The sequence below is a fragment of the Pogoniulus pusillus genome, chromosome 8 (genome assembly GCF_015220805.1).
Source record: "Pogoniulus pusillus isolate bPogPus1 chromosome 8, bPogPus1.pri, whole genome shotgun sequence".
NCBI classification, from domain to species: domain Eukaryota; kingdom Metazoa; phylum Chordata; class Aves; order Piciformes; family Lybiidae; genus Pogoniulus; species Pogoniulus pusillus.
In genome coordinates this window covers 24,667,502-24,911,562 of record NC_087271.1, presented here as the reverse complement: position 1 = coordinate 24,911,562, position 244,061 = coordinate 24,667,502, and the positions used below count along the sequence as shown (strand labels likewise).

General features: G+C 42.8%; 11 protein-coding genes and 1 long non-coding RNA gene across 25 annotated transcripts; 5 read left to right on the top strand and 7 right to left on the bottom strand.

The window, feature by feature from the left end:
- Positions 1–3,335: 3,335 nt before the first annotated feature.
- TESK2 (testis associated actin remodelling kinase 2) lies at positions 3,336–82,411 on the bottom strand. 2 transcript variants are annotated; one of them, XM_064147673.1, is made up of 11 exons: positions 81,984–82,411; positions 73,167–73,470; positions 53,901–54,022; positions 46,473–46,521; positions 26,896–27,042; positions 15,931–16,013; positions 14,731–14,806; positions 12,910–12,993; positions 11,721–11,807; positions 8,107–8,242; positions 3,336–6,002 (listed from the first exon to the last, which is right to left on the bottom strand). In XM_064147673.1, exons 2-11 carry the CDS (start codon positions 73,386–73,388, stop codon positions 4,990–4,992), a joined length of 2,019 nt encoding a protein of 672 aa, XP_064003743.1. In that variant the 5' UTR covers positions 73,389–73,470; positions 81,984–82,411; the 3' UTR covers positions 3,336–4,989. The 2 variants fall into 2 exon arrangements, with proteins under 2 accessions (XP_064003743.1, XP_064003744.1); XM_064147674.1 differs by lacking the exon at positions 81,984–82,411 and adding an exon at positions 81,571–81,584.
- Positions 82,245–107,104, top strand: LOC135177543 (mucin-2-like). Of its 3 annotated transcripts, XM_064147676.1 has the most exons (6): positions 92,308–92,407; positions 101,873–102,340; positions 103,430–103,759; positions 103,924–104,090; positions 104,230–104,277; positions 104,909–107,104. In XM_064147676.1, exons 1-5 carry the CDS (start codon positions 92,341–92,343, stop codon positions 104,254–104,256), a joined length of 1,059 nt encoding a protein of 352 aa, XP_064003746.1. In that variant the 5' UTR covers positions 92,308–92,340; the 3' UTR covers positions 104,257–104,277; positions 104,909–107,104. The 3 variants fall into 3 exon arrangements, with proteins under 3 accessions (XP_064003747.1, XP_064003746.1, XP_064003745.1); XM_064147677.1 differs by lacking the exons at positions 92,308–92,407; positions 104,230–104,277 and adding an exon at positions 82,245–82,378; XM_064147675.1 differs by lacking the exon at positions 104,230–104,277.
- Positions 83,761–93,167, bottom strand: LOC135177545 (uncharacterized). The gene is made up of 3 exons (XR_010303092.1): positions 92,957–93,167; positions 88,973–89,276; positions 83,761–84,871 (listed from the first exon to the last, which is right to left on the bottom strand). It is a non-coding gene; the product is annotated as an uncharacterized LOC135177545 (long non-coding RNA).
- Positions 107,105–121,168: 14,064 nt separating the features above from the next.
- On the top strand, positions 121,169–127,114 carry MMACHC (metabolism of cobalamin associated C). Of its 2 annotated transcripts, none has more exons than XM_064147679.1 (4): positions 121,169–121,317; positions 123,521–123,715; positions 124,090–124,242; positions 124,795–127,114. In XM_064147679.1, exons 1-4 carry the CDS (start codon positions 121,246–121,248, stop codon positions 125,104–125,106), a joined length of 732 nt encoding a protein of 243 aa, XP_064003749.1. In that variant the 5' UTR covers positions 121,169–121,245; the 3' UTR covers positions 125,107–127,114. The 2 variants fall into 2 exon arrangements, with proteins under 2 accessions (XP_064003749.1, XP_064003750.1); XM_064147680.1 differs by lacking the exon at positions 121,169–121,317 and adding an exon at positions 121,660–121,831.
- A 9,403-nt stretch (positions 127,115–136,517) lies between these two features.
- PRDX1 (peroxiredoxin 1) lies at positions 136,518–144,523 on the bottom strand. Its single transcript, XM_064147672.1, has 6 exons — positions 144,427–144,523; positions 141,376–141,492; positions 140,229–140,382; positions 139,826–139,948; positions 138,401–138,531; positions 136,518–136,902 (listed from the first exon to the last, which is right to left on the bottom strand). The coding sequence occupies exons 2-6, from the start codon at positions 141,479–141,481 to the stop codon at positions 136,817–136,819; spliced, it is 600 nt and encodes a 199-aa protein (XP_064003742.1). The 5' UTR covers positions 141,482–141,492; positions 144,427–144,523; the 3' UTR covers positions 136,518–136,816.
- Positions 144,524–148,674: 4,151 nt separating this feature from the next.
- AKR1A1 (aldo-keto reductase family 1 member A1) lies at positions 148,675–172,385 on the top strand. Of its 2 annotated transcripts, none has more exons than XM_064147671.1 (9): positions 148,675–148,787; positions 152,352–152,448; positions 158,437–158,556; positions 160,079–160,230; positions 162,866–163,061; positions 163,595–163,794; positions 164,786–164,858; positions 166,748–166,834; positions 170,372–172,385. In XM_064147671.1, the coding sequence occupies exons 2-9, from the start codon at positions 152,359–152,361 to the stop codon at positions 170,435–170,437; spliced, it is 984 nt and encodes a 327-aa protein (XP_064003741.1). In that variant the 5' UTR covers positions 148,675–148,787; positions 152,352–152,358; the 3' UTR covers positions 170,438–172,385. The 2 variants fall into 2 exon arrangements, with proteins under 2 accessions (XP_064003741.1, XP_064003740.1); XM_064147670.1 differs by lacking the exon at positions 148,675–148,787 and adding an exon at positions 148,899–149,049.
- A 1,391-nt stretch (positions 172,386–173,776) lies between these two features.
- NASP (nuclear autoantigenic sperm protein) lies at positions 173,777–185,825 on the top strand. 4 transcript variants are annotated; one of them, XM_064147662.1, is made up of 15 exons: positions 173,777–173,884; positions 175,014–175,064; positions 175,842–175,952; positions 176,499–176,579; positions 176,745–176,842; positions 177,546–178,448; positions 181,053–181,135; positions 181,599–181,675; positions 181,785–181,858; positions 182,903–183,091; positions 183,242–183,408; positions 183,815–183,868; positions 183,962–184,033; positions 185,018–185,149; positions 185,659–185,825. In XM_064147662.1, the coding sequence occupies exons 1-15, from the start codon at positions 173,823–173,825 to the stop codon at positions 185,710–185,712; spliced, it is 2,208 nt and encodes a 735-aa protein (XP_064003732.1). In that variant the 5' UTR covers positions 173,777–173,822; the 3' UTR covers positions 185,713–185,825. The 4 variants fall into 4 exon arrangements, with proteins under 4 accessions (XP_064003732.1, XP_064003731.1, XP_064003734.1 ...); XM_064147661.1 differs by having other exon boundaries at positions 181,590–181,675; XM_064147663.1 differs by lacking the exon at positions 173,777–173,884 and adding an exon at positions 174,436–174,710 and having other exon boundaries at positions 181,590–181,675.
- Positions 185,826–185,850: 25 nt separating this feature from the next.
- CCDC17 (coiled-coil domain containing 17) lies at positions 185,851–189,128 on the bottom strand. 4 transcript variants are annotated; one of them, XM_064147665.1, is made up of 7 exons: positions 189,076–189,128; positions 187,969–188,028; positions 187,758–187,906; positions 187,555–187,677; positions 187,018–187,187; positions 186,568–186,713; positions 186,022–186,165 (listed from the first exon to the last, which is right to left on the bottom strand). In XM_064147665.1, the coding sequence occupies exons 1-6, from the start codon at positions 189,081–189,083 to the stop codon at positions 186,582–186,584; spliced, it is 642 nt and encodes a 213-aa protein (XP_064003735.1). In that variant the 5' UTR covers positions 189,084–189,128; the 3' UTR covers positions 186,022–186,165; positions 186,568–186,581. The 4 variants fall into 4 exon arrangements, with proteins under 4 accessions (XP_064003738.1, XP_064003735.1, XP_064003736.1 ...); XM_064147666.1 differs by having other exon boundaries at positions 187,758–187,888; XM_064147667.1 differs by lacking the exon at positions 186,568–186,713.
- LOC135177782 (uncharacterized) lies at positions 188,137–189,165 on the bottom strand. Its single transcript, XM_064148240.1, has 3 exons — positions 188,624–189,165; positions 188,372–188,504; positions 188,137–188,270 (listed from the first exon to the last, which is right to left on the bottom strand). The coding sequence occupies exons 1-3, from the start codon at positions 188,972–188,974 to the stop codon at positions 188,137–188,139; spliced, it is 618 nt and encodes a 205-aa protein (XP_064004310.1). The 5' UTR covers positions 188,975–189,165.
- Positions 189,166–190,872: 1,707 nt separating this feature from the next.
- GPBP1L1 (GC-rich promoter binding protein 1 like 1) lies at positions 190,873–225,724 on the bottom strand. The gene is made up of 12 exons (XM_064147656.1): positions 225,634–225,724; positions 209,770–210,668; positions 208,834–208,948; positions 207,741–207,870; positions 207,087–207,370; positions 204,286–204,358; positions 203,012–203,205; positions 198,292–198,432; positions 194,490–194,648; positions 193,635–193,759; positions 192,602–192,704; positions 190,873–192,362 (listed from the first exon to the last, which is right to left on the bottom strand). Exons 3-12 carry the CDS (start codon positions 208,891–208,893, stop codon positions 192,219–192,221), a joined length of 1,413 nt encoding a protein of 470 aa, XP_064003726.1. The 5' UTR covers positions 208,894–208,948; positions 209,770–210,668; positions 225,634–225,724; the 3' UTR covers positions 190,873–192,218.
- A 272-nt stretch (positions 225,725–225,996) lies between these two features.
- On the top strand, positions 225,997–229,977 carry TMEM69 (transmembrane protein 69). 3 transcript variants are annotated; one of them, XM_064147660.1, is made up of 3 exons: positions 225,997–226,086; positions 227,024–227,085; positions 227,690–229,977. In XM_064147660.1, the coding sequence occupies exons 2-3, from the start codon at positions 227,041–227,043 to the stop codon at positions 228,413–228,415; spliced, it is 771 nt and encodes a 256-aa protein (XP_064003730.1). In that variant the 5' UTR covers positions 225,997–226,086; positions 227,024–227,040; the 3' UTR covers positions 228,416–229,977. The 3 variants fall into 3 exon arrangements, with proteins under 3 accessions (XP_064003730.1, XP_064003728.1, XP_064003727.1); XM_064147658.1 differs by lacking the exon at positions 225,997–226,086 and adding an exon at positions 226,125–226,503; XM_064147657.1 differs by lacking the exon at positions 225,997–226,086 and adding an exon at positions 226,125–226,611.
- A 2,174-nt stretch (positions 229,978–232,151) lies between these two features.
- Positions 232,152–238,907, bottom strand: IPP (intracisternal A particle-promoted polypeptide). Its single transcript, XM_064147655.1, has 8 exons — positions 238,581–238,907; positions 238,034–238,465; positions 237,158–237,313; positions 236,260–236,427; positions 235,336–235,473; positions 234,930–235,052; positions 234,141–234,361; positions 232,152–233,227 (listed from the first exon to the last, which is right to left on the bottom strand). Exons 1-8 carry the CDS (start codon positions 238,867–238,869, stop codon positions 233,003–233,005), a joined length of 1,752 nt encoding a protein of 583 aa, XP_064003725.1. The 5' UTR covers positions 238,870–238,907; the 3' UTR covers positions 232,152–233,002.
- Between the last annotated feature and the right edge of the window lie 5,154 nt (positions 238,908–244,061).

Genomic DNA, 244,061 nt, shown 5'->3' with positions numbered 1-244,061 from the left:
ACTTCATAGCTCTACTTCAGTCTAAGAAACATGTTGAGGTGCTTGTCCAGAGAACGGCAACAAGGCTGGTGAGGGGGCTGGAGCACAGCCCTGCAAGGAGCAGCTGAGGGAGCTGAGGTTGCTCAGCCTGGAGAAGAGGAGGCTCAGGGGAGACCTTATTGCTCTCTGCAACTACCTGAAAGGAGCTGTAGCCAGGTGAGGGGTTGGTCTCTTCTCCCAGGCACCCAGTGACAGAACAAGAGGACACAGCCTCAAACTGTGTCATGGTGGGTTCAGTCTGGATGCTAGGAAGAAGTTCTTCACAGAGAGTGATTAAGAAGTTCTTCACAGAGAGTGATTAGCATGGGCTGCCCAGGGAGATGGTGGAATCACCATCCTTGGAGGTGTTTGAGGGGAGGCTGGATGGGGCACTTAATGCCATGGTTTAGTTGATTAGAAGGGTTAGGTGAGAGGTTGGACTTGATCCTAGAGGTCTTTTCCAACCTGGCTGATTCTGTGTGATTCACCTTGATCTTGGTTACAGCCTATATAGATGAGACCACTGCTTCTATTGGAGAGAGGGAAAAAAGATGGCTTCTCCCAAATGACCCAGCTGATTCTAGTGCAGGGTAACTGCATGCAGAAGCAAGTCACAGCACATCTTCAGACTTCAAAGTAAGGGGAGATACAGTGAGACTTAAAGGCAGATGTGGTCCTCAAACTGCTGTGCTGCTGAAGCTGTTCTGTATGGTCAGAACAGAGCAGCCACAAATGGCAAACTCCCCTCCCCCAGCCTGAGTGCTTTCAAAAGCCATCTTGTCTCGTAGGTCACAAGCTGCTGCCTACTTGTCAGAGTGCTGTAAGGCATAGCAGAGAAATCCTCAAGTCTCATTGACTTAATAGTGTAAGGCTTTGGTAAGATGCAGGAGAGAAATAACATGGAGTAAGGATGACAGTTCCTGTTCATAATTCAGCACCAACTAAACAGGAATAGGCTCTGAAGCCAGGTATTCCTGTCATCCATAGCTTAAGCAAGCACTCAGGCCCATTTTTTTAACCCAGCTTTGCCCTCTCAATCACAAGACGCAGGCCTTGATTTTATTTTTATTTTGAAAGCAAGTTGGGAAAGTTTACAAAACCTGACCAAGAAAAAAAAAAAATTTATGAAAATATTTTAACTGGATTCATCTTTGGTTACCTCTTATTGCAGTTCCAATAAAACATACACCATTTCTAGAGTTCAAAAAAAGTCAGAAGGTCAATCAACATAAAAACAAGACATGCTTTCTTTACAGAGTCATAAATATCCACAATATTAGAAAAGTTGGTTTGCAAAGATTTGCTTTTTTTTTTTTTTCCTTCTTCTGGCAGTGTTAACTTAACTATTATACACAGGCTACAAACTTCTTCCTAAGCCTTTAATTACAAGTCGAGCTATTTACAGACTGCAAAATATTAAGACGTAAAACTCCTTCATAAATACGAAAATAGATCATCTTGCAAAGATCTTTATACTTAATCAAATATCTGCCTGCCCCTCCTCCCCCTCCCCCCCCCTCCAAAAAAAAAAAGGTTATTTGTTTTGCATAGAAATGTAGTGACATGCAATACAAACAATAGCATTAAGTGCAAACAGGAATTATTCAAGTGTCTTTAGCTGTACTGGCAAAAATACCAATGTTCTGTTAACACAGAGTACATCAATGCCTCCCCAGCAAGTCTGAAGTCTTTTCTGTAGCCCCTTGTCTGCACTGCTTTTGTGGGGCAGCAGTTCACATGCACTCTCTTAGTTGCATTTTATAAACCTGCAACCACGACAACAATAGCTTATAACAGACGTTTCAATGAACTCAACATAGGTTTAAAGTGATTCAAAAACATCTTTGATCTCTTCAGGGGACCTAGCAATGTGTAGGATGTGTTTTAAAAGAGCAAGAACTGCTCCCCTAAGTAAAAATTATAAAATCCAATCACAACAAAACTCTGTTTTGTCACTATAAAACAAGGAGTTTGCTGACCCCATGTTCATGTTCAACAGCAGCTGTCAGAAAATGGCCCCCTGTAGAAAAGCACCCTCAGGCAGAAAACCTAGGAGTAGTTACTAAGTGCAACCTAGATGCAGCTTTGCACAGCCGAAGTGATGAGATGTAGTGAGTGCCGACTGCATCCAGACCCTTGGAAACATGGTTTTAGGAAACAGCTATTTTTAAACGGCCTTTTTCTCCAGTTTCATACACATGCTTCTTTTCCCACACAACTCGTGAGCCCACCAAAGGCTTAAGCTGTTCTTCCTTGGTGTTTCTGACATCTCTATCTCAATACAAAGAACTAGAAAAGTTGAGAGATGTGCCCTATGCACATCAGCTGGCTGTGCTTAGGATGGACATTCAAGAAAGTAAAATTTTAATCATGCTGCTTTGTAAGAAACCTATTCAGGACAGGGAAACATTTTCAGAGACAGTGGTGTAAGAAAACAGAGGAGGTTACTGTGATAGGTGCCTCAAGCCTGACTGTGAAGGCTTTGCAGTCAGTGTCAAGAGAGGGCAACAGGCTTTATGATGAGGTGTCAGCACTGACAACCAGAGCTAATGAAGCCACCGAGCAGCCAGAGGTGTGCGTGTGCTCTCGGGGGGGCTGCAGGCACGGGTAGGATGCTGGATAGCTTCCTCACAGACTGGTGATCAAGAAGTAAACTATTCCTTATTATTGCTTGTTTGTCTGAAGTCACACACCTAAATGCATCCTGTGACAACAGAAGCTGGTGCTGATGTTTCCCTCACGAAAGATTACATTGTATAAGAAATCAAAAAAAAAAAAGAGAAAAGCAGGCACCAGACAGGCAACTTGCTGATGGTCTGAGTGCTGCTGACTGCTCCCCCCCTTCTCAAAGGAAATGACAACTGTGCCAGCCATGGGAGCTGCTCCGCACCCTGCATTCTGCAGGCAGGACATACAAGACACCACTGTGCAGATCAGCACCTTCAAGAAGCAGAGAGGTGTGGGCCAGAAAGGGTGATCTTGGTAAGGAGAGGCATTTCTCTTTTGAACTACTAACAGCTGCCTAATATGGCATGGGCTGTGCCAAGTAACTCAGCAACACTCAATTCTCATTTAATTCTTCACAACCACTGCAAAGAGCTAACTGCTGCTCAGGTTAACACATACTTCACAAGAGGAAATCATAGCTCACTGAATAGTTACCTACACCTCTGTAAAGACAGGCATCTCAGCAAGAAGGATGAAGAGAAAGCCTTAGTACTTCTCTTTGAGACAGGAAAAGAGTAGAGATAGTCTTGCTTTCCATCCTTGCGAGTGAAAGGAAGCAGGAAGATAGTGTAACTGGTCACCTGATGCTAGACTCCACTGCATCACCATCTGCTCAGCAGGCATACCTCAGGAATGATAATACAGGTGAAAAAAAAGAAGTGGGAAAAAAATCCCACATTGTTGGGACAACAACAATGGAAAACGGCAGGATGCTGCACCAATGTTATTACAGAACAGGCTTTCCAGTACATGGCCTCCCAGTGCAGGGATCTCTGGTGCTGGTTCCAGCAAGCAGCACTGAAGCATATGCTGTTGTGTCTTTCACATCTACTTGCTGCTGGAGAAAGAGAGAATGAAAACAAACAAACAAACAAAAACCCTAAAAAAAAAAAGCCCAACCAACCAACACAAAAAAACCCCAAACAAACCCCCCCACAAAATAACCCACCCCAAAAACAACTAAGCTCATCCTATTCAGTGTCAGAAGAAGCCAGTGAAGACAAGGGCTTATTTCTGTAGCAGACAAAAAAAGATTATCTGGGACAAGTTAATTTTCTTCAGTTCCATAATTCAAAGCCCTTCTGTGAGTAATGTCTTTCCCTAAGAGCATTTGTGTGGTTGCAACACTGCTGGGATCATTCCCCTGAAGGAGTTCCTGTCCTCTGTAGAGCATTCTGGTTTTTAAATAAGGAATCACCATTACTGCAGTGATGTCAACGAGATGGGATGTTATACCAAAAAGGGAAGTGAATGTGATCCTTCTAGCTAAGTGGGAGTAGTCAGCTGTGATATAGATATTGTATTTAACTAACTATTCTGCAGGCACAGATTGTGATGCCCATTCAGCTCTTCGGAGGTGAGAGCCCACACTCCCAAAAATCTCAGTACAACTGGTACTTTCACTGGCAGTTTCTCCAAAAGCTCAGAAATGACAGTGCCTGGAATATGGCTCTCCCCTTGTACCTTGGGCAAACTCCTCCTCCACGTTTGGGTTGAGGTACACGGGAGCATCGCTTTCCCTGTACTAAACTATTGCACATCATTACCAAATCCCAAGGGAAAATGAAGCACCAAGGAACAGATTCTTCTCGTTAATAGCAAGGTACTTGTCATGTGACTCAGCCTGCAGATTGCAAACAGCGTGAGGGCTTTTGTTTTTGCTGCTTTGGAATAAGAGCTTGTGTAATGCTGCAACAGCATTCACAGCAGCTCTGAGACCAGAGAGCCTTCCTGTCTGCTCAACACAGCTCAGAGATCTCTGTGCCTGTTTCCACAACAGAGGCTCCAACTCCTGTGCACTGCTGCAGAATGTTAATGCAAACCTGCAGTGTTTTAGAGCACCTGGTCCGCCAGAGGAAGAGGCAAAACCTAATGGTCACTCTTTCTACCCAGCATGGAGTTTAAGGCCTTGAAATGCTCTATGCTGGAATCCAGGTCAAACTGTTCACATGGTGCTTGCTCTGGCTGCTGCCTCTTGCGAGGACTGTGGGGCCCACGTGGCCATTCTGGATGGAGTAGTTTCCCCTCCTAATTCAAGTCAGGGAAGGGAATAAGCACAGTTTGAAATAAAGTTAAAAGGATCGGTCAGTCTCTCCAGATGCTATCTGCAGCTATCTGCTTGACAGCCAGTTTCTACTGTCTGCTGAGTCTCCTTCAAATGCAAAGCCCAGCACTACAGAAAAAGAGTTTAAGCGACTGGGAACAACTGTTCCCTCAAGGACACATTCAGTTTGAGCCCTCTCCTCATATGTCACAAGTTGACTGTGTGCTGCCACTTGCTGAGATGTTGGAGGAGGTCTGAGACAATGGGGCAGGACTGTCCCCATCCTGGTCCCTAAAGGGACAGGCCTCTCTCTTCAGCTCAGTGGAAGGACTAACACTGAACAGAGGCTTTGTAGACTCTAGTGGAGTATTTTTTAGTAGGTCATCTTCCACCTCCATCTCTTCTGAAGGGAGACAACTTGCAAACACTTGTGAGGAGCAATGTTCCTCTGAGTTCACTGAATTCTCAGTTGGGAGCTTTCTGTAAGATAGCAGCTCAAGTTGGGCCAGAACTAATGGCTGACTACATGCTGGATCTCCACACATATTCTCAACAGGGCAAAACCCATTTTCCTCCTGGGCCACTGGCCCATCTGAGCAATCCATATCCTCTTCTTGTCCTGGTACATAAAGGAATTCTGGTCTGTGAGGCTTGGCTTGAAAGGGAGGAATCTCTGACACACCGTATTTGCTGCTACTCATGAGTTTTTGTCGAACCTCTGCACTTAACTGTGCTGGGTCACACCTGCTGATAGTTGAAGACAGTCCCCCAAATAGGCCATATTCTTTGTGTGGCAGTTCAGGAGACAGTGGAAGTGATCTGCATCTCCTCCCTGGGAAAACGGAAAGCTCCTGCCAGTCTGTGCTATATGCCTGCCGGAACTGGGACTGGCTGGCTTTCAGGCCTCCACCTGCCTCTGGTGAATGCAAGTCAAACACGAGGGAAATCACAGATTTGCTTGGCATGTCAAAGAATTTGATCTTCCCTCCCTTGAGGTCCTCCCGGGCACTGAAGGGATTAATTTTCCGGCCCAACCCTTTGTTTGGTGTATAGTAGGGGTCGTGCACATTGATCTTCCTGGAAGGCTTGCGGGAGAAGATATCCGACTGGCTGCGTGACAACCAGATATTCCGACGTGGACGGGGTGACTTGGGTGGGATCTTATCATCCAGGGAACTCAAGCGTTTTACTCCTGGTCCTTTTTCAATTGACCCTGAGTAGAAGAAGAGAAATACTCTGAGCTTAAAAGTAGCTATATACTTGCACGTCTGCTCACTCTCAGAGCCCCCGTGGCAACTGCAAAGAAAAAGCTGCGTTTCTGACGGTGCAAAGTATTTTCCATAAGCATGTCTGTTTGTTCCCTACAGGTTCCTGAACTGACACAAGTACATAATACTCTTCTCTTCAGTGTATTATTAATTTCAAATGTGGGGATTTGGCAGCCCCATCCACAGGACCTCTTAAATGTAAGGCAGTCAAAACTACATTTAAAATTTCTCTCCTCTTTGCTCATGCCTCAAGCTAATGAAATGTTATCTTGAAGACTTGACTCAATGCATCTTGAGTTAATGCTCTCTTATTTCCCTAAGCACTGAAACTGGGCTTTTTTTTGCCACACACATTGTGGGGAATGCTAATTTGGCAAGACAATGTTGTCTTCAGAACAAAAAATAAAAGGAAAGGAAATTGCACCAAAATTGTGTAGGATTGAGGAAGTCTTTCCGTTTTCTATCCAGCAGAGGTTGCCCAAGATCTGTTGATGATGCTGATCATAAAAGAGAGCAAGTACAAAACATAACTGCCAAAGCAATGGAGGCTTTTTGACTCTGGTGGGAAAAGTCCAAGACCAAAATAAATTACCCTCCTGATCCAACAAAGAGTCTTAAATCATTCCACCCCAGCTTTCATTCAGTACATTATCTAACACAGAAAGTAGGGATATATGAGAGTTTGATCCTAGCAAACTGGAGTTAAAAAGGTGGATATATTGCTTGTGGGTGTTTATTTGTTTACATGAACAGGACAGGACATTTGTAGATATCTAGGAAAAGATTCCTTGAGTGTTTGGAACATGCATCTGCCACTGGCTCTCAAGGCGCCTCTGAAGAGCTGTGGTAGAGCAATGGCTATAAAGAAGTGGCACCTCCTTTTGATGACCATTTCCAGAACAATGACATAAGGATTTTCCACTTTTCCCTTTAAATACTGCTACAGTTTAGACTGCAGTTACTCTATCTAGGAAAGACTCTTCAAGTCAAGGAACAGCATGTAACACTTCTCTAAGAAGATGCAATTCTGATATGTACTCCCAAAGGGAAAATGACAGAAAAAGGACAAGAAAACAAACAAACAAAGCCCCCCAACACCAAAACAACAGACAAACAAAACCAACACCACTCAAACAAACAAACAAAGAATTTTCAACTCACACCTCTTATAGATGCTTTCCAAGTGTGGGAGAACAACCACGTGCAAGCAGTCCATGTGGTTTGAAATAAAGAACTTATTTTAATCTATTACCATATTACAGATAAGAGAGATGTGTATCTACACGTATCAGGTATCTATATACACACAATGTAAGAAACTACTGTTACTAAGTTTCCAGTGGCAGAAGTAATGGCCATGGTGCTCTGAGGCTGATGGTTGGACTCGATGACCTTAAAGGTCTTTTCCAACCCAAAGGATTCTGCGATTCTATAAAAGAGACCCAAGTGAGACTATGCCCCAGCCTACAAGAACTGCTTGTAGTTTGCTCCCCACACCAGGTGGCACTAGACAGCTTTAGAGAAAGTCCTTCAAGGCCAGCTTTCCCAAGTAGATCTGGGATTCATCTTTTCCCCAGTCTTTCAGAGTATTTCTAGGTACTTTATAATACTCTTGCATCTTCTCTGCTCTTCCTCCTGAAGGAATTTAAGAAGCTTCTAAGTGTTACATGTAACATACACCAAAGAAATTATGTATATGCACTAAGTATGGCAGGTACAAAGCAAAAGCTGATGGATTTTCATACAGTATTAGCGACTTAAAAAATCATTCCCAAATGAATTCTAATTTTCCCCTCAAGAAGCTTGTGGGCAGAATCTTTTGAGGCACTTTAAGAAACAGTTAGGGACCTGTTTTTTCCCCCAAAGAACACTCTGCAGTGTAAAGTAGATAACACTGCTGCAGAATGATTTTTTAGGCTTTGAGTAACACCATTCATAAGCTGTAAATAATACCATATACAGCTGAAATATCTGTCTTCAAAGTATGAAATGTGGTGGTATTCTTTGCTATTAGCTTTGCAGTAATGCTTGCACAAAAAGAATGCTTACCTTTGGGTTTCCTTTCACTGCTGTCAAGGTTTAAGAACTTTCTCTCTCTCTCAGAGTCCTCATTTCTCAGGCGGTTTAAAATCTCCTCCAGTGTTTTGACAATATCAGCAAAAGAAGGACGTAACTTTGGATCCATCTGTGAATACACACAAATCAAACCAGTTCACATGGGCTTCTCTGTGCTGTTCTGCTTACACAGGGGACAGACAGTCTGAAGAAACTGAAAAAATTCAAGCTCATTTTAGGAAGTGTGTTGTCATTGCAGAAAGCCTAAGTGAAGCAGGGAAAAAGCAGTATTCTGTTTCAGCTTATGTCTATTACACCTCTCATGTTTCATCATTAAGTTATAAAAATTCTATGAGAAGGACACATTTTAAATTAAAAAGCTGAGAAGCTGCTAGATTCAGGGCTTGTTTGTTTGTAAACAGTTTTCAGAGTTCAAGGATTTCTTTCTGGACTCCAATTATTAGAGATTATGTATCAATGTTATTTTAAAACGTGCCTGAAGCAATAAGGATTAAGCAGAGCAACTTGGCCATGTCACTCTTTAAATGTTTGCAATTCTTCCATCATCTCCTTGTGTCTGTAATGGAAATGCACCTAAATGGCAGTGCTGATTTTAAAGTTTGTAATGTCTTTTCTTTCCATCAGTCTTACTACTGTGTGTCCTAGTCTGTCTCGTGAGGAAGCAGCAGCATTTACATTATTTGACAAAGTAACATTGGGGGGAGGAGGGAGGAATTCATCTTTGCTCAAGTAAAATATCCCCTTCCAGTCATCAATATGTATCCAGATTTATTTTATCAGTATATATTTTTTCACCCTAGTAGAAATAGATCTCTACACAAAGTCCAATACTAAAGTTATACTACAGGGCAAGCAGCTTAGAAGACATTTCATGGTTTTGAATACTGAGCCCATCCATATAAACCTGTTACAGGTTTAACTACTATAGGTAGCAGTGTCTAATTCAGCAGCTCAAAGTTAGCCTCATTACATTATTAATAAGCTTCCACGTGACTTGATTCCTGTTTCCAGCACTCTAAAAGGCTTTTTCAGAGCAGGCAAGTCCAGACAGATCTCACCTCTAGTATAAAGAGAACAGTGGTGCTTTGTAAACAACAAACTCCAAAGACCTCTCTGACGCTGCCCTGCAGATCCTAGGTGATGGATCCTTCTGAAGAGAACTGATGATCAGCAATGCCAGAATACCTTCTAGCAATGCGGGGTAAAGGGCTAAAGAGTCATATAGTCAGCAATAGAAAACAATTCACACTTGAAGGGCTCAAGAGCAGCAACAAAGTCGTTCTAATGCAGCAGCTAGAAAGACAAAGGAAGACATATTTTTCTGCTTTCCCTGTTTGACTGAAAGAGTAGGGCAGGGGCAACACCACAGCATGCAATCTTCACTGACAAACTTCATTTAGGAAGTTTAGGGAGCTACTGCAAGCTGCAGGAAGATCTCTCTGGCCATTTTAATTTGTGTAAGGTAAGACAAGAGCAGCAAAAAAATGTGACCGAGAACAACATGTGCCTTCTTTCAGTCCTGAGCAGTCCAGATGGAACAGAAGGTTCTTCTTCAAGGCAGCAGCTGCCCACAGCTCAGCTCATGCTGGTAAGCTTTTTGCATGATCACACATGATTGTAGGTATTTGTACAAGTAGGCTTATAGTTGCTGGAGTGCCTTAAGTTTCAGTCTTCCTTGCACATATTTATTTTTAAAAGAGCACTTTATAGCAGTAACTTAGAGACATTTTAATCCATTACTCAACCATGTCAATTTTAACTCGTTTGGGGTTTTTATTTTCAGGTGGTCCTAAAACACATTTCCTGGCTGTAGAAAACCCCAAGGCTTTGCACATTGCTTCATCTCATTGGCTGAGCTATATGGTTTATAGGTTCGTTGATCCATTAAACACCTATATAAATGTCTGTGTCTAAGAGCAAATTATCACACATCACCTATTACAAAAGCACAGCATGCTCAGGAAAATACACAAAACCCTTATTTGTTCATTGTCTTTTTCCTTCTACTCGGTAAGTGGTAAGTGAATTACAGCATACTCCACACTGAAATCAGTATATTAATTGCTTGATCTCAATACAGGAATTTCTACTTCAGTTTTTTCTTATACAGGAAGCAGCATTTGATGATAATCAGTAGGAGAAAATCCTTTTTCTTACACGAGAATATGAGTCAGTTTCCCTTTCTTCATGGTTAGCTTTACTCTGCATTTCACTCATGCTGAAAAATTGCTTTTAATCAAACATCATGTGTTTTGATGCAGTATGATTTTTAGACTCTAGAGGTGGGAGCTGAGATTTCCAAAGTCTACTTCTGTAGCCAAACCCTTTAGTGCTTGTGTAGTCAAAATACTTCATAAAAGTGAGTCAGCATTGTCCCAGTAAAGCAAGTGCTGCTGTACTAAGGTGAAATCAGAGTAGCTTGTCCAGAGAGTAAGTTTCATAAACATTTTTAGAACTACATTACACTATCTTGTGTCAAGAGTGGCAGTCACCCCCATTTCCTCACATCCTCACTTTCATACTGAGGCACTGAGCAACCTGTTCTAGAGGGAGGTGTCACCTGCCTATGGCAGAGGGTTGGAACTAGATGACCTTTGAGGTCCCTTCCAATCTAAACCATTCTGTGACTCTGTGATACTGCTCTCCCTTCGAGCATGTGCATTTGTGTTACTACAAATTAAGGAGAGAACCCAGGAAATAAGCATCAAGAGCATGTCAAGATCAGACATTCCTTACACCCACTCAGACACAATACTACTAAGGGCTTCAGCAAGGCCTGGCTGTAGTGTCCTGGGCAAATTCTTGTGCAATATGATTTTTTAGAAATTGTCTCAACCTAATTCATGCAAATTGAACATTCCCAGCTTCAGCTTAATCTGGTGAAAGCTTCAGAAAAAACAGTTTACTATGCCACCCACTTTTGTCATGGGGTAACCCACAAGAGATCTGCCGCTCTGGAACTTGAACACTGAGGAGCCATGAAGGTATCCAGCACTACCACCATTTTACTTGAAAAACTGACAAAAAAATTACTCCATGCAGTATGTTGCCTATAACCTTAGTGATATTAAATCATTTGGGCCGAGATTGTTTTCTTGGTAGACAGGCAAGGGATTTGGAAGTTTATCACACTTTCCAAAAAGCAGCATACAGAAACTTTAAGAGTAGTTCAGTGTCTGCTCTTGATTATTTTCCCCTCTGTTTGTGAGAATAACTCAGAATTCTTTAACAGCTCAGTAGATTTATACACAGTAACAGCTGGATTTTGTCAGCCCAAGGGCCAGCCAGTGTCAATAGCATACAACCAGTTATGATCGGCCTGAGCAGCGTGCAAGAAGCTGTTCAGTGTGGCAGAGCTGTTTGTTTGGCGTGACAGAACATAGAATTGCAAAAATACAAGCTAGACCTTCTGCAAGGGCAAGGGTTATAAACACGGCAAGAGACTTCCTGGGTTATCGGAATGTACACTGCTTTTATGAGGAGGCTCTCCAAGTCTTGTCTGTAAATGCTTTAAGCTCTGTCTTCAAAAGCCAGGGGGATTTAGAGAACTCAAATTCAGGCCTCTCTCCTTCAAGCAAGATACTCACATTACAGCAGTTGAAGGCCAGCTGGAGGAAGTCAGGGGGACAGTCTCCCACCATGTGCTGGAAGGCATCGTAATCTAATCCAAAATTCTGTACAAGTAAAAACACAGCATAGAGATAAGTGAGGTCTGCCACCTAGACCAAAGCATCTTATTTTCAGGGGGAGCCTAGATGGAAATACCAGGAATAACCACAAACACCACCTCTCAGCAGCAGGATTTTGAGAGAACCTCACGCACACTATGAACTGCAGCAGTCCCACTGGGGATTACTTGATACAAGATACCTGTAAAAGAATGAGCTGACTTCAAAGCTCATTCTTCTTCCTGGACTCAACTGCAATCCATTTCACTTGAATTGTTGCCCATGTGGATCTGGAAGCAATATGTCACCATGGTGACCTTCACAGTGTAAATTAACAGCCTGCTATAAAACTAGAGGCTTCAGCATGATGAAAATACAGCAATTAAAATGGTTAATTTTTCAGTTGATGGTAGATGGGTAATAAAAATTATCCAGTTCCTTAAATTTACTCCTATTAAAATCTGAAGAGCAGAGAAACAAAAGGATCTCTTACTTATTGCAGTTAAAAATCTATGCAATTTTGCATTTTTTAGAATGCTGAGAGGGACAAAATGTGGAAGACTCCCCTTTATGGATGGTCAAAGTCTGCCCAGCAGATGGGACTCAACCATAAGGCAACTGAAGAAAGCAGAAGTATCTTGTTTGACTAGTCAGTTCTGGCTCAGGTCCACAGTGCTTAGCACTCTCTATGCAAAAATATGAGTGAGCTTATTTTAGCTACTGCTAATGTAGCTCCTGCCCCTTTCACAAAGAGGGGCTGCTTCATGGATGCAGCTTGCCAAAAGTGCTCTGTTCTGAACCTGGCAAGAAGTCTACATGAGCTATCACTCTCCAAAATGAAGGTCACTGCGACGCTCTCAAATATTCTGCCAGTTAGCAGCCAAAAGGATTTCCCATGAGGATTGCAGCTGGACAAAGTCTCTAGAAGCATCTTCAATGGAGCTTCTTAACAGTAACAGCACAGAAGAACAAAAGCCTTTTACAGGCTATTTTTAATGCAACACCTATTCATTGTATCTTTGGCAGCAGTGCCCCAAGTTCTGAACCCCAGCCATTATCATGGTGTGCTTAACCAGCTCCCACCAACCTTACAAACGTCACCGCTTACCTCTGTGCGAGGGAGATAGTCTGGATCTGCCTGTATTCTTGCTATAATCTCACACAGAATTATACCATAGGAGAATACATCTGCCTGAGAGAGAAAAATAAAGAGCCACGTGATTCAGCTATGAACACTCAGTGTTCTTATCTGTCAGTTTCTCCTTACCCCAAACGGTTATCACAAAACAACTAAGCCAACACAACTGCCTAACACTAAGCAACTGCACTGTAGCTGATGTTTTCTATGTGAATAAATAGAGTATGCTCACAGTAAAGCATTCTTGTGGCACAAACAGCAATGATAAGTTTAAAAAGCATTCCAAGGAAAATAAATAAATAAATGGAGCTCACCAAATAAATAAGAACAACAAAACCCTTCCCTGCACAAAGAATGGTGAAGTTACATTTGACGTCTTACAGATGGGAGTAACTAAAAACATAGCCAAAACGTGACATGCTCCTGTATCACTGTGGTTAGAAAGACAGATTTAGAGTACCCATGACCACAGCTTACCCACAACATTAATGCTGTTTTTAAGAAAAATTACATTTTTCTCCTCTCACAGTTCAGTACCTCTGGAGAAAACAGTGTCTCAGCAGAGCTCGAGAGATCTAATAACACTCTTTACCTGCATCGATTTCCAGTGACATTTCCATGACACTTAGGAACCACTCATCTGACTTACCCTGGAGCTGCACAGCTCCTTGGATTTCCACCCACCTGAATCTACCATGTAATAAATTTAGGAAAACATGGAATAGAAATCTACAGAGCAGAAGCCAGCATCTCCCATGCCTTACACAGCAGGCAGGCTTGTATGTCACCTTTCATGCTGATGAGGTATGAGACCTGCTTCCTTGTTAGTCCTCCATGCTCTAGCGTTAGTGAAGAATGTAGCACCATAGTTTATTATTAATTTAGGTCAACTTGAACTCTTTAACAAGCTTTGAAATGGTAATTATTACATTAATTACTGAGGTAGCTAGTGCTTTTCTGCAAGTTAAAAGTACCACTAAACAACTGACTACTAGCAATAAAAGGCACAGGATGTGAGCTTTATCACAGGAAAGATACACTTGCTGGGCTGCAGTAGACTATTACACATGCAAGTGAAAATCCTGTTTAAAGATGACCTTGATTGAAAATACTGTTTCTAAAATCCAGTGCGCTTTGACCCTCCCCTGAAACATTTCACAATGCCACAAACAGAAAAACTTAGAAATACCTCTGAAGAGCATTTTTATCCAGGTATCTTACCTTAAGAAATGTTGGGGTTTATGTTTTACTGAAATAATTGTAGAAGTTTACATGCTGCTTTTTTACTTCTACCCAGATTTCACTCATGTATGGCCAGGGAAGCAACCTCACTGTATTTCTCATGAAACTTAAATTGTGTCAGATGAATAAGCCATTACCATCTTTCTGCACATGGGGTGTTTCAGAATCAAAATTGGACACTGGAATGGGCTGCTCGGGGAGATGGTGGAGTCGCCGTTCCTGGAGCTGTTCAAGGTAAGACTGGACGTGGCACTTGGTGCCATGGTCTAGCCTTGAGCTCTGTGGTAAAGGGTTGGACTTGATGATCTGTGAGGTCTCTTCCAACCCTGATGATACTGTGATATCATAACAGTGACTTCTGCTCTTTCTGTTTAAGAATCCACACCATGACTTAAAAGCAATAGCTATTCTACCTTAGTCTGAATGACCTAGAGTGCAGAAATGTCACAAATCAACATAATTTTAATGTTACTGAAATTCTAAAACTCATATACAGCTAATTGAAGATAAATATCTGGCAGCTAAAGCCCGTTTATATCATGTACCTACCTTTTCATTGTAAGGTTCGTCTCTGAGAACTTCTGGTGCCATCCAAAAGGGTGATCCCACCACTGGTAACTTTTCACTATACATATATGGAGTATATGGTGGAGAAAGGGAGGAGGGTGGTGGGGGAAAAGGGATGAAAAACATTTTAAAAACCATTTGTGAAACTGGAAACAAAACTGCATTTTAAAATGGAGGTAAGACTGGATCAAACCAAAAGGGTGTCTAATGTAACCATTTTATTAATGTTGTTTGGTTTAGCATCATGCTACCTTAACTTTAGCTACTACTGCACTCTAAGTTTTCAGGGCATCTCGGAATTGGATATTAAGAACACCCTCTGGCACCTATTGGTGCCTTCCTGATTTTGTTATGGATTTGTATGACTGCAGTTTCAGGATATGTGTAGTTTAAAACCAGTGCATAGTTGAGATCAACTTTTACTGTTTTCTTTGCAGTCAAAAGAGCAGAAGCACACACTGGAGAAAATCTGACAGCAAGTTTCACAGCCAGAATACTCTGAAATACACAAGTCAATATACAGAAAGAACAATAAAATCCCTGTTCCAGTCAAGACATAACAAAAGGACTATTTCTAATTGTGACAATAGCTTGTGACAGTGACCTGTGCATTCCTCAAATGAGTTAAGATGGTGATTTTATTCCAGGGAAAGCAAAATAGTGAGATACTGTTGGACAGTAATTTTAACATCTCTGTTATAAATTTGGATCTTAGCAACCAGTTCAGGGATTAAGGAGAATAATACTGGAATGTGACTGTGCATTGTTTATGAAAATGGAAAGAAACAAGTTTAGGTGGTTTGGAATCAACAGAGGATAATTATTACAAAACAACCCCAGTCTAGAATGCTGGACAGTGACTTTGTTTTGGGTTTGGCTTTTTTTTTAAAGCCAAAATTCCAAGCACTTGCTAAGAAGATCTACTGAAAAGCTTGAGTAAATCAGTTACTCACTTGAGCATTTTTTAACAATAAATGCCATCACTAAATCTATCAAAACAGGACAGCTGTTGAGGCTGAAGCATTTTGGTCATTCAGCCTGCAATTCCAGACTAAACACTGAGGCTATTTTTTTGCAGATTCTGGATCAGAATGCAACAATGGCCTCAGGGATACGACTCAGTAGAGCTTCTGATCTGAAACTGCACCGCAACTCTCACTGTACTTTGATTAGTTCGCGTACCTGTGATCAGGAATTTTCTCTGCTAAACCAAAGTCTCCCACTATTGCTGAGTATCCATTCTCATCGTGTTTTATCAAGCAGTTCTGGGGGTAAAAAAAACACACCAATAAAACACAACCCAAAAAACCCCAAACAAACAAAAAATAGAAGAGTTATTGTCCAGGCATGAAACTCATATAACATTACTTTTATTTATTTTTAATCTGGGACAATACTACAAGATATTGTTTGGAAGACACTCACCTATAGGAAGCTTTTGTCTGAAAGCAACCACCCTTTTCCTCTACCCTTCCCCCCCTCACAATCACATGTCTGTCAAACTTAAGATGCTGCAAACAGCCTTACACTTAGTTAATAATCCACTTAAAAACTTGCTGAGAAAGCAGGCAGCCACAGGCAGCATGTACTCAGCTAGGTCCTAGCAAAAAATAATATGATTTAGCTACCTCACTGCTCAAGTATGCAACACATGCTGTTCACTATGACACCTTGCATTTTCTCTTTACAATTTGCCTGTACCTGACCAGAATACAAAAGCAGAGCAAACTCTAAATGCCTTTGCATATTTTGCTGCATTAGCTACTGAAAAAGAACTTGCTGCTTTGCAGTAGATTTTCTTCAGAAAATACAAGCCATGACAAATTTATTTGTAGTTTTTAAGTCCCAAAATTCTTTATTCTTCAGTACCTCATAAAAGATGATTTAAAGGAAAAGCTGTCCATCTTTTCCTTTCAGATGTGCCCTCCAGCATCGGGAGGGAGGACAATTTAAGGACACATACAGATCATTCTGGTCTGGCAGCATCACATCACAAACATCAATCTATTTACAACTTTGCCCATTTCAGTACGACATCTTTTCCCTTCTCAACAAATGAATCGATAGCTGACTTCCCTTAGATTTTTTCCTTTCAGTAGTCGGATCAATGCAGAGAATTCATTCCCTTACCACATGCCTTGCTCTGCGTCCTCTGCAGGCAGTACAATAGCAGTGACAGGCAGCAAAACCACTGCTGATTCCAACAGAGCGGTACCCTGCATTAATTAGCTAAACAGCAGGAAACACTTTCTAACTTTATTGTGCTTGGATGTACAAAAGCCCCTCACTGACCCCAGAGCATTAGCTTGTCTGTATAATGCAACCACCGAGAAAAGCGAGTCCCTTGTCTAAAAGATCAAGTTCAGGTCATCACTGTTTACATTATTCAGAGATGGTGGCAGCTCTGGCCACGATGTGAGTTTTCTTCTTGCCAATTAAAAGGTTAAACAAAGCCACTCCTGCGATCATGTAAAGAAAGCTCATGCCAGCCTTTTGAAACATATGCCAGGCTCCTGAGATGCAAAGTTTCATTTGTGCAGCACGACTCAAGTATAGTCAGTACAGTTAGTTTGGTGATTCATAAACATGTACATCAAGTTATATCAACTATGCTTGCCTAAAGAGCAACAAAGCTTCTCAATCACGGGCTTGTTATCTTTTATCAAAGAGCACATTCATTCAGCTTGCCTCTGTTTAAAAATTTGGCCACTCAAAGTGGACCTAAAATTCAGAAGGATCATTTTTTTTCTGGAAAAAAAAAATCTTAAATGATTCAGACAAGTGGAATTTTATTGTGCACTACATGGAAACGAGTTTGTGAAAACACCAAAGATTCTGCAGTCTACAAGAATGCTGATACTACTTTATGCAGCTGAATGCCAGTTATTTTCTGCCATGGAGTTCTCAGCAAGGAATGAGGATTCGCAGTTTGACATTTTAGAAAAAACCCACACCTCTATGATTCAAAGACCTAGTTCTAAAAATCTGCTTTCCTTCTTTCATTGCTTTTGACTGCTTACATTGTTCATTCCGGGCAGCAAGAATGCAGCAGTTGATTTTACCTCCTGTTTTTTCTGCGGATTAGAGCTACTCTACAACAACCCCCAGTGTCCAAAATGTCAGAGGAACATTTAAATCCACACTAAGAATTATTTTCAATATCACTGAAAATCTGTAGAAATACTATAGCAGATCTTAAGGCCAAGAAAAATGTACAGGGCTGCTCTGATACCAAAGAGAGGCTTAAGTGCAGCAACATCCTGACAGCAAATTTCCCTTCAGTTTCTTACCAGTATAGAGTCACATCTCATTAGACAGCAACACACCAACAACTGAATATGAACATTCTTACTCCTGACTCAAGCCCCAGGCAGTCTCAGCTCTCAGGTGCAGCACTGAACTATTATACAAGTAGATTACTCCTTGTATCAGAATATCAGAAATTTAACCAACAGTGCATCCAAGCAGTGCTGCCTGACAGCTCTGAGCTCCTAGCCAGATGAGCAGGGGCTGCCTGCAGTGAAGCTAGACTGTCTTTCAGTGCAGGTCTTTCAAGAAACCAGAGTGGACACCCCACCACTGTTGGGTCCAGAGATTCTGCAGGAGAGGCCAGTACACCATTACAAGGCAATCAGAAAAAAACTAGGGCAACATTTCTGCTCTGAAAGGCTGATCCATTGTTTTGCTGTGGTGGGTTGCCCGACATTAAATAACATAAAGAAGGAAGCTGAACTTTTCTCTTTTGTCTGCAGATGAAAGTGCTGAGTGTGAATTTAAATTCATTGGCATTCCAGTACAAGAGCAACTTTTTTATTCACGCTTAAACCAACCACGGGCAGGTGACAAGCACTAGACAGAAACCACTAGTGTCACTGCAAAGGCTCACTGCAGCGAAACTGAACTGATTTAATTTAAGTGATATACATTTTCACATGGGATGGAAGGATGGAAGCCTATTCCTTCTGAAATCAGTAGTAAAAGCTTCCTATGGATACTAGTGTGGTCAGATGTCACCTCTGAAGTCTGTACTGGTCACTCAGGACAAAGTATTACAGATAGCAATGCTTCACTCTGTCCTGAGATTCTCCAAGTGTTCAAGGCCAATCCCCAGCATCACCATACTCCTTCTCCACCCTACCCTCCCTACTAAAGCTGTTACACAAGACTACACCAAATTCACAGCATGGATAGTTTAAATAATAGATTTAAGATGCAATTCATAAAAAGCTGACTTAACACAGTCCACAGTAACAGGCAATTCACATGTACTCCATGAAAGAGATTTCAAAACATCCACATTCTACTGCCAAGATAAATCAGGATCAAGACAGGGACAAAGCTTCATAAGAGACTTGAAAGCTATTTTCAACCTTTTAGTTTAAGCTAGAAGTGATATGTTAGTAGAAGTACAATAGAACATACTGTGCTACTTCTTTTGACAAAATGATACTTCTCATCTTCTACAATAGAGAAGAAGCTGTGTACCAATTTGGTATGAGTAAGTTTCATTAATGGACTCTGGCACAGAGACACAAGAGTTCAAAGCCCTCTCTAGTGCAAAGATTCTTTCAAGAATTTCCTAGGAGATGAAATGCCAAACATCTTTGCAACACAGGTTTTAAGAGAAGGCAAAAATTGTGGCCGACCACTGCACTATTTGTACAAGCAAGGCAATTTGTATAAGCAATTATTGCAGGGCAGTAAAACCTAACTGTCTTCCCAAGCTTTCCCTTTGGACTTCTACAGACAGGCATGTGCTTTCCTTTGGCAGATGATATGGTCAAAGAGGGTAGTAATTGACTTCAAGCTGGGTTCTCAAGAGCTTTACACCCCAAAATGGGGACCTCAACAGTCCCTCCTCAAGCAGTCTCTTAATAGAAAGGAGCTCTCTACATGAACCCTAAAGAGTTAACAGAGCTGTTTATGCAGAGACAGATGTGAAAGAACATAGAGACCCCTTTGTGTGTTACAGGAGCTTAACATCTGCTTTTCACAGCATAATCCTAAGACAAATGCAATATTCTACTCTCCCTTTCAAAAAAAATAAACAAACCAAAAAAAGACAACAAACCCACAAAACTAAAACTAAAAATAGACTCAAGAGTTTCAGCTAAAAATAAGTTGCTCAGAAGATGAAACCTCATTGTTTTATTTTACAATATGACATACAAGCTAAACTCTTCAAAGATTTTATTGCACTCTAGAAAATACAGGAAGGAAACTGCAGTGTCTTTTGCAAACCTCTGCTGACTGTTACTGAATTAAAATACTTAAAGGCCACTCGAGATGTATCAGCTGTTTTTAAAGTGCTATCCCCTAGGAGAAACACCACTGACAATGAAATACACAACAGGGAATTTACAATACTACAGATACCCTTTTGAAACTACAGCCACTATGTTCAAGTACCCACTAAAGCTTATTTCTAATAATAATTGCAATACTAATCACCAATCACATCTATTTTTTTCAGTGCAAACCCTACCCTACAGCACAAAATATCCAGGCAAATTCTTACTCTAGCACAAAGAGGACCTTACAGCTGTGGCAGCAAGTGTGAGACCAGTCAAACAAAGGTTTTGTTCATTGCTTGGGTTTTATTTTGTTTTATTTTGCCTTAAAAAAGCAAGCAGCATACAAGGTACCAAGTAAGAGTATGTCACTTTCAAGTCCAAAGGCAGTGAATTTAAGTTACATCAGATAATCCATAGTAATTGCTTACATGCATGATTCTGTCCTCCTGAAAGGAGGGTGACCCCTTACACATCTACTGCAAAGTCAAAGCAGATGTTGGCAGGAATACACACATTTATGCATGTGTGTTTACATATTTATATGCCTAGAGATAAGAATTTGCCATAGATCTTATCACAGAATCACAGAAACATTCCGCTTGGAAAAGACCCTCAGGATCATCAAGTTCAACATCATCCCTACTCTACAAAGTTCAGCCTTAAGCCATATCCTCAAGTACCACATCCAGAGGACTTTTAGACACATCCAGGGTTGGTGAGGGTTTTAGACACATCAGGGTGGCTCAACCACCTCCCTGAGCAGCCCATTCCAATGCCTGACCACTCTTTCTGGGAAAAAATGTTGCCTAATGTCCAGTCTAAACCTACCCAGTCACAGCTTGAGGCCATTCCCTCTTGTTCTATCACTATCCACCTGTGAGAAGAGACCATCAGCAGCCTCTCCACTACGTCCTTTCAGGTAGCTGTAGACAGCTATCATCAATGGCACTCACAATGTTCCCTAGAATTGCTCACAACCTGCTATTGCTTAGAAGACCTTGTTTTCAATTGTACCTAATTCTGCAAAACTAAACAGCCTTTGTTAGGGAGTCTGTCTGTTTTTACTCAAGAGCTTGGGCAGTAGGGTTTTGGGGTGAAGGATGTTCAGCTAAGGTAGCTTAGCTGCTTTGGAGAACAACATAGAATACATATTACAAGAACATTTTGATTTAATAAACATTTAAAACATCCTTAAAAAGATTAGCCTAACAGATTTGGCAGGTTCCTAACATGAAATATGATGAGACCTCTGTGTAAGGCACATCTTTTGCTACCTCTGCAAAAGTAGACTGGGACAAGATATATGCTGAGTAAGGAACTTGAAAGAGTGAATGATGAAGTGATGAACTAGGAGTCCAGACTATGGGCTGGCAGGGACCAAAAGCAGTGTCTTGAGATACGCTTTTGAGACAGGGGAAAAATACCAAAGACTATTAAGGGGACATAAGGACTGTAGATGTAGTGACCAGGTGGTGATGGTGAAGAAACAAAGCTAAAGCAGAGAAACAGAACAGGGGGAGAGCTACCAATGGCTCAACATACTAAAGACCAGAATGCAGAAAAACAGCTTGGATAAAGCATCAATTAGAAGCAACATGAAGATGTCAACTGCAGTCAGCCAGACAAGGGCTAGATAGGTCCAGAGGTTGGACACCAGAAAGTGTGATCTTTTGTTATTTCATTCTGTTAAGCCTTGCATCTCTATAAAAATGGACATTACTGTCTGTTCTCTTCCCTTTTTCCTCCCTCTGTTCCTGGGAGGACACATGGAGCTTTATCTTGGGTTTGTGGGGGTGTGAGGCCTGGCAAGGCCTTGGCAATGCTCCTAACTGGGGCCAGGAGCAGCCTGGCTTGCCCTAGAGCTGGCAAGCAGAATTTACAGCTGCATCACTTGGGTATGGGGGTAAAGGGCTGTGGCAGGGGGGCACTGGAGGCCCGAGATTTTGGCCTGGTTTTGGAAAGAGGTGGACAATAAAGCTTTGGCCTAAGGAGGTTCTTGGAGAACCATGGCTGAAGTAGACTATGGATGTTGTGTATTTTATATGCTGTTGTAATGTTGCATGCAGTTATGAATAGTACTTCCGTTTAAACTTCTAATTCTCTCCAACCCCGTGTGGAGCACTTCCTTTACTCCCCTTGGAAGGCGTAAAGAGCATCTGTCTTCATTCCATAAACCCAAGAAAATAATGACTGCTCTTGGAAAAATGGATAGAGTCCCAGATGTTTGCTTCTTACTACAAATAAATTTCTGATCTCTCTTGTTTTCTTTCTCCTTCTGCTCCACAGCAAAACCACACAATATTAGTGTGTGGTATTAGTATTAGTGACAGAGCAGCAGGCACCTCCTGCCACGAATCTCAAGGTTCCAGCCCTGCAAATGCACAGTATAATAGCATTGTTTTTTCCAGTTTTAAGTAGGTAGGAACAACACACTATGTTGAAAAATGAATGCTGCACAAAAGATGGATGGAAGGAAGGTAAAACTTCCTGTAAGAACTTTCATTCTTCCTCCTACACACTAAGACAAAGTTCTTAATTATCCAAACACGGTTTTCCACCTGGCACTGTTGTTTTTAGTAAGTGCAATGGATTCACACTGGTACAGTGAATTGGGGCAGTACATAACACTCCTGGACTACTATTTTCAGGACTCTAGATACTCTTGCCACAGAAACAGTAGGGTGAAAGAAAGGCTGGGAAGAGATGAAAGCTGGAAGTTAAGGTCTTCTGTGTTGTGATTAAGACTACTACAACATTGCTTGAGGACCTGGATTCTGGCCTTCCTCAACATCACAGGCAGACTGTGACAAAGAAGCAAGTCTAACAAGATCTGTCAGAGACTGGTGCTAATCTTGTGCTTTCTCTGCCTCCAGTGGTTAAACCAGTGCTGTAACACTTCCAACCGCCTCTGATGTCAGTGAACACACTGTCTTGAACTGAAAATGTGTAAATCACCAAATACTTCAAAGTCCTAAAACATTTTCCCAATATTCACTGATATTCTTGCTTCTAAAGTCTTCTGATAAGACTGAGTTCATTAATCTCCCTCATCTCAGAGATACTGTAAGAATAAATTCACTGATATTACGGCAGTCACTGGTGTTAAGCTGCCAAGGAAATCAGCAGTGCTTCCAGAGCAGGGTTTGAATGCAATGCAAGTACAGTGTAAACAATGTGTTGAAGGAACTCTGTGTCATAGCAAGATATTTGTTTTGAGGGGTAGGATACAAAAGGATTTGTTTATATTCTTTTTGCAGACTGGACACTTTTTCCTTGTGCCTTCCAAACAGTGTTATTTTAATTGTAGGTAACAGAGGAGACATTGCAAAACAAGGCAGGTTAAGAGTAACTACCACTGGCTCCTGCTGAAACACTTCCATTATTTCACATTATGATTTCAATAGCTGCATTTTCTATAGCTAAGACTTTCAGAGCTAGAGCTCATAACCAGACCTCCTTAAAAAATCACTGAAAACCAAAGAAAATCCTCATGATTCCAGGATGAAAATCTTCCTTGTGCATGTTACAGTGAGCTCTAAGTAAAGAAATATTATGAGAGTTTTCAGTGGTATAGGAATACATCAAAGAGGCTGGTTGTCACAACTCATCTATGACTTAGTATCTGTACAAATCTCTTTATGACCAGTCAAAAATGAGGACATCACATTTATTGACTTAAGAAATGTACAAGTCTCTGCCCATACATCCGCTGTGTGCAGGCTATTAGGCTATTGCAGTTGATCAGGGCAAATTAGCCTGATCAGCTACAGCAGCCCAAGCCCAAGGACTGAACTGCTCCTGACATGGGTAAGTACTGGCTGCCTGGGCAACACACTCTCTTCTAAGAACCACTGCCTCTCCCTTTGACAGAAGGGCAGCAGGAAAGCCAGTGGTGGGATGTCAGGGCTGACATGCCCTGTGGGCTGCCGCATCGACTATAATGACCTACATCTACCCTTCTCCACTGTTTTTCCCTCTGGCATTCTGCAGTATCAATGCTGTTCTGGTACTCTCCACGTGGTGCAATTAGGAAGAGAGATCACCCTGCTGCATTCTAAGTGTCAAAAACATTTACTTTTCAATCCTAGATTAACAGCAGACAGGAACTTTTTCTTCCTTAAGTATTTATGCATGTACTACACAGACATATAATGCTACTGTCAGATCAAGACAGCTCTGCTGCCACACCTGACAAACTGATCTTTATGTATTTATGTCACCTGCTTCAGGAAGCTACAGGAATTAGAGGTTTGCCAGACACAGAAGAACAAATGCAGAAGTATGGGTCTAAACGAATGCCAAATAAATTTTAATAGTAAAATTCATATTACAGGGATAATTTGCAAGGAGCTAATGTGTTAAATGTAATAGGTAAAGCATGGAGACACTGATGTACACAGTCTCAGTTTCATTCTATTCATACTTCAGTTAATGCCAGCAAGGCCTCTCTCCCATCCTGCAAACTCAGGGTCTGTTCTGACTTTTGCAAATGTTGAAATCTTTGCCTTTGCCTTCAATTAATTACTAAAACATTCAAATCTGTTACTGAAGTTCACTGAAGAAAAGAATGACAAGATAGAACAGTATAGAATCTGCCCTTGTTCAAACTAGACAAAAAGGTCTGTGCTATGAAAAGAGCCCATTACAGCTTCCTTCAGCTTGTTCACACACAGACTATTTACTAGTACAAATAACAACCATTCATCCCACCACCAGTACAAATGTGGTAAATACAAAGCATATCCCTCAAGCAGCAGTGAAAAGCCACAGTCTGAGAGCTAAACAATTTGGTAACAGGGTTTATCTTTTTTTTTTTTTGCTTTGGAACAAAATGACTTCTTTAAAACATTTCCCCAGAGAGTCATTTGCACAAGAGATTTGATTTTAAAGCATATTTCATTAATAATAAACTAATAAAATTCACAAGTACCTGGGCATTTAAGGCCCTTGTTGAACAGAACAAGCAAGTGACTACACCACATAAAAAATAGTTTAAAATAAACAAATGAGAATCCAATCAACCTCACGTCCCCAGAATACAGTTGCTGACTTCAACTTTCATCTTGACAGCTTTCAATGTGACCCACAGAGATACTGTACCTTTAGTGTTAAGAACTATCCACATAACTGCCAGCAAGTTCTTAGGTTTGGTTCACTGTTTTTAAATAACCCTTACTACTTCCTGTGGTCACCCATGAGTTTGCTGCTGCAGTGAAGTCATGGACTCCTCCCAGTATTTTCTGAACAATTAACACTCAGCAGTAGATAACACTGAAGCATTGGTAGGGCAGTGGACAATGGCATACAATTATGCAAAGCTTTGAACAAAGGCATTCAGAGAGTTCTCAGGAAATGGATTTTCATATGACTAACCATCATGCCATGTGTTACGGTAAATGCTGCAGGCAGAGTTCTCCTTAGTTTGATTCCTTGCAGCAATTCTACTTCCCCACTCTTAAATGTACTAAAACACATCCTGAACTGCAAAGAAGGGAGGATGCCAAGTTATCTTTTGAGCTACTTCCTTGCATTTCTTATCCATGCACTCCAAGGTGACTGAAATGAAACTCATGGTCAAAGTGACTTTGAGAGAGGGCATTTTGCATCAATTTTATACTCTCCCTTGCAGAATTCAGCACCTTTCACTTGAAAGGACATGCAAGAAAGTATTTTATCACTCCACTGAAATACTTCTTCCACTTATCTCAAACTATTTCCCCCTGCTTTGGATAAATGCACGTTCTTTATCTGTTTAATACGGCACTGAGGCAGCTTTAAAAGAACTAAGCTGAATGGAGAGCTAGTAGTCGTTCACACTTGCAAATACCCTGTGCTGTGGGTTTATTTTTAAAAGCTGTTTCTAATGTTAAAAAGAAAAAAAATCCTTTTAGGCTGAGATAACATTCTCCTGGATGCTTTTGACTGAAGTGACATTATGAAGTCTTCCCAAGAAGAGTTTTGGAGTACTTCCATGCTGAAAACTCCCACTGAGCTTAAACTATCTCATTAGTTCTAGACAACAGGACAGGCAGGACAGCAAAGCCCTCAGTACAGGCTGCAACGAATGGCAAGACCCAGTGTGACTATTTAGGCAATTTGTTCACAGAGCTTAGCGCTTCTATGTCAGTATTTCTAGCTGAGCTTGAATTATCTAGCTACATACAAGCTGTCATCAAAGCAGCTACAAACAAAAAAGAGAGAGAGAGACTTTTATGTGCATTGAAAACTCTGCCACTCTGGAGAAAACGCTGAAATTTGAAAATTCAGGTATTTGAAACTGAAATTCAGGTAAACTGCTTTGATCTTACTGACTTCAGAAATGAAAGAAATGTAAACCAGGATTGAGGACAACACTCAATGTTGAATTAGTAATTAAAGGTCACCCTTCCTAGATAAGATTTCTGAAATACATGGGGAAACAAAACCAACAAGATTTTAAAGGGTGTTTGCAATAATCTCCTCAGTTTGGATTCTTTACACGATTGACCTGTTCCAAACGTTAGATTATTATGCTTAATTATCCAGGGATTTAAATGCTTTACTGAACTGTAATTCAGAATTAAAAAAAAAAAACCCAACCAAAAACCAAACCCTCTGCAGCTGCTTTCTGAGAAATCCTAATCTGAGCATATTAAAAGAATGACCTTCCTTCAGGGTGTTTATTTCCTTCAGTTCCCACACAAACTACCAACAATTTCTGAGGAATGTTTGAATCCTATGAACTGTATTTCAATTTCTTTCTCAAAATGTCTTGGATCAAACCATATATAACAGGAGTTCTCTGATGGAAGGAGAACAAAGAACCACTTATGATATCTTAATTTAAAAGTTCACTTGATTTTATAACAGGTACCTTGGATGTAAGATCACGGTGGAAAATGCCTTTATAGTGAAGATAGCTGATCCCCATCGCAATGTCATATGCCAGTTTCACCCTCACAGTCCAGGGAAGATGCTGGTTACTGTCTAATAGCTGTTCCAGGTTACCACAGTTGATGTACTGAAAAGACAAAGCAACAGTTGTAATTAATTATTTAGTTTCATATATTGCCAGGAATGATGGATTTTACATTACACAGATGTCCTCACTTCAAATACACATTACCTTCTTTTTGTTTTTTAAGGGCTAGGCAGGCACAAATTTTGCAGATCAAGAGAGGCTGAGAATGCCTCCCCTTACCACCTGTACCACTGCATTTAGGTTAAAGATAAGTTCAAGGATAAAGAGCTGGTTCTCAGACAGAATAAGCCAGCAAAGAGTGGGTTAAGTGTTCCAGTGTAGGTCATGGAGCCTGATCAAGATCCCAGATTTCAATTCCTTAAACTGAAGCAGCAGCAAAGGAAAATATTACAACATGCTCTAAGTTATATTTTTTCACTGTTCTATCTACAAGTGCAATCTGATTCCCACTGTGTTCAGTACTACTTCAACCTCATCAAATGGTACTCCTCATTAAAATGAACTTACATTAAAGTAAGATAAGTGCTACAGGAGAAACAAAGCAGCATCCAAATGATGATAAGTCACAACCTAGCAGGGTCAAGACATGGCAACTTCATTCACTGGGCTTATGCATTATGTAGAGACTCTTTGTACTACAACAGCAGCTATGCTATGTTTGAGTAACTTCTTGTTGCAATTCCAGCCCCAGTCCCCTCATTAACCACAAAAGGACTAGCTCACTGTGGAAGAAAAACCTGGCAGCAGTGCAGTGGCTTCTCTGAAGAATATCCATGCAAAGCAGACAGGATGATTTGCTTCAAAGCCTACTCCAAGCATGTAACAGTGCAGCAGACTGCACTGACTTTGCTCCTTTGTGCCAGGCAGTTCTCTGACTCCATCTCAAGAGGCTTTGTATTTTCTGTGTCATTCATTCAGACAAAAACATGCCACCATTAACACATTAAACCAGAAAAATCATAATGTAGATCTTATTCTTTCAGAAACTTTGTACTGGGGCAGTTCAAGGCAAGGTTGGATGTGGCACTTGGTGCCATGGTCTAGCCTTGAGCTCTGTGGTAAAGGGTTGGACTTGATGATCTGTGAGGTCTCTTCCAACCTTGGTGATACTGTGATTTAGCCAGGCTTCTCAGTGTCTTGGAGCCTGAGATTCAAGGTGAATGACCCACACACCATACAGCACGAATATAGCTGATGTCCTTGAACTACACACACATAAAGCAGATTCTAACAGTAAAGTCCAAGAGTCATGGCTCACTTCCTGGACAGCCTGCGAAAAGCAGATTCCTCCTTACAGTCAGGCCTTGTCTTCTCAGCTCACCAGTCAATTTTGAAAGCCTTTTCCATCGTAAATACAAGTTTCACAAGTTAGTAAGGCTAAACTGTTAAGGCAAATGATGCAAAACCCATTTTAACCGTCACAGAGCTTACCAGGAGGGGACCTCACAAAATGGCATGGGGCTTCACTGCTCTCCTCAGCTAAACTGTGCTTCCCTTGGGAACCAGGTTCACCCCAGCTCACAGACAGTAGCACATTGCAGTGGCAGTCCAGGATCTGAACCCTCTTTCTCCCCGTGCTCTCTGGTAGCAGCTCTGTGGCTGCTGGACACATGCCACACGTGGACACAGAAGGCACAAAGTATCCTCACCCTCAGCATATGTTTTCGTTGTTTGAAGTCTGAAGCTTTGGTCTGATCAGTGGTATGCATGCCTTTTTGTCCTTGAGTAACAATCAAGGAAAGGGTAAGTACAAGAATCATTTTCTGTATGCTCATGATTTTTCAAAGAAGGACTGACTATTAGCTCCAGTCTGAGCCAGATTTTAGAGCTGATAGCAGCTAACTTCTCCTGTCACAAGCAGATAATCCCACAAAAGATGCCAGGGTCTAGGAAATGCTTGAGTATTTCCCAATTCAAGTTCTTGTAACTACCTGAAGATGCTGTTTTATATCTTTTTTTTCCAGAAGAAAGCAGGCAATGATATACAACAAAGGATTACAAAACAAGATACAGAAAACCAGAGTGCTTCCTTGTATTGACTCTTTGAGACAAAAAACAACTGTATTTTACAATTAGGCAAGGAAAGCTCTTGAACCCAAGAGACTAATCTGACATTTTAAAATCTGATGTCCTGTTCTTAAGCAGTGTAATTTTCCATCAAACTATTCTCTTTTGTGCTGAAATCAAGCTAATCTGATTACTTGGAAATCTATGCTTAGGGCTTATCATTTTGCAAAATAAAATGCCTGCTGAGCCCTCTCCAAAATCAAGGCAAACGAGACTTAACACACCAACGATAAAAATCAAATGTTTAGGACTGCTACAACCTAGGCACTGCAGCTGGCAGGGAAGGGAGTTGATCAGATGACTACACTGGAAACTAGTAATTGCAGGCTGAAGCAAGCCAGGGATCTAAAACAACCTGTCCCTTATGCTAGGAGTTCATGTGTCAGGAGAGTGGAGCAGCTCTGGAATAGGTCACTCAGAGGCTATGCCATCTCCCAACCTTGGAGATTTTCAAGACTCAACAAGATAGAGCTGCAGCCAACCTGACAATGTTGGAAACAATGCTGCTTTGAGCTTGTCTTTGATCTTTCTTTTCATTGCTTTTATTTGAACCCCTAAGGGAGCTAGATGACCTTTGAAAGCACTCCATAAAAAAAACCAAAACCCCAAACAAACCACAAAACAACACTGTCCAATGTAATTTGATTTTTTTTGGCAAGTCAAAAGCTGCCAGCTAAGCTTATGGAAAAGCACTGAACAAGATTTCCACATTAACTTCACCTGTATCTCCAAGCCTCCTTGGAAGAGTGCAAGCAGCACTTCTCACCCACTCGTGTTCAAATCGCAACAGTATTGACCAACTTAGAACAGAGGGCACTACAGCACCTAGACTCAATAGCCCAGTTAAAAAGTGATACTTGTAGAATCATGGAATGGTTTAGGTTGGAAGGGACCTCAAAGATCTAGTTCCAATCATCCACCATAGGCAGAGACACCTCGACTAGAACAGGTTGCTCAAAGCCTCATCCAACCTAGCCCTGAACACTTCCAGGAAGGGAGCAGCCACAACCTCCCTGGGCAGTTCATTTCAGTGTTTCACCACCGTCCCTGTAAAGAACTTCTTTCTTCCTAACATCTAGTTTAAATCTCCCCTCTACCAGTTGAAACCCATTACTCCTCATCCTGTCATTAAAAGACCTTGCAAACAGTCCCTCCCCAGCCTTCCTGTAGGCCTCCTTCAGATACTGGAAGGCCACTCCAAGGTCTCCTCTTCTTTTCTCTGGGCTGAAGCGCCCAAACTCTCGTAGCTTGTCCTCACAGCAGAGCTGCTCCAGCCCTCTGAGCATCTTCGTGGCCTCCTCTGGACTCACTCCAGCAGCTCAATGGCCTTCTTGTATTGGGGGCTCCAGAAGAGCACACAGTACTCTAGGTGGGGTCTCACAAGAGCAGAGAAAAGGGGAAGAATCACCTCCTTTGCCCTGCTGGCCACACTTCCCTTGATGAATTATCTTGCTGAATTATCTCAAACCATTTCACCTTTCTGACTGGGCAAGAACAGACTGTCCATATAGCACTACCATACCTGAGCTCACTGTCAAGAGAATAGGAGGCATAAGGGAATCCTTGTGGACTTTCCAATCTGATTAGGGTTAAACTGTGCCATACCATGACAGCAACTGTCCTAGAAATGCTAAAAAGGCAAAACAAGCAAGCCATAAGAATATTGACATACCTACTGAAATGTGACAATATCTAGCTACTATTTTAAGCATGTTTGTGCTTTCCTTTTCAATAGAGCAGCCTACTGATTTGATCCATTGCTGCCACAGCAATTAAGTGCATCAGATATATCTATATCTATGCATCTATTCCATCAGCATCCTTCCAGTCAAACTGGCTTGCACTGCAAGAACTGGATTCTAGCATGGCCTGGGTGAAAACTGAGCTCAAAAGCAAGAATCAAACCTACCTATAGCATACATGTAAAACCCACTAGGCCTCCTGTCCAAAATGCAACCTTTCAAGTGCTCAGACCTCATTTACTAGAGGTGTAAGTTCTGACTAATTTCTAGCATATTTCTATGAAGCACATCAGACTGATTACCAGTTATGGAATCAGAATGCATTGGGTTGGAAGGGACCTTTAAAGGTCATCTAATTCAACCACTCTGCAGTAAGCAGGGACATCTTTAACTGAATCATGTTGCTCAAGCCTGACCTTGAATGTCTTCAGGGATGGGGCCTCCACTACCTCCCTGGGCAACCTGTTCCCGTGCTGAGGCTGGAATATCTCCATAGTAAAGAACTTCTTCCTAATATCCAGTCTAAATCTACCCTTCTCCACTTTAAAACCACTGCCTCTCACCCTAGTGCTATAGGGCCTTGTAAACAGTCCCTCTCCAGCTTTCCAGTAGGTCACTTTCAGGTGTTGAAAGACTGCAATAAATCTTATCAGAACCTTCTCTTCTCCAGCTTAAACAATCCCAACTATCTCAGCCTGTCTTTGTAGGAGAGGTGCTCCAGCCCTCTGATCATTTCTGCGGCCCTACTGAACAACTGAACTAAGATTTTCCTATAGGTATCTTTAAGACTCTAGTCATCTCAGATTATAGCTGGCCAGCAGTTAATATCTGCATGCAGACTTCTGAACTGTCCCTCAGGCAAGCAGCACAGAGTTCAGTGCTCCCTCAGTGTCACATAAGTAATCTAATTTTTCCAGTCATTCAGGCTGGTAATGCAAACAGCCAGACTGAAGGCCTTTTCTTTTCCAGAGCTCTTCAACCTTACCTTTTCAGAACAAACAAAAAATCATGTACATTATTTCCTAATTGTCAGTGCAACTGAAAGAAACATACTACTTGTTTTTAATCTCTTACTAGCACAAACCTGTTCTGTGTGGTAAGAGTATCCTAAAGGTTAGTAAGTGCACCTCTCCCAAAGAGAATACTGGGTTTTATTTTGTCCCTGAAACATTTCAGTGCTGGTACAGTAAGGCTACAGTGAACACATAATCTCAAAGCGTTATTCTACTACAACAACAACCATTGCATAAGTGTACAAGCAACTGGAGCAGAGATCTGATCAGGTTATGACAATGAAAATGAAAGACACTGCACTTCATACAGAGACCTCAGTGCTGAATGGAGCAGTGTTCAGACCTTTTCAAACTCAGTATCATCAAGTTGCAGTGAAACAGCTACCCATTATTCCCACTGCTAGTTTTTTGCCATGTAACATGACACTCACATAGTTTACCTGGTTGCCAGAGTTAGAAAGTAACTACTTTAGGTTGTTTATTTTTTCATCTACTACAATTCAACACCACAGACTAAATACTGGTTTAAAAGACCCCATTTTATTTCATAAAAATATTATTTTCCCCCAAAAAATCCTTGGCAAGAACTCACACTTTCATTGCTAGAACAGAAGCTCAGCAAAACCACATTGCTTACGTGTCTCCCAATAAAGAGGGCAGTAGCTTCTTTGAAGGACAACTTACCCAGAAGCTCATTCAAGCATAGGTGCTTTCTGGATCAAAGCACCTTGAAGAGGCTCCTGATGTTATAGCTTAATGCTACAAAATGCAAAGGCAGCAGTATACAACCCTGCTCCCACACAAGGGTCCAGGCAAAGGGAAGTATGCTACTTTAACCCAAGTAGAGCATGACAAGACTGCTTCCTTGCAAGACACTTGTACTCACATTATCAGACTCAAGCATATGATTTAAGAGATAGAATGAAGTTCAGCATATAGTTGTATTTACATAGAGCATTACATGCTTAATTTCAAGAGGCTAAACTGAATTCTAGCTATCATATTTTAGCCTTCAAATAAAAAAAAAAAGTTTAAACATACCAATAGGAGAACTGGAAGCTTGTAAAGAAAAGGCTTATCATGCTCATGATTTCAGTAGTTACTGCTTTAAAACTGTGACTCCAAACATTGCCAAGTTTCAGGGTGAAGACTAAAGGAATCACAAAGGTTTTTCAAAGCTATTTTGAAAATCTGTGGTGGCTTGCCATATAGGTCTATATAGATAATCTACCAGATATTGCACAGGAAAGCCAGAAAAAAAGCTGCCCTGTTATTTACCTAGCTTTAAATGTCACTGCTTACCATCTAAAAAAGCAACAAATAACCACAGGATACCCCTATATGGTAGCCCAATTGTTTCCAAAGCAACACATTAAGCGGTTAAGAAAGTAGGTGTGGAGAAAACATATAAAATGACAGACCAAATGAGGTAAAAAACGAGTAAGAGCTCTGAGGACTCAGAACATTTCAAAACAAGCACTGTGCTAGCAATGAATGAATACTGGACAAGTCCAATGATGAAGCAGGCAGAGAAGCAGGAGGAAGGAGAGACTAAAATTGTGGCTGTAACACCTTTAGTGTGGAGAAATAAGAGAGATGGCAGAGCAAAAGCCAGGCTTTAGAGCTGGACTCTAAACAGAGACCTAGAGATCAAAATAACAATATGGCAGACATCAGCCAAATACATTGCAGCAGTGCCAGAAGACAGAGCTTGCATATTTGTATCGTTTCTAATGCTGGAAACAAAGTAACTTTGAAATCTAATAAAAGAAACTCGAAGTATTTTCACTCAGCTTTCTGCAGAAGTGACAAAACCAAAGTCTTAAGCCACTCTTTCCAAGGAAGGCACAACCCAGTCTTTGGTTGTTATGCATTTAACAGTCATCTGTCACGCTCAGCACTCTAAGTGACTACTTTGAAGGCTCCTGGCTGCAAGACAAGAAGTTAATGTACCCTTCTGCCACAACTGGCATAATTAGCTACAGTGGGAGGACTGGAAATTTCCTCATTTCCCCCAACTGTTTTCATCAGACTGAACTGTGCATAACTGGCAAAGACAGGCAGTACCAGTATGTTCAAAACTACAATATGAGATACATGGTGATACACACCGAGACTGATTACCAAGTTAAACTGAATTGGGTTTGAAGTTCATAGGCCTCTATCATAGAATTAAAAAAAGAAGTTTAAAAAATGTATAAACTCACCTCAACCAAGTAACTCTATTAAATATCTAACACGATGATTGCAACTAAACAAACATGAAGCCAGAACAAGTTTAGCGTTTAATTTGGGTTCTGAGAGTATATTTTTGGAGAGCAGGTGAATTCAATGCTGCCAGGGAGCAAACCACAAGCAGAGAGTGTGTCCGGAAATGCAGGTGAAGCAAGCCCTTTTCCAAATAACTCAGAGAAACCAGAGAGGCTCAAGTGGCAAGGAAAACCAACCCGACTGAAAGGACAGAAGAAAAGCCAGAAGTCTTTATTCTAAAAGCTCCTTTACTCTTCTGCTCCTCAGTTGTTGAAAATGGAAAGAAAAGAAGTCTGTAAGCTGAAGTCAGCTTCTCTTCTGCTTTTCAACCAATACAAACAATTCAGTTTTTAGGTTTTTTTTAAGATTTATTTTTATTAGAAAGTGTTAACTAATACAGGATTAGTATCACGTTGCTTTAAAAGTGTCAACTATTCATAGAGGAGAAGACAAGCTTTCTCGTGCAAGGGCCATAACCTAGTTACTCATCATAGCTCAGGATCAAAAGCCAAGAAACACCATAGATCTACCTCTGTTTCTTCTTCATGTCAGTTGTGGCATTGACTGATTCATTGGCTCCTCCTTCTAAAAAGGCATGTGCAGGCATGACTTATTTTATAAGGGCAAGCAAGAATCAACACGCATCAACTCAGGAAGGAGCTCTAATGAAAACCATTTGCTGCATTCCAAACATTTAAGTGTTGGCATAGAAAAGAATACAGCAAGATTTATCTTCCTTTAATTCTCTAAATCCAACAACTCTTACGGTCAGCATGCTGAATTTATCCCTTTCCTATCATTCCATCCATCAAAATTTAATGCTCACTTGGTTGCCTGCTAATAGAAACAGATTACTGTAAGTAAGGCTTCAACTACAGGCACATAGCAACAATGCACTATTGCAACCCATACGTACTTCAGGAAATAAGCTTACTTTGTTGGAACCGGAAAACACTCCCAGTATATCTATACAACCTGACCTTGATAACCATTTTCCTGTAATTATATTAGTAGGAAAAACAGAAAGCAAAGAGGGCCTGACAAAAAAAAAAAAGCATTTATAATCTGAAGTCACAATTATTTAGATTCTAAATAGAGCCTGTGCAGATAAGAATCTGGGATAGAGCAAGCTAGCAGTGGCATAAATTATCGCACAGGCACAGAAGATTAAGTACCTAGTTGCCGACACAGGCAAGGGAAACAGCATCTCGACAATAACACTTCTGTTAAGAGCAGAAGGCTCTATCCATAATGACAGCACTTTGAACATGCTATACTCTCAGTTCTTCCTAGAAGCAAGCTGTAGCCCATGACAAGGCGCCTTCTATTTAAATAAGGTCTTTCTCACCTTCCCCACAAAGATCCCAGCAGTAGCAGCCCACAGATTAGATGCCTGTGAGACTGCAGATAAATAACCCGTTTGCTTCAGTTTTTGAAGTTCGTGAAATAGCTACAAAGATCTACTGAGTACTAAAGTTAACAGCACACAAACACCTCTTATAGTACAAACTGTATTGAAATTCTTCACAACTAATACCAGCTTTGAGCTGTTTCAAAGTACTTTTCCAAGCCTCAGCACTCTGGCTGTGCTGCATGTCCATTTACATTTGAGTGTGCTCAAGAACATGATTAGCAATTATAGAATGCACCAAGATCCCTATGAACAGTGATGTGTGAGAGCAAACATTACAGAAATGTTCTTGTCCACCTCAGTTTCTGAATGGTTTGGATGGATGATGGGTGAAATGAAGTGAAATTACAAAACATTTGTTAATTCAAGAGTATATTTCCTGGGGTCCAAGGGGAAAGGGAATAGAGGAAAGCACTACAAGCAAACTGATTTTACTGCAAAGTGTGTAATAAAAGAAATCCCAGACAAAAAGTATCTATTTGGACAGCATCTCTAACCAAGACATATTGCCATGATATCAGAAAGTATTAACAAGAGAACTGCAGAGGCTGAAAATAGTTTTCCCTTTTGTTTGAGACTGATAAATGGTCCAGTAGGCTCGCAATGAGTGTCAAAACACTGGCGTTAAAAATCCCTCCCCAAAACACATCCTCACCATCTGCATGTGTGCCAGATATACAGGGAAGGAAGAAAAGGAATGCAACAATGCACCTTACTGTTTGCAGTTAAACATTTATCTGCCTATCTTACTTTCTTCTATCCTTGAGACATTCTGAGAAGGAGGAAGAGGTTACCCACCAGCACACCTTCCTCAGAACACAGTGTATTTAGACGTATCTATCTCAATTAAAATAACACACTAAAATGGTTCTCAGTGAACTATTAAGGCTCTGAAGTGATGAAACAATCACCCTCCTATGAGAGGGGAAAAAAATACTAAATCCAACTTACAGCCTGTGCAGCCAATGCAGAAAGAGGAGGTTTAAGCACAAGCTCTTAAGCTCATACACAGGCATTAAGGAAAAAAGACTAGTATTCAAAAGCTTGCGGATCCAGAAGTTCTCACTGAAATAACTGGTTGCTCATCACTTCTGATCTAGCACCTGTGTGCATAAATATAGCCTGTGTGCCTTAAATTAGACTCCTGTTTTCAAAATCTTGGCTTCTGTCTTTACGTGAGAATTTCCTTAGTGGCTCTGATTATAGTACTTTCATGTGAACTTTCTTCTCTGTGAGAATCCACCCTTCTCTCATCACCTAACCACATACTGCAAATGCATCTAGCAGCTTCCCTGTGTCTTCAGCACAATGCTATACTTACACAACTTTCATTGCTTGTCTGCTTTTGGTAAGAAGAAACATTTTCTCTATAGAGTTGTCCCCAGTGTGTTTAATTTAGCTGGCCACCACTGATCTACAGTAGGTTTTTCCTTTAACCAATCTGCCTGCCAGCAGTTCTCTCCTGAGAAGTGTGCCTGTGAGGCCAACTTGCATCCTCCACAGGCCAACAATTTTGTCAGCCTTCCACTTCCCACAACAGAGGTTTTTACTGCAGCTGAGAATCGATTTTACCTTTCTGTAAACCAAGGATCCACTTGAAACCCCCAAACCATCACATTCTCATACTGCACATGAACATGGTAAGAAATTACTCCTTAAAACTATGCATTTGGAGGGAATTGGTAAAGTTGTATCAGGCATTCAACCACGGAAAAACACACATCAAGTGTCGTGACCACATACAGCAGCAATTAACTTCCTATGAAACTGAAGCTATACCACAGCCTCTGCACTCTGTGGGGCTAACTTGGTATAAACAACCCCAAAACTGAGTTTAGAAGGAAATAATCCTGTTTTGTGTTTTTCTGGAAACTAAAGGTCTTTGATCACTGCAATCAGACAAGACAGACAGCTTTCATTCATGAAAAAAAAAAGTCAGTAGATGTAGGAAAAAAAAGTCTGAAATAGCACCTAACTTAAATAAAGCCCTTCACTTGCTCTCTGAGAACTTGACTAGGTATTTAAGTACTCAAAACTGCTCAAGCTACAAATCAGACTTAGCTGAAGCTCCTGTAGAGGCTGGTATAATTTTTGCTGGAAAAAGAAGAAAGGGTCAAGCACACTATACATGCCACAACATCAGGCTGTGAGAGTATGAACTGGAGATGGAATTACAGCCTTAACACTAAATTTCCTGCCTCCTGTCACTGAAAGCCAGGCCCCCTTGTGTGATTTTAAATGGATTTTTTTGGTATGTGCAGCACATCAAACTGTGTTTGGGACCAAAGTATTTTTTCCTTTCAACTAATTCATAAAAATATTTGGTTCCCAAGGAAAATAATATAAACAAAGTAAAGAATATCTACTTTGTCTTAACTTCTGTGAAATAACTTTATTGTCTTAGACACATTGCTTTTTTTGTTACAAAATAATTCATGAGGCCTTGAAATTACAGCATAAGGTTTCAAGTGTGACATTCTCCAAATACCAACACTAGGTCCCTTTTCTACAGGCTTTTAAAACTCCACTTATTTTGAACAGTCTACTTTACTTACTACATGCATCACGTTTAATTTTGCGTCCACTGTTGCATCAAATGAGTCAGATTTATTGCTACTTTTAAACAGCCTAACTTGTATCTGAAATATAAGATACAGTGATGAGTACTGGAGTCAGCAGCTCTTCAGCTGTTGGGATAACAAATCACCTAGGCTCAACACAAGTGCCTACAGCATTATTTCAACAGATAATCAGGTGTCTTAGGCTGATAAAACAGCATGGTGGTGTTCCCATCTTTCTAACCCTCACTCAGCCTTCACTAGAGTTGATAATCTAGATTAAATGAATGTAATTCCAGTAATGAATGGAAATGGGATTTTATTTTTCCCCCTTTCTCATGCACTCTTCCAAAAAAAAAAAAAGGAAAAAAGTTAGGGCAGACATCCCCTCCCCCAAACCAATACAGCTGGTTGGTCTAGCACTCTCCAGTCAATACTGCATCAGGAGATGGTTGCTTCTAGAGCTACTCACTCTTTTTTACCAAGTTCAAAGGCACATGAATGAGTCTCCTCAACCCTGCAAGCTGGAAAGTGTCAGATATATCAAATCTTTCATATGTGGATATCTCAAGTGGGAGAAACGCCATACCCCTCTACAGACAATGAAACCATGGAGAGAAAAGGAAGAGGAAATAATATGATGCCTTGTGTATCACAGAGAAAAGATAAGGCAGAGTTGGGCATCAAGCATCGATCTATATTTGCTGAGAATGCACTCACCCACTTTTTTATAAATTAAAGTGAGAACTTAAGTGAACTGCTACAGCAAAACTGAAACTGTCAGTCCATATGTCGTGAAGAGTGCAAAACTAAGACCAAATATGGCTCAAGTGTTGACAAGTATTTTAAAAAATCTATTACAATCAGGAGATGAAGGGAAGTGTTTGCAATAAAACAAGCCCATTAAAAACATTAATAAATGCATTTCAAAATGGTCAAAGGTGTACTAGGAATAATTTTGACAGCTGAACTGGAACAAGAAAAAGCACATGGTCTACATGTCAGCCTGGACAAAGCCACTAAAACAGCACACACACATACATGTAGCTAATACTCAAATTTAAAGATATCTCCTTTTTTAATATCAGAGTAATTTAAATGAGAGCTAAAAAGGATCACAGAATCATAGAATCAACGAGGTTGGAAGAGACCTCCAAGATCATCCAGTCCAACCTATCACCCAGACCTATCCAGTCAACTAGACCATGGCACTAAGTGCCTTATCCAGTCTTTTCTTGAAGACCTCCAGGGACGGTGCCTCCACCACCTCCCTGGGCAGCCCATTCCAATGGGAAATCACTCTCTCTGTGAAGAACTTCCTCCTAACATCCAGCCTAGACCTACCCCGGCACAACTTCAGATTGTGTCCCCTTAATACAAGAAATCTGAAGCACATCCCAAGGCTTACTGCTTCGAAGATTCAGGATCCATAACATATTTCTAGAGACTTGGTTTGCAGTGATATAAACATATTCATCTTGGAATATAAACAGAAGCTTCCTAAATTTTTGGCTCTAAGAAAAGTTACTATTACCTGCATCTGTTTCTTTTCAGCAAGATAGCTGCTGTATGTGACAATGAAGGTGATGCTCTCAGTTCTTCCTAACTTAGCCTTCTGTTCCATGAGCAGTGACATATAAAGCACAGGCAACTGACTTGTCTTCCTGTACATGTTCTGTTGGTTGGGCTTTTTAATCCAAAGACTGAGCCAATATTCATGTGCCACTAAGCAGGCATGCAGTAACAGACATTTTTGCATCTTGTAGGTTTACCTTAACTCCACAGATCTGTGTGTTTTAAAGTATCACAGTATCACAGTATCATTAGGGTTGGAAGAGACCTCACAGATCATCAAGTCCAACCCTTCACCACAGAGCTCAAGGCTAGACCATGGCACCAAGTGCCACGTCCAACCTTGCCTTGAACTGCCCCAGGGACGGCAACTCCACCACCTCCCCAGGCAGCCCATTCCAGTATCCAATGACTCTCTCAGTGAAGAACTTTCTCCTCACCTCAAGCCTAAATCTCCCCTGGCGCAGCCTGAGGCTGTGTCCTCTCGTTCTGGCGCTGGCCACCTGAGAGAAGAGAGCAACCTCCTCCTGGCCACAACCACCCTTCAGGTAGTTGTAGACAGCAAAAAGGTCACCCCTGAGCCTCCTCTTCTCCAGGCCAAACAATCCCAGCTCCCTCAGCCTCTCCTCATAGGGCTTGTGCTCAAGGCCTCTCACCAGCCTCGTCGCCCTTCTCTGGACACGCTCAAGCATCTCAATGTCCCTCCTAAACTGGGGGGCCCAGAACTGGACACAGTACTCAAGGTGTGGGGGCAGAATGACCTCCCTGCTCCTGCTGACCACACCATTCCTGATGCAGGCCAGTATGCCACTGGCTCTCTTGGCCACCTGGGCACACTGCTGGCTCATGTTAAGGCAGGTATCAATCAGCACCCCTAGATCCCTCTCTGTTTGGCTGCTCTCCAGCCACTCCGACCCCAGCTTGTATCTCTGCATGGGGTTGTTGTGTATCTAGCAGATGAGCAACACTTTCTAACAGGATGAAGTTGAGAGCCTCTTCTTTTATTTTTCTACTTGATGCCACCTTTAACACAACTTTCATCTTCTCTTTGGTTGCCTCCAACCTCAGGCTAATGAACTTAGCACTGCACCTATCCTCCTCTTTCGAGCCATCTCATCCGGGAACTAAATCAGCCCTGGTAAACATAATACCTAAACTGGGAACAACTCCTCTGCCACATAGAATATTTGCTGCATGACTGATAATAGGAACTACAGTTCTGAAGACATTAAGTTCTCTAGGGCTGACAGGCAAGCCTACTGTGATCACCAAAGCAGAGTTAAATATTTGCAGTGCTACACAAGCAAAACTCAAGTTATTCAAACAATATGAATCACACTGGTGGAATAACAGCAAGGATTAGCAAGTGTTACAAGAGATGGGGGGAGGAGGGAGCAGGAAGGAATGGTGTTCTAGAGCTTTTTAAAACTCTCCACAGTGTGCAGTTGCCATCTGGAAGGCAATGTATGCCTACTATTTTTACTGTAAAGGTTCAGAAGAGGAGTCCTAAGTGATGTCTGCCTGGCTTTGTCCATTTCAGAGTCAAAGGCTCTCCACAGAAAGGTGCCTAAGAATTGAAGGGAGGAAAAAAAAGAAAGAAGCAAAACTATACCTTTGTGAAGGCATACTCTGCTTGTGAGAGCTGGTATCAGAAGGGCATTCTCACTTGTAGAATTAACATTTAATTTCTTGTAAAAGGATAATTCAGTGTAATCATAACAATACTGAGATTTTTAAGCTTTTGTTGTTTTTTTCTTCCTTATCTGTGCAATCTCTGCAAGTAAAACACACACACAAAAAAACCCCAAAAAACCAAAACACAAAAAAAACCCAAAACAAATCTAAAAAAGGAAGGTTTCCAAAAGACAGAATTTCCACTAACTGCATTTATAGCTTACTTAAAATTACTGCTGTTGGGAGGAAACACTGAGAAGAAGAAAAAAATCAGTTATGACAGAGGAACTTATTAGGAATACAAACCCTCTCTCCTCAAAAGCCACAGGCTCTTTCATTAAGATGAGCTTTAGGAGTACAAAAGGGATACCCTGCAACAAATTAAAAAGAAAAAAAAGTCTCTTCCAAACCACTACACAACAGCATTCTTGTCTCAAAACAATGGATTACAGCTGATGATAAAACTAGTGGTGTCAAATTCAGTAAGCTATTTTACTGTACAACACATCAAAATTTTCCAACAGCAATTATCTTGCCCAAGATAAAAATTAACATGTCTGGAAGGATGTCTGTAGTAAAAATTTCATGGGGGTTGTGACACAGCTATATATAAAAAACAAACTGAAAATGTGCACAAGTTCAAAGAATTCTGTGTATTCTCTTAAAGTGAAAGCAGCAGTCAAGATTTTCACAGCACTTTTTGCCACATACATCTGTACTAAGCTCTGTTGTGCCCACAATACACTGCCAGCCTGTGCTACTGCAGACACCACTATGCTTAAACTTCGAGGCACTTCCATGCACCCCTGCACACAGCACCTGTAAGTTGCAGTATCTGAAGCAGCTGACAAGGAGAATACACAAGAGGGATACAGTGGAGGAGCCAGATGCATGGAAAGGTTGGCTCAGTCATTACAGTTATCCCTTTATTGTTCCTATAACATGTATAGAACAGCTTAAAACCAAGGCTGCCCAGATGTACTCTTAGACTCATGAGACATCCAATACCACACCAGATACTTAGGATGGAATCAGGACTGACTAGGTAGTGACCAGCAAAAAGAAAGACCAAAAGACTGCAGAAGAGACATGGCAGGCAGCAGATCAAACATCTGGCTCAAACAATACTCTCCACTCCTTCGTCACTGATTCTGTGTTCCTATTACACTGCCAGGGCCTTGCTCCCTGCCTGAGAAAGCTCCAATGCATGTCAGATCCTGCAAGGGGCTTCAGATTGTGGCAGCCAAGCCTTTGTGAACTTTTTTAATATCCAGTATAAATTAACTGCCGTAGCACTTCTGTTGTAACAATTAGCTATTGTTTGTGATGCACTGCAATTTCAAGATATCCCAGTCCACACATAACAGCTCTCTCTTCCTCATCTATACACAGTTGCCAGGGTTTAAATTTCCTACAAGGAATACCAAGCTGTCTGACTCATTCTGTGCATATATATACATCTAATTATAATGAGATTTCAGCCTGACCTCTCTCTTAGAAATTCAGATAAACCTGTTTAACAGAGTCCAGCAAGTAATTTAATATCCACAATATAGTGCAAGTGGCTTTCATATGCTATATTATCTGCTTCAGTCTAATAGCATAGGTCCACAGAACCTGCAATGCAATGCACAAATAGATTTGTTTGTCTTCCATCTGAAATGGGCTCTTGCCCATGTATCCATTGCATAGTAAGTGTGTATGGGATAAGGTCACATGCTACATCATGTCCCCTGGAGTACATGTTGTCTGCTAAACCTCAACAGTGGCTCAGATCTGGTCTCTGAATACTCAGAAGCATCTCATGATGGCACCAGAGCCTGTACTACTATGCAAGGTTCTCCAAGTCTGATGGTGCTGCATGCCAGAAAAATCAAGAAATGTAAGCAAATAGAGAGTTGTCAAATTAGAAAGGTACCCAGAAAATAGAGAGTGTTGAAGAAGCAGTTGAAACTAGCTGGAAAGTCATGCAAGTACAGCAGGAAGCCCTGCAGATTCTTGTAGCTACAGAAACAAACCACTAGCTACAGATTAGAGCTGAGTACTGAGAAAGGAATACCCAGTTCCTGGTTTTATTGAAAATAAGCAGAACAGATCTGTGCTCAGCAGCTCAAAGTTAGTGAGGCGGTCTAAGATACCTGCCAGCTTCTTGGAGTGATGCCACCTATTAAAGGATCTACTTCAGTTTCCTGTGTTTGCAAGGATAGACCCCCCCCCACCAGCCCACACCATTCTGTGATGCTAAGGACAGACACCAAAGTACTTCAGAAGAGGCATACACCATAGCTTCTGGCTTGAGTAGAACTTGGAAACCAGTACTGGTTTTTCAAAACTGATAAGACTCTGGATTTAGAACAAGGGCAAAGTCCTTGTGCAGTCTATAATTAAACAATTTCATTCTTATTTTGAAAACAAACAAGCAAACAGAAGCTGCTTCTTGCCCAACAGTTCTAAAAACAAAAGCACTTGGGGAAGGACAATTAAAACAACGTAAAATGCTGCCAAAAGGGAAAATCCCAAGGCCTACACACAATCGACACCTTCCACAGCAAAATAATCTGCTCTTCATGATCCACTTGTTGAGCCTCCTGTGTGTTAAAACATGCAATAAAAGAAATATGTAACACTTCAGACTCTGCCTCCCAATAACAAAGTGCTATCTATTATTAATGTAGCCCCTTAACAGGCTTATAAAATCCTCAAGGTTCCTTTAAGACCATTTGTGGTTCCTGCTCTGCCTGTTAATAGCACAGGAGGCTACTAAGTTATCTAAATCCATTTACAAACATGTGCCACAAGTTCTCAGCTTCTGTTATCATGGGAAAAAAAAATATAAATACATTTTTAAAAACCCACAAACATTTTCCACCCTGCCCTCACATACAAGCTCTAAGTGATGCTGTATCCCCAACTGTACTCTCAAAATACAAGAAGGGATAATTAAGCAGCTTACAGAAAGGTCCAGCATAGGCTAGAGCAAGAAAAGTTTTACCTTTCAGTGACAGACACCTATTGAGCAATGAGCCTCTGAATCAGTTTCATCTTGAAGTTAGTGGAACTCTGACGGAGGTTCTCTGAGTGTTAGTAGCACTGAGCTAGGATCAATTATGTTGAGCAGTGGAAGCTACAAGACCACCTTTACAGACCACAAACTGGAAAAAAGCCACAAGATAGTGGTGGATCTGTTTGCCCTTCTGGGATATATCTGAACTGGTAATTCACCATGTCCATCTTACTAGAAATTCCTTCAGACAGCCACTTCAGACCACTTCTCTAACCTCCAGAAGTCTTCAGAACCCAACTATCACTCTACAGTTAATTTAAGATTAAAAATGCCACTACTTTTGCCAGAAAATATAATTAATTGCACAACTCAGAATATGCATATCTCATTTAAAACTCCATAAAACCAAAGAGCAACTCCTGTACTGGACAAAATTGTGTGTGGATTCCTTACATCAACTTACAATGGCCTTCAGTCATGTCTTTCCTTACCAAGGGCATGAAATGTCCACCTTCGTCCATACAAAGAAAGCAGTGATTGCTACATGTATCTGTGTAAAATCTCATTTAAGCTACTCTGTTCCTCAAAATTTTGCAGCAACCTTCTTCAGTCTAAAGCTTTTCCTCTTTGGTCTCAAGATGTTTCAGTAATTTCTTCTGTTATTCTGAATTACAACTACAAAATGTTGTCCTTTGAAGACTTAGATTTATTTTCTTGCCAAGAACTAAAAAGCAGCTGAAGCAAGCAGTTACTAAGTCAGCTCTCCATTAGGAAGCATCTGTGCTGGTTTCATTTTCTTGGCTTTCTGGGTGGGAAGGGATGTTTAAATGACAAGCATCTGGTTGGAAGGGGGTGGTGGGGGGAAACAGACAAACAAACTGAAAACCACAGTGAGGAAGACCTGCCAAGATTTAGTATAACAAAGCATTATGAATTTTCATCTCTAAGGATAGATTTAGGGAGTGGAAGGGCCTGAAATTCCCTTTTTAAACTGATCAGAAGTCCACAAGAAATTGGTGATAATGTTTAGCAAAGTCTGCCTGAAGAATCCCTCTCTCTTATACGAAAGAACTCCCACATGTGCTGTATCTTGACATTTCTAAGAATATCTTTACCTTTGCTCCTACACTAGAAATACAGTCTCTGTGAATTAGCGTCCATCATTAAGTGCAGTTAGAACTTGATTGGCAGAATTGTTCCCTTGGAAGGTGAAGAAATTCACTGTCCATGTACGTGCATCAGAGCTTAACAGGAAATCTTCAATGATGGCCACACATATCCTGATAACTGGCATACAGTTACCCAATCTTTGCACTTTACTGCAGTTCTTGGCAAGCATACAAAGAACTTGGTTTAATTGCTAATAGCATATTTGTCTTTGAGGGGGTAGGAAAGGGTTAATCTTTTAATGAAGCAGTTCCTACAAAATTGAAGTAAATAAAGCCCTTTGACTTGATAAAATACGAATTTCCCTTCAATCTGTAGTCAAAACAGCAAGAAAAACAATTTATTGATTTTGACTCAAAACAGGCATTGCTATTCCTAACAAGGGAACACTCTCTTCTTGTTTTTCCTGAGCAGTTTACAGCAGGATTACAGACAGAGCCCAGTAAAACTTGGTAGGAAGGCTCGCACAAATGGAAACTTCAGTTTCTGCTTTGATAGTAGGTCTTGGCCATGGTGTACAGGTAATGAAATAATTCCTTTTTACTGGGCCCAGATGAAGCTGTAATCTTGAGGTTAATTCAAATAAGAAGGTGGTAGGGACTGAATACACTAATGTCATCCAGCTGAAACATTCCTGAGTCACCTGCAAAATGTACACCCAACTGGAGTATAAAGAAGATTTAAATACAATGAGATGTCACGGAAACAAAGATTATTCAGGGGCAGCTCAATAACAACCCACACATCTCATTCAGAACATTACCAGTGAAATTTTACATTCCTACTGTGATTTCTTTTTCATCCTAACAAGTGCTTCTGACAAGAAAAGACACCAAAGGCTGTGAGCAAAGTACTCTTCTCCAGCCTGGTTCTGTAGTCTTCCCACTGCATAGCATGTGACTAACTCACCAGACACCATAAAAGAAACAACGACTCAAGGTGAAACAGCAGTTACAGAATCTGGCCTGAGAATTTTTCATATGGAGTATGTATATCATGAAATAGTCTTACCTCAGTAAGTGCATGCAGCTGTCCTTGATGCACACAGACACCCATAAACCTACAAGAAACAAGAAAAGAAAAGTGGTTTGGGCTTTCTTCCCCCCATTTTTTTCCCCTCCTCCTGTAAAGAAACTAAGACAAGGAACACCAGCTATGTCAAGAGAGAGGAAAGAAGGGAAATAATTAAAAAAACAAACCCCCAACATCCTCATAGATATTGCATATCACAAAGTGATTATTTATAAGTATCAACACAAAACAAAATCATGTGTCTACACTACAGTAATTTGAACTAGCAGTTGCAAGACAACACAGGAGACAGTTCAGACTTAAGATGGAGAGTTACTAACATGACTACAAGCAAAGACCAGCACAGAATAGCTCCGAGTTCTGTTTTAAGGAAGTTTAAGCCAAGTAATCCACTGCTGGTCTGTGTAAACAGAACATTACTTCCCTTTGTGTTTTGCTGCTTAAGCATAAAGATATTTCTTCCTATCCCATTTCTAAGCACTGAGGAAGAAGAGGGCAAGCAAGCACAGCACACATCCCATCCCCAACCCCCTAATTCCGACAGATGAATGGAAGCAAGCACTGATGGTATCCTGTACATACTCATTGCACTGAAGGTACCTACACCGCACAAAGTTCAGGCTCCTGCTGTTAACAGCAGTGATTGTTACCCTTGATTTTTCTGGAAAGCAGAGACAATGTGCTATACATTTAATATAAGAGGAAAAATTAGAAGCTCACTTCTACCACAACACAAGCTGAATTTGTATTAACAGCAAACATCTCCCATGAGAAAGTTCAGTAAAACTTAAATTGTATGCACTTTAGAGGCCTTCTTGCACAATTAAAGCTTTGATTCTTTTCAGATTACCTAATTTTCATATGTGTAATTTAGATTTTGCTCTTGCAAACAAAACCACATTGTCTGTCATTTCAACAACGTTCAGAAACTTCCACTTTGCAAGCAAGCAGAAGAAATGCATGACTTGGTTCAATGTGACAGGGGAATCCTGTGGAGCACAATTTGAAGGAAAAGAACCTTTTATATCCTCAGACATTTCCGAATTTAAAAACAAAATGATGCAAGACACATGTAGTACTAGTTCAGCTAAGCTGCTTTTGAAGAAATTAATGATCCTTACTGTTCTCTTGTCTAACAGCTGACTCGTAAATTACAAGCAGCCAAAGAAAGTAACAAAGGTAAGGTTCTTTACATAAGCTGAGCAGCAGAGGTCTGTTTTTATAACCAAAGAGGCAGCAGGACTTGTACTTGAACTTCTATCGGTTGCTCTAACCTCCAAAAATACTCCCTTAATGAAATACAGGAATTTTAATTGGAGAAACAGTAAAAGTCCCACTCCTCTTGTTTAATGATGAACAATAGAGCACAGCCAGGTACTCAGAGGAAGAAGACATCTTTTAGATAGACCATCTACTCAAATCATTGCTGTTTCTGAGTTCACTTCACACAGCAATTGCATATGGCCAACGTCATAAACAAGTTGACAAATTAAGCTTCCCAAGAATAAGAAATCCAGATTCCTTCAGAGCAGAAATCTGTTTCTTCCTTAATGTATTCTCAAAGTCTCCAGAGACATAAGGCATAGTGTTAGTAGATTTACAGGGAAACATGGGAAAAGAAATCCAAGATATGAATTTCATTATTAGACAGCTTTTGGAAGTATTATTTTCTCTTATATGAAATACAGTAATGACACAAGGTTAATCCAGTACTGCAGTATTAACAGTCAACAAAAATTAAGGCCAAGTAGTAAAAACCAACAATGTTTTCATCTACACATAACTCTTCCTTTGTCAAGTTGATTACTTTTAAATTAGGAATCCAGTGCATTTGGCTCATTTGTTAAATATTAATGCAGCTAGGAACTAATCAAAATTCTGGCTAAGTTAAATTTCTTGCCTCATCTTTACCGAACAGGAAAAACATCACTGTCACCCCATGACTAGCAGAATTTGTTTTTCTCTAACCTGTTTTGGTCAAGGGAAGTCTCAGTGGAAACACTCATTATCTTTGTGAACCTATGCTCAAGGCAGAAAAGACACACTAGTTCAAGTCACCATGAGTTTAAAAATTCTTAAACATTCAAGGTTTCTACTGAGAAATGGACACACATTTCTAACTATGAAACAGAAATTAAAAACAAAGCTCCATGTATGGTCTTGTGGGAAGAAAAAAAGAAAAGGGGGACAAAAAGATACATTCATAAATCCCACATATTTAGAAGTTATTATCCAGGAAAGAGAAACTAGATACACTGATAAAGACAGAATTAATGAGGTTTACAAGTAACATATTGAAACCATTTAAGCTTTGTGTCAGGAATCTCCATTTTCAGGCTCTGGGAAATACATTGATAGAATAGACCTCTAGTGATCCAAATTCCTGGAAAACTTCTTCTTAGCTGCTGAATCAAACAATAATAAGCTTCCTGGCTCAGCCAAGTACTGCTACACAACACTGTTGGAAAGCATTTCCACTAAAAGGTAATACATGCAGCTGCTACCAGGAATTACAATTACCAAGCGAGACTTAATGTAAGATTCCAGTTTTTGAGATTGCCCAGATGAGATTCCAAGCTCTGTGGACAGGAAGCTGTCATGCTGGTCCTATACAGCTGAGATCATTCCTGTTGGCTAGACCCACCGTCTCTAGAGCCAAAGCATGCTTGTAGGTGAACTTCAGCAGAATGCCTTGTCAGCCAAAGGTTACACTTCCTATAAGCATTTCTAGTTGAAAGAAGTTTCAATGAGCCAGTTGTCCACAAAACAGGAAACTATTCACAGATTCAAGGAAGTTTACTTTCAAGACAGTGTATCTGGCCTTATCAGAAAAGCTGAAGCACTTCCAAAGTTCTATCTAGTTGTTGGAAGTTTCCCCAGAATCTGCAAATATGAAGCACGCTATTTGAATCTGCTCTGCTAAACACAACGTTTCCACTACAAAATGCTTTCTAACAAATATCAGTGATGTTCAGAAGTGGGAAGACTCTTTCCATAAACAACCATCAATCTGCAATATCTGCTCTCTTAGACAAAAGTAAGAGAAAAGTACTCTGTACATTTCTTAGCTACCCTGCTTGCAATTCAGTGTGACTGCAAAGGAGAAAATTCTGGACAGGAAAGGAGAGATCAAGAACTCTATCATCATCCTACAATCTTTGCCTTCTTGACAAATCAAGAACAACAAATATCCAGATTATACAGCCAGTGTAGACATCCAGACACTAAACACATGCTTCCCATTTAAAGAACTTCACTGGGATACGTTCCTGTTCTATGCATAAACCTGGATAGCTACGCTCCAACACAAGCTGATATCCTCTGAAATCATACTACTTGTATGATTAAAATTTAGCAGCTTGATAACATTAAACATAAGAAATGAATCAAATACACCATTGCACAAGTCTCTCATATGAGCAAGTAACACAAAGCAATACATGGTTAAAAGACAAGATGCTTAATTCACAGCACGGACAATTACTGAAGAAGGAAGAGGAGGAGTAAGAACATTAAGCCTGCATCAAGACCTTTCTTAATGCTTTAGTTATGCTAAGTTTAAAATGTATTTCAACTTTTCTACACTTGTATTTTGATTCAAGGTGTACAGGTAATGCATGTCATCTATCCTTCCTATAATACATTGCCCACCACACATACACCCTCTCTTCTGCTGTCTCGTGCACAGAATGTCTAAAATATTCCTTCTTGATAACCAAATTAAACAGGGAGATGTGAAAGTGTTTTCCCTTTCTGGCACTGTTCACTACAGGACAAAGGATGCTAAACAACAAAAGCTATCTTTCTGCGTACTGTCATAAAGTCAATCACAAGTAATTTCACAAGCAGAAAGGTCTGCCAGGAGAAAACTGGACTAACACACACCATCCTCCCCCCCTATCTTCCCCACTCCCTCCAGTGCTGTGTTTCTGGGGTACTAGAGTTGTTTGAAAACAGATGAAATAAAATTCCCCTGGAAAGAAGTTCATGTAATACGCACGCTGCTTACTTATCTGTGTGTGTGCCTGTGCATACAAGAAGGTGGATTTAATCAGAGTCAATCTGCCTGCACACTCACTGCCAAATGCAGCAATACCTCCAAGTGCTCCCATGAGTGCACTTCAAGACATGAGCTAAGGCTTTCTGAGGAAACACAATGTTTTAAATGGAGTCCCCAAGGTACAGATCAAATAAAGAAATATTTTTTCATGGAAACAGTAGTGATATTAAAGACTGTAATTCTATCTCAAAATTGAAGATACACTAATGTAAGAGAGAGCACAGGAGACAGAGAATCTGGGTTAACACACTGCATTATTTGTGAAAATGAGAAAAACACACCAGAATGAAAAGATATCAAGCTGCAGCCCTAAGGCTCCCTCCCAGGTAGGACATGAGGACAAAGATTTTGTGAGTCCTTTCCAGCCCTATTTTCTGACTTCAGTTTGGCTTAAAACTCCTATCTATGGTAGCACATCAGCATTCAGAGAAGCAGCAAAGCAGTAAGAAACATTCAAAACATACACTAGACCTTTCATAAGCCTGATACCAGATCCAACCCATATCTTGAACTGCAATGTGCTTTAAATGGAACAAAAACTAGTAAGGCAATGAAGAAATGCTCCACACTTCTAGTTTCCCTAACCTCAGCAATTATAGTCTGAAAGTTGTTTGTATGCATATCTGTATACATATACAGGTGTATATAGGCACATAAGCAGGTAACATTTAAAAAGGGCAAAAATCTCCTCATACACATAGAGACTAGAAACAATACAGTAAATTATTTTAAATAACAAATAAAATGACAGATAATTAACACACAAAAGCAGCAAGCTATTGCCTACAGAAAGAAAAATAGAACTGTTTAACTGTGTATTATTAGTCAACAGAAAAATAAACTAAAACTAAAGAGTTTTCTTATTTGCAATTCCTGCAGAAATATCCTTGCTCTCTGCAGCAAGGGAACTTACCTAATAGGTAAGAAAAAGACTCAGTATTTTTTACCAGAGAATCAACTCTTTGAAGAGGTCTTAAATCATGCAATTTATAAAGCAAGCATAGATTAATATTCAAAACATATTATGCAAAGATAAACCACCTCTATTTAAGTAATTTATTTCTTATGTGTTCAATCGAAATACAGCAGAGCACACAGAAGAATTATTTTTTATTTCTGTATCAATCCTGTGTGTAATAATTGTGAGACCAAATGGAATTCCTTTTCTGCTTCATGCATAAATCAATCTAAGATTTTCCTTCTCCAAGACCATCTGTGCAGCACCATGGATTCCAAATAATTTGTAGGCTGTAAGGCCAGAAGGGACCAGTGTATCATCGATACGATCTCTCAGGCATTGCAAGACATTTAAATTTCAGCAATTACCCAGAGTTGAACACAATTGTTTCTGTTCTCAGCAATATCTGTGTAACTCCATTCAAGAGAGAGGGCAGGGCTTCACTAAGCTGCAATTAGTGCTTTTTGCCTGTCAAACTATCACTTGCCTAGTTTCCCTCAACCCTGCCTAAAATAAATATTTTAAATCCTAAGGCTAGATACCCTTTAAAATCAATAAACACACCATTGATGAAGAAACTGATGATATGTACTGACTTCACAATTCTGACAATGTCAATCCTTTTAAGTTATTCCTATAGAATCCTATAATCAAGCAGGTTGGAAGAGACCTCCAAGATCATCCAGTCCAACCTATCACCCAGCCCTAGCCAATCAACTAGACCACGTCACTAAGTGCCTCATGCATTCTTTTCTTGAACATCTCCAGGGAAGGTGACTCCACCACCCTCCTGGGCAGCCCATTCCAATGGTAAATCACTCTCATTGTGAAGAACTTCCTCCTAACATCCAGCCTATACCTCCCCTTGCACAACTTGAGACTGTGTCCCCTGATTCTGTTGCTGATTGCCTGGGAGAAGTAACCAACCTCCACCTGGCTACAACCTCCCTTTGGGTAGTCACAGACAAACCTTTCTTTTCACAAATCTTGCTAAAGAAACAGCTGTATCCAGGACCACACACTACTTATCTAAGGATTCTGATGGAAAGAAAATTATAGACATATATGACAGGTAATAATCCTGAAACCTAAAAAGCCAGATATCTGACTTCATTAGAAAACAAACAGAAGAGCTGAAGGAGTTGCTAGGAACTCACCTCACCTTGGATCTGAGAAAACAGAGTAATTACTGTTAGGCAACAGGTAATCTGCTAGGGAAGAATTACTACAACACTTGAATAAATATGCTGTGATAAACCCAACACAGTTTACAATGAGCAAAAATTTCATAGATTTACAGGTTTGGGGGGGGGGTTAAGGAATGAGAAAGGCATAGGTTAATGGAATGGTCCCTTCAGATAATCCAAATACATCTGATGCATCTGCTTACAAATGTTGAAGGAAATTAACAAGACAATGTTACACCTCAGTTCATGAAGACTGAAAGAGGACTTCAAGGATCAGAAAAGCTGGATATAAAGGATTTTATCAATCATTACTGTGTCTCTTATTATTTAACAGTCCTGTGAAAAAGAGGAAATCAGGTACTTCACTGCACCTCCACAACTTTTCAGTGTTGCTGCCTGAGACTATCAGAACAGATTCCAGCTGTGCAACAACAGTTTAGGCGAAAGTTATTTGGTGCTCTCTCATCACACCTTTTAATTTCTTGATGTTATGATTTCAGCTAATTATGTTAAATGCTTGTCATAAAAGAGTAACCAAGACTGAAATGATTCAAAACATGACAAGATACACATTGCAACATTTTGGATTTGCATGCAGTAATTTATAGCACAACAAGAACTATCTTTTTTCTCTCAAGAGCAGATAAATCAGATTAGTCCAACACCAATTTGTTTTCTTTGGTTCCTCTTATCCCACCTTGCAATAAGAAAATGCTAAAAATCAGAAAACAGACCTAAAAATACAAGGAAGCTACAGCACTTTCCATTGTTCATCTGCAAGAGTAGTAATCACAAATTATTTGAATGGTGTTAAATTTGGAATAATTGCTCTGCAGACAGGTTGGACTCAATGATCTACAGAGGTCCCTTCCAACCCCTAACATCCTGTGATAACTCATTAAGAGAAACCAAATTTCACTCTTTACAAATTTCCGAATCAGTAAAATTATATGGTATGAAAACATCATTTTCTCTGCAATAAATTACGTGTTACTGGTAAACTTGAGACACCAAAATTATATGGGTTTTCTATTCACTCAAGTCTTTTCTTCCTTCTTTTCTTCGTTAAATTAGAAGCTGATCTTAATACATTCCCAACAGATGCAGCTAGAATTTTAAAAATAGACAAATAAAAGAAAACAGGAAAGCTCTACTGAAGACAACATATCTCCATACAGTGCAGGAAAAGAAAGCAAGTATACCTCAAGATGTTTGGATGTGAGAGTCTATTCATAAGCTGAACCTCTTTCAGCATGTTTGCTCTGTTGCTGTTCAGTGTGTTCATCTTCAAAGCCATTACTTGGTCTGAAGTTCTGTGCCTTACCTGTAGGACACAAACAAAAAATAGTAAGGATACAAAATGCAAGACTGAAAACCCAGTTTCAGTACGACTAAATGACAAATGACTTTGTACGCTGATTTCTGCAGTCTTTGTGACACAGATTACTTTCTGTAAGCATGCTATCCAAATGTGAGAAAGTGTTTTGTTCTTCTCTTGCAACTGGTGATGACAGAAAGCTTGAAAAGTTGGGGGAAAAGTAAATCATTATCAGCGTTTTTAGAACAAGTGAAGGAAAACACCTATTTGTCCAGAGACAAAGGTTTCAGTTCCATGTCCTATGAAACTCACCTTCATTCCACTCATACCCCTTTTTTTTCCCCACTGCAGTGGTTGGTGTCATTGTTCCAGAGAAGATGTTAAGAGAAGACTTGCTGGTTACAGCTACAAAGCAGATTTCAGAGTTATTTAGATCAGGAAGCAGATTATACACTGAATGGACATGAAGCATTTCTATCAACCCCTGCTGCAAAGCAGAGAGGTTACTGGACATGGTATAACTCAGCCAAGGATATTAGTTGTGGCTGCAGACTGTCAGCATGAAAAAGAGGGTTTCTGTAGCACCTGCATAAAACCAGCATGCTGTTCAGAGCTTCAGTCAGAAATGGATGACTGTGGCCATTTCTAATGGTACTCTCAAAGTAGCCCATTTGTCATCAGCAAACAGACCAATATTATGTAGATGTGTGCTACTATTAGAAAGCATAAGGCTTGCTGGTCCCTCTTGTAGCTCTCTTGTAGCTGGGCATTGCCACATGCATTCTGCTAGTATTAATGGAAATTGTGTTACCACTATGTAATTCCCCCATCAGTACCCACAGCTCAGACAAAACGTGTTCTTCCCAAAGAAACCACAGCAAAGTCATTCATCCTTATGAAGACTAGTTACAAAATGTTTGTGATGCAAGAATTTAAAGCTCATTTAGCACAGAAATCTACATTATGCAGACAGACACAAACTACCTACATCTTAAACAACGGCAGCCTGCCTTCTTTTATTCCAGGAGATTCTACTTATCTTTTCCAATAAAATCCTTCTTTAGCAGTGTGCGAGTTACATAAAGAACAGCTGAACTTGTGATAAGCAGATGCAAGAAGAAAACTGGGTATGTTTTTCAGAGGTGAGGCTTACTGGTAGGTCTGAGGCAGCAAGAGATACCCATTTTCAAGTTTTATTTGCACACCCTACCTTCAAGAACAAGGAATGTATTTCAGCTAAACATTCTCACCTAGACACAAAGTACCACAAATTGAGCACGGTGATGTATTGGGAGGAAATGGTGTCGTATTTCAGATGTGTGCCTGCCTTAACACTTCCAAGTTGCTTATTCCCATCCTAGTTTCAAGCATAGGGTAGCACATTTAAGTGTGGTAAACAACATCGACAGACTGAGTAGAAAAACAGCCTACAGAGGCTGCTTCTCCTCTATCTCTCCTGTCCATGTACTTAAGCTCCTCAGATGCCTCACCCACAGTCACCCGGTAATCCCACCACAAGAAAGATCAGAGAAAGGACATGGAGAAAGATACAGAAACCAGCACTAAGAGCTGAAGCCAACAGCAAGTTTAGTATCATGGGAAACAGTGGCAATGCTGGCTTTAGAATAAACTGGTTGAACCACAGCATTAGTGCATTATAACAAGATAATCTAGAATCCTTCTGCACTCAACCTGTCTTGCCTGTTTGGCATGCTTATTGGTTTTAAGCAGGATGATTGCATGTTAAGTTGGAGAGGTTTCTTGTTACTTGTCAGGTTTCTTGTGTCTATTGCAATGCTTTCATTAATTTTTAACTCTACACATCTTTTGCATAACCAGCCACTTTGAATGAACAAACTTAAGATGGACAGGTCAATGACTATATGCTGACTTCTAAAACATGTCTTTTATCTATAGTTTAGTTTAGCAGTAATGCTTTGGCTGAAGAAAAGGAAAAAAAAAAAGCTTTAATAGACCTAAGAAAGAAAGATTTGTTCTAACAATGTAAATTCAAATAAAGAAAAAAAAAAATCAATTCATTCACAATATAAAAGCTTTGAAAGCTAAACCAGCACACTTCCTCTGGGAGGAGGGTTAGGAATCTTGGGTGCTGTGGTTGAGTAATTTGAGGTTTGCAGGGAACAGTAAAGAATTTGAAGGAACTTAACTCCTACAGACGAAGAGATGCTCAACAGAGCTTCCTCAGAAATCAGCTTTCCACTAACACAAAAGCTTCAAGATCTGCCAAAAGGGAATGAATAGTGGTAGAAGGCGAGCAGGAATTCAAATACAGTGTGGACTCAAGCAGCATTTACCTTCTTATTAACACTGCTAGCTACCTCTATTTCCTGCCCACTTCTAAAATTTGCTCTTTTCCACACCAGAATTTCAAGTCCCTTTGCTGTAGCATTTGGCTGGGGCACTAGCAGGCGTGGACTTCAGAAGGCTTTTTCCCCGTGAAAACATTTATTTGCACAACTTACTTTTTTTATATATGCTTCCAGTTCTATTCATACAGTAGTCTACGGATAGTCTTCAGATCACACCCTTTACTACATCAGACCTACGCCTGCATTCCTTCTATTCACACTTCCATTTATCTTACCTACCATCTACACCAAGAAGTACCCATTGTTTCATCAATACTGAGCTGAAATATGTCATTCCCATACTTTGCTTCAACTCTGCAGTAAAAGCAGAATCTAACATAGGACCTTCTTCCTCCTTCTCTGCTATTTTGTCTGATTCTAGATGCTCTTCTTGAGGAAACCTCAGAAAAGAGGGTGGGTTTCTGGAGCACTGTGTCCAGCATGCTTTCTGTATTTTCATGACTCATAAGCAAGAGGAAGCAGTTAGCAATTCGTGCTCAGTGGCATGACTGTCCACAGTACTAACGCCACATTCAGAGAAAATTGAGTTCTGATTTCTAGCCCATTCTGTCCACATGGGGTCTCTGAACAGCACTCAACATTGTGCCATGCTTTGTTTCACTTAAATGGACACCATAAGGCAGCACCAGCAATTTTATTTGAACTTACATATATTGTTCTGAGCTTGAAGGATACATTCCTGCTGAATTTGACAGAACAGCAAGTTACCTAATCAAACCAAAGGAGAGACGGGAAAACAGGGACTCATCCTCTCTTGATAGCTAACCTTTAAGCAAAGAGGAAGACGCAGAACTGGAGGTGAGAGGACATCTTCTCAAGAGGACAATATCCAATATTATGAATAAAATCAAATACCGGTGTATGTATTACAGAACACAATGCTAATCACTTGGAATATGCATAAGGCTAACTGTGTTCTCTCCTCTGAAGCACTGCTGGCAAACGGTGTTTCCATGGCATGAGCTGACTGCCAACAGGGAGCAGATAGGTCTCATCTTATTTTCAGTCAAGTTCCAGATTATCTATACAGGAACACTATCAGTTACACTACCTTCCATGTCTACTTACCTGTCAGTAATACCCTAGACAAAAGTTGTGTCCATTTTGGCATTCTTTACCAAAACCCTGTCAAATTGTTTAGTTTAAATCTTTCATCTCCTTTCAGACCACCTCTGTTCAATGAGAGCACGAAAATTACCTTTCGACCACCTGACTGCTCCAGAAGGAAAACTAGTAAATATTTTGGAAAAATCCCTGATCCAACTTAGCATTTCTTCACAAGTCAGTTGGCCTCAGGCATACGCCTGAACACTCAACATAAACAGGGATTCACATACGCAATTCAAACCTTTCACTCATGCAACTTGCAGACTACCATAAAGCTTTTAAAGCTGTTGACATTATTATTAATTAGGCTTCCTTGCATATCAGAGCAAGTAACCTTTTGGTGATGTCTGGATGATCATGTGTCTGCTTGAAAATATTCTGACAATCCCACAGCTGCTTCCCATGCTGCTTTGCACGTGCATTTGACTTCTCATTCTGCTTACGAACGTGTCTCTATCTGGGAGGTCACAGTAACCAGATATTGCCTCTGTTTTATTGCTGGCAGGCAGTTAAATTGGCTCTTTGCACCCTGATTCTTCTAGGATCAAAGTACTTTGCAAGTACTTTGACTTAGTAACAGCCAGTCGCATGGTACAGCCTGCTAGCTCACCGTGTCTCTCAACTGTGTTCTGATCCTGGACCTTACCCCTTCCTTTCTAAGAAAGTGAGATGTAGAGGAAGCCATGGATTCAGGTATAGAAACAGTAATATCAGGAAATACGAAGGAAATCTCAGAACAGTGATCAAGCTGGGCTCACATTCAAAAGAACTCATCATTATACCAACGTTTTTCCAAGTCCACATGAGGAGTACCCTGCAAAAACTGGTAGATTTAATTTTCATCTCACTGCTTCACTACAAAATATAATTAAAAAACACTAAATACCATTCAGATGATTGTTTATCAAGTCACATAGATACATCAGGGCTTTCTGAAAATCTAAATATTTATATTACTTCCACTTGACTGAACTTCTAATTAATATAATTTAATTGGTATTTCTTCCAACTTGACTGAAGAGAAGGAGCATTTAAGCAAGAGCTGAAATCTAGCCTGATTTCATCTTTCATAAGGCCTTTTTGCTCTGTACTATCTGTATCTTTCCAGGTGGCTTTGAAATAAGCATCTGAGTAACATTTTTTAATATTGATGTTATAAACCTGCAAATACAGCTCTTAGCTTTGTTCCTACTTTCCACTGCATTTTCATTGTTTTCCAAATCATCATTATGTGGCTGGAACTATTTCTTCCAAACCTGCATTTCATTGCTTTCCATTTCTTACTCACTTTCCTTTATTCTGGTATCCAGTCCCACTGTTTAATCCTTTGACAGATCTTTACTTATACAGCCTTCTACACAAAATCATGCTGCCTGTCCAGCACCATACCAATTTTTTCTTCATTCGTTTACAAACCGTAGTCTTCACCTGGTCATTTCACCTTCACCTTTCCTGCCATGTGTCCAAAGAACCATTTCAGAAGCAGCCCTCTCCAATCCAAACATATGACCTTCCCCAAGTTTGCTTTCTATTTCTGGGCTCACCAAATTATCCACAAAAATGCTGCACACATTGTTTTTACTTCTATTGGTTTACTACCCTTACACTCCCCAGTTTCGGTATTTCCTTCACATTCAGATTGCAACCTTCACGTTAATGACATGTACAGCAAAGGTCAGGTAGCTTTTTCACTTATCTATGCCACCCTCTATCAATCTCTTTTCTGCAACAATATGTATCTTCATTTGATTTGTGAGCATTTTCTCTTCTGATAACAAGAGATTAAGATGTTACCGTAGTTACCTTTCTAGGCTGTTTGCACTAGCTATGCTATATTGAGTGTTGAGGTCCACAATAAAGCCAGTAAGACACATGAGATGATAAAAATAACTATTATTAAAGATTGCATCATAGGACTCTACTAATGGACAGGGAAACAGTCCTGAAGCAAACCAGCACTTGGCTCTGATGCAAGACCTCTCTCAAAACCAGCCTACTTCCTTGCTGTGCCAGCAGAAAGAATCTTTAAAAAGAAAAACAAAACCACACACACGACTTACAGCCAGCTGCATTTTATTCAAATTCAACAGTCAAGTCATCATACACACACACACATATCTTGTGGAAGAAGGTATTGAAAGAATATGTAAACTCTGTCTGATTGAAGAAAGCTCCCTTTAATTGAGAAGACAAACCTGTTCCTCAGCTCAGATCACAGTATTTGCAAAACTGGAATCTTAGATATTTCTCTAAACATTAAAGCACGCTCATAATCCAATACATGTATCCACAGTAGTGATGCCTTTATCAAGTCAAAATTTCCACATTACTATGAAAATTTGCAGTGACAAATAGAAGCTTGAAATACATCAGTCCAGATAATATTAAGCTGCTATGTTGACACTAGGGAGTCAGATTAAGTTGTGGTTGTTTTCAGAGTAATAATGTATAATGTCACTATATTCTAACTTCTTGCAGCAAGAAAGAAGCCTGCCAAGTATAGCAAAACTTTGCCAAACCAAACTAGCCAGCATGTGTTGCAAGAGCTTTAGTCCAGGTTCAGAAGACATACAGAGAAACCAGGCATAAAGCAAAACCTAAAACTTTTTAAAAGCTGGCAGTAACAGTGACTCTGCTACTTTTTAGTCATGAGAAATACACAAAAGAATACAGAGCCTTTAAGATTGTTCCCTTAGTACAAAGGCCTAGTCAAAGATCCTACTTCGATAACTTTAATAACTTATACATCACCAATTCAACATTGTAACAAGCCTGATTACTACAGTATATTCCACACCTACAATCAAACGAGTTCTCCAAATTTTTTGGCCCAACTGCAGTGAATTTATAATTACTGAGACAGCAGAACCATTGATACTTTGCAAATACATTTGTGTGTGCCCAAACCCTGCTGAATTTTTCTTTTGTATTTTGATTTTCTCCATTGCCTACAGTAATGTAGAACCAGGGCCCAAAATACAGCATTCATTTATTTAAAACAAACCATTTTTTGATAGGAATATGTGCATAGCTTTCTGCCCTTAACTTGATCTCAAAGAAATCATAAAGATAGAAAGAGACCGTGCTTTTTCTCAGAATAAGACTGGAAATTAGAAGACCATTTTTCCACGCTTTAACATTAAATACAAACAGGCACAGCCAAGGTAGAGAACTTCACTGACTGTAGCCACTTGAGCAGAATATATTCACATAGATTTCCCTCTGCAATACTAGAGAAAGAGCATTGACCCACCTCTTCCATACTAGGCAAGAAACGCAGAAGAACATCGTTATACGACACAATATACCTCAGCATACAGCTCAACTACACACTTTTTGCCAAGAGAGAAAAAAGAAATACTCAGTTTGAAGTGCAGAACTAGAAGCTTATTCTTCATTTTTAGTGTCAGCTATCACTGTGAGCTAGTAGCAGCAGCTCTCTGAACATGGGCATGCTACTTCACTTTCATTCCCTCTTTACCAGTATCTATAAAATGGAGATGACATTGCTATCTACCTGTCAGGGAAACTGGAAGCTTGACAACTGCAAATTACTATTGTAACGTGTAAAGATAACACATAATCAGATACTGTACGTCCTGTGTCCTTATTTTCCTATTTAGTTTTTAATATTTATGGTTAAATATTTCCTGTGTTACTATGGGTTTAATTTTTATGAAAGATTAAGACACCTGCATAATTTGCAGATGCTTTTCAAGCAAAATACACTCCAGGCTGAGTTTTCCTGACCTATAATAGCACCTTCAGTCTTTTACAGTATATTAACACACTAAGCATACAGACCCCACACTGTACTATGTCATCATTGCTATTCACCAAACATTTGTTGGGTTTGTTTTTATAAAGCTATATGGGAACCTTGGGAGGTTTATTTTGGGCAGAAAAAAAAATCCTTACATTTGCTTCACAAATCTTTCAGGTAAATGTTACCATGGACTAGTAAGGAAGTTCATCTAACTTTCCAGACCAGAGTCCACTGGCATACAACTATTGCTGCTATAGTCACGGTTAGAGCATTAAGCCCTGACGACCACAACCACAAAAAAGAGAGCAGGGAGTACAGAGGAGCTGCATTTTACTTATTTGAAGATACCTATTCTGCTATAGATTGCTACATTTAATCACTTTCAGGCTATAGACACAAAGGTAAGTTCTAATTAGTTTCTTGTTATTTAAGCCTTAATGGAACTGTTCTTCCTGAGAATTAAGTTCTCCTAGCAAAACAGTAGCTAATTAAATACACTGCAGTTTGCTTTGTGCCTCACCATTGCCAGTAAAGGCTGGGAAGCACAAGGATTGGATTTGCAGGACTTAATTGCAGGCAGCTGATGTGGAAGTTACAAACTGTCATTAGTAACTCACTGTTAGACCTATTGTCAGCTCGGGATTAGTTCATAAAGCAATGCTGTCTCAGTGTCGATCACTCTAGCGGATGTTTCATAGCTCTGTCCCCTTCTCAACCCCTAATCCAACAAGAGAATCCAACAGAAGGCCCCATCCGTGCAGAGCTGCGCAGAAGGGCCACGCAGCTCCCCCAAAGTGCTCTCAGACTGCAATGAGCACGGCAAGATCCGAGTCAGCAGCCATGGTGACTGCCAGGCTAACAGAAACCCTATCATACAGATTTTGGAGTTCTTTTCCCTTATTATTACCACGGGCTATTAAGGAGCTCTGATGCTGTAAACATCTTTTTTTCTGTTACTGCCATTAATAATAATTTGCACTTCTCACAGTTAGATTTCATATTAATCAATAACACATTCTCCAGATATGGGCAGTGAAATCCACCATGGAATACTTAACCTTCCTCTCCTCCCAACATCAGTAAGTAGGTGTTCAGAGAGGTTCGTCACAATGTTATTCAGTGATGCACTCCCGTTCTCTAGGCGCAGCTCTGTTAATACTGGGCACAGGCCAGCACGGTTATTTGAAGAACAGTAAATCAGCACCTGTCTCTCAGTATCAGCTATGAATGAGCTTACACAAATGTGCACGTTTGCCAGCTGGCAAAACACAGAAAATCCCAGAGCTGCCAACCCAGCACATCTCCATCTAGAACATAAAACTAAACAGATCATTTAACTGTGCTTGAGAAATTATTATGGAAAACAAGACAAAAAGCACACAAACATTTCTGTGCCAAGGGAATCTGGCCACCTGCTTTGTCCCTGGGAAAGTGCACAATGATACTCAAACTGACACAGCTTTTCTTCCTGAAGAAAATCAAAAGCCCAAAGGACTCTGAACTACAGAAGTCACAGTACTGAACAGAAAATCCAACCAGGAAGTAATCTCTTATTGCAAGGTTCCATTTGCTCAGTATGAGACCGTCTTTCTTGTTGACAGAACTTGAAAACATTCTCTCTGTTTGTGAGGACAACAAAGACTTACCTGAGATATTCAATGTATCAGCTGCTGAGCGAGAGTTAGAACAGGCCAGTGAGAAGTATAATTCAAAATGGACAATTTTATATTATTTTACACTAACTTATTTTGACCAAGTATTCTTTCAGCATCAAGAAGTAGTTCCTTCAGGAAGACATTCTTTACAGTGAGGTGGTAAAACACTGGCACAGGTTGCCCAGGGAGGCTGTAGATGCTCCCTCCTTGGAAGTGTTCAAAGCCAGGTAAGATGAGGCCTTGAATGACCTATTCTAGCGGGAGGTGTCCCTGTCTATGGTGGGGGGTTGGAATTAGATAATCTTTGAGGTCCCTTCCAACGTAAACTGTTCTATGATTCTAAGTTTGCTTCAGTGATTTTTGTTCTGCTTTTCTACTACAGAAGCAAACTCTTCACTTTAGGAGTATGATAGTTCCATCATGCCTTCCCAAGATTTTTCTTCAGCAGAGAAGCTGGCTGACCAAACCAGAAAAACATACTGTAAGCCAAACTCTTTCCCCTGATTTTTTAATTTTATTTGCTTCACTCAGTGTAGTTTCATTATATTTGCTACTTGGTGACAGCTTGTGAGTCACTCTCTTTATTTCCTCACCTGGTATTGTAAGACAATTATAACACATCTATCTAGAGACTTCTAGCCAGAAAATAAATAAATACACATCAGGACTTATTTTGGATACAGATGTAAACAAGCCTTCCATTCTACTTTGTGTTCCAAAATCATTCTCAATTCTGCAAATGCAAGAGTGCCCTGCAAGTGAGACAGGTAATTCTGAATTTTTGTCATACTCACACACAAGTGGAGATGAAAAGAGTACTTTGCCCTGATTGTTCAATCCATAAAGAACAGTAACACTCATGAGGTTTCAGTTTCTGTATTAACGATCCATTGGCGTGACGCCTATTTATTGCTACTTCTCCACACAGCCTATGCCCTATAAAAGCACTAGCTAATTAAGTGACAAGGACTAAGATGACAGCAACTTGGCATATCAATAATCAAAAAGTCATTAACAAGATGAAGACAACTCTATGGTTTAGTGGATACCATACAAATCATCTTAGCATTAGGCAGAAGGGCTCCAAAAGGCTGATACTTCACACATGCCTGTATGACAAATCCAACTTCTAAGAGTTCTGCTCTGACTAAGAAAGCACCAGCATCCTCACAATTTACATCTCATTTCAGCTACAGAATGGTGCTTCTTCCTATTCCTAACAAGTATCAGAGTAGAAAGAGGCTGATTAGAACCACGTAATTGATATAACTCAAGAGCCCAACATAAGTTTCCAAGTTATTCCAGCCTTCTCGGACAATCTATGTAATATACAGAGTGACTATGTTTCCAAGCAAAGAACTAGCAGCATGTTTTAACACTGTAACTCCATATAAGAACCCTCAAATATCTAACTGCCTGGGGCATTAGTTTCCAAAATAGGTGGTCTTAAACTGTTGGTACCTGTAAGTTTCTCAACACCTTGCCAAGCTTAATCAAGAACATTCTGAAAAAACAGGATGGCTACAAATACCATCAATGACCCAACAGGAGAGAAAAAGGCAATTTCTGTTTGATGAGGCTGCTTCCACAGCCTTTTCAATTTTTAACATGAGCACAATTGCAACAGCTTCAAACCATTGTGCCTTATACTATGCCTTTTTTCACTACACTAAAGAGTACCTTCAAACAACTCTTTTCTCAATGAAAGGCTGTTTAAGCACTGCAATGACATTTTTGATACACTAAACACATTAAGACTGAATGTGTTCATTGACTTTTCTAGTTACTAAACCAATTTTTTGTTTATTTCTCTCCATGTGTTGACACCAAGCATTACAGTTCTCCAACCTTAGAAAAGTCAAGCACTGAAAAAGTATTTAATGCATACAACTAGATTGTTTCCTAGAAATACTTCATAGGGTAACACAAAACACCTTTTAAGCCTATCGACTAGTGCCACAAATTTCAAGGATATTGTGTGATCTCACCTCTAATACTTGACAAAGTAAGAACACCTAGATTAGTTCAGACCCTCATCAGACTGCTAATTCCAGATGCAATTAAAAATGAGCCTTTCCTAGTGCAAACCTTATGTGTTCAAAACAACAGATGAGAGAGTGATAGAACTTTGAAGCTGAAGCAGTAAGGACAAAGAAGCACAAAATAAATTTGAGTTTTCCTGTGAAATTTCATATTATCAGCTGACCTTTACTTCAGTGCAGCCTTCAAAATATTTTAAACATGAATACCAGAAGTATTTCCTCATGAGTTATGCAGAAATAGTTTTGTTGCCCTTCAAATTTCTAAATCATAGAATCAGCCAGGTTGGAAGAGACCTCCAATATCATCCAGACCAACCTATCACCCAGCCCTATCCAAGCAACTAGACCATGGCCCTAATGAACTGTTCTGTTCCTTAAGACAAAACTAAATTATAACCATTCTGAAGAGAAAAGGTATGAGGAAAGCACAAATAAATGATGAAAAGCAAATATTTCACACTTCCTTGGGAGGTTTTTACCATCCCTCTATGAAGAGCTTCTGCCCTTCCAGCTCAACAAAGTGAAGAAATTGTTCATGCACATCATCTATCACAGGAAGTCACAGTAGCCTAATCTACTGCTGGAGGTTTTTCAGTCCAGTGTGGCTTATGGTGTAACCACTCCTCTCTTGCTCAGTAATACTGATTCTCCGGACATACCCAGGAGTCAGTATCTTCCATTGCAGCAGTCTCTACTATCAACTTTCAAGAATAGGTTGAGATTTCCATGAAGACCTCTGTTGACAAGATGCTACAAGAAAATTGAACCCTCTGTCAGTAATAAATTGCTAGTAGAGTCAATGGGACAGACGAACAGAACTATTGTAGAAAGTAATCAAACTGGGAAGTTCTAGCTATGAAAAAGGTAACAACAATCACCGAATCACACAGAATTAACCAGGTTGGAAAAGATCTTCAAGATCATCGAGCCAAACTCATCACCTAACACCTTCTAATTAACTGAACCATGGCACTACACACCTCATCCAGTCTCCTTTTAAACACTTCCGGGGACAGTGACTCCACCACCTCCCCAGGCAGCCCATTCCAATACCAATCACTCTTTCTGTGAAGAGCTTCTTCCTAATGTCCAGCCTAAACCTGTCCTGGCACAGTTTGAGACTGTATCCTCTTGCTCCGTCACTGGTTCCCTGGGAGGAGAGACCAACCCCCACCTGACTACAACCTCCTTTCAGGTAGTTGCAGAGACCAAGAAGGTCTCCCCTGATGATGATGATGCCTTAGATACACCAAAGGAGGTTCTAGAATCTTCTATAATGGATAGCTAAAGGACGAGCTGAAAAAGACTGCCAAGAACAGATTATTTACATTGAAGTCTGGCTCAGCTAAAGGTACTTTAGCAGTTTTCATAACATCCCTTCCTAGCTTTACATTAATTTTAAAAGTAGGTGACAAGATTTAAGCTAACAGTATAAATGTTTATCAATAGCATATATACATGAACACATAGGCTTCTGTAAGAAATCAGACTTCATGTCACAACCCACTACAACTAAAGACTGGCTAACGACAGCTCAAGATACAGTCGTACATGTCAAAGCTGCACAAGACAAGGAAGTTTTACACTGAGCTTGCAGAGGAACTGAGTGAGGCCTCCTCTTACTCAATATTCTGTGTTTACTTCCAGTTCACTGATGAAAGTTGATACTCAGAAAAATCTGAAACTTGCAGTATTATCCTGTTCATGTAACTTCACTAAGCAGTGAACACCACTCCATATTTTAGGTCCATCTAAACAAAAATTAACATAACCAAAAGGAAAATTTCACAAGAAACAAGGACGGAAAGTTACAGAACAGGAGACTCACTCTCACCAAACATAAGGCACTACCATGCTGTGGTAACAGCAAGTGATATGCATTATCAAAGAGTACGACACAAAGCAAAAGCATAGCTTTCACATGTCATTGTTAAAACCAAAATTAGGGCATACCAACTTAGGATGTCCACTTTAAAAAGAGAAAGACGTTGGAAAGACTAAAACCTACATTGCAAGAACTAGGTCATTCCCAGAGTGAAGGTGCGATGGGAAGGAGACAGAAATTCAGACAACTTAGTAGACTGAGAGGGTCAAAGCCTAACTTCATACAACTTTTACAGGGAGGAAAGAAAAGGTACTAAAAATACACTGGCTTATCTAAAATGACACAAAGAACTGGGTGAACAGGTAGGTCCAGAGACTTCAAGTTATATAGAAGTTTACAACAGTGAGGTTACACACTGAGCACTGGAATCCCCCCGATACTGTCTTTGAGGTCTTCAGAACTGAATTTAAACAAAACAGCAACAGGGTGGGGTATATGGTGTTGTATGTGGTGTCAATATATGCTGTAGACAAAATATGAGTTGCTACTAAGATATAATGACCTCTGATTACGGGGCAATCTGTATGTAGATCCAATAACTCCTTCCAGCCTTAACTGTTTAAGAACCCTGTAATGTCTTTATCTTTAAACATATAGTTTGAGACATAATGGGAAAAGTAAAACAAGAAAACAGACAATCATGCCAATAAAAAGAGACTTTTTTTTTGTGAAGTGATTTGTCTATTACCCTAAATTTTGTGCCTGAAGTCCTACGAGTTAGTTCCTCACTCAGTTGCACAGTTCTTACTCTGCCCTGTTTATTCTAGTTAGAAAGTTCTGTCAAACGTAGGTCAGAGACCGAAAGAAGAAAGCAGCATTTCTGCACTGTGCTCCCCAAGACCAGCAAAATCACAGAGAGAGAGATGTTAATCATGCAGAATGTTTAAGTCATCAAGCACAAAAACGAAACCAAAACAAAACACCACCCCAAAATGCAAAATACCAAAAGCTCTCATGAGTCATTTCGGGAAACCCACATCAGTAGCATCTTTCAGATCTACCACAGTAAATTGGCTGTTCCAGAGATCAAGCCCACCAGCATGACAATGATAAAAAATATAAATTATACTAGACAGTGTACACAAAGAGCAACAGAACTACCAGTTTTATTCTAAATATATTGAAGGTGTCTGGTAAAAAATAATTTTACATGTTCTTCACACTACCCTTAAGCACAACTACATATCAGCCCTGTTTCTCCTTTCACATTAGACAGCTGGATGCTGCTTATCTTTAAGGCACCTTGAAGACATTAAATAAATATGAGAAACAGGATTCTATCCTCCACCACAAGGTTTGTATTTAGACAGGTGCACTTGCTCTGGCCAGCCAGCACTTTAGAAACTTGGAGCACATAACTAATAGATGAATTAAGGACCAACATTCCAGGATATTCAAATAGGAAGCCTCACAGCATGAGCATATACGGCACTAGTTTTATGGGGATACCAACTTATGTTCATCCACCACCCCTCTCGTTAAATCAGTCAAAAGTAGGCTGCCCTCTCGCTGTATTCAGACTTGGCCTTGCATCTCGATAGTGCCAGTTCCATAGGCTATGTAGTTCATAAATCCCAGAATAGCTCTGACATTTTCAGCATTCGTTTCTCAAGGTTATCCATTTTGTATAAGCACTAAGATACATTGTATTTTGTTTTCCATGACTTCGATGTATCTTTCAAGACATCTTCATAAATAAGCCAGACAAATGTAATCTAAAAGAACTACTATAAAGCAGCAATGTTTTTAAAACCATAATCAAAAGAGCATCTAGAGGTTCACAGGTAAACTGGTAAGATTATCAAGGAGAACTCTGAAGCAATCTTCCTGAAGTCAAAATGGAGAATGAAACAAAGACAGGTTTAGAATTCAAAGTGATCTTGAAAAATTAAAGTGTGATTGAAGGGCAGAAACAAAAAATAATCTGCTGCAAAAACGAGACAAAGTCTCTGCAGAAAGAATCTCAAGTTCTAGGAGACCATAAACTGAGTGCTTAGCACATGGTGCTGTCAGTAAGCATGCTAAGATGGGAAGGCCAGCTTCCATCTCAAAATTTTTCTTTGGAGGCATTATGTTTAGCTGCAGAGTATTTCAGCTCTCAAAAGCAGTTTACCAGTTAATTTTGCAACAGGTCTTAAACATCTTACGTGTTCATATGCTTGTCTTTGTTCATCCACTATTAAGTATTTAATTAACTGATTTTATTTTGCTTTGAGGTATTATATATCTTTCTCACTGCTCACATGAATAACCTTTCTAGGTGTATGATTAAAATATAAACTATACTGACATACTGCTTACAGTATTTCATAAGATAGTTTTTTTTTCCTCTAATGACTGATTTCATATTGTGTATCTCTTGACTCCTACAAGGTTAAAAACACAGTTCAAGGTGGTCAAGACTGGCCTTCTTGACTTGAGGTCTGTCTTCAAATCTGATCTCTGCCTGTCCCAAAGATAATCTTTGGAAGGCTGTTTTAGCAGTTTTGCTGCAGCATGTTCCCTGACAAATAGAAATTATGTTTCTCTTTATTACATGTATGTCAACTCTCCAGCTACTAGGGTGGGGGCAGCTTCCAAAGAAAGTGCTTTCCTACTCCTGACTTAATTTTTGGTAGTGCTGCTAGTTAGATGGACAGGAGCATTTAAAACAGCAGAAAAACTGTCTGCAATTGAAGAACTATTTTAACATCCAGAACTGTCCAAGACAAAATAATGAATTCTCTGAATGTCAAAAGACTTCACATTCTGCAACAGTCAAAACTCTCAAACTCCCCAGTGACCACACCTGTAAAGCACAGCTTTCCCAACATGCAAGCATACAGGAGACTGACTTTGCACAGCTGGATCAGTGATCCTTATTTTTATGTATACATGAATAATAAAGTGCAGAAAGTTAATTTTCAACATTAATCCAAAGTGTCCAAGTAATTACAATCTCTCTCAAAATTTTGGCTACAGAACTCAGAGCCAACAAGAACATCTGAAAAAAATTCACAGCAACTTGGATACTTAGTCCTGGCTTTGCACCTGAAGGTTTATTTTTACAGAAAATGTTCCTGATTTCGGTCTCAGTGCTGTTCCAAAATATATTTTATAATTAATAGTATCTATTTCCTAATACAGTATTTTGTTTCACTATGATGCTTTTCTCCCTCACAAGTTGTTATAGTCCTATCAAACCTTACTCATTGTCCTAGTTAGGAATTTAAAGGTTTGGAATCATGGCTGGACATTGTGCATTTATATAAATGCTTAGCTCAATTTTAAGAGCAATCCTCAGTGTGCTGCCTTTGCCATTCAAAATTACAAAATTGGATGATTTAAACTCGATTGGTAACAATTTGACAAAGTTCAGTTTACCTAAAAGTTTCTGTAGCACTTAGTATGCAGGTGAAGGTGAATTTGAAGTGTTATAATCAAATTGGTCGTTTAATACATTATGATGAAGTTTAATTTATGAGTAAAGATGCACTAGAAATGCTAAAAGATCATTCATAGCACATAAAACCATTGATACATATATAAGCTGTAATGTGCTCCTCTTCTCAAATTACAAGAGGGCAGCTTCTAGTCACTGTGATAGACTACACTTTAAAAAGTGTTTCCACAGAAAAGGACTGGGGAGAAGAAACTGCTGAACACAGTTATCAGTTACAAAGCAAAACTAAAATCCCAAAATCCCAAAACAGTTCAAGCACCCTTTGCTGAATTGCTTGACTGAACCCACTGTGTGATACTCACAATACAACAGATATAACTCATAAAGCTCTGGTGACAGGTGTTTTGAGACATCTTTGGTAATTTAAAGGGAGGGCTTCACTGCTCCTGTAAAGTTACTTATGCAATAAGCAGAGAAAAATCCAGGGCAATTCTGGAGTTCAATCATTTAGCTGGATGCCTGCAGATCAGAAGCCTGCAGATCAGACTGAACTTTAACTGTGTCAAACCATGAGGCTCTCCTTCCTGGAAGCACATCAAGGTTCTTGCATGAAATCTGATCATCAGCACAGCAGGATTAATGACAGAGGTGGTCAAGCTGATAAACTAGCAGAACAGAAACCTGCTTAAATGAGCATGGAACTGCATCTCAGATAAGGTCGTAAGGCATTCTCACCGCTTTGTGCCAAAACTGAAGCAAGACCTTGCTTGAAACTGATGTGAAAGAAAAGGCTTTATCACTCATTGTCTCCCTGCAGGAGGTCTGTGGTTGTTTCTGGGAAAACAGACACTAGATACTCAAGAATACAACCATGCTGTCTTAGAATAATGCCACCTATTGCAGGCTGGCACCATGTGACGTCTGGTTAAACTTAAAGCAGAATGGCAGGGGAAGGTTTTTCAAGAGTTAGCAGACTTATCTATGTACTGAAAGGATTTCTCTCAAACAGCTCCGTGTGTCACTACCTGACTAAACCAAGTGATATTCTAAAGTAAGATAATCTTAAACCAATTACTATGAATGCTGGAAATTTACCTTTGCTTTTAAGGAAATAAAAGTAGGCAAGGAGGGGGAAACAGTGGCTCATGATCACTAATACAGTATCCTTCTGCTGGACATGTAAGCACCTTGCCTCAGGGCGCTCACCCCCAATATTCCTCACTAACACACAGTAAAACATTACAGTTATCCTCCCAGTAACTCTGTTCACAAAGTGTGTAGCTATTCAACTAGAAAACTGTTTTTAAGTCAGTAACATCATAGGATAAATCCACAACCTAAGCACTGGAAAATGCAGGCATTCAAGATGGCATAACCCTGAATTTACAGAACAGGAAAAAGACAGAAAGTCTAATCGGCAACACTGAGATAAACATAAGACACAATTACTCCAAAACCTGAATTCTGTAATTCACACAAATCAAGGTCTGTTAATCTCCAGTTATTTAGAGATAATACAAGTGTATTGCTGCCCTTAGGCACTTCAAAGCACCTTGTCAGAAAGGCTCTAAAGATGAGGTCTTGTGAAACATAGAACTTGAAAAATCAGCACGTTTCACATTAAGAAATGTCTGGATACAAAGACAGTAGCTACAAAACGTGCTACAGAGGTTTCCCAAACAGTTAAATAAGAATCAAAAAATTCAAACAAGCCAAAACAAAACCTTGTTTTCAGTTGGTATACAGGCTGGCTTTATAGAGAGCCAAGTAATCCTACACACTCCAACTTAAAATTCTTCATGTCTATCCCTTTCAAGGAACTAAAAATCTGTGTTAGTGGAAACCAAATTTTATTCTTTAGCTAAACAGAAAAACTTCTGTGGAGTGACTTGTCTTCACACAAAAGAAGAGAGGTATATGCAGAGATCTGAATGCCTTTGGGTACTAAAGCAGTTTCCATTTTCTAACTCACATATCTATTCACAGCAATAAAGCTGGATAAAAGGGGGTTTGGTTTAATTTCTTTACAGAAGACCACATGAAGTGGAATGGAATGGACACAATATATTGCGAGATAAAGTTTTCTGGCATTTCACTGAAATGGAAATAATTTGGAGGATGACTTTGTTTCAAGTCAAGAACTAGGACAAGGAAACAAATTGTTATCGCAATGCCTGAAAGCCTAGAAGCCAACTCAATGTCCTATTCCTCTATGATAAGCCTTGCCAGAACAGTCAGAACAGCAGAAATACCATCAGCACTACAAAACTGAGGATGCCTGTATGGCTTCACAGATTGTTTAACAAAGATTCTACCCGCTTCCCAGATTCATAGCAGCAAGTTGCTGATGACTTCAGATTCTCTCATTCATACTATTCAGTTCTAAGTAATCTCTGATTATTTGAGTTCGAGGCACAGCATGAAAGCAGCAAAGGAAACAGAAGAACAGCTAGTTGTAACTTCAGTGCAATAAATATTGTGGTTTCAAATCCAGTAATCATGTGTAGATTTCTTAATATACACATCTAGTGCTGGCAGGCAAAGACTACCAAATGTATGAGTACATTCCAACAAAACTAAGAAACCAGATAAATTGAAGACATTCACAGTTCAGAGAACCAATAGCCACTGGTGTTTAATGTACTGCATGAATACAAAAATACATGGCAGTGACCAAAGGATAAAACTGATTATTTTTTGCTTTTTGTCTCCAAATAAATTACAACTTATAAAAAGCTGCTGGAAGAGTGTCAGAGGAAATACCTGACACCTGCAAGTTCTTTATCAGTCAGTCATCCTTATTAAAGCAACTATGAGAGCAAACAGTTGACTTCAGTGAGAAATAGTTCTGCCGATACTCTCGGACATTCTCAGCAGCAAACATGAAGCACCCAACACAAAGAGAAAAGAACCAAATACGCACCTTGAACACCTCAGAGAAGAAACCGGAGCCAATTTTCTCACATGTGAAGTCATCGAGACGAGTAAGTCTGGAAAAGGCACTTATGAGGGCTCTGTATGAAGAGGTACAAACTCTTCCAATCTGGGATACAGTCCCTTCTCCTCCAGTGCCACCGTCAAAGTCCTCAGCGCGCTCCAAGCGTGGTGGAAATCCTGCTATTGAATTCCGCTTACTTCGGTCCATTTTGAAAACAAGGTTTTACTGTGCTAAGGGAGGTCTTCTCACATCTTAGGTAATTTGCCGTCTTCACTACTCTCGTTGGATCCTAAAATACAAGAAATTGAGATTACAGTATTGTAATCATATCTAATACATTTGACAGGACACCAACACAGCTTACAACACTTCAAGGGAGAAAAAAAAACAACAAAAAAAACAGAGAAAGAAGATATCCAAGTAGGGGCACAAGAAAAAAAGAAAGGAAAAAGTACAACCATAAAACACCACAACCAACCACATAACATTGTCAGTAAAGACAGACAATCTACTGAACTCTTCCCTTTGATTCACAGAAATATCCTGTGCTTTGGCTACTAAGAGATTGATAGGTTTGGAACTCAATCTTTTACTGGTAAAAAAAATTTTCATTCCCTCCCACTCCTTTTTTTCTTAAGTTCTGGTTGCTACAGGGCGCACTTAAGGCAAAACAAAACCCACAAAACATAGCCCTCTATACTGCTTCAGTTGTAGCTGGTGACCAGCATACCACTATTGCAAGAACCCATTTCACGTCAGAAACTGAACAAAGCATTCATAAATGTAAAAAACAGATCAACTTTTAGTTGACATAAGAAAAATTATCACCTGTCAATAACAATAACAGGAATACCAAACTCTTGGTTTCTAAAGTTTCTACCTACAAGTGTTCCAAGACCAATTCTTAACACAAGTTCATATCCACTAGAGATCTAGCCTCCGAATTTATAAAATATCAACAATCCTGCTACAAAGCCAAGGTATTATTGCAAGAAACCATCAGAAAAGTTCTATCCACAAACACAGCTTGTAAAGCTATATTAATTTCAGTTCAACTGAAAGCATAGGAAACAAGCTACAATTGACAAACAGGAGAAAAGGTATCACAGTATCACAGTATCACCAAGGTTGGAAGAGACCTCACAGATCATCAAGTCCAACCCTTCACCACAGTGCCCAAGGCTAGACCATGGCACCAAGTGCCACATCCAACCTTGCCTTGAACTGCCCCAGGGACGACGACTCCACCACCTCCCCAGAAGGGGGAAGGAAAGAAAAGGTGAGAAAATTAACAGTAAGGGATTTTTTTTCTTTTTAAGAGGATGATGAAGTAATCAGGATGACTCTGGAGCCCATCAAATTCAGCTTCGACCGGCAGTCTTGACAGGTGGCCTACTTTTTTTTTCCCCTCCCCTTTAAACCCTACACTCAGGAGGTTATTCATCTTTTCCACACTTAGCTGCTCATTTACAGCAATTTGCTGAGCCCTTACAAAACCTGAACAAAGTGAGCAGGATAGATTATTTTTTTCCCTGAAGGTGGCTGAAAAACTCAGAGGAGAAGAAAGAAACATTTTTTTTTTAATGGTGAACAAAATAATGACAGTGAGCAGGCCAGGCAACTATACTTCTATTTGCACAGACACAGAGAACCTGAACAATATATTACGTTTCAAAAGCATCTCAAAAACAGGTCTACCAGCTGTCCCCTTAATATACAGCAGTGCTGATACATTTGTGTTCTTTATGCAGTGTATCTTCCAGAGATGCTCTGTGCCAACACATCAGTAAAACATAGTTCTTCCCTGCCTTCAAAAGTGAGCTCTGTGGAACTGTGTGGAATTAATTTGAGGTTTCCCTCTCAAAAAAAAAAAAGGCAAACCAACCCACCATGTTTTTCAAGGATGTTTATTTCAAACATCTTAACACTCACCCCTATAATTGAAAGTCGGTGGATATAAGAGAGTTTTAGCAGGGCCTTATTAAGAAAATCTGTATCAAATTCCATATTGTGGTATTCCTACAGAATTATATGCAGACTCCCACACACATGAGTTTCCTGCACTTCTCAGAGGACAGCACTACATAGTCCAATGTTACGGGTGGCCAACCGCCACACAGAAGATCAGGATCCAATTTCTGACCTCATATTCTTGCCCCATGAGCCTTGAGGGTCTGGAAATGATACAGAAGCACTATGGGAACAGTGTGGCCAGTAGGACAAAGGAGGTTATTCTTCCCCTGTACTCAGCACTAGTCAGGACACACCTTGAGTACTGTGTCCAGTTCTGGGCTCCTCAATTCAAGAGAGATGTTGAGGTGCTGCAATGTGTCCAGAGAAGGGCAACAAAGCTGGTGAGGGGCCTGGAACATAAACCCTATAAGGAGAGGCTGAGGAAGCTGGGGGTGTGCAGCCTGGAGAAGAGGAGGCTCAGGGGGGACCTCATTGCTGTCTACAACTACCTGAAGGGACACTGTAGCCAGGTGGGGGGTGGCCTCTTCTCCCAGGCAACCAGCAATAGAACAAGGGGACACAGTCTCAAGTTGTACCGGGGTAGGTATAGGCTGGATGTTAGGAGGAAGTTCTTCACAGAGAGAGTGATTGGCATTGGAATGGGCTGCCCAGGGAGGTGGTGGAGGCTTTGTCCCTGGAGGTGTTCAAGAAAAGACTGGATGAGGCACTTAGTGCCATGGTCTAGTTGACTGGATAGGTCTGGGTGATAGGTTGGACTGGATGATCTTGGAGGTCTCTGCCAACCTGCTTGATTCTGTATTTCCTCAGCTGAGAAAAATAGCCCAGAGAACCTTCTTAGCTACACAGAAGATGCCCAGCAATTTTCAAAGCACGTTTAAATAATTCCTTTTGATCTAAAAGGAACAAACCATCATTTGGCTACTTTACAAGGAGGTTAAGAACGAACTGTTTATGGAAGAAGGATAGACAGGAACCTGTAGTGTTAACAATTCACTTTTTGGAACAGGAGATGCAATTATCTTTGGAGATTGAACAGAAGACCTGCTGTAATTAAAAAAAAAACCCAACATTTTTTTAGAACTTATTTGCGTCACAGTAGTACCTACACGCACCAGACACTTTCCAAGGAAGGGAGCAAGCATTTGCTCCACAAGTGCATAGTCTGACACTCCAGTATCACAGTAATACCACATGAAGTGGACCCTGGAGGTTGTTAGACTTCCCTGCTAAATCTATTGAAACAACACATCCACACTGCAGCCCAGGAAACTAAAGCAACTTGTAAATCAGGACTGTAAGTTTAGGTTCTCAGGCAAAGCAAAACACATAAAAACAAAACAGGGAAGATTGCCGTTGTCTTAACCAAGTGAAGATACTAAGTTAGGTAAGCAATATTAAACAGGAGGAAAAGCCTAACTCTGTCTTAACTATGCAGATACAGTAACACATGATCAGCTCTCAGCGTAGTCTCTCAGTATATTTAACAACAACAAAAAATCTCCCTCACACATCCATGTCCTTTTGATTGAAATCACATGGTGAACTTTGCAAAACTCTATACAAATCCCACTATGAAAGAAGAGACTCAAAGTACTTCACACAACATAAACCCCAAAAGGTTTTGCCATCTGGGCTCCCAAGTAACCCATTCCTTCATGTTTGCCTTTTTTCCAGACAGCTACATGAAATTCTTGGAAATTATTAGGATAGAGCTCCATTTGTCTAGTATTCTGACTAGGATTGCGCACATAGAATTAGAGAAAAATTTCAAGTGGGCACAATTCCAAGTGGGCCTCCTGTCATTTTGGCCAATTACACTAACGATCACATTCTCAATGAAATCAACCAAGGTTTAATTGACTGTCAAGTCAGTCTGAGGTAGTTTAATTTACTACCTTGTATGGTTAATTAAAGCGCACTGAACAGAATCCAAGACTACCCTGCAAATCCTGCAACCAACTCAAAGACTGTTGGGTGGGTTTTCTGATATTAAAAATCAGCTTAAAAACTGTTAACGTGCTCAACAGCCAGTTCACAGAAGACAGACAATAAACACTCTAGAAGCCATTTCCCAATAATTTCTCAGCTTTCAGACCAAATTTTCTGACATCTTATGCAGGAAAGCACACTCCACTCTGCAAACACAAAAACAATTTAGAAACACGCTTCTCAAAATGCATACCTGCTCTACTCACCCATTTAATACATTACTGAAAAGCATAATTTTAGAATGTTTCATGCCCTGGCACATTTTAACTTCTTGATTTAAAGGGGAAAAAAAAAAGGAAAAGAGAAAACCCACACAAAACCAAAACCACAACCTTGAAGAACAAAAAAAAAGGCAAACCATAACATGTTAAAACTATATTAAAAACAGTGTCTCCACTGCATGAATGCACTGATTTTTTTAATTACAGAAATTACTATAAATACCAGCACTATCATCATTTCTTTGGTTAATTAGAGGTTTGGCTTTCAAATCAAATGCCTAAGCCTGAAATTTAAAGATCGAAACACCACAATAACACATCAAGTTATACCCCACATATTGAAGTAATACTAACAGGTGACACATATTAGCCAGTACTTAACATTTTGTACTTCACAGACATAAAAAATGGGTAAGGCTTCTCAGTTTTAGCAGCATCCTCTTCATGTTTCAGGGTATAAAACAAGATCCTTTAAAAAAAAAAAAAAAACATTTTGATTCATTACTGAGACATTTTATGTCCCTGGTATCTTTATAAGTATGTGCATATTTGCACTCAAATGCCAAACTCACAATTTCCTAAAAGACGGCCTTAACAACAAGAACCATTTTTAGATACAGAAGACTGTCGCTAGGCATTCAGCTTGGAAAGCAATAAATCTAGTGGATGCTGTTATTAATTTGTAAAGGTTTTCTGAAGAACAAGATGCCAAAGCTTTGACATAAGTCATTTGCCAGGAGTTAACTATTTAAACTCAGAGTCTGATGTTGCTTTAAAACCCAACACTACAAAAACATGAAGAAATTACACTGGCAAGTGTCTCTCAACAAAACAACAACTTAAGACGGTTGGGGGATGGAATTCACTGTAGCAACATGCAAATTTCAGAAAAGCTTTGAAAGAATGTAAAGAACAAAATCTTCCAAAGACTGAATTGACTTTGAGGGCATTAGCTTGGAGGGGAAAAAAAAAGGAAAACACAAAAAGCCCACATTTGAGACTAAAACACAAATATATCAGACTAATCAGCCACGGAGAACCAGGCAATTTTGTTCTCAACTGCTGCTATCTTGGTTTGTTCATGGCTTAGCTTCTTGTCTTTGTGAGAAAGATAGTATCAAACATTTACAGACAAGGTAAATAAAAGCATCAGAGCTTACACTGTGTTTGGCCCAGCTCACCCCGAATAAAGTATTTTTTTCTACTTTTACAGGATAAATCTTAAGGTCCAGTTTATAGTCTTGGTTATGACACTGCAATCAAACATGAAAATCTCAACATTTCCTATTTTCATTTAGATAATGTTTTGCTTTAATTTCATCTCCCTTGCAGGGGGCAATTCCTAGCTCTAGCCAGTACTGTCGTAACATAAACTTCCCACAACTAGAACTGACATTCCTCAGAAGAGACTTGCTTTAGCCCTACTACACTGCTCCAGAAACTTCAAGTCCACTACACTGCATAGTGGTTTTATAATGCAAACAGATCTCCATAAAGAGACTAAGCTGAAACAAACAGTTCATTTATTTTGTGACTATGGCCAAGTTTGAAAACAGTAAGAGAGTCTAGCTGTTAACTTGCTGCAGAGTTCAGGATTCAGAGACAAGGCTGTAGGCTTAAAAAATATTTACAACAAGCATAGGCATAATCTGACACACATTTAGAAGGCAAATATAACTAAGGTAGGAATATTAAAAACCCACAAATAAACAGAAAACTACTTGATCCTTATGCCCATAATATAATTGCCAACAGTTTCTAGGGTCCAAGTATAATATTAAACATCTATAGAAGGACCTAGCCCAGGCTGGCTTTAGTCACTCCAGTCCACAATGCAGACAGACTCTAGCCTAGTGATAGAGCACATTTAGAGTTAAATAATGGCTCCAGTAGATCATCTACAATACACAGCTGCTGCTTCAGATGGATAATTTTAATATCTTATGTTTGCCTAACAAAACAGAGCTCAGTAAAGACACTGAGAAACAGCTCATGCCTTCCAGGTCTCAGCAGGCTGCCATTTGCCTAGCTCTTGAGAAAACAGGGATCAAAGCCTTCCAATACCAACAGGTATTGTAACAACTCAATAACCAAGAAATTTCCCCCTCAGCCTCTGCCAGGTTTATGGGGGAGGTTCACAGGAAACAGGGAGCAATTTTCTGTTGTTCTGATGCACCCAGTGAGTCAATCTAACACAGTAAAGGCAAGAAAAGAAGAGGAGAATGCTTGAAAGAGCGAGGAAAATAAAGTAAGCAGGCTGAGTTTCATACCTGAATAACCTCTCCTGTACACCACCTTACATTTATACATCCTCGCACAAGGCAGTCGGTACTTCTACCGGAAAATACAAATACTTAAAACACATTCTGTAATCTACCTTTAAAATACAGCTGAAACACCAGTCCATGCTGATGGTTTCACATCACAGTGAAACACTCAGTACCATATTTACTTCAAGTAATGGCTGCACAAAGGGAACAGTGACAACATAATCTTGACTAACTTATCTGCCAATCTTTGAAGCGATAAAAGAGCTTCCCAAATTCGTTGCTATTAAGGTATTGGAGAGATTGGAGCCTGCTAGTATTTACATGTCACTTTGAAGCACCCTGGTACCTAAGAGAAACACTAACTCAGTTTTTGAGCTACAGACCTGGAGTGCACAAAGTCAGCCTTCAAAAGCAAAATTAACTCCTCTCCTCGTTGCAAGAGCTATTACAGATCTACAGCACAACCAATCAGGCAATCAATCAAAAAGTGTCTTAGCCACTACCAGAAACATGTTCGACTTAAGAAAAAGTGATGGGACAATATGAAGAGAAGCTGATTAAGTCAGAAAGGACACTTGGCAACAGACAACAGATCGAGGCAGTGTGATACAGCTGATTACTATTAATGATAAATGCACAACTTCAAATAAACCTATTAGGGAACTAGTAAGCAGGGAAAGGGATTTTTTTAAACAAATCATTTATGAATGTTACCCTTTCTTGATATTGCCTAGAAGAGCACTTTTTTTTTAATGCCAGATTGCAAGGTACCATTCTGCAAGGATGCAATAAAAAGCTTTGCCATTGTGCAAATGCATGGGTCTTGACTACAGGAATAATACAGAAAGACAATCTATGATACAAGTGAACCACAAGCTTTATTCTTTTCTGCAGCAGACACAGAAGCAACAGTCCTTTAACCCTACCTTTCTTTCATGAATTTGTGAAATAATTTGCATGAAAAACTACAACAGCAAAAGCAAATGTACAGAACCGGAGAGTATACCTAGGTTACAAGAGGCCTATACCACCAGAACACCTCATTTGGACCAACTTTCTCTTTCCATAGTTATAAAAAAAAATAAGCACTGAAGTAAGGTTTGCCTCATCCCTGTCTTCTGCTCCAGTCACACTGCCAGCTGTTCATCCTAATCAAACAGCACAAAAAGAACACAGGAGAGTACACACTTCCCATCACGTACAGGGATCACACCCCTCTGCCTTCAGTTCAAGCTGCCCGTGTTCTACATGAAGACAAACCAAACTGGACAATGGAATTACACAGCCTTGTCTACAGCTCCACAGTACACTTCTGCAAGAGTCAGAAATGACATTTTTATTAGCCTATCAGGATATGGTATGCAACAATAATTTCCAAAGATGATGACTAAATGGAAAGGTTTATGGCTAATCAACTGAGCATATATGAGTATCTCATATAAAAAATCTTATCTTAGGTCGTAAATTCCACTGCCTAATTAAGTCCATAGAACTGTAAGTCTGTTGATTTTGCAGACAATATGCTAGAACTCTGATCTCTACTAAAAATAGTAATAATTTCAAGTGAAGCATAGAGATTCTCCTAAATTAGTCTAAATATTAGCTATAAGGCTTTTTTTCTAGGGAGACAAACAAACTTCAATAAAATTCAATTCAACGCTCTTGAAATTTTAGCTTCGACTATCAAGGTATACCCAACAGAATACCCAAGTGGAAAAATCCCCTGCACTTAAGGAGAATACAGTTCCCACGACACTCAAAGGAAAGGAACATTAACAGTGATCACTTGCATTTATACAGCACCTTTCATCTGACGGCCATAAAGCAAGTATGTGCACATACACCTCAACAGTCAAGCCTATCATTAAAGGCCTGATTCATGCGTTCTTACAGGGTAACACCTGAAATAGCAAAACCTGAGTCAGGTTTTAACACCTCTTGGTAAAGTGACCATCTACAAGGCAATCCTGGCGAGGCTGGGCAAAAATCCTAGCCGTGTCGAGGCAGACCCTGGTCCCCGGGTCAGGGCACAGGTTTGCGCAGCCGGCTTTCCCCGCAGCGCTCGGGCGTTCTACAGCGTCCGCTCCCCCTCACGCCTCGCCGCCGGCGCGAACGCAGACCCTTCACGCACCTGCTCAGCACGCAGCACTCACCGCGCCGCACCGCCGGGGAGAGGCGGCGGAATCCCGCCGGCTGCCCGTTCCCCGAATCGGCTCCTCTCCTCCCTCATCCCCTCCAGTGGGTGCCCCCCACCCTCAAGGGCCATCCCTTCGCCGGTTACCCCGCAGAAACGCAAGCCCAACCCCGCTCTCTGCTCGCACCCTCATACGCAGCGCGCCGGCCGTTACCTGAGCGGCGGCGCCAGCAGGGCCTGCGGCCGGCGCGGGCTCTCATGGCCGCATACCCCGCTCGCAGCCAGCCCACCGGCTCCTCAGTAACCCGGCGAGGGTCTGCCTCGTCGCTGCAGCAAGCGAGGGGGCCCCATGTGAGGAGAGAGCCCAGCTGCAGGACCCGGGGCCGTGATCGCCACAACTCCTCCTCCTCCCCCGCTGCCACCTCCTCCTCACGCGTCTGCCCTCCCTCCGGTAAGCGTCGCTGCCGAGCCGCCCACAGCGCCGGGGCGGCACCTACCAGAAGCCGCCCCTCCTGAACAGCTAATCGGCGGCTGGCACAGCTGGATGGACGGTGGCACTCGGCCAATGGAAAAGGGAGAGACAGGCGGAAGGACTATCCGGCAGTATGCGTGAGTTGCCCTTTCTAATTGGTTATAAGCCATTTGAGAGACAGGCAGCTTGACTAACCAGGCGAGGGACAACAACTCCCGAGAGAAGAGGAGCAGCCAATGGGAGGAAAGAAAGAGCGGCGTTGCTAGGGCCGCCTCTCCTTCACTGGCCAGCTGCTGCGGGCGAATGTGTGAGTTAGCCAGTAGGAGTGCGGTGCGCGTGGTGACGGACGGGCGGAACAGCCAATCCTCGGCTGCTTATAGGCAGCGGTGGGCGTAAATCTGTCAGCGGGACGAACGCTCCAGCTAGCGCCGAGGACATCGGGCCCGGGCCTGCGGGTCCCAGAAGGCCGTGCGCGGGTGCCATGGCAACGGCGGCAGGGGCACTGGGGCGGGGGGGAGTCGGAGGCGAAAGAGCCGCAGTGGTTTGAATCGGGGGGCGGCTGTCTGACGGTGACTGCCTCTCCGGCCTCGGGCCTCGGTAACCCTCGTCCTCTTCGGGAGGGCCTGCGTGGCGGCCTGCAGGGCCTCATCGCGGACCTCGGGTCGGCGCCGCCTCGGGCATCCGTGCTGCGGGTCCGGCCAGCTCTTCGCCCTACAACCCTATCGGCACCACAGCTACTTCTGGCACCAGCCCTCGCTCCTCCGCCCCTACAGCCGTTTACAGACATCTGGAGCAACACCCGGCTGTGAAGTGACCTTAATTGGGCTCCGTGGCGGCATCCCTGCTGGTATTACCTTTCATTACCTCCCCTCCTACTAAGTTTCCCACAAGATTCATCGCTTGTTCTGGTCCCTGCCTCCCTCTAGGTCTTGCAACTTCAGCATTTTACTGGAACTCTTCTCTTTTTCCAGCTGCCCACACTCCAGACGTGGTGTCAGTCTCCTCAGAGCTGCACACCGCACAAAACGACCTGCTCTGCCCCTCGAGTCCCTGCCTGTAGCCTGCTTAATACATCTCATATTCTGAGGTTTTGGCTGCCAAGCTGTAATAAATCTGTGATTTTTCGCATACAGACTGTCATTTCTCAAATTACAACTTATCCACATAGAGGCAGCCTGTAACAGGTATAGAAAAAGATACCTTTCTTCCTGCTAAGACACACTGCCAAACTTTCAGTATCCTTTCCAAAGCACGATAGGACAAGAACATCCCTCATTAAATGGTTTTGGGGGGTGTGGGGGTGGCGGTTTTGTTTTACATTGGCAAGGGACAGATTTTTACCCTGACTTCATCTTTGGCAAAGGCTGAGCTATTTTTACTGGAGCTTCTCAAGAAACAAAGTTCATTTGCTGTAGACTCTTGAATAGAATAGCCAAATCCGAATCAGTTAAAACTGGCAGAGTTGTAACTAAAAAGCATCTCAGACAAGAACACATTGCCCAGCCTTGCCATACCATTATGTAGAATGTTTTCCAATCCTTTGTCAATAAGTTTACATCTAATCTTCTCAGCTCAACCCAAAAGGTGCTTGAAGAAGTTGCATGTTAGAAACGTTAGCACCACCTCTACAAACAATACTGTATAGAGATTTAGCCTTACAGCTGGATTAAAATACCTACTTTTCAATTTATTTATTTCATTTACTATCAGAATTTTACCCAAACCTAGAATGAAACTTTCTCTGTATAAAAAGTGTAACCATTTCTGCACAGGTAACAGATTAAAAAAGACTTTATGTGGGTTAAAAAATGTCCTATTGTCTTCATTTTCCATCTGGATTTCCTTCATGGGGAATTTTCCCACACTCTTAAATGTCAAATATCAACCACATGCAAACATCTATTCTAATGACAGCTCAAACACAAGGTGCAGCAAAGCTTTTGTAATTAAGCCATTAAACAATTATTATCATATCCATCATATTTTAATCAGTGTCAAGACAGATGAGACTGCTCAGATCCATCAGTGTCTTGTGTTCAAGCAGAATGGAGATCCTGAGTGGAGCTTTTTAGCAAGACTAAACTTTAGAATGTTACAAGTTGCAGTACTTTAAATTCTTCTGGGATTGATGTAAGCAAATTGAAAAGCCCACTCTGAAACAACTCTCCACCTCAGTGGTCATTAGCTATATTAGAGTGCAGCCATCTCGTTCAAGAAATCCCAGTGCCCCCCCACCGCTTCACAGCGCAATTCTCTCGGGATCCTTCGTCTCCGCCGCTTTGGACGTTATTAGTTAGCTTCAAGATGACATCTGGTGGTAGGTTGTTGTTACTTCTCTTTTTCGGAGCCAATCTCAGCACCAAAGAAAATTAATTTCCCCCCCCCCAATTTCTCGGCACATCTTTCACCTCTTTTCTGCTTCCCAAACAAGATCCACATTGTCTCCGCTTTTGGCCTGCAAGCGCCTTACTGATAATATACAGGAATGAGCGTTCATCCCATGGGCTGCTGCACAGCACCATTATTAAAACACATCGGTGTGACTCAGTTTAAATCTCAGTTGGAAACGTTTGTGCTGCATTTCAGGATAACATTGCACGAGGTCCTGAGATGCATGTCATTAATGATTCCTGTTTTGAGAGGGAAATAAGATAATCGTATGACTCTTCCTGAAGCTTTATCTCCAAGGAAAAGCCTATATAATCTAATTGGAAAAAGGTGTGTTTTGCTGGTGACCGTGTGTGTGTGTCTGTGTGTGCATGCATCAACAGCAGAATCCTTTAGAAACTCCACTGTCCCTCCTTGCAGCTGCCAGAAGCACCCTAGCAAAGCCATGGCCATAAAATCTACAGAAGACAAGTGACTTTTGTGGTCTTTCTCTGTTTTCCAGAGATAGGAAAATGGACATTGCATTAGAAGACTCATCAAAGAGACTCATCAAAGGCAAAGTCTTGCAGATGTCACAGTGAATTTAGTTCTAACGATCTCTCTCTTGCTTCCCAGAAGGGTAATGTAGCCTGTGTGGCCAGCAGGAGCAGGGAGGTCATTCTGCCCCTGTACCCTGCACTGGTTAGACCACACCTTGAGTACTGTGTCCACTTCTGGGCCCCTCAATTTAAGAAGGACATTGAGATGCTTGAACGTGTCCAAAGAAGGGCAATGAGGCTGGTGAGAGGCCTCGAGCACAAGCCCTACGAGGAGAGGCTGAGGGAGCTGGGATTGTTTAGCCTGGAGAAGAGGAGGCTCAGGGGAGACCTTATTGCTGTCTACAACTACCTGAGGGGAGGTTCTAGCCAGGAGGAGGTTGCTCTCTTCTCTCAGGTGGCCAGCACCAGAACGAGAGGACACAGCCTCAGGCTGTGCCAGGGGAGATTTAGGCTTGAGGTGAGGAGAAAGTTCTTCACTGAGAGAGTCATTGGACACTGGAATGGGCTGCCCAGGGAGGTGGTGGAGTCGCCGTCCCTGGAGCTGTCCAAAGCAGGATTGGACGTGGCACTTGGTGCCATGGTCTAGCCTTGAGCTCTGTGGTAAAGGGTTGGACTTGATGATCTGTGAGGTCTCTTCCAACCCTGATGATGCTGTGATACTGTGATACTGTGAATACCGCAGGAAGCTGTGCTTATGGCAGATATTTCCCACTCCCCCACTTGCCCCCAGACTGGCTGCCTCATGCAATATTCAGCCACTCCAAAACCAGCGCTGTGGCTTGCAGTTTACTCTTGTGCTCTCAGGCCAGCTCTCCTCCCCAGACAGATCACTTTGGCCTTTTGAATTTAACCGGTTTGGCAAAAGAGCAGCCACGGGTTAACTCACAGGGTGGCAATAAAAATAGACATGAGAGAAGTGGGGTGAGGGCAGGCAGGAGGGGGAATTCCCTTCCTCCGGCTTTGGAAATGCCCTGGAGCAGAGAAATTCGGGAGACTTCTCCTTCCCAAGAGTAGACACCTGAATTTGCTTCCACTGTAGCAGAGCAGGTGTTTTCCCTGACAGAGAGGTTTTCTGGGCTCCAAAATTAAGTAAATGTCAGGCAACAGGGACTGTGTCTCTCCCTTTCCAGGGGACTAATATAGTGGGTTAACTTCACAGCACTGTGATGAGATTGGGCATTTTAGTAATTTAACCCACGAAATACTTTTGTAATGAAACTCATCAAAGAAAAGCATCAAGCAGCACTACAGGCTGGGGACTGAGTGGATGGAAAGCAGCCAAGAGGAGTGGGACCTGGGGGTACTGATAGATAGTAGGCTGAAGATGAGCCAGCAGTGTGCCCAGGTGGCCAAGAGAGCCAGTGGCATCCTGGCCTGTATCAGGAACAGTGTGGCCAGCAAGACAAGGCCTGCACTCACCACTGGTCAGGCCACACCTTGAGTACTGTGTCCAGTTCTGGGCCCCTCAATTCAAGAGAGATGTTGAGGTGCTGCAATGTGTCCAGAGAAGGGCAACAAAGCTGGTGAGGGGCCTGGAACACAAACCCTATGAGGAGAGGCTGAGGGAGCTGGGGTTGTTTAGCCTGGAGAAGAGGAGGCTCAGGGGGGACCTCATTGCTGTCTACAACTACCTGAAGGGAGGTTGTAGCCAGGTGGGGGGTGGCCTCTTCTCCCACGCAACCAGCAACAGAACAAGGGGACACAGTCTCAAGCTGTGCCAGGGTAGGTATAGGCTGGATGTTAGGAGGAAGTTCTTCACAGAGAGAGTGATTGGCATTGGAATGGGCTGCCCAGGGAGGTGGTGGAGTCACCGTCCCTGGAGGTGTTCAAGAAAAGACTGGATGAGGCACTTAGTGCCATGGTCTAGTTGCTTGGACAGGGCTGGGGGATAGGTTGGACTGGATGATCTTGGAGGTCTCTTCCAACCTGGTTGATTCTATGATTTTATGATCTTCTTCAGATATGATTGGTTAAATTCTGCTCTGATTTATACCTGCTCTCACCAGGGGAAGGCACAGCTGTGGCTGCACCTAGACAGTATGCTCCTTGTCATGCCACGACAATCCTCCTGGCAGCAAGGAGGGCTCTGTGGGGGTTGCCTGCATGCTGTCCTCTGCATGAGGATTTACATGCTGATGAAGAACAGGATTCACAATTCTGTCTCACCACTGGTGCTGACAAGGTATGTCAGCCCAAACCTGACACTGCACATCTCTGTGTGCGACCTGGCAACTGTGAGATTGTCAGAACATCTTCCATTTTCCTCTTCCAGGAGGTTGAGCAGATCCCAGATGGGAAGCCGGCAGCAGTGCCAGACACGCTGTCTCAGGAACCAGAGAGGGCTTGTGCTGGGGCAGATGGATATATGCACTTAGGCAGCTGCCATTTGGAGACCAGTGCCACGGTCTTGTGCTCCCCTGCATGCTCATCATGACCATCTGCTACCCTGGCTTCAACTTAGAGCCCATCCACACTGTAATAGTGTAATGGCATGGCTATAGCCAAGCTCCCGGTGGTACTGTAGGCATGGGCTTGCTCCAGCCTGCTCCACAACGTTCCCAGCCATGTGGTGAGACAGGACTGATCTTGTGTTGCTGTGTCTGGGTGGCTTCAGCCCTAAGGAGAACCTATCAGACCACGCTCCAGCCCTTAGGAGTGGAGTGGCAAAGGTTGCAATCCAGAACTAGGGCAAGGCTCTTCTCAACAGCTTCGAAGTTTCTGGGTTGTCTGATGCCAAAATACTGATTTTGTAGGGAAAAACCTTAAAACCTTAAACATCTGACAAAGGTGTATTCAGAGTAACACCCACTAGGAGAAATACAGATTTGGACCAACTTGGGCCATGCTGGATGCTCAATCCAATTATTCACCAAGGCCATTAGCTCACATAATCATTAGTCCCACTTCTCCTGCCCCATGGCAAGACCCAAAAGGGTTCCTGCATTGCCTACTGCACTGTCCTTGTGCCCCAACTTCTCTCTGGAACGAAAGCACAGCTTTTTGCCTGCTAGGCTGAAGAGCAGCCTCTCCTCTGATTACTCACACTTGCTGCCCTTTCCTCCACAATTACAATGGCACAGAGCCTCATGTAGGCACTGAAATCAGAGATTTCTGTCAGAGCAGAGCTCTTCAGCTTGTTCCCCACTGCCACCTTAGGCTTGCACACCCTCATTTCTGCCCCTGCTTCTTTCAGCCTGAGCTTTCTGCAATACTTCAAGACCTACAAGCATCCAGCTGCTACTGAATCCTTGCTTGGCTGCCTAAGAGATCCCACTCTCGAATCAGCTTTACCCTGTATACATTCAGGTCTCCCAGCCACTTGATTTTCCACAAATCCTTGAGACAGCAAAGCCACAGTGTTTATTATTCCTCTCCCTGAATAGTTCTCAGTCTCTGATGCTTTGCTCTCTGACCTTTTTTTTTTTATCTTCAGTTTTGTTTTTCCTTTCTTCCTTCGCTGTATTGTGAAGCTGTGAAGGGCCCTTGGAAAGGAAGATGAGTCAGGACAGATACACAGGGGAAGAAGACAAGTTCCCATCCTTGAATTCAGGTTCACTGCCTGCGTCACTGTTATTAAAAATAGATGAATGGCAGTGCTCTTTGTATTGGAGGTGTGACAGAGGAGATGTAATATCTCGGGCTGCTGAGCAAATGCTCCCTCTGCCTGTAAGTCACTCAGGAGCATCTTCTTCTCTTTGATAAATTCTTTTTTTCTTGGCTCTGACTTGTGTGATTTAATTTGCCTTTCATAAAAGACTGGTTTAATGTTTCAGCCTTGGGGAGGGGCAGGGGGAAGTGACTCACCTTGGATTAGCTCTTCTGCTCCACTCAGTTGCCTACCAGGTCTCTTGAGAACTGAAAATCCCTTCAAGTGCTAAATTGTCTTCCTTTACGAGCAGCTCCTCTACCCCTCCCACAGTAAAGTGCTTCTGGAGGATGAGAGCAGATGTCTGAGGGTTATGTGTTGGCCTGTCTTCCACAAGATCAACTCTGATCATGACTAGACCTCCAGAAAAAGCAAGTTTGTAGGGTGGCACAGGACAGGCTGGGATCTGTTGATCTCTCTACAAGGGCAGGGTGAGATGAGCATCTGTGGTGCTTCTGGTACCTGATGGCAAAGGGAGAACAGAGAGAGTGAAGCACAAGAAACAGGATGAGTTAGATATAACCAGAGTTCTGTGAACCATCCACATCTGCATAGCTGCCATCTCTCGGCCCAAGGCTCCCACTGCTGCAACCACTCCCCTCTGGGCTGTGTGAAAAAGGTCATCACTCTTCAGATTGTGCAAATCCATGATAGTGGCAGTGAGACCAAATCTGCACCACTGCTCTCCTCACTCAAGGGATGGTCAGTTGTGTCATACCCCAGGCTGGGGGACACAGCCCAAGCACTGAGCTTGTACATCTCTCCCTCCTACCTATGCCTTTACTTCCCCTCAGACCTGTTGCTGCCACTACTTCCCACTCATTTTCTATTATCCGCTCCTTCCTATAAACATTATCATCATTATCATCTCTGGCCTGTGCCTTGCTTTGGTTGCCAGCCAGAAACAAAAGGACAGGAGCTAAAGAAATCTACTGCAAGAGAGAGCATGACACTGGCAGAGGTTTATGGGTTTTCTTTTTTAGCACAAAACTTTCTTTCAGTAGTTATTCTAAGTCCTCAACTCTTGTTGCTATCCAGACCTTCAGTCTCGAGACTGAAGTTTTTGAGAACAGCCCAGAGCAACTACTCCCTGATCAAGTTAGACCTCCTATATAACCTCTCTAGAGCCCACACAGACACAGGAGGCTGCTACATGCTATCAGAGGGGAACAGTTTGCTTGCTTCATGAGAAAGTGGCCATGCACCAGCAGGATGTTGAAGTGCCCCTTCTTCTTCCTCTCTTCTTCAGAGTGCAAGAGGGGCGGTGTCACTGCAAAAACACTGTCATGCTGATGCAGTCGATTTTCTTGCACTCATCCACTCTTTCCATGCTACGTGGACATGAAGGTGCCTCATTAGCGTGTTAATCATAATCCTAATGAGTGTGAAGATCAGCTAAAGTAATAGCAGTGACCTGCAGGGGGGCTCATCTGCCCAGGTTTATCGTGCTGCTCACAAACCCCTTAGGGAGCATCAGCCCAATGCTCTCCTTGTCCCCCAGCTGTTGCAGATATTCCATGTCTATAAGCTTAATTAAAGCAGAGCTATCGGTAACCTTGACGACTGAGAACCACTATCTATAAGCCAGATGAGATGGATATCGTTTCAGTATCTCCAGAGAGAAAACAGAGGAAAGATGTGAGTCAGAAGCTTGCAGGCATTGGACACACTTATGAGCCATGGTCACAGTCAGCAGGGCCAACATATCCCAGAGCTCATGTTCTTCTCAGGGATGGATCCTGAGGAAGGTGAAAATGCCCTGGTCCCTTGCTAGTGAGGTTTGGCAGGCTCTGAGATGGGTTGGGTGATGCACACTGTGGTGTTAAAAGCCCGAATCTCTCTAGTGCAAAATAGGCTTTGCTCTGCCAGGCAGCTCTGCAGCATCTGGAGAGAGGGGAAGACTCTTATAACTTACTAAAAGGTTGTAAAGGCACTTTAAATAATTCCTCTTAGAAGTAGCAAATTTGTGCAAGCATAACTACTTCTGCCTCAACAGGATGCCAGAAAATGATGCATTTAGTTTTGGTGGCAATAAATAGCAAGCATCCAGAAACATATTTCCAAAGAGAGACCAAGATTTGATTCATTATTATTTTTTAAGAGCTAGTAAAAGACACAGTCAGTTCTGCATCAGACCAAACCTATTCTCTCCTACTTGCCTCTGAACTGTGGGCAGGAGCTAGTAAGGAGCCAAACATCAGAGAAGGAAGGCAAGAACTCTCAGGGAACAAAAGTACTTGTTTCCACCTTCCTCCTATCCTCTGGTACTGCATACATGGATATTGGGAAGGAGAAGACCCGCAGCCCCACCTCTGCCAAAACATCCCAAGAGTCAGACAGCAAAGAACACATCATAGCACGGTGTTCTTGGATGCCTCCAAAGCCCTATGTTACTTAAGGCTTACAGGCAAAGGGCACTTTCTCAAGTCAGAGGAGTACCAAGTCTCCCTGTTGTTTCTGTGAGAGCTGATGGAGCAGGACCGGGGGACTCACTATAGCTGGAGTCAGGGAAGAAGCACCAAAACAAGGGATTTGCAATAGAGGTTTTGTTCCTTTTGGAGAGCAACCTGGGTGCAGGGTGCCTAGCTCAGTGCCTGACCACTGCCAGTTTCATAATGGGATTTCTTCTTCAGAAATGCTGACCAGAATAAAGCAATCAGATTTCTTAAGGATGACTACTGGCTCAGCCCTCACAATGCCTGGATGGGGCTGGCTGGCCAGGCCCCAGGAAACTAGGAGGGATGTGGGACCGGGATATGGAGTGACGCCATGGACTGCAGGGTGTCCTGAGAAGCCAGTCACGGCATCTTAAACGCCTGGCCCATCTCTGGCTGACGCAGTATCCAGGAATGCTGGGAGCAGCTTTGCATCTGCCTGTGCCTACCTCGAAGCAGTACAGAGGCTCAGGGTGTTATGCTTGGCAACTGTCTTCATCCCCATATGCTGCAGAAGTGAGGGTGCCAGGCTCAACTAGGGGTCCCAGAGACTATGAGGGACTAGACTGGGGGATAGCGAGGGCCTGGACCTAGGTCGCGGGCCAACGTGAGGTGGCGGGGTGGCACAGGTCTGGACCAGGCATGTCTGTGACAAGGAGGGACACGGCTGGAGCTGCCGCACTCGAACCAGGGACGGTCGGTCCGAGGATGCCGCAGCTGGTGCGGAACTGGACCGAGAGTGCCCTGCCCGAACCGAGGGTGCCTGGGACCTGCCAGGGATGGTGGGGACAGTGCCGAACCGTACCGAGGGTGCCGACGCCGGAACCAGGACTGCTACTGGGAGGGCTCCGATGTAAACAGAGGTACAGGGCTCCAGTCCGGGAGCAGAGGTGACGGTGCAGAGTCATAATTAGGATCCCGGGGTCGGACTGGCCGAGGGTGCGAGGGGCCCCGGGAGTGCGGGGGGTGGCAGCGGCCCCCGCGCCTCCGGGGCCGGGGCTGGACCACGTGCTGCCCGCCCCGCCCCAGCCGCCGTCCCGCCCCGGCGCCGCCCCGGTGCCGCCGGCGGAGCCAGCGCGGATCGGCCCAGCATGGAGGGGACGCGGCGCGCCCTGCTACGCCTCGCAGCTGCCTGCTACCTGCTCTGCGTTCTGCCAGGTATCGGGGGGGTCGCCCGAGGGGTACGGGGCGGAGTGGGGCGGCCCGAGAGGTCCCGCCGTGGCTGGGAGCGTAGCGCTGGGGACAGCCGTCGGGGCAGCGCCGTGGCCCGGAATCCTCCGCCCGTTAGTGGGGCTGGGGGAAGGTCTGGGGTGCCCCCCCCCCGGGCTTAAAAACATCCGGGGAGCAGCGCCCCGGGGCTCGCTCTGGAACTCGGGCGAAGTGCCCCGGCCTCGGGCGCCGTCTCTGTGGCGGACGGCAGGTAAGGTCGCGCAGGGATGCTCGGTGGTTGGGAGAGCCCCGCGCCGAGGCAGCAGCGGGGCCGCCTGCCCCGGCCTTGACCATACAAGGCAGCTGCAGGCAGCGCTGCACCCCCGCCAGCGGAGCCGCGCCGGCTTCACCTTCCCGGCCCAGCGCGGTACACGAGGAGATGTTGAAGGAGGGGAGTAAAGCAGCCCGAAGGCACTCGCACACCAGCATCCATCCCTGAGAAACCCCTTTCTCCCACCCTGCAGCTCTTGGGTGCCTAAGAGCCACTGCCGAGCTTACCATCGAGGGTACTCCAGACAAAGCCCGAGCTCTGCCACCTCCCTGCAGGCACAGGGCTCCTGCCCGGTCATGCTGTGGGAGAGGAGGCGATGCCGGTGTCCGGGATGGAGCAGGAGCCAGACCCCGGCCCCAGGCAGCCTGTCTCAGGATGAATTTCGGATCGGCTCCACGAGCAACATGTCCCCACGTGGGCAGGCGCAGTTGCAGCGCGGTGCTGACAGCCCCGTCCACCAACACTCCACCAAGCCCTGCGGCGTGGCTGGGAGCATGCCCCGAATCTGGGGGCTGTCGTCATCCCCCGTAATCTTGCCAGTGACAAAGTCAGAGCTGGCATTTAGGGGCTTATCTGGGGCTCAGAAAGCAAATGTATTTCCTCGTCTTTATGGCGGAGAAAAAGCCCTAGTCAGATCACAGCACAACGACGGCTGCAGACCAAGGGGTGACACACAGAAACTGTTTCTAGTAACTAACTGTTCTGGTGAAGTCTGGTGTAGGCGTCTGCGGGGTTGAACCCTGAAACCAAGAACAGTGCTCAGCCTGAAGTTTTGGGTGCTGGATGCGGTTTGGCGGCGTTTGAGGCTGAGCATGGGGAAATAGTTCCAAAACAGCTTCCTTTATGTGAGCACACCCCATGGGCCAGAGTGGGTGCACTGTGATGGGGTGCAGGGAGGTGACCAGCCACTGGCAGAGGCATGACTCGAGATTTCCACTGCCGAGAGGAGGAGGAGCTCAGGGCTGCCACTGTCTGTATTGGCTCCATGTCTCACAGTGTTTCCTGCCCCCAGCACGCTGGGGTGCCCTCAGGGAGTCCCCCTGCCCTAGCTGGCTCATAGAAGCTCTCTTGCTGCAAAGTCCAAGACTCACACTGCTGGGACATGCCAGAATTAAAGTTGCATTGTTTTTTTCCTAGCATCTTTTGTACTTAGCATCTTAATTCCAAGTTGGTGCATAGCCTTAGGAAGTGGGCCCTATGCAGCTGGCCTGGCCCTCATCCTCATGGCTAATTGCAGCCACAGTTGAGAGAGAAAATGTTTTGTGAAAATAGATGTCGTGGAAGAGATGCCAGCTAGAAAAAAAATGCTTCCTAGCAAGCGCAACATTAACGAGACACCAGAGAATCCCCAGCATACAGTAATGGAGGGGAAAGGTTGGCTTGGAGGTTGGCCCAAAAGTCAACAATCGACTCACCCATAACCAGTCTTGTCCCAACTCCATGACCTGGTCTCTGCCCTGCCTTTGGCACAGATCTTCTTTGCTCCCCCTTCCAGCAGTGCCTGCTCCTGCTCCCCAGCCAGGTTTGCTGCGGGGCCATAGAGGGGCTCAGACTGCCACATCCCCCATGCTCTGCCCACACCAGCCTCTCAATACAGCCTTTCTTTGCTGCCCGCAGAAATCCACTTCCTCCAGCACCGTCAGTCTTACAAATAAAACCTTGGAGTAATTTCGGCCTGGCCATTTTGTTGCCTTCCCCTCCTCTGCTAAGCTGCCTTGCAAGCAGGGAGGACAGAGCCGGTCTGGGAGCAGCATAAAGCCCCGTCTGTCGGCTGGCAGGGCTGCACACACAGACAAGCAGTGTGTCTGCTTGCAGAGTCCCGTGGACAATTTGCCATGATTTTTTTCCCCCTTGTTTGCCCAGGGCAATGGGCAGTGGATGGATCCTACCCCACCCTGGCTGACTGGTTCCAGTTCTTCTGCACCTAGAATTGAGCCAGAGCTCAGCCTTCTCCTCTGGGTAGTACCTCCGTCTGCATGGAGTAACACCCAACTCTGCACCCCCCCCGTCCAGCCTCATCATGTCATGGCATTGGTCTTCAGTGCCATTTTTGCACATGTTCTTCTTTAAAGCAGAGAAGTCCTTCTTCCCCCTTATTTCCTTTCCACTGAGCCACTATCAGTGGGCAGATGCAGTTCTTGCTGCACTGGTTTCCATTGGGCTGCCTTGCAGTGACCCTGGCTGCCTTCATTCCCAACACAGTGTGGGACTGCTCTCGTATGGCTCAGCACTGCTCAGGTCATGTCCTCAGCAGGGGTTCTCAGGACAGAGACAGGGCACATGCCCACCCTTTGTGGCCCAAACTGCTACTGCTTAGGACAGGATGCATCCTCCAAAGCCCATACCCCATGAAACCAGCAGCTATACAGCCAGAAGGTCCTGGGGGCTGCCTGGGTCTGGGCAGATTTCCTCATGTCCAGACTACCCCCAGCTCACTGTACTGAAGACTAGACTCCCTGCTGACACAGGGCTGCTATTAAGGCAACTGGCTAATTAATTTTCTCCTAATGACATGAATGTTTCCTCCACTGCAGCTGTGACTCCTGAGCTAAGCAGGGCCAGGACTAGCTGATGCCAGAGCTCCCTGCTGTTGCAGTATTATCTGGGTTACACAGCCCCAGAGAGAAGGGCAAGTTTCCTGGGCCTTGGGTACTGTTCATGTCCCCAGCAGTCTCTCTGCAAAGAGGTCTTCATTTTGACTCAATCCCTTCACTTAGGAACAAAGTGAACAACATAAGAGACTCCAGGGCACCTTCTTGCCAAGTACAGAGCTTTGTAGGTATATGCAGCCAGTGGAAAATAACTGTCTGGTGTGACAGTGGTGGCTGAGCAAGACAGCCTGTTCCCCCCTTTTGTTCTGTCAGGATAAGCAATTTGGTGATCTGGGATAAGCACTCTTGCCTCTGAATGAGGATGAGTGGTGGACCTTCATGCACACCTGTGGAAAGCAGTTTTTTGCATCTCTTCTCCACCCTGTCTGGGTGAGCAAGGGCTCATGTGGCAGGGCTAGGTAGAGTGTGCTACTCTGGGGTCCTGCATCCTGCAGGCAAACACTTGGACTGATGCCTCCTCCCCAGCTCAGGGTTCATCACCACTGCATGCTCTGGGAATATCTGTGCTGCTGTGTAGGTTTTCCTAGGACTGAAGAACTCATGCTCAACATTTATAGTGCCATTTCCAGGGCTTCTCATCTCTGTTATTGTAACTCTTGCTCTGAGAGGCTCTGCTCTGCCACCATCAACTGGTTGTCCCCATCATAAATGCAAGGCCATTAAACAGAGTGGTAGCATTGGCATACTCCTGGCTCCCTTTTTTGTTTCTCAGACATCTAAGCTTGAGGCCTGGCATCTGCAGATGCCCTGAGGAAGCACTGCCTGCCTGCCTGGGCAGGCTGGATGCTAAGCTGTCTCTCCCCAGCACCATGCTTGCTCAGCACCCCATATCTAATCAGAGCCCTGTCTCGTGCTCAGCTTGTGGCCACCTGCTTATCGGACTGGAAGGAGCTTCTTGGTCAGGAGACCTGGGTTCTATTCCTGTCCCTCACTGCAACCCTTGCTTTGCAGAGTGCCTGGCCTGCCCACTTTCAAGGGCTGCACTGGGCACTCCGCACCCCCAATTCATCCCTTCTGTGTTTTCCTGCCTGCTCAACAGGCTATGGCTCCACTCACAGAAGCCATGTGGGGTACAGTGAATTAACTTATCAGCACACAAGAGCTCTGCTGTGGTCTCTGTGGGCTGCAAGGTCCTGTCTGCCTCTGTGCCCATCTCTCAGGGTGGAACAGTCCTGGCATCAGCCATGGCAGGGACCCTGCACTAAATGCAGCCCAGTGGCTTCCTGCCTCCATTGGGGTCCTGCAAGGTATCAAACTGGAGCTGAGTTTACAAAGTAGTTGCCCTTTGTACCGGATCCAAGCCTAGCTTTGTTACAATGAGGATGTTTGCTCTACAACATCCCTGGGTACATCTGGCACCTACCTGAAAGACTCTGGAAATCTGTTTTGCCACTTGGGGCTTTTTTTATTCCAAGCTCTCAGTTAAGAAGAGGTCAGGCTCAACTGATACCTCATCAACAGCTACTCTAGTTCTGCTTTTAAATGAAATTAAGAGCCTTGAGTTGAAATCCCACTCTATGGTTTTATTTGCATTTATACTCAAGCTCTTTTTCCTTGAAGAGGTTGTTTAATTACCGTTGGTTGGTAACCATAAAGATGTAATAACTGGCAACAAAAGATAATTTCTACATTTAATGGAGTCCTTGCTAAGCAAAAGGATATACTATAATTGCTTAAATACATAGAGGTTACAGCCTATGCTGTTACTTTTTAAACAGTATATTAATTTTGCATTTTAATAGGTTGTTTGTGACTTGAGCTGTTACACTTAAATGGAAATTGAGTTCAGTTAGCAAACAAAAATAGCATTTTAGAAGGGCCTGGGTGCCTTTTCAATGAATCAGAGTAGTGGTTTGACGTGTGTTCTGTAGGAAGCTGATTGAAGTGAGGTGCTGTATCCACAGCCAGCAACAGCCTGCGCAGGAGGATACATCCTCACTAGGGAGTCCTGCTCCCACGGGCACTTATTCTGAAATCCTCAGTGGATCCTTTTTTGTCCTTGTGCTTAGCTCTTGCCTGGGTTTCTGTGCGCCCCTGCCAGTAGTGACTGCAACCTGCACCCTGCTGCCCTGTTCTCCCTCGAATCACAGCAGCCAGCCTGCTGCTGGCTTCCTTATGTCACATAGCTCTCCTACATCTCACCTTAAGAGGGATTTTAGAACTGATGGTAAAGCCTATGGATTGGAATGAGGTTTGTGTTGACCCTTGAGGAGCTCAAGCTGCTGTTTCTGACCGAGATAGGAAGGAGGGTGCAGAGGGTGCTGCTGGGATTTGGGCAGGATGGCTGTTATGAATTTATATGCAGGCTGGTCCAGCTGAGAACCTGTTCTGTCTCACTGTCTTGTTTTATTCTGAGAAACCAATAGCTTGTGAGATGATTGCAGTGGCAGAGGATGGAGGAGACCTCCTCACCATCCTGACACAGCAGGGATGCTCTGTCCTTCTTGTGCAGACATTCCTCAGTTCCTCATTTGGCTTTGGGCCTGAAACTTGGGCAGGGAGTGGAAAGTAGGAATGGCCCCACCTCCTGCAGAGCTGGCTTCCTTTACTCGTTTTCATTATGGCATATTTATACCATGTCTGCTCTGGAGCTGGTGGGAGCTCAGGCTGATGTGGGGAGGTCCCTCAGTGTTGTCATGCTGGGCAGAAGAGGGGCTGAAGCTGTAGGAGGAGCCAGGAGTGTTTCCCACCCTTGTCTAAGGCAGGGGCTTCTCATCTGGCTGCATCACTACTTCCCTGGGGGATGTTTCTTTTCCTTCACCCCTCTCATTTCCCAGGCAGAGGTCACTGCAGTCAGCACTGTCTGATGGGAGCTGCTGCTCCAGATCCACCAGCCCTGCCCTGATGTGGCCCGAGATCACTGGTTCTCGCCATGCACCAACTGACCCTATTGGTTAGCACAGACATAGGGCAATAGTGGGGCTGTAGCCAGGGGACCAGCAGCCAGCTCTGCTTTAGCAGGCACTGCAGTGTAACCAAAGCAAACCCACCCATGGTTCCTTGTCAAGGAAACAGAGATGCTGTTATCAGAGCTCTTGCTTGCAGCTGCTCCTGCTTCTTCACTTGCTCTATTATGGTATTTGCTTTGTTATGGGTCCAAGGGTGACTGCACCTTCACCAACTGTCAGGCCTTGGGGGATACAGAGAAGGTGAAGCATCCATACTAACTCCTTCCCTTTCTATCTGAGACAAGGGGCGTATGGTTCCATGAGGGTGATGTCTTAGGTAGTGCAGCCACAGCCTCCCTGGCATGTTGTGCAGGAAGCAGAGCTTCTCCAGAAAGACGTCAGAGCAACGAGCTCTGACCTGCGTCTCTCTAAGTAACTGATAAACAGCTAAAAACATCATTGCTCAGTGAACGGAGCGGCAGTGACAGCGCTGGAGCTGGAGATTTTCCAACCTGTTGGGCATCGAAGGCTCAGAAGAAACCACAGTGGCTGGACCCTGGACGACCACAGCTGGTGTGAGTTTGCTGGGTCTCAGCCAGCACAGCCAGGCACAGCAGCTTCGCAGCAGTCGTGCTCTCCCCCACTGCACTGCAGGGTTTGCACCAGAGTGGGAACGAGTTGCCTGGGTGGGTGATAATACTATGGGAAACTGAATTGTGGCACTGCAGCAACAACGTAGCAAATCTTAATGCAAGATCCTGCCTGTGAGTATTTTTATTTTGAAACCAAAATAAAACTCACCAGTGCTTGCGCTTTTTAGATTCACATGGTCACAAGCAGCAAGTTGCACCTATCTGGTATTTCCCCAGGTGCTTCGCTTGGTGATTGTGCTGCCTTTGGGTGGTGGTGACAGATGGTCGTGGTGCTCTTTTGTCTGTCTGTCTCGGAGTGATCGGGGTTTACTCACTGTCCTTTGTCTCCTTGACCATCTTAAGGGCTCTTGCTTTGTTCTCTATCTTCCCACCACCATCTCATAATGGCTGGATTCTTTTGTGTTAGCCTGGTTTACGCTCTCCTTTGTTTCCTGAGATGGGTGTGCTGTGATGTGTTGGGCTGGATGACCTGCTAATCCAGGTGCCATCATCACCTGCCATGCTCAAAGGCAGGTCTCCTCCTGCCCCACACCCGCCAATATTAGCATCTCTACAAATCAGGTTTTACGCACCACAGTGCTGTGTTACTCTAGACCCAGGCCAACTGCTGCTCTAGCGGAAGCACAATGCTCCTGCTGCATTCCTGCAGGATACAGGGCCATAGCCCTGGGCACCGCTTCCCTGGCAGTCATGGACACCAGGTACTTCCCGGGGAAGAAGCCATGTGGCTAAATGGAGAGAAGAGTGTGGGGACATACTACTCCCATTAGCTCCCCCTCTTGCACACTGTGTAGAGCTTGTCCTTATCCGCAGGTTGGGAGGAACTTGATTGTTCCCACAATCCCTACTGCCCCATAGCACCTCCTGGCAGAGATGCCAGCTCCTGGCACTGCAGGGAGCTGCCCTGGTATGTAGGGCCCAGATTGGTAAGCCTTGACACGGCTTTCTTTCCTGGTCAGAAATAGGCAAGACTATTTCAGAGGTGCTCAGGCCTTTATGCAAGACAGATCTCCCCAAGCCTTTCCTCTGCATGACCCCGATCACAGCTTGCCACCCTGCAGGACGCTGCCTGGGGCACAGGCCAGCTATTCAAAGCAGCACGTAGCCAGGCTCCCCGCTGGCTGGGCACCTGGCCACCACCTTTCCTGTTTACCCCATGGTGACAGTAAAGCTCTGTGTGCCTCTTTTCCTGCATAGGAGCAGGTAGTCAGGTGTTTACAGAGAGAGCATCTGCCAATGCCCAGCTGGGATCCTTCAGTGCTGTTCAGCACAGGATCTGGAGCTGCTGGGATCTCGCCCAGTGAGCAGCGCACTGAATAGCAATGCTGGGTTCAAGGCTGGAGATTGTCACATGAAGATCTCTGAGCTTTGGAGCCTGATCCTGGGAATCACGGTGCTCAGTTCTTTTCCTTCCAAGTCTTACTGGTGTAAATGTACTCTACACCTTAGCTCTGTTTCAGAGAGCAGCGTGCTTTGTTTAGAGGCACATTCTGGCCATGGACTGCTGGATCCAGGCAGGGCCAAAGGGAGCAATCACTTTATGCCTTCAGTCTTAAAGTTTAACTGCCCCAGCTGGGGTTCCCTTTGAGCGCTTGTTCTCCAAACGTGCTGAGCTGGGCTCTACTGTCTTCTTGCATGTCCTCCATGGCAGTCCTCTCCTGGGACTGGGGCCCTGAGCTGGGGCAGCACAGCTCTGTCAGGCTGCTTCGAGGTTTTGAATTCTGCAGCTGGTCAGGGTACTGTGAAGGTCTCCTGAGGGAGATGTATTGTGTCTTTTTTTAGGGCTCGTTAAGTGCTGTAGCTGGAGAATAACTCTGATAACTGTGTCCATTCTGAAGAGCTTTTAAAAACAGCTGAGATTTCCCCAAAGCCTTAGTAAGAGTGGGCTGCTTTGTTGATGGATAAATGTTTCTTGGTTACAGCATCTGCCTCTAACGCTTCTCCACTGTGGAGAGAGTGGGCATGAAGATAGATTTCCTTTAATATTATTTCTTTCTATTTTTTCTGTATTTGGCTCATCACACCTCTGTGGCTTGAGTAGAAACTTGAATGGAAATCATCAAAATCTTGACCATGCAAGGTTTTTTAATTGTTTGAGGGCCATCTTGATGTAGCTACATTTCTCTGTTTTCTTCCTGGCTATGCCCTAAAACACTCTCACAAGATCCGTGTTTACGAGCAGGCAGTGTAAGAGCCCTGTGGCTTTCCTCCTCCCACCTTGCTGTCACACTGTCTAGCAGCTGTGGATCCAGGAGGGATCCTTGCTTGCCACAGGTTCCCATGAGGAAACCTGGCTCTGTTTGCTGTAGCAGGAGGCTGAGTAGGTCCCCATTTCTATGACAACACTCACACTTTATGGTGGTGATGTGTTCATAAATAGCTCATGAAGGCGGCTCCCAGAGTACACCACCAGCTCTCTTAGTTGCAATACTCTCTTGCTACCCACTTCACCTTCCATTCTAACAACAAGCACAGAATACTACTGAGATGACTAGCAATATCTGTTTTACCCTTGCCAGCCACAGATTTGTGAAACATTACCATTCTACACTTTGTTGGGCCAGGGAAGATAAGAGGATCTATTTTTTCCCAACTTGTATTTTATCTGCATCACTTCTGAGTCTTTCTCAATGAGCCAAGGGAGACTTGTCTAAGTTTCTTACAGAATCAGGTCTCAGGTGGTACTTAAAAAAAAAACTTTCCAGAAAGGTTTTAAAAGGTGCTCCAGGGAAGAGGGGTTAGTGATGCTGAATCCACAGAACAAGAACACAAGACTTGAGAGGGAGGAAGATAAAGACAGGTCCTCTAGAGCACATCCCTGCCTCAGTGAGGACAGGAAGATAGTGGAGCTATTTGAACCTGTGCTGGATTTCGAGTTAAGGGGGACAAATACGTTCAATTCCTGGCCTCCTTCTCTGTTTCTTTTCTCAGTATGGGATCTCTGACAAGCTTCTCAGCATTTCTTAACTCTGTTCTGTTCTGTTCTGCAGGAGAAGGACAGAAGACAGCAGAGACCTTGGTGACACCTTCACCTTTTCTTAGCACAGTGCTAACCTCACATCAGCCAAGGCAAGACTCTGACTTCAGTCCAGTGACTACTACCAGTTCCGAGACAAGCCTGGAGAAAAACCTGACTGCTGAAACACTCAATGGCACTGGAGCCCACACTACAGATATGGAGAACACCTCCATCCCTATCACCCCCATGGTAGGCACCAAGGCAGAGACACTGCCGGCTTCCACCACTGCCAGTGCTGGAGACGTCACACTTCCACAGCATGAGCACCACAATATAAGCTTGACAGGCAACAGCGGCACTGAAATCTCCTCCCCTAGCCCCACCAGCACTCTGGAAGAAAAGCAGCCAAACCCCGAAGTCACAGAGCCTTTCAGCACAACTGAAGGAATGGATGATGCCAGCAGTGCAACCCCCACGCTTCCTCTGAACAGTGTGTTGGGTGAGGTTTTGCCTTTACTGCCTGTACAGAAAGTCCTGCCCAAAAGAAACCTAGAAACTTCTGTGAACTCTCGTGGGAACTTTGGAAGGAGGGAGAGAAGGGAAATGAGCTATTAAGTGTGGCTACTTTGGTGATACTGAGTTGCAGAGGTGCTGTTAGTTTGGTATCCTATTTGCAAACCCAGTTATGGTATTCGTTTTGCTGACTGCTTTCTGATGAGGACATTGACTGTGGTCAGGGAAGTCCTTTATATATGTCATCCCAAAACAACATGCTTCAGCAGTGCTGCCCACCTGGGCTCTTCTTGCATCAGAGCTGGGGCAACCACGGGAGCCTTCCCTGCTGCCTGCAGAATGGGACAGCACATCTTCCCTTAAAATAAAGCTTGGAGATGGGCAGGCACAAACGTTAGCCCATCCATCCCTGGGTAACCATGGAAGCCCATACCATTCCCTACCTTCAGATCCCTCTGGGCAGCATAGGGACTGGCTATAGGGTCTGCAGTCCCAGTCTCACCCACCTTGGAGCCTGCCAGACTGTCACATATCCCTGATGCAAGCCAGATATTGATTGACCATTGATTTGCATGATGTTTGCGCACAACTGCATCCTTCACCCTGGTTCGTGTCACAGGGTCCTGCTCTTCTGTGATGCACAGACAGCATCAGCCTCAGGGATAGCTGACACCCAGTCCCTTGCCAGCCCCCTGTAAGTGCTCCCTTTAAGGAGGGATGAAAGACCTTTCCCAGTCTCTTGCTCTGTGGTAAGCCCAGCTCTATGCAAAGCTCTTTAAGGCTTATCTGCTTGTCCTTTGTTCCTGTAGAACAGGACTTGAGAGCACAGGTTGGCTGACAGTGCAGATTGGCACATGTGAAAACCAAGAGGGCTTTCTAAGCATTGTGGCTTATAGTGTGGCTCAGCTGTAGCTGTGCTGTAGGACATACTTGTTTGCTAAAGGGTTGTCAATAAGCTGCTTTTCCTATAGTCTCAGCAGTTTTCCTTACAGCCTTGCTTCCATCTCATCCAGTCCCACAGAAGAGTGCACTGGCACTTTATCCCTTGAAATAACTGCTTGTTCCTGTTTTGCAGTGACAACTAACCACTCTCAGACGGGGCCTTCTGATGGGCAGACTGTGGGCCCCACAGCAATGAGGTCTGAAACCAGGCCAGGAACAACTCCTGTGGGTTCCAAAGAGGAGAGCACCATGGAGCCCAGAGCCTACTCTGCTTCCATCTCCACCATAGGGAGTATGTCCTCTGGTACTAGCTCCAGTACCATGATGGTGACACCCCTTGTGACCAGCTCCACATCTACTAGTGCAGCTGCTATCACCACCAGCACATCTACACTGGAGCAGCCATTAGAGCCTATGCATGAGAAAGCTTCTGTGTTGGATGTTGGTGATGATGAAAATCCAGGTAGGCACTGTGCTATTGTTCCTGCTCTTATAAAGTATGGCAAAGGGTTAGGGCTACCTCAAACTGCCTCCCAGTTGTACTAAGCAAAAGCAAAAAAGACAACGTTTTGCTACTCTGACCCTTGAAAGCTCTCATTTGGCCTCATTCCATTTGTATCCTTGTAGAGCTACCCAGTTCTCCACTGGCTGATTCAACAAAGGCTGACCCTTTGGTAATCACTGTGATCTCCATCTTCATTGTCATGGTGGGCATCCTGGGCTTGGTGGGTTTCTTGAGATACCGCCAGCACAACAGTCGCATGGAGTTCCGGCGCCTGCAGGACCTGCCCATGGTGAGTAACACTTTCAGCCTCAGCCTTATGTGGTCTGGCTTGCTACTGACTGCTTTGCAGTTCCCTTTCTACTACATTAGCAATGCTTTGAGTATTTGCAGCAGCAAGAATGCTGATCACAACTCCTGTTCCCTCTTAGGTCCCTCTCCTTCCATCCAGGGTTTGAATCAAGACAGCAAGTCTCAAGGTTGGCCATTAAAGAAGCTCTCTGCTTTCCCCTCACTCTGCAGGGGAATGCTAAAGGGTCAATAGAGGAAGGGGAACTCCATCCAAACTTCCCCTGAATGACACCTTCTTAGCCTCTCCTCCTGTACTCTGATCTATTTGCTTTGTGACTATGACAAAGCAGATTCTGTGCTCTGTTCTGGGGATGTTGTCTGTCTGTCTGTCTGCCTGCTTTCGACTGTCTGGGGACAGAAAAAGGTATGAGTACTTCGAAAGCTGGATTAGCTATGGGGAAGCTGCAGCTAACTCGCTACTCTTACTGAGACGGAGGAATGCATGCCGGTTCCCTTCAACAGCTAGCAAGCAAGCTGAAGCTGTTTCAAGCTGAGTGGATTTTTCCACAGCCAAGGTTTTCCACATCGCTGCAGCAGACAGGCTGTTACTGCATACACCTCCTGCAGCAGGAGGGGAAAGCAACAGTGCAAAGATCCAGGAATCACACAAGAGTGGCATTTAGGTGGATTGCTGGGCAGATGGTCACACTGTGACAGCATGGAAGAGAAGGCCGTGCTGCCTGCACAGCACTCTTCCAGGCTGGGACTGTATGCCATCCTGCAGACATCTTATTAAAGCACACTCTTCTCTGCTTCTAGGATGACATGATGGAGGACACCCCTCTCTCACTCTACAGCTACTAGGCAACCAGGCTGTCTTCTGCCTGGCCGGCTGAACTTCCCAGAGGAGAAGGCCTTGAGGACTTGGTCCCAGACGATCTGCTGAGAAATAAGGGGCTGTGATTTGCACACAACTGAAAGATCCCTTTCAGATGGCTTTTGGGTTTTGACATTTTAAATAGTTCAGTGTTGATGTTTTAATGCTGAGAATCAGAGCCCAAGTCTGGCCCTTTCCTCCAGGCTCTCCTTGAAATAATGCCCTGAAGAGGTGCCTCCTCCTTTCAGTGTGGTGACCAATTAGCCAAGACAGCATTTGCCACCACATTCTGCATGGATCTTTTCTGTCCATCTTGGCAGCTGCTGCTTTCAAAGGAGGTGGGCAAGAGATCCATCATACATGAGCTCTTAACACTGTTGGTTTCAGCACAGTGCTAGCAAAGGAGACTGCCATTTTCTGAGGGAGCCAAGGATATGAAAATCAGTTTTAGGCTCCCTTGTGTTCTGTATTTTTAAGTTTGTTTGGTTGTTTGTTGTTTGTTTTTGGGTTTTTTTGCACTTTTTTTGTTCCTGTTTCAGCTTTAGTCCTAGGATTGGCACTGCCCATCCTGAAACACCTATGAGGAGGATGACAGACTGCTCTGCTTCCCTCCTACATGCATACCTTTTATCTTTAACCAGGGAAAACAGTTTTGTGGCCACTGGAGAAGTGCCCTTGCTACTTGATGTTGCTTTGAAGATTCTGGGAGGAAAATGAACATAATTTTAGCTTAACAAGGCTTGATGGGACTCTGTCTATTGCTAATTAGACACACTAATTTGGCCTCACCAGAATTGTGTCTCCCGTAGTTTATGCTTTCAGCATATGTGTAAACTCCTTGCCCAGGCCCAGTAAATGCTTTGGTCTGTTTCCCTGCCTGGGCTGACATATGCCTTTCCTCAGGTACCTCCCATTTTGCTGCTAGCATCTGGTTGCTGAAAGCTGTACAAAACTAATACTGCATCCCTTCTGTGCTATGCAAGGTCAAAGCTCTTTTACGTTCTAATGTTGGTCTTTGAGCCAGTTGATGTCTTGTGCGGAGGACAGATCTCGGATGTAGGTGCCTTCCTCCCCTCCTCTTTCTAAGCGTTAGACTCATTAGATTCTGCACTTTTGCCTCAAAATATCACTGCTGTACACTGTATCCAAGGTTCTTGAGGCTCCTCAAGGAAACCCACAGACCAGAGCCTCTAAGTGAAAGTCTGAGGATCTTTTGGTGCCCTTGCCTCAGAAGGACCAGAGTGCGCGTGACATAAAAGTCTTTGTGTCATGAACACCTCCTGTTTTCTAATTCATGTTTGACCTTAGGTAAAGAAAAACATATGTCCTTTCTAAAGTATCTGTTTTTTAACTAAGGCAGTTGGTCTCAGCAAGGGCTAGAAATTATCTACCATGTTGCTCTTACAAGTCTCAGTCTCTCCTTTCAGTAGTAATGCTCTCTGGCCCCATGAAGGACAGATGCCAGGCCTCACTAGCAAAAGTACCTGTTTTTTCCAGTGCTGCTACTGCTTTTCTTAGCAGGGAAAGGGGAGTTTCCCCATCAGCAGGGCTCAAGTTGTCTGCAAAGCCTGAAGATGGAGCAGAACCAGCCTGGATTAAACAGATGAACTGGGTAAGGCAGCAGATCCTCTTTCCTGTGTTACTGCTTTTGCAATGGCTGTCAAATGGCTGCAGTGCAGTTTGGGTTCAGCTGTTGGCTTTGGCCTTGCATCTGTTAATTGTAAGGATGCCCAGTAAAATAGGTTCTCCTACTGTTGCATGAAAACTGAAGGGCAATTGTCACAGCTCCAAACCTTTTGTATCAAGCATTGTCTGTACAGAGCGATCTCCCTAGCTACAGACTTGTTTCCTCTGCTGGAGGGCAGGGTGCTACTGGGTTTTGGCATGAAGAGAGGCAAGTTAGTGGTGGAAAACAGAACTCCATCCTGGCTAGAACTGGTGCAGGCTGACATAGCTGGAAGGTGTCTCTGCACACAACCAAAAGGGCAGGGGCTGGTTCTTCTGGTTTCCCACACATTGCTGTCCAGGGGGAAGGGGTGAAGAAGAAAACTTGCCCAACACCAAAGTGCAACTTTCCTTGTAAAATATGTTAATAGTGGATTTGGTTTTTTTTCTGCAATAAAGTTACAAATGCCCAATGTGTCCTGGTCTTTATAGTTTCATCTAACTAAAAGACTTTGTAGATCACAATGAATTCTGTGTTAAACAGCAGCAGTATGAGGTAGGAAGAATCACAGAGCTGATTATAGTGAAAATGCCAGACAGCTGTGAACGATAATTCTGAAGGTTCAGCAGGACAACATCCTCTGCTTGTATTGCTTCTCATCAAGGTCATTCCCTGTCTGGGTTGGCAGTGATTAGTTGCTATTCAGTCAAATTAAATGTAATGTGTCTTAAGAGAACTACGATAGACTAAATAATCTAACATTCACCTTTAGACTCTCTTCCTTTGCCTCTGACTGAATATAACCATATTCTTATCTCTTGTCAACTGTAACCCTGCACTCTATAGAAATATCCTGAAGGCCAGCCTAATCCAAATGTAAGTAGCATCATTTGTCATGGTTCTTTCCATAGTATAGAAAGACAAAGCAAACTGAAAGGCATGTATTTTTTTGTTTAGCTTTACAGCTGTTTTGAACTCTTCCCTTCGGAGCTCAGATTCAGGGCAGTAAGCGCTGGTGATTTATTTCCAAAGCCCAGCACTTGCTGCAGAGTTGGTAAGTCTCCCCTGAGCTAATAGTCTCCTACCTGCTAGAATACTTGGGCAACATCCTCCGCCTCATGCCATAAACTGTGTTACAACATTTTCTACTGCAAAGGAATAGTATAGTGAGTAAAACTACTTGGTCTACACAGCTACTTGTGTTTGGGCTTTTTTTCTGGTTTTGAAAGGATTCCTACAACCAACTTAGAAAAGCAAATCCCTGGAAGACCCCGGGCAAGGAGAAAGCACACAAGAACTTCTTGGCTAGCAAAGTACTCGCTAAGTAATCTGAAGAATTAGGGTTGAAGTTTAAACCCGTCAGAGATTTCAATCCTGTCACAACCACACAAACCAGAACTAAGAGCAAACATACTATAACTAAGCTGGTCTTCTCGGGCCTGAAGTCAGCAGTATTCTGGTGCTTTATATCAGAATTTCCTCTATTCTGTCTTTCTACCACCAACCCCACTCAGAGATGATTCATTCTTTGCAGAGCAAATGGTTGAGCCTGCCTCGTTAGAGGCAGAACAGAGCAGATCTGTGTTTTCTGGAGAAGCACCAGCAGGACAGGCTTTTGCAGGTAGCCAGCCTTGGGAGGCATGAAGCTTACTGCCTTTGCCCAGCCAGGTTCTGATCTCCCAGCCAGGTGATGCAACCTCTGAGGTAGCCAGATTTGGCAGTGGACCATGGGCTAGTTGTGTGGGCTTCATCTTTCTCATACAGCAAAGCAAACCAACAGAACCAGAAAGCAACTGTTGCCAGTTTCTGGATGTCCCCTTGAAGACAGCTCTTGCTTTTGATAAGGCTTATTTTTAATGCCTTCTAGGCTAAGGTACAATTGTACTATTAATTAGCAAGGGAACAAGAAGCAAATCACTTAGTTTTAAAGCTAAATAGGAGGGCAAGAAATCTGGATAAAACAAACGTGGAGTTCAAGACCCATCTGTCTTCTCTACCCTACCCTCCTCCAATCTTCAGACTTGTGTTTTGAAGAGAAGGGGATTTAAGTAGCTGAAAAATGACCTGATGTGCCAAGGGCAGGGCTACTTGTACTGTGTGTCAGTTCTCTGCCCACTCAGTTGTCCTTCATGGCTCAGTGCCTGTAGTTTAGCTTTGGACACTATTTTCACCATCATGTCACACTACGAGTCTGTAAATAAGGCTACAGACTGTGTCCAGAGACAGAGTAACTGCCTTGGGGACCATTATAGTGTTAAAAACATTATGTGGATCTTGTGTGAGATCAAGAACTCCATGAGGCTCTCTCATAGATAATAATCCCCTGTGCTTGCTACCACTTAAAGCAGAATGAAAAATGCATTGCACTGAACCAGGTAGCTGTGTGCAGAAACAAGCCAGGGAGGCAGAGCAGTAAACTCCTGGTAATGAAGGCTATAAAATGATGCATAACCTGGGAAACTTGCAACCAGTGGTCATCTCACACCCAGGAGAGAAGAGAAAATGCCTGTTGTCACTTCCCAGACACCTAGGAAGGAAGCAGGAGGCTGTGTGATTCCACATTATTTATACTCAGTTTTCTGTGACTACTTTCAATTCAGGAAGGGGGAGAGTTTCTGAGTAACCTCTGCACCTCTGCCAAGGACACTCCTATCTATTTGCTACCTCTGCTTCAGTGCATAGCCAAAATGCGACAGGGATCTTCTTGCCAATCCTCTCTTCCAACCCCCTCAAAGGAAAAAGAAGTAATGCACTTCCTGTCCATAAAACAGCCTAATCTGTGGTCCTACTGATACACAGCCAAGTGATCAGCAAAGCTGGAATACCTTCAATGCTAATATAAAAGTCTCCATCAGATCCCCAAAATGGTTTGTGGTTTATTTTGTTTAATCCTCCAGAACCTTGTAACATAATGAAGATCTTTTAACTTTCCCACCCAAACACATTCATCCCATCTTCCCCACTCTAATGCTAGAGGGGACATGTTTCCTTACAGATCTGAGAAAAGTCAACCTTCACCCAAAGCACAGCTTCAAAACAGCCTCAGAAGTTAGAACACTTAGACCTGCCCAGAAGAGGATCTTCTAACTGTAGCTGGTGATAAACAGTTTGCAGAGTAGATTCCCTACTATAGCTGATTCTGTATCATTAGTAAGCTTTTATAAGAAATCATTACCTATTACATGAAGGAAGCAGAGATGGGGTGATACATGGCATCAAATGTGATGGACTTGTGCGTTTTAAAAACAAAGAGATCAGTTCTTCAGAGCCTGCACAGCCTTCCTTGTGCTTGCTCCCACTTCTGTCTAATAAATACATCTGAAAGACATGCTCAGCCCAGGTCTGCTTCACATGCCCCAGCATTTTAACAATGGTTAGCCTCAGTTCCTCTGTAATACTTCTTTCTTTTGAATGTCTCATCAGCCAAATAACCTCCTGAGCCACAAATCCAGTTTGATCTTGATCTGATGGACAATTGTCATAGCTGCAAGAAAATAAGTGTGTGTGTTCTTCTTCAACTCCCTCTCTGTTTACAGGTAGAGCAAATCCTGCACTCATGGTTCAAATAAAGAGCTAAGTAGATTTCCAAAGGCATCCTTCCAGTCATAAAACAAGTCTCCCTGTGATGAACTGCCCAGAATTAATATATCCCTGCAGCAGAAGCCTTTTGATAGCGCTCTTTGAACTATAATGGAACATCTGTTGACAATCTCCTGCAGGGTAAATTCTCCCCTTCCCTGTTTTAATCCTCTCTCCTTCAGAAGTACTTTTACTCTGAAATCAGACACATCAGTTGCCACAGGATGACTCTCATAAGCATTAGAGTGTTTCTTTCACACTGGCCTTTCTTGGGAGCAGGAGGAAGAGGGATGTGCAGTCAGCCCTGTTTAGTATTTTCCCTAAAATTTACTGTTGTATCTGAATTCCAGAAGCTTTCAATGTTAAAGGTTCTGCTTGGAACAAGACAAGGCTAGTGCATCCTGGAACATGCCTTTCAGCCAGATTCAGCCACTCATTTAATTGTGACTGAGAAGGGCTTTACCATGGACAACTGCAAGCCTAGTGAAGTTTTTCTTTGCGCTAATTCTGATCACACAGGCAGATCAAGCCACTAACATGATCATTGCTTCAATTTCCCTATCAAAAAGCTCGAGAGCAGGATGACACTTCTCACCTCCCTTTCATAAAGGATCTCAATATTTGTCAGTAGAAGGCAATGCTGTTTGTGTCTGGCTAGCAGAAGGAGAACCCATTTCCAAAGGGCTGAGAGAAGCACTGGGAAAACATCTCCCCTTGTTTTACAAAGTCTAACCTAGTGGTCTACACTGAGTGACATAGAGTTGGTACTTGCATCTTGCTCAGTGTCTTTCTTGGATGCATTGAGTTACTTTCCAGCTCACCTTCAGATAGATCCAAGCTATCCAAGCAGGCTTTTATATCCTGACTGTCTTCTGCCAATGGCTGTTCACATACTGAAGCCCACTCTAAGAAGCAGAGTTGAACTCTAGGAAGCAGCTGTTCACTAGAGAGGGAAAGCTAACTGATCTCAGTCTGACTTTCAAATCCAAAGCCACAGTACATGCAACTGAATGAAATGAAGGTCACGGGAGCAGCCTCTGCCACTGTGTCCTGTCTTGATCTGTGCTCAAGCCTTCACTCGATAAGTCTTATTGCTAATCTCAGCACCACTGGTCTCTGCCTGCTTTTCAGAACAGTCCTAACCAAACTCTGCTGGCATCCCTTTACAGTCTCTCTGATTCTGTGCCACGTCCCAAGATCCTTTGTATTGACTGAGAGGTAGGAAGTAAAGGTAATGCCAGAGATCCGTTTCCTGCACTATCCCACCTGCTAGACTACAAAGCTTCCACCATCAAATAGGCAGTTGTGTTCTTTCTCCATAGGCTTAAGTCCTCCTGAACCCAGTGTCATTAATTCATCTCTTCCCTTCTCCTTCACGAGCTAGCATTCTAAAATTATCCCAGAGGAAAATGGAACACAAAAAAATCAGACCACATAAGGAAATGTCACAAGCCCATTTTTATCAACTATAGTGCTTTGTTCTCATAAAATACAACCAGCAACCTTCCCTTTATGGTGGTCATCAGAGTTTTTGTTCAAGAAATAAGACTTCTTAGCTTGTTTTGAGCCACAGAAGAGGAAGCAATTTACTAACACCTGTCAAGTCAGCTGCTCCATACTGTGTTTTATCAGACAGAGTAAATCCATGCTCAGTCTACATCTGTTCTGTTATTGCTGTCTGTAATCTCCCTCAAAGGCACGATCTCAGCAGCTCTATATCCCAGAATTCTAGCTAACCAACAGTTTAAACAATATCCAACATAGTCCAAAACTTGCACTGTATTTGGGGGGAAAGCCCAGAACATTTGAAGCCATTATTAAAGACAACACACTAAATTATCTCCATTCGTTCTGGTCCACCAAGTGAGAGCTCAGAACACCACATCCCACTAGAAAGGCCTGAAGCAAAGGGCTGCAGTTAGAAATTTTCTGACCTTGGAGGAAACTCCTCATTGCAGACAAACACCACAGCATCATTCCCCCTACAAGTCAACTGGCAACAGCAAAAGCTGATGAATGCAACACAAACCAGACCCTTCATTGCTGTCACCTGGGGTGATGACAGAATACATATCACCATGTTGTAAAGTTATAAGATGTAGGTCTAAATAAGAGAGCATGAGTTGACAGTCAGGAGCTGAGGTCTCAAGTACAGTGTGGGACTGGACAAGGCTGTGAATTACTTATCAAAATGGCAGTTTTCCTTCATTGAGTTGCCTCCCTTGGGTCAGCTTCAAACCCCAGAGCTCTCAGTTCAGGTAGAGCCAGGTAACAAACAAGGAGAGGAATTTGCCCACCTAGGGAAGCCAATATCCTTTCTATTGTTTACTTATTCCCTGCAGTAAAGATTGCACCTTTTTATTAATATTAAAGGTCATACAGCTTTAGTGCAGAGAGGCTTTCAGACCACTGCTGAGTCTATCCACTCCAGCTATTTCTAACCTCTTCTCCTGTCATGCTCTCCTCCAGCTCAAAACACAGCATGGAGATATCTTTACAACCTCTACCAACAGGATAAGGACTTCCCCAGACTCCTTATGCCATATGTCAGCTCTATGAACACATGGCAGCCTATGTCCAGCACCCCAAGCACTGCTGGTTCAGAGTGGACTGCAGTCCATGTCAAATGAAATAAAATCCTCATTCATCTTCTACTGAAACAGTGAAAGACCAACAGGCATCTTCACAAGATGTGCAAGCTCAAGTTAAAATAGGTGCCTATGTAAGTGAACCATGGTTCTAAATGTCCTAGCAAGCTGCCAACACAGCTTCTGGGTGCCCCTACTGTAATACTGGCCAGGGTTTCTGATGCTACTACAAATATAAACACTCACTGCTAATACTAAGCAACAGGCAGCTGGTTGCTTCTTATTTAATGTGGACTACTGCTCAAGCATTGTATCAGTAAAGTACTGTACAGGAGTCCTTACCCGGTGTGTACCTCAGAATAAATGATAAAGAGAAAATCCTTAACCCTTTGATGGGACATGAAGATTCCTTAGGCATTGTCCTAACTGCAGCCTGACATGTTACGACTGCACCTACAAAGCAGTTAATTGCAGCAGGTTTGGTAGTGAAGTCTGAATCAGCAGATTAGTAAATTGGAAAAACAGAACACAGGGCAGTTTAATGTGCCTTACAGCCTCCATTCACAAGAATCTTAAGCATATTACTAAAGTAGGGCATGATTTTTTTTCCTTTTAAAGGAACATTAGCCCTTTGTTCCTGATTTCCTTTAGTGCTAAGTGTTAATGCAAACACAAAGGGGGTTTATATCCTAAAAGCAAAGCATAAATCCAAAAGGATAAAGAGGCTGAGAGATGAATGTTCTTGAAGTGAGCAATTTTCACATTCCTAATTTCACTGGCTGAGTGTCAGCACCAAAACAAAATCTGAGCCACATTAAAAAGTGGTGTCTTGGTGCTGTCAGAGGAAGTGATAGGCATAACAGTTGGCCCTCACATGCAATTTGCACTGCCCTGACACAAGAAGGGGAGTGAGAATGAAAGAACAAACAGGCAGACATATTACTTCTGTCCTGGCATGGCAATAGTGCTCTTAGAGCAAAGCTTTAACTGGGGCCCAAGTGCTAGGCCACTTTTCCAAACTGTGCTGCCTTCCTGCCTTTATGTGCTTAATAGTCAGCCCTACCAGGAAAATTCGGTACAGCAGATGCCTCTAACCAAATTATTAGTATGACCTCTGGAATGCTCTGAACAGCAGACATAAATAGGCTCTGCAGAGCTCTGTCATCTGCATTATTGTTGTTCTTCAGATCGTGCGTGTACAGGAACCAGGCACACTTACCTTCAGGCATTTGATCTCTGCAGTGCTGGAAAGCTCAGTGGAGGTGAACTCTCTGAGGTGGTAACCTCACACAAAGATGGAGAAAACCACTCTGCCTCTTTCAGCAAATTCTTGCTTCTCTCTAAAAGTAATAAAACAAGTGACAGATTAGGTCAAAAGTTCAAGGATGAACTTACTGAGTTTAAGCCTCCATTTTCTACCTTCTGTGATATCTCTTACCACATGCAGAAACTGCTCTTATTCTGATTTAATAGTGATTTACTTATTCTTGCACAGGCACAAGCAGTGGCACCAAGCAGCAAGAAGCAAGTCCCATGATACACAAACTTAGGCAGGAAAACGCATCAGTAGAAATGTTCAAGCACCACATTTAATCTGTCTTTGACACCACTGGCTTCAACCAACTTCTAACCATGCAGGTTTAAAACTAAGCTCATTTCTGCTCAAAGCCACAGTCACAATGCCAAACCCTTCCAACACACAGGGCAGCTTGTGTTGGAAGGGGACAAGAGTCCACCTGACCTGACCATGAGATCTCTAAAACTAAAGGAGGTTGGAATACTGCATCCCAGAGTGTTAGTAACACTGGAGTGAGGAATAGTTCCCTGAAGAACAGTGAATGGCATCTCCTTTAAGAACAGACTTTTCACTTGATCTTTCAGCTCAGTGACTTTAGATCCATTTGGAGAAAAATTACAAAACTGACAATCCATTAAGCTTAGCAATGCCTACTGGAATAACTGATGGGGGTGGGGATGGGGTGAGAACCACTTTAATAGAGTTTGTGACAAAGTCATGTCTGGTAGCAACAGAAGGCAGTTCTGCTGAGCAATTCAATTGTGTTCTCAGCAGATGAAAGGTCTGACAGCAGAACCTCTGCCTCCCCATTTACCCTCGTTCACATTGTTATCTCACTTGTGCCAGCACAATTTTTTCCTGCAGCAGCACTGCGAAGCACACCACTTTAGGGGAAAAAAACAAAGAAAACAAAACAATGATGCACTTGTTAGAACCATCTCGCCCCCCTGATCGGATTTACAGCACATCAACAACTGCAGTGGCAGAAACTCAGTAGGCAACGTTCTGTGAGGCCAGCGCAGGAAAAAGCAGAGAGGTGGGCACATTTTAAGCTGATATTGACAGCACAAACACATCTGATGAAATCACAGCTTGACAATAAGTGGGAGAGTCACATAGTAAGACCTCAGGCTTTCATAGAAAGAAATAGTAAATCAATATTTAATTACAGGAGAACCACAATGAAGTTTCATTATTGAAAATATCTCACTAAGTCGACACAATATCCTTTATCAAAGAAAACCTAATAACAGAGCTACATTAACCTCCACACTCCAGTGTCCACTAATAAAGATAGACATTGTTATACTTATGGTTGAGAGTGCAGAAGAGCAGAAAAATAGACAAGGAATTAAGGTATCTTTAAACTCATTTCAGTTACCAAACTGTAATTTGAGAGACCCTCTTGAGTTCCTACCTAGTGAAGAACTACAATTACTTAGCAAAATGAGAAAAAGGTTTCAAGAGCTGTGGAAGGAAAGCAGAAGGAAAATCCCTTGTGTAATAAGCATTACAACATTGTGTCTGGGTGATAGTTATTTACTGTTCTGGAGAACACAGAGAATGAAAGATCTTTTCCCTGTTAATATGATGACACCAAATATTGCTGCAGCCCACATGACATCAGCACTAACCTAATGGAGATGACTGGAAGTGTTGTGGTTTTCCTAATAATAAACAAACAAACCCATACCTGGGACACAGATGGGTCACAGAGACATGACTGCCTTCCCCAGAGGAGTGATGAGTATTCTCTGGATACTGTTTTACTGTACTGCAAAACTGTATGGGGAAGCAAATCCTGGGAACAGGGACATGAATCCTCAGCTAAACCTGTGACAGTTAGGACATCTGGCAGCTGTCTGAAGGCAGATGGGTTTGGACAGAGGATACAATTAAATAGAGACAGAAAGATCTAAGGATACTCAACAAGGAAGCTCTGATATCACTCATTTTTCTCCAGGAAGCATGTCAGAGCTCTCGGGTAGGGGCTGGGGGAGAGCAAGGGCTAGTGGAGGTTAGAAGCACAAGCAGAACTAATTCCCACCAGCCAAGCATGGTGAGAAAGGGAGGGCAGCTGGGGAAACTGGGGAAGAATTAAAGCCTAGGCAATTCAAGCATGCACCTCTTCTTCAAGGCACTGATTATTATTTCCATTAACCTCAACAAAAAGCAAGTCAGCTACTGTCCAACTAGCAGTCAGGAGACCATGTAGTGTCCAACGCTGCCCTAACAGAGGGCTTGGGTAGGAGGCAGCAACACCCCTAATTAAACAAGGCAGATGAGAACACTCCTAATTAAACAAGGCAGATGACATGGCTCAGGGAAGCCATGAGCTAACTCACAACTTGCCAGCCCAACTTCAAGGACAGCCGGGAAGGGCCCAGCAGGTACCCATTCTCAACATCCACATGGAAAGAGCTGAAGATACTAACTCTCAGGATACAACTGTCTACCTCTGTCTCAGTAACAAAGGCTGTCATTTCACTCCCTTTGCCAGCTGTCTCAGAAGGACTAAATGCATAACCAGCACTTGGCCAAAGGTCCTCTCCCAGAGTGGGCAGACACAAGCAAGCCACACTCACTTCAAGCTTTGCCAGGTCAGGTTTTAAACAGAAGACTACCTTCTGCTACCTTCAAGATCTGCTACCTTCAGGATCGGTAAAGCTAGTACCATACTAGACATGGAAACTGTGTTCCACAAGACAAATACTCTATCCAGGCAGGCTCAAAGAATAGCCAACAAACAAGAATGGCAAGAGGAGAGATCAGTGTGCAGCACATCAGAGACTGAAAATGAGCTGCAAGAGCAGAGAGCTCTCCTATGGAGCACTGAGCAACCACCAACTAGCAGCAGCATCCTGCAACACACTTCTGCACCTCTCAGACAATGACTCCCCTTGAAACCTGATAGATGCACTTGGCCCAGCAGTAGCTCTCATGTTCCATGCATATTCCCAAATTTTCTGATGGTGTGTCCCCTCTGTCTGATGAGGCCAAGTTTCTGCTAGGTGCTCCACACTTCCATCCTAAGTCTGTCCAAACTGTAAGACTGTGCTTTGCAGCTGTTCAGCAGATCTAGCACCAGGCAAAGTCTTACACAACTGTACCTACCTACATCTCTCCCAAGGCAAAGGGAATTCAGAGGCTGCAGGCAACCCTCATATATGTTCTCCTCCCACAGCTCACTCTGAGCACAGCAGGAAGTCATAGCTTGCCAGAGCTGTATATTCTTTATTCCTCTTCCAGCACTACCTATTTAGCTGTATTCCCTGGTTTAATTTTCCTGAACACAGACCTCAGCTATAACCAATACTACACTGATTCCTGTGGGAGCTATTTCTGCTAGACCACTTAAGCAGCAAAAATTATCCTGTGCAGAATCAGAGTTCAGCTCATACAAGAAGCAAAGCACAACACCACTAATTGACTTTATGCTGCTGTTTCTCTAACTCTCTCCTCACACATTCATGTGTGGGAAAAGTTACATTTTGCTCCAGTACCTCTCATGCACCAGCCCATAATCTACAAAGTTCTCAGCACTGAGATTTCATTTCTTTCCTGTGGACTTTAGGAGTCAGGATACAAATGAGATGCACAATCTCCATACTGCTGGTGAAGCACTTGCTGTTGCTAAGGATGGCATTCACTTTTCAACTCCTCTGTCCTCCTCAGCAAAGCCCTAGAGCTTCTCTAAGTGCTGTTCTGTGATCACTGAGCATCCTGTGCTAGTTTGAAGCTAGCTAGAATGTTTTGGGTGAGAAGAACTAGATTACAGGCTGTGAAAGAGAAACAACGGTGATGTCTACTTCACTCATAGGGTTGCTGAGATGTGTAAGAACAAGAGCATAAACACATAAGGCATTTGGCATTCAGGCACTGCCTGGGCTCTGGGCATTTTTCTCTCTAACCTCGCCCTCCATCTCTCTGATTAAACCACTTGCTTCCTAACCCCCCTGGCCAACCCTCCATTCTTTGTTGGGGTGCAAGGCAACACCTGGGGTAAGGTAGAGGGGTGGGAGAAGGTGGAAGGGCAGTTGGGAGCCCCTCCTGGGGACTCAGGTTTCTGGGAGGGTTGTTGTGTTTTTGTATTACCTTTTACCTTGTATATTTCTGTACATAACTGTGTATATTGCAAATATCTGCTTGCATATTGTGCTAAGCTGTAAATAAGAAGCTTCATTCAATTTCCAGAGCTGGCTGAGTCTAGTCTGGGTGATTTCCAAAATGGGAGGGAACACCCAAACCACTACACATCCTCTAATGACAAATGCAAAAGGCAAGAGGTGTTAAGGTCCCTCCCTAGCCCTTTAGATGCTGGAACAGACAAGGCCAAGGAACACCAAGTAAGATGGTTTCAAGATTGAGTCCCATACCAGTCCCTGATAGAATCAGAGTTCAGCAGTAGCCCAAGAATTCCCCTCTGCCATCGTGCCACATGCTCAGCAGACCACTGAGACCCTGTCTTCTTGGACCATTACATTCAGATAGAAAAACAGGCAAGATGCACATTAAGAACTGAAATATTTGAACTAACCACCCTCACAAGCAACTTGGCCAGTTGAGTAATTACTGTGCATCACAAAGGTTTCAGCAAAGGACACCATGTGAGGATATCTGACCCTAGACCATGCTTGGTCATGGCTTTCCATAAAATCACTTCAGCTTTGTTTTCCACTGTCTGTTTTCCCTCCTGCAAAGCAAAGGTGTTCCTTAGGTTTTCAGATCACTAAAGAAAAGGCAAAGGAAGAAATTAAAAACTCAAAAAGTCCTTTCTGCCTTGTATCCAGTACTTTGTGTTCGCTTGTTTAGCATGGAGATGAAACCACACCAGGCCAGGCTACACTCACAGCCTTGTGTTTCTTCAGCAGGACTTCAGCAATCTAAACAAGAAGTACTCCATGAAAGAAGCTGTTGTAATCACCAGTGTTTCAGTTCCAGTGTCTTTACCTTTACTACCTTCTAGTTTATTGATGGGCATTTCCTGGAGCTCCTTCTCCGGCTTTATTCAGTTCACAAACTGAGAGAGTGAAGGAATTTGTATGACAATAACTTAGTCCAGGAAAGAACATAGTTAGTAAAATGACTCAACTTCAGAAACTGGAAATACAGGGAGACCTGGGGAGAACAAAGCTTAAATCTAACCAAGAATAGATGGGATCCTTCTGACCTCCTCCTGCAGAGAGCATGGATATAGTAAGAAACAGCTCTTGGAGTTCTAGAAGATATCAGGGAACTCCATGAAGAAAGATGTTTGCATATCCAAAGTAGTTCAACCTCCAAGAAATTGCAGAACTAGTGTCCTGGCACTCAGAGTAGTAGTTGGAGAACATTGCCCAAGAACTGTAAAGATTATGTTAAGCCGTTACAAAGATTAGGGTAAGGAGATCCAAATCTGAGGCTTGATCTCCAATGTAGCAAATGTGTTGGGTAGGGAATAGGGAAGTTGCAAAGAACATGTACTTTCAGATCAGGAAGGAGAAAGTATTACCAGCATAAAGGCCTTGTTTTAGTGAGCAGTGTCCACCCACACAGGAAGGTGGGGCCTTCAAACACTGTATGATGAAAGAAAAATATGCACAATATGGGGTGCTGTGGCATGGATGGGCACACTGTGTAACTGTGCTAGGAAAAGTTGCTCTGAGAAGTGAGACAATCTCAACAGAGATCTCAAATCGCTTTGGTTTCCGGTGGTTGTTAGCTCCACTTCTGCCTCACATGTGGAGACACATGAAGTACAACAAGGCTGCTGGCTGCCAGGCAGGTGCTCCTCAGACACAGCTTTTTCAGAGCCTAGTCTGTCAAGCTGCAAACCCACAGCAGATCAAATGCAAGACATTACCAGGGGCTGTGAAGGGAAGAGCCCACCTGGGCCTGCCGCATCATTAAACTTGCCTCAGCAAGCACTGCAGCCAGGAGCCTGGAAACTGGCCAGGGCATACATCAAGATACCAAAATTCTTCCCTTTCCCACTCAAGCTACATGATCACACATAGCCGTTAGAAATGGCAGGCCTGTGCCAAGACTATCAATGCACCCACTGATCACCACAGGAGCAACGTGCTACACACAGACAGCAGGAGCTCACTGGCAGCTGCCGAGGAGTGTGAGCGGCACAAATACTGCTCCGCAGCACCCTGCTGGCACCCAGCTGCTCCACTGCTTAGCTCAGCAGATGACTTTCAGAAGCCTTCCCTCCTGTCCTGAGACAGCCTTCTGGCTATGAGTCAGCGTTGTGCCCAGGTGGCCAGGAAGGCCAACGGCATTCTGACTTGTATCAGAAACAGTGTGGCCAGCAGAACTAGGGCCAGTGATTGCCCCGTGCTCCGCAGGGATGAGACCACGCCTCGAACACCAGCTTCAGCTTTGGGTTCCTCACGCTTTAAGATTGACATGGAGCATGTCTATAGGAAGCAACAAAGCAAGTGCGGGGTCTAGGACACGTTTTATGAGGAACAGCGGAGGGAACTTCGGTTGTTTGGCTTAGAGAAGAGGAAGCTAATGGGGAGACCGCATTCAGCTACCTGAAAGGAGGTTATAGCAAGATGAGGATTGTTCCACTCTTACAAGCAAGAAGCAGTAAGACAAGAGAAAACAGGTTCATGCTGCACCAGGGAAGGTTTCGCTTGGACATTAGGCAAACTTATTTAATCAAAAGATGATTTCATTAAAAACAAATGATCAGTTGTCAAGCACTGAAACACGCTGCCCAGGGAAGTGGCGGAGTCTCCGTCCCCGCAGATGTGTAGAAGACGTGAAAATGTGGTTGCTGAGGAACACAGTTCAGTGGTGACCTGGCAGCGTTGGGTTAACAGCTGGCCCCAATGATCTTAAAAGTCCTTTCCAACCTACCTAAAGGACGCTACGACTCGCGAACGGCCCAGCGCCTACCTCGCAGCAGAGGGAGCCACCCCTCACACCGCACGGGCTCCGGGCGGCGCGGAGCCCGCCGGGACATGGAGTCCCCGCCGGGACATGGAGTCCCCGCCGGGCAGGCGGTCGCGGTGGGGAGGACTGTGCGCACTACAAATCCCAGCACACCTTGCGCAGCAGCGAGCCGCCCAGAACGCGCAGCCGGGCCCCCGCGCCTCCCGTGGTGCCTCGCGCCGCCAGAACTACCCTTCCCGCCGTGCCCCGCGCCGCGGCAGCATGGAGCAGCGCGTGGCGGAGCGGCTCCGCGCTGCCTTGGGGCCCTTCGGCTTCGAAGTGCACGCCTTCAAGGTACTGACGTCACGGGGCTCGCCATGACGCAATCCGCGGTGACGTCACTCGGATCGACGTCACTATGGCCGGGGTTGGAGGAGTGTCGGGACAGTGGCGGTTCCCGAAGCAGGGAGTTACTGCTGCGGACAGGGTGACCGAGTCGAGGCGCAGGTCTCTGTTGAGGTGCCCCGCGGCAAGAGCTGGTGGGGAGGGCAGGTCTTTTGCTTCTCCGGTCAGCCCCGGCTCGGGGCAGCACGCTGCCGGCTCGGGAGGCTGCTTAGTCTCCGGGAGCGAAGCTTCTGCCTGGAACAGGCTTGGGCCGGAGGCAAGCAGGACGAGCCCCCCGCACTAGCCGTGGCGGGGTCCGTGGTGCTCCTTGCGCGGCTGCCAGGAGGCGGCGCTGTTCGCCCGAGCCTTAGCGGGCGCAGCTCCGCCCCTCACGCCGAGCTCCAGGGGAAGCGGCAGTGTGAGGGTGACTGTGAGTGGCGCCAGGGCCCCACCGTGGAGCCGCTCACGCCTCCCGCTGCTGCAGGTGAGGCGGATGGTGCTGTACGGGGCCAGGGCCTTGCTGCGGCGCTCACTGGGCCGCGTTACGCTGCTGCCGGCGCGGGTAATGGAGAAGCATGAGGGGGTTGTTCAAGATGTTAAAGCTGGCTCACGGTTATTGTGTCTTGACACCAGCTGTGTACCAGCTGAACTGCAGGTTTGCTCAGGACCTTTGTGTTGGCCCTAGTCCAATAGAGTCAGAAGAGTTGGACCAGTACAGCGTAAAGTCCTCTAAGCAAGGTTAATTTTTAATCTAAAAGTAGAGGCACTGGTATACTAAAGTGCAGATGACCTCATCTGTGAAGGGCCAACTAACAAGTCAGCTCATTCGGTCTTCTTGCAACTGAGGCACCTTATTCCAGTGTACTCCGTGTTGAAAATGTATACGCTTGCTTTCCACCAAAATTTGGCATTCGTGTTTGGCCCATGCCAGGGGCAATCTGCAATAAATCATACTGCAGTATCAAATACAAATCTACAATCAAATACAAGTCAACCTTCCTTTCCTTGAGGAATGTATTTGTCACCTGAAATATCTGTAGTTTCTGCTGTATTCTTGATTTTACAGAAAGTAAAAGAGAAGTGAAATCTTCAGAATTTGGAGAATTTAACTCTGCTCTCCCAAAGCACAGCAACAGAGAGCAACAGCAGTGCCCAAATCAGAAGGATTACAGCTACCAGAGGGCAACCTCAGAGCACTGCCTCTCTATAGATTTAATTCCCATACAGCTAGCCCTGGTGCACTGGCTGATGTATACTGAAAATTGGCAAACCTCAGATTCACATCTCTCTTAATTTCTTGTAACATCCCAATTCAGCATCTTAAACAGGAGCCACAAAACTGCTTCAGTTTGGAGGCTGGTATAAGGTACTTATGGTTGTGTGTTTCTGTATGGGTAGTTCTGCCACTGTCACCTGTGGTGACCAGTATTTTTGTTTTCAGGCTCAAGAGCTATGTTACTTGGCATCTCTGAATGCCAGGTCTGCTCTATGTGGCATCCTGGGAGAGTGGAAGTTGTCATAACGTATTAACGGACCAATGCCGCTGTGCCATACATCAGTGCAGGAGGTTTCAGATATTACCTCCTGCTTGACAGCTGGTCTGAGCCCTATCCCCTTGCTCACGTCTCCTTGCGGCCCTGGCTTGCTGCCTTGTTTCTGTACTGTTCTAATACGTTCAGCTCTGGAAATAAGTATCATAATGTGAGTATGTCACACTCTGTGCACTACAGCTGACAGCTCTGGGGAATTTTAGCACTACTAGGAACTTTCACATCCTTTGTTTTCACACTTAAGTGTTTCTTACTGAAGGAATAAACCATGCAATTTGTCATTGCATTGAGCAAAATGAGTACCAGTTTTTTGATAGTTGAAGATAAAGAAAAAAAACCTGAAAACTTAAAACCAAAACAATGGACAATACTATTTTTTGATCAGAGCATAAAGGACAGTTTTGAGCTGAATGCATTGGATGATTTTTATCTCTCAGGTACAGCTTCCAGAAACTGCAAATCTCAGTATGCAAAACAGCTTAGTTTGAATGGCAGGCACTAGGCAGGCAGCATATCTGAGGTGCAAATGAAGGTGGCTACAGCTCTTTCTGAAGTTTCTGCATGCCCACTTACACAAGAATGGTATCCCTGTTTTAATGGAGATTTGTTTTGTTTTGCCAAAGGTTGGATGGTACAATGCTGTTCTCCAGCCAGCCTTTCATCTCCCCTACCCAGATGACACACTGGCCTTTGTGGTTCTCAGCACACCTTCGATGTTTGATAAAGCCTTGAAACCTTTTATCAACAAAGAACGGTTGAAAATTATCAGGGATCCTGTGGATCAGTGTGTTTCTCATCATTTATCACGCATGAAGGAGGTAAGAACCTGAAATACCAATTTGTTTTATTATTGTGCCTATAACCAGGTGAGTTGAACAGTAGACAAAGTCTTCCAAGTTCCTACCCTTGCACTTTGGAATGGCAAAGCATTATTAATGATGGTAAGAACGTCCTCAGGTTGACCTGCTTTATTTGCATTGCATATTTTGTCTCTTTACTGCTACAGCCTGTAGCTGTGTAGAGTGCTTTACAGTCATTGTTTGAAAACCTAAGGCCACAAGCTTGCTGATGAATTTCAGTAGCAAGATGTAGAAATCTCTACATCTTGTGCCTGATTTGCTGGTGTCCAGCACTTCTGTAGTGGCAAATACTTTCCCATGAGCCTGGGCTCACACTTCTATAATTCTCTCAGAAATTCCCTGACCAGAAGGTGGATGTCATTTTTGACTATGAGATTCTGCCCAGCCGAAAGCCCAAGTTCTTGGCACAGACAGCTGCTCATGTTGCTGGAGCTGCATATTACTACCAAAGGAAGGATGTGAAGCTTGATCCTTGGGGAAAAAAGGTGAGGCAAAAATACAGCCTGGGAATAATCAATACATGGCAATCACTGAATCATGCAGCTACTCACCATTTTTTTATGGTGGGAAATACAAAATCTAGATCCTATACTGGTGCATAAAGTGTTTCAGACAGGAGTGGGAAGCTTCCAGGATTCTTCATGATTATAGGGAAATGGATGCATGGAGAAGAGTATCTTGTTCCATTAAATCTACTTAGAGATGATAATAATTTGAAGCATAAAAGAAGACTTGCTGCTTGGGGCATTATAAACAGGAAGAAAAAACCCTGCAGTAAGGTTAGTTTCTGTGTTAGATTTTTCTAAAAGGGACCTCCCACCACATTACAGGGTGGTGTGTAAGGGCATGGGAAAATGGGAATGAAATGCAATGTTTTGAGATGTGTGTTCAGGAAAGAGCTTTCCTTTCTTCTCCATGTAGCACTCTAAACAGGGCTAGAAGTGTGAGAGGTTGCATCAAAACTTGATGCTTTGAACTCGTAACCATTACTAGACACAAGGTGAGACATTGTAGATCCCTCCTTTCTTTTCTTCCAGAAGATCTATGGTGTATGTATCCATCCCAAGTATGGCGGTTGGTTTGCCATCCGGGGTCTCCTCCTCTTCCCAGATATTCAGGTACTGTTGCTGAAACAGTCTGCCCCTATTGACTGTGTGAGCACAGAGGAGAAAAGAATTGAGCTGCTGGAGCAGTTCAATTTCCACTGGAAGGATGGCCGCTACCGAGACATAATTGAAGTGAAGGAAAGGTATTCAGAGGAGCAAAGAGCCTACTTTGCCACTCCTCCAGCAGAGAGATTCAAACTGCTAGGACTGACGTGTGAAGCCCAGAGAAGCACATTTCATTGAGTAACGTGGCTCCATGAAGGGGACCAGAGGGCAAGCAAAGTGTAAATCATCACCTTTGCCTCTGTGCTGAGGAAAACAGTATGCTGATACAGAGGTGGTAAATCCAAGCAGTCTCATTCCAAACATCAGCATCTCAGCGGAATCACTGCATCAGAGTACTTGCAGTGTGGAGTAAGGTGGCAGAGGTCTGTTCTGTTTCATGTGGCTTTTTGGGAGTACGGTAAGGTGCCCATAAGTCTTTGGTTAGGAAATGTTCAGACACCCTGGCAACTGGAAAACCTGTGCTGCTCGTTAGAGAAATCGGTTTTGTTCTCCAGAATATTTGGTTTATTTTGTCTAAGAGAAAAAACAAAAGTTACTTTTGTCACTGCACTCCAATATCTTCTTTTCCCATCTGAATTCATGGCAGACACTTTTTTTAGATGTACCCAGTATTTTATTATCATGTGTCGTAAGTTCTTAATGAACAAGTGCTCAAGCTTTTCAGTCTTGCCTTCCTCAGAAGGAAGATTGGCCTTGTATCCCTTCACTTGCAGTGAAGCTGGTTTAATTTATTTAAGTAGTCTTCTAATGCTTCCATTCCTTAACATCCAAAAGAAAGTTCCAAAGATTGTTTCACTGAGCAGTATGATCCCATACTTGGAGTAGGAACAAGGAAAAGAGCCAACAGCAGACACCTCCTTCAGGGTAGTTATGAAAGGGACAGTGCAAATGTCATAGCTGAGTCTGCTGTTTCCTTTTCGCCCAGGGTCAGCTTCTCAGAACAAGGTGACATCTTTAGGTCAGTTTTAAGCATTTATCCATTGTGCAGAGCAGCCAGCTAAAATATTTGGAAAAATATCTATGTGGAGGTTTTACTGAATATGAAAGACAGGGAGATGAGGTTTTTATTTAAAATATTTTACAGTGCCATGCCAGCACACGCCAACCCCACCCCCAGTTTTAATTACACAGTTTCCTGTTATACTTACTGTAAGGGGAGGGATTGTAAACCTGCATGCACACAAAAAAACACTACATGAAGCATTGTCACATGCCAGGCAACAAGCAGAGGACAAAAAAGAGAGAAAATGTTCATGACGTTCTTGTTACTTACACTGCTGCACAAAACATCTTCAGACATACATGTAACTTTTAGATGACTTAGTAGATATGTTCAGAGGTTACAATGGTACTGTGAATCAGAAATTAATTTATTTTAAAGCACTTTGATGCTCAAGCCTCATTAAAATAAGATATAATCAATTAAAACAGTATTTTGTGGGAGTTTAGTTACTTGACTGTGGTGCAATGCTGCAAATCATTAAGCACTTTTTCCCTTTCCTTGATGGCAACACGGTGATGCAAAAATACTTTGCAGAACTTAGCCCTTTATATTTAAAGACTCAAACACTAAAGTTGCCCTCACAATAAGTCACTGCTTGATACAGTTTTTCATATTCCATATATAAAATATAATAAAAATTCAACATAATGAGTTTGTTTTCCTGTACAGGGAGCAATGAGCATGTGATCACTGGGTTTGTGCAGTGTATTTGCTGTTACAAAAAAGTCTTTGTTGCTTTCCATGCTGTCTTCACCACAGCTGACTAAGGCACTGTGGTTTTCAATTTAAGCAAAATGATGACATTTTAAAAAAATCTGTTTGTTGTAGAATTATTTCTGATTGAAATGCAACTCGATCTTCCAGAGCTTCCCAACTGAACTGTAATTTAACAGGGACTTAAACTGATGCTTCATATTAGTAACATATACAAAAGACTGATTCTCTTAGAAGGATAAATACAGAATGGAATGAGATTTCTATTTTTACATTAGTTTTACATACATAAATAACAATTTAAATTAAAATATTTTGCTATTCTGGGGTTGATTTCTTTTAAATATTTAATGTTTTGTTTCAGATGATTTGTTAAACAGATTAGCATAGTCCTTTCATTTCAACTTTTGTAATTTATTTCTATTCACATGGTATTTTGGTTAATAAAACTTAAAAAGTTGTAAGTAATCCTCAGTGTTGAGTATTTTTGTTTAAACAATACACTTTGAGGCCTAAAGATGTTCAAGTGAGAGAACTGTGGCTTTAACATATTGAAAATAGGAAGCTGCCTCAGACACACAACATCCAGTATCTGAAAACAAAATAGAAGGTAAGTTATCTTAGTAGAAGTTGGTAATCTATTACAGCAGGCTCACCTGGGATATAAAAAAACAATGTACAGCACATTATGAGTAAGTCTAACATATGTTTATCTTTCCCAGGTTATTTCAACAAGATCATTTAACAGGAAGCACATGACAGTGCACTTGTATTTCTTCCTCTGTTCTTGCAGTAACAAAAGTTGAAGGTATCCAGTGATAGGTAACTGATGCTTGAGGGATCTTCCCTCAGTACCTTGAAAGTAATACCTGCAAGCACTGGAATTCTTTTTTGTTAAAACATATTGGTGAATACTGAGTCACAGTAAGGGCAAATCTGTGGGCTTTGTGCTTCTGGCAGAGTTAACGTCAGGCAGAACTGAGTACAAATATTAGTAGCATATCCATTGCCACTGCAGTAATTTTGGAGTGAACCGGATTGGTTTGTACAGGCCTTCTCTTAGCCAGGTCACCGAGAGCCACAGCTGCAGCTAGTAATGCTCTTCCCTTGCCGGATGGAGTATAATGGTGTTTGTCTTATAAAACTGAAGTTTGAGAACCTGTTTTACTTATCTCTAGGGACAAGACTCGACATGGTGAGGTGGATCCTCAGGCATTGTGAAGATGCTCTTATTTTGAGCACTTGCAAATGTCAGACAAGTAATTGCAAATACTTGGATAGAATTACTAGTTCAAGTATCACGCTTTACATTTGCAGACAAGTTCTTCTCTAAATCCTAATTTTTAAACATTTATTAAAATATTTTCCCCTCAATATAGCCTATAGGGTGAGTATGCAAGAACTGAACAGTAAAAAAAAATACTATAACTTTTAACAAGCTACTTGAATTAAGTTTTAGGAATTTGGTGTATTTCAAGGTAGTATTCTATAAAAAGCTAACTAATTTGTAATGTTTTCAGGCACATAATATCAGTCCCTTTTAAATTAACCTTAAAATAACAGAATTTAAAGATGTGACAGAAAATGCTAACTGCACCAATCTAATCTGGTGACAAGCAGCTATCAGAGTTATTGCTCCGAAATGGAAAAACACTTGAGGAAACAGTTGTCTGGGTGTTTTTTGGTGAAAATGATTGCATTTCAGGAAGAAAAGGCACTAATGTTTCTTTGGGGTGTGCGAAGTTGAGTTTGACAAACTTAATTCCTAATGTTGCCTTATTTCCTCTTGTAAAAAGAGCAGCTTGTAACAGTCCTGTCTTCCTCTAAACTATGAAACACCTAAAGACTGTTTTCTGTATAAATTGGTGCTGTTGTGTCAGACAAAAATAGCCAACTTTGTGAGAGCAGTGCACTCTTCTGGGATTTAATTTTTTTAAGCATATGTATATAATTTTTTGTTGGCCTATGTTGCCCTCTTCTGGGTCATAAGCACAATTTTACTCCTTCAGTGTTGTATACATGGTCTCTTATATTAATTTGTGATCAAAACTTTTTAGTGGTTTATCTGTTACTTATATAATGTAAGTTAAATTACTGCTAATGCACAGTGATTTGAATTTGTCTGTAAAAAGTAATCTGAATCAGCACTGTTTGTTCATCCCTATGTAAATATTACGTTAAAAAAGTTAGCTTTGAATACTGATGAAGTGGCAACAGTTCCAAAGTTCCTTCCTCTAAGGGGAAGTGGGGTTTTGCCATTTACTACAGCAGAGAGCCAGCTGTACCTCTGCAACCTCTCACAAATTCACTTACCAAAATGGATAAATGTATTTAAGACATTTTTTTTCCTGTTAAGTTGGCTTCCTGTCCTATCATCTATCCTGTTAACAGATCATCCATCATGTTTGCTTCAGAAAGGGAACAGAGCACTTCCCTTCTAGGTTTTCAAGGAGGAAACAGCACCAAGGAATACAAACATGCTTGGCTTTTCTCTCTGCATCTGGAAAAAAGCCAATAGATACTCAAATTCCTTATAAAACCAGTATTTTATAAGAAAAGTAGGGTGGGATTTTTGTTGGTGTTTTGTTTTGGGTTTTTTTCTTAAAAACTGAAACACAATAATGGCAAATAGAGTGAGAAACTTAAAAAAATAGAATGAACAATAAGATACTTTATTGGAGTACTTAAAAACTCTCTAACAATATACCACAACCTGCAAAATGGGGTTGTACATGTATAAAAAGTATTTGAAATGGCTTCTTCCTGGAAAAACATCATTCATCTATAATGCATTTCTCGTTTTACGTTGTGTGGGGTTTTTTATTGTTTGTACATAATGGCAGTGAGCAAGGTATTTCATTTTAATAACTGTTTGTTTTATTTCTCCAAAACATTTCCTAAAGGAAATTCTGAATGGGAATCTGATTATGGGGTTTTTTTCTGTCTTCAGACAGAAATGGAAATCATACACCTTAACACTAAATTGTTGTGTGTTTGGAGGTTTTTTTTCTCATGTAAAACAAAGCATGGGATAGGATAATTTCTGTAAGTAAAGACAGAAGGGGGTGGGGTATTTTGTGGGTTGAGAATTACTATACAAAATCTTACATTTCTGCAGAATTAGTAGTTTTGCTATGACTGCATAAACGTTCATACTCCTTTTAAAGGAACTGGCCAGTTTAAGGCTTTGTTTTTTTCATGTCACAACCCTTTTTTTCTGTATTGTTCTGTCTTCCTGTAGCATTCACTGTTGCTTCTATCTTTTCTTTTTCAGCAAGCTCTTCTTCCATAACATAAAAACCCCAATTGCAATAAAAAAATATTTTTATGAAAAGTGAATTTGATTAAATGTTAATTTAAAATTACATGAAGTGTAAAGACATTGTTGACAAAGGGTATTGATCTCATTTGTCAATGCAGACACTTCAAAAATACAGTGCATGCTGTAGAGTATGGAACATAAATCTATTGGGCTCACAGTTTCAGGACAGGGCAATCTTAATGACTTCACAAAGGCTCATGTATCTGTGGTCAAATGGTATCTAGCACGGCAGCACTTCAAATTCAGGCACGTGTCCCATAATATGTACAATGATTTAAGTTTCAGGTGAAAGAGCCAAGTTTCACATTAAGGTCCCAACCTATCATCACTAGGTGTGGTAAGAAAAGCTTACCACAATTGTGTCTCTTGTTCAAGAGCACTACAAACAATTCACATCACAATGGCAACTTATTCTCCTGTAGCCATGGGTGCACACCATGGAGAGTTGATAATGCAGATCTGTTTGATTTGCACACTTTGGCCTGCAAAGCCACTCTGTAATATCATACATTTATATTCTGTGAAGTACTTAAACCAGTGTTTGACTAGTGACATGATAAAAACACAGGCATGTGGACAGCTAAAATAAATCTGTTCTGACTGTATGTTAAAGGAAAATATATCTGTTTTTCTCTTCTAGTACTGAAATAGAAGCTCATATATTCATAATCATAAAGATACCTATCTCCTGTCCTGTTCTTGGCTCAGAATGAATTTTCTTCCTAGTAGCTGGTGCAGTGCTGTGTTTTGTATTTATGGTGAGAATACTGTTGATAGCACAGTGATGTTTTAGTAGTGCATATCTTAAGTCAAGGACTTTCCAATTTCCTATGCTCTGCCAGCAAGGACATGCACAAGGAGGGAGGAAGCATGACCAGCACAGTGGACCCAATCTAGCCAAAGGGATGTTCCACACTAAGGGGTGTCAGGCTCAGTATATAAATTTGACTGCTCAAGGACACACAGAATTCAGCCTGGAGAAGAGAAGGCTATGAAATGCAAAACTAATTGCTTTTGTTCTTTGAAACATAATGATTTGTTGGACAATCTAATAACCTATGAATCAAAGGTCTGATAAAAAGGCTATGAAGCACTTAAGAAAACAGCACTTTATAAACTTCATAACCTTTTAGAATATTCTTCAAAACTAGGAAGAAACTGGTTTTGTACTAAGTGGTAATTCACAGAATCACAGAATGAACCAGGTTGGAAAAGACCTCTGAGACCATGGAGTCCAACCTATCACCTAACCCTTCTAATTAACTAAACCATGGCACTAAGTGCCTCATCCAGCCTCCTTCTAAGCACCTCCAGGAATGGTGACTCCACCACCTCCCCTGGCAGCCCATTCCAATGGTAATCACTTCTTCTGTGAAGAACTTCTTCCTAACATCCAGCCTAAACCTGCCCTGGCACAGCTTGAGATTGTGTCCTCTTGTTCTGTCACTGGATGCCTGGGAGAAGAGATCAACCTCCACTTGGCTACAACCTCCTTTCATGTAGTTGTAGAGAGCAATAAGGTCTCCCCTGAGCCTCCTCTTCTCCAGGCTGAACAACCCCAACTCTCTCAGCCTCTCCTCCAGCCCTCTTACTAGCGTTGTTGCCCTTCTCTGGACACGTTCAAGCATCTCAACATCTTTCTTAAACTGAGGGACCCAGAACTGGATACAGTACTCAAGGTGTGGCCTAACCAACACAGAGTTATTATCTACATATTACTAAGGTTTTTTTTTTTTTCATATAAACATCTACAAATAAATATGAAGTTGTTAGTTTTTAAAAAACATACTCCTTAAAGATGTAAGAAATCTAGTCAAGTTTAGGTTCTGTATGTCAAATATCAAAAGACATTCTGTGTTTTCTATGATAAACACATAATGTATCAAATTAAAATCTGATGCACTGTTTCGTATCACATATACCAAAAAATCCTGTCATTTATACAAGTACTATTCTCTACAAACTTTAACATCTAGCACAGAAATATGGGAGTAAATAGACTTAATTTTAGATAACATATGAAGAATGCAAAGCATGGATTAACTTCCTGCCACTTTTACTCGGTCTTCAAAAAGATCAGACAAATCAGTACCCTAAGCCATTGTCTGGAATACTGCAGTGAACATGACCTTTGATATTTATTTTGAGGGCAAGATCACACTACCCAATAGGTGAAGCCAAGGCTACTTCACCACAGGTGTTAAAGTGCAGTTTCAAAGGCTCTTGTCAGCTACTGTTGCACATAAATCTGAAATATTATATAGTTTTAACAGTTTTACAGATCTCAGATAAAATCAGCTATATTTGTAGAATTATACCTATGATAGCTGCTTACCAGCATAAGCAAGTAGTTCAGCCCTCAAAACCAATATATATTAAAATACAGCAAATTTCATTATCATGCTGTCCATAGATGACTGTTAGTACATAGAATCCTAGAATCTACCAGGTTGGAAGAGACCTCCAAATCATCCAGTCCAACCTAGCACCCAGCCCTAGCCAGTCAACTAGACCATGGCACTAAGTGCCTCATCCAGTCTTTTCTTGAACACCTCCAGGGACAGCAACTCCACCACCTTCCTGGGCAGCCCATTCCAATGCCAATCACTCTCTCTGTGAACAACTTCCTCCTAACATCCAGCCTATACCTCCCCTGGCACAGCTTGAGACTGTGTCCCCTTGTTCTGTTGCTGGTTGCCTGGGAGAAGAGAGCAACCCCCGCCTGGTTACAACCTCCCTTCAGGTAGATGTAGACAGCAATGAGGTCACCCCTGAGCCTCCTCTAGGCTAAACAACCCCAGCTCCCTCAGCCTCTCCTCTCAGGGCTGTGCTCCAGGCCCCTCAACAGCTTTGTCGCTCTTCTATGGACACGTTCCAGTACCTCAACATCTCTCTTAAACTGAGAGGCCCAGAACTGGACACAGCACTCAAGGTGTGGCCTGACCAGTGCTGAGTACAGGGGAAGAATAACCTCCCTTGCCCTACTGGCCACACTATTCCTGATCTAGGCCAGGATGCCATTGGCTCTCCTGGCCACCTGGACACACTGCTGGCTCATGTTCAGCCTGTTTGTTTCCATTGGCTCTTTGCTTTTGATAGGAATACAATCCCCTCTAAATAGCATCTGCTGTATGCATCTTCAGGGAAAAAAATCACTAACTAGTATAGCTACAGGTCTTGTCACTAAAACTTCTGATGTCTTTGATGAGTTTTAATGTGTGATGAGGTAACTCACTGGGAAATAATGTCACACATTGATCATGATCGATCATGAAAGCAAAAGCAGTTCACAATATAGTGAAAATGCAACAGGCATCTTGGTACATATGGGAAAAAAAGTGTTTCTCAACAAATAAGGATTGTAATTACTTGGATGTCATAAAAATTACCCCCATCTGAGATATCTCAGTACTTGGAGTGAAGGCCTCAGAGCACTTAAACAGAAATTCCAAGCTACATCTGAATCGATATGGAGTTTAAGAGGATAAGTAAAACCGACTCTTGAAGTCTTTCGTGTTACCTATTCTGTGTTACACTCTTGGGAACATCAAAATGACTGTGTGGCAGGTGTTCCCATGAATGCCTCATATGGGCAATTGTTTCACGTTATTCATTCCCAGTGAGTCATTCCGTGCAAACATGGAATGCAGTTCTTAATCCAAAGGTATTTTGGTGTCTTGGCAGCTTTGAATTTCACCAGCGACTATGACGTTTAAACCCATACTGTTAGCAGTGCCTCGGCAGGTGAACTCCCAAGCGGACAGCAGCAGACAAACTATAGCCGAGATGTTTTCCTCAGTCACAGAGGTTTTTTTTCTAGTAGCAACTTAGGTAGGTCTCAAGATTAACCACTTTTGAAATAGTTAATATATGAGCATGACTGTTGGGGCATTTAAAAGCTGGGAGGTATTCAAACTGTGCCTTTGGATGGTACACACAGTATATCACAGTATTATTAGGATTGGAAGAGACCTCACAGATCATCAAGTCCAACCCTTTACCACAGAGCTCAAGGCTAGACCATGGCACCAAGTGCCACGTCCAATCTTGCCTTGAACAGCTCCAGGGACAGCGACTCCACCACCTCCCCAGGCAGCCCATTCCAGTGTCCAATGACTCTCTCAGTGAAGAACTTGCTCCTCACCTCGAGCCTAAATCTCCCCTGGTGCAGCCTGAGGCTGTGTCCTCTCGTTCTGGTGCTGGCCACCTGAGAGAAGAGAGCAACCTCCCCCTGGCCACAACCTGAGGCTGTGTCCTCTCGTTCTGGTGCTAGCCACCTGAGAGAAGAGAGCAACCTCCCCCTGGCCACAACCACCTCTCAGGTAGTTGTAGACAGCAATAAGGTCACCCCTGAGCCTCCTCTTCTCCAGGAAAGAACTCAAAGAAGTGAGCAGTGTTCGTTAGCACCGAGGGCGGACGCCAGCAGGTAACCAGCTCCCTGTCTGAGCAAGAATCCCCACACGACCAGCGCGGGAAAGCACCAAGGCACCAAAGGAAACACGTGAAGCCCACAGCTATTTGCAGGGTACATCCCTGTGCCCAGACTTCCCCTCAAGGCGACTCTGACCTGCGTTCCGAGGCGGCCACAGCCACACACCGCGAAGCAGCCCCAGCGCCCCCCGCCACAGCCGCGCGCCCCCCGCCGCAGCCAATCCCCGGCCTCCGCGTGCGCCTGCGGGAGCGGCGGGAGGCGCCCCGGTGTGGGCAGGGCCCGCAGCCACCGCCGGAGCCTGCAGCCCCGCCGCCGGGGGCCGGGGAAAGCCCGTGGAGACGCCTTCGGGCCAGGGCCAGAACACGAAGGAGAGCCTTTGTCCTCCACGGCAAGGGAGAGGAGAGCGTGCAGCTAGCCCCTGCCTTTCGTCCCCAGGCGTTGTTCACAGCTGCAGGGTGAACGCACTCGGAGGAGTTAAAGGCCGTTTTTATTGCTGTGAGGGGCTGAACTCGGCCGCTAACACAAAGGCTCTCAAGTCAGGGCATAGAACAGGCTCGTCTGCCATGCCAGCAGGAGTTACCAGGACCGTGTAGCACTGTATGCACAGGTGCCGTTTCACTTCCCAGCAAGAGCAGAAGTCACTTTAGCCACACCAAAGTAGGTACTCATTCTGCAGGACTAGACCACGCTTATAGACCCTCCAAAGAACTGGTTAAATGAATTTAACAACAGGTCTAGCTCTGTTAGCCTTAAAATAACTAAGTTTTACATTAGATTAGTCCCAACCTCACTCCTTTTTCTAGGAAAGTTTGATAGACAGCTTTGGGCTCAGCCATTCTGGTAAGTGTTCATTTGCTTACCTTGAACCACATCTTGTATATAAGATATAAATGGTCCTACATTAACCTACTGAGATAAATTGTACTGTAAATATTAAGCAAAAGTGATCAAACTAAGCATCACTTTAACAGCTTCAGTAAGATTCATGGCACTTAAATATTAAAATAGCTACTGTCCTGGGTCTTATTTCAGGATTTAATAGTAAGAAAACAACAGATTTATGAAAGAAGCCTAACTGCAAAAGAAAGTTCACTTCTCCAGGCATATAACTTTCCCTTCTGACTCATGTTATGCAGCCCTGGGCCTTGATTTTTGTTACTGTTCACTTTAAGCAGCTCAGAGCGTGTTTACTTGAGGACACAAGCCTTTAATAGTTTAGTCTTTACAGATATGTAACTCTGCTAGGTAATAGCTCCTTATCCAAACAGTTTACTCTGAAGTTCCAGGCTTTATTACAAGCCACCTTTAACCATGAAGCTAAACAGCAGACATGGCTTTAATGTAACTTAAGGCCACGGTCACATGCTTTGAGTTATACAGTATGCACATAATCATTTGGAATACAAAGATCAAAGCCAAGGCTGAGATCATCCATATACTTGATTGTAGTGCTGCCCTTTTGATCCTAATCATATGACTTCAATAGATCACAGAATGTTAGAGGCTAAAAGGGACCTCAAACTATCATCTAGTCCAACTCCCATGCCAGAATTGGATTCCCTATACCAGATCACACAAATGCATCGAGGTGGGTCTTGAATATCTCCAGAGAGGGCTAACTGGCACATTCTCATTTCCATTCCATGTAGTGCAAGACAGTAGGGTTAATGCTATACATCCAAGGAAGCTTGCCTTTCAGAAGGCCCCATCTTCCACTTTTTACAGTGTTCAAACTGAATGTTGACTCCCCCACATCTGTCAAACAGTCATAGTTGCAATCAAAGTAGATGCAAAAAGAAGTTGACAGTGTGTGAAAATACACCCAGCTCTTGCCAGTCACATTTATGGTTCATGTTCTGGACACTGTAGTATTGCTTACATCTGACAAACAACATGGACACAAACCATGTTCCTTTGCTTAGTAGGAGAGTCATGAAGAGTATAGACAGTGCTTTATTAGTGCAAAACTACGTGTTGGTACCTCCATTCCAATGCTGGTGTCAAGGGCCTGAGGAATTGAGCTATCTCTGCAGCCAGCTCAGTAGACACAGCTTTCAAAAGTGCAGCTTGCGCTGCCTTCAGGTCTTCTGGTGACAACAGAAGAAGAGTAGACAGTATGCTTTTTCCACAAGTTTAATAGAGTTACAAAAGGATACCACTGCTCTATATGCAATACATGGCTAACCACATACACAGCATTGTCACTAAAGTCAACAGGACTTGATATACAGATACTGATCATTTAGATTTTCTATGAAGGTACTGTCAACAGGACAAACTTTCCTTCAAGTAAAAAAGTTACTGTTTATACCTACAGCATGAATCCTTGACTTGGATGCAGTGACTTAGTCAAAGTTCAGTAACTGATGCTTGTTCGTTATGTAAGGCATACTAGTTTCCATTCAAGACTAGAAGTTTATTTCTGCTTGGCAAAATACTCTTTACTTTTCTGAACATCAGGCTTGATTGTGTCACTGCCAGGCTTCCAGCCAGCTGGGCACACTGCAATGAAAAATGTTTAAATCTTAACATATGCTCCTACAGAGGATTTTTTTCCCACACATTAGAGCCAATTAGCAACAAACACAGACACCTTTGCAACATACAGAAGGTGCATTTTCACTAGGTAACAGCACCCAAGGAACCAGGTGTATGGCCAGAAAACACACACACCCCTCCCCACCCTGCTTAAAAACTTTACTGAAGCTTTACAGCAAGGTGACAGCTTGACCAACTACAGCAACCTGGGTCAGAAAGGGTTTTACAACTACTACAGTACTTCCCTCCTTGGATCCAGTTAAGCCTATGTTCTCCTTATCTCTAAATCAGCTCTAGTCCCATTCTCCAGTTTATTCTTCCTTCTCTCCACTAAACTGTCTTTAGTTCCTCCACATGGCTATCAAAAGGCCACTATGCAGCAGAGCTGAAATGCCTCAAAAAATGCTGAGCAGTATTTTTTGGACAGTCTTCCCTTGTCTACAGCTATGCAAGGCTTTGATGCTTGCTCCACACAAGACTGGCAAATTTAGCTACAACATTCTCAGCTTTGAGTGTTGCTACATATCTAAAGCAGGATAGACCAGAGTGAGGCAAGACTGCAGTCCTAATTCTGGAGGAAGCACTACTGTCATCTTTTGGCCACTCTAAGGCATAGTAAACCCTAGGCTTCATTTACAGGAAATGTGACTGTTCCACCAACAAGCATTAGGACTGTCTTCTCAGCAGACAGATTAGCATACAAGTTGAGAAGCACTGACTCTTTAGGCTACAATACAACAGTAGCTTGTTCTATTAAAATTTGTGATTGATTTACCAGTTCTGCAGCAAGTTAAATATGACCAGCAGCAACACATTAATGACAGGTGGAGACTAATAATACCTACCTAGCAATTTTCAGTTTCCATAACCTGGTTTAAACCTCTCATCTGCAGTGCCTTTAATGCCTGCAAAGGTTGCTAGCCTCAAGCAGTGCCTTTAATGCCTGCACAGGTTACTAGCCTCAAGCACCTTATTACTCTTGAACTGTGGACACAAAGACCTTCAATTTTCTCCTCACTATACATGGGTGCAAGTATCAGCAGCCTTTCTGTGAATTTAAATGCTTTATCTAACAGTTTATATAAAACACTGCATTAGAACTGATGGTCTCAACACACTGAATCTGAGAGCAGTCTGAATTTTGTTCACCCTTCCAGGCTATGTTATTGCATGCGCTTCACTTCTGCTTCAAGTTGAGACAATTGCTATGTGCTTAACAAGACATCTAGTACAAAACTGATTTAAGTGACACTTTGACAGCAGCAAGTATTCAGACTACTGAAATAGGATAAAGGTAGCACTGCACTACGGGATCTTCAAAAAAACAGCTTTAAAAACCAGCTGTGTTTGAAGAAGCACAATTACTTGCTGTGCACAGATCAATATATGTACTCTGTACCTTTCAGTAAATCTTGGTTTACCCTACCTAGTTAACACTGTTTTCTAGGTCAAAACCTCTTACCTTCTCCATGTTTATCTGTAAACTGGAAGGCCTGGACAAGCCTGAGGGTTTCATCAACAGAGCGTCCAACAGGAAGATCATTGATTGTTATCTGCCTCAAGATCCCCTTGTCATCAATTATGAACAGACCCCTAAGAAAATCCAAACAGCCCTGACGTTAAACACAGTTTTTCAAAGACTGATGAGACTGAAGCAAGTTTCAGTGCTTCAGGTTCTGTATTCTATTCTGGCAGTCACCTAGTTAGTGACTCTTTGTAAATATTAACACCTCCAGTCTATACACAGCTCTGAAACTTTAGCAGTAGAAAGCTGTAACTTTCAGCAGAAACTAGAAGAATGAAGAGTTAAGTCAAAATATCAATCCAGGAAGACAACGCTTCCTGTGTTAAGGATACTAGTGAAAAAAACACCACACACAACAAAAACACCCACCAGAAAATGGAAGAGAAACCCAGGGAAAAGCAGTGAATTGAAGAAAAGTGTTCTCAGAGTCAAAGAAAACCCCAGCAATGGCTCAGTCCTCCAAAGTAATTTTAAGAGTTGCAGAAGTTCAGCTCCCTCAGCAACTTAAATTGAGCAGATGATTAGAAGATAAGGCTTAGGTTTAATTAAATCTGTACTTCAACCATTAAATATCTGTAATCCATACATAGGTCTTACGTTCCCAATGTTTACAGAAGCTCACCTCACACAAGGCTCCTGCACTGTGCAGATGCCAGGGGAAATAGCACACACTGATCTATCTTATCAACACCATGAGAAGCCTCAACATTAAGAGTCAAGTAGAATCTCACTTGAACACACTTGATACATGTAAAATAGCTTCAGCTTGCTGCAGGCATTCAAATGTACTCAAGCTCTGTGTTCATCTGACATGCCCCAGGTATTGCAGCACAGGACTTTCAACAAGTTGTGGCAGGCACACCCACTCCAATAAAAGCTGAACCTTTCAAACTGCTCAAAGCTGCAGGGTTTGAGGGTTGAGACATTGAGGAATAGGGAACCCTTTGATTAACAGAGAAGGCCCTCAGCCAATGAAACAGCTGGGTCAAGAGAGGTTTATGAACCTCTGACCAGATCAGATTTAACTAAAGTACAAAGTCCTGTCAAATTGAGATGGTCCCTTCAGAGCAGCAAGCAAGCAGTCAAGTAGTCTCTCCTTGACTCAGAACAGTGCCTAAGCTAACTCCTCCAAAGGCTGAGAGCACTTATCTTTAAGGCAAGTGATGTTTTAGGTCATCACCCCCAAGACTTAAGCTTGAGTTGTCTAGGTAATGTCATTTAATTCATTTAATTGCAATCTATAGTTTACTAATATCTGCTGGGAGTGCTAGACACTTTTGATTAGAATAAGGCATGTACTTGAACCTGAGATTTATCTCCTCTTGAGGCTCTGCAATACAAGTTTACCTTCTTGCATATTACCTGTATGCAATACCTTCATCCTCTTTCAGTACTCCATATTCTTTGGCAATGGCACGATTTGTGTCAGAAAGCAATGGGATTTTCATAGTACCCAAGCCACCTTGTTTCTTAGGAGTGTTGATCCTAAAAATAATAAGTTGACACATTAAAAATATGGACAGCTCACAATAAAGTATAACATACAACAGAAGTTGGCACCTTCTGCAATACTGCATTGTCTGCCATGAGTCAACAAAACAACAGAATGGTATGCTCAGTTCTGCTCAGAAGCACCTGGCATTGCTAATACTTTAAGTCCCTTTATTTGATACTTCAGTAGGCATGTCAATACATTCAAGAATCAGTTCCTGCAAGATCTGAGACCCAAGAGAACACGCTAGTAAGTTAAAAAGCTGATCCTTACCAGGCAAGGTGACAAAAGTGAGAGTCAACAGAAGCTCCAATTACTTCACAGTTAATTTTCTTGAATTCATCAGCTCTGTCACTGTATGCAATAATTTCAGTTGGACAGACAAATGTGAAGTCCAGGGGGTAGAAGAAAAAAACAACATATTTTCCTGAAAGAGTAAGATAACCAGTAAATCTCTTGTCTTTTTCAAAGCTGTCATATTCAACAGCAGCCATTCATATACTGACAGAGGCTAAAGAATAAATGGCAAGGTGCCTCTGTTTTAAGCCTTGCTATATAGGTGGTAAAACCATAAAGGACCTAGGGGATTTTCACTTCAGCCAATACCCTTTATAACACTCTTCAAGGCCACTCTAAAGCTGGTAGTGCAGAACCCTACCCTCCAAAGTCTCCAAAAATCAGACTGTCAAATTGGACAGGAATTGCTTGTCTCCTGGATCTACTCAGAGACCTGCCCAGAGTAGATCTTGTACCTGCACTAGGAGACCCTGCAGTTCACTGTTAAAAATGCAGAAATGGCACAGGTCCAAAAATATTATGAGCCAAGGAGACATTTTAATTGAGTAGGTGAATATTCTACACCCACTCACCACCCTCACGTGGCCTGAGGGCTGCAGCTTCATTAGAAATGTCTTTCTAAAGCTATTCATATTAATACTTCAGTACTTCAGGCTTTCCCTTCAATTTCAGTACAATTTTTGGTAAGGCAAATATTTTACTATTTTGCCAGTATTCTAGAGAAAAGAACTTGGTTAGAGAGGGGGAAAAAAATACATAAACACACACAAAAATCTACTCTCCATTAAGAGAAAGCCTACAGGTGAAGACTTAACTGTCCCACAGTCTGCAGATGTTATAACAACAACCACAATGACAAAGAACCCTGACGCAAGATTACAGTTTAGAGGAGTTTTATGCTAATGAGCAACAATTATCATAGCTGCAACATTCACCCACTCTGCTGACAGGTTCCTATCAGCTGACAGCCGTCACTGAGAACCACAGCCCAAGTTGGGTATTTCAGCCTTTTGCCAAGTGGTCATTATGACTTCAAAACTAAAACAAGATGCATTTTTAGATATCCTCCCCTGCTGCCTATGGCCAGGGGAGGATGTGCAATTAAAGAAGCATCCAAGTTTACCTTTATAGTCAGAGAGTTTGATGTCTTTGAATTGTCCATCTGGCATCACAGCCGTGGCAGTAAAGTTAGGGGCTGGTTTTCCAATGAAAGCATTTCCTGAAGACATCTTGATTTAGTCTGGATAAGAGTTAATAAGAAAACAGTTTAGATCATGATGCATTTGGACTTGAAAACAAAGCATTTACTTGAAGCACCTTATCAATTTGCACTGAACAAAGACAGTTTATCAGCACTTTGTCTTGCAGCACAATGCTTAAGAGTGAAATCAGTTTCAACTCTGTCACGTGGGTAGTTCAGTCAACACTATCTTTTTTTCCCCTAAAGTAGCACAGTAAGATGTTGTTCAACAGCCACAGCATAGATGCCACTATATAGGCTGCTAGCACTAGATCTTGCTCACTAGCCTCCTTATGATACCAAAACGGTTATCTTTTGCCAGCAAAAACTCCAAGTCCAGGAAAGGGATAGCCTAGAGTTCTAATAGTACCCACTAACTCCTCCTGTTCCACTCTTGGATGGGTTTAGTCTGAGTTATGTTTGATGAAAGGATCCTTGCTCAATTTTACAGAGGAATTTAAGATCTCAAACATGATCTTCCTCTTGACTCCAGACCAACTTCTCTTAATCCCCAGACAGTGTTCTGCATAACTACACTTCCAAACAATTAAACCTTGTTTTATTTGCAAAGTGACCCACAGTATATATGGCAATTACACTCCATCCTAACACTTAAAATTTCACCAAATCTTAAATCAGTCAGCCATGTTTTTAAATCCTTAGGTCCACTGAAAGAGGACACACAAGGACAAGAGAATTCCACTTCTAGCTGCTTGTCCTAGAAGCCAGTCATGTGCAATAATACACCCAGCTCAGTCTGAGCACAATGCATATCACTTTAGAATTCCAAAACACAACCTTTCAAATAGGTAACTTTATGAACGCTGTTTCTTCGGCTCACAAAACCTCCTTTAAAGTGATTTCACTCAAGTTGGCCTATACACTAGCTGCCCCGGGCAGAGCCCCTGAAAGGTTACTATGAGCATTGCTGAGAACCAAGGATTCTTCCAAGACCTGCCTGCAAGGCACTAAGTCCATTCAAAAAAAGACTGAGTGCATCTCATTTTTGTCTCCTTCCTCCATAGTGGCCACTTCCATTCTGAAGAACTAGCCATAAGCCAGTAAGCATTTAACTTTTGATCCAAGTTTAGTCTTTCTAGCAATGGTTTTTAACTCTAGAAGTTTCTCTCGCATACCCTGACAGTTTGTTGTCACTGATCAGCTACCTCTCAGTTTTCATTTTGAGAAGTGCCAACGTGTTCAGCATTCTGTCTTTTGCAGCAAACCTTTATCCCCATGCTCATCTAAAGGTTTAGTTTTCAAATGCACCAGACTCAAATTGTAAGATCAAAGGTGGCCCGAACTACAGAGCATTCACAGGACTGCACTGAAGCACTCTAGCAGAAAGACATGGATAATCCCTCTGGCCAAGCATCCCATGTCGCCATGACTGCAGCTGCAGCTCTCAAAGCAGCTTTTTAAGAGGGGTGGGGGACAGCCATTGCACAGTATTTATTTGAGATGCCTCCAACTACTGAGCAAGAGATGTTGTGCCTGGAGTGCACGACCACACGTTTTCTCACTAAATTGCGTTCTGACCCATTACTTAAGCTCAAGGTCATACTTTCGCTCAGCAGCATGCCAGCCCTCCTACACTTGTTCCATTAGCCACTGCCTGGAGTATTTTACCAGGTATTCCATGCCAAATAAAAGCTGGTAGACTGTTCTTTGCTAGTTCCCCTTTCTAAAACTACAAGTTATTGCCCCTTTTTCTGGTCATATGAAAGTCTTTAATATTGGCAGAATTCAGCTGCCTTGTACTGCAGCATCTGCTTTCTTCGGAAACCTGCCAACATTTCTGCCTTTTTTTCCTCGCTGTGCTCTGGTTGGATTTTTAGCCACATCACTTCCTAACTAACAGGAGGACAGACCACAGCCTCAATGTGATTTCCTTTCATTCGAGAGAAAAGGAGAACGGGCACTGCAGATCAAGTGCATTTGAATCAGGTCAGAACAGCTCTCTGTTGTTCACAGCCACATGGCCTCCTTTATTTTCACACTCCAATTACAACTAGCTACACCTTCACTCTTCGCTAGCAATTCATAGCTTTAGGACACCTTGAGCAAAAGCGAAAGGTCACTTCGAAATACACCATCAGCCTTCCCACCTGTCACAAAAACGCGGTTTAGTTGCTGCGCTGCGGTCAGAACACAGCAATATTGCCACTGCTCTCTTCGGTCGCAGTACACCGCAGACGGCTACACACAAACCACGGAACACCTTTTATAGCCCAAAATGCTCCGAGGAAGAGACCAGCGCATCCATCCACCTGTGCAAAAGGCCCCCGCACTGCTCGGCAGTGGGGGCACCTGTACCCCTGCACGCTCCCGCCAAACTGAATCTCTCACGAAGCCGAATCTACCATTTTATGTTACTTGTAAGGACAGCGAAGCGGGACGCCGCCCCGCTCACCCATCGTCCACCACTGAGACAAGGCCTGCGGCCTCGCAGGGCTGCGGGGGCACGGTAAGCCCGCACCGCTCCCGGCAGCCAAGCTGCACAGCCGCCCCCCCCCTTCCCGCAGATCACCCCGCGGCCCCTCCCTGCGCGGCACGGCCGGGAGAGCCGATAAAGGCCTGAGCGCAGGGACCAGTTATCGCTCCCCGCCACCCTAAAAACAAAGAATAACTAAACAAGGGAGAAAAGCGGCAGCCTCCCCAGGGTGCTTCTGTGGGAAAGTGGGATGCAGAGAGCAAAAGCTCGCCCCACGCTTCGCTCAAGGGACCACCCGCGCAGAGGGGGAGGGGACAACAAAACACACAACATAAATCGGTGAGGAGGGGCGGGGGGGGGGGGGGGAAAGGCAGCAAACCCGCAATGCGCAAAATCCTATGCAAACACCATCCCCATGCCGCTCCACCACAAATGCGCTCCTACGGCTCTTCTCCCGTCCCTTCCCCCCCCGCGCCCAACTCTCCCCACCCCGCACTTACACAGATGCAAGCACACACCACAACGGCAGAACGCACCAACTGCGGCAGCCTTTCCGCGCCGCCCCCTTTATAGCCGCTCCGCTCTCGCGAGGAGACGGCGCGGGAGCTCGGGGTCGCCACCGCCCCCCGCCGCCGCCTGCCAGGGCAGCGTGACTCGGCACATCTGCGGCGGGCCTCGCCGCTCCCGCGATAGCGGGGAGGCTCCGCTTATCGCTGCAGGGACACGGCCCGGGCTGTGTGTAGCGGCAGAAGAGCGTGAACAGATGGGAAAAACTCTATAGATTCGGTCCGAGGGGATGTTGTGGAAATACCTATTCTGATGGCTGTAAGCAACGGGAAGGGGATTCGGTTGTCTTGTTGCAAGAAGAAATCACGGGGGTTTTAATGCCTTGGTATAAGTCATCAAAGAGGCAGAGGGTTTTGAGGCAAAGAGGTGAACGGCCTGTCATTAGGAGAGCGGGAGTTGGACATTGGCTTCAATAAAATCAGACCTGTTAAGAAACCAATGGCCGTATGCAGTGCGAGCCAGTTGGGGCATCTCCATTCTGTAGCTCTGCAGTACCAACTACCTCCTGAACCCGACAGTCATTCCCTGCGCTTTCATTGATTCTTTATGATTCTTCTCTGACAGCGGGGAGACCAAGCCAAGTCATGCAACTCAACAATAAAAATGACAGCTAAACTAAGCGTTAACCTTTAAGATCGGGAGTAGGATGGAAACGCTGACTAGCAGCTTCTCAGTGTTTGTATCCAAGGCCAATGTGAAGCAGCATGGTACTTTTTTGAGGATTAAACACAGGATTTAAATAGAAAAGCTTTGTTAGATAATGAATACCAATAGCCATTAAGGATATATCAATGACAGAAATTGTTTGCTTTAGTGAAACATGATAAAAATCTTTGCCAACTGATTTTTGTCTGCTTTGCAGTTTACACTTGGGTTTCTTAACGCCTGTTAATTATAAATTGTAATTAAGCAAATATAGGATTAACAAACTTTAAATGTTTACAATCCACTTCACTGTGTAGTGTTGCTGGGTGACTATGTCCATGTGATGGTTTACCCAAGAGATACCTGGTTTCATTCCTATATTACTCCTTAACAATTGCAAAATAAAGTATATATGTATTTGGGGGAAAAAAATCTGTGCTCAGCTCGATGGTGTTCTTTCTGTTACAGCATGCTTAATCTTCTACAGAAACAGTTTGTTACTTTCTTAACATGAGTGTTGTGAGGATATGAGGTCTGTGAGTTGACACATATATGCCTACCTCTCAAGCCATGAACCTGTGAACAAATTAACCCCTGAAAGATCAGGCAGTCCTAATTAAAACCTGTAGAACAATGTAGTCTTTCTGCAACTCTGGTATGTTTACCGATAGACAAAGCAGTAATAACTTTCTCATGATTTCAGACTCCTTTAAAGCTTGTTATGCTCATTTCTCATGCTTCAGATACGTAATACACCCCTTTTGCATAGCTGCTGCAATGCAGTTCAAAGTTTGTGCCTTAAGCATTGCATTTCCATTCATATGTCCATGGCCTCATTGTTTTTGATTAGTTTCTCAACTGTCCTTTCCAAATATCAGTTTCCAGAGTGTAATGCTCTGCTAAAACAGCTGCCAGACAGGATCAGCTTGTACCCGATTAGCACAGAGCCCCAGTGTAGACTTCTTTACACGTATCCATGCAGCTATGACCACAATAAGTAGTTTATGCATTAACGAGGGGAGATGGCCTTGTAGTGCCACAGCACTGAAAGTATCCAAGGATTCACAAATTGGTAACCATGCCAGATTTTACATGTATCCTACTGATCACAATATCCCCTGCATACCTTGGTTGGGAATGGGTCTCCATTGTGAAAAAAACAAACGCCTGCAGAGTGTAAAAACAAAGAAACAGGTCCTATTTCTGAACACTACCACTTGTTTGGTTTTCCATGCATGTTATCAGAAGAGGATTTGGGAATTTTACCTAAGTGTATCCAGGACTTCTATAGAGTAAGGTGACTGTGACTGAAACAGCAGTGTGAACTGGGTTTGAGCAAGCCTGGACACGCACCTTGAGCATACACACATCAATTCTGCAGCAGAGAGGATCTGTGCATGCCCTCTGAAGACAACACTTTAGGACATTATCACTCTTCTTCTGCAGAGATGAACTTTGCACATGCAGAAAGCCTTCCAAATCCTGGACTTACTGTACACACATGGTACCACCAGAGGCACAGTAAAACCCTGGCCATGTGGGGACATTATAATATAAGAGATGCAAAAGGAAACTGAAAATTCAACAACTGACATGTTCACAAGCCGCAGGGCAATTATGAACAAGCAGATGGTGCATGATAGTTTTGATGAAAACAATTGCATACTATTAAATATACAATGCACATAATTGCTTTCCTTGTTTTACTCAAGCAAAGACTGCAATTCTGGTTTAAAATGTTTTGTATTACCTCTTCCTTCTCTGCATGAATATATTTTTTAAAGTAACAAACTTTATTACTGTATGTTTGGATAATCCCTGCCTTTTGATGACAAATGTTTCAGCCATCTTTATCTTTTCTCTTTTTCTCCTTATTACATTATTAGAGGCTGAGGTTTGTTAATGTTTTCACATAACTCAGGTATCATCTATTTTCAAGTAGAGTTGTGATTGACACGGTCTCCACAAACACAAATCAAATCCTTTAGTGATTTCTCCCCCTGTATTCCTTCCTCTTCTCAATTTTCTATTTCCTGTTGTCTTGTGCTCGCACTCTTGTGATAGAGAATAATGTGTTTTGTTCACTAAAAATAGGATAACAGGAGGTTTTTAGTAAGTTTTGAGTTCCAGAAGCCCAGGCCAGAGGTCTACAGTACCTGAGAGGATTTCCCGCCTTTCTCACAAGCGATCACCAGGGGGTAGAAGAAGACCCCTCAGCGACAGCAACACACATGCGCAGAGTACTTGTTTAACTAAAGAGGGACCTGTCGTCGGCAGTGAGCCGACTATAAAAGGGGAGGACCGGAACCGGCTCGGCGACGACAGTGGGAGGAGCGGGGACTCCTAGTCGTCCAGCGCTGATTCTTACCTCTTATCCTGCTTGCTCGTTGTAATTAATAAAATTCTAATTGGACTTTAAGACTTTTGTCTTCGAAATTTATCACACTCTCTTGCCACTTTTCTGTATTTTGTCAAAATGGGCTGCACGCAGCCAAGTCTGACCACGTTAATATGCCCGAGAGATAAATTAACCTTTGTGCCTTTGAGCCTCCTGAGCAGTTCAAGTCTGAATGGCAAGACTCTGCAACAGAATTATTTCTGGAAATGTACGCTCTCAACAGAGCCTGCTGGGTATATATTTTGCCCTGTTTTTTATCTCACCGTTTTCAACATCTGAATGTCTACACATTAGGTACAAAAATGGAAGTAGAAGTGAAAACTGGTTAAGCTTACACATACAGTCCCATAAACCTAGGCAGGGGGAGTTCCTCAGTCACAGGCCAAAGTCTGCTCCTGTTGAAGCTAAAGTAGCGGGGTTATACCTATCCCAAAGGAAGCACTCTACTAAAACCAGTCTGCTTTAATCTTACTTTCAACTTGCACAAATAAGCAGAAACAAGAAGAGCCTTAGTCCTCTCGGAAGTGTTGTCTCTTTGTGTACCTTTTTCCACCAAAGGTGAAGGAAAATGAAGACGACTGGCTCTGGACTTTCCCTGCATTCCCATTACTTAAAGATGTGAATAGAACTGAGGAAATTCCATCTTCCTGCCAGTAAAAACAACTTCACGAGGCCAAGACAAATAACACACAGGGAAGGTCTTAGGTAAGCACACACAGTTCGCAGTCTGTATTTGCTAGCTTTGCAATTTCCCTCTCCGTGGCCTAAATCACCAGATGTATCACTCCGGCACTCACGGCCAGATAGGCGAGCCCGGACTGTCTCAGCTTCCAAAAGAAACGCAAAGCCGGGCAGGACAGAGCCCATGGCTGTGTACAACCCGTGCCGAGGCGCAGCAGCCCCGCAAGGCACAGTGGCGACCGCCAGGCTACAGCCCTGCGTCGGAGACTGAGAACCTTGGGGAGCCGTGGCCAGGCGATGGGTCCCCGCGGGAACCCTCGTCGCTGAGTAGGCTGTTCGTTGTTTCTGGGAAAGGCCACCCCGCGCTGCTTCGTCTGGCTGGAGGATGCCTCGCCTGGGACAGCCGCAACAAAACCTCGGGTAGAAGGGCAGGGAGCGCAGAAAGCAGCACCGGGCCACAGCGCCGCTCTGCCCGGGGGCAGCCCGCGGCCGGAAGCGGAAGCGCCGCTGAGCGGCACTCCTGGGAGCCGGAGGCGGCACGGGCGGGCGATCTGTACTCGGCGCTTGCGGGTGAGTACAGCGGGGAGGGAGTGAGGCTGGCGGGCTCCTTATCGCCCCCCGCCGCGGGCGGACTCGCTCTTGCCCGCCCCGATAAGGGGCAGGTGGACGCGTTGCCGCCTATCGTGGGAGCCGGGAAGCGGAGGTTTAGCTCTAGTTGTGGGTCTGAAGCAGTTCCATGGCAGGCATTTCTGTGTTCGCTATCTATGTTTGCTCATTTAGTTCGTATTTATGTCCGGCTTACTAGTGGAAGTCTCTATGCTTATGATCACAAGTGAGTTGTATCCGTGGGTGGATAGAGAGCTGTAGCTTATGTTTCTGGTTATTAAAGCATCCTCTTAGCCAGGCCTTTGAGTTACCCTGATCTTTAATTCTTTTATGTGAATGTGACAATAGGTAGGTGTTATTAAGCCAAAACCACATCTTAATTGTCCAGCATTAGTTTGCTTCTGTGTTAATTTTTGCTTTTGCTTGTCTGAAAAGAGGCTTCTAGCTTTTTAATAAACCAGATAATGGTAGCTATCAGACACTGTAGGTTTTTTTTACATCTGCTTGTTAAGGGAAGAATCTGAGTGGGAAATGTTAATTGGTGTTTTCTTCTAGCAGTTCCAGCCTTCCAGAGGCTGCAGTTCATCTCTCTGTGCAATGTTAATGTAAAACAGCATTACATGAAGCAAGGTGGTTCTTAGAAAATATGCTGATGCTAGTTGTTGATTAAAGGTGTACCTTGTCTTCTGGGTCGAAGTGTTGCATTTAAGGTGATTGTGTAACACTCTTGTGTAAAGCATAGGGCTTTATCATATTTGTGTTATGGGCTAATGTGAATGAAAAAGACTAAAGTCTTCAGTTGGAGTGCAGGGTGTGAGAAGATACCATTTGTTTAAGCAATTGAATTCAGGCAAAAAAACATCTGCTTACGTTTAGCTGACTAGAAAAATGACTATGCCAATTTAGACTGGAATACTGTTGTCATTGTTCTTCCTTTTCTGACTTCTCACCCAAAGAAAGGAGCTTTGCACTCACAGTTTGGTTCCCTGGTGATTGCTTTCAACAGTACCATCTGCACCAGTGCAAATCCAGAGCCATTAGTTTAAGTGCACTCTTGCACCAGGAGGTGCTGGTCTGTTACAGGCCTGATAAGAAAGGCAAATGCTTCTTGTTAAAGCTAATTGTATAAAGAAGGTGGATAGTGTTGATAATCTTAATTCTTTTCAGGTGCTGGGGACCCCTAAGTTGTGCAGTTTTGAACAGACCTCCAATTCACATGCAGAAATGTTGCGCAGTCCCTGCATAGAAAGGGTTGCCCTCTTTCAGTCGCCCAAGCTGTTAGGGATTCTCTTACAGGACAACAACTCTATTCATCATTCCTGCTGATAAACAAAAGATGATGGCAGGAGAGCTTCCTGTTTTTTTTTGATAATGGCAAGGACACATAGCTGGTGTAATCGCAGGTACCAAGTGGGAGCTGGGTACGGGCCTCCCTTTCACAAACAGATGCTGAGCTTATCATGCAGCTGTGGGTTGTGTCCCACAGCAGAGGCCTGAAGGCCACGCTGTTGTACCTTGAAATGCAGCACAAGGCAAGTCTTGGACTTACTTAGGTTAACTATTACATGGATCATTGAGTGCTTGGTGTTCGATGGCCTTCAGGTCAGGATCACTCCAACTACTCTATTAGGTCTCCGTAAAACAAGTGTCCTCTTTGGTATGTGCTGTACATCTACAAAAATAAGGCTTGAGAAGCTAAGCAAGAAGCAGAAAATATAAACATCCTGTTTGAGCACATCCATCAGCTGAGTCATCACTTTCCTCAGATAATGAAAAAAACATGGAGAAGGCAGAGCAATTTTGGGATAGTATGCTGTGAATGCTTTGTTTTGAAAGCATCCATTCTTCCTACACAGCCATTCAACTGATTCTCCTTTTTCAGAAGACAAATAACATAAATGAGTTTGGACACAGCTGAACTTGGGAAATAACTTGCTCAGAATCTGATGAAATGAGCTAGCCAGTTTTGGAGCCCATCCTGAATGTGACTTCTTGTGAATGGTTTGACCAGAAATGTAGACTGCATAGACAGTGGGACATACTGTAAAACCTTCCACTTTTGTTCAAAGGCTTTGCTACTGTGAGCAGATTGCTATTTGCAGCAGCTATAATGCCAGCAACAGCTAATGGAAGATCTGGCTGGACCTTTGATCTGTTGACTTTCACAGGGAACATACTTGAATATCACGGAGTTAACTAAGCATGCGAGAGAATCCCAGACTCAAGAGTGACAACTGACTTTGCATAATCTTTTACCCTTCTCTCTTTAGTAACTGAACAACAAGCACTGTGAAATTCTGCCACATCAGGTGTGTGACACTCTGTATAACAGCAATGCTAGCTATGTTTATACTTGAAATGCATCTTATTCAAGAGTTGAGCTCTTAATCTTGAATTTACATTGGAGTCCACATGTGGGTTTTAGCATGGGAACAAGGAGTCTTTCAGCTCTTCCTTTCAAAGGTAATATTTCTTTCTGAAAGAGCAGGAAGACAAAGTTATTTTGGGGTTCAGAACATGGAGATGTCAGGACCTTTGCAGACACCTAGTTCTAGGTCAAAAAGATTAATGTGATCTGTGTACTGAAGTGTTATTTTCTATTGTCTGCCTTTGAAAGTACCTCCATTTCATCCTCTCTGCTAGCTGTGATTTCACATCGGAAAAGGAGTTCTCAGTTTTTGTTAGAAAAAGTAGTCTTATTTGGCAGTATTTGCCTGTTGCAGATACGTAACAATTCATAAGCATCTGTGCTTATTACAAAGGAAACCACAGTGATTCTGTTTTTCTTCACAACACCAAACAGCCTTGATAATGAGCTGTAGTTCATCTCTGAGTTGGTGAAAATTTGGATTAAAATGTGACAAAGCACATACATAGCATAAAAAGATGGGACTCATATGAGCAGTGATGTTCTTTAGAGCATTATGGTTTTGTTTTGTTTTCCTAGGCTATGCCTTTGTAAATGCCTTTATGGTTCACTCCAAGCCAAAACCCTGCCTGTATCAGGTCTTCAAACCTTAACCCACACTAGCTATTTCTGTCAAAATTTATCTACAACCACAGCACTAACTACAGCTTCATTCCTGAGCTGGCTGGTAGGGAGTTGGTAAAAGAAAAAGTGTTGAAATCCTGTGAAACTGCTGTACACTTGGGGTAGGAAAATCTCTTGCTGCTTTCTGTCTCATTAGTGCTTAGTGATGATTTAAAAAAAAAAGGAAGAGGAAGAAAAAAAATTTATCTCAACTTTTATGTTATTATAGAATGCTTATTTTTGTACTTCTCAGTTCTGAGAAATGTTAAACCTGTGCATTGTAGTGGAGAAGAGAAAAAGAAGGAAGAGAAAAAAGGGCTCATTTCTTAGTCTCTCCAGGGTAGCTATTGCCTTTGTACCAGTAAAAACAGAAGAACCTACTTCATCTTTAGCATCATGAGGACCTCTAGGATTTCATTTATTTGTTTTTGCATAGGAAAGGTAAGTTTTTGCAAATTACTGAATTGCTGTGAAACTCTGTTTTTATTCTTCTTTAGGAAAAAAATGTCTGCAGCATGCAGCTTCGTTGCACTCCAGACTGGGCAGAAGATGCCTCTCATAGGACTGGGAACTTGGAAAAGTGAACCTGGCCAAGTAAGCAGAGAACAATACAATACTGTGCTCTCACCTAATATTTGCACTTTGTGCACCTTTTTGGAACATCCTGAATCTGAAGCCTGGATCCCTTGCGTGAATGGGTTTATTTTTAGGTCTCCTGAAGTCAGTGTAATGTATGTATCTATTTGCATGACTAAGACTTTAGGGTATAAAAGCAGCAGCAGATCCCACTACAACTTGTTAATCCAGGCCTCAGGCAGTGATGCTCTGGGAGATGAATCCAGAAAGAGACTGAGTGGGGTGAGATGGGGAAAATACTGTAACTGTAATGCAGTGCCTGGATCTTCTACTGGTAAATTTTCAGGCCTTCACTTTGACCAGACCTCCCTCTGGCTTGGGCTCATACTTTTGGGAGGCCAGAACTCTAGTCATTCTTGTCCTAATTGCTGTTCCTATGTTTAACACAAAAAGAAATAACTAGCTTGGGTTGTCCTGCTTTTAGACTAAGAAGACTAATGGATCATTAGACATTCATGCTGCTTCTAAATGCAAAGCATTGGCAAACACCATACCTGGCAACAGTTTGGTGTGTTACTGCAAACTCTCTGTGGGAATGTTTCCATGCTGTGTGCTGTCCCTTCTACTGTAATACTTCTCCTCCTTGTCTGTTCTTCTCTTTTTTCTTTCTGTTTCATTTAGTTAAAAGATAAATTCTTGAGGGAAGAGATTGTACATACTTGCTGTGAAAAACAACGTCCACTGCTTGGTGCAAGTCTTAGCTGGTATTGTTGTTTCTGTGTATTTTGGATTATGTGTGCCACTGCATGTCTGTACAGTAAATGGCCTGTATCTTGACACTGCTCTCACATTAGGTTCATGATGGCTTTTGGGCAGTGTTAGATGACACTGGGCTTGTGTCTGAGAGGGAAAGGTAAAACCCTTCCCAAGATACTGTGCCAGCTAGAAACAGTGGGAAACAAGCTATAAAAGTCAGATCTATTGCAAGCCATTTTATCACTGGTCTTCCAGCTCAAACAACTATCAGGAGAGCAGATCTGTTTGGAATAGAAGCTGTGCTAACGTGGAAGCTGAGGGGGGGTGAGAGCTCAGTCAAACTTTTACATGAAGACAAGGGTGAATGTTCAGCTTTGTCACTCGAAATATCATCTGGCAGATTAATTAAATTTATTAACATGCAGGAACTAAATAGATGAATTTCTGTGCACTTGGAGCAGTTAAATGTGCATGAAAAAACAGAACATGAATGTCTATTTAAATCTAACTCGGGTAGATTTTGCTAGAGGGAGCAGTGCTGCTAGCAGCTAAACCTCCCGTGGGATCCCACATCTTTGCTGGGATTCTATGGGAATCATTCGGAGTCACTTCTTGTGAAATACCTACTGCCTTCAAAGACTTTATTCCTGGAATACAATGAAGGTAAAAATCTAAAAAGTGCAGTGAAAATGGCCAGCTATAGAAGTTGCTGCTATTCTTATTGAATAAATAAATTCCTGTTAGCCACTCTTGAAAATTCAGAAGGATAGCAGCAATTTGGCAGAGCAGCCAAATGATTTACCTTTAAAAGGAAATGGGGTAGTCCAGGGAGAGGAGTTGTAATTATGAATTAAAGACTTAAAGGACAAAACCCTACAGAGGCAGAAGAATTGTAATTGATTATATTTAATCTGGCAGTTTCCAAGTAGAGGGTGTTTATCAAATGCTTTTTGTGCAAGGGCTGCACTAGAAGCAAGAGTGGAAGTGGATGGCTTTTAAATTATTTCAGGTAAATATTTAGCAAATTTTAAGTGTTTTCCTTGCCAAGCTGCTTTTCAGTCATGACCTTACTCTCTTGAGTAATTGTTTTATTATTGCTGTTACTATTCCTGATCCTAAACAAGCCTTGACCTTGTAGTCAGATCTTAGCAGTGTAGTGCAAGGCTATCATTGCAGCCCTAGTTTTCTAGATGGGAAATAATTGAATTGAAATCCATGTTTATGTGATGAAGATCCTGTATATCCATTTATAGAACATTAGGGTATTTTCTGTGCAATGTGATCAAAGGCTGGAGGATAAATTCGTTTTCCATGTTACTATAGGAGCAGGAGGGCTACTGACTGGAAGGGGACAAAGTACAGAAGCTTGGCAGTTTGAATGAGTTCAAAGAGAAGTCCATTCAGATAGGAACATCAAGAATAGAAGCAGCTTTTTTCTTTGTTCAATATTGGACCTTGATTGTCTGTAATCGTTTAGTGCTTTGTTCTCTTCTTTCAAGTGTGCCATGCTTTCAGCCTGGAGGATTGATCCGCAACTGCTGAGCAGTCTAAGCTGCTGAGGCAGAGACTCAGATTGGGGAGGAGAAACACAGGGCTTAGGGAAGTTGTATTTCTGTGTGAAACTTCAGGAAAGCTGAAGAGAGTGTGTACTTCAGAAAACACAGAATCACAGAAACATCCAGGTTGGAAAAGACCCTTAGAATCACCAAGTCCAACCTATAACCCTACTTTACAAGATTCACCTTAAACCATATCCCTAAGCACCACATCCAGACAACCCTTAAACACATCCAGGGAGGTGGAATCACTGACCCTGGGCAGCTCATTCCAGTGCCTGACCACTCTCTCTGTGAAAAACTTTTTCCTAATGTCCAGTCTAAACCTACTCAGTCTTAGCTTGAGGCCATTCCTCCTTGTTCTGTCTCCAGTTACCTGTGAGAAGAGGCCAGCACCAGCCTTTCCACAAACCAGTTGGACTGGGTGTCTTACGACAGGATTGTAGCTATGGAGAAGACTTTAGTTCTTGGAAAAGCTTGTCAAGCAGCATAGAGAGTCCTGCTTATGTGCACAGAAATTCACTGTTGAGGGTGTATATTAAAGGAGGGACTTTTGGCATTTGAAGGGTAGGAGACAAAACTCCTTTAGAGAACATCAGCTCTTAAATTGGCATTACTTAAGTGGTGGTCTTAGTTCCTTTTCAGTCAACTTTAGTGCAGTGTGTACAAACTGTGGTAGAGCAACACTTAGGTTCTGCTTATAGTGGATCTCAGTATCATGTGTACTGATGATCTGTCTTTTTTGTGTTTGCCATCAGCAAATGTACTTGGACTGTTCAAATGTGACATCTTTGCAAGAAGCAGAGCAGGCTGATAGAGCCCTTTCTTTTCAAGTGTTATTGTCTGGAACTGAGAAGGCCTCTTCATAATGTCTTGGGGCAATGCAGAAGAGGGTCCCTAATCACTTGAACTGTGTGGCTTGGAAATATCAGGATGGTTTAATAGTTTTTCAGCTGGAGATCTGTAATGAGTTGGGACTTAAAGATTCTGGTTTTGTCAGCTGTCTGACTGTCAGCAATGTCGTGTTCCTCCATTTTCAAAACCAAAAGGAATTGTTAAGGTGTATAAATGTGGTTGTAATTTCCTGGGACTTTGTATAAGTGAAGGAGAGTAAGGCTTCAGCTGAAATACTCTGTCTGTTTTGGGTCAAACCACTTCAAGAAAAATGCAAGCCAGGTGACAAAACAGCAGCCACAGTGATGCAAAGTTTGGAAAAAATTAGTTGTGATGGAGAAAGGAGAAGCCTGCAGGCTGAGAGGATTGAGAGGAGGCATGCTGGTGCTTTCCAAATGTGCAGAAGGTTCTTAGAAAGGGGAAACCATGGGTTTAAGGACTGTTAGGACTAAGATGTGACATCTGGGCTGTCTCACTTAGAAATCTAAAAGGCTTGAGTGTAAAGATATCTGAGCATTAGAATAGACTGCCTGTCACTTAAGAGTTTTGACAAATGCGCTTAGGAATGGCTTAGACATAGATTTGCCTTACTGTGGGGTGTGGGTATGGAGTAGGCAATGCCTCAGTCTATTCAGACTAACTTTCTGTAGTTGCATGATGCTGGATTTGTGAGTCACTTAAGCTTTGTGATTCAACTTGCCTAATGCAAAATCAACTTGTAATTGCTCCTTCCATAGCAATATGGACAGGCTAAACTATATTATATGTGGGAAGTTTTCAGGATCCTTTAGCTATTGTGAATTCACAACACCAAATACCCAGAGGCTCATGAAATCTCCAACTGCTTCTGTTGTTGTTAGTGTTTTTTTTCTTCTCTGCCCTTCCAGAAGTTCATGTACATAATCTCAAAACTGAAAATTTTTGTTAAAACCAACTGCTGCTCTTCAGTTTACATTTATCTGCTATTAGTTGTGATTTCTTACCCCTCTAGAAATGTTGTTGTTTTTTTTTTTCTCATTTTCTCCTGATTGTTTGCATTTTTGCATGGAACAGGAACTCTCAGTTCACATGGGAATGTCTCAGTAGGCTGAGAGTAGTTTGCACAAATACAGATTTTGCACCAATCTAAACCTTATGTAAACGACCAGTCCCAGTTTTTCAGTGCTAGAAATTTATCAAAACATGCTGATACAGAAGTACAGCTTCCTGTTTTTTTGCTTTGCAGAGATGTTTGAAGTGCCTTATCCCTAGTTTTCTGCAAGCGGTGTCTGCTTTCTTTTTTATTATGGCAATATTGGTGCCTGTTTGGGTTAAAAAGTTTTTTGTTAGAGGAAACAGGAGATCAGTGCAGAGAAAGAACCTCCTTTTTATCTTTTCCTTTCTGCTTCAGCTCTCGCCTTTTTCGAGTCTTAAAATTGGTTGTTGAGTCTTAAAAGCATTTAATATCTCAAGTGATTTCAGAATTACCACCACGTTGACTTTGTAGTGACCTTCTGAGGAATGTCTTTGTCAAAGTGAAACGGGTTGTAAATGCCATCCTGCTAGAGAAAGGAAGAGCTTAGTTCACTGCTGCAATAGAAGTGCTTTGTCATTCTAGCTAAGGAAAACCGGTCTACATTCCAGTTTGCCTTTCAAAATGACAAACAATGCGGTCAGAATATCCTGTGTCTGCCTTGACAAGAAGAAAAAATGATATCCACCGGTAGAAGAGAGAGATCTTCTTCACACTTGATTTCCTGCTCTTTCTGTAGCATCTAAAACCACCCCTGTATACATCCTTAGTTGGTGTTAATAATTTTGTCAACTTTAAAATGTAACATGCTGGCACTTTGGTTAAGTTGAAATCTATCTCTCTCTAGCCTTTGTTAACACATTACTGATCTCTTGACGTGAGAGATTTAATCTCTACAAATACTTCAGGGCCCTATTGCATCAAGCCTTATATACAGAGTAATTTACAGTCTCCCAAGTTGGTGAAAAGCAACAGATAAGAGGTACTCTTACTGTAGGATTTCAGAGGGGTACATGTAAAATAGAAAATATATTTACTGTTCACTAGAATCTAAATGAAATACATTTCACTTAATGCTCATTGGCCTAAAGGCTGATCATTATGATACTGAAATCTGCAGTAGTTTTCGGTTCCTGCCAGGGACGTGTTGCTGTTGGCAACGCCCTAATTGTGAGCGATGTGAAAAGCAATTTGTGAAGTTGAGAGCATCAGGAGATCCCCTGCAGGCCATGGGTTAATACTCTAGGTAGCACAGTGACTTCTTTTGTTGTGCAATCAGTGAAAATGAAGTCATGGAGGGAAAATGTGTCATAAAATAGTATTTTTTGAGAAATTGTTAGCAGTTGAACCAAACCCAAACTGTGGCAATTCTGGAATAAGAAACAAGACTCTTCCTTTACCAGGAAAGAGGAGGTATCTTCCAGGCTTGAGTGATGTTGATCAACTAATGTGTTACTTCCAGAAAGACTGTCCTCTTGAGACATAATTTATATTAAACCTGCTTCTTAAAGCTTTTTATTTAAGACAAGTGTGACAACTATAGTTAAGAAAGAATCTGGTGGCTTTTGCATGGTCGGCTTGTGTGCATGGACTGTTTTCTTGTTACTTTTGAAGCATTTGCTACGTCCTAAAAGCTGTGCCACATAGGACTGTATCCTGCTCTGTATGGGTGCCATTACTGTATGTAGGTCTCTTGGAGATGTTTCTCACTCCTAACATGTAACTTTTTCCGTCCAATGATGTGTTCCTTTTCACTGATTGCATTGTGTAATCTATTTCTCATTACAGGTGAAAGCAGCAGTGACATATGCCCTTAGTGCGGGTTATCGCCACATCGATTGCGCAGCAGCGTACTGCAACGAAGTGGAGATTGGTGAAGCTTTCCAGGAATGCATTGGGCCCAACAAGGTAAAGGTGTAAAAATCACCATGCTGACTTACCTGAAAGTAGATTGTAAACTTAACATTGGTGACTTGTCCACCTCCTCCTCTGTCCCAGCTGTTTGTTATTAATCAGGAACGGACACAAAAGAGGGCTTTGTCTCCTGACTGTCAGAGGAGAAAAGGTTGTTGGAACAATTGCAAACAAACTACAGGAAATGCTTTTTAAAAAATTTCTCTGTCTGCTGCTTTCCTCCTGACAAAGTATCCCAATTTGAGTATCAAAAACTGGAGGTAGAATCAATAGTTCTAATGTGAAATATTTGCCATGATTTATGTGCAAAGCTAATCTAGTTAGCCAGTCTGGAATAGCACACAATGATGGATATCCACAGCAAATTCAGTGACTCTGGATTTTTTGGTTGTAGATAAAATGTAAGTGAGCCAATACATATATTTTTTTGTTGTTTAAGCAGTGATTGCACCTGCAGGTTTAGTAACTGTGCCTCTAGGGCCTGCATCTGAGAGTCCATGACCTAAATCTAATGTAGCGTGACAGACATTCCTATGGATGACATGGGGTGGAATCCTAAATTCATCAGCCTTCACTCTGTGGCCTGAGGGGCCAGAAGGATTATCTCTAACAGCCTCAGAATCCATGGAAAGAAAGTTTCTGCTTTCCTGCTGCTCTTGCCTTGGCTTTAGAGCAATCTCTTTGTTATATAATTAGTTTGAGAGAGGCTGTCCTCATCTTCTCCCAAGGATTCCTTGATATTAAATATTGTAACTAATACAGGGAAGCAGAGAACTCTTACCCAGTTTGTACTAGCTAACTAACTTAATACTAGAAACTTTAAAACATCTTTTTCTTTGAACACAGCAGCCACAAGTGAAACACAAAAATAACTAGATGGTTAGAGGAGAGAAATGAAGGAATTCATAATTCCAGCTTCTACAGAGTATTGATCTGAGTGAAATTTGGTCACACATAAGATAGTGAGAAGTAATCCCTGATGGCATTTTGTCTTTCAGGTTTCCGAATGCAATCTCCCTTTTGCATTTTATACATCCCAGTTAACAAACTTCCTATTTGTTGAATTTTTAGCTCTTTCCCACCCTCAGTTCTTAGTGTGTTTCTTCCAGAACCTAGAAGCTGAAGTGCAGAGGTTCTGTTTATTTTCCCACGCTTTTTCCATGAGAAGCATTCGTAGTTTATAAGATGATGAGTACAGTGAATTAGCTGGTCGTGCCTAGAATATGTGAGTTGTTAAACAGAAATTACAACATTTACATATGAAAAAACTAAGTAAGCTTTCTTTTGGCCACATCACATTTGGTAGAGACTTAAATCCTTGAATTGGAAAGTTTGGTAAACTTCATGTGTGGAGAGGATCATTTTGGCTTTTAGAACTTCTAATAAATGTTGAAGTATTAGGTGTGTATTTCTGTCACCAATGTCTGTATTTCACTCTTCTCCAAGCAATATATTTTTGAAAGGTTTCATTTATGGGTTCTGTGTGTTACTACTGTTTTTTTTTTCTTTCTTACAGAATATAAAAAGGGAGGACCTCTTTGTAACATCAAAGCTCTGGAATACCAAGCACCACCCAGATGATGTAGAGCCAGCACTAAGAAAAACACTTGGTGATTTGAAACTGGATTACCTGGACCTGTACCTCATGCATTGGCCTCATGCTTTTGAGTAAGTTCTACTTGAAAAGGGCACAGAATGCAGAAACTCCAGTTTTTAATAAGTGGCTGGTGTGATGTCCTGAGGGCCTTCTTTCTAAGCTGTGAATTTCTTCCATTGTTATGCTGCCTGCAAGATGTTTCTCAATGTGCCTAATCATCTAGTCATACAGAACACCACAGACACTGTATGACCACTCTTTCCTACCCATACTTGTACACTTACCCATATTTAGTCCATTCATTCACAGAAATAAGTGTTCAAAATCAACTTTTCTTTAAATTTCAGGTTTTGGTAGCGATTAGAACTGTTCGTTTTGTAGCATAAATAGTAGAGGAGACAAAACTTCTGGTTTCGCGTGGAAGCATTGTAAATAGGAAAGGGATAATTGCTCTCATTACTTAGCAATTATGAGGCTGGAAAAATGAATGTTAAGTCTTAAAGTAATTGCTTAAAGATTTTAAATTATTTTAATGGTGAGAACAACTAGGTAATAAAATTAGGGTCACTGAACTTCTGAGAGTTTGGTGTGGGAGCCAAAACCAAATGAAAATAGTCTAACTGGGAAAAAGTAACAAAACTTCATGGTACAGGTTTCTCTACTGAAGCTTGCAATCTTACACTGGCTGAAAATTTGGCTTGCTGTTAAGTAAAATGTTGGCAAAATTAAAAATACATTTAAATTTTAAAATGCTCTGGTGTCTTCATCTAGGCACTGGGGAAGTGTGGTAGTTATTCTTGACTCTGCTGTTGACCTGTGGGGCAGCCTTGAGGAAATCCTGTCAGTTCTCTGTGCCTTAGTTTTACTTCTCTGTAAAATGAGGACTAAGTGCTTTGGGAAGATGACAGCACTTTTTTGCTAGTAGTTATTAACTGTACTGGGGTGGCCAAAGACACGTGGTGTCATGGTGCTATCTGTATGAGGAGGAATTGGAAATCACTTCTTATGACACTTTGACTCTATGATTTGAGGAAATACAAGACAAGGAGTTCAGCAGCTAAGTGGGTTTAGGCTACAACCCTATCAGAAGCAAAGTCCCTTGCTTTGTGACAGCATTGCTTCCACACCTACAAGAATGTGGGAGAGAGGGAATGAATCTCCTGACCAAATGTTTTCATGAAGGCTTCACTCAGCAGAGGAAAGCCTATCAGTTTGAAGGGCATCTGGCTGTTCTACAAACTAGAAACAGTTCTCCTTTTAGTCATGGACTGAATTTTACAAAGCACACAATACTAACAGTAAAAGGAAGTATAAATATATTCCACAGCATAACAGAATGAGGAAGTGTTTTCAACTAGAGCTGGTTCAGAGGAAGAACTGTTAAAAAAATCCCCGTTGTGAAACAGGTTTGTTTTCCAGATAATGGGAAAAAAATGAAACATTGCTTTGATAGTAACACACAACACAAGGAGTTGTGCATACTTAGATACTACTAATGTTTAAATGGGCCTCATGTTGTGGAAACAGTTGACAGGACTGACATTCTAATAAAGCAACTGTCATTCTCCAGAAAGAACTAGTTCACTCTACAGTTTCCCATTAGCTCTACTTCAGGTGTTTTAATGTGTGGTTACCTGTGATGCCAATTGCTTTGGGAAGCTGGGCAAACAAATGTTATTTACACAGAAATTAAAATAGGCTTTCTAGAGGCACTGTGATTTTCACCTGGACTTGGAAATTAATCTCTTGCTTAATATACTAGCCTTTGAGGCTGCTTTTCTGAGTTGGGAGCTCATACAGCTTTCAGAGCGACTTTTGGTTGTAGATTTATCAATGACAAGAAGAACCATCTCCAGCTGCTGCCATTTCTGACACTGTTCACTGCTTGGCTAGAGAAGCATAACACATTCTCTGAGATCTGAGCTAACAGTATCCTGCAGTGGTTATGAAGCAGTGTTCTTGCAGTGGGATTGCTTGTACCCCTACCAAGCATGGACTGCTGAGACACCATTCAAAGCTCTCTGGTAGTATGGTAGTGTCACTTGGCATAACCTGGTTCGTTGTGTGTTTTGGGGTTGTTTTGGTTTTTAACATGGGTTGGTGGAAGTATACCCAGCCTATAAACAACATGTACATGTTAAGATTTTTGTGAGAACCTGTGCTTGTATGGAATGCTGGCACTGCCACAAAGGGAGTGGGAATGCCAGTGTACTTTGAATGCGATCTCTCCTAGACAGCTCTTAATAGAATTATAGAATCAACCAGTTAAAAAATTATAGGAAAGCAAAATCCTTTTGATAGCAGATGCAGAAAGATTATGTAGAATATCGATTTCCTCTCAATTTTTTTTTAAATCAAAGCTGTCCTCCAAGTTGCTGCTCTCTAACTTAGGTGCTTTGCTAAGATCAAAATGTGCAAAGAGCTGCTGCTGTGTACAGTGGCTTATCAGTTTGATGTGGTCACTACAGTATAGGTAAGTAGCTCAAAGTACCATTTAACAAGTTTACATGGGAATGACTATATGAGAAATAGTATTGGTTAAGTCAGCATAATGGAATTTGACAAACAGATCTGCACAGTTTGTGCTTTACCTTCCCAACTGTGGAAGTCGTTAAAAATACTTTGAGGAAAGCTTCTTCTAGTGAAGAACTAACATAATATAAATGATGTTGTAGATGTACTTACACTTTGCCTTCAATGCTGCAGACGAGGGGACAACATCTTCCCGAAGAATCCCGATAACACAATGCGTTATGATTACACTGATTACAAGGACACTTGGAAGGCTATGGAGAAGCTGGTAGAAAAAGGCCTTGTGAAAGCCATTGGGCTGTCAAACTTCAATAGTCGTCAGATTGATGATGTGCTAAGTGTGGCTACTGTGAAACCAGCTGTGCTGCAGGTAAGATGAATAAAGGAGAGGATGAATACCTTTACTGTCTGTCTTTAGGAGTGAAGAATTTGTTTAAACAAGGGTGCATGTCTTTATATAAGGGGAAGAATATAGCCAGCTCTGCAGGTGTAGTAGGCATGAACACAGATAAATTTTTTTGGGAAGCAGGCCTATATCCATGTTCCATGGCCATTTATGCTTAGTTGATCACATTTTGGTAGAGGTCATCTCTCGTGAGGATTCGTTTAGTCTATAAGAAAGAAAAACTGTGAGAGGGTAGCTTGAATGCCTTCTATAAGGAACTTCTTTGCTCATTGTGTGATCTATTTGGTACATGGGAAATAATCCAGCACTCCATACTTAGGTGGTCTGTTCTCCTTTTCCTGTAAGTTTTCACTCTTCTGGTAGTGAGCCTAAGGTTTTCCAGAGTCTGAAAAGATCTCCTGTGATGTATTTGGTTTTGTTGTGCTTTTGACTTCCTGTTGTTTAGAGCTTTGTGTTGATACCTGTGATCTAGCTCTCATTGTGGATCATTTTAACAGGTAGAATGCCATCCTTACCTAGCTCAGAATGAGCTGATAGCTCACTGCCAGAAGAGAGGACTGGTTGTCACTGCCTACAGTCCCCTTGGTTCTCCAGACCGCATGTGGAAGCACCCAGATGAGCCTGTGCTTCTAGAAGAACCTGGGATCAAAAAACTGGCAGAAAAATACAGCAAGTCACCTGCACAGATCATCCTCAGGTACAGAACAGTTATGAGAGAGAGGATGGCATCTGGGGTCACAGCCTTAAATCAAAACACACAAGCTGGAAAAAATCAGCTTAAAGTACATATTCTTCCATATCAGTGAGGAGCTAAAATCATAGTGCCAAAAGCAAAACCCAGTTTGTTTCTTGTTTTACAGAGTTAGTAGAGTTGGTCCTGCCTTAGGACAGGTGGACAAAGTAGGTAAGAGGAGTCCATTCAGGGTATGGATCCATGCCTGGGGCAGATCTCAATCTGTTCTGCTGTGGAATAGCAATAGCGCAGTTAAGGCAGCAGTGCACCACATTTAAGTGCTGCCTGCTGAAGTTGCATGTGGTCAGTTGGTTGAAACCTGCATTCAAATGGGGTCCCAGGAAGAGGGGCTGAGGAAGGGACTTCTCATCTTCACAATGAAGGACCATTTGCTGTTTTGTGGGGTTTTTTTTTTATATATAGCAAAATCTAGCTGCTGGATACTGGGAAATAAAATGATTGAGTGATATCCAGAATATGATTAGCACCTTGTAAAAGTGGATTTTTTTTTTCCTGGTTCTATATCTGTCAGTAGCATTAGTACAGCAAGTTACCCTGCCAGCTGAACATGGTCAAGATCTTCTTCTCAAATGACTAGAGAGGCCCTTGATGTTTTTGGGTTTTCTTTTAGTTTCTTGGAGATTGTCATGTTAGAACTTGCATAAAATTCTTAATTTTTTTTCCTGACTGTTTCTTGCATTTCTGGTTTAAAGCACCTGAAACTTTCTTGTTCAAAGGCATAAACATCTTCCTCTCACTGATTATTCCAGTGGCTACTGTTTTGCTTAAGCCCATTAAGTCCTAATACAATGCAGTGCTGTGTCAGCCCTCTTCTGGGTATTTTTATTTCACACAGAAATGTAAGTGACATCTCTGATGGCACGGATTCAACCGAAATAACTATTGTGGCTCTTGGCCAGCTCACCCGATGATCTCTCTCTCCATCCTCTTACAGATGGCAAGTGCAGCGTAAAGTGGTTGCCATTCCCAAGAGTGTCACTCCAGCTCGCATTCAGCAGAATCTCCAGGTGAGTTTAAACTAAGAAAAGGAGTTTCAGCAGGATACTTCCATGTGTGTAATACATTGTCCTACTGCTTGCAGAACAACAAGATGAGTCAATTTATATTTGTTCATCAGTGTATTAGAATGCGTCGAAGGGAGGGTAAAGATTTTAGCTTAAAACATTTCAAGTTTGCTTTCCAGTTAAGTGTGTGCACATGTGCACATGCATGGTCTTGCCATCAATAGGTAAAGAGTCATAGAATCATAGAATCAGCCAGGTTGGAAGAGACCTCCAAGATCATCCAGTCCAACCTATCACCCAGCCCTAACCAATCAACTAGACCATGGCACTAAGTGCCTCATCCAGTCTTTTCTTGAAGACCCCCAGGGACGGTGCCTCCACCACCTCCCTGGGCAGCCCATTCCAATGGGAAATCACTCTCTCTGTGAAGAACTTCTTCCTAATATCCAGCCTATACCTACCCTGGCACAACTTGAGACTGTGTCCCCTTGTTCTATTGCTGGTTGCCTGGGAGAAGAGGCCACCCCCCACCTGGCTACAATGCCCCTTCAGGTAGTTGTAGACAGTAATAAGATCACCCCTGAGCCTCCTCTTCTCCAGGCTAAACAGGCCCAGCTCCCTCAACCTCTCCTCATAGGATTTGTGCTCCAGGCCCCTCACCAGCTTTGTTGCCCTTCTCTGGACATGTTCCAGCACCTCAACATCTACAAAGAATGTGCTTTGTAGAAGTTAAACTCTTTACTGAAGTATATCTGAGATACAAATTTATCGAACAAAGGAGTCTCCTGAAGATATTCTTCCTTATGAGCCACAGTTGCTCTGCCTGAGAAGTGAGGGCTGGTGACTGCAGCAAACTGGCACTCTAATTATGCTGATGGAATAGAATTAGTGTAATTTGCTTCTGCTCTGACATAGAAGCAGTTCACTTCAGAAATTATTTGAACACTCTGACTTCCAGTAATTTGGAGAAAAGTCTCTGAATTACCACCCCATGATCCATTTTTCAGCCACCATACAGATGGGTTGGTTACATGTTTAAGTTGGGACTTGTTTCTTTGTTAGTCTCATAAAACTAAGTCCTGCCATGCAGTGTGCTACTAGAAATTTCAGCAATCTCCAGTGAACTCTGCAGTTAATCACTGTTTAGATCTACATGGGAACAGAGTATTGATTGAATAGGCAGCCCTTAACTTGGAGGAACGGTTCTGCTGCCTTTTATCTTTGTGAAGAAGTGCTGTGCAGTATTAGTGTAAGCTTAGAGTTGGCAAGTGTATGAGCACCTCAGGCTTTAAGCCTTTGTTTTGGTGTTTCTTATAAAATTTGCTTAGTTACAGCTTGATATTTATAAACAGAAGACAAAACTAATGCTGTTTAAAGACAAGATTTTTACAGGCACATAAATGCTATCGATCACAGTTGTATGGAAATTCCCTCTATTTGAGGCACAGACTTGTCCAAGTTGAAGCTTTTGAAGATGTTTAAAATGTTACAGGTCCTGTTGTGTTCACTTTACCTGGGTTTTAACATCAGGATCTTGCAACTCTAATACAGCACATGGGTTTTCTTTTTGAAAGTACAAAAGAAATGTGTAACTATAGCTTAATAAATGATCCCGACCTTGTGTGTGTTTGCCTCAGGTAAGCTGTTGCACAGTCATCTAAAATTAAGCACTGAAATAGCCAGCAGTGTCTTAGGTTACTGTTGCTGTCCTGGATTATTGAGAAGTGAACCTTTTTAGCCTTTTAGTCTGCTCTATTGCTTGTGGATGTCTGCAGACATTCATTGCTCAAGGGGATGGTTGTGACTTACAAAGGAACCAAAACAAAGAGGCAAAACTCCACAACAGTTAAATGTGGTGGTTATTGAATGAAGCCTATTGCTTTTGTTGTCAGGTGTTTGATTTCAGTCTCACAGAGGAGGAGATGAAGCACATTGGAAGCCTGAATAAAAACTGGCGTTACATTGTGCCAATGATTACGGTAAGTTGCTCGTATTTCTCATTGTCATTATGTGCACAACTTCGTTGCAGTTTTCTTTCTTTTACTACTGCCATCAGAACTACTTGCTTATAAGAACACTATCTTTTCTACAGTATCTGAGATGAAAGATTTTTTCAAAAGCTGGATAGAAAAGGGTTAACTTCTTTTTGCTGCTACTGACTTTCAGGTTGTCATTACTGACAGAGTCCCATCTTACTTCAAATCAGCAGGAGTTTGGTGCAATTTGTTGTTCTTACATACAAGCAGGCTAAAGTCCATATTCCTCCACAAGTGCTCCTTGTTCCATCTCTCCCCATCCACTTTGTACCTGAAGAGTTAGGGTGCTGTTAGTTCTCTACATCCATGGTGAAAGTCGTGGAATGGTATTTATCCTCCCCTCTCCACTGGATGTCTCCTCTTTGAACACCTGTTCCAATGACTTTCCTCCAGTATAAGGAATTTTACTTAGGCTGTTGTGTTTTTCATCCCAAATCTATCAGCCACAGAATCTTCTAGCATCAGTAGTTCACTGCCCCATGAACACTGACCCCTCATGTCATGTGCTATCAGATGCCAGTCTGGTTTTAGAGAAACCAATGTCTTGTAAGTGTTGAAGTCCTCTTGGTCTGCCTTTCCTTGTATTAAAGGGTCTACCTTTTTTCCTTTTTCCCTCACTGTAACAACAGCAACAGCTAGTGCCTTTTTGTATCCTGTCTTCATAATGTTCCTCATTTTTTATTGTCCTGCTTCTGACTATACAACAAAGAGCTGTTGCCATTCCCTGGTGCATCACTGACCAACTATGGCAACTGAATTACAATGGGTCTGAAGTGATGTCTCTATCATACGGTATACTGCATAGATACGGTAGGTCTGTCTGCAGATTTGGAAGCCTTGAAGTATACCCATACCTCTCCAGCAGTTTGTCTACCTGTAAGTTGTTCTTCAGTAGTCAGTGTCTACTGGCTACAGGAATTTGCTGGGGAGAGCTTTTCTCCAAGATTTATCACTGGATTTTTTTAATACCTGGGAGTGTATCAGTGACTGAGATAGAAAAGAGAAGCTGTGAATATGTGGTGAATGACTGTCTTGTATCAAGGGGAGATACTTGTTAAAGCTTCCACTGTTGTGCTGGAACTTATCAGAGCTTCAAGGCCATGCTTTTAACTGCATGGCTGGTTCAGTCTGTGTGTGTAAATAGAAACCCCCACATCCCTGGAACCAAAACTACCATGTTTATGGATCTGTAGTCTGTACACCAAACAGCAAGCTTAGCTGCTGATCTGTGAATGTGGTAGTGATAAGCACACCTGCTGTTGACAGTGTTTCTTTCAAGTGTTCTGCTACTTACCCTGCAAACAAAGTTGTTTAGTTAATGAAACTACAAAATACATTCAAATGTAGTTTGGCTTGGATGAGCTGCAGATAATTCATGAGCTTTTGTTACCTGGGAGACCTGATCAGATCACAGTGATTCACAAAAGGAGAAATTAAATACAGTTCAAAGTGCTAGCCCATCCAACTAGAAAAAGGGTGAATGTGATGCAGCTGGGCTTCAAAGACATTGCCATATTGTCAGATAACAAGAGAAGAAGCAGCCAGATGAAAATTAAAACATGATTCTGTGGCTGTAAGATCTCTAGTGGAACCTTTTGTCTCCTGCCTATCCCTTCTGGGCTTATTGGAAAGAATTTTCATCACCTGAGAATTAAAATTCCTGCCTAACCTTTCATGCCTGTCTCCCCTATGAAGCTAATTTCTAATGTCTTGATTTCAAAGTGTGATATGGCCATGATACCAGAGCTCCTACTATAACTGGCAAGACAGTTTTTTCTTGCTTTGCTTGGTTGAGATAGAAGCACAAATTCTTACAGTTGTGCCACTCTTCTCCATATTGTGCTTTATTTAATGCCTAAGGAGATCCTATTGCATTGCATGTAGACAATTTAAATTGCTTTATACTTTTTAACAGATCAGTATTTGGACAGAGGTTAGAAATTACCCTACACCATCTTGAGATCCAAACTTTTGGAAACACATAATTGACCAATGAATATACTTAGGTGAAACTTGAATGAGTAGCAAGCCAGGAGGAGGAGTGATGTTATAGTGCACATGATGATCTGTCTGGTTTTGATAGCTAGCTGCCATTGACCTGCAGAGTGTTCACTGCTGATTTTACTCCCCCGCCTCCTGTCAAATTCCTGGAGCAGACGGGAATTAGCTATGAGAAACATTGCTTCTGGCAGCTGCTGTCTTGGCATGCTGTGAACAAGAATGCTTGCTTTAAGAGCTGTTGTGTGCAGCAAGATGTGCAGGGGTAAGAAACAAGGTGAAAATGAGGAATATGAATTCTAGGAACATGAGGAAGTTGCTGGCTCACAAAGAAAACCTGAAGATAACTGTGATACTTTTGTCCAGAGTTTTAGGAGTTGCCTTCAGTTGACAGCTTCATTTCAGCTTTCTTTTAATCTGAGCATCAGTCAAATGTTGAGCCTTATCTTAGTTTTCTGTTCTGTAGTGCCCCCAAGTGACTAATTTTACACTTCAGTAGTCACTGTAAGCAATTAATTACAAGGGATTCCAGATGTTGCTTTGAAATGCAGGTTTCATACCAAAAGCTAATAGAACGACTTTGCTAATGGATGTGTGATTTGAAAGTCCCTGTGATTCCCTCTGCCCCTGTAACATTTTGCATGATCACTATCATCACGTTTACATGTATAAAAGTCAATGATTTCTCTAACATAATCAATAATAAGTTTGAGCTGAATGATGCCAGTTTGTCATCCAAGGAAGCATGTATCTCTGCCAGTGCTGCACCGAAATTACAGAGGAGGAACAAGGTTTTACTTCAGTTTCTCAGAAGTTGCAAGTAGAAATGCAACTTTTGTATCTAAATGGTTAAAGGTGGGATGTGGGAATTAAAACTTTTGCATTGCCACATCTGCTTTTGGGCTAACCTGAGCCTCTCCCTATCTGAATATCAGTTTCAGCATTCCCATTTTACAGCTGGAGAAGCTGGTCTTTGTGGAAATGTTCTTAAACAAAAACTGATATGAAGGAATTCAGTGACAATGTTATTGCTTCAGTATGTGACCTTGAGCAAGTTTTTCAATGTGTTTCAGCTTATCCTTCTGTAAAACTGGCAGGCCAGCAAGTCTCTCTCATGCAAACATGGGCAAAAGCTCCAGTTCCAATAGCGTTTAGAAGTGTGCATGTTACAACATTTGCTCTGTAACAGCTACAAGGCAAAAGGTTTTTAACTATTCTTTATCAAATTCAAGTCTCAGCAGCTTGAAAGACTCTTGCTCTAGGCTACAAAAATCTACCTCCTTTAAAAAATTATTTTAAATTTTTTTTCTTTCAAGAAGTGCTAAGGAGACTTATGAGTAGAAGGAACAGCTCGTGTTTAAGCTAAAAAGGATGCTCCAGATGTTTAGGATATGAAGATTGACAAATCTAAACCACATGAAATTTGAAACTGAGATTGAGAATGGATTTTTATCTTTCTGAGTCTGTCTGTTTATTTCACAGGTGAATGGAAAGCTGGTAGCAAGAGATGCTGGACATCCCCATTACCCCTTCAATGATCCTTATTAACTACTGGAAAATAAAGTGCGAGTGACAGGCTCCTCTGCACGCCCTTCCACAAAATAATTGTTGCCACAATTCATCGGAAAACCTATCCAAAAAAAGCCTTCTTTCCTGAGTAGATTTTCTTACAATGTACTGCTTCTAATTGACCTCCTCTGGAGTTTCCATGCCAGAGTTTGTTGATTTATTACAATGGCTGCAGGCTTGTTCCTGGAAGCATCAAATCTTTGGGGGATTAGAGAGAGTGGGTGAGTCTAAATCAAGTTCTAAACATGTCCTTATCAGGCTAAGCAATGCTTTGGGTTTATTGCCCGTGAAACAGTTTTGAAAGTTTTAGTTATTGTCGGGTTGGGGAGAGGGAGGAAAGGGGAAAGGTGAAGGCATGAAAGCGTCTTAAGATTAAAAGCTGCTCAGTCTTCAACCTTATCTTTTTTCATACGGGGAATAAAGTGAAGTGTGCTACAGTTGCACTGTATCCGTAAACTGTTAATTAACGCCCAAGTAACCAGCCATGCCCAGTGTTTTTTTTGGTCAACTTTAGAATACTTGAGGAACTTAGAATCTTTTTAATTTGCCTGTAGAATTCAGGAGAATAAATTCATGCCCTGGAGCAGGCCTTCAGGATGGTTTTCTGTTGCTTGTCATGTGGATAGGTTTCAGCTCTGACAATGGCTCTCATTGTCCTGTGACAAAAGCCTCAAGAACTCTTCACCCTGGTTTTCCTGCAAAGTTGTCCAGCGTCTCTTTACTAAAGATGTCCATTTTGAGTTCTGGAAGGTCACAAAATTATTTCCTGACTATACAGCAAAGACCTGTCAGGGGCCTCTTCCATTTTCATGGCACATTTTTTGACTGCTGCCAGGGTTGATGCTTGGGAAAGATGGTCCTGTTCTACCACTGGCCTGCTGGTAACAGTGGGCAAGTAATTTTCCTGTCCTGTGCCTGTATTTTGCCACTTGCCACATCTCTGTCACTCCCTAGCAGGGGACTATTTACTGAGTGCTAGTGCACAGCTGAGCAGAACTGGAACTCTATAGCTCTAACAGGGGGTTTACTTTGTTTCAGTCTCTTAATGAATTGTCTACCATCTGAGTACAAAGGGCATGAGATATTAGTACCTATGAGTGCTCTGATAGTGATACCTTTTTTGGCCTCAGCAATGTTTTCTCTACCTATAAAATGGGATTAATGGTTATTTTCCTTGGTGCAGACAAGGCAGAGCAAGGCAGAATTGCTAAAGGCCCTTGGGATTTAAAACAAAGGAACCCTTTCAGATCTCTTGATGCCAGTCAGAGGCATGACTTCTTGTTTTCTGGTGAATAAAGCTTGACTGACTATAAGTGAAATAAAGAACGTTTAAAATAAATATTTTTTCCCATAGCAATAATTAATATAGAGCTAAAAAAAATTCCTCTGTATTCAAATAGTTAAAGAAAATGAACAAATATTTTCTTTTAATTTTGATAACCTCTTTTACAGTAGGTCTATAGTAAAACTACATCTTCATCTCAAGTGTAGTGCTTCCTCAAGTATTTCCTGCCCTGGGCCTCACAGTGTGCTGCCAAACTGGAACAAACCTGTTTGTCACTTTTTGTAATCCTTCTGTAAAACTTAAAAGAACTTCTATTCTTTAGGAAAGCATTTCCTAATTCCTGCTGAATTCACCTCAGTGGAGAAAGCCATTTTAGCTCAATTAGGATTCTTTACTAGACTGGATATTTTCTTCTAAGGGAAATGAAATCCCCCTTGTTTTGTTTTTTTTTTATTATTCTAATCAAACACAGGTGCCTTTGAATACAAATCTGACTGCAAATCAGTGGGGAAGCAATTATACTTTGAAGGCACTGTGTAGAATGTTAACAGAAATCATCCTGCCAAGAAAAGTGGCTTTTGTTCTATGTATTTCCACTTGCATGTTCACATGTCTTAAATAAATACTGTATTCTGTGCATGACTTTGGGACTTCTTTCCCTCCTCTAAAGTCAAGGCTTCAATTAACCTTTTCCAATTATTTCTCTGAAATAAGCTGAGCAGAGAGAATTCCCAAGAAAAGCAGATGAATTATGTATCTCTGTTAAACCCACAATTCCCAAGTTTGTTACTATGTGGAGTAACAGTGCAGCTAAAGCTGGTCAGCTTTTACCTGGAAATAACACAGGGGGAAATGAGCCTCCATGTCTCTACCACTGGCTTTGCTGCTGCTGTGCAAGTTTTCTGGAGGTCTCTGCTGTCAGGACTGCAACAGCCATGTCTGCCTTGTCTGCTGGCTTCCAGGAGCTGGGGGAAAAAGCCAAGTCTCCGATGAGCAAGAGCAAGCAGACCTTTAAAGGTCTTTACCAGCTCAAAGTATTCTATGATTCTTGAATTGCACAAGATCACAGAATGGCAGGGCTTAGAAGGGACCTCAAAAGATCATCTCTTCCAATCCCCCTGTCAGTGCAGGATCAACTATACCAGATCACACAGGAACACATCCACATGGGTTTTGAATGTGTTCAGAGAGGGAGACTTCACACCCTCCCATGCAGCCTGTTCCTGTGTTCTGTCACCCTCACAGTGAAAAAAATCCTCATGTCTCCATGGAACTTCCTATGCTCAGCTTCCACTCACTGCCCCTTTTCCTGTTACTGGGCATCACTGGGAAGAGCCTGACTCCATCTTCTTAGTATGCAGCCTTAGGGTGTGATTGAATGTGATGAGATTATGCCAGAGCAAGCTCTTCAAGTAACAGGCTGGCGGTGTAGTTAGATGTGCACCACTGTTAATGGATGCTTGTCTCAGCTCGGGATCAGCCCACAGTGTGTCAGCGTGCTAGAGATCTGCCTGTGTTCTGAGCAGTGATGAAGGAGGGCCCTGCCTGTGAAGGCAGTGCCAGGCCACAGCCTCTGGGGCCGTGACCCGGGAGGAAGGCACGGCCACAGCTTGCCCTTATGGAGCCCGGCCCGCAGAGGCCGCCCCGCCGTTGGGGCAGGCCCTTTTCCCGCGGCTTCCACCTCACGATATGTCCACCTTGCCTCGAGGAGGGGGCCGCGGACCTGGCGGCTGGGGCCAGGCCGTGAGGTGCGGACTACACTTACCATGATGCCGCCGCGGCGCTGAGGACCTGCGCTTCCCGGCGATCCCTGCGCCTCCGCAGGCACTACACTTACCAGCAGGCCTCGCGGCCCAGCAGCACCATCCGCCGCCCGGGACTACATTTCCCAGTGAGCGCCGCGCGACGCCGCCCCAGTGTTCCGCGGAATGCCGGCGCGGGGCATGCCGGGAGCAGTAGTCCCCCCGCGGCGTGCGCGCGCCGCGAGGCGGGCCGGGGCGTGTCCTGGGGGGTATATAGGCAGCCGGAGGGGTAGGGGTCTGCACTCTGCCGCCGCCGCCCCTCTCTCCAGCAGCTTCTATGCAATCTTCGGCCGTCGCCGCTCCCTCTTGTGTTGAGCCCGCGCCGGCCTCACCGACTAGGTAGGGCCGCGCGCCTCGGCCCCGGTCACGGTGTGTGCGTGTCGGGGAGGCGCGGGGGAGGCAGCGGGAGAGATGGGGCCGCTTTCGCGCTGCGGGGTGACCAGGCTGGGGGTGGTTGTGTAAGGGGCCGACGGGCAGGACTTCCTTTGGGGGGCAGGACTGGGGGTGCTGGTCGGGCTCGCAACTCTCCCCTTTCCACCCCGCCCCCACCCCAGCCCCCCGTTATCCTTCCGCGCCCCTCTCCCCCTCCCCGCGGTGTCCGTACGCGCTGCCCCGCTCCTCCCGCGCCAGCTGGGCCCGCTCCGCTCGCGCGGGGCGCCACGTGACCTCTGCGCGGCGCTGCCATCTTTGTTGGGGGCAGCCGACGCCGCGGAGCCGGCCCGTGGGGCGGGCGGGGCGGCGGGGGGACGGGGGGAGGCGGTCCTGCGGCGCCACGTGACGCGGGGCTCGCAGCCCGTCAGGAGCCGCCGCCGGGGTTTGGCGCCAATGGCGGGGGCGGGGCTGGCGGAAGGCGGGAAAGGCGCCCATTGTCTGCGAGCCGTGGGGGGGCCGCGGCCGCTGCCCGCTTCGCCCGGCCTTTGTTCCGCCCGGCTACCTCTGCGGCGCCGCCCCCGGCCTCCCTCTGCCGCCTGCCTTGGCTGTCAGCCGCTGGCCCGGGCTGCGCGGTGGCTGCCTCGCTGCTGCCGAGGACCGTCTGCCGGGCGGGTAGTCCCGAGCTCCCTGCAGACGGGCTTCTGCACATCCCCAGTTCTCTGAGTGGAACGCGGTGTGAAAACGGGCAGCTTTGCGGCTTGTACCGTCCTGCGGATTTGCCTGGGGATCCAGGGTGCGGATGGGTCATTTGGATGCAGGCTGGCAAGGGTGGGCGAGACCTGCTGGCCAGGTGTAGTCCCGTGTAACCTGAGCATGAAAGTAAATGCTTTTCTAACAGTCTTTCATTGAAACAAAAACCAAAACTGAAATTACTATCTCCGGAACCTGGCCAGCAGAGTGAGCCAGTGTGAGAGCTCGCTCTAGACGAGTGAACGCAAGCGCTGCTCCTGGCTCTGGTTTCATGCCTGCGAGGGCTCAGCTCCTGCTGTGAACTGGGTGGCCTGTTGTAAATACTTACCTAATATTTCATTTTCAGGATGGAAGAGGAATTGTCAACTCCTTCCACATCCACAGACAAGGCAGACAGGTGAGATTAGACAGAGTTGTCAGTTACTAAAGAAATCTAAGGATTATTGAGTGGAACTTCAAATCGGTTAGACTGGAAGTTTGACTGATGGCTGTAGATGCTAAAAACTTGTGCTCATCCAGCAGTCTGCTCAAATCTGATGCAACAAAACTTAGAGGGACTTACAAATACAGAAGTACTAGCTTTTGTTTAGGAAGCTCACAATCGGTGAGTTATTGCTGGCTAAGTACAAGTATGTGGCTGGCATATTGTAGTACTCCTGTGGGCAGCCCCTCTTGTCCTAGGCCAGTGAAACAGATAGGAGTGGAACTTCTGGAAATGGAACTATGTGAGATTTGAAACCAAGATGTGAATCCATCCTTCTCAAATCCATCATGCTATGTGAAGTCATAGCTTGGCTTTATTGTTCTTGTCACAGCTGCCATCAGAGTTTGGTGAAACACTACAGTGCTCAGTGTTGTGTTGCTGTGCAACTTCTAAAGTATGTTCTTTAGCATCCTTAGTCATAGGAGATTTCAATACCTGCTTCTTAGAGTAGTTGATTGAAATTAATCTGTCTTTGGCTGTCAGAACTAAAAGTTAGTTTAGATTGAAGCAACTACAACGAACTTTCTTATTGCATCCTGTTCCCCACCACTGCCCCAATAGTTGCAGTCAGTGTAATGTATGCAACTCTTACATAAGCAACTTGGTTTTGAAAGCTGGATGTGAAGTTACTATGGAAACCAACAGAGTCCTGCATTTGACTCTTTTAACAATTGTTTTTTTTCTCTCCAGTATGGATGTGGATGGAGAATCAAAGAAACTTTTGGGTTTAGGACAGAAACACTTGGTAATGGGAAATATTCCAGCTGCTGTTAATGCATTCCAGGAAGCTGCAAGCATACTGTGAGTAGTAAAATGTATTTCTGTGTATTTTTCTAGGGCTTGGCTATGTTTTTGTGGCTTACAAAGGGAAAATCATTTGTTTTTTTTTTAATTGCATATGCTGCTATATTTGTAACAGTCAAGGAGAGGATGAATGACTTCAATTAACTGTGGTATTAAACAATGTGGTAGTGTGTGATTTAGACAGGTTTTGTAATAGCAATTGCCAGTGCAGCTCCCTAACTGGGAAAAAGGATCTTACATTTTGCAATGTATGGTTTTGGTGTCTGCCAATATGAAAATAACGGACTAATGATACTTGCTAGTATCTTGTTTACTAGTCCTGACCAGTGTCTGAGGATGATGCCTCTTTGTGGGTTAGATTAATTTGCTTTGGATGTTTGAGAACCATCTCAAGTAAAGTGAGAAGAGCTTTTAACACTTGTTCAAAACAATGGGAGGCGAGCCAAGAAACAGGTTTGTCCTGTCCATGACGTTCTAGTCTTCAGGTTCATGTATCAAAATCTGAAGTAGAAGCAGGGAAATAATTCTTCATTGTTTTTGTAGGGGCAAAAAGTATGGTGAGACAGCGGATGAGTGTGCAGAAGCTTTTTTTTACTATGGAAAATCTCTCCTGGAGTTGGCAAGGTATACAAATAGTTCCCATTTGATTAAGACTTTGCCTGATATAACAGAACTTCACCATTGCATTGACATGGTTACACTGGAACTTTATATATGCAGAACTGCACTGGGTGGGGTAGATATTACTGTCACAAGAGCTAAGGGATAACAAACTTCTGCTCCCTTTAGGATGGAAAATGGTGTGTTGGGAAATGCCTTAGAAGGAGTGCAGGTTGAAGAGGAAGGAGAAAAGGTTGAAGATGATTCAGCTTTACCAACTGTTGATGGTATGTAAAGCTGTCTCCCATGTAGAGGCACCAAACTTTTCTTCTCTAAAAGGTCCAAGTTTGATCCATTGATATCTTAGGTAGCCTGTTTCAAGTCAGCAGCCTGAATGGATGATTTATTTCTTTAGTCTTCTAAACTTGCTTAGAGCTTGAACAAAACATCTAAGAGTTGCAAGGATCTGATCACTGAAAGCATGTGTAAAGGGTCATCAGATGTCTGTGCCCTGAAACACAGCATTCAGCCTTAATTCTTTAAGCTTCACAGTTGACTTGAACTGCTTGGTAACATTGTAAGTAGTACAGTGTGTGTAGTAGGAAGGTTGGAAGTTTGCAAAGTCCAAGAACAGTAAGTTTGTCACTAATTGCATCTGGAGATAACACAGGAATTCCTGTCAATCCAGACTGTTAAGATGCTGGCACCTCTTGCTTAGCTGTGACTAAAAACGCTACCGCGCCAAACCGCACACTGCTTGAGCAGCCGCTTGCAATAATGCAGCCTGGGGAAGGGATTTGCTTAATTCAAGTCATTAATGTTGGTTGTATCCCAATTCCTTGCACATTGAAAACGGAGCTTTTAAGATTGTTGTCTAACTTGATGACAGAGCAACACACTGGAGGGTCTGAGGGTGGTGTTGTCCATGCCCATTGATAATGTGTTTATCACTAAACTCGGAGAAATGTTTATGCTTCCTCAATCATGTAGAAGAAGCAAGGGAGGAGTTGAGAGAGCAGGTATATAACGCCATGGGGGATAAAGAAGAGGCCAAAAAGGCTACAGAAGAGTCTCCAGCGCTGTCTGAGAAGGAAATCAAAAAGGAGAACATTGAAATTAAAGAGGTTGCAGAAGGAAAACCAACAGAAGCAACTGCTGATAAAGAGAAAAATCTTGAAGAGGCTGAAGAGAAGATGGATGTTTCTGTGGATGAAGACACAGCTTCAGAAGAGCAGAAGCCACAAGTAGCTGTGGAAAAGGAGGCTGTAAAAGAAGAGTCAGCTATGGAAGAGGAGGTAGCAGAAAAAGAGCAGAAGATGATGCCTGAGGACAAGGTAGAAAAGACCACTCAGGAGGAGAGAACAGAGGTTTTGGACAAGGAGGGAAAGGCAGTTGTGGAAGAGTCTGAAGCTGGAGAGACAGTTGTGGAAGAGACTGAAGCTGGAGAAGCAGCTGCAGAAGGCAAGAAAGAGGTGGAAGAGCAGACAGCAGAAGCTATAGAAAAGGAGCCATCTGTGGAAAAGGGAGAGGCTGTAGAAGGGCAGGCAGAGACAGCTGTGGAAGAGGAGGAAGTAGCAGAAGTGCAGGCAGCAGTTGCTGTGGAGCAGAAAGCTGTGGAAGGTAAAGCAGAAGCAGCCGAAGAGAAAAAGGTGGAGGAGAAACAAGAGCCATTAGAGACAGCTACAGAAGAGAAACCTGATGAATCTAAAGAGAGAGAGTCCTCAAAGGAACCTCTGCCCACAGAGGGCAAAGATCCATCCAATGGCATGGAGGAAAAGGCTGAAGTAGCTGCTAAGTTAGAGAAAGAGGAAAAGAAAGATGACCTGATGGAAGAGAGTGAAGGTGCTAAGGTAGAGAAAGAAGAGAAAGATGACCTAATGGAAGAGGGAGAAGGTAACAGTGAGAGGAGAAAAATACTTGTGGGTGGATGACTTGATGAATTTGGCTAACCACGGGTACAAAGTGTTCCATTCAGAATTTTCTGTTTGCCTTAGAGTAAGGAAAAGGCACAGTAAATGGGCTCTTGAAGGATTTTACATCCAAGTAAAGTGTCAAGGCATAGTGAGTAGTCTCTTTAGACTAACGCTTAACTAACTGCAAAGCAAATCTGATGTGAAAGCAAACTAAACAGCCCTGTGAAATATGTAAGTAATGGCCAGGCTGGTGGAGAATACTGAATGGATGTTCACTTGCATGCATCTGGGTTTACTGCACTAACCTTCAAATAACTTGAAGCACAAGTTGCCTCTGGTTATGACTAACTTATTTCACAACAGTGGAGCAGAAAAATACAAACAGCTGAATACATAACAAAATAGTATATTTGCTTTTGGTGGGGGAAAGGAGCTCTCCATTTCTGGTGGCAATTACAAGTGAGTTTTGTTAGCATATCTAAACTTAGTTTGACCTGGAACCTGAAGGCTTGCTGCTGCTATCTAGTAGTCTTCCAGCTAGCTGGCTTTTTTCTGCCATTCTGCTTCCCTGCTTCAGGATACTCTTAAAGGAACCTTGTAAAACTTGTATACTTCACTGAAACATTACTTGCATAGTCTTAGCTGGCCAGTGCTTTCTGTTAAACTAGTTAATTAACAAGCTGATAACTGAAACTGAATCTCAGCTTCACAGAAAGAACTTTATTTTAGGAGCAGCAAATATGCAGAGTAAATTGTTCTGGACACTAAAGGGATTTGTGCTGCTGAGCACAGTGAACACTTAATGGTGGAACAGCTGCCTAGCAAAGTGTCTGTCTGGACAGAGTGTGAGTATCTTCCTGTGAGAGGATGCTTACACATACACAGAATCACACAGAATTAACCCAGTTGAAAAAGACTTTCAAGATTGAGTCCAACCTAACACCTTCTAATTAACTAAACCATGGCACTAAGTGCCTCATCCAGCCTCCTCTTAAACACCTCCAGGGATGGGGACTCCACCATCTCCCCAGGCAGCCCATTCCAATGCCAATCACTTTTTCTGTGGAAAAACTTCTTCCTGACATCCAGCCTAAACCTGCCCTGGTGCAGCTTGAGACTGTGTCCTCTTGTTCTGTCACTGAATGCCTGGGAGAAGAGACAAACCCCACCTGGCTACAGCCTTCTTTCAGGTAGTTGTAGAGGGCAATAAGATCTGCCCTGAGTATTCTCTTTTCCAGGCTAAACACCCCCAGGTCTCTCAGCCTGTCCTTACAGGGCTGTGCTCCAGCCCCCCTCACCAGCCTTGTTACCCTTCTCTGAACACATTCAAGCATCTTTCTTAATTTGAGAGGCCCAGAACTGGACACAGTGCTCAAGGTGTGGCCTAACCAGTGCTGAGTACAGAGGCAGAAGGACTTTCCTGGTCCTGCTGGCCACACTGTTCCCAGTACAGGCCAGAATGCCATTGGCCTGCTTGGCCACCTGGGCACACTGCTGGCTCATGTTCAGCTGCTGTCAACCAGCACCACCAGGTCCCTGGCTGCTCTTCAGCCACTGTCCCCAGCCTGTAGCACTGCATGGGGCTGTTGTGGCCAAACTGCAGAACCCAGTACTTGTTGAAATGTGGCATTGGACATGTGCCCATCTATCAAGCCTGCCCAGGTCACTCTGCAGAGCCCTCCTACTCTACATTAACTGCTGGTTTTTTTTTTCCCCAACTGCTAATGTGAGGACATTCCAGAGCATCCTGGTCTGGTGCTGCATCTTTCCAGACTCCTTAATATTTAAATCCTAATATCTCTTCTGCTTTATCTTGGTTTGAGATAGTCTCAGACTTAAAGGTTTGCCCCCCTCAGTGGTAGGTGTGTGGTTTTGGGCAGTTGGTGCAATGAGCTCAGAGGTTTTCTACCCTCCACCCCACAAAGCTGCTGTTATTCTGGATTTAGCAGCCACAGTGTAAGAATTAAATGCTAATTTAGCATTGCACTCCAACCAGTCCTCTAAAGTTACTGGCCATGCTCCTTCACTGCATACTTTCCCAAGATATGTTTACTGGTAGATTAGATCATGCCGTTCTCCTGTACAGCATCAGAAGTCAAATCAGTGCTAGACAATAGCAGGTTCACTGAGAACATTGCCACTTAAATCTCTGACATGAGGAACACAAATTCAGAAGCAGTCTTATTTGTACACAGTTTGGCAGCTATCTTGCTGAAAACAGCTGTTATCTGTAGCACAAAGTCCAGCAGCTGACTGGTACCTCCAGGGCTGCTCAGAATCTGAGGGCTTCACTGGGACCTTGCAATATATTTGTGGGAGCCGGTCCTATGTGAGTTTTCATCCTAAACAGTATGATGTTAAACCTGGGACAAGGACTAAGGTAGCTTGGAGCTGCTTTGCAGTGCCTAATGCTTTCAGCAAGATGGCTGCTGCTGTGAATTTAATGTAGACTTGTGGTCTTTAACACATCTAACCCACCACTGGAAGGGTAAGGGAAGGCTGTATTTTGCCTGACTTCATGTGAAGCAGGTGTAATATCAACAAGCATTCAGTAAGTGTTCTCATTCATCCGCTTGCCTTGCAGAAACAGAAGAATCTGATGAGGAAGATAAAGAAAATGATAAAGCTGATGATGATAAGGAAAATGAATTGACAGTGGAAGACAAGGTGAGGCTGCTGAGTTCTGCTATCCATGCTCATGGAAGAGTGTAGAGTTGGTCTACATGTCACATTAATGCCCTTGTAAAAGCTCACAAAGCTCATTTGAATAAAAGTGGAACTCCAACCCCTTTATTTAGCCTTAGGTTCATCTAAGTAGCACCTTAAATCCTGCAGTTGGGATTATGCTGGTGCTCAGTGCCCTGTCAGTTATTGGGGAAAACAAAAATCAAGGGCTTGTTGATCAACAGTATAAGCTTTTGCTTGACCTCAAACATCTTCACTACAGGCAAAGTCTCAATTGATGCAATAACTTTGGCATGTGTGGGGTTTGTTCTTTCCTTGTAGTGGTAAACTTCTTCCTCTTGAAGAAACTTATTCCTCGACAGCACTGCATGGAAACTCAGTGTTGTTGCTTGATGCAGTATATAACCAAGTCACTGAATCTCTAACATATTTCTAGTCTTTACAGGAAAGTGAGGAAGATGAAATTGGAAATCTTGAGCTAGCCTGGGACATGCTGGAGTTAGCAAAAGTTATCTACAAGAGGTAAAGACTTAAGTCCTGATTTGGAAGAGTGCTAGAGAAACTCTTTGTAAATTGTGTGCTATAAGCAGTTGGTGAATTCTGATCTGCTTGTGGTTTTTTCTTTATTCAGACAAGAAACAAAGGAAGCTCAGCTCCATGCAGCTCAAGCTCATCTAAAGTTAGGAGAAGTTAGCATTGAATCTGGTAAGACATCTTAATTCTCACGTACAAAGTGTTTGGTTCCACATTCCATTGCTTGTATTTTAAAATAAATGGAAGTGAGTTAGAGCTGTTGTGGTGAAAACAAAGTAGACTTTGTCTCTCTATGAGATTGCAGCCAGGTGGGAAGCTTTGGAATCAATGGCTGAAGAAGCTGGTGCCTTAAAAGGATAGATAGTCCATGGTTCTCTAGAACATTAAAATCTTAGAGGAATAAGTTAAGTTATGTGTTAGCAGGTCAAAACCAGCCTTGTGCTCTGCTTTACAGGCAAGGTGTGGTCAGCTTGAGAAATCTGGGACATGTTCATGTTGGACTGTCATGAGGCACTGAGTGCAGGTGTCAGTTCCATGCCACTTCCAGAACATAGAGACTGCAAACAAAAAATGGTTGACTGTTAGACTTTCCAAAATCCCAGGGTATGGTTAGGAAAGTTTGTTGCAGCAGAAAAAAAGGAGTGGGAAGCAAGCCCCAGGTTTGTGGCTTCTAAAGCATCTTACCTGCCCTTCACTTAATGTGTTTTCATCTTTTAAAAACCAAGTACAGTGTAATCTTCATGGTGAGCATTGCAAATAATGCAACAGGTTAGCAGGACCAGGGCTACCAAATGAGGGTTGTATTCTAGTGACACAAAACACACACAATGGAAGGTTTGACTGGAAGGTAGCAGGGAACTGCCCTTAGCTCTAAATTCAAGTTGTGACCAGTTAGATTCAATTGCTTGTAGCAGGTGAAATACCAGAATTTGCATGCCTGGTTTTGACTTGGCTGCTTAGGTTACTGTGTTGCTGCAAACAGATAAAAGCACCTTTGAGAGAACCAGAAGAACTGGGCTGAAAATCTGAGGAGGGAGGCAGTGTTGTCACTTGATCTGAAAGCAGCCTATTGCTGAACGAGATTGCTGTGTTCATTGCCGGGTCTGTGTTCATGCTGTATCTAAGCATAATAAAATCATGGGTCACTGAATGTGAGGTTGTATTTTGCTTGTGGTTGAGTATGGTTGGTAAGGGCCTCATGGTTTTTTCCTGCAGAAAACTACACTCAGGCTATAGAAGAGTTTCAGGCCTGCCTGGCCCTGCAGCAGAAGTACCTGGAGGCTCATGACCGCCTGCTTGCTGAGAGCCACTACCAGCTGGCACTGGCCTACCACTACAACAGCCAATTTGATGAGGCTGTTGTGCAGTTTGGGAAATCTGTGGAAGTCATTGACAAGAGGATGGGTAAGTGGATTTCTGGAACTGCCTAATGAATGCCAGAGCTCTCACAAGACATGGCAGGCTTTGACTGCTTTGAAAGTAGTTAGGTGTGGATATTGATAGCTGGACAGTTACTTTGTGTTGAGGCTTTTTTCCATAACTGTTTCATCCTAGCAATGCTTACTGAACGGATAAAGAAGGCAGAGAGTGGGTCCCCTGAGGATGAGAAGGAGATTGAAGAACTGAAGGGACTGCTTCCTGAAATCAAAGAGAAGATAGAAGATTCAAAGGAGTCCCAAAAGAGTGCAAGAGTAGCTGAGCTGGCCCTGAAAGCTACTCTGGTTAGTGTGTCCTGTGTTTTCCTTCTAACTAAGCATTCCTTCAGTGAAAGTTGCAAGTAAACCCAGTGATGGGAGGAGCTCACACTTGATCATACAGACTGGGGGCTGGTGGTTGCTCATAAATGTTAGGCTCTGATTATGAGAAGGAAATCGAGGCAACTGACAGCTAAACAGATTTAGTAAATCCCCTGACATTAATTGTTGCAAACTAAACTGGAATTTGATGGCCTTAGAGCAGTTTAATATGTCTAGGCTGGTCGGCCAAATGGGAGAATGGGCTGAGTGTTGCATCTGTCCTGTGTGTGTGGAATGCAGCACTGAGATAAGGAGTTGGGTTTTCTGTGCCTTTCTAAACTGGCATCTCTGGTCTTGACAGAACTTCTTGACTGTTTCTATTTTACTTAAGGTTGGAACTACATCTGGTTTTGCACAGAGTGAAGGAAGTGGTTCTGTTTCCACAGTAAGTTGAATTAATATGGATGCTGATAATTTCTGTCATCTCCAAAGGTTATTGTTTGCTGTTACTTACTTGTTAATGTCTGTCTTGTAACAGATCCCAGTAAGAAAAGCAGGTGATGGTGCATCTCAGTGTGTTACAGACATCTCTCATCTAGTCAGAAAAAAGGTGAGTCCAGAAACAACTGGTTGAACCAACTGTTTAAAGTGCCATTGGCTTGCTCTCTGTAATTGGAATTTCTTGGCTTGAAGCTTTTTTCTTAACTTAGTTCTGTAATTGGAAAGAAAGAAACAACTACCACCCAACACTTTAAAACCAGAAACAGTTCACAAAACTCCTTTCCACTGGGAACCGATCAGTCAGGGAACTATCTGGTCTCCAGGAGACTGTTCTTGGTGCTTCAGCACCCTGCCTGACCCAGACTGGTTTAACTTCAGGGTGGAGTTGTCTGGTTTAACTTCAGGGTGGAGTTGTTTGGCTTCTACAGGTGGTCTCTGAATGTGTGCCTTCCTCAGCTGAGGATGTGCCAGAAGAGCAGGTGGCCTACAAAGCTTAAGAAAAGAGCAGGTAATCAGCCTGAGTTGGGTTCCCTTCTTTCCAAGTGGAAATGGAGAATGGAATTCTAACAGCAAAGCCAGTCTGATGGTAGTGGTGATAAAGTGCCTCTGAAAGAGATCGTGTGTGGAACACTAAACTCCTTTTAAAGGTCTTTCTCCAGAGCTGTTTGCTAATGTAACTGAAGCTATCTGCTGTAGTATCTTCAGTTTTGTTTTGTGTGTTGTGTATTATATCGGCCTCTTCCAGCCTAGGTGTGCCTGGAGTAGCTCTGATGTGCTTTACACAGGTGATTCTAAGTGCCCTAAATCAATCTACCCTGTTTTACCTGGCTCAGCAGTTGCATGGTTCCTTACCAAACTCTAGGGGTTAATTCAGCACTATAGATGCTAGCACCTACACGATGTCTTACTGGAAGTGCTTTGTGGTTGAGACCTCTGTACTAAAGCTTCAGCCTTTGGTTGAACCTTCTAACACTGAAGTTCATCATGTATCTGGCAAGCAGAGGCTGCATAGACAATGTGCTATGACATCTGGATGCTAATTGGAAAATCCTTCACTAGGTACAAATTAAACTTTACACTATTTTATCTTCAGAGGAAACCAGAGGAAGAGACTCCACAGGGAGACAATGAAGCCAAAAAATCTAAACAGGAGCCAGCTGTCAATGGTGGTGGTGGTGATGCTGCCCCCAGTGGAAAAGACATTGCAGAAAAAATAGAAGAGGAGGTGGGCAGCTGAGTCAGGAGTCTCTGCTGTGTTTATTTTACCCCCTTCCCTCTTTTCAGGCACGGGTTTGTGCCCGGTAGATGTACTGGTTTTATTGTCTGCTGGTCTTCACAGGCTTCTCAGATGAGGTGGGAAGTGTTACCTAGATGGCAAGATGCATGTTATACCATGATGTGTGACACTGTGTGGGCTGGAAGGATGCCACCTGTGGAGATTTGAACCTGGGGGGGTGGGGCAGAAACAAATACTGGGTGTTTGGGTGGGGCTGAACTACAGCCCAGGGTCTCTTCCCCCAGTATTTCTTATTTTTTAAATACTCCTAGGTTTTAATAACTGACCACCTGGGCTACAGTTGTTAATATCAGTATTTTAGAATGGGTTGGACTCTGAAGACCAGCAAAGCACAGACAATAAGTCTTCAAATGACAAAAACCTTGAACTGCTGCATGAACTGGTGCTGTAAGGCAGTGTCATCTTGTTAAAAACCAAAACCTTTTCTTTTCTTTTAGACAGAGAAAAGGCCACAAGCAGAATCAGGGGCTGCAGTTGAAAGCACAGTATGATAATTCTTTAACCTGAGACACTCCTCTCCTTGCAAGGAAAATGGTTTTGTATATAGTGTATTTTTTCACTTTTTGGCAACTTTTGTATGACTTCAATAAAGATTGTAAGCATATGTTGCTTGCCTTGAGTCACTTGTTAGGCTAGGAAGGACTGAAGTGCTTGTCTGGCCCCTGCACCCTTCATCCTTCCTACTGGGTGAGCAGGGGCACAGCTCCACCCCTTTAGTGTACTCCTTCATTATCCTTCTGTTCATGCTTGGGAAGCTTGTGGAGGTGGCAAGGCTGGGGAGATGTACAAAAACAAGAAGCCACAGGCTGAAGCATGTTTATTAAACATGTAGCACATAGCCTTCCACATAGGGGTGGGTTTTGCTGGTTCCCAGGGCTGAGCTATGACTGCCTTATCAGACTTCCCCTTGAGAGGGCTTGTGGGGATGTGCCTGATGCAGTGACCTGTATGTGAAAAAGGGAAAAAATATGGCTGTGCCCCTCCCTGCCCTCTGCCATCTTGGCAAACAGGCTGAAGCAGTTCCTCTGCCTCTGGGCATGGTCCTGGGGCAAGAAGCAGCCTGAAGTGGGTACTGCTGGCTTTAGGGTTTGCCTGGCCCTGTTCCTTGGTGCTGCTGAAATGCTTGGAGCCTCTCTGGGCTCAGGAGTGGCCTCACCTACCTACCCCTGCCGCAGTGCTACTGCTGCAGTGGGTCACAAGCCCCCGTCCCTGCTGCTGGAACAAATGTTACCATTCCCCCTTTGTCACTCTTAGTTAATTAAAAGCCTTAATTTTCTACTCCAGCTTGGAGAGAGGCTGGGACTGCCAGGGCATTGCTGCAAGGACAGGACCCATTCCTGGCTCACCTTTGAGGTCTGTGTTACAGCTGGGACTCCCGAGTGGGAGGGGGGTCCTCCAGGGCTGCGAAGGGGGGCAGTGGGAGGGTGAAGGGGAGAGGAGGGTGGCTGCGGGCTGCGGGGCTGCGTGATGCCGGTGCTGGCCCAGCAGACTCCTGGGAAAGCAGAAAAGTTAATGGGAGGGGAGGCCCAGTGTCCCCCTCCTGAAAGCCATCCTGTCTCAATGGTGGTGAGCATGCAGAGTGAAGCAAGCCTGTGGTTCGGCACCTGAGGGGGGATGACTGCCCTGGTGAACGTGGCCCCATGAGATTTCTGTGTCCCCAGCTGCAGCCAAGGGAGCAGTTTCCAAATCATCTCCCCAGGCTCATACCTCCACCTGCATTATGCCACCTGGGGTGGCAGCCCAACCCTGTCTCCTTCCCTGGAGACCTGAAAATTGCACTGGGATGAGGCTCTTACCGTAAAAAGCTGTGGTGGGGCCAGGTTTGGCAGGAGTTGGGGGGCCACCGGGGGTGGGAGGATGGCAGGGGGCAGCCGTGGCCCCATCCACTCCGTGTGGCGTCGCAGCATCCCTACCTCTGCCTGGAGCTGAGCCAGCTCCTCTGCATGCCACTGGGCTGCCCGTGAGCCTAGGGGACAGGAATTCCTCACCTTAGGGCTTGCACTCCCTCAGCAGCCCTTTCCCCTCAAATCCCACTCGACTGCCTTGGGGTTGCTGGCTTTCCCACTTGTGCTGTTTGCTGTGAGTCTCCCCACCTCGTTTCCTCCCAAAATCTAAGGGACCATTGTCCCCTCCCTCAGTGCTGTAACTGTGCAAGGCCCCCGCAGCTACAGAGACCCCACCTCGGGCAGTGTTTTGTAGCCTCTTGCACGTATTTTCATGGGCCAGTGGCAGCTCAGGGGATCCACTGACAGCTGCAGCCCCGGAGGCAATCAGGGGCAATGGGGTGCAGGTGGGAGCTGCTGCCCGCCCCCGCCCTGTAACCCATTACCTACCGGCATCGACTCTCCTCTCCCTCCTGACCTTCAGTGCCAGGACTTCATCTTCCAGCCGCCGGTTTTCCAGTTCCACAGCCAGCAGTGCCGCATCCAGGCCCCGCATGCCGGTGCCAGGGGGCTCTGCTGGCACAGCCAAGAGTGTCTTAGTTGCCATCTCTGGAGCCAGAGGTTCTGCTGGGGGATGAAAGATTGGCGCTTACCCATCCTCTTTCCCCGACGCAGCCTCGTGGGTCCATTCTCCAGCTCCATGGCCTCGATCTGGAGTTGGAGTAGCCGGTCCAGGATGTCCGGGTCGTGCCCTCCGCCGCGCAGGTAGGACAGTCGCAGCGCCCTGCCGCAGCCCCAGAATCTGCCGCTGCTGGAGCTCGGCAAGATGCTCAGCTCGGGCTGCCACCACCCACGGAGCCTTACCTAGCCTCGGCGGCGAGTGGTCCGGTGACTGGTAGGATATTGTCGAGGCGGAGTGCAGCCCTGGAGACGAAACAGGCAAACAGGGGGAGGTGGTGAATGTTGGGGGGCTGAGAGCACTCCACTCCCTGGGTACTGCCCTGGAGGGCTGCAGAGCTCTCTCTGCCGGGCTCACCCCCCAAGTGCTATCTGTCTGACACGATCCTGGAGCGCCTCACGGTCTCCGTCCGTCTCCAGCTGCCCCTGCTCGGGGTGGGTGTTCACAGCCGCCCTGCTCCCCAGTGCTGCCAGCCGCTGGCACAGCCCTGCGGGACAGTGAGGGACCCGGGGGGAGCTGAGCACGGCCCAAGAGTTACTGTATCCCACAGGGATCTCCCTATCATCCCAAACCCCCTGCCAGCACCACCTTCTCGCTGCTGCTCCAGCTCCTGGGTTCTGGCCCGGATTTCGGCCACATGGCGCTGGTGGGCTTCCAGCAGCTCCTGCAGCTGCTGCCCAGGGCCCCGTGGTGGGGCTGGCGGCTGGCCCAGCTCTCCCTGCTGCACAGAAGGGGTGCAATGGGTAAGAGAGTCTGGACTCCGCCAGCCCCGAGGCTTGGGGTGTAGGAAGCTGGTCGGGGTGCCGATGTCCACCCCTGGGGGTGCAAGGTTGGCCGTACCTCCGCTGTCAGCCTCCGGGGAGCGGGGTCGGCTGCGTGGAGCAGGGCCCTCTCTTGCGGGGTGAGCACGGCCCCCAGGGGACCCTCCCGAGCACGCCCCGGTCCCCGCTGTGGCTGCTCGGTCCGCCGAAGCCCGGGAAGCACCAGCAGATGATGGGACTCAGCACGGTCCCCATGCTGGGACACTTCGACCTCATGGACGAAAACGGAAAGATATTGGGGGGGGAAGGAGATTAACAGAATGAACTTTGGCTTTGGCAAAACAAGCACCGACAGCTGCCGGCCTGGTGCAGCGCGGAAGGATGGGGAGCTCCTCTCGCTCAGGCTGGGCCGGGTGGCTGTGACCCCCATTTCCTCGCTGCGGTACGCCCCGGCCTCGCACCCGCCCTTGTCCCCATCCGCGCCCCTGCGCAGTCTCTGCGCTCCCTGTGCCCGGCCCGGCTCTGCATTACCGATGCATCCCGCGACTTCCCCGCCGAGCCCAGACCCCGCTCCACCGGCGGCTGGTCTGCCCCGGACAGTCGGGTACTGCTGGGCACCGGCGGCCCGAGGCACAGCTTCTCCTCGTGTGCCCGCAGCAGCGGCCAGGAGCTGAAAGCCAGGCGACAGCGCGGGCAGGCGAAGCCCCCCATGCCCAGTACCCTGGAAGGCACAAAGGGGTGGGGGGATCACCGAGAGTACCACCCTTCCAGGGCACAGGGGGCCTCCCGCCGGGGGCGTCCTCCGGGGCGGGTTCGGACCCGGGCACAGACTTGCCGGGTGGCGGCGGCCGCTGTGTTTAACACCACCGTTGCTACGCTGGGACGGGCGCAGCCCTGCGTCCGGCCCTTCCCATTGTCTGCCGCGGGCGCGGGAAGGGCGGAAGGAAATGTCACCTGGCTTGGCCACCTGAACAGGCCACAGACAACAAGATGGAGGAGGCCTCTTCGGCTGCCCGGTCACCCCCCAGCGCTCTCTTCCATGATGACAAATCAGTTGCTGCTGGGAGTCCAGCCCCGAAGGACACCTTCCTGCTTCTGGCAGGAGCTCACAGCCGTATTAAGTCTTGAAGCTAAGTAAGCAAACTCTGAACCGTGTTGCGGCAGCCTCTACCGCTCCCTTTCATTGCCACACTCATTCCCGAAACAAGCTCCCTTTCTTTGGTCGTTGTCCCCAGCTCTTCACGGGGTGCTCAAGGACACCCTCTCACTTCACCACTTCTGATACCTGTCATAATCGGCGATTTGCTCAGGAAAAAGCTGCTGTTGGATTCAGGGAGATTTGCCTCCCAGAGGCAGGCAGGCCTTGGGAAGTTTCAGCAGCAGTTACACCCTGCAGAGGCTGCCAGAGGGTAGACGCACAGAACTTGAAGGAAGTTGGGCAGGGAAGAGCTCTAAGCACACATCCATCACACTTTGCTGTCCCCACAGTAGGCAGGTTCCTTATGGCAGACAGGAATCATTGAGCAATCACATTTGCCCATTATCAGGGGCTACCAGGATGGATTTGCTAGGAAGGATTTTTAAACTGAGCCTACTCCTTAACGGCAATGCAAATACAATTGCACCTTTCCGATTACATTGCCACAAAGCTAAAAAAAGGGCAAACACAAAACAAAAAAGTAAATGCTTCCAGTCAAAGCTCATGTTTGATGGGACCAAGGTGGTAGGACCTTCAGGAGGAACTATGAAATCTGTGAAAGGAGGCCAAACACTTCCCCAAGCACTCCCAGGGAGACCCAGCAACTGCTTGGGTTGCAGACAGCAGCACTGAGAAAAGAGCTCTCAGCCATTCCTACCCAAGCCGTTAACTGCAGTGCCCAGGTCCCACTGTCCAGGGGAACTAAAGTGAGAAGTAGTAGAGTGTATAGGGTTAACACTCCTGGGGGAGTAACCCTGAACCTGACCCTAGGGGTCTTGGCCTCTCCCCAGGGGTGGGCCACACTCCAGGTGATGGTTAGCCCACTCAGGAGTGTTAACCCTATACATAATGTCTGGTGTTGCTTCCAGACACAAACAGCTGTGGCTGAATACTACACTTTTATTACACATCAGTCCTTCCTGCCTGGTCAGGAGCAGATTAAAAAACCCAAGCAAGACCTCAGCTGACATTCCCTTAGGTCAGCGAGAGCAAGGCTTCACTCTCCACGTGCAATTCCATCCATCCCACTTGCAAACAGTGCACAACCATGCGAGTATGCTCCAATCCAAAACATTTGTGTACAAGCTGAACTTAAAACAGACATTGAAATAGCTTAGGCCACAACTGAGTTGTTTGTAAAATCCTTTTTAATCTAATAGAAATGTTTTCATGAATTTTTAAAAAAGATTTCAATGAAAACAGCTTTGGATTCAGACATTCCCTTGCCACATTGTGAACATAAACAGCAGCATTGCACTAGGAACAAGTGACACCGATCAGTCGAGCTTCACGATTTTGGATGAAGCAGAAAAGAAAAAAGAAAAGCAAACTGCTTTAGTGGAAGATAATTTGAATTATTTTCTTTAATTTCTTTTGGAAAAAAAAAAAAAACAACCAACCAAACAAACCCAAAACACCCCAAAACACAACAAAACAAAGATGGGCTATCATCTCACCATTGTTCTCCCTCTCCCTTCTTAAAAGGAAGAGTTCAGCTCCTGCAGTCTGAGCGCTACAGCAATGTTTGCCAAGTGGAAAAAATACAGCGGGAGAAGAAACTTTTTATCCCCAGTGCTATATTAAGCCCCCAAAGTTGCAGGTCCCTTTAGAGGAAAGCTTTTTTCTTACATAAGAAAGACAATTAGAATTGGCAAACTGATGCAAAATATTTATTCCAAGTTAGTTATTTTTGATGCAGTAGTTTTTTTCCCCCTCATACAGACTCAATGTGATAGTCACTTTTTTAAATCTGTAAATAATGTTATCAAAATAATCTTAATCTTTGAAATCTCACAAAAAATTTATATTTTACAATCCACCCTGAATATCAAGGCTGCAAGAAGAAGAACACAAACAATTCCTATATCCAAATATTTTACAGCTGTACCCAAAAAAAAAAGAAAAGAAAAAAAAAAGGAAAAAGAAAAAAAAAATAAAAAGAAAACCACAAACGCCTGGTTAAGTGATGAAGCTCCCCGAGCCGCCAAAAAAAATCCATTAAAAAAAGAGAAAATTCATGTTATTAGCATTAATTTAACATAATTAGAACTTCAATAGCCATTTTGTCATTGACAATGATTGTTTTAGCACACTGGTACCGCACGACATTATGTAATGCGGGCGGCACTGTTAGAAGCTTGTTGTTGCAAAGATCAGTCAGCCACTTGTGTCCTGCTTACAAGACTGAACTTGTGCACTGCCCCACAAGGGATTCTTGTCAAAATTTGCTAGCTGCACAAACTTCTATTAAGCATTAGGGCAAAACCAAAAGAAAAAGCTAAAGAAGCCAATTTCTCTCTTCTTTGGGATACAATTATTTCCCTTGTGCATGAAGTATCAACAACAAAAGAAAAAACTGAACAGACTGGAGACAGAATAAACTCTGTTTAGTTTATACAACCCCGAACACATGTTGAACTATGAACTGAGTTTATTGGGTTGGTTTTATTTATTTTAAATTTTCTTGTGCCCACTTTCAGGCATCGTCATCTGACGTTTCGCTGCTACTAGTTTCTGTGTCTGAGTCCTCAATCTTTGTCTTAAAAGTGCTTCTCCAGTGGAACAGGCTGGAGCCGCGGCCCTGAAGAAATCCATTCTTCCCATATCCGTTTCTTCTTCGCTGTAGGAATGAAAGCAAGTTTTAAAACAAGGAAGAGCACAGAGAGTAGCTGTCACTAACCACCTCTGGACACAAATGTAGCTTTACACTCTGCTTGGCTAAGGCAGAGTCACCAACCACACTACAATCTCACTTCGCTTCTTTATCTTCTCTAAGATCCTTTAGAACTACGACACAGAAGACTTGTGTGAGAGAAGGGTAGGGAGAAGAGCAACAAGTGGCAAGAGCTACAAACATACCTGCTCTGATTTAATTTGGAACTCTTTGAGCTCATCCTCCGTGAGGGGAAGGTAGTTCTCATCATTTTCAGGATATTCCTGCCATCCCATTTCTTTCAGTAACCTAGGTTGTGGAGAAAATAAAAAGGGGCACAGGAATTAAAGCAAGGGAACAATGGCAAAGGAGAGGACACTTTCTCCATGAAGCATGACCTTTTTTCTTCCCCTATTAAAAACCTCCCAATTCACCAGGGAATCCTCTATACCAGAGATCACTTCCACAATGCTTCATATTTACCCAGCTTTTCCCAGACTCAATGCCTTTTACAAATATTTAATCATCAGCAGTCCTGTACAACGTGTAAATAACCAGTCTGGCAGAAGGAAAACAAGGCAGAGATTTGAAATTCTACCCAAGGACACCAAAGGAGGACACGAAGCAATCAAACTAGTACTGCAGCTCAGGATTCTCCTAAAACTTACTATCTGCTTACACCAGATGTGCACATACTGCTTACTCTGTGAAGCAAGATGCAAGCTGAGATACCAAGTAAACATTTTCTTAACACTCCCTAATGTGGTTTTATCATCTTTTTTTTTTTACCCCTCAGCATTTAAAGTAGCACAAGAGTATTCTAAGTGCAGACCAAAGTGGTGTGTGCATGTGAGGCTGTATCTTCAGTCTTCAGACCCTTCCATTTAGGACACGTACTTGTAAATTAACCAGAATCTCACTAGGTTTATGGTATCTCCTGGTGTGGGTAGGTAAACATAAAGGCAGTATTAACACAGTGATATGGCACTAAAGAAGCATAGGAAATTTAATTACAGACCTTGGCAAAGTCTTGCCTCAACTGTCATCAGTGTCTTACGTTATTTTCAATAGGACTCCACCCAGTCCAGCACTAGTCACGAAGCCCACACGCCTCTAGCTCCCTACATGCAAAGCTACTGCTGCTTCCCAGAGAAATGTCTTTGAAATAGTTTCCACCTCCTCACAGTCCAAGGACTCACCCTTCTTTATTCCAGACACTTTATTTTGCTATTTACCCACCTGTGTTCTGCTTCCAATGAATGGGAGAGGTTTTCCCCCTCCTCCGGCAAAGGGAGAGAAAGGCCATTCTGATGGCAATTCTCTTCCCAGTTTTCCTTTGGTTCTGGTGTGCTGTTGCTCTCCATCTAAAGGAAAATAAAAGCATCAAAGTATGTTTGCACAGACTGTGCCAAGAGCACATTTCCAAGTTTAACTTTCTGCTCATGAAAGTAAAGTACAGCATTTTCCACCTTGAGTCAGTGAGGTGTTTTTCTTTTACAGAGTCAGAAGCTGAGAGCAACTTCTACCTGGCTGTAGCAGGACAACGCAACATGAATGACATTCAGTGGACAGCACTTCTGTGTTAGGAGAGTAAGCGCTGGCATTACAAAGCCACCCCCAGAGGCCTCAGAGCGACAGCAAGAAAACTGAGAATGAAATACTTCTCAGCACAGACTTTACATATGCATTAAATCACAGACTTAGGCATTTAGAGCTCTGGTCTCTGAGGCTTGAGCCACTGTTCTACAGCTTTCAGAAGCACTGAATTAAGTTTTCCTGTGGATATAGTCTGACAAGGAAGTTTTAAAACAAATTAGGCATTGTTCCACTCCTTAGAGAATCCTTGCAAAAATCTAGATTACCATGACCATCTGGGACCTCCCCTTCCATCTCCTTCATTGCTTATCCATTTCATTTCATCATGTTACAGATCTCCTCCCATCGAGGTGCTATTCGCTACTTCTGCCAGGTGACAGACCGAGGGAAGTTGCTCCTTTCCTGCTCCATCCTGAATTACACACACCACTCCCTTTTTTCAGTACCCAGCTCCTTAATTATGTCACTATCATATTACAGTAAGGACAGTGATCTTACATCATCCAGCTTGTCGCATTCTCTGTTCTCTGTTATCTCCCCATTCCTATCATCTTTCAGTGCCTTCAGAAATTCACTCTTTTTATCAGTGGTACGGCGCATCAGCTTTGTCAGGCGTGAAGAGCAGATCTCAATGGGAGGGGTGGTGCTGGAAGGACTCTAGACAAGGGGAAAGAAAAAGAATACAGAGGCTTTCAAACTGTATTGCTTAGAAGACTGGGCCCTCTGAGTTCTGTGCTTAACACATTTCCCACACCAAACCACTTCTTTGGCTGGCTCTTAATTCTCAAAAAAGAAAATGAAATGTTGAAGTCCTTTCTTCCCTCACCAGCACACTGTTTTCCCACTTAGCACTATCCATTCAATTTCTTTTTCTGCCCATAGGAGTCAACTCACATGGTCACAAGCATGTTTATTTTGCTCCTTGACAATGTAACACTCTTAAGGAGCAATGGAGCCTACAACAGAATATGAAGACAGAGAACTTCATGCAGGACTCTTACCCCACAAAAATTGAGCCATGGCTCAGTTTGACCTTGTACCTTAAACCATTCTGACAGACTCTACCCCAACATTAAGCCGTGGAGTGGCCACATCCTTAGCTAACCACAGTTGGATGTGAAATAGGTAGCCACAGCCTTGGCAACCTCCTGGAAGAGCACGATGCAGATTCCTGACCATGTACACTCACAGCCCAGAAGGATGAGTGTGAGGCCAGACATGGACAACTCTGGAGCCTGTGGGAAATCTGCTCAGATCAGTTTCATGAGCCCAAGGGAACCTCCCATGCTCTACCACAGCATTTCGGCTTTCTTAATCACCTCAAATGTGTGAGCCAGGCATAAGGCACAACAACTTGTACATTAGCAAGTACAGTAAGCCAAGTAATCCCAGACAATACAATAAAAACATTGCTAGCCAAGGTGAGCTTTCAACTCAATCTATTCCATCACTTTGACCAGATGCACAAAAGAAATCAAAGAATATGTAATTTGAAAGTTCCTGATACCTTACCCTTCTGCTCATACATGGAGTTCATGTCTGGCTACTGTAGTAATATAAAGAATGCAGTCATTAATATGACTATGTGACACCAGAATCTTGCACACATACCTATTCACCTAATGTGATTTTCTCTCTCAACATTAAACCAGATTAAAATTATTAAAGTATGTACTGTTCTCCCACCTTCCCTCTTTTTTTTAAGCTGGGTCAAGAAGATTGCAAATTCAAGCTCTTTCAAATTAACTTCCTTTGCAAAGTATTTTTAATCACACTCATGGTGCTCTGAGCAAAACTGAGGGAACTGAAACATTTGGCAAATAAAAAAAAAAGGGCAGCAACTGCTGCTTATATCTCCAACGCCTGTTGCACACTGGTGTGAAATAATGCCTTTCAGGGAAGGGCATGCTGAAAGGAATACCTCACAGCAAACATTTTTCAGGTGGCTTTTTCAGATTTTGCCTGTTTCAACACAGTAAGGAACGAAAGAGCAATTTTAACAGACAAAGCAACTGTGAATACTATGATTAAAAGCTACCATAGTACTAAAATCTAGCTCTCAGTACAGTTACTAGTTAGACTGCAGTGACAGAAGGCACGATAAACAAAGGAGGCTAAAAAGTAGATGTGTTCTGATAATTTGGAATACTCTACTTGAGCTCTTTGCTAGTGGCTATTTTAATGTTTAATAGAATTGCTGAGGTGCTAAAACTTAACTTCTATACACTAAGGCATGACAGTTGTAGCTAAAGCTTAGAGATGGATTGCTGAAAGGGAATGTAATTCCACCTCAGTTCTGGTTTTACACATACTTTCTCTAGGAGGATTTTTATGTAACATTTTCTTCTAAAGGGGGGAACAACTAGTCATTCTTTGCTAAAAGTTTAGTCCTGAGACTGAAACATCCAGACATCCCTCAGTATTTTTTGTTTTTGTTTGGTTTGGTTTGCTTTTAAATGAGACCCCTATGCATCATCTCAAATTTGTCTAGATGTCAGTCTATGTAACAGGGAGAGCTACTCTTACAGCAGATTCATCTCATTTTATGAATTCAGACTGCTCTTGATTTTGGTTACCACCAACTGACTTCTGGAGACACAGTGTCAGTACTAGTAGGCACCCTTTTAATCTTTTCATAAGAGAGTGTGTTGAAAAGTGCTGTTTTCAACACTGCTGCAGTGAGGGCATTATCCCCATTCCAGAAACAAAAAGACAGAGATTACTTGTAGTAGGCCAATGGGGCTGGGATTAGAGTAATATTTGCGGTCCAATCTTTTGTCTCCTTACTGCAAGTCTTCAACAGATTCAAAGAAAAGTGCATTACAAGTGCTCCATTTTATTTGACAATTTTAAGCCCTGTTTGTTTAGTTGACTGACAGTGGTAAGACAGCAAACCTCAAGGAGGTGCTGTTTGTGTTGGGGAAAACACAGCTGCCTGCTCCTGCTGTCAGGTCAATACCTGACATCTCTGCTGACTATACTTTCATGGAAGACTTTGTTGGGCCATTAGGGGGTGGGCGGAGGAGAGTACTTGTTTACCAGCCTGTGTTACAAAGGGAATGTCATTTTCTGGATCTACCTGGAGGTGAATGCATATTTAAGTTAACATATTTATGCAAAGGTGTCCAGTATGGACATTATAGAAAACTGAAGGCTGATAGTAGCACAAAATACTTGTTCTAAGGACAGACAAAAACAAGGGAAAGAAATAGGGTATAAAACCCTATTTGTTAAAGTGACAGGTGTGTGCTTGTTAACTATTGCTTTTCATGTCTGCTTATAAATTCAGCAGTAGCTAAAGCAAAGTACACTGTGCAAAGGAGGAAATCATAAATATGACAAGGTCTGCTTTTAGAAGTAAGGTCTGTACAGGAGCATTTGCAGAACCAGAACACCACCTCGCTGTTATACTTCTAATACTAACTGACCCATTTCAAATTCTTCAAATACATCATTTATCACAGCCTGTTTTATTTTTGTTCTGTTTACATATGATCACAAACCTGCTGCATTTTGATTCCCAAGAGCAGAGGAGAAAATTTATTCAGTGTTATTTGTCTGTTAAGCTTTGTGGAATTTCAAGGTCCACACCAGCATTTTGTACACAAGCTATAACTGAAGGATAGAAATGCTGGCCAAAACATGTCATGGCACAGCTACTACTGAAAGGTTTTATTTTGTTGGAATATAATGTTATAGTCCAGCGTTCTCTCTACATTTCAGACCAAAATCAGAGGTAAGTCAGCTTTCACCTCATCAGACTACCTCCTTCCAACACCAAAACTAGAAGCAGACACTATAGCTGAAGACATATGTACACTTTTAAAACTCCCTCAACCCCTTCAGAGCTCATTGCTTGTGCTGTTTTTCCCCTAGAGAAAACGAATGAGGCAGATCACTTTTGTTCCCTTTCTTTTCCCACGCTGAGGAACAGCATAGGAATCATTTTACCTATATATTCACATTAGCTCTGGTATCTGCACTCCAATAACATCAAGTCTGGGCATGTCCAATTATTTAAAGCATTATTTTTTTGTTTTCTCTCAATGTTGGAGAGACTGTCTAATACATGGACAAAACCACCAAAGACCTTCCATCCTTTCCATGCAAGCAAAACTCATTTGAACTTTTTCTAGTGTATCAAAATTGTGACAGAATGTGCTAAGAATGTACAAGTGAGTCATCCTTCAAGGGTACAAAGGTTGGTGGTGCCCTATACAGAAAGGACCTTATCAAGTTAAAGCTATAGTAGGTAATACTAACAGTAGTCCCCACCCTCTCCCAAAATCCAACCCCTTACCTCTTTGGGAGAGGTGAGGACTGAGCCACTCGCCAGTACCGCTGGTTTGGTTACAGACACTGGACTGGTAAAAGCAGAGTCACGGCTGGAGGAAAGCGAGCCTGGTTTATGTTCACTTCTGTTGGCTTTCCATGGACTTGGCTATAATGAAGAGAACACAAAATATGGGAAAGTAAATGGTAAGGCACAAAAAAAGGTTATTTGCATGTAGTAAAACAAATACACAGTATCTTGGCTTCTTTTTCTTCTCCAAGTAAAGTCTCAACAAGTTTACCTTGACACCTATTTTTTTTCCCCAAATCACACACAGGTGTGTTTCATGGGCACCACTCTCCTGTAAAACATCATTGGAGCTCAAAGAGAAATCCAATATTGCTCTTCATTAATTGGAATCACCACTGAGTAATGAGGATGGGCAGTAAAAAACTCCCTATAACAGTCACATTTCATACAGGAGCACTGTATGCTGCAAAAAAAGGGTTTGCATCACTTGACAGGAACTTCCCCTATGCAAGGAAGAAGCACATCAAGAATATTTCTGTCCAGGCTGAAAATGCAATTATTTTTTTCATAAGGCTCTGAAAATGTCTATCATAGCACTGATTTAGCAACAGGAAGAAAAGAAAATTAAAGAAAGAAAGAAAGAAGGAAGGAAGAAAAAGCAGCCAGTTTGTTACAGTGCTTGAGCTCTTGCTGTTTTGCTCTGGATACTCTCTGCTGTATCCCTGCAAGCAGACTGGTGATTTGGCTGACATGCAAAGACTACAAGGTAAAATTCTGTTACTTGGAATGTTATTCTCAACCCTCCCTTATCAACCAAGGACAAATCTGCTAAGCATGAGTCTTTACAAAAAGGATCCTAAGATGAAAACTGCATCAAGTAGCACTGGAAATACACCTATAGGAGAATTAAAACATACTGGTTCCTTTGACCCATTAGATTTCTGAAGCCAACTTCAAGTTATTATCAAAGTAACATGTATACCAGTGGGATTCAGGAAAATTTGAGATGCCTCAGATATGCAGTCTGCAGGCAATGAGAGGAGAAGCCATTGTTTCAATACATTCTCACTCCCCACTGGGTTACTTGATTTATTCTGAAATAAATAAATCAGTAAGGGAGGCCATCAGCATTACTCTCGCACTAGAACTTAAGAACAAAAGCAGTCCAGATTACTGAATGGATCATTTGGCATTCACAGCATGTACTCCAACATTCCCTTCAAACCCAGAACATAACCTGATCTGCACAATATTGCCTGGCACCAAAATCCGGGTGTAGAATTACTGTGACACAGAGTTCCTCCTGTAGATCCAGAGGCTGCACTACTTACGTACCTAGCTTACAGCTGCTGACTGTTGTTCTCGCAGCTTCCACAAAGGGGCAGCTTAGACAAGATTCAGACTGACCCCGATCGCTTTCTTAGAGAGGCCACTAGATTGGAGGACGACTACAGATCGTTTGTAGATTTGGACCTTCATGGCTTGCTTGACTGTGAACAATTCGCCCTCTCAATTAGCCAAGAAGTAATGCACTTGCTTCACTGCCACCAGTTCTCCTCCTTTCAACACTATCCATTGCAACTTAACATTGTGTTTGCCTGTGACAGCTTTCCAATGCTACTGACTTTGTCAAAAGGAATTGTCCTGGTTTGAGCTACAACAGACCTAATTCTCTTCAGTGACTTTACTTTTCATGTCAGTCTCTAAGCAACTACACTTCCTGAAGTTAACAGCATGGTTTCACAGTGTCTGCCTCTAACAGTGATAACACTTGATGTTTACAGGTAGAACCAAGGTCACTGCTAAATCCTGTGTTATCATGCTGGGAGTGCAGTATGAAAGAAGTGGCACCTGCAGGGAAAAGCAGAAAGGACAGATGATCCTAAACTGATCACTAAGGTATTCCATTCCATATTCATCATATCCAGTGTAAAGCTGAGAGATCACAAGGATTAAGCCCCCTTCTTCAACAGCCAGCAGCTGATGAGAACTCCCTGTTCTGCCTCTGATCCCAATCCATGAGTTCCAGAATCCAGTTCCTGAATCCAGTTCCCATCTGATACTGAGTCCCAGTCTGGGACTTCCATAGTGCCTGCCCACACTATCAGTGTTGACGGTGAGGTAATTGTTATCAGAGTCCTTGAGTTCCTTACTGTGTTTGTGTATCTTTCATTTTATTGATACTATTTTCATCAAAGCTGGTTTAGCTTTCTTTTTCAGTCAGTAAGTCTCTCTCTCTTACTCCCTTTCTCTTCCCCTTTGAGAAGAGGGTGGGGTTACCAGAGAGCACTTATCATTCCTTTAGAGGCCAGTCCAGCCCTTACTCTCGACAGGAATGTTTTGTCCTATCATCACATTATGCACTGCAATTTCTAGACAACTTTTCTAGAAGTCTTCAGAATAATGCATTCTACCACAGCTACTTTGTGTATGTACCTTTAGCAAAGTCATCATGCATGCAATTTTCTGGCTAAGGATATACTGATATTCCACCTTTTAGCTTTGCAAACGGTAATCATTCATTGACAAACCCACCACTGATGACACCAGCAGACAGTTCTTCTCTATAGCCATCCCCATGCTTTGGAGCACCACACTTACCCAACAACCACAGCACCATGTCAGGGCACACAGACTTAAAAATTAGTATCTAAATCACTAAGTGCATATTCATATCCTGCTTAACATGAGTGATCTCTTGAGCTACATATTAAAAGGTAATACTTCTCCACTAGCCAAATAGGATTTCATATGTAATTAATGCTGTCATACTTTAGGTATGAATCAGGTGTAACCCTGGTTCAGTTCAGTAAATACTTCATTAAAAGGCATGTAGGCAGCTAACATTACATATAACCATAACAGCAGATTTAAATATAGATACACAATCTGGAATGCAAATAAAAGCTATATAACATGCAAGACAATCTACTCTTACTTTTGATGTAAGCTGAACTTCCATAGCACAGTTACAAGGCCCTGTCAGAGAGAGCTATTTTTCAAATTATAAAAATTAAACTATTCATTCTGACTGTAAGCACTGATGCATGTTTTTTTTTTTGTTTCATCTGAAGATTAAAAAATCTTTCCCTAATTTCAGAACACACTAAAGCTTCAAAAATAGCTCCTCAAGGGGGAATTAACGAAAACCTTCTAACCATGGACTTGAGAAGTAGTCAAAACAAATGCAACGGTGACTATACAGCAAGGAATCAACACAGAGTCCAAATTCTACAATTTCAGGCAGCAAGTATACCATAACCAGCTGCAACAGACATATACATAGCTTTCAGAAGTGTATTCAAGCTCTGCAGCTGGTACAGTACTAACTTTCAGACTTCACAAGTTATCTTTGCACATAACAGCATCTAAGACAGAAAAGCTGTAAGCATTCCTGTTCGCTAAAATTCTGTTTGAAGCAATCAAAGACACAGTTTAACACTCTGGAGAGAAACTGTATGTTTGTTGTGGCAGTGGGTTTTTTTTCCCCCCTCTTTAAAAATCCCTCAGACCATCCATCTAGATTAAAGCAGGTAACATTATATATACACAAGTATCAATCAAGCTGTACAACTGAAAATGAAAGCCATGGGAGGTTCCCTTTCCATTAGAAACTCTATCTTGTTTAACTATGCCAAACAAGTACATATATGAACTTATAGCTGTATACAGACTGAAAAAGACTTATTATTAATAACCTCTACAATGGGCCACTTTATCCCATCTCACAGAGGAGATCAGTTGTCAAATTAAGTGTTTATACAGGATTATTTGACAATTTTAAGCAACAGGATTTTTCCTGTAGCTGGAAGAATTTAACCTGAATTAAGAAAAACTTATGAATGGGAAAAAAAAAAGCTCTAAATTTGCTTTCTTACAAAAAAAAAGTTGCTGATGTTTCCTATTTTGCATTTATCTTAGAAGTGTGTAAGAGTAGTTTAATCATAGGGTATATTTTGTTGGAATGCCAAAGTCAGCATTACTAATTAAATTTTGGTACTTAAAGTATTTGGACATTGTTTTAAAGAACAGCACAGCTAATAATTTTCTTTAATTAAGAAGACTGAAAGTTTCTTAAATACTTTCACTATCAATCCTATGAAGTTTTTAGAGCATCTATACATACCGATTCACTGGAAAGAAATGGGTAAGATACAGCCTAGAACTAAGAAACAAAAATCTACTTGTTTGTTTGTTGTTTTTTTTTTTTTAACACTCCTGTACTTCTTTCAGTAAAAGAATTAAAGCACAAAGGCCATTACTTTTCTAGGTTGTCTTTAAGGCTCAGCTAAATTACAGCTTAATTGCAGGATGTTACAATCTAATCTGATCTTAGCCTCAATTGTGTTTTAAACACATCAAAGTATTGTTACCCAATAAAGATTTTTCAAAGTAATCACATGAACATCATAGTACACATTCTACTTCTCCAGCACTGCTTGTTTCATCTAATTAAGATAAGGATTTGTCTAATGCATGAGAACACACCCACTGAAGCAGACATTAGCATAGTCAGAAGAGAAGTTAGTTCTGTGAACAAACAAGACCAAATGGCATTTTAACAGTGAACAATTTCAGCAGTAAACAGAGGTCTAACTGTAAAGATCCCACAAACTAGTAGATTCCAGCTCTTACTATTTGCTAGGGGTTTGACACCTTTTCAGAGGGAGAGTTCTCCCTTATCTCAGTTCACTGACTTTGCAGGAAAACCCTCTACCTTGGAAGGAGGAGCTGCAGGTTTAGGAACCAGATTTTTGTAGACACTTGGGACAATGGTGGTGGCTTTGTTGCCATTTGCCAGGTGAGAAACAGGTGATGTAAATGCAGCTGAGAAGGCAGCGGCAGGATCCTCTTTTGAAACCTTTTTGATGACCAGCATCTTGGTAGGTTGCTTGGCACTAGGGGGGTTTTCTGTGAAAATAAACAAAGAAAGATTCTGAAATATAAACATTCAGTTTCATAACAGCTTCAGTTCTCTATCTTAGCAGCCCAGAACAAATTGTGTAGCATCTATCAGCTGTTCTTTTGTTTCAACCTTTAGCAAAGATACAGGATAAGGATGTCAAAGTCCAATCTTTACATACAACCACAACAGCTCCCTTGACACAAAGAAAAAAAAAACCCTACAGTGAGATCAGCTAACAGCCTTTCATCAAAGTATAGGAATAAATATTATCTTTTTTTCCCCAAGCAGTCATGGATTAGCTTTAATTCACTAACACAGCAAAAATACTTTGCATAACTTACACCTGAGAAGTCACAGTGGTTTTATAAACAAGCACAAATAATATTTCCTAGCTTAAATCCACACATTCGCTGAACAATTTAACAACAGTAATAGTATAAGCAGCCAGAAGAAGTACAACTGTCATTACTTTTTAAGCAGAACAGCAGCTACCTGACAAGCATGCAAAAAGAATATGATACAGTACCATAGCAAGAAGTGGTTTTGAATTATTTTTGGCATTTGTACAATTTACAGCGCCACATTTTAATTAGAGATTACAAATCTGTATTTAGTTGCTAGAACTGGTACTCTGTTTCACTCTTTAGTATTTTTTTTTTTAAAGGCAAGGACTCATATATCACATCAGACTTAAAAGCAATGCTGTTCCGAGTTATAACAACAACAAAAAATACCTCAAAAAACCACAGAATCATAACAGTTGAATTGTATTTCTAAGAAGATCATAAGTAGGAATTAATGTCTAGCTGACTCTAACTTGCTCTGCCCTTCAAGTGATGCCTGCATTAAATTGTAACTGCAGCAAGACAAAAAGCAAACACAGAACAGTGACATAACTGCTGCCAGCAGTTTTTTTTATGACAAGACAAGCTTTTCAAGTAGACAAAAAAGCCAAGAGATAGTGTGAGGACAAGACCGTGTGAGGAAAAACAGCAAAGGAGAGAAAGCTGCAAACTTTCTGCTTCACTTAAGGCTTTAAAATTTCTTTCAGCATTCTGCAGAGTCATGTAACTACCTTTACCTACCCCATACTCCAGAAGGTGTTCCTAATGGTTTGTTCTGGTTGTTGTGTCTTCCAGCTTCTGGATTCAAAGATGGCTGTAAAAGCACAATGCAAGTAAATACAAAATCATATCATATAGTAAAAAAAAAAAATCCCAATACATAATATTCTGCTTCTAGGAGCTCAGAGTACTCCTAGATTTCTCTGAACAGTGCTTGAATTAAAAGAGAGTACTTTGATCCAAGACATTTAAAAACAAAAAACAAAAGTCTGCATTCTTTTTGAGATCTGCTTTGTTTCCAACAGAACTATCAGAGGGTTCAGGATAGGCCCCTTTAGCCTTCTACTATAAAACTAAGTAGATTCCACCAACCAACGCATACACAAAAGGTGCTTAATAAAAAGATAATTAAACTAACATCTCAAAACACAAACTAGAATGAACATCATCAGTATCTGAAGTATCTAGTCTACCTTCCCAAATATTTTTATACAGTAGTTATGCTTTAACCAATTAAAAACCCCACAAACAAACAAAATCAACCAAACAAAAAATCCACCACAAAAACCAAACAAAAGCAATGTTAAGCTCCTAGTGGAATGTTATAATAAATATATACAACTTTATCATAGAGAAAGATTTAGGATCTGCTTTTCAGGACAATACTGCTTGCAGAATCAGTGCTCTCTGTATAATTACCTTTGATTCAGTATCAGAATTCAACTTAGTGGAACAATTAAGGACATGCCCAAGCTCAAAGTGAAGTACAGAAAAATCCAAGCATTTTAATGACAAGTGCTCCTGATTAGCTTCTCCTCATCCCCATCCCAAATAACTTCTGTTCAAAACAAAACCATCATTTTCCTCTTTTAAATGAATTCTTCATATGTTAGTTACTATGGTGACAGCATAAGGCTCTAATAATGAGCTTCTGAAATAGTAGTCATTCCTGTTCTATAAGAGTTCGGAAAAAAATGTCACACCATAGTATAAATTCCTGCCTCAGACTCCAAAAAGTCCTGTTTCAGTGTCTCATTTTTCAGCTACAGGCCAGTTGTATAGCAGGGGTGCTCACACTGCAGGAGAACTTAAACACCCCATTCTACAGACCTCTCAAAAAATGTTGCCATTACCAGCCACACAGCCTACCAGCTACAGTATACATTATTTTCACCACCACAGCAAAGACAACACAGGAATTATTTAGCAAAGCTTGCCCCTTAGTAGACAGTATCTGGTATTACCATCTTAAAAGAGGAAGTTCAAGTGGAAGTAATTACAGAAGAAACACCTTTGTAGCTGGAAAAAGGCACTCACCAAAGCATTAAAGAGAATGAAGTACATGGGAAACCATGACAGACTACAGCAGCATGGTTACAGCAACTTTCTAGATTTCAACAAGGTTTTGAAAACCTAAAGAACAAGCTTAAACAAATCCTGAATTACAGTAGTCTTGAGAAATGAGATCAACAGATATCTAACACACATCGCTCCCCAGGTGTTAGCTCCCTTGAGATGCAGACTACTGCTCACAGCAGCAGTAGCTGAACAGAAGCATGCAATCACTCCCAGGCACTTCACTGAAAAACAACTCAGAAGCTTAAATTAAATAGGCTTCTATGGCAGTTCAGGTGTAGACTAGATTTTGACCTGAAGCAGCTATAAGCATTCATATAATTCACTCCAACTCTTAACTTCCTGAATAGAAGCAACTCCAAACTGTCAAGACAATTTCAGCTGTAAATAGCCTTCCAAAGAGAAAAGCTGAATAAGAGCAAAAATCTTAAACTACGATACACACAAGAATACCTGGTGCACACAATCACCAGAACTCTAATGGAGGCATTAAATGTCTTTTGCATTGAAGATGAAGTAAGAGGACTGCATTAGGTAAAGGCACTGAGTTAACCTTACAGGCAAATTTACCTCATTACAATGGTCAAGAACAGCCTAGAGAGAGCACCAAACAGGATGCAAAAAGCAAAACAGATGTTCTGATAACCATAAAATCCTTATTAGGGGACAAGATGAAATAAAAAAAAGTAGGGAAGATAAAAGATGCACATATCTCCAAGCATTTGCATTAAGAAATGTGCATAGTAAGGACAAAACCCCGAAGTCCAAGTACTACTTGGTAAAGTTTGGAACACTAAAAATAATCCAGAAAAAAGAGATGCAGGATGCAAGAGACTATAGTAGTGATAATACCAAGTGAATCAGAATGTTTAGATAAGAAGTTGATGAACTAAAGATATTCATGGAAGAAATGGTTCAAAAAAACCTCTACTCCTAGATTAACAGAGAAAAAGGAAACTAACTCTGATTGTAAATACCCAAACTATTCCAGAAGACTCAAGACAGATAGTTGCAAAGGCCTGAGCCCATCATGACCAATCACAAACATCGGCATGTACCAGAATGCAAGGGATAGAACAGCATACAGACCGAAGATAAGCTGAATAGATGTACTTAGGAGCAAAAAAGGCTTTGTAAGCAAAGTAACGAAGTCTTTATCTGTGGCAGATCAAAGTGCCACTTTATGGATTTTACTGAAGATCTGATTTGTGTGCTACAATTCTGCCTTCGTTTCACAATAAACATTTGGCAAAATACAGTAATGTGCCAAATGTTATCCAGCAGGCCACCAAGTGTTAAGGACTCTTGGTACCAGTTAGCATCCTGCTGGCTCTGGAGTAATTTGCTTAAACCTGTTGTGATCTCCAAGATGGAATGCAACTATGCACCCATGAATGCTAATTAAAATGAGATCTGAAAAGCCACTTCTCACTAGAAGTGGCAACTGTCAGAAGTTACACACTTACAAAGTCTTCTTCCTCAAACTGCAACTGCTCCTTATCTTCCTTCTTCTCTTCCCTGGATTCAACAGGCAGCTTTTCTTGAAAGGCGGAACTTTTCCGAGAATGGAAGTTGCCATTCCAGTGGCGATGAACTCCAGTTCCTCCTCCACCACGCTGATTCACACCATCATGGCCCCGTGAGGTACCATGCCAGCCAGGCTGACTGCCAGAAAGCCCAACATGAGCTCCTTTAGAAACACCAGAATCTACAGAATCATGGCGGAGAAGGGATGGCTGATGCCAGCAGTCTAGACAAAAGGAGATAAAGATGCAATTAGAAGTCAACACAGCATGCAGACTGCTGGAAATAGCAGACTGTTTCTCTTGTTGTGAAGTCAGTGCTCATTAAGTAACTACTAGGTCAAACTTAGTGACCTACTATACGATTGCATCAGAGCAGAGAACCAGCCAAGCTACACAATGCACATACAGCTACCACAGAAGCTCCTTAAGGTCCGAGCACATGGCACGGGAGAAAAGAATAACACAAATTTCTTACAGGATGTTCTAAAAACATACCATTCTGGAAAATAGTGTTTATATCCTGCAGAATCCTGCACTCTGTGGAACGCTCAAAAACGCTTGCTCTTAGGCTGCATTTTGATCCTTCCTACTCACCTCCAGCAGCTCGGAGGGGCCCATTATTGAAAAATCCATCAGAAGAGTTGTGTCTCCTACGGCTCACCCCAAAGCGGCCCTCTCCCCTTGGAAGATGCTCTCCATGTTTCTCAAAGGTGGCTGCAGGGGACTGCAAACAGCAGAAAAGGATATAATGAAGCATACATTAGGGCACTCCAGGAGCTTAACAGTGACATTTTATTAATACAAAAACCCCAACCCAACCCTAACTACAGACTCCATATGCTTGCACTAGTTTTCAGTACAGAATCCGTGTATCTGCATTGCTTGGCCAATGACGTCAATTGCATGAACCAGATCTGAATGGCATACAAACTTGTGCATCTTACACAGAATCAGAACCTAATACACTAATACTACCAGCAGTCTTCCCAAGCATGCACTTTCTGCAAAATTAATTTAAGAAATTCCATCATGCACAGGTGCTCATTCACTCACTCTAAAGTCAAAAGAGCAGACAGCAATGGAAGGTCCAATGAATGTGACAAATTCAGACATACTCAAGTGAAGTTACTTTTGGGCTAAAATAACTACTGCTGTAGAAAACATTAATACACTGAAGAATCTTTTACTTTTCCTTAATTATACAAAAATTACTTTTGTCTCCTCATATTAAGCATGAAGCAGAAAGTTATAGTCTTCTTTCTTCACCAATTTTATCCATCATGATCTGGTTTGTTACTAAAATGTTTTTCTCCACTGCTATGTTGTGCCAAGCAACACAAACCATTAAAATCCTAAAGCAGACTTCCTGGGTCAACCAAACCTTCTTCTGGAACCAGTTTTAGAAAGAAGGTGACAAGCAAACTGCCCTCATTTTAAGGCTGCAAAAAAAATAATGAGTATTTCTGAGTGTGGAGTTGGAGCCCAAGGGCTTATTACCAACCCATTACTTGACAAGGGTCAACTATTTTCACACATCAAATCCAAATTAAATCCCTGAATCGTAAGTGGCTGCTCAAGTCATGACTCCCAGAGATTTAGGGCCACTTAATTATTTTGTTACTATTTGTTATACTATTGTTATTTGTTATTGTCATAGCTTTAAATGAGGTATCTGTATTAATGTTACCTTGGTTGACTGTGGCGTTGAGAAGTTAAGCCAGGCAGGAACAAAGTCATGCTGCGCCATTTAGGTCCAGTGTCTCCCTTCAATAAAACGAGGCATCAAACCTCATGGCCAGGATCTGCAAGTGAGAAGAACATTCTCTGACTATCTTATTTTCTTTTCAGAACTGAAGTAGCAATACAATTTATTTCCCAAAAGCTTGGTCTATATGAATAGGAGAGGAAAAGCAGTCTTGTTTTTCATATTACAGTTAAGCATTTCGTTTCCTGGTTACTTTGCTCCACCAAAACAGGTATGAATTTCAACACTCTCAGCTACTTCCTATTTACAATTAATACATCCATGAAACTGAGGATGGGCATGCAAGTGGGAAGAAAACAAAACTAACAGCATGTAAAAGCCATACAGTCTATGGCTGTGTAAAACCAAGACCTGGCAAAATGTTGGGTACATTCCTTCATTACTCACTGTCTCAGAGACTACAAAAGGGTGATTACTGCATGTTTTATTTCAGAGGCTGTAAACTAAGTGACTAAATTTGTCATCTTAGAGGTCTTTTCCAACCTTCGCAATATAGAGCTGAGACAACCCCATGGCAGCTTCTGTACTCTGAATTTAAAGTTGCATCTGGATCCACTAACTTCCATACAGCTGAGGGTGCTTGCACAGGTAAGAAACCAAACACAAGCTGGTTGAAGTATCTTAATGAAAGTTCAACTGAAGACCAGCTGAGGTGATTCCCTGTGGAATCTGAAATTGAACCATTCTTTCCAACATGACACAGCAATTTTCACTGCTCAAAATTAAGAAAATTCCATTATTGCTCTTTTTGGTGGAAGGTTCTCCAACTTACCAGTTTGCTTCGTTTTTCAAATTAAACTTATCCACAAACAAGTTAACACTATATAAGCAAGGAAAAAAGTATGTATGATCACTTACCCTGATTTTGGCCTCTGTAGTCTAGTGTCCCTAGTTTCTGTGCTTTGCTAACTTTTAGGTTCCTTCCTTCTGCAGTATGCTGTAAGGCCAGCCTTGAGGCAACAGTGCGTCTTGAAGCTGAGCACAAGAGGCCGCACTTCGTGCCAACTGTGCCCTTCTCCCCCTCAGCTGCTCATTTTAACCTCTCCTTGCACTCTCACTACAAAAAAAAATACCTAAGGTAATTTATATTTAAAAAAAAAAAGCCACGACCACGTTCACCTCATTAATTTCCTCTGGTCGTGGTAGTATAGAAGTCTGCCTTTACATTACAAAAATGTTTGTCAAGTCTGCATGACAACATTCAGAGCAACACCATGGTTAATACTGAACAGATACACTCAAGTCTGCTGGATAATTCATGATCTGCAGCAGATCGACTTGAACACTCTGGAAAAGAACAACGTTACATAAAAATGTTTGCCCCGATTGCTGAGATCTAAACAAAAAGCATCTGCTCAAGTGCTCTTAAAATATAAATTTCATTTTTATCACATACATCTGCTAAAAAAAAAAAAAAAGATAGTATTTAAAAAAATTAATGTTAGGATATACTCTGGTCTTCACGTAACGTGGTTAATGCTCCACAGAGCTAAGCACTATTTAATATAAAGCTCAAAAGCAGGCACAAATGTTTATCTCCCTGTTTTTCACCATTTACATGCTGAAACATAAGTTGCATGAACAAAAAGAAAAGGTCAGGTCAAAAAATAGTCTCTTCTATTCTATCTTTTGTAGACTAGGTGCTGCTTTTAAAGGGACACAAATTATTCCACAAGAGCTTCCTGTTCTACAGTGGAGAATTCACTTCTGGGTCATAGTCCTCTTCCATCAAAGAAGTGAGACAGGAACTGTAGTCACTATAAAAAACAAACAAAATCCATCAATACAAGTGACATAAACATGACAAAGTATGACTACAGAGCAGAAACTGAGTAATTACAGTGCAAATGCCAAAAGCTACTGGATCTCTGATCAAGACAAAACCTGAAATAATCTCATTTTAAACAAAGATCCAGAAGTATTTTTGCTTTTAAATGATCACATCCCAAATTTAGTTTATAAAAGTGCAATACAAACAAGTTGAATTAGAATAAAGGGAAGAGTGGAGAAACTGCATGCAGTTGACAAAAGAGATTCCACACTACAGAGCAGTTTTAAAATTTGCAGCTAAAATAATGATGCTCTAGGATGCAGGTAGGCTTGGCCATTCCACATGCCTCATCTCCTCTATACACCCACACCACTGCCTACCTGCTTCAATACAGCCAGACTCATGACAGTTACAGACTCAGTATTCCATAAACTCCTCCACAGAAAATATCAACAACAAAGTGGTTTTCTGCTGTGGCCTCTTTTTAGTTGAATCTTCTTACCTAACCAGAAGCAAACAGACATGTCTATTGCTCCTGACACATATGAGAAGTTTTATTACTGTTTTCATGCCATCAGCTGATTTTTTTGCAGAATCCCTTTAGGTATATCTCACTATGCCTTAACAACTTAAGAGTTTGTTTTCCATGCTTGGATATGGTTCCATTCTTTGATCCATTCTTGCTGCGTCATTCTTCTATTATACTAAGCATGTGGAGTTTTATTTTTGTTTTCTTATTTTTTAAAGTTTAAGATGGTTTCTATAGAGGCTTGAAATAAACACAGAGGAAATAGTAAAAAAAAATCACCATCTTTTTATCCTCTGGGTGATTCCCTTTAAAAAAAACAAACCACAAAACTAATTCTCATTTGTTTCTTCTTTCTGGAGTTGGGGGAGTTTAGAAAGAGGGTAATATTATCTCAGCTGTTATCACATTTCAGGAGGTAGAGCAACAGCAGCCAACTTCACAACGCCTACAAACTACCAACCAAGATACGGCAAAACCAGAGTGAACATGGCCATGCACAATATGAACTTGCAAACTTTCTGAGCATCTTGCCCTGTCATATGCTGTAAATAACAAAAGCCTTAACCTATCAAGACCTGTTTTTTTTTTTTTTTAAATTAAAGAGACAATTTTCAGTGCATGGGGACTTACTAAAACATGTGCTGCAGACAGAAAAGTTTTCCCATCAGACAGAACCCCCTCAGATGTAACCTTCTGAGGCTATTACCAAACATTTGAGTAGCATGTCCAAGACAAAACAGGGACAAAGTCAATACAGTTGACTATATTTAAGCAAGATTCATTACCTTCTGAGTAAGTATGCTTTTCAGAACAAATTGCATAGCAATTAAGCCATGTCAAACTAATGAGAAAAGTAATATAACTTAAGAAGTTGATTTAGTGAATGTTAAGAACAATTCACAGTAATGCAAAAAAATTGAAATAAACAGAGCAAAAATCCCCACAGAACTATTATCAGGCTTTAAGGGTATCTAAATAAACAAACACCTCAGAATTATAATTCTGAAGTAGGAATTGGATCTGTGCACAAAACAAAAATAAAACCACCCCAGAAGTATAAAATCCAGATTCCATTAAAATATGTTCCCAGTACCTTTGGAAATGAAAAAGGAAAATATATTAACAGTCTGCAAAACTGGTGTTGCTGTTAAGACATCTTCTCTTTTAACACAATCAAAACCAAGGTGGAACTCCTTGCAAAGCTCCAACTACCAGTTTAGAAGACCTCACAGAAGCATATTCCAGCCTCCTAACCTGCTACTCGATATCATTAGTATCAGTGACCAAGGCAATTCATTACTAAGCAGTAGCTAACATGCATGCAGACAGTCCAATACAACTCCTAGACACATTTTAGATTGATCTTCAAGTCCTGCAAACATCATGCTTACATAGCATAGATAATGATCAGAAAAACTTATGCCTGCTAAAAGAAATGACCTATGCCTGCTAAAAGAAATGACCTCTACATCATCTTAAACTTTCCATCAAGTATTTTGATACTTCTGTAACCTTTATTTTGAAACAATCTCACTTAGGGGTGTCACAGTTACTAGGAGGCTCTGCAATGGGGATGAAATAAATTAAAGCAAGACACTTCATTTCCATCTGCCTCTTTTCACGTAGTGTATACAAAGCACACTTCAGACAGCAAATTCAAAGTCATGTTTTCAGCCCTTCCGAAGTTTTGTTTTCTGGCATAAGCAGGGTACTGAAGGCTATATGCTAGTACACTACATGCCAACACTGCCTGCAGCTGGCTCCATATTTCAAGAGTCATATACACTGCTCTTCAGGCCAACACTTTCTATGCATGTACTATCACAAAAAGAATAAAGTAAGTGACACTAAAATGCAAAATGCAGTATTTTTTGCTAAAGCAAAAAAACTTGCTGTTAGATGAAATATTGTAAATTATACTACTAGTGAAATCCCAGGGATCCAGGACTAGCCCATGTGCTAGGTTTTACAAACACTCCAAATGTTGTCCAACATCAACCTAACTCATAATTCCAAAACCTAACACGCTGCTGACATCAGTATCTGTTACATTCTCTAACAGTAACCTATGGCAACTCAGAGGGAGAAAAAAGGTACAAGAAGCTTCCAAGACACTTTCACAGACTTTTAGGCCAGAGCCTGTACTACAGTTTGGTAGTCAATGTTTTTATGTAAACCAGTTGGATTGTTTTGGTTTTAAGACACATTTATACGCATTTGTCTCCCAAATGAGGAGGGACACAGTTTACCTGTGCTTTGGGTAAAAGTAATTTTGCAACTATAAAAGTGTCATCCCAAATTTAGCTGATGTTTTCTTCTGCTATCAAAGTGCCCAACCACATTCTATTCAGCTTTCCATGAAACCCATTATTTTATACATGATATATATATCTCCATCAAGTCATCCATTTTCCAAGCTGAGTCAGACTATTTGTGGAAGCTTTCTGAACACCTCTAATCATTCTTACCAGCCTTTCCCATATCTTTTAGATATGTCACCAACACTGCATAATGTGTTCAAGATTTGGGAGCATGACTAATGTACACAAGTGGCAAAAACGGCATTTTGGAACTTTTCTTCCTCATACCTTTTTCCTTCTTTTTTTGATTGCTCCATAGAATGGAAATGATCTTTGCCAAACAATAATGAATAGAGTGAAGCAATTCCTCGAAGTAGAGGTGGAGGCTCCTCTTCCCTGGTCATGCACACAAATGTGCACAACAAACACACATTCCCTGAAGGCAAAGTTTCCCATTCTTCTCATATTCCCTTTACAGTTCAGTCAAATTGGTCTCTGCTTCACTATGGAAAACAGCAAGGACAAACAGCATTCCCAGTAGCCATTCCCAGCTCCAGGAAAAAAAGCAAATGAAAGTGCTAGCCAGTGCAAATTTAATTAATTCTCTCTCTCTCCTTTTAAATCAGTTCAAGTCTGAATTATTTCTGGAAATGCAAATCAGAAGAGTAGAAAATAATACTAATATCACTAAATGAGATGTTCTGTGCCTTTCAGAACCATGAAAGTTAAATTAATGAGCTGTGGTGAAGAAAAACAAGTTGTTCGTCAACCACCCCAAAATATTCTTGCACTGATCACAGCAAAGAAGTCTTTGGCAAGTAATCTAAGTACATAAACTCCTGAACTCCTTGTTAGCACTTGGGTTCTACTTGTTAACAGTTATAATTATTTTTAAAAAATATTTCAATGACCCATTTTTACATGTTGCATTAAAAATATTTTAGCTTATTTCACAGCAACCTCTTTTCGTAAGTTTTTGCTGATGTAAAGGTACTTTTTTCCCCCTCTCCTTGCTAAGTGCTTAAGTTTCATGTCTAATATCCTTCACTATGTCATTTAACATACAAGTGGAAGAAGTGATACTTAGTACTGAGTCAAATAAAACTGTCAGATATTCTTTTGTATTACCAGATTTCATTGTGCATTTCTCCAAACAAGTATTAAAAAACAGACAGGAAAGTGGAATGAAAATACAAGCATATTCAACTTAAAGAAGAGGTGCAGACCACAGTAAGAAAACCAACACAGGGCAAAATCCCCATTCTCCAATGCACCATTCATAAAGTGTTCTTGCTGGGTTACACTGAACATAGTTGTCCTGCTGCTTTAATCCTTCTGTTAACTTTTATTTCCGCTCCCAACACAGACTTGATCAGAGTTAAGCTCTAAACCAGAGAGTTTCTAAAGCTTTGATTCTCAAACTGAGTTCTCCAGATGCACCTGACAGTAGGAAGCAAGGGAATACTCAATACATAAAGACCTACCCTGGCCAGAACATAAGACTAGAGAGACAAGGTAATCAGAGCCACTGAGCTGTGAAATTACTCATTGGAAATGGATCAAGATGTTTCAAAAGTCCTAAGAAAGCACATAGATTAGCCTATCATCAGTGTATTTTTCCTATTACTTCCTTTTCCACCTCATGCCTTGGCCTACAATGTAAAAGACGAATGGAAAGAAAATCTGTCCCAAGTTACAAGATTGTCTGCCATGCTGTGCTGTTCAAGCACACAGTCTCTCTGGGAATACCTGGAACCAGAGCTTCTACCCTTTGCTCACATCAAATACTGCAGTGCACATTTCTGAAAAAGACATGTTTTACTGGATGCTTTTTCTGCTTCCTTGCACCCTGCAACCTTCCTTGGGTCCCTTCAATCCTGCTGTCTACCTAAAATCCTATTAATTACAGTTGCTAATTCTGTTTCTTCTTTACTGCAAGAGCCAACCACAAAGATGTGGACCCTTTAGCGGAAAACCAGCATAAAAGTAAACTTTCACCCTTCATTATGCATTTATCAATCCAGCTAATACCAGCTATAGAAGGACAATGGCAACATCTGTCTATCTTTGCCACAATTTCAGTTCACTTGACTGCATTTCAACATATTACTCCAAATAGAACACGTTTACTTAAAAGTAAAGATCTATTTTTCTAACTGGCCAAGACAATTGGGATTTCAGTAATATTCCTAAAGATCGGATGTCAGCTGGGTTGCAAAAGCATTCAGAAAAACTAGTGAACAATCTAATGGATGCATAAGGCAGAACAGAATTTACCTCCCTCATCAGTTTTCTTTCTGTGCAGCTCTTTTAAAGTTATTTAATCAAGCAGATATGACTAAACATACACAACGGATCTTTCCACTTAGCTACTCTTCAGAGTGTCATTTAATAGGTGCATGTTAGCTTATAATACAGAGTTAATAATGTATGCATCTCCCGAAGTATGATCTCTTTCTAACAACTTTCAACTCATCCAACACATTGGCAGCAATTAGGAGTCACAGCCTACAGCCCAGCCTAGGCATCAAATTCATGATACTGTTTATATCAAAAAGCCACACATGACATTTCATTATCCTGTTCTCCAAAAAAAAAAAGCAGTATGTGCTTTCCTATTATTAGAAACATTTTATTGAATAAGACAATCATGCTTGTGCACACAGCCCTTGAAAAATAATGTAATTAAAAATCTTGTTTCAACTTTGCATGCATTATTAGGCCTTACTACAAAAGACACAAGCACAGCATTACCAGCTCTATAGTTGTCATAACAACTGGTGAGCTACATCTTCAAGTTGAGATTGTTTATTTGCAGATCACCCACATAAAGTATCTACAAAACAAACTTATTTTCATTTTTCTTTCAGCTTTGATTAATACAATTGTCTAGACACACCTTCAGTCTGTCTACTCAAAAGCTACCTTTTGAGAAGACAAATGTAGATGTTCCAGAATGGCCCGTAGGACTGGTCACACACATGAGGTATCATGCACCAGAATAACTAGAATATAGACCTGCCTTTTTTCTGACCCCCACCACTACATCACACAGTTACTTGAATATAAAGGGCAGTTCTATTAATTAAAAATACTGCAGAAGTTTTTGTTTGGATTTTATCTGGCTGCTGAAAAAAACTAACATCTAAAAATGCAAAGCATCACTCATATCAGATTTTCTGGAGTTACGGAGAATGAGCCCATTAAACCACTAAATGGCAGATTAAAATGTTAACCATGGATCAAACCAAAAATCTTCCCAGATAGATATTAAAAGTTCTTGTGAAAGCCAACTATTGCTGAAAGATTAACACCTTGTTTTTCAAGTTTAAAGCAAACGAATCTATCTTGCAGAATCATCAAAATGGTTTTGTGTTCTAGAAATAACACTGCAGATCTATATATTCCAAGATGAAAACATGCCAGAAGCTTGTTCATACAAAAGTTTTTCCAGAGTATCTCGCTGGGAGTGGGGAACTGTTATATATCTGACCACTTTTACAAACCAGATGACTGGTTTCAACAAACTGAAATCAGGCTAAGAAAGCTCCATACAGACACATTTATACCCCAAAACCCATTTCCTCGTCAGTCCCCCCCCAATGGTGTCTCGTACAGTACTGCTTCACAAACAACCTTACCATTTTTACCTACTTAATTTCTACTTCTCTAAGGTCACACTGACTGAATCCTAGCTCCCTCAAAATTTCTTGAACACATACATACACCCACACAACCACATACCTTGCAAAACCTTCACAGGCTGGTCCTGCAAACACATACTGAGATCTAGAACGCTGTGGGTAATGAGACTTTTTTCTTTAACAGCAATTAAAGATACACAGGCATACAAACGTAACATAACCAAATTACAGAGAAAAGTGACTTCTAAGACAGCAATGCAGGAAAACACCTGCACTTCCAGGCCCAGCTGATCCAAGTTTCTGTCAGTAAGGCTACTACCACGTCACTACTGGGCCAATGGTATCATGTGCACTAAGGAGACCACAGACCCCAAAGGCAGCAAGCTTGTCTTTGGAAGTAAGCTGTACATAACAGAAAGACCCAAAGCAAATTTTGGAAAAGAAGATACCTAGGGAACCTGTACGAAAGCCTGCGTATGACGATAAGGCTCTGAAACCCAGCCAGCACGTGCAATGTGTTGCAACTGAAGCCTTCCAGTGGGTTTTGATGAGGTTACTGTGAGCGCCAAGATAGGACTATTTTAAACACGTCAAATTTAAACCGCTCTGCTCTCTATAAGCATAGAAAAGGGCTAGCAATGACATTCTAGACATTATGCCTATGAGCAATTACCCCTAGATGCTTTATACTCTACCACAACTGGCAATTCTGTCATCCCTTATGTGCATTGAAGATTCCATTTCCCTCCAGGACTGTCCCTTTAACAGTCTTTAGTACTGTTTAAGAGCTGCAGTATTAAACTGAAATATTAAAACCTGATCACTGTTCTGCCCTACTGCAGTGAGTAAAGTTCCAGGGATTATATACACTTCTATTAAACAACTGTACCTATTGAGACTACTGACACAAAACAAACATATTTTAAATAGTATGAGACTTTAAATATGATCAATGTTTTGAACTTTCAACCAGCTTTAGCATTTTATTAAACCAGGTATTTTAAATCTGGAGAGGGTATTCTGTTAATTTTAATCAAATCCAAAGTTCTTTTTAGCCCTTGAAGGGAACAAAACAAAATATCTATACTATAGTGCACCTTGATCTACAGACCTTTCAAAAGTTTCTGCAGTCAAGATAAGACTGTTCTGCCTAAAACCTCACAAAGCACAATACCTTGTCATGGCTGCCCTTAAATGTAGCACTATCCTTCCCAAAACCTCATGGCAGAATGAGTGAAATAGCAATGAAGAGCCTACCTGTATGGTCTGCCCAAAGCCATAATAAACAAATTACTTCTACTGCTCAGCAGCATACATGAGGATAATGTTCCCCATCATAAGGAAAGAATTGCAAATATGTAATTACTGCCTTATCCCTGCTGTATGCTACATACCTCCTGCCTACCTGTCTTCCAGAGATACTGACAGAGCCTAGGCAGAAGTAAAGTAGTTCTTCTGTATCTTAGTAAAGGAAAAAAAAAAGGGTATTTCCTACTGGAGGTATTTTATAATCCAGTATTTTATTAAGGTTACAATTTCTACAATAGCCCATTTATATTTAAATATGTTCTGTTTGGATCTGAGAACATATTTCCTTTGGAAAAGAGCATCAAATGCAAACAGATTATTTACCAAATATTTGTGTCAAGGCAAGAGAGACTATAAATCAAGTACAGGGAAGTACAGATCTGCATTCCAGATGAAGGATAAGAGAGAAGGCAGCATGTCACTTGCAAAGAGGAAAGAGAAACGAGTCAACAAAATAAACAGAGAAAGACACTCAGAAATAAGAGACCATTCTCCTAAACAGTACTTAGTAGTTCTTACCCCTTAGTATCATTAGCCCAGCCCTACAAGACCAGTACTACAAACTGGTAAGGGTGGTACATTCCAGTTATAGGTACTTACAAAGACAACAGGCTGGGGGGACTAATCATCCTCTCTTTACTCCTCCCTCCACTTGGATTATTTCCAAACCATTTTACCTCAAGACCAGAACAGTAAGAACAAACTCCACTTTTATTTGTCTATGACTAGGGCATGACAAAAACATGTACACTCAGCACTTTTCAGCATGTGTAGAACACCTGCATCACAATTTGTGAAGTTGACACTGTCTGCTATGTTTTTCACTCCACTAGTGTAACATTATCCATTCTTTCTCAAATTAAGAAAGTATTATCAAACATCAATGCAGAAAAGTCATTGAATTCAGTTTAAAAGTCCCACATATATATATGTATAAAGGCACAAATAATAAACATTACATTTGTTTGGTCTTGTCTTTAAAAAAGTGATCTCTAATCCTGTGATCTGATGATTTGCTGCAGCTGGCAGATACATCCTCTTTGGATGTTCAGATCAGTTTGTTTGAATCCTCTCTATGACTTCGTCTGTGAAACTCTTAGAGATAAAAAAAGAGCAAGGAGTTGTGGACAAGGTGTTGCCCAGCTGGTTTGAGCTTTGTCTTTAGATCTTGCAGAGAATTATCATGCTGTTATTCTGCTGGTACACTGTGCAGGCCAAGAGTTAAACAACATCATTCTTCTGTCCTACATTCTGTCCTATTGTTCTACAATAAACTAAGAAATACTAGGAAAACATCTGGGAAAAAACAATCTTCAGAGGTTGCATAGTTCATCCCCTTCTCAGATTTACAAGACTTTAGCTATCCTCTCACATCAAATACCTTTGAAAATAAAATAAGCAAAGTCCCGTGGAGGGGGGAGTGATTTTTCAGGCCACAGATGTCAAAAAATTAATCCTGAGATGCCTCAAAAGGTATCAGAAAAACAAGTTTATCATCAGATTGCAATTCATTATGCAGCTATTCATACCTCCACTGGAATATTTTTTAGGAGCCATAAATCGAGAGATCAGCATATCGTCATTGTCCAGCATATCTCTACAATCTGTTTTGGTTATCCTTATGGCTCAAAAGCCTGTCCCTGCACCCAGTGCCTAACTTAAATATATTCTGCTGCAATTTCAACCCATAGCTACTTGTTTTATTCATGATGCATCCAAGCTGACTAATCTCTTTTAGCAGATACCTTTTAAGCTATCTTTTCTCCAGACCAATACTTCAGTATTCCCTGACTGAAAGGCGACCTTAGCAAGTGCTGGGTTTTTTGTTTGTAAGCTTTTTTTTTTTTGAAGGGGAAGTCCCACAGAGGACCCTGCATCTCAGCACTGTTTGGCAGCTAAAAAGGATGAAACAATATGTTCTGGGATCAAACAGAGTCATGTTTTAGAAAAAAAAAGAAACAACCAAACAAACACTCCACATCCAACTACTCCGGTTTTATTGTTGAAGCTACAAGCTTTTCACTTCAAAGCACTGATGCTGAAAAAACCCTGATGTGACCCACCTACCAAGCATGACAGCTTGCAGACAGCGACAGGATGTCAGAACTGCTCCCAGTTATACCTACAGGTTAACTTTTTAAAGCTGCCTTATAGATCACCTGCTGATGTCTGATGAAACAATTGTATCAAACCATACCCCTCCAATCCTCACTTTGAGGTTCTCTCTTTCATAGATTTAATCTTCTTTTGTCAAACACTCTTAACTTGCCCAAAGTGTGATACTACCATGAATTGATTAAGACACATAGTTGATGACCTACCGCTCCTCAGCGGAATGGAAAACCTGCTTCTTTACTATGCTCTTTTTTATGCTCCACTACGACAACTGAGTTTTCATGACAGTGATGCTGCTGACTCATGATAATTGAAGAACCGCTACAACCCCTAGATACTCTCCCACAGAACTGCTGCCTAGTCAGCTGTTACTTGTCTGCATAAGGTAATGCTCCTAAATACAGGAATTTGAATCCATCTACAAGAAGATGGCTGAAATAAATCCCACTGATTTCAGACCATTTCTTGAATCTATGTTCAGTTAAATTATTATTTCAGTGTAGAGAAATTGAAACACTTAACAGTATGTGACCTAGGACAGAGTTCCTGATGTGAACACACTTCACTTGAACATACCAAAGTCCTGCAAGAGAAAGTACTCTTCAACATTCTGGAACTTTTCCCACCCTCACAGGCTTTCAGTTATTTAAATCCTATAGGATACATGTCATAATGTCCAGCCAACCTGAAGACATTAAAGTTGTAATTAACCTGTCCTCCAACTAGTTTGAAGTAGAGAACTAAGAGTCAAGATCACAGCACGTTCAACATTTTCAGGGTGAAAGAGTTTCTCTGCCAAGTTTTTTAAGATTAACATCAAAGATCTTTTCAGACCACCTCACATGAATCCTGATTAATCCCTTGATGATGGATGACACACTGGAACACAATGGCAAAGCACTCTTTCTGCTGGAGACCTGCTGTAATCTTTACCATACAAATTCATCAGCAACTTTGCTAACATCAACAGCTCTGTGTGTCCAGAACACTACCATACCTCCACAGCAGACTCAGTCCTTTATTTACAAGGCTGAAGATGGCAAAAGTGCAGGACAGTGATGACTATTGTTACACACTTTCTATGTTGCAGTTGTGCTAGGAGGGTCACACAGGTCACCAGGAAAGCAGTTCCTAGCACACTAAACCTGTTCCCACTATCCACCTTGATACTTACTGTGTACCTGAACATAGGACAGATACTGAAAATAAAACTGTTCCAGACGAAATTAAAATGTCTTCATTTCTTCCTGTATTGCAAAAAAAAGCAGATCTCTAAAAACAGGAGACATGCATTTATACAGCTTTATGTACATACCCTTCCCATTTGCTTATTAAGAGACACCAGTATCATACTATGAAGCCATGATGCTCCCTTGCAGGGTGGAGCATAAGACTATGAAGATACTGAATTGGAAGAGATCTCAAGATTAAAGGAGATGAAGAAAGGGGGGAAGAAGGCATTGCCATTTTTGCTAAACTGACTCGTAAATCCTAGAATTTCAGTAGCTGCTCATGAACCCTCTAGTGTACATCAGTCCCTGAGGTAGAGGGTCATACACAGCAAAGTATTTGTTTCCAAGTATCATTTATCACAAAAACCCTCAGTTATGTTTGGATGCACTGGTTCAAAGTGTTTTTGTTAAGCCAGACCTTGGAAGTGCAGCTATTTCAGATTAGTCATTTTATGGAACTGCATACACCAACACTCTGTAAAGTCTTTTTGCAGTTTAATTATGGAAAACTCTAAGAAGCATAAGGTATTAAAATTCTTCTCTTGACATTTTTGAAGGCTAACTAAAGAAGGCAGGAACTGAAATAGTTAAGCATGCTTTAATCAAGAAATTCCAGTTTGCAGTGATGCAGCCTGATAGATAATACATATGATTAATTTAACCAATATGTTTCCCTTACCACTTACTGTCATGCTAATGGCCTCCTCCAACCTAGAACTTTTAGGTCTGCACAGTATTTGCACATACATGTAAGGGACAGCTGATACTTAGCCACTATCTATCTCTACCTATATCCACTCCCAAAAATGTAAATTTAATGAGTTACTCTATGGTCTGAAGATAAAGTTTGGCACATTTTTGCAGGAACATAAAACTTACAGAACACAAGTTAAACAACATCCTGGCATTTGAGAAGTATTCTAAGCAGGACCAGGTTTCTGCCAACTTTACTGCTTTTCATCAAATCTGACAAGTAAAAAGAACATGCACCTCAATTACTCTTACTGAAGGGAAAGGCACATACAATTTAGTTGGGATCCTGGTCACTACGTGACAGTACAATGTCTATTTGCATTGCTGTGCTCACAGAACAAAATCTAAACCACTCCTATTTCCACAAATAAATTAACATAAAACTTAAAAATCCCAAACAAACTTCCTAGTACACACACTACTTCAAACGCAACATTCAGCAACTGATCTTTTGCTGTTTAAGTTAGAGCAACAGTCACCCCATGGCTGCATTTTTGCAAAGCCATAAGAAAAAGCTGTATCCATGCAAGAACAGCCAGCACTGTACTGCAGAGAGGTGCTTTATGTTCAGCTCTGTTGAACACAGTCAGCCCTTTTCCAATCTGTTCATTCAGATGAAAGAATAAAGCACGCCCTGAAGTACACTTCATAACTAAAACTAATTCCACAGCTACAAAACTTCAAACATCTTGTAACACTGAAACGAAACTAAAACAAACAGACCTCCAACTTTAACTCGAGACAATCGTTTTTGTTCACTTGAAGACAAGAACTACATTATCTGACATTCCACACTTCTGAAGAAATTCAGACCAAACCACAGCATTTTTCTGTATTAAAAATACAGGAAAAAAAATCTGTTGTACTAACAGCTCTTGAAATATTTTTTAAAGTTCATAAAAATGCTAGTGAAGATTATTTTTCCATAGTGACTTAATTTCTTCATTTAAAGGAGGAATTTCAAGCACCAATAATACTACATACAAAACAGTCACATCTGTGAGACAGTGGCCATACCCTCCAGAATGTTCTCAAAGCATTTTTCTTGACAGTTCAGAAAGCATACACTTTCATTTGATTTGTTACATATCACATCTGCATTCTGCTACTTTTATTTCTGAGACATTTGCAGAAAAAACAGGATTTTATCTTTTTTTTTTTTTAATGCCATCTGTTCCCTGCATATTTTTGCTTTAAGTCCCGCAATGGAAACTTCTGTGTCATATAGGATTAAGACTACAAACCTGATGAAAATAAAATGCAGAGGCTGCACTTCCCCACAAAGAGCTGTTTAAAAAAATAAAAAGGAAAAAGAAAAAAAATCCCAACACAAAAGCAAACAGAAGGAACAATTACCTGAAGCTTTTCCATTCCAAACATAAAATTTCAAGAAGATCTTCTTAAGGTACTTTTCTCTAGAAATTATCAGATAGAACATGAAAGGAAAAACTGCTCTTCTTAAACTTATTTTTTCCTAGTGCTCCTTTACACCTGTTTCCTTTCCAAGTTAGGGACTGGAATTTTGAAATACTGGTCTCCAAATGAGCACAGGAAACTTTTCACTAATGTAACAGCCATATATATTCATGAAGTTACATTTGCATAAACTTTTTTCATAACTAGCTAACATTTTTATAGAAGCAATGTCAACTCTACAGCAAAGTCCGTTTCAGTGGCTCTTCAATTCTCTCAGCTGTTTTCTCATCTTCATAACCCCCTTTGCTGTCTTCATAGTTCAGTCAGTCACTTGCAACATTTCAGAGCATTATCAACATTACTAACACTTGTGTCACTCAGAACTCGGGGGAGGGGGAAGGGAGGGTGACTTACCTGGTCATGTTAATATAAAAAGATTTCTAAGCAACGCTCTTAAATGTTTCTACCATTGCTTACAAGGATTTAAATAGCGACTGTTCCTCTAAAGTTGTTTAAAAACTCCGAACTTGTGTCGACACCCACTAACTGCTCTAAAATCATTCCAAAGCAGCTCATTACTACACTAAATTCAGAGTGCTAGGTGCGAACACAGCTACTCTGACCAATTCTAGCTATCGTTGTTTAAGTTAAACCATGCAAGGCCTTAGGCCAACAGGACACAAATCACCCCGGACACACGCAAATTACTTCCAGGACGGAAAAAGCCACCTCACGCTCACGCCAGGCGTTGTTTTCCTCTGTACAGAAAACAAGTAGCACCTGACATATTTCCCGGCCTCCGTTTACCCTGGCCCCGCACAGGTCGGCCGAGAGAGGCTGGCAGCAGATGGGGAAGCTGGGGCCCGGCTGCCCGCAGCACACGTGTCACCACTGTTAGGCGCCGACCGCTCCCTCCCGCCGGGGGCTGCCGGAAAGAGCGGCCGTAAATCCTACACAGACAAACACAAACGGCCCGAGCCAGCACGGCTCACCTTGGGTCGTTTTCAGCTCGCCATCAAAACAGATGGCAGCGGAGCCACCCCTGCCGCAGGCGCTTTGCCTGCCCAGGGGCCGCCGCGCAGGAAGCCCCGGGCGCCCGGGCCCTCGGAGACTTCACCCCGCAGCCACGGCGGAACGCGGCGCTCCGGCCTGTCCTTTCAACCCGCCCTCCTCTTCCCTTCCCCCACCCGGCACCCGACCGGCCCGCTTGATGACAGGACAAGGCTCAACTCCGGGCGAGAGCCAGAAGAGCCGCGGCAGCGCCCTGGCAGTGTCAAGCGCTGGGAACTTCCCGACTGAGCAGGAAACAATAAGCAAGGAGCCTCGGCCCCGTTCGCCCTCCCCCGGCCCGGCGGCCCTGCTCGGCAGGGAGCCTCTCACTGCCATCTCCAGAAGCAGGCTCCTTACGGACCCGCCGCCTTTGAGGGACAGGGGTGGGCGCGCGGCGGGGCGGAGGGAACCCCCTCGGCGGCCGCACCGCCCCCCGCCGCCGCCGCCAGCGGGGTCCCGGCCTGGCGGGAGGCCGATCTCGGGCCGCCCCGAGGCCGTAAAGCCAGCAGGAAACTGCGGCTCGAGCCGCGGGACGGCGGGCGACAGGGTGGCGCGGGAAGGCACGGCGAGCCGCCGGAAGGAGGGGTGCGGGAGCCACACTCACCGGTCAGGCCCCTCTCGCTGCCTCCTGCGGCCCCAGAACCATAACAAAGCTCTGCCCAAAATGGCTGCCCGGCCCTGCCCGGCCGGGGGCCGGAGGGGGCGGGGCCTGCGAGTGCGTGGGGCGGGGCCGAGGAGGCGGAAGGGACCCGCCCCCCGATTCCCTCGGCGGCCACGCGGAGCGCTCCCCACCCCCGCTCCGGGGAAGGGGCACGCGCGCGCCCCCGCCCCTCCCGCCGGAGCAGTAGTACGCACCGGAGCGCCACCGGAGACTATGAGTCCCAGAAGGCTCTGCGCCCTCTCGCCGCGCCACTTGCCCGGGCGCCGCGTCACGATATACGCTGGGATTTGTAGTCCGCCTCCAAGCGGGTGCTCCTTTACGCCTGGGAAGTCTTGCCCACTATGGAGACCCTGAAACACAGAAAGCAGGAGTGGACCCCCGCCTCTCAATCCTAGGGTTAGTGAGGGCTCTCTTCTTCACAGTCACCCTTCCGTCAGCTCAGCTGCAGTCCTCGAACTAGGAATTAGCTGGGATGCTGCGGCCGAAGGAGAAGGAGCGTGTCCTTTCGGCTTTGCTGTGCTCTATCTCAAGCATGCCAGGGACCGCGACCCCTTGCTTTAACGAGTGCCACGCAAACCTAGGCGCGTCTCCGACCCGGCGGAACCACAGAGGCTGGTCCTATTCCCATCCGGACTCGCACCGCTGAGTGCTGGGCTCGCCGGAATGCTTCCCGGGGCAACGGAAGCCGCTCAGGGGGGAGGTCGCTGTTTGGAGCCGTTGTGGGCGTCTGTGATCGGGGCCTAACGGCTGGATCAACGGCGAATCCGGCGTTCCGTGCCACCCCGTCGCGATTGCCTGGGCCTTGTGGGACCCGTAAGTCTCTGGACACACAAGTCCCTCCTGGCTGGTGCTGCGGAGCCGTCTTCCTTCCCCGGAGCTGCAGAATAGTGAACAGCACCAACGAGTTGCTTGTCCTTACCGGTTGGTTTTGTCCCCCCTGCAGAAGCACCATGTGCCTCTTAGGGTGTAATGTAGTTTCCAATCCTTTATGATTAAGTATTTATTGTGATTCATTGATTGATCATCGGCTTCTTGTAGCTAGCCACTGCCCCCATGAAAAAGGAGATGCCCCATGAGCAGAAAACCATCATGTTTCCTGATACTCAGTTCTTTAATTAGAAATTGTTCTTGTAACAATTATTACAACTTTAGAACTTCAGTTCATAGACCTGAAGCAAAATATCCTGTAGTGAGTAGGTAATGATTGAGTATATACACTGTTTATCTCTAAATGTATATCTGTGAGTCTCACATCTGAAGTCTAGCCTTGACTTAAATTTGGAAAACTCAGCTGTCCATCAGTTTCAGACCTTCTGATTTTTTCTGTTTTAAGGTGTTGATAAAACAAATATGTTTCCTCTTATACAACGATGCTGCTTCCACGCTCCTTTCAAAGTAAGTTTCTGAAGCCTTTTTTTTTTTTCTGTGTTATTTTACTTTAAAATAGTGAAAAGTATGCATGGAGCACTGAAAAAAGAAGGGCATCTTGCAGTTTGGAGTGAAGAGATGTTTTATCACTCAGCTTTTCTGAGAGAATTAAGAGTTTCTGCAGCAGCCTTTAGCCACAGCTAAGATTTTTTTTGTTTATTTATTTTTAATAAAATCAGATTTTATTGCCTAAAGGTTTCCCCCCCCCCTTTCTCTTTTTGGTAGTGAGGTGATACTAGTTGGTTTCTGGGGTGACCTTGTCCTACTTCTGTAATTTTACATTCTACTATGCAAAGGGCTGATACATATTTGGCCATTAGGAATGCAGGTGTAGGTGGAAGGATAGGTGGTTTCCTTACTCATTATGAAGCTAATTACTCTTCATTAGCTAGCTTGTGAAAGCCCTGTAGTTTAGCTTAGTTAAAAACACCTGAAAAGTGGGAGCCAAGGTTGCTGTGGTGTGACCTGATTTGGAAAACTGCTTGGTACAGTATTTCATAGGTAGTTTTAAGTACCTGTAGATCCATAAGCTTACACTGTAAAGTGTTCAGAATGAGGTTTGTATTTGCAGCTCCAGAAGGTAACTCCCAGACTTCTACTGTATGGAAAGAATGAAACAACCTGGTCTTCTCTAGGCCTCCAGCTGCAGAGGGGTGTGTGTCCTCTGTCAAGATCTCCAAGCCACAACCCAGTGTCAGTGTATGCAATCAAGCTCCAGGCATTTCACACCTCTCTCCCCTTCCTCAAGAAAAAAACTCGCAAAGAATCTGAGACCAAAGACTCGGGCGTCTTGCAACGAAGTATGACATCACTGAAGGATTCTCCCAAGCCAGCCCTTTACTTAAGCCTTGCAGGGCTAGTCCCATTTGTTTCTGTGCCACTGGTAATGGCCATCCAAGGGACCTACTACCCAGAGTTGGTGTTTGGTCAGGTTATGTATGGTGCTGTAACAGTTTCTTTCCTAGGAGGAATGAGGTGGGGGTTTGCTCTCCCAGAAAACAGCCCAGCCAAGCCAGACTGGATGAACCTGGCTAACAGTACAATTCCTCCTCTATTTGCCTGGCAAGCCTTGCTTTATAAAGATATCACTAGTGGTGCAATAATGCTGGTACTGGCCTTAGGGATAGCAATACATTATGATGTGTCCCTTCTTCCTGCTTATCCTACGTGGTTTAAAGTACTGAGGGTAGTGGGAACAGTGGTGATGACGCTGTCACTGTTAGCTACTCTGTTATTGAAGATGTTTTTAGAGAAGCAGCCAAATAACAGCAGAAATGAATTGCAGATCACCAAATAATAAATCAATAGGAAAAAGCTATTTATCTGCCAGTGAGGTGTTTGCACTGAATTTCAGAGGAAATAAAAATGTATTTGCTTAGAAGTCATAAGATGGCAGTGATCAAGATGGTACTTCTTGAAACAAACACTAGTGGGTTTAGGAGGGAGGGATTACCAACAGCAATGACCTCCAAGGCAGGCTTGATTCTGTCTTTATCTGTAGAACAAAGCATCACTTTTGAATTAATTACACATTCTAAAAAGGAGATGTGAATTACTTTGTCTTACAAATTTAAAGTGGTGTTTCTAATGACATTGGTATGCATTGCTCTATGCCGAGCAATTGAGGTATCTGTTTTAACCAAAATGTGCGATAATGTTCTGCACTGGAAAAAGCAGCTGTGTAGTCAGGAACAGTAACAAGGTGAGAGTAGTCCTTCTAGTGTATTGTTTAAAGAAGCAGCAGACAGTTAAGCAAAAGTGGATAGATGTGCAATTCTTATGCTGTGGAACAAATCTCTGTCCCTTTTCAGCAGAGAAGATGGTGAAAATGCTATGTGATTAAGTGCTAGTCAGGTGAAAAAGGAAAGGTAAGGTTTCTTTGCAATGGCAAGGCAAGGTCAGCACTCATGTGAAGTATGTCATCCAGCTGCTCTGATGGAGGGGAAAACTGGAAAGGGAAACTGCATCTTTGGCAAGGCACTATAAGAGACAGAAGTTTAGCTTCCTACTCAGCCTTAAATAAAAAAAAGGGTATCTGGGCCATCTGTTCACAGGTTTTGTTTGGACTTGAACCTGACTTTCCAAGGAAGCTGCATGCAGCATAGCCATAAAGATCTGTCATACTCCTGAAGCACTACCAACTGATGATAGGACAAATGGACCAATATATGATAAGGACTCAATTGCTGGTGCTAAGATCTTGCATAATGGGATCGAAAGTAATTTGTGTTGTCTCCCTCCTGAGATTCATTTTTCTGAACACCTAGGGCACGTATAAATTGATGTGTTACCTGCAAACCCTCTATGATGGGCCAGTTCCTGAAAACATTGCAGAAGTATTTGCTTTTTATACTTAAGTCTTCTGAACACATCATTTAGGGGAAGAAGATACAACCTGAGTCACGAGGATTTTCTTTTCTAGTTTCACCTCAAGAAACCTATGAAATTATGTGTGGGAGTATTTACTGTAGGCTTTTTATGTTAATATGGTAAGTACAGTATAAGATGCAAGAAGAAATCTGAGAAGGGATCTCCACACACAGCCTTAGGATAAATTCAGATAATCCTCATGCTCTCTTAAAGTACTGTTCTTCACTGTTGTTCTGTACAGAGTAAAGCACATACTGACACATTTATCTCTTCCTTCTGCAAAGAACAGACATTTAAGAAACCTGGCTACCCTGAAGATAGAGCTATCTTTTTACATGGTACTGCTGAATACCAAACTACATTATGTGAGCCTCTGACTTCTGTAACTCATCAACCTTTATGTGGTAACTGCATCATACCTGTGAATCAGTGATGTATTTCAGTGCTTTCTGAATATAAAGGAAATAAAATTGACTTTGTGAGTAAAAACAGTTCCTTTATTCTTTCTTACTTGGATAAGGTGTTTAAGATGAGTCCAGAGAAGAGTACTGCCTGTGGCTTGATTTGGGGAGAGAGGTGGTGAATCATCAACTTCAACGTTTTCATTCACACAGAATCAACAGTTGATAGAATCAGCTACAAAAACTGGAGAAGGTAATTTCATCCAACAACAGCACTCAAGCTCTACTAAACCAGAAAGTTTATGGGCAGGGATCACAAGTGAATCCATAGTTCCCAAATCAAATAGAGGTAATGTAATGTTTCCCAAATGGATCCTGAAATGTGGAAAAAAACCCCAAATTCTTAAGAAATATTACTTATCATTTGATCCCAGAGAGGGACGTGTGACCTGATCTCAGAGGGAGGGTTCACAGGTGGGTCATTTAGTGATACCAAATGATTCAAGTGAGGTAGGCTGACCCCAAAATGGCTTGAAGGAATTGCAGATTTGTTACGTGTTCCTGCAGGTTTGCATGCCAGAGGAGAAAGGGATAGAGAGAAATAAGTGGAAAGAAAAGTGAGATAAGACAAGGCAGGAAGTATCACCATTCCAAATTCCAGTGGTTTCATCTCTTCTTGGTGGTGAGTGCACTTCTGACTGTTCATAGTGCTGCCTTTTATCTACAAGTTCCATTTTGTTTCCCACCTAGAGAGGGTGGGGGGTAGGTGTTTCCATAGTGGGATGGATCATGTGCTGCTTGTGGGGCAACACGTGTGTTAGCATCCCCATTTAGAGAAGTCATGCTTGGGGTGCCTGCACGTGGTGGTCACAAGGCAGTGAGCACCCCCAATATTCTGGGTAAACACTGCTTCACCTTTGTTTTCATAGGCTGAGTTGTAAGATGGTATCACCCACCTTGAGCTTACACAGGTGCAAACACCCAGTGAACCACAATGTCCTGTTCCAGGAGCAAACCACAGGACCATAGTTAATTGAATACTAAGCTAAAAGAGCAGAGAAGCAGTCTGAGACAAACAACTCTGGCAATGCAGCTTCCACAGAGAACAACACAGAGCTGACAAGGCAGCCAGGCTTTCCAAGAAGTCTGATTTTACACTCAAGAGTGTGTGAGAAGAGAAATACATTTTACTACAGAAGTGTGTTACTTGCACTTTTCAGAGAGTCAACATTTGTGGACTTACAGACAAGCTTTTCTTATGATCCTACTGGAAAAAACCATTTCCGGTAAAAACAACCAACCAACCAACCAAATACTGCCCCCTCCAGCTATTATATCACAAAAACCACAGAATCACATAATGGTTTAGGTTGGAAAGGACCTGAGAGATCATCTAGTTCCAACCCCCCACCATAGGCAGGGACACCTCCCACTAGAACAGGTCACTCAAGGCCTCATCCAACCTAGCCTTGAACACCTCCGGGGAGGGAGCACCCACAATCTCACTGGGCAACCTATTCTATTGTTTCATCACCCTTACTGAGCATGATTATGAGAACAGGGAACTCTATTCCAGAGTATTCCACTGTCAGTTCTGAAAATGCATTTTATTATGAAAAACTGCTTAAAACAAGCTAAAACTTGGAAGTAAAGACAATGATTAGTTCACACATAAGTCCTTTTAAGTAAAAGCAGATATCAAATTATAGAATGATCAGATAAACAAAATGCTTCATGGTCTACCATGTTTTATCCTGGCAATCTCCCAACCCTGTTTACAATGTAAGACCTAGATTCTTAAGGTACCTGCAATGCTCGCCTCAGAGGATTGTATTAATGTCTTAATTTGTTACTTTTACATGGGGGTTATTGATGCAGACAGTCTTAATGCTCCTTTGTCTACACAACACAGAGTTCCTGCTTTGTGCCCTTCCAGTTGTGGTTTTGTGCTCTGGAGTAATACTGTAGTTTATCAGAGTTCAAGCAGCCTAATTTCCACCTCCATCTGAATCCTCTGCAGCTGTACAGAAAATGTTGTCATATTGTGCAAAAAGCAACTTCAAGTATGTTAATTAATGACTCTAGAAATAACTCCAAACAGCACTGTTTTCCTAAGTGTATCCAAGCTAAATACAATGTTCTTAAGACAGAACACACTAACAGCATAACTTAATACCAAATTCAGCTTATTCTATCACAAATCATTCCATCAGCTCAAATTTGGAAGAGGCAGGATATAAGATACAGCAGGGATGAATGTGTGCACGTGTGTACCTCATAGAATACCATGTATTCCAATGCCAAGTCCCAGCATGTGCCACACAGTGTAAAATATTTAAGGAGGAAAAAAGGTTTAGGAAGAACAAAATGCTTTCCCTGTATTTTTATACTAAAAGCAGGCTTAAAACCAGCAGCTAATCTAATAAATAGCATTTCCACTTAAAATTCATCAGATCTTATATAACAAGGAGCTTTACTGTTGTCACTGATACCACTGAGGAGCCTGTGCTGAGGTGGAGTGAACTTGGTAGAACTGAGAATAACCTTCCAGAACAGAAAATTCTCAGCCAGTCACCATCCAAGTTAGCAGAGTGATCAGAAAGCAAATATTCAATTCCTTATTTAATGCCTGTCATGTCTGGCACCAGAAAAGAGGCTCAAATGCATCAAGGTCCTATGTAGTGGTATTAAGTCTTCCCTGTTACCTTCTCTTCCTTATTTTCCACCAGAAAAGGGCTTCTAATACTAATCAAGTAGCCCATCTGCAGGTAACTCCTAGCTCTCCAATAGTAACCTCCTTCCAGACTAAGGCCAGCTTTGAGGCACCTCAGAGAGCTGGAATGATTTCTTCAGGATTTTTTACAGGACAGATTTACCATTAATACTGTGAGCTCAATCCAGTCATAAGAAGCATTCTTGTAACAGAACACTTCCTGAGACAGACACTGGACAAGAATTTTACAATTTCCTTTTGCTCATGAGAAGCCCTCCGATTTAATCCTCCGCTGTCTCTACTGAAGCTCCTGTGTTAGCAGAGGTTCCTGGCCAATGAAACCAGAAATCTGAGAAGATGGATTTACCCATTTTGTCACTGAGATTTCCTCTTGCGTGTTTTACAGCACAGCTACACCTCCTTCACAGCGACTGGTGATCATGTTGGCAATTTCAGTCCAACTGTCCATATGAGGGTTATAAACTTCAACAGAGTCAGAGGTTACTGGAGCAGCAAAATCCTGACTGGGAGCTCGGCCTCCCAAGGCATAAAGAAACCCATTCACAGCCACAACACAGACACCAGCTCTTGGTATCTTCATTGATGCAACTTCAGCCCACTTTTCCTAATGAGAAAGTAGAAGAATCAAGTTTTAGGGTAAGATCTGACTCCAATAAAATTAACTTCTAAAGCTTGAAGACTAAGATGTAAACAAAGAACACTAAGCATACAGAGTTAAATATTGTATGTGTATGTACATTATGAAGAGGATTACCCAGACTTTAATGACAACACTTTCACAAGTGGTAAAAATGATGCCAGTCACCAAAGAACAGATCACATACTGCCTGTACACAACAGCCCTTCCTTTCTTTAGTCACTGCAAGATGCAGTGCTGTCCATCTCCAAAATAGAGAATGGTACAGTTCGAGGTGGCAAATAAGGAAAACTAGATTCAATTCCAAAAGCAAAATGGAACTGCACATTGGATTATGCTTTGTTTTTTATACTAGCTACTGTTCAAAAGAGCATCTTGGAAACATGAGCAATAATAGCCAGGAATGATTTCTTCTCTTATTCAAAAGCTTAAGTGTTCAAAGTGATTTTTCTAGTCACGGAGAACCAGTACTATATTTTGATGAAGAAAGATCCTCAACTTCTGCAACAAAGACCAACTCTTTTTATTTTTTAAAATCTCATCAGATTGACCATTCTATTGCAGATGGGGAAATCTAGCCTCCCTATATAAACCCTAACAAGTACTTACCAAAGTACAGTCTACCTATACATTATTAGTATTGTTTACATTTCAGCTTTCCAAAAGCATGCATGCAATCTTTGTAACACCACACACTCAAGTCAAAGATAGCAACATGCTACAGACTGGTTAGGACAGACAGACCCTGAGGTCACTGAAGCTGGCCAGTAGTGATAATGAAATGAAATTTCCAGCTTCTTTATTTTTAAAGAAAGGAAGCAGGCTATCTCTATAGTTGATGCAATCTTCATATTTGTGAAAGCATGGGACTCTACCATACCTCTTCAAAGGAATATCTTTCTACAGTAGCAAGTGCATCCTGAGATTCATTCCAGCCTCCCACAGCATAGATACAATCGTTGAGAGCAGCTACACCAAGATATGCTCTTTGGGTGCCCATTGGAGCGAGCTCAGACCAACGTTTAGATATTGGGTCATAGACTTCAACAGAACGCAGCTCTACACCTTCACTGCTGATACCACCCACAACATAAATCAAACCTGTAGAAACAAGAGGTTTTTCCTCTATTAGGTTTCAAAATAGAAAGGTTAGAGAGAAAATGTTTGTCACAAAACAAGTTTCAGCCTGACATTAAGATGGTTTAAGAATGCCCGATAAGTCTTTCATTTGTCCAGTAGTTGCATACATACAGCTTTCAAATAGGCAACTTGAGGCTCAAGCACTAGAAACTCTGATGAAAGCACTAATTAATGAAGTGTAGGGAAGAGAATTCAGAAGGCTGCAGCTGCTGATTGGGCCAGGACCATTTAACACATAGCTGTCTTAAAATAAACACTAGCAACTACTGTCACAAAGACACACACACAAACCCAAATACAGGAGGTAAATAGAAACAGTTATCAGGAAGGAAAATCAGTTATTAAAGATGAGCTGGATAACCATGCTGGCAGCCAAGTAAAATACTAAAAGGACAATTAAGTGAGGCACAAGCTTGTGCAACTAACAGCATAGTGCAAGACAAAGGCAAAAACTTGTGCCTGAAACATAAAGCTTCAAAATCCAATGGCTCTTCGGACTAATCATGGATACAAACTTAACAATATTCACCTTGCATTTCACAACACCCAAAGCAGTAACGGGGCACAGCCATGTTTCCCACCACATCCCAACTGTTTTCTTCAGGATCGAATCTTTCAATTGTGTTGCCAATCTCTGCTCCAACCCAACCTCCTACAAATAACAGCAAACATAAGAAAGAATTAGTGCCGTGGAGCCGTGCGTTACCTCCATGTTTTAGAGATGCAGTGCACTGTTCCAGGACAAACTAACTCCGAAACCAGCATGCAATCTACACTGGAAAGAAGTATTATCAAAGATTTGGTACAGTAATGCTCATATAAACAGCTGTTTTTCAAAATTTAAGTTTGCAAACTTGCAACACCAAGTAAGATTACAAGTTCCATGAATTAATACCTTTACAATTAACTTCACCTAGAAAGACCCCAAAACTTACCCAGAGCATAGATAGCACCATAGCATGTGCAAACTCCCAGTCCACAACGGGGATGGTTCATGTAAGCCACAGTGCTCCACTGTTTAGTTACAGGATCATAACGTTCAGTACAGTCAAAAATCATCGCACTGTCCTCACCTAGGTAATAAGAGCAAGAACAGAGAAGGAGGAAACACAGTATTTCACACTACAGATATAGAAGCATTCTTCAACTTCTACCCAAACTGACAGTATTTGAATACAAGAGCTTTTTTTCAGCTAGCCAGATGGCCAAAGTAGCAAAAGCTTTGTTTATACCTAGAGTTGAATCATCACTAGGAACAGCTTTCATCAACAGTTCCCTGAAACATTACTGAAAACAGAGGGGTGAACCACAGTGCTACACATTATTTCCTCTGCAGCACAGTTGACAGGGCTGTCAAGACCAAAGAATGTGCTCTGTGGTGACAAACTAGTATACACATGCATTCTTTAATGATGGACTAGCACAGCTATTCATCCCATTTTTGTGCATACATAATAAACCTTTCTGTGTGGGTAGACTGTAAGTGGTCTGTCCTGTGCTACTGCTTTTTATACCATAGGCTTCTGCTAGACTTAAGTGAGAAAGTAAATTATATTAGTGGCAGTACACAAAGTCTGCAGAATATCCAATGTCTCCTCATGTATCTACACCTGTCCATATCCTTGCTTCTAGGACATGAAGGGTGGGAAGATCTGTAAAAAAATGGCCAAGACAGGAGCCCAAATAGGCATTTGCAGAGCAGCGATAGTAGAGAACCAGGTAATTCTGATTTGATTGTTATTTTATCTGAAAGTTGTCTTATCCACTGAGTTCCTCAGAACCACTTATAGAAAGAAAACATTACAAAATGCCTACCTACGAGTACCCATTTAACAAAGAAAGCATGTTTCAGCTGTTACCTCCAATGGCATAGATCATTCCTCCCACCACAGCCACACCCAGCCCACTCCGGGCCTGGTGGAGAGAGGACACTGTGGTCCAGTAGTGGCTGAAGGTGTCAAATCGTTCCACACAGCTGAGGGCTCTACTGTCACTCCAGCGCCCTCCTTGCAAACGGGTATAGCCACCTACAAAGTAAGTGGAAAGATCACGGCTGAGTAAAAGCTTCCTGTTTGTCCCCATGCTCCTACACCTAAACTATGGAAAAAAAAACACGGTAACATACATTAGCCACTTCTAGTAGGAACTGAACTTTTCCAAGTAGCATTGTTTCTTCAGCACATAAGGAAGAATGGTTGCCTTGAGGATCATGCAACTTGTGCCTGCACTGACCACTTCATCCCAACGCTACAAATACTACCATTTGTGTTCTTAGTAAAATACAGAGACCAGCTAACAGCTTTTGCTATCTTAAGGCAATGTTACTTCCCCCAGAGTGACAGAAGCATTCCCTTCCAACACAAAGGTGCTGCTTTGCAGTTTCAAGTATCCCATCACACGAACTAGGATATTCTGGACAAGAGAAAACTTCAGCCTCCAGAAAAACAAAGAGTGCGGTGAATCTGCACATACCATAGCAGCAGTGAACCACAGGGAAATCCTCTGCTGATCTTCAGATTTCCACCAAAGGCAAATAATTTCAAAAAGGCAACTCTAGGCTTTGAATGCCACATCACAATGACATGAAATGCGGATGCTGCCTCTCTCTGCAATTCTAAGCAGAACAGAGCTAACGTGGCAACTCATCCAGATGAAATATTTTGCTATTAATAAAAAAATCAGTATCTCCTTCAGTACTGCAATATGAGATACTACTTCATAATGTCTTTTACAAGGTTCAAACAGCCACATTCTAACCTACTGCATAAAGGTACTTCCTGGCTTTCCTCCGGGGACGACCTTTAGAAGCTTGCAGAAAACTGCTGACCTTGTTCTCTTTGGGAGATTTACAAACTTCACAATATTCTTTCAACAGAGTCTGCAGGGCCACTCGAAGGCTGAAATCTGGAATACCTCAAATTAAAAAGCAGATAAAAAAAGGCACAGTCAAAAATTACAAGTAACTCAGTTGTAGAACAGCTCCAAGCTTCTCCTAAAACAGCAGACATTTGCCTACTTTTATAAAACTTTTTGAAAACCAGCTTTTAAGGTGGTTTACAACTTGCTTGCTATAAAGTTAAGTATTTTCAAATCACACTATTAATCTCAAAATCCCATCACAGAATCACAGAAAACACCCAGTTGGAAGAGACCTCAAAGATCATCCAGTCCAACTCTCCACGCAGCACTGAAGGGTCAACACTAAATCATGTCCCTAAGTGCCAGGTCCACATGCTACTTAAACACCTCCAGGGGCAGTGACTTCACTACTACCAAGGGCACACCATTCCAGTGTTTTATAACCTGTGAAGAACTGTTTCCTTCCATCCAGCCTAAATCTTCCCTGCACCAGGGAAGAACTATTCTGTGAAAAACTATTTCCTACCATCCAGCCTAAACCTCCCCTGGTGCAGCTTGAAACCATTTCCTCTAGTCCCGTCACTTGCCACCAAGAAGAGGCTGCTGCCTCTCTTAGCGACAACCTCCCTTCAGGTAGCTGTAGAGATCAATGAGGTCTGTCTCCCCTCAGCCTCCTCCAGACTGAACGACCCCAGCTTCCTCAGCAACCCTAAACAACACGTGGTTTGCTCACATACAAGCATCTGATTGCCTTTCTTTCCTTCTTTCACTTACTTTCTATATATTTTAATAGCTTCTGTGCTGGTAGCAGAGGGAATCGGACAGGCTCCAGTACTTCTACGACATATTTCTTCCTTTTCCCCACATCCTTCAAAATCCACTGCATTGCCGCTATAAAAACCTGGTACTCGTCCTCGATGCTGAGGTCCTCGCTTCGCAAGATCTTCACCAGTTGCTCTTTGGTCAGCGCCAGGAACTCCTCCCCGCTCTGCACCTCCAAGAAGTGTGCATGGATGTAGCTCTCGCTGAACTCCATTAAGTCATGACAGGCGATCTGCTCGGAGAACTGGAAGAGGCCGATGCAATTCAGCGGGTCGATCTGCCCCTTCAGGAACTCGCAGCAGAGCTCCACCACCTCGGTGAGCTGCAGCATGTCGGCGGCGACGATCAGCTCCTGAACGTTGTGCTCCCCGATGCTCACCACCCCTGCGGGCACGCACAGCACAGCGGGGCTCCGCTCGAGGCTGCAGCCACCCTGGGCAGCCGACGCCCTGACCCAGCCGCCGAGCAATCGCCCCCGCGACCCGCCGCCAGCCGTTACCTGTGTAGATGAAGTCGAGGAGCGTGTGGAAGGTGTCCGCCTCGACGCCTGCGATCCGCACCACGTCCCGGCCGGACTCCTTCATGCCGCTGGCGAAGAGCGCTGCGAAGTAGGGGCTGCTGGCCGCCAGCACCAGCCGATGAACGGCGAATGCCTCCGGGCCCACCTCCAGCCGCACGTCGCAGAAGCTCTCCCCGGCCCGCAGCCGGTTGATCTGAGCTAGGAGAAGGCGGGCGTGCCGGTCGGAGAAGGAGCTTCCACCGTTCTTAGCCGCCGCAGCACACGCCATGACTCCGCCAAGCCAGCAGCAGCTGCCCCCGCTCCCTCCCGCCTCCTGGAGGGGACGCGCTGGCGCATGCGCAGCGGCTCCCGCAGAGCGCAGCTTGGCCCGCCCGCGGCGCACGCGCGCTGTGCGTGTGGCGGCGGCGCGGGGCGGGAGTGCTGCGGCGCCTGCGGCTGTCAGCGGAGGGCAGTGTGCGGGGTTTGTGCTGAGCGCTCCTCTCGGCGGGCCGAGGAGGCGGATCTGCCCTCGTTGTGGTATGTCTGATCCTTTGCTTATGTTCTTCCCTGCTCATCGTCGGTCCCGCTCACCCCTGCACGCACCTCTGGGCACCGCACCATGAGCTTTCTTGTCTGGTTAAAGCTGGTCCCGTCATAGGTTTGCTCACTGTGCCAGGTGCTGAAGTAAAAGGTGGAGTGGCAGATTTTCCGTCACCTTGTTAAGTGCTTTCACAGTCTCTGTCCTTCAGTCATGCCCTCCTCAGGCATGCTCTTGAGAACTGGATTCCCAGCCTTGAATCTCTGCTGGGAGAGAAACATAGAAACAGAATAATTTTGTTTGGAAAAGACCTCTAAGATTGTTGAGCCCAGCCAACACAACCATGGCCTTTAAACTATTGTCCAAAATGCCATGCTTACACAGTTTTTGAACACCTCCAGGGGCGGTGACTGCAACCTGTTCTAATGCTTGGAAATATGTCAGTCTTGGGGAGAAACCACAGCTACCACTCACCTGTGGGAACCTCTGAGGTGAGATGTGGGGGGAACTACTTGCCTAGCTCAGGCCTGTGGCACCAGAGCCAACACTGATGAAAGGCAGAGCCAGCCCATGCTCCCTCTTTCTCTATAGTGTCATGCCATGTTTGAGCTTTCCTCTTCATTCCAGCATGGATGTTTCATTACAGTGCCCTGTAGCAGTGCCACGTGGGCCACTGGGCACAACACTGATCCTGAGGCAGGCTGCGTTTCTGTCTTAGTCTGTGCAATTAATTCACTGTGTGCCTGAGCAGTGGCTGAGGGATGAGCATCACATACTGAGTTATGTGCACACTGTCACTGAGTCTGGCAAAACTGGCACTGATTCTGAGAGAAAAGCATTGCTCCTGAGTTTTCCACAACTGTTCCAGCAACACGGCATGCAGCTAAAGCAAAAAGCAATCAGAGAGCCTCTTGGAACGCTTCCAGATCTATTTACTGTGACTCTGGGAGAGAAAAAAACATGTCTGCTTACAGTTACAACGATCACAGTCCCTCAGGCTCTTCTCATGATTCTGTGTTTCATTGCAATAACTTTTAAATGTGCTTCTGGAAGGAATGTGCATCACCATACTCTGTGGGGAATGCTGCCTTCTCTGTTCATCAACATTACATTCTTTACAGTAGAGTGGTAAAGTTACCTTTCAAGCTGGTCTCAAACAAAAACAACATAGAAAATACAGATCTAGATAGAAAAATAAGTTTTCTGCAAGCACATACAGTTGGATGCATGCTGATACAACTCGGTATAATTTTTAAGCTGGGCTGATAAATGCATTGAGGTTGTTCTTTGATTGATGAATCAGTAAAAGAAACCAGCCCCCTCTCGTGCTGACATTTTATTCATCGGAAGCGGCCTGTGAGTAAAAGGCTTACAGTTCCCCTAAACGCCAGTGGCTCAGTGGCTGGCTGATGTCAGCTGTTAGACACTTGGCCAGTACTAGGATTTCACACCACAGCGCCAAATTTACAGACACAGAACAGCGCTGCTGAGACTGCTAATTTTGCCCCAAAGGCCTGTCCTGTGTTAACGCGGTTGAATGGTTCTGCCTCCAGAAGAGGGCACTGCTTTAGCGTCTTTTGTAAGCACCGAGAGTCTCTACTAGATGGAGCTAAAGCTCCTATGTACTCTCCTGCATCTCCACAAACAACTACATTTTCCGGGAGTAACTCAGAAAGTATCTCTATGGAATCACCCAGGTTGGTAAGGACCTCTAAGGGTCATCTAGCCCAACTCCCCTGCAGTAAGCAGGGGCATCCTTAACTAGATCAGGTTGCCCAGAGCCCTTGTTGAACCTCACCTGGAGTATCTCCAAGGATGGGGCCTCAACTGCCTCTCTGGGCAACTTGTTCCAGTGTTCCACCACTGTCATTATAAAGAAATTTATCTTAGCATCCAATCTAAATCTCTATTTTCAAAACATTGCCCCTCGTCCTATCACTGCAGGCCTTTCTAAAACAGTCCCTCTCCAGCCTTCTTGCAGGCCCCCTTCAGGTACTGGCAGGTGGTGATTAGGTTTCCCTGGAGAGCCTTCTCCAGGCTGAACAACCCAGCTCTCTCAGCCTGTCTTCAGAGGAGGGGTGCACCAGACGTCTGATCATTTTTGTGGTTCTCCTCTTGTGGTGGAAGGTCCAAATTATACCTAGAATACATATCCAAGACATGTCTTAAACACCTGGCTGAATACCCACCTTGCTTCCCCTTCTTCCTGGGTGGAAGAAGCAGGAAAGCAGACAAAATCCTTGGCACCTCTCAGTCTGCCACAGACACCATATCTGGCCTTGTTTTGCAGCCTGCTTTGTCTTTGGTAAACACAGGTCACGGATGCTAGGCATGTGCAGCTCACTTTTTTGGTGAAATTACTTAGGATTGGTTCTAGGGGTATTTTTATCTGTTGCTGTTGGTCAGAGACACTCATCAAAATGTTTAAAAACATAGCAAACTTGTTTGTTTGCTGCTGCTGCCTTTGTTTTGTCCACTACCCGTTTGCCTTGCAAGCCTTTGCAACGTGTAGCTGGGGACTTGCTTCCCCCACGAGGGGAAGGCCTGACCTTACCTGTCTTCTGCACTGAGCCGAGGGACTGAAAGGGTTTGCCCTACGCTGGGGTACCTGAGCTAAGCCGAGCCCAAGTCCGTTTGACTCTGGCCAAGTCTAGGCAATGGCCTGGGCAACAACCTAGCAACGAGTTGCGACACCAGGACCTGCCAGCCACCGCTCCAGCCCGAGGACCGACTCCTTTGCTATACACTGCACCCGATCGGACTACTCCAGCCTGCAAACCTGGATCCCGTGACACCCAGGTGGCTGACCACTCTGATGACCTTCTGAGAGCCATAGAGGATTTGCCTTGCATCTGTGGATCTTCTCAGACAACATGCTCAATCTGAGCTACACAAGCAGCAAAGCCTTGCTACATCATCACCTTGTGGAAGGCCACCATGTAGCTGGTACTATATTTTTCCTCATTTATGCTTCTACATATACTTTTGGATTACAAATATTGAGACTCTAACCAGAGAGTAAACTAACTCTCTTTTCTGAAGTTTGTGAATGTTTATGTTTAACCTTTAAGCAGCAGTTCGTGCTGCAAGACTCTCCAGTGGCAAACATTTTCTAAAACCTTTCCTAAATCATTTAAATTTAATCTGACTTTATAGATACATTGTGCAAAAATAGTTTTACCAACCTCATAATAGAATCTCTGTGAATCATAGAATCAACCAGGTTGGAAGAGACCTCCAAGATCATCCAGTCCAACCTATCACCCAGCCAAAACATTAAGTGTTAATTGTAATAAGTTTTGGGAATTTTTCATTATAAATTTAATAAACTATTTAATATTTTTTATATCAGCCTCATTACAATTAACTTCTAACCCAGATTCAGCCCCCTCCTTAATACCTCTGGAGCCGATCCATCAGGTCCATGTCCTTTCTGCATTGAGGGCTCCAGAGCTGGATGCAGTACTCCAGGTGTGGTCTTACCAGAGCAGAGGGACACTAGTACATTTGACATGGTGAAATTGCACTGTGTAATGAGGACCCTTTTGATTAATTAACACCAAGAATGACAGTCATGACAAAGAATTTAAAATGTCTTACATTTTAATTTAATAGGCTCCTAACATGAGATTTGCCAATAAGTCAAAAAGTGATGACTGATTAAATAGAAGAGGTGATAAAAAAGGCACGTCTGCTGTTACTCAATGTGTTCCACTTGCTCATGCCTGTGTAGAAGTGCTGTCACAGTACCAAAACCCCTCAGTAAGAAGAATCTCACAAACTATTCAGGATTTCCCTTGAAAAACTCCTGTGGTGTGCCAGAACACCATGAAGCATTGCAGTCGTCCCTGTGTTATTCCACGGAGGCCCGTGGCTGCTCATATTTCCCTAGCTGAAGGCTTCTCAGCAAAACCTTTCCAGATGTATGGGCGATGTTCTGCTGGCAGTAAGGTGTCTGTGTTCCCCCTCTAAAATCCTGCAGATGGTGCTGTTACTACAGAGTGATACATTCAAACATATAACCAAAACATACAACAGTACTTGGCTGCTAAATTAAATTCTGTCTTGTGGAGGAGGCATGAAGCTCAAGCCCTGACTCTTTGTCTGATAAACCCCATGGGATGCTTTGTGATAGGGAGCCACTTTCCCTGAAAGTTGAACTGTGCCAGGTCAAATTCCTTGCCAAATTTCAAAGAGTATGAAATCTTCACTACCCATTCCAAACTGCAGCGCATCTTGGAGCTTTGCGCTCTGTGCTAAAGGCCTGTAGTGATAGGATGAGGGGCAATGGCTACAAACCAAAGAAGAGCAGATTTAGATTGGATGTTAGGAACAGATTCTTTACCATGAAGATAGTGGAACACTGGAACAGGTTGCCTGGGAAGGTGGTTGGAGCCCCATACCTGGAGGTATTCAAGGCATCTGCTGTAATCTTTCAGTGGTACAGTTGATTGACATTTTAATCATTGGTTACCCACTGTAGTTACTACTTATATTTTACTACTTATATTTTACTTTTTCAGTTACTGCTTACTCGTTTTTTTTTTAGTTACTACTTGTATAATGCACTTGACCTATCAGAGGAGAGGTGTTGGACGGCATCACCAAAATGGAAGTGAGTTTGCTTTGTGCTTTGGTGCCCAGGTCACAAAACTCTGTTAGGATACAACCGTTTTTGCTCCACTTCCCTAAGTATTATAAGGACTTGAACTGAAACTTCTGCAATTTTGGCTTCTATGGGAGAAGTACATAGCCACAAAGAGTTTATGAGTACTAGAAATATCTGGAGCACACCAAGTTGCATCTCTTGCTTCCAACACACCTCTACTCTGTTAAGATCTATGTTTGCTCAGGTGTTCCAGTTACTCCCTGTTGCTTATGATTTAGTGGGGTAGTGATGTTACATGCTGCATTATGAATTTGCAGCCCCTAGATTAGAGAGG

Bases quoted from the DNA above. Each gene is read 5' to 3' on its own strand.
- TESK2 (XM_064147673.1), bottom strand. From the start codon at position 73,388: ATGGACCGAAGTAAGCGGAATTCAATAGCAGGATTTCCACCACGCTTG. The intron at 16,014-26,895 runs GTACCTGTTATA...TTTTACCCCCAG, and splicing joins ACCGTGATCTTACATCCAAG to AACTGCTTGATAAAACACGA. The intron at 14,807-15,930 runs GTACGCGAACTA...ATATATGTATAG, and splicing joins GAGAAAATTCCTGATCACAG to TGAAAAGTTACCAGTGGTGG.
- LOC135177543 (XM_064147675.1), top strand. From the start codon at position 92,341: ATGGAGGGGACGCGGCGCGCCCTGCTACGCCTCGCAGCTGCCTGCTAC. The intron at 102,341-103,429 runs GTGAGGTTTTGC...CCTGTTTTGCAG, and splicing joins TCCTCTGAACAGTGTGTTGG to TGACAACTAACCACTCTCAG. The intron at 103,760-103,923 runs GTAGGCACTGTG...GTATCCTTGTAG, and splicing joins TGGTGATGATGAAAATCCAG to AGCTACCCAGTTCTCCACTG.
- MMACHC (XM_064147679.1), top strand. From the start codon at position 121,246: ATGGAGCAGCGCGTGGCGGAGCGGCTCCGCGCTGCCTTGGGGCCCTTC. The intron at 121,318-123,520 runs GTACTGACGTCA...GTTTTGCCAAAG, and splicing joins TCGAAGTGCACGCCTTCAAG to GTTGGATGGTACAATGCTGT. The intron at 123,716-124,089 runs GTAAGAACCTGA...TAATTCTCTCAG, and splicing joins ATTTATCACGCATGAAGGAG to AAATTCCCTGACCAGAAGGT.
- PRDX1 (XM_064147672.1), bottom strand. From the start codon at position 141,481: ATGTCTTCAGGAAATGCTTTCATTGGAAAACCAGCCCCTAACTTTACT. The intron at 140,383-141,375 runs GTAAACTTGGAT...TTACTCTTTCAG, and splicing joins CAAACTCTCTGACTATAAAG to GAAAATATGTTGTTTTTTTC. The intron at 136,903-138,400 runs GTAAGAGGTTTT...TTTTCATTGCAG, and splicing joins TACAGATAAACATGGAGAAG to TGTGCCCAGCTGGCTGGAAG.
- AKR1A1 (XM_064147670.1), top strand. From the start codon at position 148,982: ATGTTTGCTCATTTAGTTCGTATTTATGTCCGGCTTACTAGTGGAAGT. The intron at 149,050-152,351 runs GTGAGTTGTATC...ATTCTTCTTTAG, and splicing joins CTCTATGCTTATGATCACAA to GAAAAAAATGTCTGCAGCAT. The intron at 163,062-163,594 runs GTAAGATGAATA...TCATTTTAACAG, and splicing joins TGAAACCAGCTGTGCTGCAG to GTAGAATGCCATCCTTACCT.
- NASP (XM_064147661.1), top strand. From the start codon at position 173,823: ATGCAATCTTCGGCCGTCGCCGCTCCCTCTTGTGTTGAGCCCGCGCCG. The intron at 173,885-175,013 runs GTAGGGCCGCGC...TTTCATTTTCAG, and splicing joins GCGCCGGCCTCACCGACTAG to GATGGAAGAGGAATTGTCAA. The intron at 181,676-181,784 runs GTAAAGACTTAA...TTCTTTATTCAG, and splicing joins GCAAAAGTTATCTACAAGAG to ACAAGAAACAAAGGAAGCTC.
- LOC135177782 (XM_064148240.1), bottom strand. From the start codon at position 188,974: ATGGGGGTCACAGCCACCCGGCCCAGCCTGAGCGAGAGGAGCTCCCCA. The intron at 188,505-188,623 runs GTACGGCCAACC...CCTTCTGTGCAG, and splicing joins CCCGGAGGCTGACAGCGGAG to CAGGGAGAGCTGGGCCAGCC. The intron at 188,271-188,371 runs GTGGTGCTGGCA...ACTGTCCCGCAG, and splicing joins GCTGGAGCAGCAGCGAGAAG to GGCTGTGCCAGCGGCTGGCA.
- CCDC17 (XM_064147665.1), bottom strand. The intron at 187,678-187,757 runs GTAAGCGCCAAT...CTGTGCCAGCAG, and splicing joins GCGTCGGGGAAAGAGGATGG to AGCCCCCTGGCACCGGCATG. The intron at 186,714-187,017 runs GTAAGAGCCTCA...CTGCTTTCCCAG, and splicing joins CCCCACCACAGCTTTTTACG to GAGTCTGCTGGGCCAGCACC.
- GPBP1L1 (XM_064147656.1), bottom strand. From the start codon at position 208,893: ATGGCGCAGCATGACTTTGTTCCTGCCTGGCTTAACTTCTCAACGCCA. The intron at 193,760-194,489 runs GTAAGATCACTG...ATTTTCCTTTAG, and splicing joins AATGCGACAAGCTGGATGAT to ATGGAGAGCAACAGCACACC. The intron at 192,363-192,601 runs GTATGTTTGTAG...TCATTCCTACAG, and splicing joins TCCAAATTAAATCAGAGCAG to CGAAGAAGAAACGGATATGG.
- TMEM69 (XM_064147660.1), top strand. From the start codon at position 227,041: ATGTTTCCTCTTATACAACGATGCTGCTTCCACGCTCCTTTCAAA. The intron at 227,086-227,689 runs GTAAGTTTCTGA...TTGTATTTGCAG, and splicing joins GCTTCCACGCTCCTTTCAAA to CTCCAGAAGGTAACTCCCAG.
- IPP (XM_064147655.1), bottom strand. From the start codon at position 238,869: ATGGCGTGTGCTGCGGCGGCTAAGAACGGTGGAAGCTCCTTCTCCGAC. The intron at 238,466-238,580 runs GTAACGGCTGGC...GCGTGCCCGCAG, and splicing joins CCTCGACTTCATCTACACAG to GGGTGGTGAGCATCGGGGAG. The intron at 235,474-236,259 runs GTAACAGCTGAA...CTTATTACCTAG, and splicing joins AATGATCTATGCCATTGGAG to GTGAGGACAGTGCGATGATT.